Source organism: Heptranchias perlo, chromosome 9 (assembly GCF_035084215.1).
Source record: "Heptranchias perlo isolate sHepPer1 chromosome 9, sHepPer1.hap1, whole genome shotgun sequence".
Lineage (NCBI taxonomy): Eukaryota > Metazoa > Chordata > Chondrichthyes > Hexanchiformes > Hexanchidae > Heptranchias > Heptranchias perlo.
The window spans coordinates 85,312,140-85,600,497 of record NC_090333.1 but is presented as its reverse complement, the minus strand read 5'-3'; positions in this window follow the sequence as shown (position 1 = coordinate 85,600,497).

Below are 288,358 nucleotides of genomic sequence, written 5' to 3'. Positions count from 1 at the left end.
AGTGTGTAACCAGTGCCCACTCAGTACCATGTAACTGTGATCAGTGTGTAACCAGTGCCCACTCAGTACACGTAACTGTGATCAGTGTGCAACCGGTGCCCACTCAGCACCAAGTAACTGTGATCAGTGTGTAACCAGTGCCCACTCAGTACCATGAAACTGTGATCAGTGTGTAACCAGTGCCCACTCAGTCCACGTAACTGTGATCAGTGGGTAACCAGTGCCCACTCAGTACACGTAAATGTGATCAGTGTGCAACCAGTGCCCACTCAGTACACGTAACTGTGATCAGAGTGTAACCAGTGCCCACTCAGTACCATGTAACTGTGATCAGTGTGTAACCAGTGCCCACTCAGTCCACGTAACTGTGATCAGAGTGCAACCAGTGCCCACTCAGTACCATGTAACTGTGATCAGTGTGTAACCAGTGCCCACTCAATCCACGTAACTGTGATCAGTGTGTAACCAGTGCCCACTCAGTGCCATGTAAATGTGATCCGTGTGTAACGACTGCCCACTCAGTACATGTAACTGTGATCAGTGTGTAACCAGTGCCCACTCAGTACATGTAACTGTGATCAGTGTGTAACCAGTGCCCACTCAGTACGATCCAACTGTGATCAGTGTTTAACCAGTGCCCACTCAGTATATGTAACTGTGATCAGTGTGTAACCAGTGCCCACTCAGTACCATGTCACTGTGATCAGTGTGTCATCAGTGCCCACTCAGTACCATATAACTGTGATCAGTGTTTAACCGGTGCCCACTCAGTACATGTAAGATTGATCAGTGTGTAACCAGTGCCCACTCAGTACACGTAACTGTGATCAGTGTGTAACCAGTGCCCACTCAGTACATGTAACTGTGATCAGTGTGTAACCAGTGCCCACTCAGTACCATTTCACTGTGATCAGTGTGTAACCAGTGCCCACTCAGTACATGTAACTGTGATCAGTGTTTAACCAGTGCCCACTCAGTACATGTAACTGTGATCAGTGTGTAACCAGTGCCCACTCAGTACATGTAACTGTGATCAGTGTGTAACCAGTGCCCACTCAGTACTCCTAACTGTGATCAGTGTGTAACCAGTGCCCACTCGGTACCATGTTTCTGTAATAAGTGTGTAACCAGTGCCCACTCAGTGCCATGTTACTGTGATGAGTGTGTCACCAGTGCCCACTCAGCACACGTATCTGTGATCAGTGTGTAACCAGTGCCCACTCAGTACCAAGTAACTGTGATCAGTGTGTAACCAGTGCCCACTCAGTACACGTAACTGTGATCAGTGTGTAACCAGTGCCCACTCAGTACCAAGTAACTGTGATCAGTGTGCAACCAGTGCCCCCTCAGTACCCTGTAACTGTGATCAGTGTGTAACCAGTGCCCACTCGGTACCATGTATCTGTGATCAGTGTGTAACCAGTGCCCACTCGGTACCATGTATCTGTAATCAGTGTGTAACCAGTGCACACTCAGTGCCATGTTACTGTGATGAGTGTGTAACCAGTGCTCACTCAGTACCATGTTACTGTGATCAGAGTGTAACCAGTGCCCACTCAGTACCATGTAACTGTGATCAGTGTGTAACCAGTGCCCACTCAGTACCAAGTAACTGTGATCAGTGTGTAACCAGTGCCCACTCAATACCAAGTAACTGTGATCAGTGTTTCACCAGTGCCCACTCAATACCATGTAACTGTGATCAGTGTGTAATCAGTGCCCACTCAGTACATGTAACTGTGATCAGTGTGTAATCAGTGCCCACTCAGTACCATGTAACTGTGATCAGTGTGTAACCAGTGCCCACTCAGTACATCTAACTGTGATCAGTGTGTAACCAGTGCCCACTCAGTACATCTATCTGTGATCAGTGTGTAACCAGTGCGCACTCAGTACCATGTAACTGTGATCAGTGTGCAACCAGTGCCCACTCAGTGCACGTAACTGTGATCAGTGTGTAACCAGTGCCCACTCAGTACACGTAACTGTGATCAGTGTGTAACCAGTGCACTCACAGTACCATGTAACTGTGATCAGTGTGTAACCAGTGCCCACTCAGTCCACGTAACTGTGATCATTGTGTAACCAGTGCACTCACAGTACCATGTAACTGTGATCAGTGAGTAACCAGTGCCCACTCAGTACCATGTAACTGTGATCAGTGTGCAACCAGTGCCCACTCAGTACACGTAACTGTGATCAGTGTGTAACCAGTGCCCACTCAGTACACGTAACAGTGATCAGTGTGTAACCAGTGCCCACTCAGTACCATGTAACTGTGATCAGTGTGTAACCGGTGCCCACTAAGTACACGTAACTGTGATAAGTGTGTAACCAGTGCCCACTCAGTACACGTAACTGTGATCAGTGTGTAACCACTGCCCACTCAGTACACGTAACTGTGATCAGTGTGTAACCGGTGCCCACTCAGTACCAAGTAACTGTGATCAGTGTGTAACCAGTGCCCACTCAGTACCAAGTAACTGTGATCAGTGTGTAACCAGTGCCCACTCAGTACCATGTAACTGTGATCAGTGTGTAACCAGTGCCCACTCAGTACCATGTAACTGTGATCAGTGTGTAACCAGTGCCCACTCAGTACCATGTAACTGTGATCAGTGTGTAACCAGTGCCCACTCAGTACACGTAACTGTGATCAGTGTGCAACCGGTGCCCACTCAGCACCAAGTAACTGTGATCAGTGTGTAACCAGTGCCCACTCAGTACCATGAAACTGTGATCAGTGTGTAACCAGTGCCCACTCAGTCCACGTAACTGTGATCAGTGTGTAATCAGTGCCCACTCAGTACACGTAACTGTGATCAGTGGGTAACCAGTGCCCACTCAGTCCACGTAAATGTGATCAGTGTGTAACCAGTGCCCACTCAGTACACGTAACTGTGATCAGTGTGTAACCAGTGCCCACTCAGTACACGTAACTGTGATCAGAGTGTAACCAGTTCCCACTCAGTACCATGTAACTGTGATCAGTGTGTAACCAGTGCCCACTCAGTCCACGTAACTGTGATCAGAGTGCAACCAGTGCCCACTCAGTACCATGTAACTGTGATCAGTGTGTAACCAGTGCCCACTCAATCCACGTAACTGTGATCAGTGTGTAACCAGTGCCCACTCAGTGCCATGTAAATGTGATCCGTGTGTAACGAGTGCCCACTCAGTACATGTAACTGTGATCAGTGTGTCACCAGTGCCCACTCAGTACATGTAACTGTGATCAGTGTGTAACCAGTGCCCACTCAGTGCCATGTAACTGTGATCAGTGTGTAACCAGTGCCCACTCAGTCCACGTAACTGTGATCAGTGTGTAACCAGTGCCCACTCAGTGCCATGTAAATGTGATCAGTGTGTAACCAGTGCCCACTCAGTACATGTAACTGTGATCAGTGTGTAACCAGAGCCCACTCAGTCCACGTAACTGTGATCAGTGTGTAACCAGTGCCCACTCAGTGCCATGTAAATGTGATCAGTGTGTAACCAGTGCCCACTCAGTACATGTAACTGTGATCAGTGTGTAACCAGTGCCCACTCAGTCCACGAAACTGTGATCAGTGTGTAACCAGTGCCCACTCAGTGCCATGTAAATGTGATCAGTGTGTAACCAGTGCCCACTCAGTACATGTAACTGTGATCAGTGTGTGACCAGTGCCCACTCTGTACATGTAACTGTGATCAGTGTGTGACCAGTGCCCACTCAGTACATGTAACTGTGATCAGTGTGCGACCAGTGCCCACTCAGTACACGTAACTGTGATCAGTGTGTAACCAGTGCCCACTCAGTACACGTAACTGTGATCAGTGTGTAACCAGTACCCACTCAGTGCACGTAACTGTGATCAGTGTGTAACCAGTACCCACTCAGTGCACGTAACTGTGATCAGTGTGCAACCAGTGCCCACTCAGTGCACCTAACTGTGATCAGTGTGTAACCAGTACCCACTCAGTGCACGTAACTGTGATCAGTGTGTAACCGGTGCCCACTCAGTACACGTAACTGTGATCAGTGTGTCACCAGTGCCCACTCAGACCACGTAACTGTGATCAGTGTGTAACCAGTACCCACTCAGTACCATGTAACTGTGATCAGTGTGTATCCAGTGCCCACTCAGTACCATGTAACTGTGATCAGTGTGTATCCAGTGCCCACTCAGTACATGTAACTGTGATCAGTGTGTAACCAGTGCCCACTCAGTGCACGTAACTGTGATCAGTGTGTAACCAGTGCCCACTCACTACATGTAACTGTGATCAGTGTGTAACCAGTGCCCACTCAGTGCACGTAACTGTGATCAGTGTGTAACCAGTGCCCACTCAGTACCATGTAACTGTGATCAGTGTGTAACCAGTGCCCACTCAGTGCACGTAACTGTGATCAGTGTGTAACCAGTGCCCACTCAGATCCATGTAACTGTGATCAGTGTGTAACCAGTGCCCACTCAGTGCACGTAACTGTGATCAGTGTTTAACCAGAGCCCACTCTGTACCATGTAACTGTGATCAGTGTGTAACCAGTGCCCACTCTGCACCATGTAACTGTGATCAGTGTGTAACCAGTGCCCGCTCAGTACCATGTAACTGTGATCAGTGTGTAACCAGTGCCCACTCAGTACACTTAACTGTGATCAGTGTGTAACCAGTGCCCACTCTGTACCATGTAACTGTGATCAGTGTGTAACCAGTGCCCACTCAGTACCATGTAACTGTGATCAGTGTGTGACCAGTGCCCACTCAGTACATGTAACTGTGATCAGTGTGTGACCAGTGCCCACTCAGTGCACGTAACTGTGATCAGTGTGTAACCAGTGCCCACTCAGTGCACGTAACTGTGATCAGTGTGTAACCGGTGCCCACTCAGTACCATGTAACTGTGATCTGTGTGTAACCAGTGCCCACTCAGTACCATGTAACTGTGATCAGAGTGTAACCAGTGCTCACTCAGTACCATGTAACTGTGATCAGAGTGTAACCAGTGCCCACTCAGTACACGTAACTGTGATCAGTGTGTAACCAGTGCCCACTCAGTACCAAGTAACTGTGATCAGTGTGTAACCAGTGCCCACTCAGTACCATGTAACTGTGATCAGTGTGTAACCAGTGCCCACTCAGTACCATGTAACTGTGATCAGTATGTAACCAGTGCCCACTCAGTGCCATGTAACTGTGATCAGTGTCTAACCAGTGCCCACTCTGTACATGTAACTGTGATCAGTGTGTAACCAGTGCTCACTCAGTACATGTAACTGTGATCAGTGTGTCACCAGTGCCCACTCAGTACACGTAACTGTGATCAGTGTGCAACCAGTGCCCACTCAGTGCACGTAACTGTGATCAGTGTGTAACCAGTGCCCACTCAGTACACGTAACTGTGATCAGTGTGTATCCAGTGCCCACTCAGTACATGTCACTGTGATCAGTGTGTAACCAGTGCCCACTCAGTGCCAAGTAACTGTGATCAGTGTGTAACCAGTGCCCACTCAGTGCACGTAACTGTGATCAGTGTGTAACCAGTGCCCACTCAGTACATGTGACTGTGATCAGTGTGTAACCAGTGCCCACTCAGTGCACGTAACTGTGATCAGTGTGTAACCAGTGCCCACTCAGTACCATGTAACTGTGATCAGTGTGTAAACAGTGCCCACTCAGTGCACGTAACTGTGATCAGTGTGTAACCAGTGCCCACTCAGATCCATGCATCTGTGATCAGTGTGTAACCAGTGCCCACTCAGTGCACGTAACTGTGATCAGTGTGTAACCAGTGACCACTCAGTACACTTAACTGTGATCAGCGTGTAACCAGTGACCACTCAGTGCACTTAACTGTGATCAGTGTGTAACCAGTGCCCACTCAGTACCAAGTAACTGTGATCAGTGTGTAACCAGTGCCCACTCAGTACATGAAACTGTGATCAGTGTGTAACCAGTGCCCACTCAGTACCATGTAACTGTGATCAGTGTGGAACCAGTGCCCACTCAGTACCATGTTACTGTGATCAGTGTGTAACCAGTGCCCACTCAGTACCAAGTAACTGTGATCAGTGTGTAACCAGTGCCCACTCAGTACATGAAACTGTGATCAGTGTGTAACCAGTGCCCACTCAGTACCATGTAACTGTGATCAGTGTGTAACCAGTGCCCACTCAGTACATGAAACTGTGATCAGTGTGTAACCAGTGCCCACTCAGTACCATGTAACTGTGATCAGTGTGTAACCAGTGCCCACTCAGTACATGTAACTGTGATCAGTGTGTAACCAGTGCCCACTCAGTACCATGAAACTGTGATCAGTGTGTAACCAGTGCCCACTCAGTACCATGTAACTGTGATCAGTGTGCAACCAGTGCCCACTCAGTACATCTAACTGTGATCAGTGTGTAACCAGTGCCCACTCAGTACATCTAACTGTGATCAGTGTGTAACCAGTGCCCACTCAGTACCATGTAACTGTGATCAGTGTGTAACCAGTGCCCACTCAGTACCATGTAACTGTGATCAGTGTGTAACCAGTGCCCACTCAGTACATGTAACTGTGATATGTGTGTAACCAGTGCCCACTCAGTCCACGTAACTGTGATCAGTGTGTAAACAGTGCACACTCAGTACATCTAACTGTGATCAGTGTGTCACCAGTGCCCACTCAGTACCATGTAACTGTGATCAGTGTGCAACCAGTGCCCACTCAGTACATCTGACTGTGATCAGTGTGTAACCAGTGCCCACTCAGTACATCTAACTGTGATCAGTGTGTAACCAGTGCCCACTCAGTACCATGTAACTGTGATCAGTGTGTAACCAGTGCCGACTCAGTACCATGTAACCGTGATCAGTTTGTAACCAGTGCCCACTCAGTACACGTAACTGTGATCAGTGTGTAACCAGTGCCCACTCAGTACACGTAACTGTGATCAGTGTGTAACCAGTGCCCACTCAGTACATGTAACTGTGATCAGAGTGTAACCAGTGCCCACTCAGTACCATGTAACTGTGATCAGTGTGTAACCAGTGCCCACTCAGTCCACGTAACTGTGATCAGTGTGCAACCAGTGCCCACTCAGTACCATGTAACTGTGATCAGTGTGTAACCAGTGCCCACTCAGTCCACGTAACTGTGATCAGTGTGTAACCAGTGCCCACTCAGTGCCATGTAAATGTGATCAGTGTGTAACCAGTGCCCACTCAGTACATGTAACTGTTATCAGTGTGTGACCAGTGCCCACACTGTACATGTAACTGTGATCAGTGTGTGACCAGTGCCCACTCAGTACATGTAACTGTGATCAGTGTGTGACCACTGCCCACTCAGTACACGTAACTGTGATCAGTGTGTAACCAGTGCCCACTCAGTACCATGTAACTGTGATCAGTGTGTGACCAGTGCCCACTCAGTACCATGTAACTGTGATCAGTGTGTAACCAGTGCCCACTCAGTGCACGTAACTGTGATCAGTGTGTAACCAGTGCCCACTCAGTACATGTAACTGTGATCAGTGTGTTACCAGTGCCCACTCAGTACCATGTAACTGTGATCAGTGTGTAACCAGTGCCCACTCAGTACCATGTAACTGTGATCAGTGTGTAACCAGTGCCCACTCAGTGCCATGTAACTGTGATCAGTGTGTAACCAGTGCCCACTCAGTGCACGTAACTGTGATCAGTGTGTAACCAGTGCCCACTCAGATCCATGTAACTGTGATCAGTGTGTAACCAGTGCCCACTCAGTACACTTAACTGTGATCAGTGTGTAACCAGTGCCCACTCAGTACCATGTAACTGTGATCAGTGTGTAACCAGTGCCCACTCAGTACCATGTAACTGTGATCAGTGTGTAACCAGTGCCCACTCAGTACCCTGTAACTGTGATCAGTGTGTAACCAGTGCCCACTCAGTACCATGTAACTGTGATCAGTGTGTAACCAGTGCCCACTCAGTACCATGTAACTGTGATCAGTGTGTAACCAGTGCCCACTCAGTACCATGTAACTGTGTTCAGTGTGTAACCAGTGCCCACTCAGTACCATGTAACTGTGATCAGTGTGTAACCAGTGCCCACTCAGTACCATGTAACTGTGATCAGTGTGTAACCAGTGCCCACTCAGTACCATGTAACTGTGATCAGTGTGTAACCAGTGCCCACTCAGTACCATGTAACTGTGATCAGTGTGTAACCAGTGCCCACTCAGTACATGTAACTGTGATCAGTGTGTGACCAGTGCCCACTCAGTACCATGTAACTGTGATCAGTGTGTAACCAGTGCCCACTCAGTACATGTAACTGTGATCAGTGTGTGACCAGTGCCCAGTCAGTACCATGTAACTGTGATCAGTGTGTAACCGGTGCCCACTCAGTGCAAGTAACTGTGATCAGTGTGTAACCAGTGCCCACTCAGTACACGTAACTGTGATCAGTGTGTAACCGGTGCCCACTCTGTACATGTAACTATGATCAGTGTGTAACCAGTGCCCACTCAGTACCATGTAACTGTGATCTGTGTGTAACCAGTGCCCACTCAGTACCATGTAACTGTGATCAGAGTGTAACCAGTGCCCTCTCAGTACCATGTAACTGTGATCAGAGTGTAACCAGTGCCCACTCAGTACACGTAACTGTGATCAGTGTGTAACCAGTGCCCACTCAGTACCAAGTAACTGTGATCAGTGTGTAACCAGTGCCCACTCAGTGCACGTAACTGTGATCAGTGTGTAACCAGTGCCCACTCAGATCCATGCAACTGTGATCAGTGTGTAACCAGTGCCCACTCAGTGCACGTAACTGTGATCAGTGTGTAACCAGTGACCACTCAGTACACTTAACTGTGATCAGTGTGTAACCAGTGCCCACTCAGTACCAAGGAACTGTGATCAGTGTGTAACCAGTGCCCACTCAGTACATGAAACTGTGATCAGTGTGTAACCAGTGCTCACTCAGTACCATGAAACTGTGATCAGTGTGTAACCAGTGCCCACTCAGTACCAAGGAACTGTGATCAGTGTGTAACCAGTGCCCACTCAGTACATCTAACTGTGATCAGTGTGTAACCAGTGCCCACTCAGTACATCTAACTGTGATCAGTGTGTAACCAGTGCCCACTCAGTACCATGTAACAGTGATCAGTGTGTAACCAGTGCCCACTCAGTACCATGTAACTGTGATCAGTGTGTAACCAGTGCCCACTCAGTACATGTAACTGTGATATGTGTGTAACCAGTGCCCACTCAGTCCACGTAACTGTGATCAGTGTGTAAACAGTGCCCACTCAGTACCATGTAACTGTGATCAGTGTGTAACCAGTGCCCACTTAGTACCACGTAACTGTGATCAGTGTGTAACCAGTGCCCACTCAGTACACGTAACTGTGATCAGTGTGTAACCAGTGCCCACTCAGTACACGTAACTGTGATCAGAGTGTAACCACTGCCCACTCAGTACCATGTAACTGTGATCAGTGTGTAACCAGTGCCCACTCAATCCACGTAACTGTGATCAGTGTGCAACCAGGGCCCACTCAGTACCATGTAACTGTGATCAGTGTGTAACCAGTGCCCACTCAGTCCACGTAACTGTGATCAGTGTGTAACCAGTGCCCACTCAGATCCATGTAACTGTGATCAGTGTGTAACCAGTGCCCACTCAGTACATGTAACTGTGATCAGTGTGTTACCAGTGCCCACTCAGTACCATGTAACTGTGATCAGTGTGTAACCAGTGCCCACTCAGTACCATGTAACTGTGATCAGTGTGTAACCAGTGCCCACTCAGTGCACGTAACTGTGATCAGTGTGTAACCAGTGCCCACTCAGTGCACGTAACTGTGATCAGTGTGTAACCAGTGCCCACTCAGTGCACGTAACTGTGATCAGTGTGTAACCAGTGCCCACTCAGTACCATGTAACTTTGATCAGTGTGTAACCAGTCCCCACTCAGTACCATGTAACTGTGATCAGTGTGTAACCAGTGCCCACTCAGTACCATGTAACTGTGATCAGTGTGTAACCAGTGCCCACTCAGTGCACGTAACTGTGATCAGTGTGTAACCAGTGCCCACTCAGTACCATGTAACTGTGATCAGTGTGTAACCCGTGCCCACTCAGTGCACGTAACTGTGATCAGTGTGTAACCAGTGCCCACTCAGTACACGTAACTGTGATCAGTGTGTAACCAGTACCCACTCAGTACCATGTAACTGTGATCTGTGTGTAACCAGTGCCCACTCACTACCATGTAACTGTGATCAGTGTGTAACCAATGCCCACTCAGTACCATGTAACTGTGATCAGTATGTAACCAGTGCCCACTCAGTGCCATGTAACTGTGATCAGTGTGTAACCAGTGCCCATTCAGTGCACGTAACTGTGATCAGTGTGTAACCAGTGCCCACTCAGTACACGTAACTGTGATCAGTGTGTAACCAGTGCCCACTCAGTGCACGTAACTGTGATCAGTGTGTAACCAGTGCCCACTAAGTTCACGTAACTGTGATCAGTGTGTAACCAGTGCCCACTCAGTGCACGTAACTGTGATCAGTGTGTAACCAGTGCCCACTCAGTACCATGTAACTGTGATCAGTGTGTAACCAGTGCCCACTCAGTGTACGTAACTGTGATCAGTGTGTAACCAGTGCCCACTCAGATCCATGTAACTGTGATCAGTGTGTAACCAGTGCCCACTCAGTGCACGTAACTGTGATCAGTGTGTAACCAGTGACCACTCAGTACACTTAACTGTGATCAGTGTGTAACCAGTGACCACTCAGTGCACTTAACTGTGATCAGTGTGTAACCAGTACCCACTCAGTACCATGTAACTGTGATCAGTGTATAACCGGTGCCCACTCAGTGCACGTAACTGTGATCAGTGTGTAACCAGTGCCCACTCAGTACATGTAACTGTGATCAGTGTGTCACCAGTGCCTACTCAGTGCACGTAACTGTGATCAGTGTGTAACCAGTGCCCACTCAGTGCACGTAACTGTGATCAGTGTGTAACCAGTGCCCACTCAGTGCAAGTAACTGTGATCAGTGTGTAACCAGTGCCCACTCAGTACCATGTAACTGTGATCAGTGTGTAACCAGTGCCCACTCAGTGCACGTAACTGTGATAAGTGTGTAACCAGTGCCCACTCAGTACCATGTAACTGTGATCAGTGTGTAACCAGTGCCCACTCAGTACATGTAACTGTGATCAGTGTGTAAACAGTGCCCACTCAGTGCACGTAACTGTGATCAGTGTGTAACCAGTGCCCACTCAGTACCATGTAACTGTGATCAGTGTGTAACCAGTGCCCACTCAGTACCATGTAACTGTGATCAGTGTGTAACCAGTGCCCACTCAGTGCACGGAACTGTGATCAGTGTGTAACCAGTGCCCACTCAGATCCATGTAACTGTGATCAGTGTGTAACCAGTGCCCACTCAGTACATGTAACTGTGATCAGTGTGTTACCAGTGCCCACTCAGTACCATGTAACTGTGATCAGTGTGTAACCAGTGCCCACTCAGTACCATGTAACTGTGATCAGTGTGTAACCAGTGCCCACTCAGTGCACGTAACTGTGATCAGTGTGTAACCAGTGCCCACTCAGTGCACGTAACTGTGATCAGTGTGTAACCAGTGCCCACTCAGTGCACGTAACTGTGATCAGTGTGTAACCAGTGCCCACTCAGATCCATGTAACTGTGATCAGTATGTAACCAGTGCCCACTCAGTACCATGTAACTGTGATCAGTGTGTAACCAGTGCCCACTCAGTGCACGTAACTGTGATCAGTGTGTAACCAGTGCCCACTCAGTGCACGTAACTGTGATCAGTGTGTAACCAGTGCCCACTCAGTGCACGTAACTGTGATCAGTGTGTAACCAGTGCCCACTCAGTGCACGTAACTGTGATCAGTGTGTAACCAGTGCCCACTCAGATCCATGTAACTGTGATCAGTGTGTAACCAGTGCCCAATCAGTTCACGTAACTGTGATCAGTGTGTAACCAGTGCCCACTCAGTACACTTAACTGTGATCAGTTTGTAACCAGTGCCCACTCAGTACCATGTAACTGTGATCAGTGTGTAACCAGTCCCCACTCAGTACCATGTAACTGTGATCAGTGTGTAACCAGTGCCCACTCAGTACCATGTAACTGTGATCAGTGTGTAACCAGTGCCCACTCAGTACCATGTAACTGTGATCAGTGTGTAACCAGTGCCCACTCAGTGCACGTAACTGTGATCAGTGTGTAACCAGTGCCCACTCAGTGCACGTAACTGTGATCAGTGTGTAACCAGTGCCCACTCAGTGCACGTAACTGTGATCAGTGTGTAACCAGTGCCCACTCAGTACCATGTAACTTTGATCAGTGTGTAACCAGTCCCCACTCAGTACCATGTAACTGTGATCAGTGTGTAACCAGTGCCCACTCAGTACCATGTAACTGTGATCAGTGTGTAACCAGTGCCCACTCAGTGCACGTAACTGTGATCAGTGTGTAACCAGTGCCCACTCAGTACCATGTAACTGTGATCAGTGTGTAACCGGTGCCCACTCAGTGCACGTAACTGTGATCAGTGTGTAACCAGTGCCCACTCAGTACACGTAACTGTGATCAGTGTGTAACCAGTACCCACTCAGTACCATGTAACTGTGATCTGTGTGTAACCAGTGCCCACTCACTACCATGTAACTGTGATCAGTGTGTAACCAATGCCGACTCAGTACCATGTAACTGTGATCAGTGTGTAACCAGTGCCCATTCAGTGCACGTAACTGTGATCAGTGTGTAACCAGTGCCCACTCAGTACACGTAACTGTGATCAGTGTGTAACCAGTGCCCACTCAGTGCACGTAACTGTGATCAGTGTGTAACCAGTGCCCACTAAGTTCACGTAACTGTGATCAGTGTGTAACCAGTGCCCACTCAGTGCACGTAACTGTGATCAGTGTGCAACCAGTGCCCACTCAGTACCATGTAACTGTGATCAGTGTGTAACCAGTGCCCACTCAGTGTACGTAACTGTGATCAGTGTGTAACCAGTGCCCACTCAGATCCATGTAACTGTGATCAGTGTGTAACCAGTGCCCACTCAGTGCACGTAACTGTGATCAGTGTGTAACCAGTGACCACTCAGTACACTTAACTGTGATCAGTGTGTAACCAGTGACCACTCAGTGCACTTAACTGTGATCAGTGTGTAACCAGTACCCACTCAGTACCATGTAACTGTGATCAGTGTATAACCGGTGCCCACTCAGTGCACGTAACTGTGATCAGTGTGTAACCAGTGCCCACTCAGTACATGTAACTGTGATCAGTGTGTAACCAGTGCCTACTCAGTGCACGTAACTGTGATCAGTGTGTAACCAGTGCCCACTCAGTGCACGTAACTGTGATCAGTGTGTAACCAGTGCCCACTCAGTGCAAGTAACTGTGATCAGTGTGTAACCAGTGCCCACTCAGTACCATGTAACTGTGATCAGTGTGTAACCAGTGCCCACTCAGTGCACGTAACTGTGATAAGTGTGTATCCAGTGCCCACTCAGTACATGTAACTGTGATCAGTGTGTAACCAGTGCCCACTCAGTGCACGTAACTGTGATCAGTGTGTAACCAGTGCCCACTCAGTACCATGTAACTGTGATCAGTGTGTAACCAGTGCCCACTCAGTACATGTAACTGTGATCAGTGTGTAAACAGTGCCCACTCAGTGCACGTAACTGTGATCAGTGTGTAACCAGTGCCCACTCAGTACCATGTAACTGTGATCAGTGTGTAACCAGTGCCCACTCAGTACCATGTAACTGTGATCAGTGTGTAACCAGTGCCCACTCAGTGCACGGAACTGTGATCAGTGTGTAACCAGTGCCCACTCAGATCCATGTAACTGTGATCAGTGTGTAACCAGTGCCCACTCAGTACATGTAACTGTGATCAGTGTGTTACCAGTGCCCACTCAGTACCATGTAACTGTGATCAGTGTGTAACCAGTGCCCACTCAGTACCATGTAACTGTGATCAGTGTGTAACCAGTGCCCACTCAGTGCACGTAACTGTGATCAGTGTGTAACCAGTGCCCACTCAGTGAACGTAACTGTGATCAGTGTGTAACCAGTGCCCACTCAGTGCACGTAACTGTGATCAGTGTGTAACCAGTGCCCACTCAGATCCATGTAACTGTGATCAGTATGTAACCAGTGCCCACTCAGTACCATGTAACTGTGATCAGTGTGTAACCAGTGCCCACTCAGTGCACGTAACTGTGATCAGTGTGTAACCAGTGCCCACTCAGTGCACGTAACTGTGATCAGTGTGTAACCAGTGCCCACTCAGTGCACGTAACTGTGATCAGTGTGTAACCAGTGCCCACTCAGTGCACGTAACTGTGATCAGTGTGTAACCAGTGCCCACTCAGATCCATGTAACTGTGATCAGTGTGTAACCAGTGCCCAATCAGTTCACGTAACTGTGATCAGTGTGTAACCAGTGCCCACTCAGTACACTTAACTGTGATCAGTTTGTAACCAGTGCCCACTCAGTACCATGTAACTGTGATCAGTGTGTAACCAGTCCCCACTCAGTACCATGTAACTGTGATCAGTGTGTCACCAGTGCCCACTCAGTACATGTAACTGTGATCAGTGTGTAACCAGTGCCCACTCAGTGCACGTAACTGTGATCAGTGTGTAACCAGTGCCCACTCAGTACCATGTAACTGTGATCAGTGAGTAACCGGTGCCCACTCAGTGCACGTAACTGTGATCAGTGTGTAACCAGTGCCCACTCAGCACACGTAACTGTGATCAGTGTGTAACCAGTACCCACTCAGTACCATGTAACTGTGATCTGTGTGTAACCAGTGCCCACTCAGTACCATGTAACTGTGATCAGTGTGTAACCAATGCCCACTCAGTACCATGTAACTGTGATCAGTATGTAACCAGTGCCCACTCAGTGCCATGTAACTGTGATCAGTGTGTAACCAGTGCCCACTCAGTGCACGTAACTGTGATCAGTGTGTAACCAGTGCCCACTCAGTGCACGTAACTGTGATCAGTGTGTAACCAGTGCCCACTAAGTGCACGTAACTGTGATCAGTGTGTAACCAGTGCCCACTCAGTGCACGTAACTGTGATCAGTGTGTAACCAGTGCCCACTCAGTACCATGTAACTGTGATCAGTGTGTAACCAGTGCCCACTCAGTACATGTAACTGTGATCAGTGTGTAACCAGTGCCCACTCAGTGCACGTAACTGTGATCAGTGTGTAACCAGTGCCCACTCAGTACCATGTAACTGTGATCAGTGTGTAACCAGTGCCCACTCAGTACATGTAACTGTGATCAGTGTGTAACCATTGCCCACTCAGTGCACGTAACTGTGATCAGTATGTAACCAGTGCCAACTCAGTACCATGTAACTGTGATCAGTGTGTAACCAGTGCCCACTCAGTACATGTAACTGTGATCAGTGTGTAACCAGTGCCCACTCAGTGCACGTAACTGTGATCAGTGTGTAACCAGTGCCCACTCAGTACATGTAACTGTGATCTGTGTGTAACCAGTGCCCACTCAGTACCAAGCAACTGTGATCAGTGTGTAACCAGTGCCCACTCAGTACCATGTAACTGTGATCAGTGTGTAACCGGTGCCCACTCAGTGCACGTAACTGTGATCAGTGTGTAACCAGTGCCCACTCAGTACACGTAAATGTGATCAGTGTGTAACCAGTGCCCACTCAGATCCATGTAACTGTGATCAGTGTGTAACCAGTGCCCACTCAGTGCACGTAACTGTGATCAGTGTGTAACCAGTGCCCACTCAGTACACTTAACTGTGATCAGTTTGCAACCAGTGCCCACTCAGTACCATGTAACTGTGATCAGTGTGTAACCAGTCCCCACTCAGTACCATGTAACTGTGATGAGTGTGTAACCAGTGCCCACTCAGTACATGTAACTGTGATCAGTGTGTAACCAGTGACCACTCAGTGCACGTAACTGTGATCAGTGTGTAACCAGTGCCCACTCAGTACCATGTAACTGTGATCAGTGTGTAACCGGTGCCCACTCAGTGCACGTAACTGTGATCAGTGTGTAACCAGTGCCCACTCAGTACACGTAACTGTGATCAGTGTGTAACCAGTACCCACTCAGTACCATGTAACTGTTATCTGTGTGTAACCAGTGCCCACTCAGTACCATGTAACTGTGATCAGTGTGTAACCAATGCCCACTCAGTACCATGTAACTGTGATCAGTATGTAACCAGCGCCCACTCAGTGCCATGTAACTGTGATCAGTGTGTAACCAGTGCCCACTCAGTGCACGTAACTGTGATCAGTGTGTAACCAGTGCCCACTCAGATCCATGTAACTGTGATCAGTGTGTAACCAGTGCCCACTCAGTGCACGTAACTGTGATCAGTGTGTAACCAGTGCCCACTCAGTACACGTAACTGTGATCAGTGTGTAACCTTTGCCCACTCAGTGCACGTAACTGTGATCAGTGTGTAACCAGTGCCCACTCAGTACACGTAACTGTGATCAGTGTGTAACTAGTGCCCACTCAGTGCACGTAACTGTGATCAGTGTGTAACCAGTGCCCACTAAGTGCACGTAACTGTGATCAGTGTGTAACCAGTGCCCACTCAGTGCACGTAACTGTGATCAGTGTGTAACCAGTGCCCACTCAGTACCATGTAACTTTGATCAGTGTGTAACCAGTCCCCACTCAGTACCATGTAACTGTGATCAGTGTGTAACCAGTGCCCACTCAGTACCATGTAACTGTGATCAGTGTGTAACCAGTGCCCACTCAGTGCACGTAACTGTGATCAGTGTGTAACCAGTGCCCACTCAGTACCATGTAACTGTGATCAGTGTGTAACCGGTGCCCACTCAGTGCACGTAACTGTGATCAGTGTGTAACCAGTGCCCACTCAGTATACGTAACTGTGATCAGTGTGTAACCAGTACCCACTCAGTACCATGTAACTGTGATCTGTGTGTAACCAGTGCCCACTCACTACCATGTAACTGTGATCAGTGTGTAACCAATGCCCACTCAGTACCATGTAACTGTGATCAGTGTGTAACCAGTGCCCATTCAGTGCACGTAACTGTGATCAGTGTGCAACCAGTGCCCACTCAGTACACGTAACTGTGATCAGTGTGTAACCAGTGCCCACTCAGTGCACGTAACTGTGATCTGTGTGTAACCAGTGCCCACTAAGTTCACGTAACTGTGATCAGTGTGTAACCAGTGCCCACTCAGTGCACGTAACTGTGATCAGTGTGTAACCAGTGCCCACTCAGTACCATGTAACTGTGATCAGTGTGTAACCAGTGCCCACTCAGTGTACGTAACTGTGATCAGTGTGTAACCAGTGCCCACTCAGATCCATGTAACTGTGATCAGTGTGTAACCAGTGCCCACTCAGTGCACGTAACTGTGATCAGTGTGTAACCAGTGACCACTCAGTACACTTAACTGTGATCAGTGTGTAACCAGTGACCACTCAGTGCACTTAACTGTGATCAGTGTGTAACCAGTACCCACTCAGTACCATGTAACTGTGATCAGTGTGTAACCGGTGCCCACTCAGTGCACGTAACTGTGATCAGTGTGTAACCAGTGCCCACTCAGTACATGTAACTGTGATCAGTGTGTAACCAGTGCCTACTCAGTGCACGTAACTGTGATCAGTGTGTAACCAGTGCCCACTCAGTGCACGTAACTGTGATCAGTGTGTAACCAGTGCCCACTCAGTGCAAGTAACTGTGATCAGTGTGTAACCAGTGCCCACTCAGTACCATGTAACTGTGATCAGTGTGTAACCAGTGCCCACTCAGTGCACGTAACTGTGATCAGTGTGTAACCAGTGCCCACTAAGTGCACGTAACTGTGATCAGTGTGTAACCAGTGCCCACTCAGTGCACGTAACTGTGATCAGTGTGTAACCAGTGCCCACTCAGTACCATGTAACTGTGATCAGTGTGTAACCAGTGCCCACTCAGTACATGTAACTGTGATCAGTGTGTAACCAGTGCCCACTCAGTGCACGTAACTGTGATCAGTGTGTAACCAGTGCCCACTCAGTACCATGTAACTGTGATCAGTGTGTAACCAGTGCCCACTCAGTACATGTAACTGTGATCAGTGTGTAACCAGTGCCCACTCAGTGCACGTAACTGTGATCAGTATGTAACCAGTGCCAACTCAGTACCATGTCACTGTGATCAGTGTGTAACCAGTGCCCACTCAGTACATGTAACTGTGATCAGTGTGTAACCAGTGCCCACTCAGTACCAAGCAACTGTGATCAGTGTGTAACCAGTGCCCACTCAGTACCATGTAACTGTGATCAGTGTGTAACCGGTGCCCACTCAGTGCACGTAACTGTGATCAGTGTGTAACCAGTGCCCACTCAGTACACGTAAATGTGATCAGTGTGTAACCAGTGCCCACTCAGATCCATGTAACTGTGATCAGTGTGTAACCAGTGCCCACTCAGTGCACGTAACTGTGATCAGTGTGTAACCAGTGCCCACTCAGTACACTTAACTGTGATCAGTTTGCAACCAGTGCCCACTCAGTACCATGTAACTGTGATCAGTGTGTAACCAGTCCCCACTCAGTACCATGTAACTGTGATGAGTGTGTAACCAGTGCCCACTCAGTACATGTAACTGTGATCAGTGTGTAACCAGTGACCACTCAGTGCACGTAACTGTGATCAGTGTGTAACCAGTGCCCACTCAGTACCATGTAACTGTGATCAGTGTGTAACCGGTGCCCACTCAGTGCACGTAACTGTGATCAGTGTGTAACCAGTGCCCACTCAGTACACGTAACTGTGATCAGTGTGTAACCAGGACCCACTCAGTACCATGTAACTGTTATCTGTGTGTAACCAGTGCCCACTTAGTACCATGTAACTGTGATCAGTGTGTAACCAATGCCCACTCAGTACCATGTAACTGTGATCAGTATGTAACCAGCGCCCACTCAGTGCCATGTAACTGTGATCAGTGTGTAACCAGTGCCCACTCAGTGCACGTAACTGTGATCAGTGTGTAACCAGTGCCCACTCAGATCCATGTAACTGTGATCAGTGTGTAACCAGTGCCCACTCAGTGCACGTAACTGTGATCAGTGTGTAACCAGTGCCCACTCAGTACACGTAACTGTGATCAGTGTGTAACCTTTGCCCACTCAGTGCACGTAACTGTGATCAGTGTGTAACAAGTGCCCACTCAGTACACGTAACTGTGATCAGTGTGTAACCAGTGCCCACTCAGTGCACGTAACTGTGATCAGTGTGTAACCAGTGCCCACTAAGTGCACGTAACTGTGATCAGTGTGTAACCAGTGCCCACTCAGTGCACGTAACTGTGATCAGTGTGTAACCAGTGCCCACTCAGTACCATGTAACTTTGATCAGTGTGTAACCAGTCCCCACTCAGTACCATGTAACTGTGATCAGTTTGTAACCAGTGCCCACTCAGTACCATGTAACTGTGATCAGTGTGTAACCAGTGCCCACTCAGTGCACGTAACTGTGATCAGTGTGTAACCAGTGCCCACTCAGTACCATGTAACTGTGATCAGTGTGTAACCGGTGCCCACTCAGTGCACGTAACTGTGATCAGTGTGTAACCAGTGCCCACTCAGTACACGTAACTGTGATCAGTGTGTAACCAGTACCCACTCAGTACCATGTAACTGTGATCTGTGTGTAACCAGTGCCCACTCACTACCATGTAACTGTGATCAGTGTGTAACCAATGCCCACTCAGTACCATGTAACTGTGATCAGTGTGTAACCAGTGCCCATTCAGTGCACGTAACTGTGATCAGTGTGTAACCAGTGCCCACTCAGTACACGTAACTGTGATCAGTGTGTAACCAGTGCCCACTCAGTGCACGTAACTGTGATCAGTGTGTAACCAGTGCCCACTAAGTTCACGTAACTGTGATCAGTGTGTAACCAGTGCCCACTCAGTGCACGTAACTGTGATCAGTGTGTAACCAGTGCCCACTCAGTACCATGTAACTGTGATCAGTGTGTAACCAGTGCCCACTCAGTGTACGTAACTGTGATCAGTGTGTAACCAGTGCCCACTCAGATCCATGTAACTGTGATCAGTGTGTAACCAGTGCCCACTCAGTGCACGTAACTGTGATCAGTGTGTAACCAGTGCCCACTAAGTTCACGTAACTGTGATCAGTGTATAACCGGTGCCCACTCAGTGCACGTAACTGTGATCAGTGTGTAACCAGTGCCCACTCAGTACATGTAACTGTGATCAGTGTGTAACCAGTGCCTACTCAGTGCACGTAACTGTGATCAGTGTGTAACCAGTGCCCACTCAGTGCACGTAACTGTGATCAGTGTGTAACCAGTGCCCACTCAGTGCAAGTAACTGTGATCAGTGTGTAACCAGTGCCCACTCAGTACCATGTAACTGTGATCAGTGTGTAACCAGTGCCCACTCAGTGCACGTAACTGTGATAAGTGTGTATCCAGTGCCCACTCAGTACATGTAACTGTGATCAGTGTGTAACCAGTGCCCACTCAGTGCACGTAACTGTGATCAGTGTGTAACCAGTGCCCACTCAGTACCATGTAACTGTGATCAGTGTGTAACCAGTGCCCACTCAGTACATGTAACTGTGATCAGTGTGTAAACAGTGCCCATTCAGTGCACGTAACTGTGATCAGTGTGTAACCAGTGCCCACTCAGTACCATGTAACTGTGATCAGTGTGTAACCAGTGCCCACTCAGTACCATGTAACTGTGATCAGTGTGTAACCAGTGCCCACTCAGTGCACGGAACTGTGATCAGTGTGTAACCAGTGCCCACTCAGATCCATGTAACTGTGATCAGTGTGTAACCAGTGCCCACTCAGTACATGTAACTGTGATCAGTGTGTTACCAGTGCCCACTCAGTACCATGTAACTGTGATCAGTGTGTAACCAGTGCCCACTCAGTACCATGTAACTGTGATCAGTGTGTAACCAGTGCCCACTCAGTGCACGTAACTGTGATCAGTGTGTAACCAGTGCCCACTCAGTGCACGTAACTGTGATCAGTGTGTAACCAGTGCCCACTCAGTGCACGTAACTGTGATCAGTGTGTAACCAGTGCCCACTCAGATCCATGTAACTGTGATCAGTATGTAACCAGTGCCCACTCAGTACCATGTAACTGTGATCAGTGTGTAACCAGTGCCCACTCAGTGCACGTAACTGTGATCAGTGTGTAACCAGTGCCCACTCAGTGCACGTAACTGTGATCAGTGTGTAACCAGTGCCCACTCAGTGTACGTAACTGTGATCAGTGTGTAACCAGTGCCCACTCAGTGCACGTGACTGTGATCAGTGTGCAACCAGTGCCCACTCAGATCCATGTAACTGTGATCAGTGTGTAACCAGTGCCCAATCAGTTCACGTAACTGTGATCAGTGTGTAACCAGTGCCCACTCAGTACACTTAACTGTGATCAGTTTGTAACCAGTGCCCACTCAGTACCATGTAACTGTGATCAGTGTGTAACCAGTCCCCACTCAGTACCATGTAACTGTGATCAGTGTGTAACCAGTGCCCACTCAGTACATGTAACTGTGATCAGTGTGTAACCAGTGCCCACTCAGTGCACGTAACTGTGATCAGTGTGTAACCAGTGCCCACTCAGTACCATGTAACTGTGATCAGTGTGTAACCGGTGCCCACTCAGTGCACGTAACTGTGATCAGTGTGTAACCAGTGCCCACTCAGTACACGTAACTGTGATCAGTGTGTAACCAGTACCCACTCAGTACCATGTAACTGTGATCTGTGTGTAACCAGTGCCCACTCAGTACCATGTAACTGTGATCAGTGTGTAACCAATGCCCACTCAGTACCATGTAACTGTGATCAGTATGTAACCAGTGCCCACTCAGTGCCATGTAACTGTGATCAGTGTGTAACCAGTGCCCACTCAGTGCACGTAACTGTGATCAGTGTGTAACCAGTGCCCACTCAGTGCACGTAACTGTGATCAGTGTGTAACCAGTGCCCACTAAGTGCACGTAACTGTGATCAGTGTGTAACCAGTGCCCACTCAGTGCACGTAACTGTGATCAGTGTGTAACCAGTGCCCACTCAGTACCATGTAACTGTGATCAGTGTGTAACCAGTGCCCACTCAGTGCACGTAACTGTGATCAATGTGTAACCAGTGCCCACTCAGATCCATGTCACTGTGATCAGTGTGTAACCAGTGCCCACTCAGTGCACGTAACTGTGATCAGTGTGTAACCAGTGACCACTCAGTACACTTAACTGTGATCAGTGTGTAACCAGTGACCACTCAGTACACTTAACTGTGATCAGTGTGTAACCAGTACCCACTCAGTACCATGTAACTGTGATCAGTGTATAACCAGTGCCCACTCAGTGCACGTAACTGTGATCAGTGTGTAACCAGTGCCCACTCAGTGCAAGTAACTGTGATCAGTGTGTAACCAGTGCCCACTCAGCACCATGTAACTGTGATCAGTGTGCAACCAGTGCCCACTCAGTGCACGTAACTGTGATAAGTGTGTATCCAGTGCCCACTCAGTACATGTAACTGTGATCAGTGTGCAACCAGTGCCCACTCAGTGCACGTAACTGTGATCAGTGTGTAACCAGTGCCCACTCAGTACCATGTAACTGTGATCAGTGTGTAACCAGTGCCCACTCAGTACATGTAACTGTGATCAGTGTGTAACCAGTGCCCACTCAGTGCACGTAACTGTGATCAGTGTGTAACCAGTGCCCACTCAGTACCATGTAACTGTGATCAGTGTGTAACCAGTGCCCACTCAGTGCCATGTAACTGTGATCAGTGTGTAACCAGTGCCCACTCAGATCCATGTAACTGTGCTCAGTGTGTAACCAGTGCCCACTCAGTGCACGTAACTGTGATCAGTGCGTAACCAGTGCCCACTCAGTACCATGTAACTGTGATCAGTGTGTTACCAGTACCCACTCAGTACCATGTAACTGTGATCAGTGTGTAAGCAGTGCCCACTCAGTACATGTAACTGTGATCAGTGTGTAACCAGTGCCCACTCAGTGCACGTAACTGTGATCAGTGTGTAACCAGTGCCCACTCAGTACCATGTAACTGTGATCAGTGTGTAACCAGTGCCCACTCAGTACATGTAACTGTGATCAGTGTGTAACCAGTGCCCACTCAGTGCACGTAACTGTGATCAGTATGTAACCAGTGCCAACTCAGTACCATGTCACTGTGATCAGTGTGTAACCAGTGCCCACTCAGTACATGTAACTGTGATCAGTGTGTAACCAGTGCCCACTCAGTACCAAGCAACTGTGATCAGTGTGTAACCAGTGCCCACTCAGTACCATGTAACTGTGATCAGTGTGTAACCGGTGCCCACTCAGTGCACGTAACTGTGATCAGTGTGTAACCAGTGCCCACTCAGTACACGTAAATGTGATCAGTGTGTAACCAGTGCCCACTCAGATCCATGTAACTGTGATCAGTGTGTAACCAGTGCCCACTCAGTGCACGTAACTGTGATCAGTGTGTAACCAGTGCCCACTCAGTACACTTAACTGTGATCAGTTTGCAACCAGTGCCCACTCAGTACCATGTAACTGTGATCAGTGTGTAACCAGTCCCCACTCAGTACCATGTAACTGTGATGAGTGTGTAACCAGTGCCTACTCAGTACATGTAACTGTGATCAGTGTGTAACCAGTGACCACTCAGTGCACGTAACTGTGATCAGTGTGTAACCAGTGCCCACTCAGTACCATGTAACTGTGATCAGTGTGTAACCGGTGCCCACTCAGTGCACGTAACTGTGATCAGTGTGTAACCAGTGCCCACTCAGTACACGTAACTGTGATCAGTGTGTAACCAGTACCCACTCAGTACCATGTAACTGTTATCTGTGTGTAACCAGTGCCCACTCAGTACCATGTAACTGTGATCAGTGTGTAACCAATGCCCACTCAGTACCATGTAACTGTGATCAGTATGTAACCAGCGCCCACTCAGTGCCATGTAACTGTGATCAGTGTGTAACCAGTGCCCACTCAGTGCACGTAACTGTGATCAGTGTGTAACCAGTGCCCACTCAGATCCATGTAACTGTGATCAGTGTGTAACCAGTGCCCACTCAGTGCACGTAACTGTGATCAGTGTGTAACCAGTGCCCACTCAGTACACGTAACTGTGATCAGTGTGTAACCTTTGCCCACTCAGTGCACGTAACTGTGATCAGTGTGTAACCAGTGCCCACTCAGTACACGTAACTGTGATCAGTGTGTAACCAGTGCCCACTCAGTGCACGTAACTGTGATCAGTGTGTAACCAGTGCCCACTCAGGGCACGTAACTGTGATCAGTGTGTAACCAGTGCCCACTCAGTGCACGTAACTGTGATCAGTGTGTAACCAGTGCCCACTCAGTACCATGTAACTGTGATCAGTGTGTAACCAGTGCCCACTCAGTGTACGTAACTGTGATCAGTGTGTAACCAGTGCCCACTCAGATCCATGTAACTGTGATCAGTGTGTAAACAGTGCCCACTCAGTGCACGTAACTGTGATCAGTGTGTAACCAGTGACCACTCAGTACACTTAACTGTGATCAGTGTGTAACCAGTGCCCACTCAGTACACTTAACTGTGATCAGTGTGTAACCAGTACCCACTCAGTACCATGTAACTGTGATCAGTGTGTAACCGGTGCCCACTCAGTGCACGTAACTGTGATCAGTGTGTAACCAGTGCCCACTCAGTACATGTAACTGTGATCAGTGTGTAACCAGTGCCCACTCAGTGCACGTAACTGTGATCAGTGTGTAACCAGTGCCCACTCAGTGCAAGTAACTGTGATCAGTGTGTAACCAGTGCCCACTCAGTACCATGTAACTGTGATCAGTGTGTAACCAGTGCCCACTCAGTGCACGTAACTGTGATCAGTGTGTATCCAGTGCCCACTCAGTACATGTAACTGTGATCAGTGTGTAACCAGTGCCCACTCAGTGCACGTAACTGTGATCAGTGTGTAACCAGTGCCCACTCAGTACCATGTAACTGTGATCAGTGTGTAACCAGTGCCCACTCAGTACATGTAACTGTGATCAGTGTGTAACCAGTGCCCACTCAGTGCACGTAACTGTGATCAGTGTGTAACCAGTGCCTACTCAGTACCATGTAACTGTGATCAGTGTGTAACCAGTGCCCACTCATTGCACGTCACTGTGATCAGTGTGTAACCAGTGCCCACTCAGATCCATGTAACTGTGCTCAGTGTGTAACCAGTGCCCACTCAGTGCACGTAACTGTGATCAGTGTGTAACCAGTGCCCACTCAGTACCATGTAACTGTGATCAGTGTGTAACCAGGACCCACTCAGTACCATGTAACTGTGATCAGTGTGTAAGCAGTGCCCACTCAGTACATGTAACTGTGATCAGTGTGTAACCAGTGCCCACTCAGTGCACGTAACTAATATCTGTGTGTCACCAGTGCCCACTCAGTACCATGTAACTGTGATCAGTGTGTAACCAGTGCCCACTCAGTACATGTAACTGTGATCAGTGTGTAACCAGTGCCCACTCAGTGCACGTAACTGTGATCAGTATGTAACCAGTGCCAACTCAGTATCATGTCACTGTGATCAGTGTGTAACCAGTGCCCACTCAGTACCAAGTAACTGTGATCAGTGTGTAACCAGTGCCCACTCAGTACCATGTAACTGTGATCAGTGTGTTACCGGTGCCCACTCAATGCACGTAACTGTGATCAGTGTGTAACCAGTGCCCACTCAGTACACGTAAATGTGATCAGTGTGTAACCAGTGCCCACTCAGTACCATGTAACTGTGATCAGTGTGTAACCAGTGCCCACTCAGTACCATGTAACTGTGATCAGTGTGTAACCAGTGCCCACTCAGTACACGTAACTGTGATCAGTGTGTAACCAGTGCACACTCAGTACACGTAACTGTGATCAGAGTGTAACCAGTGCCCACTCAGTACCATGTGACTGTGATCAGTGTGTAACCAGTGCCCACTCAGTCCACGTAACTGTGATCAGAGTGAAACCAGTGCCCACTCAGTACCATGTAACTGTGATCAGTGTGTAACCAGTGCCCACTCAATGCACGTAACTGTGATCAGTGTGTAACCAGTGCCCACTCAGTGCCATGTAAATGTGATCCGTGTGTAACCAGTGCCCACTCAGTACATGTAACTGTGATCAGTGTGTAACCAGTGCCCACTCAGTACATGTAACTGTGATCAGTATGTAACCAGTGCCCACTCAGTACCATGTAACTGTGATCAGTGTGCAACCAGTGCCCACTCAGAACCATGTAACTGTGATCAGTGTGTAACCACTGCCCACTCAGTACATGTCACTGTGATCAGTGTGTAACCAGTGCCCACTCAGTGCACGTAACTGTGATCAGTGTGTAATCAGTGCCCACTCAGATCCATGTAATTGTGATCAGTGTGTAACCAGTGCCCACTCAGTGCACGTAACTGTGATCAGTGTGTAACCAGTGCCCACTCAGTACACGTAACTGTGATCAGTGTGTAACCAGTGCCCACTCAGTGCATGTAACTGTGATCAGTGTGTAACCAGTGCCCACTCAGTACATGTAACTGTGATCAGTGTGTAACCAGTGCCCACTCAGTACCATGTAACTGTGATCAGTCTGTAACCAGTGCCCACTCAGTGCCATGTAACTGTGATCAGTGTGTAACCAGTGCCCACTCAGTGCATGTAACTGTGATCAGTGTGTAACCAGTGCCCACTCAGATCCATGTAACTGTGATCAGTGTGTAACCAGTGCCCACTCAGTGCACGTAACTGTGATCAGTGTGTAACCAGTGCCCACTCAGTACCATGTAACTGTGATCAGTGTGTAACCAGTGCCCACTCAGTACCATGTAACTGTGATCAGTGTGTAACCAGTGCCCACTCAGTACCATGTAACTGTGATCAGTGTGTAACCAGTGCCCACTCAGTACCATGTAACTGTGATCAGTGTGTAACCAGTGCCCACTCAGTACCATGTAACTGTGATCAGTATGTAACCAGTGCCCAGTCTGTACCATGTAACTGTGATCAGTGTGTAACCAGTGCCCACTCAGTGCACGTAACTGTGATCAGTGTGTAACCAGTGCCCACTCAGTGCCATGTAACTGTGATCAGTGAGTAACCAGTGCACACTCAGTACCACGTAACTGTGATCAGTGTGTAACCAGTACCCACTCAGTGCCATGTAACTGTGATCAGTATGTAACCAGTGCCCACTCAGTGCACGTAACTGTGATCAGTGTGTAACCAGTGCCCACTCAGTACCATGTAACTGTGATCAGTGTGTAACCAGTGCCCACTCAGTACCATGTAACTGTGATCAGTGTGTAACCAGTGCCCACTCAGTACCATGTAACTGTGATCAGTGTGTAACCAGTGCCCACTCAGTACCAAGTAACTGTGATCAGTGTGTAACCAGTGCCCACTCAGATCCGTGTAACTGTGATCAGTGTGTAAACAGTGCCCACTCAGTGCACGTAACTGTGATCAGTGTGTAACCAGTGACCACTCAGTACACTTAACTGTGATCAGTGTGTAACCAGTGACCACTCAGTACACTTAACTGTGATCAGTGTGTAACCAGTACCCACTCAGTACCATGTAACTGTGATCAGTGTGTAACCGGTGCCCACTCAGTGCACGTAACTGTGATCAGTGTGTAACCAGTGCCCACTCAGTACATGTAACTGTGATCAGTGTGTAACCAGTGCCCACTCAGTGCACGTAACTGTGATCAGTGTGTAACCAGTGCCCACTCAGTGCAAGTAACTGTGATCAGTGTGTAACCAGTGCCCACTCAGTACCATGTAACTGTGATCAGTGTGTAACCAGTGCCCACTCAGTACATGTAACTGTGATCAGTGTGTAACCAGTGCCCACTCAGTGCACGTAACTGTGATCAGTGTGTATCCAGTGCCCACTCAGTACATGTAACTGTGATCAGTGTGTAACCAGTGCCCACTCAGTGCACGTAACTGTGATCAGTGTGTAACCAGTGCCCACTCAGTACCATGTAACTGTGATCAGTGTGTAACCAGTGCCCACTCAGTACATGTAACTGTGATCAGTGTGTAACCAGTGCCCACTCAGTGCACGTAACTGTGATCAGTGTGTAACCAGTGCCTACTCAGTACCATGTAACTGTGATCAGTGTGTAACCAGTGCCCACTCATTGCACGTCACTGTGATCAGTGTGCAACCAGTGCCCACTCAGATCCATGTAACTGTGCTCAGTGTGTAACCAGTGCCCACTCAGTGCACGTAACTGTGATCAGTGTGTAACCAGTGCCCACTCAGTACCATGTAACTGTGATCAGTGTGTAACCAGTACCCACTCAGTACCATGTAACTGTGATCAGTGTGTAAGCAGTGCCCACTCAGTACATGTAACTGTGATCAGTGTGTAACCAGTGCCCACTCAGTGCACGTAACTGTGATCAGTGTGTCACCAGTGCCCACTCAGTACCATGTAACTGTGATCAGTGTGTAACCAGTGCCCACTCAGTACATGTAACTGTGATCAGTGTGTAACCAGTGCCCACTCAGTGCACGTAACTGTGATCAGTATGTAACCAGTGCCAACTCAGTACCATGTCACTGTGATCAGTGTGTAACCAGTGCCCACTCAGTACCAAGTAACTGTGATCAGTGTGTAACCAGTGCCCACTCAGTACCATGTAACTGTGATCAGTGTGTAACCGGTGCCCACTCAGTGCACGTAACTGTGATCAGTGTGTAACCAGTGCCCACTCAGTACACGTAAATGTGATCAGTGTGTAACCAGTGCCCACTCAGTACCATGTAACTGTGATCAGTGTGTAACCAGTGCCCACTCAGTACCATGTAACTGTGATCAGTGTGTAACCAGTGCCCACTCAGTACACGTAACTGTGATCAGTGTGCAACCAGTGCACACTCAGTACACGTAACTGTGATCAGAGTGTAACCAGTGCCCACTCAGTACCATGTGACTGTGATCAGTGTGTAACCAGTGCCCACTCAGTCCACGTAACTGTGATCAGAGTGCAACCAGTGCCCACTCAGTACCATGTAACTGTGATCAGTGTGTAACCAGTGCCCACTCAATGCACGTAACTGTGATCAGTGTGTAACCAGTGCCCACTCAGTGCCATGTAAATGTGATCCGTGTGTAACCAGTGCCCACTCAGTACATGTAACTGTGATCAGTGTGTAACCAGTGCCCACTCAGTACATGTAACTGTGATCAGTATGTAACCAGTGCCCACTCAGTACCATGTAACTGTGATCAGTGTGTAACCAGTGCCCACTCAGAACCATGTAACTGTGATCAGTGTGTAACCACTGCCCACTCAGTACATGTCACTGTGATCAGTGTGTAACCAGTGCCCACTCAGTGCACGTAACTGTGATCAGTGTGTAACCAGTGCCCACTCAGATCCATGTAATTGTGATCAGTGTGTAACCAGTGCCCACTCAGTGCACGTAACTGTGATCAGTGTGTAACCAGTGCCCACTCAGTGCACGTAACTGTGATCAGTGTGTAACCAGTGCCCACTCAGTGCATGTAACTGTGATCAGTGTGTAACCAGTGCCCACTCAGTACACGTAACTGTGATCAGTGTGTAACCAGTGCCCACTCAGTACCATGTAACTGTGATCAGTCTGTAACCAGTGCCCACTCAGTGCCATGTAACTGTGATCAGTGTGTAACCAGTGCCCACTCAGTGCATGTAACTGTGATCAGTGTGTAACCAGTGCCCACTCAGATCCATGTAACTGTGATCAGTGTGTAACCAGTGCCCACTCAGTGCACGTAACTGTGATCAGTGTGTAACCAGTGCCCACTCAGTACCATGTAACTGTGATCAGTGTGTAACCAGTGCCCACTCAGTACCATGTAACTGTGATCAGTGTGTAACCAGTGCCCACTCAGTACCATGTAACTGTGATCAGTGTGTAACCAGTGCCCACTCAGTACCATGTAACTGTGATCAGTGTGTAACCAGTGCCCACTCAGTACCATGTAACTGTGATCAGTGTGTAACCAGTGCCCACTCAGTACCATGTAACTGTGTTCAGTGTGTAACCAGTGCCCACTCAGTGCACGTAACTGTGATCAGAGTGTAACCAGTGCCCACTCAGTGCCATGTAACTGTGATCAGTATGTAACCAGTGCCCAGTCTGTACCATGTAACTGTGATCAGTGTGTAACCAGTGCCCACTCAGTGCACGTAACTGTGATCAGTGTGTAACCAGTGCCCACTCAGTGCCATGTAACTGTGATCAGTGAGTAACCAGTGCACACTCAGTACCACGTAACTGTGATCAGTGTGTAACCAGTACCCACTCAGTGCCATGTAACTGTGATCAGTATGTAACCAGTGCCCACTCAGTGCACGTAACTGTGATCAGTGTGTAACCAGTGCCCACTCAGTACCATGTAACTGTGATCAGTGTGTAACCAGTGCCCACTCAGTACCATGTAACTGTGATCAGTGTGTAACCAGTGCCCACTCAGTACCAAGTAACTGTGATCAGTGTGTAACCAGTGCCCACTCAGTACACATAACTGTGATCAGTGTGTAACCAGTGCCCACTCAGTCCCATGTAACTGTGATCAGTGTGTAACCAGTGCCCACTCAGTACCATGTAACTGTGATCAGTGTGTAACCAGTGCCCACTCAGTACCATGTAACTGTGATCAGTGTGTAACCAGTGCCCACTCAGTGCACGTAACTGTGATCAGTGTGTAACCAGTGCCCACTCAGTACACATAACTGTGATCAGTGTGTAACCAGTGCCCACTCAGTCCCATGTAACTGTGAACAGTGTGTAACCAGTGCCCACTCAGTAACAAGTAACTGTGATCAGTGTGTAACCAGTGCCCACTCAGTACCAAGTAACTGTGATCAGTGTGTAACCAGTGCCCACTCAGTGCACGTAACTGTGATCAGTGTGTAACCAGTACCCACTCAGTGCCATGTAACTGTGATCAGTGTGTAACCAGTGCCCACTCAGTGCATGTAACTGTGATCAGTGTGTAACCAGTGCCCACTCAGTACACGTAACTGTGATCAGTGTGTAACCAGTGCCCACTCAGTGCATGTAACTGTGATCAGTGTGTAACCAGTGCCCACTCAGTACACGTAACTGTGATCAGTGTGTAACCAGTGCCCACTCAGTCCCATGTAACTGTGATCAGTGTGTAACCAGTGCCCACTCAGTACCATTTAACTGTGATCAGTGAGTAACCAGTGCCCACTCAGTGCACGTAACTGTAATCAGTGTGTAACCAGTGCCCACTCAGTCCCATGTAACTGTGATCAGTGTGTAACCAGTGCCCACTCAGTGCACGTAATGGTGATCAGTGTGTAACCAGTGCCCACTCTGTACATGTAACTGTGATCAGTGTGTAACCAGAGCCCACTCAGTACATGTAACTGTGATCAGTGTGTAACCAGAGCCCACTCAGCACATGTAACTGTGATCAGTGTGTAACTAGTGCCCACTCAGTACCATGTAAATGTGATCAGTGTGTAACCAGTGCCCACTCAGTACCATGTAACTGTGATCAGAGTGTAACCAGTGCCCACTCAGTACACGTAACTGTGATCAGTGTGTAACCAGTGCCCACTCAGTGCCAAGTAACTGTGATCAGTGTGTAACCAGTGCCCACTCAGTACATGTAACTGTGATCAGTGTGTGACCAGTGCCCACTCTGTACATGAAACTGTGATCAGTGTGTAACCAGTGCCCACTCAGTACTATGTAACTGTGATCAGTGTGTAACCAGTGCCCACTCAGTGCACGTAACTGTGATCAGTGTGTAACCAGTGCCCACTCAGATCCATGTAACTTTGATCAGTGTGTAACCAGTGCCCACTCAGGACACGTAACTGTGATCAGTGTGTAACCAGTGCCCACTCAGTACATGTAACTGTGATCAGTGTGTAACTAGTGCCCACTCAGTACCATGTAAATGTGATCAGTGTGTAACCAGTGCCCACTCAGTACCATGTTACTGTGCTCAGAGTGTAACCAGTGCCCACTCAGTGCACGTAACTGTGATCAGTGTGTAACCAGTGCCCACTCAGTGCCATGTAACTGTGATCAGTGTGTAACCAGTGCCCACTCAGTACTATGTAACTGTGATCAGTGTGTAACCAGTGCCCACTCAGTGCACGTAACTGTGATCAGTGTGTAACCAGTGCCCACTCAGTACATGTAACTGTGATCAGTGTGTAACCAGTGCCCTCTCAGATCCATGTAACTTTGATCAGTGTGTAACCAGTGCCCACTCAGTGCACGTAACTGGGATCAGTGTGTAACCAGTGCCCACTCAGGACACGTAACTGTGATCAGTGTGCAACCAGTGCCCACTCAGTACCATGTAACTGTGATCAGTGTGTAACCAGTGCCCACTCAGTGCACGTAACTGTGATCAGTGTGTAACCAGTGCCCACTCAGGACACGTAACTGTGATCAGTGTGTAACCAGTGACCACTCAGTACATGTAACTGTGATCAGTGTGTAACCAGTGCCCACTCAGTACATGTAACTGTGATCAGTGTGTAACCAGTGCCCACTCAGTACATGTTACTGTGATCAGTGTGTAACCAGTGCCCACTCAGTACCATGTCACTGTGATCAGAGTGTACCCAGTGCCCACTCAGTACCATGTAACTGTGATCAGTGTGTAACCAGTGCCCACTCAGTGCACGTAACTGTGATCAGTGTGTAACCAGTGCCCACTCAGTACCATGTAACTGTGATCAGTGTGTAACCAGTGCCCACTCAGTACCATGTAACTGTGATCAGTGTGTAACCAGTGCCCACTCAGTACCATGTAACTGTGATCAGTGTGTAACCAGTGCCCACTCAGTGCCATGTAACTGTGATCAGTATGTAACCAGTGCCCACTCAGTGCACGTAACTGTGATCAGTGTGTAACCAGTGCCCACTCAGTGCACGTAACTGTGATCAGTGTGTAACCAGTGCCCACTCAGTGCACGTAACTGTGATCAGTGTGTAACCAGTGCCCACTCAGTGCACGTAACTGTGATCAGTGAGTAACCAGTACCCACTCAGTGCCATGTAACTGTGATCAGTATGTAACCAGTGCCCACTCTGTGCACGTAACTGTGATCAGTGTGTAACCAGTGCCCACTCTGTGCACGTAACTGTGATCAGTGTGTAACCAGTGCCCACTCAGTACCATATAACTGTGATCAGTGTGTAACCAGTGCCCACTCAGCACCATGTAACTGTGATCAGTGTGTAACCAGTGCCCACTCAGTGCCATGTAACTGTGATCAGTGTGTAACCAGTGCCCACTCAGTGTACGTAACTGTGATCAGTGTGTAACCAGTGCCCGCTCAGTACCATGTAACTGTGATCAGTGTGTAACCAGTGCCCACTCAGTACCATGTAACTGTGATCAGTGTGTAACCAGTGCCCACTCGGTGCACGTAACTGTGATCAGTGTGTAACCAGTAGCCACTCAGTGCCATGTAACTGTGATCAGTATGTAACCAGTGCCCAGTAAGTGCACGTAACTGTGATCAGTGTGTAACCAATGCCCACTCAGTCCCATGTAACTGTGATCAGTGTGTAACCAGTGCCCACTCAGTACCATGTAACTGTGATCAGAGTGTAACCTGTGCCCACTCAGTGCACGTAACTGTGATCAGTGTGTAACCAGTGCCCACTCAGTACCATGTAACTGTGATCAGTGTGTAACCAGTGCCCACTCAGTGCCATGTAACTGTGATCAGTGTGTAACCAGTGCCCACTCAGTACATGTAACTGTGATCAGTGTGTAACCAGTGCCCACTCAGTGCCATGTAAATGTGATCAGTGTGTAACCAGTGCCCACTCAGTACCATGTAACTGTGATCAGTGTGTAACCAGTGCCCACTCAGTACCATGTAACTGTGATCAGTGTGTAACCAGTGCCCACTCAGTACCAAGTAACTGTGATCAGTGTGTAACCAGTGCCCACTCAGTACCAAGTAACTGTGATCAGTGTGTAACCAGTGCCCACTCAGTACCATGTAACTGTGATCAGTGTGTAACCAGTGCCCACTCTGTACCATGTAACTGTGATCAGTGTGTAACCAGTGCCCACTCAGGACACGTAACTGTGATCAGTTTGTAACCAGTGCCCACGCTGTACATGTAACTGTGATCAGTGTGTAACCAGTGCCCACTCAGTACATGTAACTGTGATCAGTGTGTAACCAGTGCCCACACTGTACATGTAACTGTGATCAGTGTGTAACCAGTGCCCACTCTGTACCATGTAACTGTGATAAGTGTGTAACCAGTGCCCACTCTGTACATGTAACTGTGATCAGTGTGCAACCAGTGCCCACTCAGTACATGTAACTGTGAGCAGTGTGTAACCAGTGCCCACTCTGTACATGTAACTGTGATCAGTGTGTAACCAGTGCACACTCAGTACCATGTAACTGTGATCAGTGTGTAACCAGTGCCCACTCAGTACACGTTACTGTGATCAGTGTGTAACCAGTGCCCACTCAATACACGTAACTGTGATCAGTGTGTAACCAGTGCCCACTCAGTACCATGTAACTGTGATCAGTGTGTAACCAGTGCCCACTCAGTACATGTAACTGTGATAAGTGTGTAACCAGTGCCCACGCAGTACCATGTAACTGTGATCAGTGTGTAACCAGTGCCCACTCAGTACATGTAACTGTGATCAGTGTGTAACCAGTGCCCACTCAGTACCATGTAACTGTGATCAGTGTGTAACCAGTGCCCACTCAGTACATGTAACTGTGATAAGTGTGTAACCAGTGCCCACGCAGTACCATGTAACTGTGATCAGTGTGTAACCAGTGCCCACTCAGTACATGTAACTGTGATCAGTGTGTAACCAGTGCCCACTCAGTACCATGTAACTGTGATCAGTGTGTAACCAGTGCCCACTCAGTACCATGTAACTGTGATCAGTTTGTAACCAGTGCCCACGCAGTACCATGTAACTGTGATCAGTGTGTAACCAGTGCCCACTCAGTACATGTAACTGTGATCAGTGTGTAACCAGTGCCCACTCAGTACATGTAAATGTGATCAGTGTGTAACCAGTGCCCACTCAGTACCATGTAACTGTGATCAGTGTGTAACCAGTGCCCACTCAGTACCATGTAACTGTGATCAGTTTGTAACCAGTTCCCACTCAGTACCATGTAACTGTGATCAGAGTGTAACCAGTGACAACTCAGTACCATGCAACTGTGATCAGTGTGTAACCAGTGCCCACTCAGTACCAAGTCGCTGTGATCAGTGTGTAACCAGTGCCCACTCAGTACCATGTAACTGTGATCAGTGTGTAACCAGTGCCCACTCAGTACCAAGTAACTGTGATCAGTGTGTAACCAGTGCCCACTCAGTACCAAGTAACTGTGATCAGTGTGTAACCAGCGCCCACTCAGTACCATGTAACTGTGATCAGTGTGTAACCAGTGCCCACTCAGTACCATGTAACTGTGATCAGTGTGTAACCAGTGCCCACTCTGTACCATGTAACTGTGATCAGTGTGTAACCAGCGCCCACTCTGTACATGTAACTGTGATCAGTGTGTAACCAGTGCCCACTCGGTACATGTAACTGTGATCAGTGTGTAACCAGTGCCCACTCGGTACATGTAACTGTGATCAGTGTGTAACCAGTGCCCACTCTGTACATGTAACTGTGATCAGTGTGTAACCAGTGCCCACTCTGTACCATGTAACTGTGATAAGTGTGTAACCAGTGCCCACTCTGTACATGTAACTGTGATCAGTGTGTAACCAGTGCCCACTCAGTACATGTAACTGTGATCAGTGTGTAACCAGTGCCCACTCTGTACATGTAACTGTGATCAGTGTGTAACCAGTGCACACTCAGTACCATGTAACTGTGATCAGTGTGTAACCAGTGCCCACTCAGTACATGGAACTGTGATCAGTTTGTAACCAGTGCCCACTCTGTACATGTAACTGTGATCAGTGTGTAACCAGTGCCCACTCAGTACATGTAACTGTGATCAATTTGTAACCAGTGCCCACTCAGTACCATGTAACTGTGATCAGTGTGTAACCAGTGCCCACTCTGTACCATGTAACTGTGATCAGTGTGTAACCAGTGCCCACTCTGTACCATGTAACTGTGATCAGTGTGTAACCAGTGCCCACTCAGTGCCATGTAACTGTGATCAGTGTGTAACCAGTGCCCACTCAGTACCATGTAACTGTGATCAGTTTGTAACCAGTGCCCACTCAGTACCATGTAACTGTGATCAGTTTGTAACCAGTGCCCACTCAGTACCATGTAACTGTGATCAGTGAGTAACCAGTGCCCACTCAGTACCATGTAACTGTGATCAGAGTGTAACCAGTGCCCACTCAATACCATGTAACTGTGATCAGTTTGTAACGAGTACCCACTCTGTACCATGTAACTGTGATCAGTGTGTAACCAGTGCCCACTCAGTACCAAGTAACTGTGATCAGTGTGTAACCAGTGCCCACTCAGTACCATGTAACTGTGATCAGTGTGTAACCAGTGCCCACTCAGTACCATGTAACTGTGATCAGTGTGTAACCAGTGCCCACTCAGTACCAAGTAACTGTGATCAGTGTGTAACCAGTGCCCACTCAGTACCAAGTAACTGTGATCAGTGTGTAACCAGTGCCCACTCAGTACCATGTAACTGTGATCAGTGTGTAACCAGTGCCCACTCAGTACCATGTAACTGTGATCAGTGTGTAACCAGTGCCCACTCAGTACCAAGTAACTGTGATCAGTGTGTAACCAGTGCCCACTCAGTACCATGTAACTGTGATCAGTGTGTAACCAGTGCCCACTCAGTACCAAGTAACTGTTATCAGTGTGCAACCAGTGCCCACTCAGTACGAAGTAACTGTGATCAGTGTGTAACCAGTGCCCACTCAGTACCATGTAAGTGTGATCAGTGTGTAACCAGTGCCCACTCTGTACCATGTAACTGTGATCAGTGTGTAACCAGTGCCCACTCAGTACACGTAACTGTGATCAGTTTGTAACCAGTGCCCACTCTGTACATGTAACTGTGATCAGTGTGTAACCAGTGCCCACTCAGTACATGTAACTGTGATCAGTGTGTAACCAGTGCCCACTCAGTACATGTAACTGTGATCAATTTGTAACCAGTGCCCACTCAGTGCCATGTAACTGTGATCAGTGTGTAACCAGTGCCCACTCAGTACCATGTAACTGTGATCAGTGTGTAACCAGTGCCCACTCTGTACCAAGTAACTGTGATCAGTGTGTAACCAGTGCCCACTCAGTACCAAGTAACTGTGATCAGTGTGTAACCAGTGCCCACTCAGTACCATGTAACTGTGATCAGTGTGTAACCAGTGCCCACTCAGTACCAAGTAACTGTGATCAGTGTGTAACCAGTGCCCACTCAGTACCAAGTAACTGTGATCAGTGTGTAACCAGTGCCCACTCAGTACCATGTAACTGTGATCAGTGTGTAACCAGTGCCCACTCTGTACCATGTAACTGTGATCAGTGTGTAACCAGTGCCCACTCAGTACACGTAACTGTGATCAGTTTGTAACCAGTGCCCACTCTGTACATGTAACTGTGATCAGTGTGTAACCAGTGCCCACTCAGTACATGTAACTGTGATCAGTGTGTAACCAGTGCCCACACTGTACATGTAACTGTGATCAGTGTGTAACCAGTGCCCACTCTGTACCATGTAACTGTGATAAGTGTGTAACCAGTGCCCACTCTGTACATGTAACTGTGATCAGTGTGTAACCAGTTCCCACTCAGTACATGTAACTGTGATCAGTGTTTAACCAGTGCCCACTCTGTACATGTAACTGTGATCAGTGTGTAACCAGTGCACACTCAGTACCATGTAACTGTGATCAGTGTGTAACCAGTGCCCACTCAGTACATGTAACTGTGATCAGTTTGTAACCAGTGCCCACTCTGTACATATAACTGTGATCAGTGTGTAACCAGTGCCCACTCAGTACATGTAACTGTGATCAATTTGTAACCAGTGCCCACTCAGTGCCATGTAACTGTGATCAGTGTGTAACCAGAGCCCACTCAGTACCATGTAACTGTGATCAGTGTGTAACCAGTGCCCACTCTGTACCATGTAACTGTGATCAGTGTGTAACCAGTGCCCACTCAGTGCCATGTAACTGTGATCAGTGTGTAACCAGTGCCCACTCAGTACCATGTAACTGTGATCAGTTTGTAACCAGTGCCCACTCAGTACCATGTAACTGTGATCAGTTTGTAACCAGTGCCCACTCAGTACCATGTAACTGTGATCAGTGTGTAACCAGAGCCCACTCAGTACCATGTAACTGTGATCAGAGTGTAACCAGTGCCCACTCAGTACCATGTAACTGTGATCAGTTTGTAACCAGTGCCCACTCTGTACCATGTAACTGTGATCAGTGTGTAACCAGTGCCCACTCAGTACCAAGTAACTGTGATCGGTGTGTAACCAGTGCCCACTCAGTACCATGTCACTGTGATCAGTTTGTAACCAGTGCCCACTCAGTACCATGTAACTGTGATCAGTGTGTAACCAGTGCCCACTCAGTACCAAGTAACTGTGATCAGTGTGTAACCAGTGCCCACTCAGTACCAAGTAACTGTGATCAGTGTGTAACCAGTGCCCACTCAGTACATGTAACTGTGATCAGTGTGTAACCAGTGCCCACTCAGTACCATGTAACTGTGATCAGTGTGTAACCAGTGCCCACTCAGTACCAAGTAACTGTGATCTGTGTGTAACCAGTGCCCACTCAGTACCAAGTAACTGTGATCAGTGTGTAACCAGTGCCCACTCAGTACCATGTAACTGTGATCAGTGTGTAACCAGTGCCCACTCAGTACCAAGTAACTGTGATCAGTGTGTAACCAGTGCCCACTCAGTACCAAGTAACTGTGATCAGTGTGTAACCAGTGCCCACTCAGTACCATGCAACTGTGATCAGTGTGTAACCAGTGCCCACTCTGTACCATGTAACTGTGATCAGTTTGTAACCAGTGCCCACTCTGTACATGTAACTGTGATCAGTGTGTAACCAGTGCCCACTCTGTACATGTAACTGTGATCAGTGTGTAACCAGTGCCCACTCTGTACATGTAACTGTGATCAGTGTGTAACCAGTGCCCACTCAGTACACGTAACTGTGATCAGTTTGTAACCAGTGCCCACTCTGTACATGTAACTGTGATCAGTGTGTAACCAGTGCCCACTCAGTACATGTAACTGTGATCAGTGTGTAACCAGTGCCCACACTGTACATGTAACTGTGATCAGTGTGTAACCAGTGCCCACTCTGTACCATGTAACTGTGATAAGTGTGTAACCAGTGCCCACTCTGTACATGTAACTGTGATCAGTGTGTCACCAGTTCCCACTCAGTACATGTAACTGTGATCAGTGTTTAACCAGTGCCCACTCTGTACATGTAACTGTGATCAGTGTGTAACCAGTGCACACTCAGTACCATGTAACTGTGATCAGTGTGTAACCAGTGCCCACTCAGTACATGTAACTGTGATCAGTTTGTAACCAGTGCCCACTCTGTACATATAACTGTGATCAGTGTGTAACCAGTGCCCACTCAGTACATGTAACTGTGATCAATTTGTAACCAGTGCCCACTCAGTGCCATGTAACTGTGATCAGTGTGTAACCAGTGCCCACTCAGTACCATGTAACTGTGATCAGTGTGTAACCAGTGCCCACTCTGTACCATGTAACTGTGATCAGTGTGTAGCCAGTGCCCACTCAGTGCCATGTAACTGTGATCAGTGTGTAACCAGTGCCCACTCAGTACCATGTCACTGTGATCAGTTTGTAACCAGTGCCCACTCAGTACCATGTAACTGTGATCAGTTTGTAACCAGTGCCCACTCAGTACCATGTAACTGTGATCAGTGTGTAACCAGAGCCCACTCAGTACCATGTAACTGTGATCAGAGTGTAACCAGTGCCCACTCAGTACCATGTAACTGTGATCAGTTTGTAACCAGTGCCCACTCTGTACCATGTAACTGTGATCAGTGTGTAACCAGTGCCCACTCAGTACCAAGTAACTGTGATCGGTGTGTAACCAGTGCCCACTCAGTACCATGTAACTGTGATCAGTTTGTAACCAGTGCCCACTCAGTACCATGTAACTGTGATCAGTGTGTAACCAGTGCCCACTCAGTACCAAGTAACTGTGATCAGTGTGTAACCAGTGCCCACTCAGTACCAAGTAACTGTGATCAGTGTGTAACCAGTGCCCACTCAGTACATGTAACTGTGATCAGTGTGTAACCAGTGCCCACTCAGTACCATGTAACTGTGATCAGTGTGTAACCAGTGCCCACTCAGTACCAAGTAACTGTGATCTGTGTGTAACCAGTGCCCACTCAGTACCAAGTAACTGTGATCAGTGTGTAACCAGTGCCCACTCAGTACCATGTAACTGTGATCAGTGTGTAACCAGTGCCCACTCAGTACCAAGTAACTGTGATCAGTGTGTAACCAGTGCCCACTCAGTACCAAGTAACTGTGATCAGTGTGTAACCAGTGCCCACTCAGTACCATGCAACTGTGATCAGTGTGTAACCAGTGCCCACTCTGTACCATGTAACTGTGATCAGTTTGTAACCAGTGCCCACTCTGTACATGTAACTGTGATCAGTGTGTAACCAGTGCCCACTCTGTACATGTAACTGTGATCAGTGTGTAACCAGTGCCCACTCTGTACATGTAACTGTGATCAGTGTGTAACCAGTGCCCACTCTGTACCATGTAACTGTGATAAGTGTGTAACCAGTGCCCACTCTGTACATGTAACTGTGATCAGTGTGTAACCAGTGCCCACTCAGTACATGTAACTGTGATCAGTGTGTAACCAGTGCCAACTATTTACATGTAACTGTGATCAGTGTGTAACCAGTGCACACTCAGTACCATGTAACTGTGATCAGTGTGTAACCAGTGCCCACTCAGTACATGTAACTGTGATCAGTTTGTAACCAGTGCCCACTCTGTACATGTAACGGTGATCAGTGTGTAACCAGTGCCCACTCAGTACATGTATCTGTGATCAATTTGTAACCAGTGCCCACTCTGTACCATGTAACTGTGATCAGTGTGTAACCAGTGCCCACTCAGTACCATGTAACTGTGATCAGTGTGTAAGCAGTGCCCACTCTGTACCATGTAACTGTGATCAGTGTGTAACCAGTGCCCACTCAGTCCCATGTAACTGTGATCAGTGTGTAACCAGTCCCCACTCAGTACCATGTAACTGTGATCAGTGTGTAACCAGTGCCCACTCAGTACCAAGTAACTGTGATCAGTGTGTAACCAGTGCCCACTCAGTACCAAGTAACTGTGATCAGTGTGTAACCAGTGCCCACTCAGTACCATGTAACTGTGATCAGTGTGTAACCAGTGCCCACTCAGTACCAAGTAACTGTGATCAGTGTGTAACCAGTGCCCACGCAGTACCAAGTAACTGTGATCAGTGTGTAACCAGTGCCCACTCAGTACCATGTAACTGTGATCAGTGTGTAACCAGTGCCCACTCTGTACCATGTAACTGTGATCAGTGTGTAACCAGTGCCCACTCAGTACACGTAACTGTGATCAGTTTGTAACCAGTGCCCACTCTGTACCATGTAACTGTGATCAGTGTGTAACCAGTGCCCACTCAGTACACGTAACTGTGATCAGTTTGTAACCAGTGCCCACTCTGTACATGTAACTGTGATCAGTGTGTAACCAGTCCCCACTCAGTACATGTAACTGTGATCAGTGTGTAACCAGTGCCCACTCTGTACATGTAACTGTGATCAGTGTGTAACCAGTGCCCACTCTGTACCATGTAACTGTGATAAGTGTGTAACCAGTGCCCACTCTGTACATGTAACTGTGATCAGTGTGTAACCAATGCCCACTCAGTACATGTAACTGTGATCAGTGTGTAACCAGTGCCCACTCTGTACATGTAACTGTGATCAGTGTGTAACCAGTGCACACTCAGTACCATGTAACTGTGATCAGTGTGTAACCAGTGCCCACTCAGTACATGTAACTGTGATCAGTTTGTAACCAGTGCCCACTCTGTACATGTAACTGTGATCAGTGTGTAACCAGTGCCCACTCAGTACATGTAACTGTGATCAATTTGTAACCAGTGCCCACTCAGTGCCATGTAACTGTGATCAGTGTGTAACCAGTGCCCACTCAGTACCATGTAACTGTGATCAGTGTGTAACCAGTGCCCACTCTGTACCATGTAACTGTGATCAGTGTGTAACCAGTGCCCACTCAGTGCCATGTAACTGTGATCAGTGTGTAACCAGTGCCCACTCAGTACCATGTAACTGTGATCAGTTTGTAACCAGTGCCCACTCAGTACCATGTAACTGTGATCAGTTTGTAACCAGTGCCCACTCAGTACCATGTAACTGTGATCAGTGTGTAACCAGTGCCCACTCAGTACCATGTAACTGTGATCAGTGTGTAACCAGTGCCCACTCAGTACCATGTAACTGTGATCAGTTTGTAACCAGTGCCCACTCTGTACCATGTAACTGTGATCAGTGTGTAACCAGTGCCCACTCAGTACCAAGTAACTGTGATCAGTGTGTAACCAGTGCCCACTCAGTACCATGTAACTGTGATCAGTTTGTAACCAGTGCCCACTCAGTACCATGTAACTGTGATCAGTGTGTAACCAGTGCCCACTCAGTACCAAGTAACTGTGATCTGTGTGTAACCAGTGCCCACTCAGTACCAAGTAACTGTGATCAGTGTGTAACCAGTGCCCACTCAGTACCATGTAACTGTTATCAGTGTGTAACCAGTGCCCACTCAGTTTCAAGTAACTGTGATCAGTGTGTAACCAGTGCCCACTCAGTACCAAGTAACTGTGATCAGTGTGTAACCAGTGCCCACTCAGTACCATGTAACTGTGATCAGTGTGTAACCAGTGCCCACTCTGTACCATGTAACTGTGATCAGTGTGTAACCAGTGCCCACTCAGTACACGTAACTGTGATCAGTTTGTAACCAGTGCCCACTCTGTACATGTAACTGTGATCAGTGTGTAACCAGTGCCCACTCAGTACATGTAACTGTGATCAGTGTGTAACCAGTGCCCACTCTGTACATGTAACTGTGATCAGTGTGTAACCAGTGCCCACTCTGTACCATGTAACTGTGATAAGTGTGTAACCAGTGCCCACTCTGTACATGTAACTGTGATCAGTGTGTAACCAGTGCCCACTCAGTACATGTAACTGTGATCAGTTTGTAACCAGTGCCCACTCTGTACATGTAACTGTGATCAGTGTGTAACCAGTGCACACTCAGTACCATGTAACTGTGATCAGTGTGTAACCAGTGCCCACTCAGTACATGTAACTGTGATCAGTTTGTAACCAGTGCCCACTCTGTACATGTAACTGTGATCAGTGTGTAACCAGTGCCCACTCAGTACATGTAACTGTGATCAATTTGTAACCAGTGCCCACTCAGTACCATGTAACTGTGATCAGTGTGTAACCAGTGCCCACTCAGTACCATGTAACTGTGATCAGTGTGTAACCAGTGCCCACTCAGTACCATGTAACTGTGATCAGTGTGTAACCAGTGCCCACTCAGTACCATGTAACTGTGATCAGTGTGTAACCAGTGCCCACTCAGTACCATGTAACTGTGATCAGTGTGTAACCAGTGCCCACTCAGTACATGTAACTGTGATCAGAGTGTAACCAGTGCCCACTCAGTACCATGTAACTGTGATCAGTGTGTAACCAGTGCCCACTCAGTGCCAAGTAACTGTGATCAGTGTGTAACCAGTGCCCACTCAGTACACGTAACTGTGATCAGTGTGTAACCAGTGCCCACTCAGTACCATGTAACTGTGATCAGTGTGTAACCAGTGCCCACTCAGTACATGTAACTGTGATCAGTGTGTAACCAGTGCCCACTCAGTACCATGTAACTGTGATCAGTGTGTAACCAGTGACCACTCAGTACATGTAACTGTGATCAGTGTGTAACCAGTGCCCACTCAGTACCATGTAACTGTGATCAGTTTGTAACCAGTGCCCACTCTGTACCATGTAACTGTGATCAGTGTGTAACCAGTGCCCACTCAGTACCAAGTAACTGTGATCAGTGTGTAACCAGTGCCCACTCAGTACCATGTAACTGTGATCAGTTTGTAACCAGTGCCCACTCAGTACCATGTAACTGTGATCAGTGTGTAACCAGTGCCCACTCAGTACCAAGTAACTGTGATCTGTGTGTAACCAGTGCCCACTCAGTACCAAGTAACTGTGATCAGTGTGTAACCAGTGCCCACTCAGTACCATGTAACTGTTATCAGTGTGTAACCAGTGCCCACTCAGTTTCAAGTAACTGTGATCAGTGTGTAACCAGTGCCCACTCAGTACCAAGTAACTGTGATCAGTGTGTAACCAGTGCCCACTCAGTACCATGTAACTGTGATCAGTGTGTAACCAGTGCCCACTCTGTACCATGTAACTGTGATCAGTGTGTAACCAGTGCCCACTCAGTACACGTAACTGTGATCAGTTTGTAACCAGTGCCCACTCTGTACATGTAACTGTGATCAGTGTGTAACCAGTGCCCACTCAGTACATGTAACTGTGATCAGTGTGTAACCAGTGCCCACTCTGTACATGTAACTGTGATCAGTGTGTAACCAGTGCCCACTCAGTACCATGTAACTGTGATCAGTGTGTAACCAGTGCCCACTCTGTACCATGTAACTGTGATCAGTGTGTAACCAGTGCCCACTCAGTACACGTAACTGTGATCTGTGTGTAACCAGTGCCCACTCAGTACCAAGTAACTGTGATCAGTGTGTAACCAGTGCCCACTCAGTACCATGTAACTGTTATCAGTGTGTAACCAGTGCCCACTCAGTACCATGTAACTGTGATCAGTTTGTAACCAGTGCCCACTCTGTACCATGTAACTGTGATCAGTGTGTAACCAGTGCCCACTCAGTACCAAGTAACTGTGATCAGTGTGTAACCAGTGCCCACTCAGTACCATGTAACTGTGATCAGTTTGTAACCAGTGCCCACTCAGTACCATGTAACTGTGATCAGTGTGTAACCAGTGCCCACTCAGTACCAAGTAACTGTGATCTGTGTGTAACCAGTGCCCACTCAGTACCAAGTAACTGTGATCAGTGTGTAACCAGTGCCCACTCAGTACCATGTAACTGTTATCAGTGTGTAACCAGTGCCCACTCAGTTTCAAGTAACTGTGATCAGTGTGTAACCAGTGCCCACTCAGTACCAAGTAACTGTGATCAGTGTGTAACCAGTGCCCACTCAGTACCATGTAACTGTGATCAGTGTGTAACCAGTGCCCACTCTGTACCATGTAACTGTGATCAGTGTGTAACCAGTGCCCACTCAGTACACGTAACTGTGATCAGTTTGTAACCAGTGCCCACTCTGTACATGTAACTGTGATCAGTGTGTAACCAGTGCCCACTCAGTACATGTAACTGTGATCAGTGTGTAACCAGTGCCCACTCAGTACATGTAACTGTGATCAGTGTGTAACCAGTGCCCACTCTGTACCATGTAACTGTGATAAGTGTGTAACCAGTGCCCACTCTGTACATGTAACTGTGATCAGTGTGTAACCAGTGCCCACTCAGTACATGTAACTGTGATCAGTTTGTAACCAGTGCCCACTCTGTACATGTAACTGTGATCAGTGTGTAACCAGTGCACACTCAGTACCATGTAACTGTGATCAGTGTGTAACCAGTGCCCACTCAGTACATGTAACTGTGATCAGTTTGTAACCAGTGCCCACTCTGTACATGTAACTGTGATCAGTGTGTAACCAGTGCCCACTCAGTACATGTAACTGTGATCAATTTGTAACCAGTGCCCACTCAGTACCATGTAACTGTGATCAGTGTGTAACCAGTGCCCACTCAGTACCATGTAACTGTGATCAGTGTGTAACCAGTGCCCACTCAGTACCATGTAACTGTGATCAGTGTGTAACCAGTGCCCACTCAGTACCATGTAACTGTGATCAGTGTGTAACCAGTGCCCACTCAGTACCATGTAACTGTGATCAGTGTGTAACCAGTGCCCACTCAGTACATGTAACTGTGATCAGAGTGTAACCAGTGCCCACTCAGTACCATGTAACTGTGATCAGTGTGTAACCAGTGCCCACTCAGTGCCAAGTAACTGTGATCAGTGTGTAACCAGTGCCCACTCAGTACACGTAACTGTGATCAGTGTGTAACCAGTGCCCACTCAGTACCATGTAACTGTGATCAGTGTGTAACCAGTGCCCACTCAGTACATGTAACTGTGATCAGTGTGTAACCAGTGCCCACTCAGTACCATGTAACTGTGATCAGTGTGTAACCAGTGACCACTCAGTACATGTAACTGTGATCAGTGTGTAACCAGTGCCCACTCAGTACCATGTAACTGTGATCAGTGTGTAACCAGTGCCCACTCAGTACATGGAACTGTGATCAGTGTGTAACCAGTGACCACTCAGTACATGTAACTGTGATCAGTGTGTAACCAGTGCCCACTCAGTACATGTCACTGTGATCAGAGTGTACCCAGTGCCCACTCAGTACCATGTAACTGTGATCAGTGTGTAACCAGTGCCCACTCAGTACCATGTAACTGTGATCAGTGTGTAAGCAGTGCCCACTCAGTGCACGTAACTGTGATCAGTATGTAACCAGTGCCCACTCAGTACCATGTAACTGTGATCAGTGTGTAACCAGTGCCCACTCAGTGCACGTAACTGTGATCAGTGTGTAACCAGTGCACACTCAGTACATGTCACTGTGATCAGTGTGTAACCAGTGCCCACTCAGTACATGTAACTGTGATCAGTGTGTAACCAGTGCCCACTCAGTACCATGTAACTGTGATCAGTGTGTAACCAGTGCCCACTCAGTACCAAGTAACTGTGATCAGTGTGTAACCAGTGCTCAATCAGTACCAAGTAACTGTGATCAGTGTGTAACCAGTGCCCACTCAGTACCATGTAACTGTGATCAGTGTGTAACCAGTGCCCACTCAGTACCAAGTAACTGTGATCTGTGTGTAACCAGTGCCCACTCAGTACCAAGTAACTGTGATCAGTGTGTAACCAGTGCCCACTCAGTACCATGTAACTGTGATCAGTGTGTAACCAGTGCCCACTCAGTACCAAGTAACTGTGATCAGTGTGTAACCAGTGCCCACTCAGTACCAAGTAACTGTGATCAGTGTGTAACCAGTGCCCACTCAGTACCATGTAACTGTGATCAGTGTGTAACCAGTGCCCACTCTGTACCATGTAACTGTGATCAGTGTGTAACCAGTGCCCACTCAGTACACGCAACTGTGATCAGTTTGTAACCAGTGCCCACTCTGTACCATGTAACTGTGATCAGTGTGTAACCAGTGCCCACTCAGTACACGTAACTGTGATCAGTTTGTAACCAGTGCCCACTCTGTACATGTAACTGTGATCAGTGTGTAACCAGTGCCCACTCAGTACATGTAACTGTGATCAGTGTGTAACCAGTGCCCACTCTGTACATGTAACTGTGATCAGTGTGTAACCAGTGCCCACTCTGTACCATGTAACTGTGATCAGTGTGTAACCAGTGCCCACTCTGTACATTTAACTATGATCAGTGTGTAACCAGTGCCCACTCAGTACATGTAACTGTGATCAGTGTGTAACCAGTGCCCACTCTGTACATGTAACTGTGATCAGTGTGTAACCAGTGCACACTCAGTACCATGTAACTGTGATCAGTGTGTAACCAGTGCCCACTCAGTACATGTAACTGTGATCAGTTTGTAACCAGTGCCCACTCTGTACATGTAACTGTGATCAGTGTGTAACCAGTGCCCACTCAGTACATGTAACTGTGATCAATTTGTAACCAGTGCCCACTCAGTGCCATGTAACTGTGATCAGTGTGTAACCAGTGCCCACTCAGTACACGTAACTGTGATCAGTTTGTAACCAGTGCCCACTCTGTACCATGTAACTGTGATCAGTGTGTAACCAGTGCCCACTCAGTACACGTAACTGTGATCAGTTTGTAACCAGTGCCCACTCTGTACATGTAACTGTGATCAGTGTGTAACCAGTGCCCACTCAGTACATGTAACTGTGATCAGTGTGTAACCAGTGCCCACTCTGTACATGTAACTGTTATCAGTGTGTAACCAGTGCCCACTCTGTACCATGTAACTGTGATAAGTGTGTAACCAGTTCCCACTCTGCACATGTAACTGTGATCAGTGTGTAACCAGTGCCCACTCAGTACATGTAACTGTGATCAGTGTGTAACCAGTGCCCACTCTGTACCATGTAACTGTGATCAGTGTGTAACCAGTGCCCACTCAGTGCCATGTAACTGTGATCAGTGTGTAACCAGTGCCCACTCAGTACAATGTAACTGTGATCAATTTGTAACCAGTGCCCACTCAGTACCATGTAACTGTGATCAGTTTGTAACCAGTGCCCACTCAGTACCATGTAACTGTGATCAGTGTGTAACCAGTGCCCACTCAGTACCATGTAACTGTGATCAGAGTGTAACCAGTGCCCACTCAGTACCATGTAACTGTGATCAGTTTGTAACTAGTGCCCACTCTGTACCATGTAACTGTGATCAGTGTGTAACCAGTGCCCACTCAGTACCAAGTAACTGTGATCAGTGTGTAACCAGTGCCCACTCAGTACCATGTAACTGTGATCAGTTTGTAACCAGTGCCCACTCAGTACCATGTAACTGTGATCAGTGTGTAACCAGTGCCCACTCAGTACACGCAACTGTGATCAGTTTGTAACCAGTGCCCACTCTGTACCATGTAACTGTGATCAGTGTGTAACCAGTGCCCACTCAGTACCATGTAACTGTGATCAGTTTGTAACCAGTGCCCACTCTGTACATGTAACTGTGATCAGTGTGTAACCAGTGCCCACTCAGTACATGTAACTGTGATCAGTGTGTAACCAGTGCCCACTCTGTACATGTAACTGTGATCAGTGTGTAACCAGTGCCCACTCTGTACCATGTAACTGTGATCAGTGTGTAACCAGTGCCCACTCTGTACATGTAACTGTGATTAGTGTGTAACCAGTGCCCACTCAGTACATGTAACTGTGATCAGTGTGTAACCAGTGCCCACTCTGTACATGTAACTGTGATCAGTGTGTAACCAGTGCACACTCAGTACCATGTAACTATGATCAGTGTGTAACCAGTGCCCACTCAGTACATGTAACTGTGATCAGTGTGTAACCAGTGCCCACTCTGTACATGTAACTGTGATCAGTGTGTAACCAGTGCCCACTCAGTACATGTAACTGTGATCAATTTGTAGCCAGTGCCCACTCAGTGCCATGTAACTGTGATCAGTGTGTAACCAGTGCCCACTCAGTACACGTAACTGTGATCAGTTTGTAACCAGTGCACACTCAGTACCATGTAACTGTGATCAGTGTGTAACCAGTGCCCACTCAGTACATGTAACTGTGATCAATTTGTAACCAGTGCCCACTCAGTGCCATGCAACTGTGATCAGTGTGTAACCAGTGCCCACTCTGTACATGTAACTGTGATCAGTGTGTAACCAGTGCCCACTCTGTACCATGTAACTGTGATCAGTGTGTAACCAGTGCCCACTCAGTGCCATGTAACTGTGATCAGTGTGTAACCAGTGCCCACTCAGTACAATGTAACTGTGATCAATTTGTAACCAGTGCCCACTCAGTACCATGTAACTGTGATCAGTTTGTAACCAGTGCCCACTCAGTACCATGTAACTGTGATCAGTGTGTAACCAGTGCCCACTCAGTACCATGTAACTGTGATCAGAGTGTAACCAGTGCCCACTCAGTACCATGTAACTGTGATCAGTTTGTAACTAGTGCCCACTCTGTACCATGTAACTGTGATCAGTGTGTAACCAGTGCCCACTCAGTACCAAGTAACTGTGATCAGTGTGTAACCAGTGCCCACTCAGTCCCAAGTAACTGTGATCAGTGTGTAACCAGTGCCCACTCAGTACCATGTAACTGTGATCAGTGTGTAACTAGTGCCCACTCAGTACCAAGTAACTGTGATCAGTGTGTAACCAGTGCCCACTCAGTACCAAGTAACTGTGATCAGTGTGTAACCAGTGCCCACTCAGTACCATGTAACTGTGATCAGTGTGTAACCAGTGCCCACTCTGTACCATGTAACTGTGATCAGTGTGTAACCAGTGCCCACTCAGTACACGTAACTGTGATCAGTTTGTAACCAGTGCCCACTCTGTACATGTAACTGTGATCAGTGTGTAACCAGTGCCCACTCAGTACATGTAACTGTGATCAGTGTGTCACCAGTGCCCACTCTGTACATGTAACTGTGATCAGTGTGTAACCAGTGCCCACTCTGTACCATGTCACTGTGATAAGTGTGTAACCAGTGCCCACTCTGTACATGTAACTGTGATCAGTGTGTAACCAGTGCCCACTCAGTACACGTAACTGTGATCAGTGTGTAACCAGTGCCCACTCTGTACATGTAACTGTGATCAGTGTGTAACCAGTGCACACTCAGTACCATGTAACTGTGATCAGTGTGTAACCAGTGCCCACTCAGTACCTGCAACTGTGATCAGTTTGTAACCAGTGCCCACTCTGTACATGTAACTGTGATCAGTGTGTAAACAGTGCCCACTCAGTACATGTAACTGTGATCAATTTGTAACCAGTGCCCACTCAGTACCATGTAACTGTGATCAGTGTGTAACCAGTGCCCACTCAGTACCATGTAACTGTGATCAGTGTGTAACCAGTGCCCACTCAGTACCATGTAACTGTGATCAGTGTGCAACCAGTGCCCACTCAGTACCATGTAACTGTGATCAGTGTGTAACCAGTGCCCAGTCAGTACATGTAACTGTGATCAGAGTGTAACCAGTGCCCACTCAGTACCATGTAACTGTGATCAGTGTGTAACCAGTGCCCACTCTGTACCATGTAACTGTGATCAGTGTGTAACCAGTGCCCACTCTGTACATGTAACTGTGATCAGTGTGTAACCAGTGCCCACTCAGTACATGTAACTGTGATCAGTGTGTAACCAGTGCCCACTCTGTACATGTAACTGTGATCAGTGTGTAACCAGTGCCCACTCTGTACCATGTAACTGTGATCAGTGTGTAACCAGTGCCCACTCAGTACACGTAACTGTGATCAGTTTGTAACCAGTGCCCACTCTGTACATGTAACTGTGATCAGTGTGTAACCAGTGCCCACTCAGTACATGTAACTGTGATCAGTGTGTAACCAGTGCCCACTCTGTACATGTAACTGTGATCAGTGTGTAACCAGTGCCCACTCTGTACCATGTAACTGTGATCAGTGTGTAACCAGTGCCCACTCTGTGCATGTAACTGTGATTAGTGTGTAACCAGTGCCCACTCAGTACATGTAACTGTGATCAGTGTGTAACCAGTGCCCACTCTGTACATGTAACTGTGATCAGTGTGTAACCAGTGCCCACTCAGTACCATGTAACTGTGATCAGTGTGTAACCAGTGCCCACTCAGTACATGTAACTGTGATCAGTTTGTAACCAGTGCCCACTCTGTACATGTAACTGTGATCAGTGTGTAACCAGTGCCCACTCAGTACATGTAACTGTGATCAATTTGTAACCAGTGCCCACTCAGTGCCATGTAACTGTGATCAGTGTGTAACCAGTGCCCACTCAGTACACGTAACTGTGATCAGTTTGTAACCAGTGCCCACTCTGTACCATGTAACTGTGATCAGTGTGTAACCAGTGCCCACTCAGTACACGTAACTGTGATCAGTTTGTAACCAGTGCCCACTCTGTACATGTAACTGTGATCAGTGTGTAACCAGTGCCCACTCAGTACATGTAACTGTGATCAGTGTGTAACCAGTGCCCACTCTGTACATGTAACTGTTATCAGTGTGTAACCAGTGCCCACTCTGTACCATGTAACTGTGATAAGTGTGTAACCAGTTCCCACTCTGTACATGTAACTGTGATCAGTGTGTAACCAGTGCCCACTCTGTACATGTAACTGTGATCAGTGTGTAACCAGTGCCCACTCTGTACATGTAACTGTGATCAGTGTGTAACCAGTGCACACTCAGTACCATGTAACTGTGATCAGTGTGTAACCAGTGCCCACTCAGTACATGTAACTGTGATCAGTTTGTAACCAGTGCGCACTCAGTACCATGTAACTGTGATCAGTGTGTAACCAGTGCCCACTCAGTACATGTAACTGTGATCAATTTGTAACCAGTGCCCACTCAGTGCCATGCAACTGTGATCAGTGTGTAACCAGTGCCCACTCTGTACATGTAACTGTGATCAGTGTGTAACCAGTGCCCACTCTGTACCATGTAACTGTGATCAGTGTGTAACCAGTGCCCACTCAGTGCCATGTAACTGTGATCAGTGTGTAACCAGTGCCCACTCAGTACAATGTAACTGTGATCAATTTGTAACCAGTGCCCACTCAGTACCATGTAACTGTGATCAGTTTGTAACCAGTGCCCACTCAGTACCATGTAACTGTGATCAGTGTGTAACCAGTGCCCACTCAGTACCATGTAACTGTGATCAGAGTGTAACCAGTGCCCACTCAGTACCATGTAACTGTGATCAGTTTGTAACTAGTGCCCACTCTGTACCATGTAACTGTGATCAGTGTGTAACCAGTGCCCACTCAGTACCAAGTAACTGTGATCAGTGTGTAACCAGTGCCCACTCAGTACCATGTAACTGTGATCAGTTTGTAACCAGTGCCCACTCAGTACCATGTAACTGTGATCAGTGTGTAACCAGTGCCCACTCAGTGCCAAGTAACTGTGATCAGTGTGTAACCAGTGCCCACTCAGTACCATGTAACTGTGATCAGTGTGTAACCAATGCCCACTCAGTACCATGTAACTGTGATCAGTGTGTAACCAGTGCCCACTCAGTACCAAGTAACTGTGATCTGTGTGTAACCAGTGCCCACTCAGTCCCAAGTAACTGTGATCAGTGTGTAACCAGTGCCCACTCAGTACCATGTAACTGTGATCAGTGTGTAACTAGTGCCCACTCAGTACCAAGTAACTGTGATCAGTGTGTAACCAGTGCCCACTCAGTACCAAGTAACTGTGATCAGTGTGTAACCAGTGCCCACTCAGTACCATGTAACTGTGATCAGTGTGTAACCAGTGCCCACTCTGTACCATGTAACTGTGATCAGTGTGTAACCAGTGCCCACTCAGTACACGTAACTGTGATCAGTTTGTAACCAGTGCCCACTATGTACATGTAACTGTGATCAGTGTGTAACCAGTGCCCACTCAGTACATGTAACTGTGATCAGTGTGTCACCAGTGCCCACTCTGTACATGTAACTGTGATCAGTGTGTAACCAGTGCCCACTCTGTACCATGTAACTGTGATAAGTGTGCAACCAGTGCCCACTCTGTACATGTAACTGTGATCAGTGTGTAACCAGTGCCCACTCAGTACACGTAACTGTGATCAGTGTGTAACCAGTGCCCACTCTGTACATGTAACTGTGATCAGTGTGTAACCAGTGCACACTCAGTACCATGTAACTGTGATCAGTGTGTAACCAGTGCCCACTCAGTACATGCAACTGTGATCAGTTTGTAACCAGTGCCCACTCTGTACATGTAACTGTGATCAGTGTGTAACCAGTGCCCACTCAGTCCATGTAACTGTGATCAATTTGTAACCAGTGCCCACTCAGTACCATGTAACTGTGATCAGTGTGTAACCAGTGCCCACTCAGTACCATGTAACTGTGATCAGTGTGTAACCAGTGCCCAGTCAGTACATGTAACTGTGATCAGAGTGTAACCAGTGCCCACTCAGTACCATGTAACTGTGATCAGTGTGTAACCAGTGCCCACTCTGTACCATGTAACTGTGATCAGTGTGTAACCAGTGCCCACTCTGTACATGTAACTGTGATCAGTGTGTAACCAGTGCCCACTCAGTACATGTAACTGTGATCAGTGTGTAACCAGTGCCCACTCTGTACATGTAACTGTGATCAGTGTGTAACCAGTGCACACTCAGTACCATGTAACTGTGATCAGTGTGTAACCAGTGCCCACTCAGTGCATGTAACTGTGATCAGTTTGTAACCAGTGCCCACTCTGTACATGTAACTGTGATCAGTGTGTAACCAGTGCCCACTCAGTACATGTAACTGTGATCAATTTGTAACCAGTGCCCACTCAGTACACGTAACTGTGATCAGTTTGTAACCAGTGCCCACTCTGTACCATGTAACTGTGATCAGTGTGTAACCAGTGCCCACTCAGTACACGTAACTGTGATCAGTTTGTAACCAGTGCCCACTCTGTACATGTAACTGTGATCAGTGTGTAACCAGTGCCCACTCAGTACATGTAACTGTGATCAGTGTGTAACCAGTGCCCACTCTGTACATGTAACTGTTATCAGTGTGTAACCAGTGCCCACTCTGTACCATGTAACTGTGATAAGTGTGTAACCAGTTCCCACTCTGTACATGTAACTGTGATCAGTGTGTAACCAGTGCCCACTCAGTACATGTAACTGTGATCAGTGTGTAACCAGTGCCCACTCTGTACATGTAACTGTGATCAGTGTGTAACCAGTGCACACTCAGTACCATGTAACTGTGATCAGTGTGTAACCAGTGCCCACTCAGTACATGTAACTGTGATCAGTTTGTAACCAGTGCCCACTCAGTACCATGTAACTGTGATCAGTGTGTAACTAGTGCCCACTCAGTACCAAGTAACTGTGATCAGTGTGTAACCAGTGCCCACTCAGTACCAAGTAACTGTGATCAGTGTGTAACCAGTGCCCACTCAGTACCATGTAACTGTGATCAGTGTGTAACCAGTGCCCACTCTGTACCATGTAACTGTGATCAGTGTGTAACCAGTGCCCACTCAGTGCACGTAACTGTGATCAGTTTGTAACCAGTGCCCACTCTGTACATGTAACTGTGATCAGTGTGTAACCAGTGCCCACTCAGTACATGTAACTGTGATCAGTGTGTCACCAGTGCCCACTCTGTACATGTAACTGTGATCAGTGTGTAACCAGTGCCCACTCTGTACCATGTAACTGTGATAAGTGTGTAACCAGTGCCCACTCTGTACATGTAACTGTGATCAGTGTGTAACCAGTGCCCACTCAGTACACGTAACTGTGATCAGTGTGTAACCAGTGCCCACTCAGTACCATGTAACTGTGATCAGTGTGTAACCAGTGCACACTCAGTACCATGTAACTGTGATCAGTGTGTAACCAGTGCCCACTCAGTACATGCAACTGTGATCAGTTTGTAACCAGTGCCCACTCTGTACATGTAACTGTGATCAGTGTGTAACCAGTGCCCACTCAGTACATGTAACTGTGATCAATTTGTAACCAGTGCCCACTCAGTACCATGTAACTGTGATCAGTGTGTAACCAGTGCCCACTCAGTACCATGTAACTGTGATCAGTGTGTAACCAGTGCCCACTCAGTACCATGTAACTGTGATCAGTGTGTAACCAGTGCCCACTCAGTACCATGTAACTGTGATCAGTGTGTAACCAGTGCCCAGTCAGTACATGTAACTGTGATCAGAGTGTAACCAGTGCCCACTCAGTACCATGTAACTGTGATCAGTGTGTAACCAGTGCCCACTCTGTACCATGTAACTGTGATCAGTGTGTAACCAGTGCCCACTCTGTACATGTAACTGTGATCAGTGTGTAACCAGTGCCCACTCAGTACATGTAACTGTGATCAGTGTGTAACCAGTGCACACTCTGTACATGTAACTGTGATCAGTGTGTAACCAGTGCACACTCAGTACCATGTAACTGTGATCAGTGTGTAACCAGTGCCCACTCAGTACATGTAACTGTGATCAGTTTGTAACCAGTGCCCACTCTGTACATGTAACTGTGATCAGTGTGTAACCAGTGCCCACTCAGTACATGTAACTGTGATCAATTTGTAACCAGTGCCCACTCAGTGCCATGTAACTGTGATCAGTGTGTAACCAGTGCCCACTCAGTACACGTAACTGTGATCAGTTTGTAACCAGTGCCCACTCTGTACCATGTAACTGTGATCAGTGTGTAACCAGTGCCCACTCAGTACACGTAACTGTGATCAGTTTGTAACCAGTGCCCACTCTGTACATGTAACTGTGATCAGTGTGTAACCAGTGCCCACTCAGTACATGTAACTGTGATCAGTGTGTAACCAGTGCCCACTCTGTACATGTAACTGTTATCAGTGTGTAACCAGTGCCCACTCTGTACCACGTAACTGTGATCAGTGTGTAACCAGTGCCCACTCAGTACCATGTAACTGTGATCAGTGTGTAACCAGTTCCCACTCTGTACATGTAACTGTGATCAGTGTGTAACCAGTGCCCACTCAGTACATGTAACTGTGATCAGTGTGTAACCAGTGCCCACTCTGTACATGTAACTGTGATCAGTGTGTAACCAGTGCACACTCAGTACCATGTAACTGTGATCAGTGTGTAACCAGTGCCCACTCAGTACATGTAACTGTGATCAGTTTGTAACCAGTGCCCACTCAGTACCATGTAACTGTGATCAGTGTGTAACCAGTGCCCACTCAGTACATGTAACTGTGATCAATTTGTAACCAGTGCCCACTCAGTGCCATGCAACTGTGATCAGTGTGTAACCAGTGCCCACTCTGTACATGTAACTGTGATCAGTGTGTTACCAGTGCCCACTCTGTACCATGTAACTGTGATCAGTGTGTAACCAGTGCCCACTCAGTACCATGTAACTGTGATCAGTGTGTAACCAGTGCCCACTCAGTACCATGTAACTGTGATCAGTGTGTAACCAGTGCCCACTCTGTACATGTAACTGTGATCAGTGTGTAACCAGTGCCCACTCAGTACATGTAACTGTGATCAGTGTGTAACCAGTGCCCACTCAGTACCATGTAACTGTGATCAGTTTGTAACCAGTGCCCACTCTGTACATGTAACTGTGATCAGTGTGTAACCAGTGCCCACTCTGTACATGTAACTGTGATCAGTGTGTAACCAGTGCCCACTCTGTACCATGTAACTGTGATAAGTGTGTAACCAGTGCCCACTCTGTGCATGTAACTGTGATCAGTGTGTAACCAGTGCCCACTCAGTACATGTAACTGTGATCAGTGTGTAACCAGTGCCCACTCTGTACATGTAACTGTGATCAGTGTGTAACCAGTGCACACTCAGTACCATGTAACTGTGATCAGTGTGTAACCAGTGCCCACTCAGTACATGTAACTGTGATCAGTGTGTAACCAGTGCCCACTCAGTACATGTAACTGTGATCAATTTGTAACCAGTGCCCACTCAGTACATGTAACTGTGATCAGTGTGTAACCAGTGCCCACTCTGTACATGTAACTGTGATCAGTGTGTAACCAGTGCACACTCAGTACCATGTAACTGTGATCAGTGTGTAACCAGTGCCCACTCTGTACATGTAACTGTGATCAGTGTGTAACCAGTGCCCACTCAGTACATGTAACTGTGATCAATTTGTAACCAGTGCCCACTCAGTGCCATGTAACTGTGATCAGTGTGTAACCAGTGCCCACTCAGTACACGTAACTGTGATCAGTTTGTAACCAGTGCCCACTCTGTACCATGTAACTGTGATCAGTGTGTAACCAGTGCCCACTCAGTACACGTAACTGTGATCAGTTTGTAACCAGTGCCCACTCTGTACATGTAACTGTGATCAGTGTGTAACCAGTGCCCACTCAGTACATGTAACTGTGATCAGTGTGTAACCAGTGCCCACTCTGTACATGTAACTGTTATCAGTGTGTCACCAGTGCCCACTCTGTACCACGTAACTGTGATCAGTGTGTAACCAGTGCCCACTCAGTACCATGTAACTGTGATCAGTGTGTAACCAGTTCCCACTCTGTACATGTAACTGTGATCAGTGTGTAACCAGTGCCCACTCAGTACATGTAACTGTGATCAGTGTGTATCCAGTGCCCACTCTGTACATGTAACTGTGATCAGTGTGTAACCAGTGCACACTCAGTACCATGTAACTGTGATCAGTGTGTAACCAGTGCCCACTCAGTACATGTAACTGTGATCAGTTTGTAACCAGTGCCCACTCAGTACCATGTAACTGTGATCAGTGTGTAACCAGTGCCCACTCAGTACATGTAACTGTGATCAATTTGTAACCAGTGCCCACTCAGTGCCATGCAACTGTGATCAGTGTGTAACCAGTGCCCACTCTGTACATGTAACTGTGATCAGTGTGTTACCAGTGCCCACTCGGTACCATGTAACTGTGATCAGAGTGTAACCAGTGCCCACTCAGTACCATGTAACTGTGATCAGTGTGTAACCAGTGCCCACTCAGTACCATGTAACTGTGATCAGTGTGTAACCAGTGCCCACTCTGTACATGTAACTGTGATCAGTGTGTAACCAGTGCCCACTCAGTACATGTAACTGTGATCAGTGTGTAACCAGTGCCCACTCAGTACCATGTAACTGTGATCAGTTTGTAACCAGTGCCCACTCTGTACATGTAACTGTGATCAGTGTGTAACCAGTGCCCACTCTGTACATGTAACTGTGATCAGTGTGTAACCAGTGCCCACTCTGTACCATGTAACTGTGATAAGTGTGTAACCAGTGCCCACTCTGTGCATGTAACTGTGATCAGTGTGTAACCAGTGCCCACTCAGTACATGTAACTGTGATCAGTGTGTAACCAGTGCCCACTCTGTACATGTAACTGTGATCAGTGTGTAACCAGTGCACACTCAGTACCATGTAACTGTGATCAGTGTGTAACCAGTGCCCACTCAGTACATGTAACTGTGATCAGTGTGTAACCAGTGCCCACTCTGTACCATGTAACTGTGATCAGTTTGTAACCAGTGCCCACTCTGTCCATGTAACTTTGATCAGTGTGTAACCAGTGCCCACTCAGTACATGTAACTATGATCAATTTGTAACCAGTGCCCACTCAGTGCCATGTAACTGTGATCAGTGTGTAACCAGTGCCCACTCAGTACCATGTAACTGTGATCAGTGTGTAACCGGTGCCCACTCAGTACATGTAACTGTGATCAGTGTGTAACCAGTGCCCACTCAGTACCATGTAACTGTGATCAGTGTGTAACCAGTGCCCACTCGGTACCATGTAACTGTGATCAGAGTGTAACCAGTGCCCACTCAGTACCATGTAACTGTGATCAGTGTGTAACCAGTGCCCACTCAGTACCATGTAACTGTGATCAGTGTGTAACCAGTGCCCACTCTGTACATGTAACTGTGATCAGTGTGTAACCAGTGCCCACTCAGTACATGTAACTGTGATCAGTGTGTAACCAGTGCCCACTCAGTGCCAAGTAACTGTGATCAGTGTGTCACCAGTGCCCACTCAGTCCTCGTAACTGTGATCAGTGTGTAACCAGTGCCCACTCAGTACCATGTAACTGTGATCAGAGTGCAACCAGTGCCCACTCAGTACATGTAACTGTGATCAGTGTGTAACCAGTGCCCACTCAGTACATGTAACTGTGATCAGTGTGTAACCCATGCCCACTCAGTACACGTAACTGTGATCAGTGTGTAACCAGTGCCCACTCAGTACCATGTAACTGTGATCAGTTCAGTGGTACATTGTAAGTGCAGTGCTGTGAGGATGCCAATGATAATCAGCACCACTTTTGAACAGAAGGCTGCACAAGCAGTTTTACCTGAAGTTCAGTTCACACCCAGCCACGTACTAAAACAGAACTGTTTGGTCACTCAGTGAAGACTGACTGGACTCAACCTCGAGATCAGTCACACAGCTGATGGGAGCTGGGTGCACGTGGACTGAGTGAACAGTAGTTACTGATGGGGAGCCAGTGCCAGACACTGACCAACATCTGATTGGGCATTGAGTGGACAGTGCCAGACACTGACCAACATCTGATTGGGCAGTGAGTGCACAGTGCCAGACACTGACCAACATCTGATTGGACATTGAGTGCACAGTGCCAGACACTGACCAACATCTGATTGGGCATTGAGTGGACAGTGCCAGACACTGACCAACATCTGATTGGGCATTGAGTGGACAGTGCCAGACACTGACCAACATCTGATTGGGCATTGAGTGCACAGTGCCAGACACTGACCAACATCTGATTGGGCATTGAGTGGACAGTGCCAGACACTGACCAACATCTGATTGGGCAGTGAGTGCACAGTGCCAGACACTGACCAACATCTGATTGGGCATTGAGTGCACAGTGCCAGACACTGACCAACATCTGATTGGGCATTGAGTGGACAGTGCCAGACACTGACCAACATCTGATTGGACATTGAGTGGACAGTGCCAGACACAGACCAACATATGTTTGGGCATTGAGTGGAAAGTGCCAGACACTGACCAACATCTGATTGGGCAGTGAGTGGACAGTGCCAGACACTGACCAACATCTGATTGGGCAGTGAGTGGACAGTGCCAGACACTGACCAACATCTGATTGGGCATTGAGTGGACAGTGCCAGACACTGACCAACATCTGATTGGACATTGAGTGGACAGTGCCAGACACTGACCAACATCTGATTGGGCATTGAGTGGACAGTGCCAGACAATGACCAACATCTGATTGGGCATTGAGTGCACAGTGCCAGACACTGACCAACATCTGATTGGGCATTGAGTGGACAGTGCCAGACACTGACCAACATCTGATTGGGCAGTGAGTGGACAGTGCCAGACACTGACCAACATCTGATTGGACATTGAGTGGACAGTGCCAGACACTGACCAACATCTGATTGGGCATTGAGTGGACAGTGCCAGACACTGACCAACATCTGATTGGACATTGAGTGCACAGTGCCAGACACTGACCAACATCTGATTGGGCATTGAGTGGACAGTACCAGACACTGACCAACATCTGATTGGGCATTGAGTGGACAGTGCCAGACACTGACCAACATCTGATTGGGCATTGAGTGGACAGTGCCAGACACTGACCAACATTTGATTGGGCATTGAGTGGACAGTGCCAGACACTGACCAACATCTGATTGGACATTGAGTGGACAGTGCCAGACACTGACCAACATCTGATTGGGCATTGAGTGGACAGTGCCAGACACTGACCAACATCTGATTGGGCATTGAGTGCACAGTGCCAGACACTGACCAACATCTGATTGGGCATTGAGTGGACAGTGCCAGACACTGACCAACATCTGATTGGACATTGAGTGGACAGTGCCAGACACAGACCAACATATGTTTGGGCATTGAGTGGAAAGTGCCAGACACTGACCAACATCTGATTGGGCAGTGAGTGGACAGTGCCAGACACTGACCAACATCTGATTGGGCATTGAGTGGACAGTGCCAGACACTGACCAACATCTGATTGGACATTGAGTGCACAGTGCCAGACACTGACCAACATCTGATTGGGCATTGAGTGGACAGTGCCAGACACTGACCAACATCTGATTGGGCATTGAGTGGACAGTGCCAGACACTGACCAACATCTGATTGGGCATTGAGTGGACAGTGCCAGACACTGACCAACATTTGATTGGGCATTGAGTGGACAGTGCCAGACACTGACCAACATCTGATTGGACATTGAGTGGACAGTGCCAGACACTGACCAACATCTGATTGGGCATTGAGTGGACAGTGCCAGACACTGACCAACATCTGATTGGGCATTGAGTGGACAGTGCCAGACACTGACCAACATCTGATTGGGCATTGAGTGGACAGTGCCAGACACTGACCAACATCTGATTGGGCATTGAGTGGACAGTGCCAGACACTGACCAACATCTGATTGGACATTGAGTGGACAGTGCCAGACACTGACCAACATCTGATTGGGCAGTGAGTGGACAGTGCCAGACACTGACCAACATCTGATTGGGCATTGAGTGGACAGTGCCAGACACTGACCAACATCTGATTGGACATTGAGTGGACAGTGCCAGACACTGACCAACATCTGATTGGGCATTGAGTGGACAGTGCCAGACACTGACCAACATCTGATTGGACATTGAGTGCGCAGTGCCAGACACTGACCAACATCTGATTGGGCATTGAGTGGACAGTGCCAGACACTGACCAACATCTGATTGGGCATTGAGTGGACAGTGCCAGACACTGACCAACATCTGATTGGACATTGAGTGGACAGTGCCAGACACTGACCAACATCTGATTGGGCATTGAGTGGACAGTGCCAGACACTGACCAACATCTGATTGGGCAGTGAGTGGACAGTGCCAGACACTGACCAACATCTGATTGGGCATTGAGTGCACAGTGCCAGACACTGACCAACATCTGATTGGACATTGAGTGGACAGTGCCAGACACTGACCAACATCTGATTGGACATTGTGTGCACAGTGCCAGACACTGACCAACATCTGATTGGGCATTGAGTGGACAGTGCCAGACACTGACCAACATCTGATTGGGCATTGCGTGGACAGTGCCAGACACTGACCAACATTTGATTGGGCATTGAGTGGACAGTGCCAGACACTGACCAACATCTGATTGGACATTGAGTGGACAGTGCCAGACACTGACCAACATCTGATTGGGCATTGAGTGGACAGTGCCAGACACTGACCAACATCTGATTGGGCATTGAGTGGACAGTGCCAGACACTGACCAACATCTGATTGGGCATTGAGTGGACAGTGCCAGACACTGACCAACATCTGATTGGACATTGAGTGGACAGTGCCAGACACTGACCAACATCTGATTGGACATTGAGTGGACAGTGCCAGACACTGACCAACATCTGATTGGAACCAAATGAACAATCCTCTGGAACTGAGAGGGTAAGAAAAGATACTGAATACATGGCACAGGGCATTGAGTGGGCACTGGTTACACTCTGATCACAGTTACATGTACTGAGTGGGCACTGGTTACACACTGATCACAGTTACATGTACTGAGTGGGCACTGGTTACACACTGATCACAGTTACATGGTACTGAGTGGGCACTGGTTACACACTGATCACAGTTACATGTACTGAGTGGGCACTGGTTACACACTGATCACAGTTACTTGGCACTGAGTGGGCACTGGTTACACACTGATCACAGTTACATGGTACTGAGTGGGCACTGGTTACACACTGATCACAGTTACATGGTACTGAGTGAGCACTGGTTACAAACTGATCACAGTTACATGTACTGAGTGGGCACTGGTTACACACTGATCACAGTTACATGTACTGAGTGGGCACTGGTTACACACTGATCACAGTTACTTGGCACTGAGTGGGCACTGGTTACACACTGATCACAGTTACATGGTACTGAGTGGGCACTGGTTACACACTGATCACAGTTACATGGTACTGAGTGAGCACTGGTTACACACTGATCACAGTTACATGTACTGAGTGGGCACTGGTTACACACTGATCACAGTTACATGGTACTGAGTGGGCACTGGTTACACACTGATCACAGTTACATGGTACTGAGTGAGCACTGGTTACACACTGATCACAGTTACATGTACTGAGTGGGCACTGGTTACACACTGATCACAGTTACATGGTACTGAGTGGGCACTGGTTACACTCTGATCACAGTTGCATGTACTGAGTGGGCACTGGTTACACACTGATCACAGTTACATGTACTGAGTGGGCACTGGTTACACACTGATCACAGTTACATGGTACTGAGTGGGCACTGGTTACACACTGATCACAGTTACATGGTACTGAGTGAGCACTGGTTACAAACTGATCACAGTTACATGTACTGAGTGGGCACTGGTTACACACTGATCACAGTTACATGTACTGAGTGGGCACTGGTTACACACTGATCACAGTTACTTGGCACTGAGTGGGCACTGGTTACACACTGATCACAGTTACATGGTACTGAGTGGGCACTGGTTACACACTGATCACAGTTACATGGTACTGAGTGAGCACTGGTTACACACTGATCACAGTTACATGTACTGAGTGGGCACTGGTTACACACTGATCACAGTTACATGGTACTGAGTGGGCACTGGTTACACACTGATCACAGTTACATGTACTGAGTGGGCACTGGTTACACACTGATCACAGTTACATGGTACTGAGTGGGCACTGGTTACACACTGATCACAGTTACATGTACAGAGTGGGCACTGGTCACACACTGATCACAGTTACATGTACTGAGTGGGCACTGGTTACACACTGATCACAGTTACATGGTACTGAGTGGGCACTGGTTACACACTGATCACAGTTACATGGTACTGAGTGGGCACTGGTTACACACTGATCACAGTTACTTGGTACTGGGTGATTCTGTGGAGAATCATTAGTGTCTCATCGCAGGAAAACTGGCCAATTGACAGTATAGCAATTAATTGTGACTGTGGACAATCCTGAATCCTTGAATCCTACCCTCTGGGTGTCCGAACAATCTCTGTTCAGAGACCACCCCCCTCTCCTGCTGGTGGAGGAACATGACTGCACAAAGCTTCCTGGTCCAGGAGCAGGCTCCACCCCAGAGACCACCCCCCTCTCCTGGTGCAGGAGCAGGCTCCACCCCAGAGACCACCCCCCTCTCCTGGTGCAGGAGCAGGCTCCACCCCAGAGACCACCCCCCTATCCTGGTGCAGGAGCAGGCTCCACCCCAGAGACCACCCCCCTCTCCTGGTGCAGGAGCAGGCTCCACCCCAGAGACCACCCCCCTCTCCTGGTGCAGGAGCAGGCTCCACCCCAGAGACCACCCCCCTCTCCTGGTGCAGGAGCAGGCTCCACCCCAGAGACCACCCCCCTCTCCTGGTGCAGGAGCAGGCTCCACCCCAGAGACCACCCCCCTCTCCTGGTGCAGGAGCAGGCTCCACCCCAGAGACCACCCCCCTCTCCTGGTGCAGGAGCAGGCTCCACCCCAGAGACCACCCCCCTCTCCTGGTGCAGGAGCAGGCTCCACCCCAGAGACCACCCCCCTCTCCTGGTGCAGGAGATGGCTCCACCCTAGAGACCACCTCCCTCTCCTGGTGCAGGAGAAGGCTCCACCCCAGAGAATACGCCCCTCTCCTGCTAATGGAGGAGGTTCCACCCCAGAGACCACCCCCCTGTCCTGGGGTGATGGTCGAATGTTGTTTTTGTGACTGGAAGCCTGTGGCCAGTGGGGTACCACAGGGATCGGTGCTGGGTCCCTTGCTGTTTGTGGTCTACATTAATGACTTGGATATGAATGTAAAAGGTATGATCAGTAAGTTCGCTGATGATACAAAGATTGGTAGGGTGGTAAATAGCGAGGAGGATAGCCTCAGTCTGCAGGACGATATAGATGGGTTGGTCAGATGGGCGGAACAGTGGCAAATGGAATTTAACCCGGAAAAGTGCGAGGTGATGCACTTTGGAGGGACTAACAAGGCAAGGGAATACACAATGAATGGGAGGACCCTAGGCAAGACAGAGGGTCAGAGGGATCTTGGTGTGCAAGTTCACAGATCCCTGAAGGCGGCGGAACAGGTAGATAAGGTGGTAAAGAAGGCATATGGGATACTTGCCTTTATTAGCCGAGGCATAGAATATAAGAGCAAGGAGGTTATGATGGAGCTGTATAAAACACTGGTTAGGCCACAGCTGGAGTACTGTGTGCAGTTCTGGTCGCCACACTACAGGAAGGATGTGATCGCTTTGGAGAGGGTGCAGAGGAGATTCACCAGGATGTTACCAGGGCTGGAGCGCTTCAGCTATGAAGAGAGACTGGGAAGATTGGGTTTGTTTTCCTTGGAGCAGAGGAGGCTGAGGGGGGACATGATTGAGGTGTACAAAATTATGAGGGGCACAGATAGGATGGATACTAAGGAGCTTTTTCCCTTCGTTGAGGGTACTATAACAAGGGGACATAGATTCAAGGTAAAAGGCGGGAGGTTTAGAGGGGATTTGAGAAAGAAATTTTTCACCCAGAGGGTGGTTGGAGTCTGGAACTCACTGTCTGAAAGGGTTGTGGAGGCAGGAACCCTCACAACATTCAAGAAGCATTTGGATGAGCACTTGAAATGCCATAGCATACAAGGCTACGGACCAAATGCTGGAATATGGGATTAGAGTAGACAGGGCTGATGGCTGGCGCGGACACGATGGGCCGAAGGGCCTCTATCCGTGCTGTATAACTCTATGACTCTATGACTCCTGGTGCAGGAGAAGGCTCCACCCCAGAGACCACCTCCTCTCCTGTGTATGAACACTGTTTCAGAACTCAAAACTAAAGGTTATTAATCCACTGATTGACAGCGGACAGTCACCCGCCTGCCCGTTCTGATCTGCATGTCCTACTCAGCCCAAAGAGCAGTACTAAACCTCAGGTCAATCCGTTCACTCACTGACCTTCAAACGGGACAGATAGATCAGCACATGCTCAGCAAATCTTTCAGTTTCAAACTATTTTCAGGGCAGGGAAGTGTTTGCTTGTGTGCAATGAACCAGAATAACTTGTACAGAACAATGCCCGAAATTGGGAATCATTCTCGGGAAACTTAGTAGAGATCTCCAAATAGAAAGCACTCAGCACTGATAAGTATGTGAGAGTTTAACACAGTTCTGATTGTAGCAAACACGTTCAGCGACATTCAGGAACTATGCGGACCCTGGGGTTGATGTGAGTGCACCAAGGTGGTGTTAGGATCATGCAACACCTGCAATTGCACGAGGCCCCGCAGGGCAAACGCCACCCCTGTGGGCAGAGCCCTGAGTTTCTACCTGGCATGCACTCACAGGGCTGGTATCAGGAGTTTATAAATACCATACAGGTATGATACTTGTCTAGTAAGCCAGAAGCCTGGACTAGTAATCCAGAGAAACGTGAGTTCAAATCCCATCGCTGGAGTTTGAGAATTTGAATTCAGTTTAAAATAAATCTGGAAATAAAAAGCTGGAATCAGTAAAGTGACCGTGAAGCTGTTGGATTGTCATGAAAACTCAACTGGTTCACTGACGTCTTTTAGGGAAGGAAACCTGGTGTCCTTACCCGGTCTGGGCCTATATGTGACTCCAGTCCCTACACCAACGTGGTTTACTCTGAACTGCCCTCTGAAGTGGCCCAGCAAGACACTCAGTTGTATCGAAACGATTAAAGAGCAAATCCGATCACCACCAACTTCTCAGGGCAACTAGGGATGGGCAATAGCAAAATAAGAAGGAGCACAGGAACAGGAGGAGGCCATTCAGCCCCTCGAGCCGGTTACATAGAAACATGGGGAGGGCATTCAGACCCTGTTCCATAATTGAATTAGATCATGGCTGATCTGTATCTTAACAGTGATTGGCACAACAACACTGATGGAGAGTCTGACATGGGGAAGATTGTAATTTTTACATTGGTAAAACTCTGATATGGACAGACGTCTAACTCTGATATGGACAGACGTCTAACTCTGATATGGACAGACGTCTAACTCTGATATGGACAGACGTCTAACTCTGATATGGACAGACGTCTAACTCTGATATGGACAAAGTGTAATTTGACACAGATACAACTCTGATATTGACTGTCTGAACTATTCATATAGATACGGTGCTGTATGAGCAGTTTATATTATAAGGCACTGATCTCATAAGGGATAGTTCATACATATTTTATACAGGTAAAGTGCTGGTACGGTGACAGTCATAATAATTATACAGGAATGGTGCAGGTATGGGGGAGTTAGTCTCACTCCAACCAGGCCTGCGGCAGCTGCCAAGGTGCACTCCACAGGGGGGGGGAGAGCCCTCACCCACGCAGGAGGCCACCGAGTCACATAGGGCAACCCCTGCCCTCCACCACCCCCCGCCAAGCCAGAGGACAGACCGACAAGAAACTGCAGCCCCAGTCCGAGGAACCACCTACCTACCCTGCACAACCCCTCAGACCAACACCTGCCAGATGGGTGGTGCGTTGACATCCTCGGAGGACGAACAGCATGACCAGCCCCAGCAGCCTCGCAGTCCACGCCGTCCGCCTCGGAGATGTGGAGCCCCCCAACACGGTGCTGTGGCACACCCACCTGCACAGCAGGAGGGAGGGCAACCGCGGAGAGAGATGCGTCGCAGGAGGCACTACCCTCCGCACAGGGTCTGCAGACCGAGGCTCAGCTTCATGGACCTCTCTGAGCAGCAGTGCATACGTCGGCTCAGAGTCAATCGCCAGGTAGTCGCCGACATCTGCAGCCTCCTTAACGACGAGCTGCTCCCTGATGGACCAAGCAGCATCTTCTTACCCGTCGCCGTCAAAGTCACCACTGCCCTCAACTTCTTCGCCTCCGGATCCTTCCAGGGTGCCACCGGGGACATCACCGGGGTCTCTCAGTCGTCTGCACACAAGTGCATAAGGCAGGTCACCGATGGGTTGTTCCACAGGGCCTCGCACTACATCAACTTCCCTATGGATGAGCGCAGCCAGACGGAGAGGGCGGTTGGATTCCATGCTGTGGCTGGCTTCCCACGGGTGCAGGGTGTAATCGATTGCACCCACATAGCAATACGGGCACCTCCACATGAGCCAGGGCTGTTCATCAACAGGAAAGGGTATCACTCCATCAACGCCCAGCTCATTTGTGACCACCGCCAGAGATTCCTACACGTGTGCGCCAGATACCCCGGCAGCTGCCACGATGCCTTCGTCCTCAGGGAGTCCGCCGTCCCGCCCATCCTGCAGGCACCCAACGCCGGCAACGGCTGGCTCCTCGGTGACAAGGGATATCCCCTTCACACGTGGCTTATGACGCCTCTGAGGAACCCCATCACCGAGCCGGAGCGTCGGTACAATGACAGCCACATTGCTACCAGGTCTACAATTGAGCAGACCATAGGGCTTCTCAAGATGCGCTTCAGGTGCCTTGATCATTCTGGGGGAGCACTCCAATACACACCATTCAGAGTGGGACGGATCATAGTTGTCTGCTGTGCCCTGCACAACATGGCCCAACAGAGGGGGGTGCCGCTGGAGGAGGCCCAACCCACACCCGCCACCCACATTGAGGAAGGCGAGGGCGAGGAGGAGGAGGAGGAGGAGGAGGAGGAGGAGGCGGAGGAGGAGGACGCGCCAGAGGATGGTGGACGACCCATGCGCCGAGCCGCGACTCACCGGGATGCTCGCCGGGCCAGGGAGGCACTCATACGTCAACGGTTCTCCTAGAGTCAGACACTGCGAGGCGCTCGCATCTCCTCACCTGCACATGCGAGCGGCCATACCAGCCCCCTCCACTGAAGAGTGTTACCAGTACTCCTGCACCCACAGCAGTGTGCCCAATGGGTGGCAGCAGGTGTTCGCCGTCATGATGGGCTGCACGGAACGCACCTATTGCACAGGCCGCGGAAGAATGGACGAGAGGTGGCAGGAGTGGTGAGAACGATAGTGTTTAATATGTACAAGGTGCAATACTATAAACAGAAAGTGTACAAATTAACAGACACCCTGGTGCATTCCCTTTGTGCTTATAACGCCTTTGGATTTCTTTTTCGGGAACCCCTATGTGGTGCTACCCCTGTGGCTCCAGCAGAGGTAGTGGCAGGTTGCTCCTGTTCTTGCCCTGACCGGGTAGATGCTTTTGGCGGACGGCCCCTGGGTTTCGGTGCCCGTGAGGGCACCTCCACAGACTGCTCCTCCTGCACCTGTGCAGGGGCAGACTCGGCCACCTGGAGAGGAGGCACCATTGCGGGCACTGGTTGAGAGGGGGGCGACGGGTGAGACGTGGGGGCACCTTGAGAAGCGTCCCCGCTTCCATGTCCCCGGTCACCATCATCCCTCTCTTGGCCTCGGCCCACATCACCCCTTCCACCCTGCTGGACGGCAGTTTGGATGGCATGTGTGAGGCCTTGCAAGGCCACCCCTAGTGTATCCCTCAGCCTGTTGATGGCGGCGGAATGTTGCTCACCCTGAATCCGTACAGACGTTGTCAGGGCCTGCACGGACTCGATGTGGAGCTGTGCGTGACGCTCGAGGGAGGCCAGCCTGTCCTCCACCGCAGACAGTCCCGCACCTACCCGCGACACTGTGTCGCCGGTACCCTCCTGTGCCTGCGCCACCAATGCCCTCATGCAGGAGTTGGATTCCTCCATCCTCTGTGCGATTGTGGAGAGTGCGCGTGGCACCTCTCCCAGTACCTCGGCAATTGGCTGGTGCCTCTCGATGACTCTCCTTTTGACTGGTGGCCCCCTGGGTTCAGCATCTGGGTCCGGCTGAGCAGAGCCTGGAGATGAGTGCTCCCACCGACGCGGACCCTCCGCGGCTGACCCTGCCACCAGGGTCTGCTCATGCTCACTCGTGCGTGGTGAATCACCAAGTGCTACCCCAACTAGTTGGCGAGGGGGACCCACCGAGGTGCGCGTCTCTGCGCTGGTGGATGGTTGGCTCTGATGTGACGATGCACCCTCAGAGACCGCCATGTCCTCTGAGGAATCGCCCTCCTCAATCGCTTCGCTCGCAGACGGCCCTGCAAGAGAACAGAGGGCACTATGAGGCATGTGCACCAACTTGACAGTGCGCCTGATGGCAGGTGATGATACGGTCACTCGCGATCATGGGTGTTGAGTGTCAGCTTTCCCTTACCGGCCGTTTCTGCAGCGACACACTCGCCATCAGCCACCGACAGGCAATGTGGCATGCGGGCGAGGTCGAGCGCCTCCACCTCTGCGTCAGTGAGGTCTACCAGGTGTGGCGGGCCACCTCCGGTGCGTGCCCTTTCCCGATTGTTCTTGCTCCTCTTCTCCTGTCAAGGCAAAACACAGATGCGTGAGTGGGTGCGTATTGCATCGTGAGACGCATCGAGCATCGGTGTGGGTGGGTTGAGCGTGGGGCAGATGGATGGGAGGATGCGTGGGCCACATGCCCATCCCATTGCATAGGGATTGGGGTGTGTGGTAGTGTTCGGGTGGGGTCAGGGACGGTGGGTACTTGCGTGCACGGCGAGGATGGTGAGTGAGTGGCTGTGAGGATTGCTGCTGGAGCGCAGTGGTGGCTCTGCAGGAGGGGTTGTGATCTGTTTGGTGTGATGGTGGGGACGGGTTGTGGGAGGGTGTGTTGGTGTACTCACCTTGCCGGACCCAGTGAGGTCATTGAACCGCTTGCGGCACTGCTCCCATGTCCTTGGGGTGTTGGCCCTGCTGCTCACCTCCGCCGCCACCTCTGCCCATGCCTTCCTGGTGGCGGCGGCAGGGCACTTGCATCCATCCGCGGGGAAGAGCGTTTCCCTCCTCCTCTTCACGCCCCCCAGCATCAGCTGCAGCGCAAGGTCTGAAAAACGTGGCGCAGCCTTTCCCCTCGGGTGAGCCATCATCTCTAGCCTACTGATTGCAGCAGGAGGGGCTTTGGGAGACTGCCCCTTTAAGTGGAGCTCCTACATCGCGTCGACGGTACTGCGCATGCGCAGCCGGCCGGCACGCAGCTGGGGAGCGGAGAACCCGGAAGCAGGGCTTAACCAGTTCAATTATCCCGCGATCGCGCGGGGGACGCACGCAATTAGCCGTCCGCGTTTTCCATGCTCCCGGAGGACCACCCGCTGGGAACCCGCAGGCCTGCTAAAATCGAGCCCTTTGTCCCAACTGACAGAGCGGCCTCCTGCAATGGGTGAGGGTCTCCCCCCCAACCTGTGAAATGGACCTTTGCAGCTGCCACAGGCTGACAGCTGCAACACGTCCAGTTCAACTGGGACTGATTCCCCCAGTGTGTGAAACAGTCCCATGTTTCCCAAAATCACACACACGGCTCGATTTTACCGGCGGGTTTCCTGTGCGTTTCCAGCGGGGGGGCCCCGAAAATCCCGATCTCCAGGCACGTGACAGGATCGCGCCACGATCCCGCCCACTTCCGGGTTCCCCGATGACGTGCGGGGGTGCGTGCGTGGCCCCCGCTGGTGGGAATCCCGCAGGCAATTAAAGCCAGCGGGATGCCACTTGAGTGTATTTATTTCGCTTGTTCAGGTCATTAACTGACCTGATTAAGGGACTGTGTGTGATTTTGGAGAAACATGGGACTGTTTCACACACTGGGGGAAACAGTCCTAGTTGAACTGAACATGTTGCAGCTGTCAGCCTGTGGCAGCTGCAAAGGTCCATTTGACAGATGGGGGGGGTGGGGGAGACCCTCACCCATTGCAGGAGGCCACTCTGTCACTTGGGACAAAGTTTGGCCTCCACCACCCCCCTCCGGACGGTCAAAGTCACCAACCTGCACACTTACCCCGGGGTCCGGAGACATGTGCCTACCTTGCGGACCCCCTCAGATGTACATCTTGCGGATGGGGGCCGCCGTAGCTGCAGTCATGACCCCCTCGGAGGGCGAACAGCATCACCAGCCTCGCCATCCACGCCGTCCACCTCTGACACGTGGAGCTCCACAACAGAGTGCTGTGACACATCCACCTGTACAGCAGGAGGGAGGGCAACCGCAGAGAGAGATGCGTCGCAGAGGGCACTACCCTTGCCACAGGGTCCACAGACCGAGGCTCAGCTTCCTGGACCTCTCTGAGCAGCAGTGCACACGGAGGCTCAGAGTCACTCGACATGCAGCCGTGGAGATCTGCAGCCTCTTTCATGCCGAGCTGCTCCTGGCTGGCCCGAGCACCATCTTCTTACCTGTCGCTGTCAAAGTCACCACTGCCCTCCCGAACTTCTCCTCCGCAGCCTTCCAGGGTGCAACCGGGGACATCGCCGATGTCTCTCAGTCGTCTGCGCAGAAGAGCCCTGCAAATACACCTACACCCACTCTGCAGTAACACGATGGGCTCGATTTTAGGGTCGGATTACCTGCGGGTTTCCAGCGGGGGGGCCCCGAAAATCCCGATCTCCGATCACGTGACCGGATTCGGACGAAATCCCGGCCACTTCCGGGTACCGCGCTGACGTGCGGGGCTGCGCGCGCAAGCCCCGCTGGTGGGAATCCCGCAGGCAATTAAAGCCAGCGGGGTTCCACTTGAGAGTACTTAACTTGCTCGTTGTGGTCAGTTAATGAGCTGAAGCAGCTGTCAAAAGAGGAAGTGTGGGATTTTACGGTCAAAGCAGTCAGTTTGCCACACTGGGGGAAACAGGACCCTTCAAACCAGGCGTGTTGCAGCCAGCAGCCTGTGCCAGGTGCCAAGGTGCGCTCCACGGGGGAGCGCCCTCACCCACGCAGGAGGCCACCGCGTCACATAGGGCAACCCCTGCCCTCCACCAACCCCCGCCAAGCCAGAGGACAGACCGACACGAAACCGCAGCCCCAGTCCGAGGACCCACCCACCTACCCTGCACAACCCCTCACACCAACACCTGCCAGATGGGTGGTGCGTTGACATCCTCGGAGGACGAACAGGATGACCAGCCCCAGCAGCCTCGCAGTCCACGCCGTCCGCCTCGGAGAGGTGGGGCCCCCCAACACGGTGCTGCGGCACACCCACCTGCACAGCAGGAGGGAGGGCAACTGCAGAGAGAGATGCGTCGCAGGAGGCACTACCCTCCGCACAGGGTGTACAGAGCGAGGCTCAGCTTCATGGACCTCTCCGAGGAGCAGTGCATACGGAGGCTCAGAGTCAATCGCCAGGTAGTCGCCGACATCTGCAGCCTCCTTAACGACGAGCTGCTCCCTGATGGACCAAGCAGCATCTTCTTACCCGTCGCCGTCAAAGTCACCACTGCCCTCAACTTCTTCGCATCCGGTTCCTTCCAGGGTGCCACCGGGGACATCACCGGGGTCTGTCAGTCCTCTGCACACAAGTGCATAAGGCAGGTCACCGACGGGTTGTTCCACAGGGCCTCGCACTACATCAACTTCGCCATGGACGAGCGCAGCCAGACGGAGAGGGCGGTTGGATTCCATGCCATGGCCGGCTTCCCACGGGTGCAGGGTGTAATCGACTGCACCCACATCGCAATACGGGCACCTCCGCATGAGCCAGGGCTGTTCATCAACAGGAAGGGGTATCACTCCATGAACGCCCAGCTCATCTGTGACCACCGCCAGAGATTCCTACACGTGTGCGCCAGATACCCCGGCAGCTGCCACGATGCCTTCGTCCTCAGGGAGTCCGCCGTCCCGCCCATCCTGCAGGCACCCAACGCCGGCAACGGCTGGCTCCTCGGCGACAAGGGGTATCCCCTCCACACGTGGCTCATGACACCTCTGAGGAACCCCATCACCGAGCCGGAGCGTCGGTACAATGACAGCCACACTGCTACCAGGTCTACAATTGAGCAGACCATAGGGCTTCTCAAGATGCGCTTCAGGTGCCTTGATCGTTCTGGGGGAGCGCTCCAATACACACCATTCAGAGTGGGACGAATCATAGTTGTCTGCTGTGCCCTGCACAACATGGCCCAACAGAGAGGGGTGCCGCTGGAGGAGGCCCCATCCACACCCGCCACCCACATTGAGGAAGGCGAGGGCGAGGAGGAGGAGGAGGAGGAGGAGGAGGAGGAGGCGGAGGCGGAGGAGGCGGAGGAGGAGGACGCGCCCGAGGATGTTGGACGACCCATGCGCCGAGCCGCGACTCACCGGGATGGTCGCCGGGCCAGGGACGCACTCATACGTCAACGGTTCTCCTAGAGTCAGACACTGCGAGGCGCTCGCATCTCCTCACCTGCACATGCGAGCGGCCATACCAGCCCCCTCCACTGAAGAGTGCTGCCAGTAATCCTGCACCCACAGCAGTGTGCCCAATGGGTGGCAGCAGGTGTTCGCCGTCATGATGGCCTCCACGGAACGCAACTACTGCACAAGCCGCGGAAGAATGGACGAGAGGTGGCAGGAGTGGTGAGAATAGACTATTTAATATCTCGAATGTGACATCATTTAAGAAACAAAGTACAAAATAATAAACACCCTGGTGTATTCCCTTTGTGATTATAAGGCCTTTGGAATTCTTCTCCGGGAACCCCTACGTGGTGCTACCCCTGTGGCTCCAGCAGAGGTAGTGGCAGGTTGCTCGTCTTCTTGCCTTGACCGGGGAGATGCTTTTGGCGGACGGCCCCTGGGTTTCGGTGCCCGTGAGGGCACCTCCACAGACTGCTCCTCCTGCACCGGGGCAGGGGCAGACTCGGCCACCTGGAGAGGAGGCACCATTGCGGGTGCTGGTTGAGAGGTGGGCGACGGGTGGGACGTGGGGACGCCTTGAGAGGCGTCCCCGCTTCCATGTCCCCGGTCACCATCATCCCTCTCTTGGGCTCGGCCCACATCACCCCTTCCACCCTGCTGGACGGCAGTTTGGATGGCATGTGTGAGGCCTTGCAAGGCCACCCCTAGTGTATCCCTCAGCCTGTTGGTGGCGTCGGAATGTTGCTCACCCTGAATCCGTACAGACGTTGTCAGGGCCTGCAAGGACTCGAAGTGGAGCTGTGCGTGACGCTCGAGGGAGGCCAGCCTGTCCTCCACCGCAGACAGTCCCGCACCTACCCGCGACACTGTGTCGCCGGTACCCTCCTGTGCCTGCGCCACCAATGCCCACATGCAGGAGGTGGACTCCTCCATCGCCTGCGCTATTGTGGACAATGCGCGCGGCACCTCTGCCAGCACCTCAGCAATTAGCTGGTGGCCCTCGACGACTCTCCTTTTCTCTGGTGGCCCCCTGGGTTCAGCATCTGGGTCCGGCTGAGCAGAGCCTGGAGATGAGTGCTCCCTCCGTCGCGGACCCTCCGCGGCTGCCCCTGCCACCAGGGTCTGCTCATGCTCACTCGTGCGCAGTGACTCACCAAGTGCTACCCCAACTAGTTGGCGAGGGGGACCCACCGAGGTGCGTGTCTCTGCGCTGGTGGATGGTTGGCTCTGATGTGACGATGCACCCTCAGAGACCGCCATGTCCTCTGAGGAATCGCCCTCCACGCTCGCTTGATCCAAAGACGCACCTGCAAGAGAACAGAGGGCACTTTGAGGCATGTGGACCAACTTGACAGTGCGCCTGATGGCAGGTGATGATACGGTCACTCGCGATCATGGGTGTTGAGTGTCAGCTTTCCCTTACCGGCCGTTTCGGCAGCGACACACTCGCCATCGGCCACCGACAGGCAATGTCGCGTGCGGGCGAGGTCGAGCGCCTCCACCTCTGCGTCGGTGAGCTCCACCACTTGCGGCGGCCCACCTCCGGTGCGTGCCCTTTCGCGGTTGTTCTTGCTCCTCTTCTCCTGTGAAGGCAAAACACAGATGTGTGAGTGGGTCGTATTGCATCGTGAGACGCATCGAGCATCGGTGTGGTTGGGTTGAGCGTGGCGCGGAACGGATGGGAGGAAGTGTGGGCCACGTGCCCATCCCATTGCATGGGGATTGGGGTGTGTGGTAGTGTTCGGGTGGGGTCAGGGACGGTGGGTACTTGCGTGCACGGCGAGGATGGTGAATGAGTGGCTGTGAGGATTGCTGATGGAGCGCAGTGGTGGCTGTGCAGGAGGGGGTTGTGATCTGCTTGGCGTGATGGTGGGGACGGGTTGTGGGAGGGTGCGTTGGTGTACTCACCTTGCCGGACCCAGTGAGGTCATTGAACCGCTTGCGGCACTGCTCCCATGTCCTTGGGGTGTTGGCCCTGCTGCTCACCTCCGCCGCCACCTCTGCCCATGCCTTCCTGGTGGCGGCGGCAGGGAACTTGCGTCCATCCGCGGGGAAGAGCGTGTCCCTCCTCCTCCTCACGCCCTCCAGCATCAGCTGCAGCGCGAGGTCGGAAAAACGGGGCGCAGCCTTTCCCCTCGGGTGAGCCATCATCTCTAGCCTACTGATTGCAGCAGGAGGGGCTTTGGGAGACTGCCCCTTTAAGTGGAGCTCCTACATCGCGTCGACGGTACTGCGCATGCGCAGCCGGCCGGCACGCAGCTGGGGAGCGGAGAACCCGGAAGCAGGGCTTAACCAGTTCAATTATCCCGCGATCGCGCGGGGGACGCACGCAATTAGCCGTCCGCGTTTTCCATGCTCCCGGAGGACCACCCGCTGGGAACCCGCAGGGCTGCTAAAATCGAGCCCTTTGTCCCAACTGACAGAGCAGCCTCCTGCAATGGGTGAGGGTCTCCCCCCCAACCTGTGAAATGGACCTTTGCAGCTGCCACAGGCTGACAGCTGCAACACGTCCAGTTCAACTGGGACTGATTCCCCCAGTGTGTGAAACAGTCCCATGTTTCCCAAAATCACACACAGGGCTCGATTTTACCGGCGGGTTTCCTGTGCGTTTCCAGCGGGGGTTCCCCGAAAATCCCGATCTCCAGGCACGTGACAGGATCGCTCCTCGATCCCGCCCACTTCCGGGTTCCCCGATGACGTGCGGGGGTACGTGCGCAGCCCCCGCTGGTGGGAATCCCGCAGGCAATTAAAGCCAGCGGGATGCCACTTGAGTGTATTTATTTCGCTTGTTCAGGTCATTAACTGACCTGATTAAGGGACTGTGTGTGATTTTGGATAAACATGGGACTGTTTCACACACTGGGGGAAACAGTCCTAGTTGAACTGGACGTGTTGCAGCTGTCAGCCTGTGGCAGCTGCAAACGTCCATTTGACAGATGGGGGGGGTGGGGGAGACCCTCACCCATTGCAGGAGGCCACTCTGTCACTTGGGACAAAGTTTGGCCTCCACCACCCTCCTCCTGACGGTCAAAGTCACCAACCTGCACACTTACCCCGGGGTCCGGAGACATGTGCCTACCTTGCGGACCCCCTCAGATGTACATCTTGCGGATGGGGGCCGCCGTAGCTGCAGTCATGACCCCCTCGGAGGGCGAACAGCATCACCAGCCTCGCCATCCACGCCGTCCACCTCTGACACGTGGAGCTCCACAACACAGTGCTGTGACACGTCCACCTGTACAGCAGGAGGGAGGGCAACCGCAGAGAGAGATGCGTCGCAGAGGGCACTACCCTCACCACAGGGTCCACAGACCGAGGCTCAGCTTCCTGGACCTCTCTGAGCAGCAGTGCACACGGAGGCTCAGAGTCACTCGACATGCAGCCGTGGAGATCTGCAGCCTCTTTCATGCCGAGCTGCTCCTGGCTGGCCCGAGCACCATCTTCTTACCTGTCGCTGTCAAAGTCACCACTGCCCTCCCGAACTTCTCCTCCGCAGCCTTCCAGGGTGCAACCGGGGACATCGCCGATGTCTCTCAGTCGTCTGCGCAGAAGAGCCCTGCAAATACACCTACACCCACTCTGCAGTGACACAATGGGCTCGATTTTAGGGTCGGGTTACCTGCGGGTTTCCAGCGGGGGGGCCCCGAAAATCCCGATCTCCGATCACGTGACCGGATTCGGACGAAATCCCGGCCACTTCCGGGTACCGCGCTGACGTGCGGGGCTGCGCGCGCAAGCCCCGCTGGTGGGAATCCCGCAGGCAATTAAAGCCAGCGGGGTTCCACTTGAGAGCACTTAACTTGCTCGTTGTGGTCAGTTAATGAGCTGAAGCAGCTGTCAAAAGAGGAAGTGTGGGATTTTACGGTCAAAGCAGTCAGTTTGCCACACTGGGGGAAACAGGACCCTTCAAACCAGGCGTGTTGCAGCCAGCAGCCTGTGCCAGGTGCCAAGGTGCACCCCACGGGGGAGAGCCCTCACCCACGCAGGAGGCCACCGCGTCACATAGGGCAACCCCTGCCCTCCACCAACCCCCGCCAAGCCAGAGGACAGACCGACACGAAACCGCAGCCCCAGTCCGAGGACCCACCCACCTACCCTGCACAACCCCTCACACCAACACCTGCCAGATGGGTGGTGCGTTGACATCGTCGGAGGACGAACAGGATGACCAGCCCCAGCAGCCTCGCAGTCCACGCCGTCCGCCTGGGAGAGGTGGGGCCCCCCAACACGGTGCTGCGGCACACCCACCTGCACAGCAGGAGGGAGGGCAACCGCAGAGAGAGATGCGTCGCAGGAGGCACTACCCTCCGCACAGGGTGTACAGAGCGAGGCTCAGCTTCATGGACCTCTCCGAGGAGCAGTGCATACGGAGGCTCAGAGTCAATCGCCAGGTAGTCGCCGACATCTGCAGCCTCCTTAACGACGAGCTGCTCCCGGATGGACCAAGCAGCATCTTCTTACCTGTCGCCGTCAAAGTCACCACTGCCCTCAACTTCTTCGCATCCGGTTCCTTCCAGGGTGCCACCGGGGACATCACCGGGGTCTGTCAGTCCTCTGCACACAAGTGCATAAGGCAGGTCACCGATGGGTTGTTCCGCAGGGCCTCCCACTACATCAACTTCGCCATGGACGAGCGCAGCCAGACGGAGAGGGCGGTTGGATTCCATGCCATGGCCGGCTTCCCACGGGTGCAGGGTGTAATCGACTGCACCCACATCGCAATACGGGCACCTCCGCATGAGCCAGGGCTGTTCATCAACAGGAAGGGGTATCACTCCATGAACGCCCAGTTCATCTGTGACCACCGCCAGAGATTCCTACACGTGTGCGCCAGATACCCCGGCAGCTGCCACGATGCCTTCGTCCTCAGGGAGTCCGCCGTCCCGCCCATCCTGCAGGCACCCAACGCCGGCAACGGCTGGCTCCTCGGCGACAAGGGGTATCCCCTCCACACGTGGCTCATGACACCTCTGAGGAACCCCATCACCGAGCCGGAGCGTCGGTACAATGACAGCCACACTGCTACCAGGTCTACAATTGAGCAGACCATAGGGCTTCTCAAGATGCGCTTCAGGTGCCTTGATCGTTCTGGGGGAGCGCTCCAATACACACCATTCAGAGTGGGACGAATCATAGTTGTCTGCTGTGCCCTGCACAACATGGCCCAACAGAGAGGGGTGCCGCTGGAGGAGGCCCCATCCACACCCGCCACCCACATTGAGGAAGGCGAGGGCGAGGAGGAGGAGGAGGAGGAGGAGGAGGCGGAGGCGGAGGAGGCGGAGGAGGAGGACGCGCCCGAGGATGTTGGACGACCCATGCGCCGAGCCGCGACTCACCGGGATGGTCGCCGGGCCAGGGACGCACTCATACGTCAACGGTTCTCCTAGAGTCAGACAGTGCGAGGCGCTCGCATCTCCTCACCTGCACATGCGAGCGGCCATACCAGCCCCCTCCACTGAAGAGTGTTGCCAGTAATCCTGCACCCACAGCAGTGTGCCCAATGGGTGGCAGCAGGTGTTCGCCGTCATGATGGGCTGCACGGAACGCAACTATTGCACAAGCCGCGGAAGAATGGACGAGAGGTGGCAGGAGTGGTGAGAATAGACTATTTAATATCTGGAATGTGACATCATTTAAGAAACAAAGTACAAAATAATAAACACCCTGGTGTATTCCCTTTGTGATTATAAGGCCTTTGGAATTCTTCTCCGGGAACCCCTACGTGGTGCTACCCCTGTGGCTCCAGCAGAGGTAGTGGCAGGTTGCTCGTCTTCTTGCCTTGACCGGGTAGATGCTTTTGGCGGACGGCCCCTGGGTTTCGGTGCCCGTGAGGGCACCTCCACAGACTGCTCCTCCTGCACCGGGGCAGGGGCAGACTCGGCCACCTGGAGAGGAGGCACCATTGCGGGTGCTGGTTGAGAGGTGGGCGACGGGTGGGACGTGGGGACGCCTTGAGAGGCGTCCCCGCTTCCATGTCCCCGGTCACCATCATCCCTCTCTTGGCCTCGGCCCACATCACCCCTTCCACCCTGCTGGACGGCAGTTTGGATGGCATGTGTGAGGCCTTGCAAGGCCACCCCTAGTGTATCCCTCAGCCTGTTGGTGGCGTCGGAATGTTGCTCACCCTGAATCCGTACAGACGTTGTCAGGGCCTGCAAGGACTCGAAGTGGAGCTGTGCGTGACGCTCGAGGGAGGCCAGCCTGTCCTCCACCGCAGACAGTCCCGCACCTACCCGCGACACTGTGTCGCCGGTACCCTCCTGTGCCTGCGCCACCAATGCCCACATGCAGGAGGTGGACTCCTCCATCGCCTGCGCTATTGTGGACAATGCGCGCGGCACCTCTGCCAGCACCTCAGCAATTAGCTGGTGGCCCTCGACGGCTCTCCTTTTCTCTGGTGGCCCCCTGGGTTCAGCATCTGGGTCCGGCTGAGCAGAGCCTGGAGATGAGTGCTCCCTCCGTCGCGGACCCTCCGCGGCTGCCCCTGCCACCAGGGTCTGCTCATGCTCACTCGTGCGCAGTGACTCACCAAGTGCTACCCCAACTAGTTGGCGAGGGGGACCCACCGAGGTGCGTGTCTCTGCGCTGGTGGATGGTTGGCTCTGATGTGACGATGCACCCTCAGAGACCGCCATGTCCTCTGAGGAATCGCCCTCCACGCTCGCTTGATCCAAAGACGCACCTGCAAGAGAACAGAGGGCACTTTGAGGCATGTGGACCAACTTGACAGTGCGCCTGATGGCAGGTGATGATACGGTCACTCGCGATCATGGGTGTTGAGTGTCAGCTTTCCCTTACCGGCCGTTTCGGCAGCGACACACTCGCCATCGGCCACCGACAGGCAATGTCGCGTGCGGGCGAGGTCGAGCGCCTCCACCTCTGCGTCGGTGAGCTCCACCACTTGCGGCGGCCCACCTCCGGTGCGTGCCCTTTCGCGGTTGTTCTTGCTCCTCTTCTCCTGTGAAGGCAAAACACAGATGTGTGAGTGGGTGCGTCTTGCATCGTGAGACGCATCGAGCATCGGTGTGGTTGGGTTGAGCGTGGCGCGGAACGGATGGGAGGAAGTGTGGGCCACGTGCCCATCCCATTGCATGGGGATTGGGGTGTGTGGTAGTGTTCGGGTGGGGTCAGGGACGGTGGGTACTTGCGTGCACGGCGAGGATGGTGAATGAGTGGCTGTGAGGATTGCTGATGGAGCGCAGTGGTGGCTGTGCAGGAGGGGGTTGTGATCTGCTTGGCGTGATGGTGGGGACGGGATGTGGGAGGGTGCGTTGGTGTACTCACCTTGCCAGACCTAGTCAGGTCATTGAAGCGCTTGCGGCACTGCTCCCAAGTCCTTGGGGTGTTGCCCCTGCTGCTCACCTCCGCCGCCACCTCTGCCCATGCCTTCCTGGTTGCGGCGGCAGGGAACTTGCGCCCATCCTCAGGGAAGAGTGTTTCCCTCCTCCTCCTCACGCCCTCCAGCATCAGCTGCAGTGCCAGATCTGAAAAACGGGGCGCAGCCTTTCCCCTTGGTTGAGCCATTCTCCCAGACCTCTTGCTTGCAGCAGGAGGGGCTTTGGGAGACTGCCCCTTTAACTGGAGCTCCTACATCGCGTCGACGGTACTGCGCATGCGCAGCCGGCCGGCACGCAGCTGGGGAGCGCAGAACCCGGAAGCAGGCCTTAATGGGTCCAATTATCCCGCGATCGCGTGGGGGACGCACACAATTACCCGTCCGCGTTTTCCACGCTCCCGGAGGACCACCCGCTGGGAACCCGCAGGCCTGCTAAATTCGAGCCCAATGGGTGGCATCAGTGGTGGGTCCTCATAGTGATACCCAGGAGCGGGCATTATTGCACAAACCGGACAGGATTCGCGGAGACATGGCAGTAGTGGAGCCAATATAATGTGTGATGTGAGTTGTTCTGAAATTCAATATAAGTAACAACCATGACAAACCCTCAAACACCCTTGTGCATCCCCTTCATGCTCACGACACGTTTGCCTTACGCTTCCTACTGCACATATGTGATGCAGGCCCTGTGGCTGCAGCACAGGTAGTGGCAGGTTGAGTGAGGCTGGCCGTGAGAGAGATGCACGAGAGGGTGAGTATGGGATAGAGCCATGAGATTGTATGAGGATTGGGTTGCGTGGTAGTGGCAGGATGAGTACTGGCGAGGTGAGTAGGTGCAGGTAAGATGAGGATGGGGTTTGAGTGGGTATGAGGGGTGATGTGACAGAGTGGTGTTTGCGGTGTCAAAGGAGATGTGGAGTGGGGGCAGTGTTGTGGCAGACGGAGTGTAGGGGAAGGACTACGTGTACTCACTTTGGCTGACCTACTGAGGTCATTGGAGCGCCTCCTGCACTGTACGCAGGTGGGCGATATGTTGGTGGTGCAGGTGACCCCCTCTGCCACCTCGAGCCAGGCCTTCCTGGTGGCAGAGGCAGGCCACTTCCTCCCGCCCACCGGGTGGAAGATCTCTGTCCTCCCCCTCCTCCTCACCCCATCTGGTGATACCTGGAGTGAGGCGTCATTAAACTGGGAGCAGCCTTCCCCCTGGGCTGCTCCATGCTGTAATGTGTTCTGTTGGTTGCAACATCTGTCAGTGCAGGACTGCCCCTTTAACTAGAGAGACTCCAGCTGACAGATCGTACTGCGCATGCGCAGCCCGCCCGACGCGCAGACCATCAGCGCGGAGCCCGGAGGAGCAGGTAATTGGATCCAGTCACGTGACAGGATCGCGCCACGATCCCGCCCACTTCCGGGTTCCCCGATGACGTGCGGGGGTGCGTGCGTAGCCCCCGCTGGTGGGAATCCCGCAGGCAATTAAAGCCAGCGGGATGCCACTTGAGTGTATTTATTTCGCTTGTTCAGGTCATTAACTGACCTGATTAAGGGACTGTGTGTGATTTTGGGGAAACATGGGACTGTTTCACACACTGGGGGAAACAGTCCTAGTTGAACTGAACATGTTGCAGCTGTCAGCCTGTGGCAGCTGAAAAGGTCCATTTGACAGATGGGGGGGGTGGGGGAGACCCTCACCCATTGCCGGAGGCCGCTCTGTCACTTGGGACAAAGTTTGGCCTCCACCACCCTCCTCCTGACGGTCAAAGTCACCAACCTGCACACTCGCCCCGGGGCCCGGAGACATGTACCTACCTTGCGGACCCCCTCAGATGTACATCTTGCGGATGGGGGCCGCCGTAGCTGCAGTCATGACCCCCTCGGAGGGCGAACAGCATCACCAGCCTCGCCATCCACGCCGTCCACCTCTGACACGTGGAGCTCCACAACAGAGTGCTGTGACACATCCACCTGTACAGCAGGAGGGAGGGCAACCGCAGAGAGAGATGCGTCGCAGAGGGCACTACCCTCGCCACAGGTTCCACAGAGCGAGGCGCAGCTCCCCGGACCTCTCCGAGCAGCAGTGCACACGGAGGCGCAGATTCACTCGACATGTAGTCGTGGAGATCTGCAGCTTCTTTCATGCCGAGCTGCTCCTGGCTGGCCCCAGCACCATCTGCTTACGTGTCGCTGCCAAAGTCACCACTGCCCTCCACAACTTCTCCTCCGCATCCTTCCAGGGTGCAGCCGGGTACACCGCCGATGTCTCTCAGTCGTCTGCGCGGAAGAGCCCTGCAAATACACCTACACCCACTCTGCAGTAACACGATGGGTGGCATCAGTGGTGGGTCCTCATAGTGATACCCAGGAGCAGGCATTATTGCACAAAACAGACAGGATTCGCGGAGACATGGCAGTGGTGGTGCCAATATAATGTGTGATGTTTGTTGCTCTGAAATTCAATATAGGTAACACCCATGACAAACCCTCAAACACCCTTGTGCATCCCCTTCATGCTCACGACACCTTTGCCTTACGCTGCCTACTGCACATATGTGATGCAGGCCCTGTGGCTGCAGCACAGGTAGTGGCAGGTTGAGTGAGGCTGGCCGTGAGAGAGATGCATGAGAGGGTGAGTATGAGATAGAGCCATGAGATTGTATGAGGATTGGGTTGAGTGGTAGTGGTGGGATGAGTACTGGCGAGGTGAGTAGGTGGAGGTAAGATGAGGATGGGGTTTGAGTGGGTATGAAGGGTGATGTGACAGAGTAGTGTTGGTAGTGCCGATGGAGATGTGGGGTGGGGGCGGTGTTGTGGCAGACGGAGTGTAGGGGAAAGACTACGTGTTCTCACTGTGGCTGACCTACTGAGGTCATTGGAGCGCCTCCTGCACTGTATGCAGGTGGGCGATATGTTGATGGCGCAGGTGGCCCCCTCTGCCACCTCGAGCCAGGCTTTCTTGGTGGCAGAGGCAGGCCGCTTCCTCCCGCCCGCCGTGGGGAAGATCTCTGTCCCCCCCCCTCCTCCTCACCCCATCTGATGATACCTGGGGTGAGGCATCATTGAACTGGGAGCAGCCTTCCCCCTGAGCTGCTCCATGCTGTAATGTGTTCTATTGGTTGCAGCATCTGTCAGTGGAGGACTGCCCCTTTAACTAGAGAGATTCCAGCTGACAGATCGTACTGCACATGCGCAGCCCGCCCGACGCGCAGACCAGCAGCGCGGAGCCCGGAGGAGCAGGTAATTGGATCCTATTAGTGTGTTGCCTGCTACGATCGCGCGGGCAACCCACTAATTTCACCGGGCGTGTTGACCACGCTCCCGAAACCCAACCCGCCGGAAACCCGCAGGCCTGGTAAAATCGAGCCCATGGTGCAGGTAGAGGGAGTTTATAATTATTATACAGGAATGGTGCTGGTATGGGGGAGTTTATAATTATTATACAGGAATGGTGCTGGAATGAGGGAGTTTATAATTATTATACAGGAATGGTGCTGGTATGAGGGAGTTTATAATTATTATACAGGAATGGTGCAGGTATGAGGGAGATTATAATTATTATACAGGAATGGTGCTGGTATGAGGGAGTTTATAATTATTATACTGGAATGTTGCTGGTATGAGGGAGTTTATAATTATTATACTGGAATGTTGCTGGTATGAGGGAGTTTATAATTATTATACAGGAATGGTGCAGGTATGAGGGAGATTATAATTATTATACTGGAATGGTGCTGGTATGAGGGAGTTTATAATTATTATACAGGAATGGTGCAGGTATGAGGGAGATTATAATTATTATACTGGAATGGTGCTGGTATGAGGGAGATTATAATTATTATACTGGAATGGTGCTGGTATGAGGGAGATTATAATTATTATACAGGAATGGTGCTGGTAAGGGGGAGTTTATAATTATTATACAGGAATGGTGCTGGTATGGGGGAGTTTATAATTATTATACAGGAATGGTGCTGGTATGGGGGAGTTTATAATTATTATACAGGAATGGTGCTGGTATGGGGGAGTTTATAATTATTATACAGGTATGGTGCTGGAATGGGGGAGTTTATAATTATTGTACAGGAATGGTGCTGGGATGGGGGAGTTTATAATTATTGTACAGGAATGGTGCTGGGATGGGGGAGTTTATAATTATTGTACAGGAATGGTGCTGGTATGGGGGAGTTTATAATTATTGTACAGGAATGGTGCTGGGATGGGGGAGTTTATAATTATTGTACAGGAATGGTGCTGATATGGGGGAGTTTATAATTATTATACAGGAATGGTGCTGGTATGAGGGAGTTTATAATTATTATACAGGAATGGTGCTGGTATGAGGGAGTTTATAATTATTATACAGGAATGGTGCTGGTATGAGGGAGTTTATAATTATTATACAGGAATGGTGCTGGTATGAGGGAGTTTATAATTATTATACTGGAATGGTGCTGGTATGAGGGAGTTTATAATTATTATACTGGAATGGTGCTGGTATGGGGGAGTTTATAATTATTATACAGGAATGGTGCTGGTATGAGGGAGTTTATAATTATTATACAGGAATGTTGCTGGTATGAGGGAGTTTATAATTATTATACAGGAATGGTGCTGGTATGAGGGAGTTTATAATTATTATACAGGAATGGTGCAGGTATGAGGGAGATTATAATTATTGTACAGGAATGGTGCTGGGATGGGGGAGTTTATAATTATTATACAGGAATGGTGCTGGTATGAGGGAGTTTATAATTATTATACAGGAATGGTGCTGGTATGAGGGAGTTTATAATTATTATACTGGAATGGTGCTGGTATGAGGGAGTTTATAATTATTATACAGGAATGGTGCTGGTATGAGGGAGTTTATAATTATTATACAGGAATGGTGCTGGTATGGGGGTGTTTATAATTATTATACAGGAATGGTGCTGGTATGAGGGAGTTTATAATTATTATACAGGTATGGTGCTGGTATGGGGGTGTTTATAATTATTATACAGGAATGGTGCTGGTATGGGGGAGTTTATAATTATTATACAGGAATGGTGCTGGTATGAGGGAGTTTATAATTATTATACAGGAATGGTGCTGGTATGAGGGAGTTTATAATTATTATACAGGAATGGTGCTGGTATGGGGGAGTTTATAATTATTATACTGGAATGGTGCTGGTATGGGGGAGTTTATAATTATTATACTGGAATGGTGCTGGTATGAGGGAGTTTATAATTATTATACTGGAATGGTGCTGGTATGGGGGAGTTTATAATTATTATACAGGAATGGTGCTGGTATGAGGGAGTTTATAATTATTATACAGGAATGTTGCTGGTATGAGGGAGTTTATAATTATTATACAGGAATGGTGCAGGTATGAGGGAGATTATAATTATTGTACAGGAATGGTGCTGGGATGGGGGAGTTTATAATTATTATACAGGAATGGTGCTGGTATGAGGGAGTTTATAATTATTATACAGGAATGGTGCTGGTATGAGGGAGTTTATAATTATTATACTGGAATGGTGCTGGTATGAGGGAGTTTATAATTATTATACAGGAATGGTGCTGGTATGAGGGAGTTTATAATTATTATACAGGAATGGTGCTGGTATGGGGGTGTTTATAATTATTATACAGGAATGGTGCTGGTATGAGGGAGTTTATAATTATTATACAGGTATGGTGCTGGTATGGGGGTGTTTATAATTATTATACAGGAATCGTGCTGGTATGAGGGAGTTTATAATTATTATACAGGAATGGTGCTGGTATGGGGGTGTTTATAATTATTATACAGGAATGGTGCTGGTATGAGGGAGTTTATAATTATTATACAGGAATGGTGCTGGTATGGGGGTGTTTATAATTATTATACAGGAATGGTGCTGGTATGAGGGAGTTTATAATTATTATACAGGAATGTTGCTGGTATGAGGGAGTTTATAATTATTATACAGGAATGGTGCTGGTATGAGGGAGTTTATAATTATTATACAGGAATGGTGCTGGTATGAGGGAGTTTATAATTATTAGACAGGAATGGTGCTGGTATGGGGGAGTTTATAATTATTATACAGGAATGGTGCTGGTATGAGGGAGTTTATAATTATTATACAGGAATGGTGCTGGTATGAGGGAGTTTATAATTATTATACAGGAATGGTGCTGGAATGGGGGAGTTTATAATTATTATACAGGAATGGTGCTGGTATGAGGGAGTTTATAATTATTATACAGGAATGGTGCTGGAATGGGGGAGTTTATAATTATTATACAGGAATGGTGCTGGAATGGGGGAGTTTATAATTATTATACAGGAATGGTGCAGGTATGAGGGAGTTTATAATTATTATACAGGAATGGTGCTGGAATGGGGGAGTTTATAATTATTATACAGGAATGGTGCAGGTATGAGGGAGTTTATAATTATTATACAGGAATGGTGCTGGAATGGGGGAGTTTATAATTATTATACAGGAATGGTGCTGGTATGAGGGAGTTTATAATTATTATACAGGAATGTTGCTGGTATGAGGGAGTTTATAATTATTATACAGGAATGTTGCTGGTATGAGGGAGTTTATAATTATTATACAGGAATGGTGCTGGTATGGGGGGAGTTTATAATTATCATACAGGAATGGTGCTGGTATGAGGGAGTTTATAATTATTATGCAGGAATGTTGCTGGTATGAGGGAGTTTATAATTATTATACAGGAATGGTGCTGGTATGGGGGAGTTTATAATTATTATACAGGAATGGTGCTGGTATGAGGGAGTTTATAATTATTATACAGGAATGGTGCTGGTATGAGGGAGTTTATAATTATTATACAGGAATGTTGCTGGTATGAGGGAGTTTATAATTATTATACAGGAATGGTGCTGGTATGGGGGGAGTTTATAATAATTATACAGGAATGGTGCTGGTATGAGGGAGTTTATAATTATTATACAGGAATGTTGCTGGTATGAGGGAGTTTATAATTATTATACAGGAATGGTGCTGGTATGGGGGAGTTTATAATTATTATACAGGAATGGTGCTGGTATGAGGGAGTTTATAATTATTATACAGGAATGGTGCTGGTATGAGGGAGTTTATAATTATTATACAGGAATGGTGCTGGTATGGGGGAGTTTATAATTATGATACAGGAATGGTGCTGGTATGAGGGAGTTTATAATAATTATACTGGAATGGTGCTGGAATGGGGGAGTTTATAATTATTATACAGGAATGTTGCTGGTATGAGGGAGTTTATAATTATTATACAGGTGTGGTGCAGGTATGAGGGAGTTTATAATTATTATACAGGAATGGTGCTGGTATGAGGGAGTTTATAATTATTATACAGGAATGTTGCTGGTATGAGGGAGTTTATAATTATTATACAGGAATGGTGCTGGAATGCGGGAGTTTATAATTATTATACAGGAATGGTGCTGGTATGAGGGAGTTTATAATTATTATACAGGTATGGTGCAGGTATGAGGGAGTTTATAATTATTATACAGGTATGGTGCAGGTATGAGGGAGTTTATAATTATTATACAGGAATGGTGCTGGAATCGGGGAGTTTATAATTATTATACAGGAATGGTGCTGGAATCGGGGAGTTTATAATTATTATACAGGAATGGTGCTGGTATGAGGGAGTTTATAATTATTATACAGGAATGTTGCTGGTATGAGGGAGTTTATAATTATTATACAGGAATGTTGCTGGTATGAGGGAGTTTATAATTATTATACAGGAATGTTGCTGGTATGAGGGAGTTTATAATTATTATACAGGAATGGTGCTGGTATGGGGGGAGTTTATAATTATTATACAGGAATGTTGCTGGTATGAGGGAGTTTATAATTATTATACAGGAATGTTGCTGGTATGAGGGAGTTTATAATTATTATACAGGAATGGTGCTGGTATGGGGGAGTTTATAATTATTATACAGGAATGGTGCTGGTATGCGGGAGTTTATAATTATTATACAGGAATGGTGCTGGTATGGGGGGAGTTTATAATTATTATACAGGAATGTTGCTGGTATGAGGGAGTTTATAATTATTATACAGGAATGTTGCTGGTATGAGGGAGTTTATAATTATTATACAGGAATGGTGCTGGTATGGGGGGAGTTTATAATTATTATACAGGAATGGTGCTGGTATGAGGGAGTTTATAATTATTATACAGGAATGTTGCTGGTATGAGGGAGTTTATAATTATTATACAGGAATGGTGCTGGTATGAGGGAGTTTATAATTATTATACAGGAATGGTGCTGGTATGTGGGAGTTTATAATTATTATACAGGAATGGTGCTGGTATGTGGGAGTTTATAATTATTATACAGGAATGGTGCTGGAATCGGGGAGTTTATAATTATTATACAGGAATGGTGCTGGAATCGGGGAGTTTATAATTATTATACAGGAATGGTGCTGGTATGAGGGAGTTTATAATTATTATACAGGAATGGTGCTGGAATCGGGGAGTTTATAATTATTATACAGGAATGGTGCTGGAATCGGGGAGTTTATAATTATTATACAGGAATGGTGCTGGTATGAGGGAGTTTATAATTATTATACAGGAATGGTGCTGGTATGAGGGAGTTTATAATTATTATACAGGAATGGTGCTGGTATGAGGGAGTTTATAATTATTATACAGGAATGGTGCAGGTATGCGGGAGTTTATAATTATTATGCTGGAATGTTGCTGGTATGAGGGAGTTTATAATTATTATACAGGAATGGTGCTGGTATGAGGGAGTTTATAATTATTATACAGGAATGGTGCTGGTATGAGGGAGTTTATAATTATTATACAGGAATGGTGCAGGTATGCGGGAGTTTATAATTATTATACTGGAATGTTGCTGGTATGAGGGAGTTTATAATTATTATACTGGAATGGTGCTGGTATGAGGGAGTTTATAATTATTATACAGGAATGGTGCAGGTATGCGGGAGTTTATAATTATTATACTGGAATGTTGCTGGTATGAGGGAGTTTATAATTATTATACAGGAATGGTGCTGGAATGGGGGAGTTTATAATTATTATACAGGAATGGTGCTGGTATGAGGGAGTTTATAATTATTATACTGGAATGGTGCTGGTATGAGGGAGTTTATGATTATTGTACAGGAATGGTGCTGGGATGGGGGAGTTTATAATTATTATACAGGAATGGTGCTGGAATGAGGGAGTTTATAATTATTATACAGGAATGGTGCAGGTATGCGGGAGTTTATAATTATTATACAGGAATGGTGCTGGTATGAGGGAGTTTACAACTATTAATCAGGACTGGTGCTGGTATGGGGGAGTTTATAATTATTGTACCGAAATGGTGCAGGTATGAGGGAGTTTATAATTATTATACAGGAATGGTGCAGGTTAGAGGGAGTTTAAAATTATTGTACCGAAATGGTGCAGGTATGAGGGAGTTTATAATTATTGTACAGGAATCGTGCTGGTATGAGGGAGTTTATAATTATTATACAGGAATGGTGCAGGTATGGGGGAGTTTATAATTATTTTCCAGGAATGGTGCTGGTATGAGGGAGTTTATAATTATTATACAGGAATGGTGCTGGTATGTGGGAGTTTATAATTATTATACAGGAATGGTGCTGGAATCGGGGAGTTTATAATTATTAGACAGGAATGGTGCTGGTATGAGGGAGTTTATAATTATTATACAGGAATGGTGCTGGTATGTGGGAGTTTATAATTATTATACAGGAATGGTGCTGGAATCGGGGAGTTTATAATTATTAGACAGGAATGGTGCAGGTATGGGGGAGTTTATAATTATTATACAGGAATGGTGCTGGAATCGGGGAGTTTATAATTATTATACAGGAATGGTGCTGGTATGAGGGAGTTTATAATTATTATACAGGAATGTTGCTGGAATCGGGGAGTTTATAATTATTATACTGGAATGTTGCTGGTATGAGGGAGTTTATAATTATTATGCAGGAATGGTGCTGGTATGAGGGAGTTTATAATTATTATACAGGAATGGTGCTGGTATGTGGGAGTTTATAATTATTATACAGGAATGGTGCTGGTATGAGGGAGTTTATAATTATTATGCAGGAATGGTGCTGGTATGAGGGAGTTTATAATTATTATACAGGAATGGTGCTGGTATGAGGGAGTTTATAATTATTATACAGGAATGGTGCTGGTATGAGGGAGTTTATAATTATTATACAGGAATGGTGCTGGTATGGGGGAGTTTATAATTATTATACAGGAATGGTGCTGGTATGGGGGAGTTTATAATTATTATACAGGAATGGTGCTGGAATGGGGGAGTTTATAATTATTATGCAGGAATGGTGCTGGAATGGGGGAGTTTATAATTATTATACAGGAATGGTGCTGGTATGAGGGAGTTTATAATTATTATACAGGAATGGTGCTGGTATGAGGGAGTTTATAATTATTATACAGGAATGGTGCTGGTATGGGGGAGTTTATAATTATTATACAGGAATGGTGCTGGTATGGGGGAGTTTATAATTATTATACAGGAATGGTGCTGGTATGGGGGAGTTTATAATTATTATACAGGAATGGTGCTGGTATGAGGGAGTTTATAATTATTATACAGGAATGGTGCTGGTATGAGGGAGTTTATAATTATGATACAGGAATGGTGCAGGTATGAGGGCGATTATAATTATTATACAGGAATGGTGCTGGTATGAGGGAGTTTATAATTATTATACAGGAATGGTGCTGGTATGAGGGAGTTTATAATTATTATACAGAAATGGTGCAGGTATGAGGGAGTTTATAATTATTATACAGGAATGGTGCTGGTATGAGGGAGTTTATAATTATTATACAGGAATGGTGCTGGTATGGGGGAGTTTATAATTATTATACAGGAATGGTGCTGGTATGAGGGAGTTTATAATTATTATACAGGAATGGTGCTGGTATGAGGGAGTTTATAATTATTATACAGGAATGGTGCTGGTATGAGGGAGTTTATAATTATTATACAGGAATGGTGCTGGTATGAGGGAGTTTATAATTATTATACAGGAATGGTGCTGGTATGAGGGAGTTTATAATTATTATACAGGAATGGTGCTGGTATGGGGGAGTTTATAATTATTATACAGGAATGGTGCTGGTATGGGGGAGTTTATAATTATTATACAGGAATGGTGCTGGAATGGGGGAGTTTATAATTATTATGCAGGAATGGTGCTGGAATGGGGGAGTTTATAATTATTATACAGGAATGGTGCTGGTATGAGGGAGTTTATAATTATTATACAGGAATGGTGCTGGTATGGGGGAGTTTATAATTATTATACAGGAATGGTGCTGGTATGGGGGAGTTTATAATTATTATGCAGGAATGGTGCTGGTATGGGGGAGTTTATAATTATTATACAGGAATGGTGCTGGTATGAGGGAGTTTATAATTATTATACTGGAATGGTGCTGGTATGAGGGAGTTTATAATTATTATACTGGAATGGTGCTGGTATGAGGGAGTTTATAATTATTATGCAGGAATGGTGCTGGTTTGGGGGAGTTTATAATTATTATACAGGAATGGTGCTGGTATGAGGGAGTTTATAATTATTATACTGGAATGGTGCTGGTATGAGGGAGTTTATAATTATTATGCAGGAATGGTGCAGGTATGTGGGACTTTATAATTATTATACAGAAATGGTGCAGGTTTGGGGGAGTTTAAAATTATTATGAAGGAATGTTGCTGCAATGGGGGAGTTTATAATTATTATACAGGAATGGTGCTGGTATGAGGGAGTTTATAATAATTATACAGGAATGGTGCTGGTATGGGGGAGTTTATAATGATTATACAGGAATGGTGCTGGTATGAGGGAGTTTATAATTATTATACAGGAATGGTGCTGGTATGAGGGAGTTTATAATTATTATACAGGAATGGTGCTGGTATGAGGGAGTTTATAATTATTATACAGGAATGGTGCAGGTATGAGGGCGATTATAATTATTATACAGGAATGGTGCTGGTATGGGGGAGTTTATAATTATTATACAGGAATGGTGCTGGTATGAGGGAGTTTATAATTATTATACAGGAATGGTGCAGGTATGAGGGCGATTATAATTATTATACAGGAATGGTGCTGGTATGAGGGAGTTTATAATTATTATACAGGTATGGTACTGGTATGAGGGAGTTTATAATTATTATACAGGTATGGTACTGGTATGAGGGAGTTTATAATTATTATACAGGAATGGTGCTGGTATGAGGGAGTTTATAATTATTATACAGGAATGGTACTGGTATGAGGGAGTTTATAATTATTATACAGGAATGGTGCTGGTATGAGGGAGTTTATAATTATTATACAGGTATGGTACTGGTATGAGGGAGTTTATAATTATTATACAGGAATGGTGCTGGTATGAGGGAGTTTATAATTATTATACAGGTATGGTACTGGTATGAGGGAGTTTATAATTATTATACAGGAATGGTGCAGGTATGAGGGAGTTTATAATTATTATACAGGAATGGTGCTGGTATGAGGGAGTTTATAATTATTATACAGGAATGGTGCTGGTATGGGGGGAGTTTATAATTATTATACAGGAATGGTGCTGGTATGAGGGAGTTTATAATTATTATACAGGAATGGTGCTGGTATGAGGGAGTTTATAATTATTATACAGGAATGGTGCTGGTATGAGGGAGTTTATAATTATTATACAGGAATGGTGCTGGTATGAGGGAGTTTATAATTATTATACAGGTATGGTACTGGTATGAGGGAGTTTATAATTATTATACAGGAATGGTGCAGGTATGAGGGAGTTTATAATTATTATACAGGAATGGTGCTGGTATGAGGGAGTTTATAATTATTATACAGGTATGGTACTGGTATGAGGGAGTTTATAATTATTATACAGGAATGGTGCAGGTATGAGGGAGTTTATAATTATTATACAGGAATGGTGCTGGTATGGGGGGAGTTTATAATTATTATACAGGAATGGTGCTGGTATGAGGGAGTTTATAATTATTATACAGGAATGGTGCTGGTATGGGGGGAGTTTATAATTATTATACAGGAATGGTGCTGGTATGAGGGAGTTTATAATTATTATACAGGAATGGTGCTGGTATGAGGGAGTTTATAATTATTATACAGGAATGGTGCAGGTATGAGGGAGTTTATAATTATTATACAAGAATGGTGCTGGTATGAGGGAGTTTATAATTATTATACAGGTATGGTGCTGGAATGGGGGAGTTTATAATTATTATACAAGAATGGTGCTGGTATGAGGGAGTTTATAATTATTATACAGGTATGGTGCTGGAATGGGGGAGTTTATAATTATTATACAGGAATGGTGCTGGAATCGGGGAGTTTATAATTATTATACAGGAATGGTGCTGGTATGGGGGGAGTTTATAATTATTATACAGGTATGGTGCTGGAATGGGGGAGTTTATAATTATTATACAGGAATGGTGCTGGAATCGGGGAGTTTATAATTATTATACAGGAATGTTGCTGGTATGAGGGAGTTTATAATTATTATACAGGAATGTTGCTGGTATGAGGGAGTTTATAATTATTATACAGGAATGGTGCTGGTATGGGGGAGTTTATAATTATTATACAGGAATGGTGCTGGTATGCGGGAGTTTATAATTATTATACAGGAATGGTGCTGGTATGGGGGGAGTTTATAATTATTATACAGGAATGTTGCTGGTATGAGGGAGTTTATAATTATTATACAGGAATGTTGCTGGTATGAGGGAGTTTATAATTATTATACAGGAATGGTGCTGGTATGGGGGGAGTTTATAATTATTATACAGGAATGGTGCTGGTATGAGGGAGTTTATAATTATTATACAGGAATGTTGCTGGTATGAGGGAGTTTATAATTATTATACAGGAATGGTGCTGGTATGAGGGAGTTTATAATTATTATACAGGAATGGTGCTGGTATGTGGGAGTTTATAATTATTATACAGGAATGGTGCTGGTATGTGGGAGTTTATAATTATTATACAGGAATGGTGCTGGAATCGGGGAGTTTATAATTATTATACAGGAATGGTGCTGGAATCGGGGAGTTTATAATTATTATACAGGAATGGTGCTGGTATGAGGGAGTTTATAATTATTATACAGGAATGGTGCTGGAATCGGGGAGTTTATAATTATTATACAGGAATGGTGCTGGAATCGGGGAGTTTATAATTATTATACAGGAATGGTGCTGGTATGAGGGAGTTTATAATTATTATACAGGAATGGTGCTGGTATGAGGGAGTTTATAATTATTATACAGGAATGGTGCTGGTATGAGGGAGTTTATAATTATTATACAGGAATGGTGCAGGTATGCGGGAGTTTATAATTATTATACTGGAATGTTGCTGGTATGAGGGAGTTTATAATTATTATACAGGAATGGTGCTGGTATGAGGGAGTTTATAATTATTATACAGGAATGGTGCTGGTATGAGGGAGTTTATAATTATTATACAGGAATGGTGCAGGTATGCGGGAGTTTATAATTATTATACTGGAATGTTGCTGGTATGAGGGAGTTTATAATTATTATACTGGAATGGTGCTGGTATGAGGGAGTTTATAATTATTATACAGGAATGGTGCAGGTATGCGGGAGTTTATAATTATTATACTGGAATGTTGCTGGTATGAGGGAGTTTATAATTATTATACAGGAATGGTGCTGGAATGGGGGAGTTTATAATTATTATACAGGAATGGTGCTGGTATGAGGGAGTTTATAATTATTATACTGGAATGGTGCTGGTATGAGGGAGTTTATGATTATTGTACAGGAATGGTGCTGGGATGGGGGAGTTTATAATTATTATACAGGAATGGTGCTGGAATGAGGGAGTTTATAATTATTATACAGGAATGGTGCAGGTATGCGGGAGTTTATAATTATTATACAGGAATGGTGCTGGTATGAGGGAGTTTACAACTATTAATCAGGACTGGTGCTGGTATGGGGGAGTTTATAATTATTGTACCGAAATGGTGCAGGTATGAGGGAGTTTATAATTATTATACAGGAATGGTGCAGGTTAGAGGGAGTTTAAAATTATTGTACCGAAATGGTGCAGGTATGAGGGAGTTTATAATTATTGTACAGGAATCGTGCTGGTATGAGGGAGTTTATAATTATTATACAGGAATGGTGCAGGTATGGGGGAGTTTATAATTATTTTCCAGGAATGGTGCTGGTATGAGGGAGTTTATAATTATTATACAGGAATGGTGCTGGTATGTGGGAGTTTATAATTATTATACAGGAATGGTGCTGGAATCGGGGAGTTTATAATTATTAGACAGGAATGGTGCTGGTATGAGGGAGTTTATAATTATTATACAGGAATGGTGCTGGTATGTGGGAGTTTATAATTATTATACAGGAATGGTGCTGGAATCGGGGAGTTTATAATTATTAGACAGGAATGGTGCAGGTATGGGGGAGTTTATAATTATTATACAGGAATGGTGCTGGAATCGGGGAGTTTATAATTATTATACAGGAATGGTGCTGGTATGAGGGAGTTTATAATTATTATACAGGAATGTTGCTGGAATCGGGGAGTTTATAATTATTATACTGGAATGTTGCTGGTATGAGGGAGTTTATAATTATTATGCAGGAATGGTGCTGGTATGAGGGAGTTTATAATTATTATACAGGAATGGTGCTGGAATCGGGGAGTTTATAATTATTATACAGGAATGGTGCTGGTATGGGGGTGTTTATAATTATTATACAGGAATGGTGCTGGAATCGGGGAGTTTATAATTATTATACAGGAATGGTGCTGGTATGGGGGAGTTTATAATTATTATACAGGAATGGTGCTGGTATGAGGGAGTTTATAATTATTATACAGGAATGGTGCTGGTATGAGGGAGTTTATAATTATTATACAGGAATGGTCCTGGTATGGGGGAGTTTATAATTATTATACAGGAATGGTGCAGGTTTGGGTGAGTTTATAATTATTATACAAGAATGGTGCTGGAATCGGGGAGTTTATAATTATTATACAGGAATGGTGCTGGTATGAGGGAGTTTATAATTATTATACAGGAATGGTGCTGGTATGAGGGAGTTTATAATTATTATACAGGAATGGTGCTGGTATGAGGGAGTTTATAATTATTATACAGGAATGGTGCTGGTATGAGGGAGTTTATAATTATTATACAGGAATGGTGCTGGAATGGGGGTGTTTATAATTATTATACAGGAATGGTGCCGTTGTGGGGGAGTTTATAATTATACAGGAATGGTGCTGTTATCGGGGAGTTTATAATTATTATACAGGTATGGTGCTGGTATGGGGGAGTTTATAATTATTATACAGGAATGGTGCTGTTATCGGGGAGTTTATAATTATTATACAGGTATGGTGCTGGTATGAGGGAGTTTATAATTATTATACAGGTATGGTGCTGGAATGGGGGAGTTTATAATTATTATACAGGAATGGTGCTGTTATGAGGGAGTTTATAATTATTATACAGGAATGGTGCTGGAATCGGGGAGTTTATAATTATTATACAGGTATGGTACTGGTATGAGGGAGTTTATAATTATTATACAGGAATGGTGCTGGTCTGGGGGAGTTTATAATTATTATACAGGTATGGTGCTGGAATGGGGGAGTTTATAATTATTATACAAGAATGGTGCTGTTATGAGGGAGTTTATAATTATTATACAGGTATGGTGCTGGAATGGGGGAGTTTATAATTATTATACAGGAATGGTGCTGTTATGAGGGAGTTTATAATTATTATACAGGAATGGTGCTGGAATGGGGGAGTTTATAATTATTATACAGGAATGGTGCTGTTATGAGGGAGTTTATAATTATTATACAGGAATGGTGCTGGAATGTGGGAGTTTATAATTATTATACAGGAATGGTGCTGTTATGAGGGAGTTTATAATTATTATACAGGTATGGTGCTGGAATGGGGGAGTTTATAATTATTATACAGGAATGGTGCTGTTATGAGGGAGTTTATAATTATTAGACAGGAATGGTGCTGGAATGGGGGAGTTTATAATTATTATACAGGTATGGTACTGGTATGAGGGAGTTTATAATTATTATACAGGAATGGTGCTGGTCTGGGGGAGTTTATAATTATTATACCGGAATGTTGCTGGTCTGGGGGAGTTTATAATTATTATACAGGTATGGTGCTGGAATGGGGGAGTTTATAATTATTATACAGGTATGGTACTGGTATGAGGGAGTTTATAATTATTATACAGGTATGGTGCTGGTGTGAGGGAGTTTATAATTATTATACAGGAATGGTGCTGGTATGAGGGAGTTTATAATTATTATACAGGTATGGTACTGGTATGAGGGAGTTTATAATTATTATACAGGTATGGTGCTGGAATGGGGGAGTTTATAATTATTATACAGGAATGGTGCTGGTATGAGGGAGTTTATAATTATTATACAGGTATGGTGCTGGTATGAGGGAGTTTATAATTATTATACAGGTATGGTACTGGTATGCGGGAGTTTATAATTATTATACAGGTATGGTGCTGGAATGGGGGAGTTTATAATTATTATACAGGTATGGTGCTGGTATGAGGGAGTTTATAATTATTATACAGGTATGGTGCTGGTATGAGGGAGTTTATAATTATTATACAGGAATGGTGCTGGTATGAGGGAGTTTATAATTATTATACAGGTATGGTACTGGTCTGAGGGAGTTTATAATTATTATACAGGTATGGTGCTGGAATGGGGGAGTTTATAATTATTATACAGGAATGGTGCTGGTATGAGGGAGTTTATAATTATTATACAGGTATGGTGCTGGTATGAGGGAGTTTATAATTATTATACAGGTATGGTGCTGGAATGCGGGAGTTTATAATTATTATACAGGTATGGTGCTGGAATGGGGGAGTTTATAATTATTATACAGGAATGGTGCTGTTATGAGGGAGTTTATAATTATTATACAGGAATGGTGCTGGAATCGGGGAGTTTATAATTATTATACAGGTATGGTACTGGTATGAGGGAGTTTATAATTATTATACAGGTATGGTGCTGGAATGGGGGAGTTTATAATTATTATACAGGAATGGTGCTGGTATGAGGGAGTTTATAATTATTATACAGGAATGGTACTGGAATCGGGGAGTTTATAATTATTATACAGGAATGGTGCTGTTATGAGGGAGTTCATAATTATTATACAGGAATGGTGCCGGTGTGGATGAGTTTATAATTACACAGGAATGGTGCTGTTATCGGGGAGATTGTAATTATTATGCAGGAAAGTTGCTGGTATGGGGGAGTTTCTAATTATTATACAGGAATGGTGCTGATATGGGGGTGTTGATAATTATTATACAGGAATGGTACTGGTATGAGGGAGTTTATAATTGTTATACAGGAATGGTGCTGGTATGGGGGTGTTTATAATTATTATACAGGAATGGTGCTGATATGGGGGTGTTTATAATTATTATACAGGAATGGTGCTGGTATGAGGGAGTTTATTATTATTATACAGGAATGTTGCTGGTTTGGGGGAGTTTATAATTATTATTCAGGAATGATTCTGGTATGGGGGAGTTTATAATTATACAGGAATGGTGCTGGTTTTGTGTATTGTCATACAGTGGTGAGTATTGGTGACTGGCTGCTGCAGATGTGTCCTTCTCCGAACGATGTTGGATGTTCTTAACCTGCTCTTGTTTATCTGATGTTGAATATTCCTGATGTGCTTTCCTCCCTGTGATGGTGGTTGCTTCTAAGCAGTTCTTCACCAGATGGTTCTCCCTGCTCCGACCCACTTCATACCCAGACTGCCCCTCTGGTCGGAGTAGGGAACAGAATGGACACAGCTCCCTGTGCACTGGCCATCGGACACAGTGGTGGCTGGGATGCCAGCTGCTGTCTCTCTGAGATTTCAGGATCTGATAGGTGCTTTGAGACCGGGCAATCAGTGAGGACTCAGAACCTGGCCCCATCTAATGATTACAGCTGGAGTCCGCCAACTCTGGTTGGAGGTGTCATCACATGACCTCCCACCTCCAACCGCTCGCCCCCACACTCCCGTCAATCCTTGTGACACCCCGCCTTCCCCCGGCCAATTGGAAAGCGGGCAGACTCTTCCTTACCTGATTGGATGATTCTTGACTGTCAGTCACACAGGCTTTTTTCCCAAGTCTGATATGTTTATAACTAATAAATAAAAGTGTTCATTAAAACACATTAAAAAAAACAATATTTTAATGCCCCAATGGTTTATCTTGTGGGTTGTTTGCAGCAGTGTCCTGGAGATTAACCTTTAATTCTTGGAGACTCCAGGACTATCCTGGAGGGTGGAAAGCCCAATTACTGGGGCCTGTGGCCTTCTCCCTTGGAGCACCACACCAGATACCAGGTCCGGCGATGCAGCCAGCACCGGCGGCCTCCCATGCTGCCTTAAAATGAGGACCAACTTGTCCCCTGATCCTTTTGTAGCTCAGGAGCGGACAACCACCTCCCACTATCTAGGCCCTCGGGGTGTGCCCGGGGGAAACACTAGGAGAGGGAAGAACATGTTTAGGTATCCAGGGGAATCACTAGGGGGGTTGAAGTGTTCTCAAAATTCCCACATTTTTCATATCATCAACGAGGATATGACTTTTGGACTTTTATGGCAGAGGACCCAACTGCTGGGTTAAATATGGATCCCTGCAGACAGGAGATTCGGCCCATGAGGGCCTGGGACTGGACATGCCCGGGCTTGTTGGGTGCAGTGTGGATTGTTCCTGAAAACCAGGCAATGAGAGAAGACAGAATACTCATTCTTCCCTTTAAAACAATCAACCCAGAGAAAGACTTCAGCTTACACGAAACTAAAGCCCATCAAAACCTTGCATAAATTATCTACTAAAAGCAGGAAGGTAGCAATCAATGCAATTATGCAAACCCATCAATACAATGGCTTTCAGTTCAAGACTAGTTCCGGGGACAGGAAGCCAACAATCACCTGAAGAAGACAAAGAACTAACCTTGTTTTGGATTCAGATAAGAAATTCGAAAAAAACAGTATAACTGGGCCACCAGTTACGAAGCACAGGGGGGTTGGTTTTGGAGCAGGTTCTCAGCAGTTCAGTTTTAAACAGCAGTTTTGGAGCAGCAACAAGGCAACCGCAGCCCTCCACGAAGATCGCCCACCCACAACTGCGCCTTACCGCACCAACAGACTCTATCCAACTGAAGAACCTTCGCAGATTCCACAGACCAGGACCACGTGGGGACGGCAGGGCCCAGAGGACACAAAGAGCGGACCCCAAAACTGCAACCGGCTTACCTGGCTGGATTTCGAACTGTCGAGGAACCCTGGTTTGGTGAGCATGATCCCTGACCTCTCCTAGTTCAATTTAGTTAGGTTTTGGGGATGGGACAAGGGTAAGGGGATTAGTAGGGTGATTTTCCCTCGTTATGCCGTGTGTTCCCCATTCTTAACTAAGTGTACTTTGTATGTCTGTATAATCTCAGTGTTATCCTAATGTTATAAGTTCATTTGTGACTTTAATAAACCCAATTTCTTTTCTTGTACCAAAACCAGTTGTCTGCTGCACTTTTTGTCACAACCCCCAAATAAGTCCAAGGTCTAGAACCCAGGGAGTGGGAGTGATTCGGACCGCTCAGTAGTCAGAGGTGAAGCTGATACACACCACCACCCCCTACAAAATGGCGACCCAGATGGGACCTTGGCAAAAGGGTTGTAACGCAGTGGACACTGATTTGGAAGAGAGAACTGTAATGGAAGAGAGGATTTCAGATTATGTGTTCAGTAAGGCGAATATGGGAAAAAAGTGGGTCACTAATCTGTTAAAGGCTGGGCGCCCGGTAGATGCTGCAGCTAAATTGACAGAAGGAAAGGATCATAAAAAATCCATAGAAAAGGCAGTCTGGCTGATGTGCTTCAAGAAACAGATCCAGCTTTTGGACAGGCTCGTTGAAGCACAGGCAGCTGAGATCCGGCAGTCAGCCCTTGAAGTCCAAACAAAGGCCCTAGCAGGGGAAAAGTTACTGTTAGCATTGCAGACTCTGAACCAGGAAAGGGTGCAGTTAGTGGGGGAGCATAAAACCCAGCAGGAATATTTACAGTGTCAGGTCACTGAGGCCAAGAACAACGAGCTGAGGTTGCGGGAAAAGAATGCCCGCCTGGCAAGTCAAGTAAGAGAGCAGGAGGAGAAAGTAAAAGGCTTACAGGCAGCCTATAAGATAGTGAGCACACAGAGGTTTGAGGATTCAGACCATGGCCCCTGCCAGAAGCAGATAGAGAGTCTGAACCTTGCTCTGAGGACGGCAAAAGGCATGGTATGCCTCATAAGCCCGAGTGCAGCCCAGGTCGACTTCACAGGGAACCTGGGGAGAACGGTTCAGACACCACAGGTAGTGCCAAGGGACGACCCGGTTGAGGAGCAGGAGGGCCCACGACCACCACCCGTAGCGCCAAGCTTTAGCAAAATCTGGCAGGAGAGGGGGGTGGAATTAGGGGCAGAAGCTGAGGAGGAAAACCCCCAGCAAGAGAGGTTGGGACCGGGGCCGATGTGCCCTGCCCGGCAGCAAAGGTTCGGCCCGCCCGCTGATAACGGGGATGAGGGACCCCTCCAAAACCAGTTCGTAGTTCCCCACGGCACCCAACAGCTTAGGGCCATGGTAAGCCATTTCACTAAACTTGCGGCAAATGGGGACCCCTCAGTCCACTTCAGGGAAGTGGAACAAGCAGCAAGCATCAACGAGTGCAATGATGCTGAACAGGCCAAAATGCTGCTATTCTCCCTGGAGAGGAAGCTCTTCCAGTCCCTCTCTGACCAATGTAAGATGGGACAGTGTGATTATGGGGAGCTCAAGGAGGAAGTTCTTGAGGCCATGGGGATGAATGAGGGAAGTCCTTTCTCCCGGGTGGAAAAAACAGTGCAGCTCGTAGGAGAAACCCCGCAGGCTTTTGCAGACAGGTTGTGGCCGGTGTATAGGAGCGCATGCAGTGGGACGCCTAACCGAGCTAACCTGGACCAGGATCAGCGGGCCCACTGGCTCCGTTGCCTGGTGGCCAACAGCTTGCTACAGGTCAGGGCCGCGGCAGGAATGTGGTTTGACCCAAAGAATCCCATGACTACCGAACTCACAGTGGCCAGACAATTGACCATAGCTTGCCGTAATGGTAAAGGAACCAATGCACACCCACCAAAAGGGAAAGTGCATGAAATGAAACCCGGCCAGGGTAGGAAGGAGTGGCATCAGGAAGGGAATAACCCTTCCAGCACAAAGCTCAACTGTTATGGGTGTGGGAAGGATGGACACTGGAGGGAGTGTAAGAATCCTTGGAAAGATAACAAGGGAAAGAATTCCTCAACCCCAGCCCAAAAGGCAGAGACAGGAATCCCTCCCGCCACGGTCGAGTCATTTTTGGACGCCATGAGAACCCTATTGACTGGCCCAGGGAAGGTAGCAGCCACCACCGGCGCTCTGACCCCATCAGCCCCATCAAACCCACAACCCTGACTAGAGCCAGCGCAGCCTGTTTACCTGTGTTCCCTTACCTACGATTTATGGAAGAGACCCCTCGTTGAGATGGAGGTAGAAGAGGTGAAGGGGACCTATCTGTTGGACACGGGAGCATCATGTACCGTGATCCATTCAGCTAACCCCACCACCTCACCTCTATCTAACGGGGTCCCATACAGTCTGTCGGGATTCACAGGTAAAGAACAGGCTGGCTCATTTTCCATCCCGCTGAACATTCGTTTAGGAACACTCCGCTCTAAGTGGACCTGTGTCCTAATGAAGTGGGAAGTGGAGGGTGGAAAAGGGATCCTGGGAGCCGACTTTATTGTAGGCCACGGGATCCTAGTGGATTTGAGGAATCACTGCCTGTGGGGGTAAATACAGGAAAGGAAGGCGAAGTAGTAGTCAACCCAGGGAAACAGGGGAAGGGGACCCAGTGCACCATGAAGCCTAAAGAGGGTTATAACCTCGAACTCATGGTCAGCAATACCCCAAGGGAGTTCCAGGCATTTGTGCGAGCCCACCTAGCCACATTTGCCACACACAACCACGACTGTGGGAGGGTCAATGGGTTCGAGGACCACAAAAGCAATATAACTTCCCCAGGGAAGCGGAGCCAGACATGGAAGCAGCCATGTCCTCTTTAGTGCAACAGGGCGTCCTGAGACCGATAGCCACCCACGTGAGCTCTCCACTGTGGCCGGTTAGAAAACCGGACAACTCCTGGAGGGCCACAGTGGACTATCGGGTGCTCAACAGTAACATCCCAGCCTGTGCACCCACGGTAGCAGCAGTTGCCGACCTGATAGGAAGTATCCCAGCATCCACGACCACTTTCACGGTGCTGGATATCTCCAACGGGTTTTGGTCCATCCCTTTAAGGAGAGAGGATCAGTACAAGTTTGCCTTTACCTTTAAAGGGCAACAGTACACCTGGAACTGTCTGCCTCAGGGCTTCCACAATAGCCCCCGCATTTTCCACCAATGCATGGCAAACAGTTTAAAGGGCTTCAGCCAGCCCAGGCAGCTGGTACAATACGTGGATGACCTGCTCCTATTCACTGATTCGAGAGAGGAGCATGGCCCACTTCTGGCCGAACTGCTGGAACTGCTCAGGCAGGAAGGTTTTAAAGTGAACCCAAAGAAAGCACAGATTGGCCAGCAGGAGGTGAAATTCCTGGGCCTGACAATACGCACTGGGGAAAGGGCCATAGATAAAGCTAGAAGGGAAGCAGTACAGGAGTTACCAGTCCCCAACACATGAAGGGATTCGCAAAATTTCACATGTTCCCCCCCCCCCCCACCCCCCGAAGATTTATTGGAGTTATTAAAAAAATAACCCTGGTGTGACTGTGTTCTAAACAAGCCAGGGCCTCTCAAAATGGCTGCAGTCAGACACATGGCCAAAGGCCTGCAGCATTTGAAACTGGACACCTTTCCACAAGGGCAGACAGGGATTTTTTTTGAACAATGCAGGGAGACAAGCAGTTGCATTCACGCCCTGAGGCAAGCCTTCAGAAGTAATCCCACCTAAGGTGAACCATCAAGGAACATTCAGGAACAATGGAAAGCAGTTATGGAACTCATCAGTACAGATACCGGCCATTATGTAAATGGATCGGAGATTGGGGTCCTTTGTCTTACGTTTTCGTGCTCAAATCGAACAATGGAGCAAGCTGATGAGGCACGAAAAAAAAATCCTGATACCGGGAGGATATAACTGGGGCTTCCCAGTATCTCTCTCTCTCTTCTCTTCGCCTCTTGGCCCGGTGTCCTGTCTGCCTGCTAGCAACTAAGAAGGAAGGCCATCCAGTAAACCTCGCAACCACATGTCGACGGCAGCAGCAGGGCACAGGGGCCAGGCCTTTTCATCTGTTTCACCGGTGAGCATTAATTTTCTGGCCGCCACAAGACAACCTAGCTAGGTGTAAGGGTGGGAGTTAAAGGGGTATTGCTAAAATTGTGATTTTAGAATTTTCCCTCGATGTGTCCGTTTCTTCCACCCCGTTAAGTGTAAGACTGTATTGCATCCATAGCGATTTCTTTTATCTTCTGTATAATACTGTTTACCTTGTAGTTTTAGTTTTCTTATTAATAAACATTGGTTTTCCTTGTACCAATCCACTGGTCTGTTTGTCTGTCCTTGTTACCGCCCGATAAGTCCTCAGCTCAGAATCAGGAAGTGGAAAGCGATTCGCAACCGCACAGCGGGCAGGGCAGCTCAGGAAAAACATAACTGGCTGACCTATAATAAGCCCGAGAAACAGTAAAAACCCCTTACACACAGTCATGGGAGTGAGATCGTTTCTAGGGCTAACCGGGTACTGCAGAGACTTCATTGAGGACTATGCGGCCACAGCAGCCCCTCTGCTCCGACTCCTGCATAAGGGAGTGGAGTGGGTTTGGGATGAGGGTTGCCAGGCAGCATTTGTAAGGCTCAAGAAAGATCTGCAGACCGCACCAGCTCTAGGGGCCATAGATGGAGGGAAAGAGTTCTTCCTGGAGGTAGCAGCCAGCGGGGACAGCCTGAGTGCTGTGCTGCTCCAAGAGCGGCATGGCAAGCTGAGACCGGTAGTCTACTCCTCCAGGATACTCACAGATGAGGAGAAGAGCTACTCCAATTGTGAAAGGCACCTCTTGGCCACATATTGGGCTGAGAAAAGATCGCTGATCTTCACAGGCACCTCTCCCATCACCCTCCTCACCCATCACACGCCCACCCAGATGCTCCTGGACGGGAGAATCAAGCATGGGACAGTGAACAGTGCCCGCACTGCTCGCTGGACCCTGCTTCTCTCACAGATGGACCTAAAAGTAAAAGGGCTCTGCGAGCCAAAGCTCACAGCTAACCTGGTATATCCTGGAACAGCCCACTGGTGTTCCATAGAAGGAGTTTGGGAAGTAAACATAGCTTTACGGGCCAGGATACACCCCACAGGCCCTGAAATCTATGTGGATGGCTCCAGCACAGTATCTGCTGGTGAGCGACTCACGGGGTGTGGAGTTTATGACCCAGCGGCAAACCTTGCCCTGGCAATTAAGCTCCCCAGCACCATGAGCGCCCAGCAGGCTGAACTGTCCGCGGTAGTGTAGGTGGTCACACACCCCGAGATCTTCCCCACCCCATACACGATTTGCTCGGTCAGCATGTTCACATGCAATTCGTGTCCGGAGTACCTGGCCATCTGGTCCCGCCGCGGATATACCTCCGCTGACGGGAGACCCCTCACAGTGAAACCCTTGCTGGAGAAAATCTTAGCAGCAGTGGGGGAGGAAGGGGAGGTTTTCATCCATAAGGTGAAAGCCCATTCCTCCGCAGAACCCCGGAGTGAGGGCAACTGGCAGGCCGACGTGCTAGCTCAGGAGGGTGCCCGCACAGGCACTTTCTGGGACCCATTTGGGTCCTGTCCTATAGCAGCAGTCACTGGTAGGAATGGGACACAGGGGAGTGCAGGGGTAGCTTTAACCCCGGACCTTAAGACGGTCCAAACCCAAGACCCCGTCCTCAAGGCAGTCCTCAGTGCAGTGGCAGAAGGGAAACGGGTAGAGGGCCCTTACAGCACAGCAGCCCTCTCTGTAAAGGAGGACATGCTGTTTAAGGGAGAGCAATGGGTAGTACCACAGCAGCACAGGAGGGAATTCCTTCAACTGGCCCATGAGGGTCCAGGAGCGGGGCATCCCGGGCCTGAGATCACCTGGCAGCGGGTGGAACAGGCAGGATGGTGGCCAGGACTCAGGGAAGATGTCCGCGAGTTCTGTGCCAGCTGTCTGGTGTGTGCTGCTAACAACCCTGACCCCCACAAAAGGAAAGTACCTATGGGACACATCAGGAGGGTAGAGGGACCATGGCAGTCGATCCAGGCCGACTACATCGGGACCCTACCCACTGCCCAGGGAGGCTATAAGTACTGCCTAGTCCTGGTGGATGTGGTCACAAAGTGGGTAGAAGCCTTCCCCTGTTGAACAGCCACGGCTATGAGTACAGCCAGGATCCTGGTCAGGGAGGTGTTCTCACGATGGGGGCTACCACAGTACGTGGAGTCCGACCAAGGGAGTCACTTTACCGGGCAGGTCATGCAGAATACCCTTATGGTACTCGGCATAGAGGGGAAATGGCACGTTGCACACAACCCACAGTCCTCAGGGATTGTAGAGAGGATGAACAGAACCTTGAAAGAAAGGCTGAGGAAAGAGACGGTAGACTCACCTAGAAAGTGGGTAGAAGTTTTACCGTTGGTCCTAATGGGGATCCGAGCCAGCCAGTCAAAAAGCATGGGGTATTCCCCACACAAGCTCATGACTGGTAGGGTTATGCGGACCCCCACCCATGTGCTAGCCCTGGTGCTCACGGAGGGTCAGCTCAGAGAGGTGAACCGGGACAGCTTCGTCAGGAATCTGTTTGAACACCTTAAACAGGTTCACTGGCAGGCTGCTAGCAACATGGGAAAACAGCATCGGAGTAACCGACTGCTGTTAGAACCCCGTACGCACCACGAGTGGGAGATAGGGGATCAGGTTATGGTTAGGAATTTTGCTCGGGTAGGCAGTCTAGAACCATTATACATGGGGCCCTACAGCATTGTAGATAAGGCAAGCCCCATGGTATACGACATAAAGCTGCCTAGGCGCACCAAATGGTTCCACATTAACCAATGTAAGTTGTTTAAATCCGAGAGAAGGGAACAGCCAGTTGGGGCAAGGTCTGAGGATAAAAATCCTCAGCCTGCAGCAGGAGCAAACTCACAGACTGCACAAGCGGGTGCAGAGGCTTGTTTTAAGGGAAGGGCCATCCCACCCACCGTTTGGGACACTCCCCCGCTCATCTGGGACTCAGACGAGGTGGGACCTGAGGGCAGAGAGCTACCTGCCCCTGACACAGGTTTAGAAGGGGTACAGCCTGAGGATAGAAATCCCCAGCCAGCGGCAGTGGAGATTCCATAGACCGCACAAGAGGGGACAGTGGCTCGGGTTAAAGACTCACCAGCCAGAAAACCCCGACCAGCCAGAGTTCCTAGAAGGTCCCCATGAACACCACGGCCAAAGAAACCGTGGTCACCGGCTCCCCAGTTTAAAAGGGCAGCCCCTCAAGTCAGGGATCGATCTGAGGACAGAGGTCCCCAGCCAGCAGCCGCAGGACAGGGCGGCCACACCAAAGGGAGTAGTGTGCTGTAACCCGAACAGGGATTAGCCTGGCCGCCCGGGGACGGGCGGCGGATGTACATAACTTCTGTTCTTTAATTTTGAGATTGTTAAGTTTGTGTGTTTTAGTTAAATTTTAAATAAGGTGGTTGGTAGTTTAAGTATTATTGTTTAAGAATGTTTGTATTGAGTCGAGGTTGCAAGACTCGACTATGCTTCACCCAAGCCAGCGAATCTGTTCGGGACCTGGCTATATGCTCTTATGTCTCCCTACAGAAGAGATTTCGATAGGATGGGGGGCATACTCCTACTCGCCCTGATAGGAATGGCCGCTGGGAGACGAGGTGACGTGGAGGACTCCCACATTTTTGGGTGCTCAGGGGAGAGAGCACCGGTTGTGACTGCGGGGGGCAGCGAAGGTAACGTGGAGGAGATCACCACCTATTCCCATGTGGGAAGATGGGCAGGGTGGTTTGGATCTAACTCCACCCGATACTCCAGTCAGACCGGGTTCACCTACGGGGAGGCCTCCCTCCCCTGCCCCAGCATACAGGTTGTGGCCTCACAGGTCGGGGTCACTGAGGGGAAACGCGTGTGCCTGACCTGCAGAGGACAGATTCCCCTGGGAAGGTGGTGGTGGCTCAGGAAGCTGAGCAGAGACATGGGGGACCGTACAGCTGACTGGGAGCGACTGGGGAACGTCACCCATCGGACCACTACAGGGAACCATGGGGGGGGGCGGGTGAGCGTGTGCTGGGACAAGTGGTGGAAATCGGAACAGGGAATCTATGTCTGCATGTGGGGGTCGCGGAAGACCTGCCCCATGGGCATATCCATTATCTTTTCCGCAGCATGGCTGGACAAGGGGAAGGGGGTGGAATGGGATTCCCACCTACACACTTGCATTACCCCATCCTCTCCAGCCTCAGTTAAGGCCACTGAACCCGTGGCACGCGCCCGAAAGGCCCTGCCCACGGCTCCGACAGTAAGGACACATATGGAGAAGTGCCCTGCCACCACCAAGGGACCAGGGAATGGGCCGGTACTAGTGCCAACCGAAAAGGTGCTATACCAGGGGGTACACTACGCGGTAGCTTCCGTGATTCTAAACCTCACAGAGGTACACTTACCTGAGTGGTACCCCAAGGAGACAGAACAGCTATACCAGGCCCTGTTAAGAGAAATGTTCAGGAAATTCTACGAGTTCGATTTTGCCAATGTGGACAAAACAGAACTGTACACTACCTACACTGAGTACTTTAGCAATGCAGGGAGACAAAGAAGGGGAACCTGGAATGATGTTTTCACAGCATGTAATACAGGATCCTCTGTGATAAACAGTCTGGATGACATAGAATTGCAGACACAAATAAACAGTTTAAAAACACAATTACGAAAAATCTTAACAGAGGAAAACATAGTGGTCGGCTCAGAGCTACACGAGGACCAGGCCATGACGGTCCATTTAAAGGAGATTATTGCTGAGTTGGAAAGGCACGCCAAAACAGTGAATACACTCATTCGAGAGGATAGGAATGCATCAGACCAGGCTGCACAGAATGAGGTGTGCGTGCTGTACGGGGCATGGTTGCTGGGCGAGGGCCGCAGCAACCTGGAGGATTTAAAGCAGGGTTTAGTCCCCTCCTGGATCAGCAACAAGCACCTCGCAGCCCTCCACCCATTTGAGAATTCACTAAGCCCGTGTCAGTTCCGCCTAGCCTCTGAAGCAGACCCTGTCCCAGTAGATTGTGGGCGTTCCAATCACACCATCATGGGTATCGTAGTGAGGATGCCGGTCATGGGTGGGACAGCCCGACCTGCACCGATATATAGGGTGGAGAACATTGGAGTCATTCAAGGGGGTGCACACGTCCGTTTCGCAGCGGTCCCACCTTACATCATAAAGTGGGAGCACATGATGACAGGTCCAGACCTCTCTGGGTGCTGGAGCCGGGTGCACACGTAGTACTGTGTCCCCAGCACTCGAACGCCTATTCGAGACCACAGTGCGGGTTTAAAACTGCTGGTGCACGACCTATAAACTGTACCATGGAGGTAATGGCACAAGGCCATGTTCCCCCACAGGGAGCATATATAGGAGGTGGGACATATTGTGTCACCACAAGTGCGCCCCACTACCAGCTTGGACAGCACACCTGGTGTCCGGTGAGTGACAGCAGTTTTTGTTTTAAACCCGAGGCAGAAGTTCAAGTGGCCCAGGAACGGACTGTCCCCATTCCTGAACCCTCCACTGTTCACCTCACTGTCAGGGAAAACATTACCAACCTGCAGAGCTATGTCACACATTTCGGTTACAAAATTCCCCCTAAAAGCTGTAGAGTTATCACAAAAGCATTTCTATACTTTGGAACAGAAAACACATGAGATAGAGGGAGAGATTCAAGGTATCACAGTCCCGCCCTGGTGGGACATTTTCGAAAACATAGAGGTCCCTTCATGGGTCAGAATGGCTTCCCACATCCTCGTGGTTTGCCAGCTGGGAATAGTGTTGTACTTGTTGTGCTCTCAGTGCAAGGGAAAAGGCAAAATCCTAGAGTTCCAAAACGAAAGGCCCTGGAAGAAGCATTATGCTAAGGTGGAGAGAGACACACCTGTTTGAACTTTTTTTTGTGTTCCTGAATAAAGATTGTTGTTTTTTTGTGTTCGGTTATTTTTAAGAAAGACTTTTACGTGTTGTTTTCTTTTAATAAAGATGTATGTGCACCAAGTGGGGTGTTGGACCCCCTCCATGTTTGGATGTATGTAAATAACTGTATTTTGCCTTTGCATGCTTACGTACCCCACATTTTTATCGAATGGTGAATGTATGTGTCATGAGATCTTAGATAGGTAATTACAGGGGAAGATTGACTATGGAGTATCGGGAATTTTGCTCACCTTTTTCCAGTATGATACTTGAAGCAAGGTTTAAGTATCACAGGGGGGACTGAAGGGTTCTCAAAATTCCCACATTTTTCATATCATCAACGAGGATATGACTTTTGGACTTTTATGGCAGAGGACCCAACTGCTGGGTTAAATATGGATCCCTGTAGACAGGAGATTCGGCCCATGAGGGCCTGGGACTGGACATGCCCGGGCTTGTTGGGTGCAGTGTGGATTGTTCCTGAAAACCAGGCAATGAGAGAAGACAGAATACGCATTCTTCCCTTTAAAACAATCAACCCAGAGAAAGACTTCAGCTTACACGAAACTAAAGCCCATCAAAACCTTGCATAAATTATCGCTACTAACTACTAAAAGCAGGAAGGTAGCAATCAATGCAATTATGCAAACCCATCAATACAATGGCTTTCAGTTCAAGACTAATTCCGGGGACAGGAAGCCAACAATCACCTGAAGAAGACAAAGAACTAACCTTGTTTTGGATTCAGATAAGAAATTCGAAAAAAACAGTATAACTGGGCCACCAGTTACGAAGCACAGGGGGGTTGGTTTTGGAGCAGGTTCTAAGCAGTTCAGTTTTAAACAACAGTTTTGGAGCAGCAACAAGGCAACCGCAGCCCTCCACGAAGATCGCCCACCCACAACTGCGCCTTACCGCACCAATAGACTCTATCCAACTGAAGAACCTTCGCAGATTCCACAGACCAGGACCACGTGGGGATGGCAGGGCCCAGAGGACACAAAGAGCGGACCCCAAAACTGCAACCGGCTTACCTGGCTGGATTTTGAACTGTCGAGGAACCCTGGTTTGGTGAGCATGATCCCTGACCTCTCCTAGTTCAATTTAGTTAGGTTTTGGGGGTGGGACAAGGGTAAGGGGATTAGTAGGGTGATTTTCCCTCGTTATGCCGTGTGTTCCCCATTCTTAACTAAGTGTACTTTGTATGTCTGTATAATCTCAGTGTTATCCTAATGTTATAAGTTCATTTGTGACTTCAATAAACCCAGTTTCTTTTCTTGTACCAAAACCAGTTGTCTGCTGCACTTTTTGTCACAACCCCCAAATAAGTCCAAGGTCTAGAACCCAGGGAGTGGGAGCGATTCAGACCGCTCAGTAGTCAGAGGTGAAGCTGACACACACCACCACCCCCTACAGGGTAATTTTAACCCCCAGGAACGGGTGAGTTGGGGGCGGGTGAGCAATGAAAATAGCAAGGATTCGGAGCGGGACCACACCCCGGCTCCAAGGTGCCCACTTTGACCCAGATGTGTTTGGACGCGCGGGCGCTTTTGACAACCAGAAGTCCTGCCGTCACTTAAAGCTGGCGGGCCGATATTTAAAGGGCAAATTAACGTCGTTGAATTATTTAAGGCGATTAAATGTTTATTTATTGAGCCAGACAAACCATTTTAACTTTCCCAGAACGTGTCTCCCCGGCCTCTGTAACACACCATGGAAACAGAGGCGAGTTGCAGCCGACCCTCATTTGGACCTTGAAACCAGTGATTGACACGTGAAGAAAAGGTGAGTTTTTGCAGCAGGGCACTCAGTCCGTCAGACAAACCTTCGGCTGGGAGTTCCTTGTGTTTAGACTGAGATTGCTTTGTTCACACTGAGAATTCTTGTGTTCAGACATATTTACCTACATTTTGGACCCCCTCAAACTGACACCATCAGGATGGGGGCACAATGAATTTATTCAGCAGTTCATCTGAGGGCCCCTCCAAAGACTGCTCCACCTGCACCTGTGCAGGGGCAGACTCGGCCACCTGGAGAAGAGGCAGCATTGTGGGTACTGGTTGAGAGGGGGGGCAATGGGTGAGACATGGGGGCGCTTTGAGTGGTGTCCCCACTTCCATGTCCCCTTTCGCCATTATCCCTCTCTCGGGCCGGGGCAATATCATTCCCACCACTCTGCCAGGGTGCGGGTGAGGAATGTGGCGCTTTCTGTCTGCCTGTTTAAGGCAACAGACATGTTGGCATCCAGAGTCCGCACTGCCGTTGCCAGGGCTTGAATGGACTCATTTGCGAGCCGTGCTTGAAGCTCAATAAGGCTGCCATTCTCTCCATCGCAGACATTCCCGCACCTACCTCTGCCCCCAGTCCACTCGTGATGGAGTTGGACTCCTCCAGCCTATCTGCTATTGTGGAGAGTGTGAATGGCACCTTTTCCATTACCTCGATCATTCTCACTCTAAACGATGGCCTCCGGGGTTTATCACCTGTGCCCAGCTGAGCAGAGCTTAGACTGGAGTGCGTCTCCGGCAAGGGCTCTCCGCAGCTGCCCCTGCCACCAGTGTCTGCTCGCACTCACTTGTGAGCGTTGAATCACCAGGTGACAATCAACTACCTGTCTAACAGGACCCACTGAAGTGCCAGTATCTGCGTTGGGGCATGGCTGGATGTGATTTGATGTGAATTGAGCTCCTCTGAGGAATCGCCCTCTTCAATGGGGCCTCAGCTATTTACAATCTACATTAATGACTTAGATGAAGGGACCGAGTGTAATATATCCAAGTTTGCTGACGATACAAAGCCAGGTGGGAAAGTAAGCTGTGAGGAGGACACAAAGGGCTCGATTTTAGCACCCGCGATCGGGTGCGTTCCTGGCGGGGGGGCTCCGAAAATTGGGAAATCCCGGAGCGGGTCAGGAGCCCGGCTCCAACCTGCCCGCTTCCGGGTTCCCCACAAACGCGCCGACGTGCGCGCGCAGCCCCCGCATGTGGGGCTCCCGTAGGCAATTAAAGACGGCGGGGTGCCACTTGAGAGTATTTACCTTGCTATTTCAGGTCGGTAACAGACCTGATGAAGGGAATATGTCAGGAGGGGTGGGATTTTAGAAACAACTGGGACTGTTTCCCATACTGGGGGAAACACTCCCAGTTCAAATGGACGTGTTGCAGCTGTCAGCCTGTGGCAGCTGCAAAGGTCCATTTGACAGGTTGGCGGGGGGGTGGGGGGGGGGAAGGAGACCCTCACTCCTTGCAGGAGGCCACTCTGGCACTTGGGACAAAGTTTGGCCTCCACCACCCTCCTCCTGACAAGAAAATTCACCAACTTGCACACTTACCCCGGGATCCAGAGACATTTACCGACCTTGCGGACCCCCTCAGATGTACATCTTCCGGATGGGAGCCGCCGTAGCTGCAGTCATGACCTCCTCGGAGGGCGAACAGCATCACCAGCCTCACCAGCCTCGCCATCCACCTCCGACACGTGGAGCTCCACAACACAGTGCTGTGACACATCCACCTGCACAGCAGGAGGGAGGGCAACCGCAGAGAGAGATGCGTCGCAGAGGGCACTACCCTCGCCACAGGGTCCACAGACCGAGGCTCAGCTTCCTGGACCTCTCTGAGCAGCAGTGCACACGGAGTCTCAGAGTCACTCGACATGTAGTCGTGGAGATCTGCAGCCTCCTTCATGCCGAGCTGCTCCCGGCTGGCCCGAGCACCATCTTCTTACCTGTCGCTGTCAAAGTCATTACTGCCCTCAACAACTTCTCCTCCGCATCCTTCCAGGGTGCCACCGGGGACATCGCCGGCGTCTCTCAGTTGTCGGCACAAAAAAGCCCTGCAAATACACCTACACCCACTCTGCAGTGACACAATGGGTGGTATCAGGTGTGGGTCTTCATAGTGATCCTCAGGAAAGGGCATTATTGCACAAACCAGACAAGATTCGCAAAGACGTAGCAGTAGTGGTGCCAATATAATATGTGATGTGAGTTGATCAGAAATTCAATATAAGTAAAAACCATGACAAACCCTCAAACACCCTTGTGCATCCCCTTCATGCTCACAACACGTTTGCCTTACGCTGCCTACTGCACATATGTGATGCATGCCCTGTGGCTGCAGCACAGGTAGTGGCAGGTTGAGTGAGGCTGGCCGTGAAAGAGATGCTTGAGAGGGTGAGTCTGAGATAGAGCCATGAGATTGTATGAGGATTGGGCTGAGTGGTAGTGGCGGGATGAATACTGGCGAGGTGAGTAAGTGCAGGTAAGATGAGGATGGGGTTTGAGTGGGTGTGAGGGGTGATGTGACAGAGTAGCGTTGGCAGTGCAGAAGAAGATGTGGGGTGGGGGCGGTGATGTGGCAGACGGAGTGTACGGGAATGAGTAAGTGTACTCACTTTGGCTGACCTACTGAGGTCATTGCAGTGCCTCCTGCACTGTATGCAGGTGCGCGATATGTTGGTGGTGCAGGTGACCTCCTCTGCCACCTCGAGACAGGCCTTCCTGGTGGCAGAGGCAGGCCACTTCCTCCCGCCCGCCGGGGGGAAGATCTCTGTCCTTCCCCTCCTCCTCACCCCATCTAATGATATCTGGAGTGAGGCGTCATTAAACTGGGAGCAGCCTTCCCCCTGGGCTGCTCCATGCTGTAATTTTTGCTATTTGTTGCAGCATCAGTCAGTGGAGGACTGCCCCTTTAAATAGAGCTCCTCCAGCTGACAGGCCTTTCTGCGCATGCGCAGCCCGCCCGACGCGCAGATCAGCAGTGGGGAACCCGGAAGACCAGGTAAGTGGATCCAATTAGGCTGCGATCGTGCGGGGGGCAGACTGATTTCACCGGGCGCGTTACCCACGTGCCCAATAGACACCCCGCCGTGAAACCGCAGCCATAGTAACATCGAGCCCAAAGAGTCTGCAAAGAGATATAGACAGGTTAGATGAGTGGGCAAGAAAGTGGCAGATGGAGTATAATGTGGGGAAATGTGAAGTTATTCACTTTGGTAGGAAGAATAGAAAAACAGAATATTCTTTAAATGGTGAAAAACAATTAAATGTTGGTGTTTAGAGAGACTTGTGTGTCCTCGTACAAGAAACACAAGAAGTTAGTATGCAGGTACAGCGAGCAATTAGGAAAGCAAATGGTATGTTGGCCTTTATTGCAAGGGGTTTGGAGTACAAGAGTAAGGAAGTCTTACTACACTTGTACAGGGCTTTGATGGGACCTCACCTGGAGTACTGCGTACAGTTTTAGTCTCCTTATCTAAGGAAGGATATACTTAACTTAGAGGTGGTGCAATGAAGGTTCACTAGATTAATTCCTGGGATGAGAGGGTTGTCCTATGAGGAGAGATTGAGTAGAATGGGCCTATACTCTCTGGAGTTTAGAAGAATGAGAGGTGACCACATTGAAACATTTAAGATTCTATCTTGGAATACTGTGTACAGTTCTGGTCACCCTATTATAGAAAGGACATTATTAAACTAGAAAGAGTGCAGAAAAGATTTACTAGGATGCTACCGGGACTTGATGGTTTGACTTATAGGGAGAGGTTGGATAGACTGAGACTTTTTTCCCTGGAGAGTAGGAGGTTTAGGGGTGATCTTATAGAAGTCTATAAAATAATGAGGGGCATAGATAAGGTAGATAGTCAAAATCTTTTCCCAAAGGTAGGGGTGTCTATAACGAGGGGGCATAGATTTAAGGTGAGAGGGGAGAGATACAAAAGGGTCCAGAGGGGCAATTTTTTCACTCAAAGGGTGGTGAGTGTCTGGAACGAGTTGCCAGAGGCAGTAGTAGAGGCGGGTACAATTTTGTCTTTTAAAAAGCATTTGGACAATTACATGGGTAAGATGGGTATAGAGGGATATGGGCCAAGTGCAGGCAATTGGGACTAGCTTAGGGGTATAAACTGGGCGACATGGACATGTTGGACCGAAGGGGCTGTTTCCATGTTGTAAACTTCTATGATTCTATGATTCCATGATTCTGAGGAGGCTTGACAGGTTAGATGCTGAGAGATTGTTTCCCCTAGTTGGAGAGTCTAGAACTAGGGGGCATAGTCTGAGGATAAGGGGTCGGCCATTTAAGACTGAGATGTGGGGGAATTTCTTCACTTAGTGTTGTGAATCTTTTGAATTCTCTACCCCAGAGAGCTGTGGATGCTGAGTCGTTGAGTATATTCAAGGCTGAGATCAATAGATTGTTGGACACCATGGGGAATCAAGGGATATGGGGATCGGACAGGAAAGTGGAGTTGAGGTCGAAGATCAGCCATGGTGGAGCAGGCTCGAGGGGCCGTGTGGCCTACTCCTGCTCCTATTTCTTATGTTCTTATGTTTTGTCTTGTCATCAATCCGAGAAGGCTCTGGAAGAGAACATACAGCAATATTAAAAATCATCGCAGAAGTTAATTTGCAATGAGCATCCTGAGGTGTGCAACAGGTCAATCATTGATAACATCAATTCATGATGTGTGTGAAGGATGTTAAAGTTCTGTTAATAAACGTTTGTGGGTTGTCAGTCTCACCATCTCCGATGGCCAGGCATTCAACCGTCCGGCTGAGTTCCAATGCCTCCTCGTCCTCCTCTGTGAGGGCCACTATTTGTGGTGTCCTCCCTCCAGTCCGACTCCTCTCCCTTACATTTTGTGCTCACTTCTCCTACAAGGGGAGAAAGTACAGATGTGTGAGTGAGTGAGGGTGACGGGGTCACCTGATGGATGAGTTGCTTTGTGTGAGGCTGACAATGAAAGAGATGCATCAGAGGGTGACTATCAGATAGAGACATCACGCTGGATCAGGATTGGGGTGAGCGGGAGAGGTGGGTTCACAAATGGGGTGGGGGGGTGAAGAAAAGCACAGAAAGTGAAGGTAGATTGATGATGAGACTTAAGTGTTTGTGAGGAGTGATGTGATGGAGTAGGCTTGACAAAACAGAGTGAGGGAGGGGGAATGTACACCACAGGATGTGGGTGAATCAGTGACTGTACTCACTTTTCCTGACCTGGTTAGATCATTAAATCACTTCCTGCTCTGTACCCGTGACCTTGCCACCGTGTTCCTGTTGCTCAGCTCCTCTGCCACCTCCAGCCACGCTGCCTTGGTGGCAGAAGCAGGGCATTTCCTCCGGTCAGCCGGGTACAGTATCTCCCTCCTGCTCCTCACACCAGCCAGTAGCAACTCAAGTGAGGAGTCACTAAAACGGGGTGCTGCCTTATACCTGTGACGCTGCATCTCTGAATATTCTTCCTTTCACGCACAAAACCCATGCTTGCACTGGCCCTTTAAATTCTGCAGCCCCCAGCACGTCATTCGGGTGCGCAGTACGCCCGTTGTGCAGCTTGGAGACACGAAACCTGGAAGTCACATTAAGGGCCTTCAATTTAGTCGCGATTGCTCGAGCCGACACACAAAAAGGTTTTCCAGGTTTCCCACCACCCCGCTGATTTCCTGCCGCCATGTTAAAATCTTACCCTAGGAGAGAGCAGGACACGTTTAGACATTGAGGGGAAACACCGGGAGAGAGAAGGACACGTTTAGACATCGAGGGGAAACACCGGGAGAGAGAAGGACATGTTTAGACATCGAGGGGAAACACCGGGAGAGAGCAGGACACGTTTAGATATAGAGGGGAAACACCAGGAGAGAGAAGGACACGTTTAGACATTGAGGGGAAACACCGGGAGAGAGAAGGACACGTTTAGACATTGAGGGGAAACACCGGGAGAGAGAAGGACACGTTTAGACATTGAGGGGAAACACCAGGAGAGAGAAGGACACGTTTAGACATTGAGGGGAAACACCGGGAGAGAGAAGGACACGTTTAGACATTGAGGGGAAACACCGGGAGAGAGAAGGACATGTTTAGACATTGAGGGGAAACACCGGGAGAGAGAAGGACATGTTTAGATATAGAGGGGAAACACCAGGAGAGAGAAGGACACGTTTAGACATTGAGGGGAAACACCAGGAGAGAGAAGGACACGTTTAGATATAGAGGGGAAACACCGGGAGAGAGGGACACGTTTAGATATAGAGGGGAAACACCGGGAGAGAGAAGGACATGTTTAGATATAGAGGGGAAACACCGGGAGAGAAGGACACGTTTAGATATAGAGGGGAAACACCAGGAGAGAGAAGGACACGTTTAGATATAGAGGGGAAACATCGGGAGAGAGAAGGACATGTTTAGATATAGAGGGGAAACACCGGGAGAGAGGGACATGTTTAGATATAGAGGGGAAACACCGGGAGAGAGCAGGACATGTTTAGATATAGAGGGGAAACACCGGGAGAGAGAAGGACATGTTTAGATATAGAGGGGAAACACCGGGAGAGAAGGACACGTTTAGATATAGAGGGGAAACACCGGGAGAGAAGGACATGTTTAGATATAGAGGGGAAACACCGGGAGAGAGAAGGACATGTTTAGACATTGAGGGGAAACACCGGGAGAGAAGGACATGTTTAGATATAGAGGGGAAACACCGGGAGAGAGAAGGACACGTTTAGATATAGAGGGGAAACACCGGGAGAGAGAAGGACATGTTTAGATATAGAGGGGAAACACCGGGAGAGAGAAGGACATGTTTAGATATAGAGGGGAAACACCGGGAGAGAAGGACACGTTTAGATATAGAGGGGAAACACCGGGAGAGAGAAGGACACGTTTAGATATAGAGGGGAAACACCTGGAGAGAGAAGGACATGTTTAGATATAGAGGGGAAACACCGGGAGAGAGAAGGACATGTTTAGATATAGAGGGGAAACACCGGGAGAGAGAAGGACATGTTTAGATATAGAGGGGAAACACCGGGAGAGAAGGACACGTTTAGACATTGAGGGGAAACACCGGGAGAGAGAAGGACACGTTTAGATATAGAGGGGAAACACCGGGAGAGAGAAGGACACGTTTAGATATAGAGGGGAAACACCGGGAGAGAGAAGGACATGTTTAGATATAGAGGGGAAACACCGGGAGAGAGAAGGACATGTTTAGATATAGAGGGGAAACACCGGGAGAGAGAAGGACATGTTTAGATATAGAGGGGAAACACCGGGAGAGAAGGACACGTTTAGATATAGAGGGGAAACACCGGGAGAGAGAAGGACACGTTTAGATATAGAGGGGAAACACCGGGAGAGAGCAGGACATGTTTAGATATAGAGGGGAAACACCGGGAGAGAGAAGGACATGTTTAGATATAGAGGGGAAACACCGGGAGAGAGAAGGACACGTTTAGATATAGAGGGGAAACACCGGGAGAGAGAAGGACATGTTTAGATATAGAGGGGAAACACCGGGAGAGAGAAGGACACATTTAGATATAGAGGGGAAACACCGGGAGAGAGAAGGACATGTTTAGATATAGAGGGGAAACACCGGGAGAGAGAAGGACATGTTTAGATATAGAGGGGAAACACCGGGAGAGAAGGACATGTTTAGATATAGAGGGGAAACACCGGGAGAGAGAAGGACACGTTTAGATATAGAGGGGAAACACCGGGAGAGAGAAGGACATGTTTAGATATAGAGGGGAAACACCGGGAGAGAGAAGGACACATTTAGATATAGAGGGGAAACACCGGGAGAGAGAAGGACATGTTTAGATATAGAGGGGAAACACTGGGAGAGAGGGACACGTTTAGATATAGAGGGGAAACACCGGGAGAGAGAAGGACATGTTTAGATATAGAGGGGAAACACCAGGAGGGAGAAGGACACGTTTAGATATAGAGGGGAAACACCGGGAGAGAGAAGGACACGTTTAGATATAGAGGGGAAACACCGGGAGAGAGAAGGACATGTTTAGATATAGAGGGGAAACACCGGGAGAGAGGGACACGTTTAGATATAGAGGGGAAACACCGGGAGAGAGAAGGACACGTTTAGATATAGAGGGGAAACACCGGGAGAGGGGGACGCGTTTAGATATAGAGGGGAAACACCGGGAGAGAGAAGGACATGTTTAGATGTAGAGGGGAAACACCAGGAGAGAGGGACATGTTTAGATATAGAGGTGAAACACCGGGAGAGAGAAGGACACGTTTAGATGTAGAGGGGAAACACCGGGAGAGAGAAGGACATATTTAGATATAGAGGGGAAACATCGGGAGAGAGGGACACGTTTAGATATGGAGGGGAAACACCGGGAGAGAGAAGGACACGTTCAGATATAGAGGGGAAACACCGGGAGAGAGAAGGACATGTTTAGATGTAGAGGGGAAACACCGGGAGAGAGGGACACGTTTAGATATGGAGGGGAAACACCGGGAGAGAGAAGGACACGTTCAGATATAGAGGGGAAACACCGGGAGAGAGGGACACGTTTAGATATAGAGGGGAAACACCGCGAGAGAGGGACACGTTTAGATATCGAGGGGAAACAGCGGGAGAGAGAAGGACATGTTTAGATATAGAGGGGAAACACCGGGAGAGAGAGGGACACGTTTAGATATAGAGGGGAAACACCGGGAGAGAGGGACATGTTTAGATATAGAGGGGAAACACCGGGAGAGAGGGACATGTTTAGATATAGAGGGGAAACACCGGGAGAGAGAAGGACACGTTTAGATATAGAGGGGAAACACCGGGAGAGAGAAGGACATGTTTAGATATAGAGGGGAAACACCGGGAGAGAGGGACACGTTTAGATATAGAGGGGAAACACCGCGAGAGAGGGACACGTTTAGATATCGAGGGGAAACAGCGGGAGAGAGAAGGACATGTTTAGATATAGAGGGGAAACACCGGGAGAGAAGGACATGTTTAGATATAGAGGGGAAACACCGGGAGAGAGAAGGACACGTTCAGATATAGAGGGGAAACACCGGGAGAGAGGGACACGTTTAGATATAGAGGGGAAACACCGCGAGAGAGGGACACGTTTAGATATCGAGGGGAAACAGCGGGAGAGAGAAGGACATGTTTAGATATAGAGGGGAAACACCGGGAGAGAGAAGGACACGTTTAGATATAGAGGGGAAACACCGGGAGAGAGAAGGACACGTTTAGATATAGAGGGGAAACACCGGGAGAGAGAAGGACATGTTTAGATATAGAGGGGAAACACCGGGAGAGAGAAGGACATGTTTAGATATAGAGGGGAAACACCGGGAGAGAGAAGGACATGTTTAGATATAGAGGGGAAACACCGGGAGAGAAGGACACGTTTAGATATAGAGGGGAAACACCGGGAGAGAGAAGGACACGTTTAGATATAGAGGGGAAACACCGGGAGAGAGCAGGACATGTTTAGATATAGAGGGGAAACACCGGGAGAGAGAAGGACATGTTTAGATATAGAGGGGAAACACCGGGAGAGAGAAGGACACGTTTAGATATAGAGGGGAAACACCGGGAGAGAGAAGGACATGTTTAGATATAGAGGGGAAACACCGGGAGAGAGAAGGACACATTTAGATATAGAGGGGAAACACCGGGAGAGAGAAGGACATGTTTAGATATAGAGGGGAAACACCGGGAGAGAGAAGGACATGTTTAGATATAGAGGGGAAACACCGGGAGAGAAGGACATGTTTAGATATAGAGGGGAAACACCGGGAGAGAGAAGGACACGTTTAGATATAGAGGGGAAACACCGGGAGAGAGAAGGACATGTTTAGATATAGAGGGGAAACACCGGGAGAGAGAAGGACACATTTAGATATAGAGGGGAAACACCGGGAGAGAGAAGGACATGTTTAGATATAGAGGGGAAACACTGGGAGAGAGGGACACGTTTAGATATAGAGGGGAAACACCGGGAGAGAGAAGGACATGTTTAGATATAGAGGGGAAACACCAGGAGGGAGAAGGACACGTTTAGATATAGAGGGGAAACACCGGGAGAGAGAAGGACACGTTTAGATATAGAGGGGAAACACCGGGAGAGAGAAGGACATGTTTAGATATAGAGGGGAAACACCGGGAGAGAGGGACACGTTTAGATATAGAGGGGAAACACCGGGAGAGAGAAGGACACGTTTAGATATAGAGGGGAAACACCGGGAGAGGGGGACGCGTTTAGATATAGAGGGGAAACACCGGGAGAGAGAAGGACATGTTTAGATGTAGAGGGGAAACACCAGGAGAGAGGGACATGTTTAGATATAGAGGTGAAACACCGGGAGAGAGAAGGACACGTTTAGATGTAGAGGGGAAACACCGGGAGAGAGAAGGACATATTTAGATATAGAGGGGAAACATCGGGAGAGAGGGACACGTTTAGATATGGAGGGGAAACACCGGGAGAGAGAAGGACACGTTCAGATATAGAGGGGAAACACCGGGAGAGAGAAGGACATGTTTAGATGTAGAGGGGAAACACCGGGAGAGAGGGACACGTTTAGATATGGAGGGGAAACACCGGGAGAGAGAAGGACACGTTCAGATATAGAGGGGAAACACCGGGAGAGAGGGACACGTTTAGATATAGAGGGGAAACACCGCGAGAGAGGGACACGTTTAGATATCGAGGGGAAACAGCGGGAGAGAGAAGGACATGTTTAGATATAGAGGGGAAACACCGGGAGAGAGAGGGACACGTTTAGATATAGAGGGGAAACACCGGGAGAGAGGGACATGTTTAGATATAGAGGGGAAACACCGGGAGAGAGGGACATGTTTAGATATAGAGGGGAAACACCGGGAGAGAGAAGGACACGTTTAGATATAGAGGGGAAACACCGGGAGAGAGAAGGACATGTTTAGATATAGAGGGGAAACACCGGGAGAGAGGGACACGTTTAGATATAGAGGGGAAACACCGCGAGAGAGGGACACGTTTAGATATCGAGGGGAAACAGCGGGAGAGAGAAGGACATGTTTAGATATAGAGGGGAAACACCGGGAGAGAAGGACATGTTTAGATATAGAGGGGAAACACCGGGAGAGAGAAGGACACGTTCAGATATAGAGGGGAAACACCGGGAGAGAGGGACACGTTTAGATATAGAGGGGAAACACCGCGAGAGAGGGACACGTTTAGATATCGAGGGGAAACAGCGGGAGAGAGAAGGACATGTTTAGATATAGAGGGGAAACACCGGGAGAGAGAGGGACACGTTTAGATATAGAGGGGAAACACCGGGAGAGAGGGACACGTTTGGACATCGAGGGGAAACACCGGGAGAGAGAAGGACACGTTTAGATATAGAGGGGAAACACCGGGAGAGAGAAGGACATGTTTAGATATAGAGGGGAAACACCGGGAGAGGGGGACGCGTTTAGATATAGAGGGGAAACACCGGGAGAGAGAAGGACATGTTTAGATATAGAGGGGAAACAGTGGGAGAGAGAAGGACATGTTTAGATGTAGAGGGGAAACACCAGGAGAGAGGGACATGTTTAGATATAGAGGTGAAACACCGGGAGAGAGAAGGACATATTTAGATATAGAGGGGAAACACCGGGAGAGAGGGACACGTTTAGATATAGAGGGGAAACACCGGGAGAGAGAAGGACACGTTTAGATATAGAGGGGAAACACCGGGAGAGAGAAGGACATGTTTAGATATAGAGGGGAAACACCGGGAGAGAGAAGGACATGTTTAGATATGGAGGGGAAACATCAGGAGAGAGAAGGACACGTTTAGATATAGAGGGGAAACAGCGGGAGAGAGGGACACGTTTAGATATAGAGGGGAAACACCGGGAGAGAGAAGGACACGTTTAGACATAGAGGGGAAACACCGGGAGAGAGAAGGACATGTTTAGATTTAGAGGGGAAACACCGGGAGAGAGAAGGACATATTTAGATATGGAGGGGAAACACCGGGAGAGAGGGACATGTTTAGATATGGAGGGGAAACATCGGGAGAGAGAAGGACACGTTTAGACATTGAGGGGAAACACCAGGAGAGAGAAGGACACGTTTAGATATAGAGGGGAAACATCGGGAGAGAGCAGGACACGTTTAGACATCGAGGGGAAACATGTTTTGAAGAAACAGTTACTTGGCTTTGGAGTTTCTTGTATTGATGTAGAATGTGCAAGTTTGCTGTGTGCAGTTATTCATGAAGATTAGAGGCATACAGGAAATGGTGCACTTATTTTGTGCTGTTTTATACAATCAGGTCATTCTTATTGTTAATGTCATGTCGGGGTAAAGAGGGCTGGTGTGTGAAGGAAGGTACGACAGTGGTGACAAAGACAGACTGTGTTATACAGAGAAGACTTCACTGATCCATTGTGGTCTGAGGCCCCTTGCGACAGTCACTGAGGAGTCACCCTGGTGCTTTCCTCCATGTGCTTCTGCTTCCAAAGCAGTGAGTGTCATCTACCTCGGAACATATAAGTCCAGGCCTTTTTTGGATGGTGAAGTTGTACTCAGCATAGCAGGGTACAACAATGCAGGTCATACTGCAGAGCCCGTCGCAAACTGTGAAGGCAGCGAAAGAGCCCCTTTAAGACCCGATGGTCATCTCAGTGATCAAGCATGTGCTTTGTTCTAGTGCTCCCGGTTGCGGTTTAGGCAACTATTAATGGGGTCATTATCCCATAGGAAAAGGGTTTACAGCTTATCTTCCACAAGCCATCCATTCACATGATCATCTTGCTTGAAGAGCTCAGGGAGGGCTGAATTTCCAAAAAATGAATGCATTGTGACAACCTCCATCAAACCTATATCACTGATCCTCAGCTGTGATGCCAATGTTGATACAGTCCTCAGCTCTCCTGTGAAATGTGTGAGTCTCCTGATTGACGTGTACTTTCACTGCACCTTGGCCAATCTTACAGAGGTGGTGTGGGTGTGTGAAATGATCTGGTGCCTTCAAGGTTGAGTGTGGCGTCACCTCCACTGTCACCTCCACTGTCACCGCCACCTCCACGGTCACCTCCACGGTCACTGTCACTGTCACCTCCACGGTCACCGCCACCTCCACGGTCACTGTCACTGTCACCTCCACGGTCACCGCCACCTCCACGGTCACTGTCACTGTCACCTCCACGGTCACCGCCACCTCCACGGTCACTGTCACTGTCACCTCCACGGTCACTGTCACTGTCACCTCCACGGTCACCGCCACCTCCACGGTCACCTCCACGGTCACTGTCACTGTCACCTCCACAGTCACTGTCACCTCCACTGTCACCTCCACGGTCACTGTCACTGTCACCTCCACAGTCACTGTCACCTCCACGGTCACTGTCACCTCCACGGTCACTGTCACCTCCACGGTCACTGTCACTGTCACCTCCACGGTCACTGTCACCTCCACGGTCACTGTCACTGTCACCTCCACAGTCACTGTCATCTCCACTGTCACTGTCACTGTCACCTCCACGGTCACTGTCACTGTCACCTCCACGGTCACTGTCACCTCCACGGTCACTGTCACTGTCACCTCCACAGTCACTGTCACCTCCACGGTCACTGTCACTGTCACCTCCACAGTCACTGTCACCTCCACAGTCACTGTCACCTCCACGGTCACTGTCACTGTCACCTCCACAGTCACTGTCACCTCCACGGTCACTGTCACTGTCACCTCCACAGTCACTGTCACCTCCACGGTCACTGTCACCTCCACCTCCACCTCCACCTCCACGGTCACTGTCACTGTCACCTCCACGGTCACGGTCACTGTCACCTCCACTGTCACCTCCACGATCACTGTCACTGTCACCTCCACGGTCACTGTCACTGTCACCTCCACGGTCACTGTCACCTCCACTGTCACTGTCACTGTCACCTCCACTGTCACTGTCACTGTCACCTCCACAGTCACTGTCACCTCCACGGTCACTGTCACTGTCACCTCCACAGTCACTGTCACCTCCACGGTCACTGTCACCTCCACGGTCACTGTCACCTCCACCTCGACCTCCACTGTCACTGTCACTGTCACCTCCACGGTCACGGTCACTGTCACCTCCACGGTCACCGCCACCTCCACGGTCACTGTCACTGTCATCTCCACTGTCACCTCCACGATCACTGTCACTGTCACCTCCACGGTCACTGTCACTGTCACCTCCACGGTCACTGTCACCTCCACTGTCACTGTCACTGTCACCTCCACTGTCACTGTCACTGTCACCTCCACTGTCACTGTCACTGTCACCTCCACGATCACTGTCACTGTCACCTCCACGATCACTGTCACCTCCACGGTCACTGTCACTGTCACCTCCACTGTCACTGTCACTGTCACCTCCACGATCACTGTCACTGTCACCTCCACGATCACTGTCACCTCCACGGTCACTGTCACCTCCACGGTCACTGTCACTGTCACCTCCACGATCACTGTCACTGTCACCTCCACGATCACTGTCACTGTCACCTCCACGATCACTGTCACCTCCACGATCACTGTCACCTCCACGGTCACGGTCACCTCCACTGTCACTGTCACCTCCACTGTCACTGTCACTGTCACCTCCACTGTCACTGTCACTGTCACCTCCACGATCACTGTCACTGTCACCTCCACGATCACTGTCACCTCCACGGTCACTGTCACCTCCACGGTCACTGTCACTGTCACCTCCACGGTCACTGTCACCTCCACTGTCACTGTCACCTCCACGGTCACTGTCACCTCCACTGTCACTGTCACTGTCACCTCCACGGTCACCGCCACCTCCACGGTCACCGTCACCTCCACTGTCACTGTCACCTCCACTGTCACTGTCACTGTCACCTCCACTGTCACTGTCACCTCCACTGTCACTGTCACCTCCACTGTCACTGTCACTGTCACCTCCACTGTCACTGTCACCTCCACTGTCACTGTCACCTCCACTGTCACTGTCACTGTCACCTCCACGATCACTGTCACCTCCACGGTCACTGTCACTGTCACCTCCACGATCACTGTCACCTCCACGGTCACTGTCACTGTCACCTCCACGGTCACTGTCACCTCCACGGTCACTGTCACTGTCACCTCCACGGTCACCGCCACCTCCACTGTCACTGTCACTGTCACCTCCACTGTCACTGTCACTGTCACCTCCACGATCACTGTCACCTCCACGGTCACTGTCACTGTCACCTCCACTGTCACTGTCACCTCCACTGTCACTGTCACTGTCACCTCCACCTCCACGGTCACTGTCACTGTCACCTCCACTGTCACTGTCACCTCCACTGTCACTGTCACTGTCACCTCCACGGTCACTGTCACTGTCACCTCCACGATCACTGTCACCTCCACTGTCACTATCACTGTCACCTCCACTGTCACTGTCACTGTCACCTCCACGGTCACTGTCACCTCCACTGTCACCGTCACTGTCACCTCCACGGTCACTGTCACCTCCACTGTCACTATCACTGTCACCTCCACTGTCACTGTCACCTCCACGGTCACTGTCACTGTCACCTCCACGGTCACTGTCACCTCCATGGTCACTGTCACTGTCACCTCCACGGTCACTGTCACTGTCACCTCCATGGTCACTGTCACCTCCACGGTCACTGTCACCTCCACGATCACTGTCACTGTCACCTCCACGGTCACTGTCACCTCCACTGTCACTATCACTGTCACCTCCACTGTCACTGTCACCTCCACTGTCACTGTCACTGTCACCTCCACGGTCACTGTCACCTCCACGGTCACTGTCACCTCCACGGTCACTGTCACTGTCACCTCCACGGTCACTGTCACCTCCACGGTCACTGTCACCTCCACTGTCACTATCACTGTCACCTCCACTGTCACTGTCACCTCCACGATCACTGTCACCTCCACGATCACTGTCACCTCCACGGTCACTGTCACCTCCACGGTCACTGTCACTGTCACCTCTACGGTCACTGTCACCTCCACTGTCACTATCACTGTCACCTCCACGGTCACTGTCACCTCCACTGTCACTGTCACTGTCACCTCCACGGTCACTGTCACCTCCACGGTCACTGTCACTGTCACCTCCACTGTCACTGTCACTGTCACCTCCACTGTCACTGTCACTGTCACCTCCACGATCACTGTCACTGTCACCTCCACGATCACTGTCACCTCCACGATCACTGTCACCTCCACGATCACTGTCACCTCCACGGTCACGGTCACCTCCACTGTCACTGTCACCTCCACTGTCACTGTCACTGTCACCTCCACTGTCACTGTCACTGTCACCTCCACGATCACTGTCACTGTCACCTCCACGGTCACTGTCACCTCCACGGTCACTGTCACCTCCACGGTCACTGTCACCTCCACGATCACTGTCACTGTCACCTCCACGATCACTGTCACCTCCACGGTCACTGTCACCTCCACGGTCACTGTCACTGTCACCTCCACGGTCACTGTCACCTCCACTGTCACTGTCACCTCCACGGTCACTGTCACCTCCACTGTCACTGTCACTGTCACCTCCACGGTCACTGTCACTGTCACCTCCACGATCACTGTCACCTCCACTGTCACTATCACTGTCACCTCCACTGTCACTGTCACTGTCACCTCCACGGTCACTGTCACCTCCACTGTCACTGTCACTGTCACCTCCACGGTCACTGTCACCTCCACTGTCACTATCACTGTCACCTCCACTGTCACTGTCACCTCCACGGTCACTGTCACTGTCACCTCCACGGTCACTGTCACCTCCATGGTCACTGTCACTGTCACCTCCACGGTCACTGTCACTGTCACCTCCATGGTCACTGTCACCTCCACGGTCACTGTCACCTCCACGATCACTGTCACTGTCACCTCCACGGTCACTGTCACCTCCACTGTCACTATCACTGTCACCTCCACTGTCACTGTCACCTCCACTGTCACTGTCACTGTCACCTCCACGGTCACTGTCACCTCCACGGTCACTGTCACCTCCACGGTCACTGTCACTGTCACCTCCACGGTCACTGTCACCTCCACGGTCACTGTCACCTCCACTGTCACTATCACTGTCACCTCCACTGTCACTGTCACCTCCACGATCACTGTCACCTCCACGATCACTGTCACCTCCACGGTCACTGTCACCTCCACGGTCACTGTCACTGTCACCTCTACGGTCACTGTCACCTCCACTGTCACTATCACTGTCACCTCCACGGTCACTGTCACCTCCACTGTCACTGTCACTGTCACCTCCACGGTCACTGTCACCTCCACGGTCACTGTCACTGTCACCTCCACTGTCACTGTCACTGTCACCTCCACTGTCACTGTCACTGTCACCTCCACGATCACTGTCACTGTCACCTCCACGATCACTGTCACCTCCACGATCACTGTCACCTCCACGATCACTGTCACCTCCACGGTCACGGTCACCTCCACTGTCACTGTCACCTCCACTGTCACTGTCACTGTCACCTCCACTGTCACTGTCACTGTCACCTCCACGATCACTGTCACTGTCACCTCCACGGTCACTGTCACTGTCACCTCCACGATCACTGTCACTGTCACCTCCACGATCACTGTCACTGTCACCTCCACGATCACTGTCACCTCCACGATCACTGTCACCTCCACGGTCACGGTCACCTCCACTGTCACTGTCACCTCCACTGTCACTGTCACTGTCACCTCCACTGTCACTGTCACTGTCACCTCCACGATCACTGTCACTGTCACCTCCACGATCACTGTCACCTCCACGGTCACTGTCACCTCCACGGTCACTGTCACTGTCACCTCCATGGTCACTGTCACCTCCACTGTCACTGTCACCTCCACGGTCACTGTCACCTCCACTGTCACTGTCACTGTCACCTCCACGGTCACCGCCACCTCCACGGTCACCGTCACCTCCACTGTCACTGTCACCTCCACTGTCACTGTCACTGTCACCTCCACTGTCACTGTCACCTCCACTGTCACTGTCACCTCCACTGTCACTGTCACTGTCACCTCCACTGTCACTGTCACCTCCACTGTCACTGTCACCTCCACTGTCACTGTCACTGTCACCTCCACGATCACTGTCACCTCCACGGTCACTGTCACTGTCACCTCCACGATCACTGTCACCTCCACGGTCACTGTCACTGTCACCTCCACGGTCACTGTCACCTCCACGGTCACTGTCACTGTCACCTCCACGGTCACCGCCACCTCCACTGTCACTGTCACTGTCACTTCCACTGTCACTGTCACTGTCACCTCCACGATCACTGTCACCTCCACGGTCACTGTCACTGTCACCTCCACTGTCACTGTCACCTCCACTGTCACTGTCACTGTCACCTCCACCTCCACGGTCACTGTCACTGTCACCTCCACTGTCACTGTCACCTCCACTGTCACTGTCACTGTCACCTCCACGGTCACTGTCACTGTCACCTCCACGATCACTGTCACCTCCACTGTCACTATCACTGTCACCTCCACTGTCACTGTCACTGTCACCTCCACGGTCACTGTCACCTCCACGATCACTGTCACTGTCACCTCCACGATCACTGTCACCTCCACTGTCACTATCACTGTCACCTCCACTGTCACTATCACTGTCACCTCCACTGTCACTGTCACTGTCACCTCCACGGTCACTGTCACTGTCACCTCCACGGTCACTGTCACCTCCACTGTCACTGTCACTGTCACCTCCACGGTCACTGTCACCTCCACTGTCACTATCACTGTCACCTCCACTGTCACTGTCACCTCCACGGTCACTGTCACTGTCACCTCCACGGTCACTGTCACCTCCATGGTCACTGTCACTGTCACCTCCACGGTCACTGTCACTGTCACCTCCATGGTCACTGTCACCTCCACGGTCACTGTCACCTCCACGATCACTGTCACTGTCACCTCCACGGTCACTGTCACCTCCACTGTCACTATCACTGTCACCTCCACTGTCACTGTCACCTCCACTGTCACTGTCACTGTCACCTCCACGGTCACTGTCACCTCCACGGTCACTGTCACCTCCACGGTCACTGTCACTGTCACCTCCACGGTCACTGTCACCTCCACGGTCACTGTCACCTCCACTGTCACTATCACTGTCACCTCCACTGTCACTGTCACCTCCACGATCACTGTCACCTCCACGATCACTGTCACCTCCACGGTCACTGTCACCTCCACGGTCACTGTCACTGTCACCTCTACGGTCACTGTCACCTCCACTGTCACTATCACTGTCACCTCCACGGTCACTGTCACCTCCACTGTCACTGTCACTGTCACCTCCACGGTCACTGTCACCTCCACGGTCACTGTCACTGTCACCTCCACTGTCACTGTCACTGTCACCTCCACTGTCACTGTCACTGTCACCTCCACGATCACTGTCACTGTCACCTCCACGATCACTGTCACCTCCACGATCACTGTCACCTCCACGATCACTGTCACCTCCACGGTCACGGTCACCTCCACTGTCACTGTCACCTCCACTGTCACTGTCACTGTCACCTCCACTGTCACTGTCACTGTCACCTCCACGATCACTGTCACTGTCACCTCCACGGTCACTGTCACCTCCACGGTCACTGTCACCTCCACGGTCACTGTCACTGTCACCTCCACGGTCACTGTCACCTCCACTGTCACTGTCACCTCCACTGTCACTGTCACCTCCACGGTCACTGTCACCTCCACTGTCACTGTCACTGTCACCTCCACGGTCACCGCCACCTCCACGGTCACTGTCACCTCCACTGTCACTGTCACTGTCACCTCCACTGTCACTGTCACCTCCACTGTCACTGTCACCTCCACTGTCACTGTCACTGTCACCTCCACTGTCACTGTCACCTCCACTGTCACTGTCACTGTCACCTCCACGATCACTGTCACCTCCACGGTCACTGTCACTGTCACCTCCACGGTCACTGTCACTGTCACCTCCACGGTCACCGCCACCTCCACTGTCACTGTCACTGTCACCTCCACTGTCACTGTCACTGTCACCTCCACGATCACTGTCACCTCCACGGTCACTGTCACTGTCACCTCCACTGTCACTGTCACCTCCACTGTCACTGTCACCTCCACTGTCACTGTCACTGTCACCTCCACCTCCACGGTCACTGTCACTGTCACCTCCACTGTCACTGTCACCTCCACTGTCACTGTCACTGTCACCTCCACGGTCACTGTCACTGTCACCTCCACGATCACTGTCACCTCCACTGTCACTATCACTGTCACCTCCACTGTCACTGTCACTGTCACCTCCACGGTCACTGTCACCTCCACGATCACTGTCACTGTCACCTCCACGATCACTGTCACCTCCACTGTCACTGTCACTGTCACCTCCACTGTCACTGTCACCTCCACTGTCACTGTCACCTCCACTGTCACTGTCACTGTCACCTCCACTGTCACTGTCACCTCCACTGTCACTGTCACTGTCACCTCCACGATCACTGTCACCTCCACGGTCACTGTCACTGTCACCTCCACGATCACTGTCACCTCCACGGTCACTGTCACTGTCACCTCCACGGTCACTGTCACCTCCACGGTCACTGTCACTGTCACCTCCACGGTCCCCGCCACCTCCACTGTCACTGTCACTGTCACCTCCACTGTCACTGTCACTGTCACCTCCACGATCACTGTCACCTCCACGGTCACTGTCACTGTCACCTCCACTGTCACTGTCACCTCCACTGTCACTGTCACTGTCACCTCCACCTCCACGGTCACTGTCACTGTCACCTCCACTGTCACTGTCACCTCCACTGTCACTGTCACTGTCACCTCCACGGTCACTGTCACTGTCACCTCCACGATCACTGTCACCTCCACTGTCACTATCACTGTCACCTCCACTGTCACTGTCACTGTCACCTCCACGGTCACTGTCACCTCCACGATCACTGTCACTGTCACCTCCACGATCACTGTCACCTCCACTGTCACTATCACTGTCACCTCCACTGTCACTATCACTGTCACCTCCACTGTCACTGTCACTGTCACCTCCACTGTCACTGTCACTGTCACCTCCACGGTCACTGTCACTGTCACCTCCACGATCACTGTCACCTCCACTGTCACTATCACTGTCACCTCCACTGTCACTGTCACTGTCACCTCCACGGTCACTGTCACCTCCACTGTCACTGTCACTGTCACCTCCACGGTCACTGTCACCTCCACGATCACTGTCACTGTCACCTCCACGGTCACTGTCACCTCCACTGTCACTATCACTGTCACCTCCACTGTCACTGTCACCTCCACGGTCACTGTCACTGTCACCTCCACGGTCACTGTCACCTCCATGGTCACTGTCACTGTCACCTCCACGGTCACTGTCACTGTCACCTCCACGGTCACTGTCACCTCCACGGTCACTGTCACCTCCACGGTCACTGTCACTGTCACCTCCACGGTCACTGTCACCTCCACTGTCACTATCACTGTCACCTCCACTGTCACTGTCACCTCCACTGTCACCTCCACGGTCACTGTCACCTCCACGGTCACTGTCACCTCCACGGTCACTGTCACCTCCACTGTCACTGTCACTGTCACCTCCACGATCACTGTCACCTCCACGGTCACTGTCACCTCCACTGTCACTGTCACTGTCACCTCCACGGTCACTGTCACTGTCACCTCCATGGTCACAGTCACTGCCACCTCCACGTCACTGCCACAGTTATGGTCATAATCACCTCCACAGTCATCGAGAGGGAGGGAGCAGTGCAGAAGGTTGAAGCTGGTTGCAGGTCCACATGCAGTAGATGGGCCAGCTGCCCTGTTGCCTCTGGTGAAGATCACTCTTCTAATACACATCTCCTCGTTATGGTCCTAATAGGACCTGTTGTCACCTGCATATTCTTCAGTGGGGGGAGCGGGGGGAGGATAAAACCTGCTGGGGAGCATTCTCCATTGATCGAAGCCTCACTCTCCTTTCATCTATCGTCTCCTGCTCCTCCATGGTAATGGTATACTAAGATATGTCCATGGAGAATACTATACCCAACACTGGGATGCCCTCACTGTGGGTGGGGGGGAGGGGTCACAATCTCCCGGTGGTCTCGTACTCCCACAAGCCATTAGAACCAAGTCCAATGGCCGAATTCAACAGCAACAACAACTACTTGCATTTATATAGCACCTTTAACGTAGTAAAACGTCCCAAGGCACTTCACAGGAACAATTATCAGACAAAAATTTGTCATCGAGCCACATAATGAGCTATTAGGACAGGTAACCAAAAGCTTGGTCAAAGAGCGTCTTATAGGAGGAGAGAGAGGGTCAAGAGGCGAAGAGGTTTAGGGAGGGATTTCCAGGACTTAGGGCCGAGGCACCTGAAAGGAATGGCCACCAATGGTGGAACGATGAAAATCGGGGATGTGCAAGAGGCCAAAAAAAATCACTCCAAAAAGTCATTCACAGCATCGCTAATCACTCCTCGAGTTCTCCCAGGCTCAAAACCCAACTCCTCACCTCCCCCCAGTCCCACCCAATCCCAGAAGCAGGCTTGACCTTACTATATCTCATTCTAACTTACCCTCAGTGCTTTGCAAGCATTAAACCAGGAAATCTGGAACTGCACCGGACCCTCATTATCATATATTTAAATGAGCTGCAGAAAGACCCGGTGGGATCTAGAAGGTGGGAAGAACAAGATCACGTTTGGAAACTCGAAGGGATCTATTTTTGGGTGGTAGAAAACTGCCAGCGACAGCCTCTGCCCCAAGTTGCTGGCCAGTCAAGTCTTTTAGGTCTCCGAAACACGGAAAAGTGTGTGGAATTTTGGGGCCGGAGTGACCTCTATCCCATTACCTCACTTGGACTGAGCACAAAACTCCGCCCCCACAGATAACCCACACAATGAATATTCCTGATTCCTGTGGTAGTTTTTCTTTGTTTCTGTTTAAAATCACATCTCTTCCATTCGACGGATGCTCTCAATCAGGTTGCAGTCCATCAAATATTTAATCCACAACAATCTGGGCCCCAAAGATCTGCAGGGTATGATCCCGGAGGTCACGCTGGGGTGGTGTTGGCCAGTGTCCTCCACCGCTGACCCCCTGCTCCCACCCTGAACTTTGCGGAGCTGGTGGGAGGACGGGCGCAAGTGCCCACCGTGGACGGACTGCTGGGTCCCGCCTGCCCACCATTGGGAGGGGCTTACCCGGGATCCCTCCCAAACCTCAGCCATGTTCCCTTTGGCCCCACGTGTAAGGGAACCAAAGGTTAAAAAAATTGATGGTACCATTCTTCAGGGGTCCAGGTTGCTTGCCTGGCCCACACCCTCTGGTGGGACCCACTGGAGGTTAGAACGCCTTATCACACTTGGGCATACTGCCCTCCAATATTACATGGGGAGAGCTCTGCCCACACCCCCGATGACACTTGCCTTGTTAAGGGGCAGGCAGGGGAGGCTCCACCCCTTACAAGCAAGGTTCAAGTCTCACTCCAGGGACTAGGCTGACACTCCAGTGCAGTGCTGAGGGAGTGCTGCACTGTCGGGGTGCCATAATCCCGAGATTACCGTCTGTAAGGTCCTGTTTTTTAATTTAGTTCCTAACTTCTCATATTTTCTTAGCAGGACCTCTTCCCTTTTCTTCGCTATGTCATTGGTCCCAACATGGACCACGACAATTGAATCTTCCCCTTCCCTTTCCAAGTTCCTCTCCAGTTGCTCTGAGAAGTCCTTTACCTTTGCACCAGGTAAGCAACGCACTGTCCTGGACTCTCGGTCGCGACTCTCGGACTATAGGATGCTATCTATTCCCCTGATTATAGAATCCTCTATGACTACAACCGTTCTATTCTGATCCTCCCACCTTGGACAGCCTCCTGCTCCATGTGCCATGGTCACATTGTGACTGTCCACTCCACAGCCTGCATCCTTATCCTCACAGGTATCAAGTACAATGTACCTGTTGGAGAGGACCAGTGTCTGCGGGAACTTCTCCACTGTCTCCCCTCGGTTCCCCCTACCCTGCTGACTGACAGTCACACTCTCCCCTTCCTGCACCTGTGCTTTCCTCTGAGGTGTGACTGTACTCTGGGGAAAACTATCCAGAAATTCCTCCCCCTCCCTTATGTGTCGGAGTGTCTCTAACTCGCATTCCAACTCAAGGACTCAGAGCCGGAGTGTCTCAAGGCAGAGACATTTCCTGCGGATGTGGCGATCTGGGACAGTCTCACTGTCCACAAACTCCCACATATCACAGTCCCGACACATAGCCTGCAGTGCTATTTCTAGTTATTTATTTATTAAAGTAATTTAATTCTGGATATAATACAATCACTTGAGATCGAGATGATATTGTTCACTTCCCTGTCAGCTGGACTTACACCCCTTTAATCTCCATTCCAGTGAAATGTCAGCACATTCACGAGACTCCCAAACCAGCCTGCTATTTATAAACTCGACTTGATACAGGACAAGGCTGCCTCTGTGACCAGAAAAACAGGTCAGATTCAGAAATAATCTGGCGGTAGGTTTGGGAGCAGATCACACAGAAGTGTGAAGTGGACATGACTGCGCATGCATTGTCTGACTATCGGAGCTGCTGTAGGAACATTACAGTGCTTGGATCACCATCATCTGTGCGCTATTTTGATGTAGTTATTCCCATGTACTTTAAACGTGTCAACATCTGCCTCTCCAGAGATTGAGCATGTAATCCAGGCCAACACTCCCAGTGCAGTACTGAGGGAGTGCTGCACTGTCGGAGGTGCCGTCTTTCGGATGAGACACAAAACCGAAGCTCCGTCTGCCCCTCTCAGGTGGATGTAAAAGATCTCATTGCACTATTCAAAGGAGAGCAAGGGAGTTCTCCCGGGTGTCCTGGACAATATTTATCCACTAACCAACATCAGTAAAAAGGATTGGCAGGAATTTTCCTGAAAAAATAACGGTGAGGTTAACTGCACTCACCGTTATTCATAGTGAGACTAACTGCACTCACCGTTATTTATGGTGAGGCTAACTGCACTCACCATTATTTATGGTGAGACTAACGGCACTCACCGTTATTTATGGTGAGACTAACTGCGCTCACTGTTATTTATGGTGAGGCTAACGGCACTCACCGTTATTTATGGTGAGGCTAACTGCACTCACCGTTATTTATGGTGAGGCTAACGGCGCTCACCGTTATTTATGGAGAGGCTAACTGCACTCACCGTTATTTATGGTGAGGCTAACGGCACTCACCGTTATTTATGGTGAGGCTAACGGCTCACACCGTTATTTATGGTGAGGCAAACGGCTCTAACCGTTAATTATGGTGAGGCTAACGGCATTAACCGTTATTTTATGTTGAGGCTAACGGCGCTCACTGTTATTTATGGTGAGACTAACTGCACTCACCGTTATTGATGGTGAGGCTAACGGCACTCACTGTTATTTATGGTGAGGCTAATGGCACTCACCGTTGTTTATGGTGAGGCTAACGGCTCTCACCGTTATTTATGGTGAGGCTAACGGCACTCACTGTTATTTATGGTGAGGCTAACTGCACTCACCGTTATTTATGGTGAGACTAACGGCACTCACCGTTATTTATGGTGAGGCTAACTGCACTCACCGTTACTTATGATGAGGCTAACTGCGCTCACCGTTATTTATGGTGAGACGAACTGCGCTCACCGTTATTTATGGTAAGGCTAAATGCACTCACCGTTATTTATGGTGAGGCTAACGGCACTCACCGTTATTTATGGTGAGGCTAACGGCACTCACCGTTATTTATGGTGAGGCTAACGGCTCTCACCGTTATTTATGGTGCGGCTAACTGCGCTCACCGTTGATTATAGTGAGGCTAACGGCACTCACCGTTATTCATGGTGAGGCTAACGGCACTCACCGTTATTTATGGTGTGGCTAACGGCACTCACCGTTATTTATGGTGAGGCTAACGGCGCTCACTGTTATTTATGGTGAGACTAACTGCACTCACCGTTATTTATGGTGTGGTGAACTGCACTCACCGTTCTTTTGGTGAGGCTAACGGCACTCACCGTTGTTTATGGTGAGGCTAACGGCACTCACCGTTATTTATGATGAGGCTAACTACGCTCACCGTTATTTATGGTGAGACTAACTGCACTCTCTGTTATTTATGGTGAGGCTAACGGCACTCACCGTTATTTATGGTGAGGCTAACGGCTCTCACCTTTATTTATGGTGAGGCTAACGGCTCTCACCTTTATTTAAGGTGAGACTAACGGCACTCACCGTTATTTATGATGAGGCTAACTGCGCTCACCGTGATGTATGGTGAAACTAACTGCACTCTCTGTTATTTATGGTGAGGCTAACGGAACTCACCGTTATTTATGGTGAGACTAACGGCACTCACCATTATTTATGGTGCGGCTAACGGCACTCACCGTTATTTATGGTGCGGCTAACGGCTCTCACCGTTATTTATGGTGAGGCTAACGGCACTCACTGTTATTTATGGTGAGGCTAACTGCACTCACCATTACTTATGGTGAGACTAACGGCACTCACCGTTACTTATGATGAGGCTAACTGCGCTCACCGTTATTTATGGTGAGACGAACTGCGCTCACCGTTATTTATGGTTAGGCTAAATGCACTCACCGTTATTTATGGTGTGGCTAACTGCGCTCACCGTTATTTATGGTGAGGCTAATGGCACTCACCGTTATTTATGGTGAGACTAACTGCACTCACCGTTATTTAAGGTGAGTCTAACGGCGCTCACTGTTATTTATGGTGAGACTTACTGCACTCACCGTTATTTATGGTGTGGCGAACTGCACTCACCGTTTTTTAGTGAGGCTAACGGCACTCACCGTTGTTTATGGTGAGGCTAACGGCACTCACCGTTATTTATGATGAGGCTAACGGCACTCACCGTTATTTATGGTGAGGCTAACGGCTCTCACCTTTATTTATGGTGAGGCTAACTGCGCTAACCGTTATTTATGGTGAGGCTAATGGTACTCACCGTTATTTATGGTGAGGCTAACGGCACTCACCGTTATTTATGGTGAGACTAACGGCACTCACCGTTATTTATGATGAGGCTAACTGCGCTCACCGTGATGTATGGTGAGACTAACGGCACTCTCAGTTATTTATGGTGAGGATAACGGCACTCACAGTTATTTATGGTGAGGCTAACTGCACTCACCGTTATTTATGGTGAGACTAACGGCACTCACCGTTATTTATGGTGAGGCTAACTGCACTCACCGTTACTTATGATGAGGCTAACTGCGCTCACCGTTATTTATGGTGAGACGAACTGCGCTCACCGTTATTTATGGTTAGGCTAAATGCACTCACCGTTATTTATGGTGAGGCTAACGGCACTCACCGTTATTTATGGTGAGGCTAACGGCACTCACCGTTATTTATGGTGAGACAAACTGCACTCACCGTTATTTATGGTGCGGCTAACGGCTCTCACCGTTATTTATGGTGAGGCTAACGGCACTCACTGTTATTTATGGTGAGGCTAACTGCACTCACCGTTATTTATGGTGAGACTAACGGCACTCACCGTTATTTATGGTGAGGCTAACTGCACTCACCGTTACTTATGATGAGGCTAACTGCGCTCAACGTTATTTATGGTGAGACGAACTGCGCTCACCGTTATTTATGGTTAGGCTAAATGCACTCACCGTTATTTATGGTGAGGCTAACGGCACTCACCGTTATTTATGGTGAGACAAACTGCACTCACCGTTATTTATGGTGCGGCTAACGGCACTCACCGTTATTTATGGTGTGGCTAACTGCGCTCACCGTTAATTATAGTGAGGATAACGGCACTCACCGTTATTTATGGTGAGACTAACTGCACTCACCGTTATTTATGGTGAGACTAACTGCACTCACCGTTATTTATGGTTAGGCTAACTGCACTCACGGTTATTATTGGTGAGACTAACTGCACTCACCGTTATTTATGGTGTGGCGAACTGCACTCACCGTTTTTTTGGTGAGGCTAACGGCACTCACCGTTGTTTATGGTGAGGCTAACGGCACTCACCGTTATTTATGATGAGCTAACTACGCTCACCGTTATTTATGGTGAGACTAACTGCACTCTCTGTTATTTATGGTGAGGCTAACGGCACTCAACGTTATTTATGGTGAGACTAACTGCACTCACCGTTATTTATGGTGAGGCTAACGGCTCTCACCTTTATTTATGGTGAGGCTAACGGCACTCACCGTTATTTATGGTGAGACTAACTGCATTCTCTGTTATTTATGGTGAGGCTAACGGCACTCACTGTTATTTAAGGTGAGACTAACTGCACTCACCGTTATTTATGGTGAGACTAACTGCACTCACCGTTATTTATGGTGAGACTAACTGCACTCTCTGTTATTTATGGTGAGGCTAACGGCACTCACGTTATTTATGGTGAGGCTAACGGCATTCACCGTTATTCATGGTGAGGCTAACGGCTCTCACCTTTATTTATGGTGAAACTAACTGCACTCTCTGTTATTTATGGTGAGGCTAACGGAACTCACCGTTATTTATGGTGAGACTAACGGCACTCACCATTATTTATGGTGAGGCTAACGGCACTCACAGTTATTTATGGTGAGACTAACGGCACTCACCGTTATTTATGGTGCGGCTAACGGCACTCACCGTTATTTATGGTGTGGCTAACTGCGCTCACCGTTATTTATGGTGAGGCTAATGGCACTCACCGTTATTTATGGTGAGGCTAACGGCACTCACCGTTATTTATGGTGAGACTAACTGCACTCACCGTTATTTATGTGGAGTCTAACGGCACTCACCGTTATTTATGGTGAGGCTAACGGCACTCACCGTTATTTATGGTGAGACTAACTGCACTCACCGTTATTTATGGTATGGCTAACGGCACTCAACGTTGTTTATGATGAGACTTACGGCACTCACCATTATTTATGGTGAGGCTAACGGCACTCACCATTATTTATGGTGAGGCCAACGGCACTTACCGTTATTTATGGTGAGGCTAACGGCTCTCACCGTGATGTATCGTGAAACTAACTGCACTCTCTGTTATTTATGGTGAGGCTAACGGAACTCACCGTTATTTATGGTGAGACTAACGGCACTCACCATTATTTATGGTGAGGCGAACGGCACTCACAGTTATTTATGGTGAGACTAACTGCACTCACCGTTATTCATGGTGAGTCTAACGGCACTCACCGTTATTTATGGTGAGGCTAACGGCACTCACCGTTATTTATGGTGAGACTAACTGCACTCACAGTTATTTATGGTATGGCTAATGGCACTCAACGTTGTTTATGATGAGACTTACGGCACTCACCATTATTTATGGTGAGGCTAACGGCACTCTCCGTTATTTATGGTGCGGCTAACTGCACTCACCGTATTTTTTGGTGAGGCTAACGACACTCACCTTTGTTTATGGTGAGGCTAACGGCACTCACCGTTATTTATGATGAGGCTAACTACGCTCACCGTTATTTATGATGAGACTAACTGCACTCTCTGTTATTTATGGTGAGGCTAAAGGCACTCAACGTTATTTATGGTGAGGCTAAAGGAACTCACTGTTATTTATGGTGAGACTAACTGCACTCACCGTTATTTATGGTGAGACTAACTGCACTAACCGTTATTTATGGTGAGACTAACTGCACTCACCGTTATTTATGGTGAGGCTAACGGCACTCACCGTTATTTATGGTGAGACTAACTGCACTCACCGTTATTTATGGTGAGACTAACGGCACTCACCGTTATTTATGGTGCAGCTAACTGCACTCACCGTTATTTATGGTGAGGCTAACGACACTCACCGTTGTTTATGGTGAGGCTAACGGCACTCACCGTTATTTATGGTGAGGCTAACGGCTCTCACCGTTATTTATGGTGAGGCGAACTGCGCTCACTGTTATTTATGGTGAGACTAACTGCACTCTCTGTTATTTATGGTGAGACTAACGGCATTCACCGTTATTTATGGTGAGACTAACTGTGCTCACTGTTATTTATGGTGAGACTAACGCCATTCACCGTTATTTATGGTTAGGCTAAATGCACTCACCGTTATTTATGGTGTGGCTAACGGCACTCACCGTTATTTATGGTGAGGCTAACGGCACTCACCGTTATTTATGGTGAGACAAACTGCACTCACCATTATTTATGGTGCGGCTAACGGCACTCACCGTTATTTATGGTGAGACTAACTGCACTCACCGTTATTTATGGTGAGACTGACTGCACTCACCGTTATTTATGGTGTGGCGAACTGCACTCACCGTTTTTTTGGTGAGGCTAACGGCACTCACCGTTGTTTATGGTGAGGCTAACGGCACTCACCGTTATTTATGATGATGCTAACTACGCTCACCGTTATTTATGGTGAGACTAACTGCACTCTCTGTTATTTATGGTGAGGCTAACGGCATTCACCGTTATTTATGGTGAGACTAACTGCACTCACCGTTATTTATGGTGAGGCTAACGGCTCTCACCTTTATTTATGGTGAGGCTAACGGCACTCACTGTTATTTAAGGTGAGACTAACGGCACTCACCGTTATTTATGATGAGGCTAACTGCGCTCACCGTGATGTATGGTGAAACTAACTGCACTCTCTGTTATTTATGGTGAGGCTAACGGAACTCACCGTTATTTATGGTGAGACTAACGGCACTCACCATTATTTATGGTGAGGCTAACGGCACTCACAGTTATTTATGGTGAGACTAACTGCACTCACCGTTATTTATGGTGCGGCTAACGGCACTCACCGTTATTTATGGTGCAGCTAACTGCACTCACCGTTATTTATGGTTAGGCTAAATGCACTCACCGTTATTTATGGTGTGGCTAACGGCACTCACCGTTATTTATGGTGAGGCTAACGGCACTCACCGTTATTTATGGTGAGACAAACTGCACTCACCATTATTTATGGTGCGGCTAACGGCACTCACCGTTATTTATGGTGAGACTAACTGCACTCACCGTTATTTATGGTGAGACTGACTGCACTCACCGTTATTTATGGTGTGGCGAACTGCACTCACCGTTTTTTTGGTGAGGCTAACGGCACTCACCGTTGTTTATGGTGAGGCTAACGGCACTCACCGTTATTTATGATGAGGCTAACTACGCTCACCGTTATTTATGGTGAGACTAACTGCACTCTCTGTTATTTATGGTGAGGCTAACGGCATTCACCGTTATTTATGGTGAGACTAACTGCACTCACCGTTATTTATGGTGAGGCTAACGGCTCTCACCTTTATTTATGGTGAGGCTAACGGCACTCACTGTTATTTAAGGTGAGACTAACGGCACTCACCGTTATTTATGATGAGGCTAACTGCGCTCACCGTGATGTATGGTGAAACTAACTGCACTCTCTGTTATTTATGGTGAGGCTAACGGAACTCACCGTTATTTATGGTGAGACTAACGGCACTCACCATTATTTATGGTGAGGCTAACGGCACTCACAGTTATTTATGGTGAGACTAACTGCACTCACCGTTATTTATGGTGCGGCTAACGGCACTCACCGTTATTTATGGTGTGGCTAACTGCGCTCACCGTTATTTATGGTGAGGCTAATGGCACTCACCGTTATTTATGGTGAGGCTAACGGCACTCACCGTTATTTATGGTGAGACTAACTGCACTCACCGTTATTTATGTGGAGTCTAACGGCACTCACCGTTATTTATGGTGAGGCTAACGGCACTCACCGTTATTTATGGTGAGACTAACTGCACTCACCGTTATTTATGGTATGGCTAACGGCACTCAACGTTGTTTATGATGAGACTTACGGCACTCACCATTATTTATGGTGAGGCTAACGGCACTCACCATTATTTATGGTGAGGCCAACGGCACTCACCGTTATTTATGGTGAGACTAACTGCACTCACGGTTATTTATGGTGAGGCTAACGACACTCACCGTTGTTTATGGTGAGGCTAACGGCACTCACCGTTATTTATGGTGAGGCTAACGGCTCTCACCGTTATTTATGGTGAGGCGAACTGCGCTCACTGTTATTTATGGTGAGACTAACTGCACTCTCTGTTATTTATGGTGAGACTAACGGCATTCACCGTTATTTATGGTGAGACTAACTGTGCTCACTGTTATTTATGGTGCGACTAACGGCATTCACCGTTATTTATGGTTAGGCTAAATGCACTCACCGTTATTTATGGTGAGGCTAACGGCACTCACCGTTATTTATGGTGAGGCTAACGGCACTCACCGTTATTTATGGTGAGACTAACTGCACTCACCGTTATTTATGTGGAGTCTAACGGCACTCACCGTTATTTATGGTGAGGCTAACGGCACTCACCGTTATTTATGGTGAGACTAACTGCACTCACCGTTATTTATGGTATGGCTAACGGCACTCAACGTTGTTTATGATGAGACTTACGGCACTCACCATTATTTATGGTGAGGCTAACGGCACTCACCATTATTTATGGTGAGGCCAACGGCACTTACCGTTATTTATGGTGAGGCTAACGGCTCTCACCGTGATGTATCGTGAAACTAACTGCACTCTCTGTTATTTATGGTGAGGCTAACGGAACTCACCGTTATTTATGGTGAGACTAACGGCACTCACCATTATTTATGGTGAGGCGAACGGCACTCACAGTTATTTATGGTGAGACTAACTGCACTCACCGTTATTCATGGTGAGTCTAACTGCACTCACCGTTATTTATGGTGAGGCTAACGGCACTCACCGTTATTTATGGTGAGACTAACTGCACTCACAGTTATTTATGGTATGGCTAATGGCACTCAACGTTGTTTATGATGAGACTTACGGCACTCACCATTATTTATGGTGAGGCTAACGGCACTCTCCGTTATTTATGGTGCGGCTAACTGCACTCACCGTATTTTTTGGTGAGGCTAACGACACTCACCTTTGTTTATGGTGAGGCTAACGGCACTCACCGTTATTTATGATGAGGCTAACTACGCTCACCGTTATTTATGATGAGACTAACTGCACTCTCTGTTATTTATGGTGAGGCTAAAGGCACTCAACGTTATTTATGGTGAGGCTAAAGGAACTCACTGTTATTTATGGTGAGACTAACTGCACTCACCGTTATTTATGGTGAGACTAACTGCACTAACCGTTATTTATGGTGAGACTAACTGCACTCACCGTTATTTATGGTGAGGCTAACGGCACTCACCGTTATTTATGGTGAGACTAACTGCACTCACCGTTATTTATGGTGAGACTAACGGCACTCACCGTTATTTATGGTGCAGCTAACTGCACTCACCGTTATTTATGGTGAGGCTAACGACACTCACCGTTGTTTATGGTGAGGCTAACGGCACTCACCGTTATTTATGGTGAGGCTAACGGCTCTCACCGTTATTTATGGTGAGGCGAACTGCGCTCACTGTTATTTATGGTGAGACTAACTGCACTCTCTGTTATTTATGGTGAGACTAACGGCATTCACCGTTATTTATGGTGAGACTAACTGTGCTCACTGTTATTTATGGTGAGACTAACGCCATTCACCGTTATTTATGGTTAGGCTAAATGCACTCACCGTTATTTATGGTGTGGCTAACGGCACTCACCGTTATTTATGGTGAGGCTAACGGCACTCACCGTTATTTATGGTGAGACAAACTGCACTCACCATTATTTATGGTGCGGCTAACGGCACTCACCGTTATTTATGGTGAGACTAACTGCACTCACCGTTATTTATGGTGAGACTGACTGCACTCACCGTTATTTATGGTGTGGCGAACTGCACTCACCGTTTTTTTGGTGAGGCTAACGGCACTCACCGTTGTTTATGGTGAGGCTAACGGCACTCACCGTTATTTATGATGAGGCTAACTACGCTCACCGTTATTTATGGTGAGACTAACTGCACTCTCTGTTATTTATGGTGAGGCTAACGGCATTCACCGTTATTTATGGTGAGACTAACTGCACTCACCGTTATTTATGGTGAGGCTAACGGCTCTCACCTTTATTTATGGTGAGGCTAACGGCACTCACTGTTATTTAAGGTGAGACTAACGGCACTCACCGTTATTTATGATGAGGCTAACTGCGCTCACCGTGATGTATGGTGAAACTAACTGCACTCTCTGTTATTTATGGTGAGGCTAACGGAACTCACCGTTATTTATGGTGAGACTAACGGCACTCACCATTATTTATGGTGAGGCTAACGGCACTCACAGTTATTTATGGTGAGACTAACTGCACTCACCGTTATTTATGGTGCGGCTAACGGCACTCACCGTTATTTATGGTGTGGCTAACTGCGCTCACCGTTATTTATGGTGAGGCTAATGGCACTCACCGTTATTTATGGTGAGGCTAACGGCACTCACCGTTATTTATGGTGAGACTAACTGCACTCACCGTTATTTATGTGGAGTCTAACGGCACTCACCGTTATTTATGGTGAGGCTAACGGCACTCACCGTTATTTATGGTGAGACTAACTGCACTCACCGTTATTTATGGTATGGCTAACGGCACTCAACGTTGTTTATGATGAGACTTACGGCACTCACCATTATTTATGGTGAGGCTAACGGCACTCACCATTATTTATGGTGAGGCCAACGGCACTCACCGTTATTTATGGTGAGACTAACTGCACTCACGGTTATTTATGGTGAGGCTAACGACACTCACCGTTGTTTATGGTGAGGCTAACGGCACTCACCGTTATTTATGGTGAGGCTAACGGCTCTCACCGTTATTTATGGTGAGGCGAACTGCGCTCACTGTTATTTATGGTGAGACTAACTGCACTCTCTGTTATTTATGGTGAGACTAACGGCATTCACCGTTATTTATGGTGAGACTAACTGTGCTCACTGTTATTTATGGTGCGACTAACGGCATTCACCGTTATTTATGGTTAGGCTAAATGCACTCACCGTTATTTATGGTGAGGCTAACGGCACTCACCGTTATTTATGGTGAGGCTAACGGCACTCACCGTTATTTATGGTGAGACAAACTGCACTCACCGTTATTTATGTTGAGGCTAACGGCACTCACCGTTATTTATGGTGAGTCTAACGGCACTCTCCGTTATTTATGGTGAGGCTAACGGCTTTCACCGTTATTTATGGTGAGGCTAACGGCACTCACCGTTATTTATGGTGTGGCTAATGGCACTCACCGTTATTTATGGTGAGGCTAACGGCGCTCACTGTTATTTATGGTGAGACTAACTGCACTCACCGTTATTTATGGTGCGGCTAACTGCACTCACCGTATTTTTTAGTGAGGCTAACGACACTCACCTTTGTTTATGGTGAGGCTAACGGCACTCACCGTTATTGATGATGAGGCTAACTACGCTCACCGTTATTTATGGTGAGACTAACTGCACTCTCTGTTATTTATGGTGAGGCTAACGGCACTCACCGTTATTTATGGTGAGACTAACTGCACTCACCGTTATTTATGGTGAGACTAACTGCACTAACCGTTATTTATGGTGAGACTAACGGCACTCACCGTTTTTTATGATGAGACTAACGGCACTCACCGTTATTTATGGTGAGACTAACGGCACTCACCGTTATTTCTGGTGCAGCTAACTGCACTCACCGTTATTTATGGTGAGGCTAACGACACTCACCGTTGTTTATGGTGAGGCTAACGGCACTCACCGTTATTGATGGTGAGGCTAACGGCATTCACCGTTATTTATGGTGAGACTAACTGTGCTCACTGTTATTTATGGTGAGACTAACGGCATTCACCGTTATTTATGGTTAGGCTAAATGCACTCACCGTTATTTATGGTGAGGCTAACGGCACTCACCGTTATTTATGGTGAGACAAACTGCACTCACCGTTATTTATGGTGCGGCTAACGGCACTCACCGTTATTTATGGTGTGGCTAACTGCACTCATCGTTATTTATGATGAGGCTAACTGCGCTCACCGTTACTTATAGTGAGGATAACGGCACTCACCGTTATTTATGGTGAGACTAACTGCACTCACCGTTATTTATGGTTAGGCTAACTGCACTCACCGTTATTTATGGTGAGACTAACTGCACTCACCGTTATTTATGGTTAGGCTAACTGCACTCACGGTTATTATTGGTGAGACTAACTGCACTCACCGTTATTTATGGTGTGGCGAACTGCACTCACCGTTTTTTTGGTGAGGCTAACGGCACTCACCGTTGTTTATGGTGAGGCGAACGGCACTCACCGTTATTTATGATGAGGCTAACTGCGCTCACCGTTACTTATAGTGAGGATAACGGCACTCACCGTTATTTATGGTGAGACTAACTGCACTCACCGTTATTTATGGTTAGGCTAACTGCACTCACCGTTATTTATGGTGAGACTAACTGCACTCACCGTTATTTATGGTTAGGCTAACTGCACTCACGGTTATTATTGGTGAGACTAACTGCACTCACCGTTATTTATGGTGTGGCGAACTGCACTCACCGTTTTTTTGGTGAGGCTAACGGCACTCACCGTTGTTTATGGTGAGGCTAACGGCACTCACCGTTATTTATGATGAGGCTAACTACGCTCACCGTTATTTATGGTGAGACTAACTGCACTCTCTGTTATTTATGGTGAGGCTAACGGCACTCATCGTTATTTATGGTTAGGCTAACGGCACTCACCGTTATTTATGGTGAGGCTAACGGCTCTCACCTTTATTAATGGTGAGGCTAACGGAACTCACCGTTATTCATGGTGAGACTAACGGCACTCACCGTTATTTATGATGAGGCTAACTGCGCAAACCGTGATGTATGGTGAAACTAACTGCACTCTCTGTTATTGATGGTGAGGCTAACGGCACTCCCCGTTATTTATGGTGAGACTAACTGCACTCACAGTTATTTATGGTGAGGCTAACGGCACTCAACGTTGTTTATGATGAGACTTACGGCACTCACCATTATTTATGGTGAGGCTAACGGCACTCTCCGTTATTTATGGTGAGGCTAACGGCTCTCACCGTTATTTATGGTGAGGCTAACGGCTCTCACCGTTATTTATGGTGAGGCTAACGGCACTCACCGTTATTTATGGTGCGGCTAACTGCACTCACCGTATTTTTTGGTGAGGCTAACGACACTCACCTTTGTTTATGGTGAGACTAACTGCACTCACCGTTATTTATGGTGAGTCTAACGGCACTCACCGTTATTTATGGTGAGGCTAACGGCACTCACCGTTATTTATGGTGAGACTAACTGCACTCACCGTTATTTATGGTATGGCTAACGGCACTCAGCGTTGTTTATGATCAGACTTATGGCCCTCACCATTATTTATGGTGAGGCTAACGGCACTCTCCGTTATTTATGGTGAGGCTAACGGCTCTCACCGTTATTTATGGTGAGGCTAACGGCACTCACCGTTATTTATGGTGTGGCTAATGGCACTCACCGTTATTTATGGTGAGGCTAACGGCGCTCACTGTTATTTATGGTGAGACTAACTGCACTCACCGTTATTTATGGTGCGGCTAACTGCACTCACCGTATTTTTTGGTGAGGCAAACGACACTCACCGTTGTTTATGGTGAGGCTAACGGCACTCACCTTTATTTATGATGAGGCTAACTACGCTCACCGTTATTTATGGTGAGACTAACTGCACTCTCTGTTATTTATGGTGAGGCTAACGGCACTCAACGTTATTTATGGTGAGGCTAACGGAACTCACCGTTATATATGGTGAGACTAACTGCACTCACCGTTATTTATGGTGAGACTAACTGCACTCACCGTTATTTATGGTGAGACTAACTGCACTCACCGTTATTTATGGTATGGCTAACGGCACTCAGCGTTGTTTATGATCAGACTTATGGCACTCACCATTATTTATGGTGAGGCTAACGGCACTCTCCGTTATTTATGGTGAGGCTAACTACGCTCACCGTTATTTATGGTGAGACTAACTGCACTCTCTGTTATTTATGGTGAGGCTAACGGCACTCAACGTTATTTATGGTGAAGCTAACGGAACTCACCGTTATTTATGGTGAGACTAACTGCACTCACCGTTATTTATGGTGAGACTAACTGCACTCACCGTTATTTATGGTGAGACTAACTGCACTCACCGTTATTTATGCTGAGGCTAACGGCACTCACCGTTTTTTATGATGAGACTAACGGCACTCACCGTTATTTATGGTGAGACTAACGGCGCTCACCATTATTTATGGTGAGGCTAACGGCACTCACCGTTATTTATGGTGAGACTAACTGCACTCACCGTTATTTATGGTGAGACGAACGGCACTCACCGTTATTTATGATGCAGCTAACTGCACTCACCGTTATTTATGTTGAGGCTAACGACACTCACCGTTGTTTATGGTGAGGCTAACGGCACTCACCGTTATGTATGGTGAGGCTAACGGCACTCACCGTTATTTATGGTGAGACTAACTGCACTCACCGTTATTTATGGTGAGACGAACGGCACTCACCGTTATTTATGATGCAGCTAACTGCACTCACCGTTATTTATGGTGAGGCTAACGACACTCACCGTTGTTTATGGTGAGGCTAACGGCACTCACCGTTATTTATGGTGAGGCGAACTGCGCTCACTGTTATTTATGGTGAGACTAACTGCACTCACCGTTATTTATGGTGAGACTAACTGTGCTCACTGTTATTTATGGTGAGACTAACTGCACTCTCTGTTATTTATGGTGAGACTAACGGCATTCACCGTTATTTATGGTGAGACTAACTGTGCTCACTGTTATTTATGGTGAGACTAACGGCATTCACCTTTATTTATGGTGAGACTAACTGTGCTCACTGTTATTTATGGTGAGACTAACGGCATTCACCGTTATTTATGGTGAAACTAACTGCACTCACCGTTATTTATGGTGAGGCTAACGGCGCACACGGTTATTTATGGTGTGGCTAACGGCACTCAACGTTGTTTATGGTGAGGCTAACGGCACTCAACGTTGTTTATGGTGAGGCTAACGGCACTCACCATTATTTATGTTGAGGCTAACGGCGCTCACTGTTATTTATGGTGAGACTAACTGCACTCACCGTTATTTATGGTGCGGCTAACTGCACTCACCATATATTTTGGTGAGGCTAACGGCACTCACCGTTGTTTATGGTGAGGCTAACGGCACTCACCGTTATTTATGGTGAGGCGAACTGCGCTCACTGTTATTTATGGTGAGACTAACTGCACTCACCGTTATTTATGGTGAGACTAACTGCACTCACCGTTATTTATGGTGAGGCTAACGGCACTCACAGTTTTTTATGATGAGACTAACGGCACTCACCGTTATTTATGGTGAGGCTAACTGCACTCACCGATATTTATGGTGAGGCTAACGGCGCTCACCATTATTTATGGTGAGGCTAACGGCACTCACCGTTATTTATGTTGAGACTAACTGCACTCACCGTTATTTATGGTGAGACTAACGGCACTCACCGTTATTTATGGTGCAGCTAACTGCACTCACCGTTATTTATGGTGAGGCTAACGACACTCACCGTTGTTTATGGTGAGGCTAACGGCACTCACCGTTATTTATGGTGAGGCTAACGCCTCTCACCGTTATTTATGGTTAGGCGAACTGCGCTCACTGTTATTTATGGTGAGACTAACTGCACTCTCTGTTATTTATGGTGAGACTAACGGCATTCAACGTTATTTATGGTGAGACTAACTGTGCTCACTGTTATTTATGGTGAGACTAACGGCATTCACCGTTATTTATGGTGAGACTAACTGCACTCACTGTTATTTATGGTGAGTCTAACGGCACTCACCGTTATTTATGGTGAGGCTAACGGCGCACACCGTTATTTATGGTGTGGCTAACGGCACTCACCGTTATTTATGGTGAGACTAACGACACTCTCTGTTATTGATGGTGAGGCTAACGGCACTCACCGTTATTTATGGTGAGGCTAACGGCACTCACCGTTATTTATGGTGAGGCTAACGGCACTCACTGTTTTTTAAGGTGAGACTAACGGCACTCACCGTTATTTATGATGAGGCTAACTGCGCTCACCGTGATTTATGGTGAAACTAACTGCACTCTCTGTTATTTATGGTGAGGCTCACGGCGCTCACCGTTATTTATGGTGTGACTAACGGCACTCTCTGTTATTTATGGTGAGGCTAACGGCACTCACCGTTATTTATGGTGAGACTAACAGCACTCACCGGTATTTATGGTGTGACTAACGGCACTTTCTGTTATTTATGGTGAGGCTAACGGCACTCTCTGTTATTTATGGTGAGGCTAACGGCACTCACCGTTATTTATGGTGTGACTAACGGCACTCTCTGTTATTTATGGTGAGGCTAACGACACTCACCGATATTTATGTTGAAACTAAATGCACTCACCATTATTTATGGTGCGGCTAACTGCGCTCACCGTTATTTATGGTGAGGCTAATGGCACTCACCGTTATTTATGGTGAGGCTAACGGCACTCACCGTTATTTATGGTGAGACTAACTGCACTCACCGTTATTTATGGTGAGACTAACGGCACTCACCGTTATTTATGGTGCAGCTAACTGCACTCACCGTTATTTATGGTGAGGCTAACGACACTCACCGTTGTTTATGGTGAGGCTAACGGCACTCACCGTTATTTATGGTGAGGCTAACGGCTCTCACCGTTATTTATGGTGAGGCGAACTGCGCTCACTGTTATTTATGGTGAGACTAACTGCACTCTCTGTTATTTATGGTGAGACTAACGGCATTCACCGTTATTTATGGTGAGACTAACTGTGCTCACTGTTATTTATGGTGAGACTAACGCCATTCACCGTTATTTATGGTTAGGCTAAATGCACTCACCGTTATTTATGGTGTGGCTAACGGCACTCACCGTTATTTATGGTGAGGCTAACGGCACTCACCGTTATTTATGGTGAGACAAACTGCACTCACCATTATTTATGGTGCGGCTAACGGCACTCACCGTTATTTATGGTGAGACTAACTGCACTCACCGTTATTTATGGTGAGACTGACTGCACTCACCGTTATTTATGGTGTGGCGAACTGCACTCACCGTTTTTTTGGTGAGGCTAACGGCACTCACCGTTGTTTATGGTGAGGCTAACGGCACTCACCGTTATTTATGATGAGGCTAACTACGCTCACCGTTATTTATGGTGAGACTAACTGCACTCTCTGTTATTTATGGTGAGGCTAACGGCATTCACCGTTATTTATGGTGAGACTAACTGCACTCACCGTTATTTATGGTGAGGCTAACGGCTCTCACCTTTATTTATGGTGAGGCTAACGGCACTCACTGTTATTTAAGGTGAGACTAACGGCACTCACCGTTATTTATGATGAGGCTAACTGCGCTCACCGTGATGTATGGTGAAACTAACTGCACTCTCTGTTATTTATGGTGAGGCTAACGGAACTCACCGTTATTTATGGTGAGACTAACGGCACTCACCATTATTTATGGTGAGGCTAACGGCACTCATAGTTATTTATGGTGAGACTAACTGCACTCACCGTTATTTATGGTGCGGCTAACGGCACTCACCGTTATTTATGGTGTGGCTAACTGCGCTCACCGTTATTTATGGTGAGGCTAATGGCACTCACCGTTATTTATGGTGAGGCTAACGGCACTCACCGTTATTTATGGTGAGACTAACTGCACTCACCGTTATTTATGTGGAGTCTAACGGCACTCACCGTTATTTATGGTGAGGCTAACGGCACTCACCGTTATTTATGGTGAGACTAACTGCACTCACCGTTATTTATGGTATGGCTAACGGCACTCAACGTTGTTTATGATGAGACTTACGGCACTCACCATTATTTATGGTGAGGCTAACGGCACTCACCATTATTTATGGTGAGGCCAACGGCACTCACCGTTATTTATGGTGAGACTAACTGCACTCACGGTTATTTATGGTGAGGCTAACGACACTCACCGTTGTTTATGGTGAGGCTAACGGCACTCACCGTTATTTATGGTGAGGCTAACGGCTCTCACCGTTATTTATGGTGAGGCGAACTGCGCTCACTGTTATTTATGGTGAGACTAACTGCACTCTCTGTTATTTATGGTGAGACTAACGGCATTCACCGTTATTTATGGTGAGACTAACTGTGCTCACTGTTATTTATGGTGCGACTAACGGCATTCACCGTTATTTATGGTTAGGCTAAATGCACTCACCGTTATTTATGGTGAGGCTAACGGCACTCACCGTTATTTATGGTGAGGCTAACGGCACTCACCGTTATTTATGGTGAGACAAACTGCACTCACCGTTATTTATGTTGAGGCTAACGGCACTCACCGTTATTTATGGTGAGTCTAACGGCACTCTCCGTTATTTATGGTGAGGCTAACGGCTTTCACCGTTATTTATGGTGAGGCTAACGGCACTCACCGTTATTTATGGTGTGGCTAATGGCACTCACCGTTATTTATGGTGAGGCTAACGGCGCTCACTGTTATTTATGGTGAGACTAACTGCACTCACCGTTATTTATGGTGCGGCTAACTGCACTCACCGTATTTTTTAGTGAGGCTAACGACACTCACCTTTGTTTATGGTGAGGCTAACGGCACTCACCGTTATTGATGATGAGGCTAACTACGCTCACCGTTATTTATGGTGAGACTAACTGCACTCTCTGTTATTTATGGTGAGGCTAACGGCACTCACCGTTATTTATGGTGAGACTAACTGCACTCACCGTTATTTATGGTGAGACTAACTGCACTAACCGTTATTTATGGTGAGACTAACGGCACTCACCGTTTTTTATGATGAGACTAACGGCACTCACCGTTATTTATGGTGAGACTAACGGCACTCACCGTTATTTCTGGTGCAGCTAACTGCACTCACCGTTATTTATGGTGAGGCTAACGACACTCACCGTTGTTTATGGTGAGGCTAACGGCACTCACCGTTATTGATGGTGAGGCTAACGGCATTCACCGTTATTTATGGTGAGACTAACTGTGCTCACTGTTATTTATGGTGAGACTAACGGCATTCACCGTTATTTATGGTTAGGCTAAATGCACTCACCGTTATTTATGGTGAGGCTAACGGCACTCACCGTTATTTATGGTGAGACAAACTGCACTCACCGTTATTTATGGTGCGGCTAACGGCACTCACCGTTATTTATGGTGTGGCTAACTGCACTCATCGTTATTTATGATGAGGCTAACTGCGCTCACCGTTACTTATAGTGAGGATAACGGCACTCACCGTTATTTATGGTGAGACTAACTGCACTCACCGTTATTTATGGTTAGGCTAACTGCACTCACCGTTATTTATGGTGAGACTAACTGCACTCACCGTTATTTATGGTTAGGCTAACTGCACTCACGGTTATTATTGGTGAGACTAACTGCACTCACCGTTATTTATGGTGTGGCGAACTGCACTCACCGTTTTTTTGGTGAGGCTAACGGCACTCACCGTTGTTTATGGTGAGGCGAACGGCACTCACCGTTATTTATGATGAGGCTAACTGCGCTCACCGTTACTTATAGTGAGGATAACGGCACTCACCGTTATTTATGGTGAGACTAACTGCACTCACCGTTATTTATGGTTAGGCTAACTGCACTCACCGTTATTTATGGTGAGACTAACTGCACTCACCGTTATTTATGGTTAGGCTAACTGCACTCACGGTTATTATTGGTGAGACTAACTGCACTCACCGTTATTTATGGTGTGGCGAACTGCACTCACCGTTTTTTTGGTGAGGCTAACGGCACTCACCGTTGTTTATGGTGAGGCTAACGGCACTCACCGTTATTTATGATGAGGCTAACTACGCTCACCGTTATTTATGGTGAGACTAACTGCACTCTCTGTTATTTATGGTGAGGCTAACGGCACTCATCGTTATTTATGGTTAGGCTAACGGCACTCACCGTTATTTATGGTGAGGCTAACGGCTCTCACCTTTATTAATGGTGAGGCTAACGGAACTCACCGTTATTCATGGTGAGACTAACGGCACTCACCGTTATTTATGATGAGGCTAACTGCGCAAACCGTGATGTATGGTGAAACTAACTGCACTCTCTGTTATTGATGGTGAGGCTAACGGCACTCCCCGTTATTTATGGTGAGACTAACTGCACTCACAGTTATTTATGGTGAGGCTAACGGCACTCAACGTTGTTTATGATGAGACTTACGGCACTCACCATTATTTATGGTGAGGCTAACGGCACTCTCCGTTATTTATGGTGAGGCTAACGGCTCTCACCGTTATTTATGGTGAGGCTAACGGCTCTCACCGTTATTTATGGTGAGGCTAACGGCACTCACCGTTATTTATGGTGCGGCTAACTGCACTCACCGTATTTTTTGGTGAGGCTAACGACACTCACCTTTGTTTATGGTGAGACTAACTGCACTCACCGTTATTTATGGTGAGTCTAACGGCACTCACCGTTATTTATGGTGAGGCTAACGGCACTCACCGTTATTTATGGTGAGACTAACTGCACTCACCGTTATTTATGGTATGGCTAACGGCACTCAGCGTTGTTTATGATCAGACTTATGGCACTCACCATTATTTATGGTGAGGCTAACGGCACTCTCCGTTATTTATGGTGAGGCTAACGGCTCTCACCGTTATTTATGGTGAGGCTAACGGCACTCACCGTTATTTATGGTGTGGCTAATGGCACTCACCGTTATTTATGGTGAGGCTAACGGCGCTCACTGTTATTTATGGTGAGACGAACTGCACTCACCGTTATTTATGGTGCGGCTAACTTCACTCACCGTATTTTTTGGTGAGGCAAACGACACTCACCGTTGTTTATGGTGAGGCTAACGGCACTCACCTTTATTTATGATGAGGCTAACTATGCTCACCGTTATTTATGGTGAGACTAACTGCACTCTCTGTTATTTATGGTGAGGCTAACGGCACTCAACGTTATTTATGGTGAGGCTAACGGAACTCACCGTTATATATGGTGAGACTAACTGCACTCACCGTTATTTATGGTGAGACTAACTGCACTCACCGTTATTTATGGTGAGACTAACTGCACTCACCGTTATTTATGGTATGGCTAACGGCACTCAGCGTTGTTTATGATCAGACTTATGGCACTCACCATTATTTATGGTGAGGCTAACGGCACTCTCCGTTATTTATGGTGAGGCTAACGGCTCTCACCGTTATTTATGGTGAGGCTAACGGCACTCACCGTTATTTATGGTGTGGCTAATGGCACTCACCGTTATTTATGGTGAGGCTAACGGCGCTCACTGTTATTTATGGTGAGACTAACTGCACTCACCGTTATTTATGGTGCGGCTAACTGCACTCACCATATTTTTTGGTGAGGCTAACGACACTCACCGTTGTTTATGGTGAGGCTAACGGCACTCACCGTTATTTATGATGAGGCTAACTACGCTCACCGTTATTTATGGTGAGACTAACTGCACTCTCTGTAATTTATGGTGAGGCTAACGGCACTCAACGTTATTTATGGTGAAGCTAACGGAACTCACCGTTATTTATGGTGAGACGAACTGCACTCACCGTTATTTATGGTGAGACTAACTGCACTCACCGTTATTTATGGTGAGACTAACTGCACTCACCGTTATTTATGCTGAGGCTAACGGCACTCACCGTTTTTTATGATGAGACTAACGGCACTCACCGTTATTTATGGTGAGACTAACGGCGCTCACCATTATTTATGGTGAGGCTAACGGCACTCACCGTTATTTATGGTGAGACTAACTGCACTCACCGTTATTTATGGTGAGACGAACGGCACTCACCGTTATTTATGATGCAGCTAACTGCACTCACCGTTATTTATGTTGAGGCTAACGACACTCACCGTTGTTTATGGTGAGGCTAACGGCACTCACCGTTATGTATGGTGAGGCTAACGGCACTCACCGTTATTTATGGTGAGACTAACTGCACTCACCGTTATTTATGGTGAGACGAACGGCACTCACCGTTATTTATGATGCAGCTAACTGCACTCACCGTTATTTATGGTGAGGCTAACGACACTCACCGTTGTTTATGGTGAGGCTAACGGCACTCACCGTTATTTATGGTGAGGCGAACTGCGCTCACTGTTATTTATGGTGAGACTAACTGCACTCACCGTTATTTATGGTGAGACTAACTGTGCTCACTGTTATTTATGGTGAGACTAACTGCACTCTCTGTTATTTATGGTGAGACTAACGGCATTCACCGTTATTTATGGTGAGACTAACTGTGCTCACTGTTATTTATGGTGAGACTAACGGCATTCACCTTTATTTATGGTGAGACTAACTGTGCTCACTGTTATTTATGGTGAGACTAACGGCATTCACCGTTATTTATGGTGAAACTAACTGCACTCACCGTTATTTATGGTGAGGCTAACGGCGCACACGGTTATTTATGGTGTGGCTAACGGCACTCAACGTTGTTTATGGTGAGGCTAACGGCACTCAACGTTGTTTATGGTGAGGCTAACGGCACTCACCATTATTTATGTTGAGGCTAACGGCGCTCACTGTTATTTATGGTGAGACTAACTGCACTCACCGTTATTTATGGTGCGGCTAACTGCACTCACCATATATTTTGGTGAGGCTAACGGCACTCACCGTTGTTTATGGTGAGGCTAACGGCACTCACCGTTATTTATGGTGAGGCGAACTGCGCTCACTGTTATTTATGGTGAGACTAACTGCGCTCACTGTTATTTATGGTGAGACTAACTGCACTCACCGTTATTTATGGTGAGGCTAACGGCACTCACAGTTTTTTATGATGAGACTAACGGCACTCACCGTTATTTATGGTGAGGCTAACTGCACTCACCGATATTTATGGTGAGGCTAACGGCGCTCACCATTATTTATGGTGAGGCTAACGGCACTCACCGTTATTTATGTTGAGACTAACTGCACTCACCGTTATTTATGGTGAGACTGACGGCACTCACCGTTATTTATGGTGCAGCTAACTGCACTCACCGTTATTTATGGTGAGGCTAACGACACTCACCGTTGTTTATGGTGAGGCTAACGGCACTCACCGTTATTTATGGTGAGGCTAACGCCTCTCACCGTTATTTATGGTTAGGCGAACTGCGCTCACTGTTATTTATGGTGAGACTAACTGCACTCTCTGTTATTTATGGTGAGAATAACGGCATTCAACGTTATTTATGGTGAGACTAACTGTGCTCACTGTTATTTATGGTGAGACTAACGGCATTCACCGTTATTTATGGTGAGACTAACTGCACTCACTGTTATTTATGGTGAGTCTAACGGCACTCACCGTTATTTATGGTGAGGCTAACGGCGCACACCGTTATTTATGGTGTGGCTAACGGCACTCACCGTTATTTATGGTGAGACTAACGGCACTCTCTGTTATTGATGGTGAGGCTAACGGCACTCACCGTTATTTATGGTGAGGCTAACGGCACTCACCGTTATTTATGGTGAGGCTAACGGCACTCACTGTTTTTTAAGGTGAGACTAACGGCACTCACCGTTATTTATGATGAGGCTAACTGCGCTCACCGTGATTTATGGTGAAACTAACTGCACTCTCTGTTATTTATGGTGAGGCTCACGGCGCTCACCGTTATTTATGGTGTGACTAACGGCACTCTCTGTTATTTATGGTGAGGCTAACGGCACTCACCGTTATTTATGGTGAGACTAACAGCACTCACCGGTATGTATGGTGTGACTAACGGCACTCTCTGTTATTTATGGTGAGGCTAACGGCACTCTCTGTTATTTATGGTGAGGCTAACGGCACTCACCGTTATTTATGGTGTGACTAACGGCACTCTCTGTTATTTATGGTGAGGCTAACGACACTCATCGTTTTTTATGTTGAAACTAAATGCACTCACCATTATTTATGGTGCGGCTAACTGCGCTCACCGTTATTTATGGTGAGGCTAATGGCACTCACCGTTATTTATGGTGAGGCTAACGGCACTCACCGTTATTTATGGTGAGACTAACTGCCTTCACCGTTATTTATGGTGAGTCTAACGGCACTCACCGTTATTTATGGTGAGGCTAACGGCACTCACCGTTATTTATGGTTAGGCTAATGGCACTCACCGTTATTTAGGGTGAGGCTAACGGCACTCACCGTTATTTATGGTGAGGCTAACGGCACTCACCGTTATTTATGGTGCGGCTAACGGCGCTCACTGTTATTTATGGTGAGACTAACGGCACTCACCGTTATTTATGGTGAGGCTAACGGAACTCACCGTTATTTATGGTGAGACTAACTGCACTCACCGTTATTTATGGTGAGACTAACGGCACTCACCGTTATTTATGGTGCAGCTAACTGCACTCATCATTATTTATGGTGAGGCTAACGACACTCACCGTTATTTATGGTGAGGCTAACGGCACTCACCGTTATTTATGGTGAGGCTAACGGCACTCACCGTTATTTATGGTGAGGCTAACAGTACTCACCGTTGTTTATGATGAGACTAACGGCACTCACCGTTATTTATGGTGAGGCTAACTGCACTCTCCGTTATTTATGGTGAGGCTAATGGTGCTCACCGTTATTTATGGTGAGGCTAACGGCACTCACCTTTGTTTATGATGAGACTAACGGCACTCAGCGTTATTTATGGTGAGGCTAACGGCGCTCACCGTTATTTATGGTGAGGCTAACGGCGCACACCGTTATTTATGGTGTGGCTAACGGCACTCACCGTTATTTATGGTGAGGCTAACGGCGCTCACTGTTATTTATGGTGAGAGTAACTGCACTCACCGTTATTTATGGTGCGGCTAACGACACTCACCGTTATTTATGTTGAAACTAACTGCATTCACCGTTATTTATGGTGCGGCTAACTGCGCTCACCGTTATTTATGGTGAGGCTAATGGCACTCACCGTTATTTATGGTGAGGCTAACGGCACTCACCGTCATTTATGGTGAGACTAACTGCATTCACCGTTATTTATGGTGAGTCTAACGGCACTCACCGTTATTTATGGTGAGGCTAATGGCACTCTCCGTCATTTATGGTGAGACTAACTGCACTCACAGTTATTTATGGTTAGGCTAATGGCACTCACCTTTATTTAGGGTGAGGCTAACTGCACTCAACGTTATTTATGGTGAGACTAACTGCACTCACCGTTATTTATGGTATGGCTAACGGCACTCATCGTTATTTATGATGAGACTTACGGCACTCTCCGTTATTTATGGTGAGGCTAACGGCTCTCACTGTTATTTATGGTGAGGCTAACGGCACTCACCGTTATTTATGGTTTGGCTAATGGCACTCACCGTTATTTATGGTGAGGCTAACGGCGCTCACTGTTATTTATGGTGAGACTAACTGCACTCACCGTTATTTATGGTGCGGCTAACTGCACTCTCCGTTATTTATGGTGAGGCTAATGGCACTCACCGTTATTTATGGTGAGACTAACTGCACTCACCGTTATTTATGGTGAGACTAACTGCACTCACCGTTATTTATGGTGAGACTAACTGCACTCACCGTTATTATTGGTGAGACTAGCTGCACTCACCGTTATTTATGGTGCGGCTAACTGCACTCACCGTTATTTAAGGTGCGGCTAACTGCACTCACCGTTATTTATGGTGAGGCTAACGGCACTCTCCGTTATTTATGGTATGGCTAACGGCACTCAACTTTGTTTCTGGTGAGGCTAACGGCACTCACCGTTATTTATGGTGAGGCTAACGGCACTCACCGTTATTTATGGTGAGGCTAACGGCACTCACCGTTATTTATGGTGAGGCTAACGGCACTCTCCGTTATTCATGGTGAGGCTAACGGCACTCACCGTTTTTATGGTGTAGCTAACGGCGCTCACTGTTATTTATGGTGAGACTAACTGCACTCACCGTTATTTATGGTGAGACTAACTGCACTCACCGTTATTTATGGTGCGGCTAACTGCACTCACCGTTTATTTGGTGAGGCTAACGGCACTCACCGTTATTTATGGTGAGGCGAACGGCACTCACCGTTATTTATGATGAGGCTAACGGCACTCTCCGTTATTTATGGTGAGGCTAACAGCACTCACCGTTATTTATGGTGAGGCTAACAGCACTCACCGTTATTTATGGTGAGGCTAGCTGCGCTCACCGTTATTTATGGTTAGGCTGATGGCACTCACCGTTATTTAGGGTGAGGCTAACGGCACTCACCGTTATTTATGGTGAGGCTAACGGCACTCACCGTTATTTATGGTGAGGCTAACGGCAGTCACCGTTATTTATGGTGAGGCTAACGGCGCTCACTGTTATTTATGGTGAGACTAACTGCACTCACCGTTATTTATGGTATGGCTAACGGCACTCACCGTTGTTTATGATGAGACTTACGGCACTCACCGTTATTTATGGTGAGGCTAACGGCACTCTCCGTTATTTATGGTGAGGCTAACGGCTCTCACCGTTATTTATGGTGAGGCTAACGGCTCTCACCGTTATTTATGGTGAGGCTAACTGCACTCACCATTATTTATGTCATAGAGTTAGAGTCATAGAGTTATACAGCACGGATAGAGGCCCTTCGGCCCATCGTGTCCGCGCCGGCCATCAGCCCTGTCTACTCTAATCCCATATTCCAGCATTTGGTCCGTAGCCTTGTATGCTATGGCATTTCAAGTGCTCATCCAAATGCTTCTTGAATGTTGTGAGGGTTCCTGCCTCCACAACCCTTTCAGACAGTGAGTTCCAGACTCCAACCACCTTCTGGGTGAAAAAGTTCTTTCTCAAATCCTCTCTAAACCTCCCGCCATTTACCTTGAATCTATGTCCCCTTGTTATAGAACCCTCAACGAAGGGAAAAAGCTCCTTAGTATCCATCCTATCTGTGCCCCTCATAATTTTGTACACCTCAATCATGTCCCCCCTCAGCCTCCTCTGCTCCAAGGAAAACAAACCCAATCTTCCCAGTCTCTCTTCATAGCTGAAGCGCTCCAGCCCTGGTAACATCCTGGTGAATCTCCTCTGCACCCTCTCCAAAGCGATCACATCCTTCCTGTAGTGTGGCGACCAGAACTGCACACAGTACTCCAGCTGTGGCCTAACCAGTGTTTTATACAGCTCCATCATAACCTCCTTGCTCTTATATTCTATGCCTCGGCTAATAAAGGCAAGTATCCCATATGCCTTCTTTACCACCTTATCTACCTGTTCCACCGCCTTCAGGGATCTGTGAACTTGCACACCAAGATCCCTCTGACCCTCTGTCTTGCCTAGGGTCCTCCCATTCATTGTGTATTCCCTTGCCTTGTTAGTCCCTCCAAAGTGCATCACCTCGCACTTTTCCGGGTTAAATTCCATTTGCCACTGTTCCGCCCATCTGACCAACCCATCTATATCGTCCTGCAGACTGAGGCTATCCTCCTCGCTATTTACCACGATACCAATCTTTGTATCATCAGCGAACTTACTGATCATACCTTTTACATTCATATCCAAGTCATTAATGTAGACCACAAACAGCAAGGGACCCAGCACCGATCCGGCTATGGTGCGGCTAACTGCACTCACCGTATTTTTTGGTGAGGCTAACGGCACTCACCGTTATTTATGATGAGGCTAACTATGCTCACCGTTATTTATGGTGAGACTAACTGCACTCTCTGTTATTTATGGTGAGGCTAACGGCACTCACCATTATTTAAGGTGAGACTAACTGCACTCACCGTTATTTATGGTGAGACTAACTGCACTCACCGTTATTTATGGTGAGGCTAACGGCACTCACCGTTATTTATGGTGAGGCTAACGGCGCTCACTGTTATTATTGGTGAGACTAGCTGCACTCACCGTTATTTATGGTGCGACTAACTGCACTCACCGTTATTTATGGTATGGCTAACGGCACTCACCGTTATTTATGGTGAGGCTAACGGCACTCTTCGTTATTTATGGTGAGGCTAACGGCACTCACCGTTATTTATGGTGAGGCTAACGGCGCTCACTGTTATTTATGGTGAGACTAACGGCACTCACCGTTATTTATGGTGTGGCTAACGGCACTCACCTTTAATTATGGTGAGTCTAACGGCACTCACCGTTATTTATGGTGTGGCTAACGGCGCTCACTGTTATTTATGGTGAGACTAACTGCGCTCACTGTTATTTATGGTGCGGCTAACTGCACTCACCGTTTATTTGGTGAGGCTAACGGCACTCACCGTAGTTTATGGTGAGGCGAACGGCACTCGCCGTTATTTATGATGAGGCTAACTGCGCTCACCCTGATTTATGGTGAAACTAACTGCACTCTCTGTTATTTATGGTGAGACTAACTGCGCTCACTGTTATTTATGGTGCGGCTAACTGCACTCACCGTTTATTTGGTGGGGCTAACGGCACTCACCGTTATTTATGGTGAGGCGAACGGCACTCACCGTTATTTATGGTTAGGCTAACGGCACTCAACGTTGTTTATGATGAGACTTACGGCACTCACCGTTATTTATGGTGAGGCTAACGGCACTCTCCGTTATTTATGGTGAGGCTAACAGCTCTCACCGTTATTTATGGTGAGGCTAACGGCACTCACCGTTATTTATGGTGAGGCTAACGGCACTCTCCGTTATTTATGGTGAGGCTAACAGCTCTCACCGTTATTTATGGTGAGGCTAACAGCTCTCACCGTTATTTATGGTGAGGCTAACGGCACTCTCCGTTATTTATGGTGAGGCTAACAGCTCTCACCGTTATTTATGGTGAGGCAAACGGCACTCACCGTTATTTATGGTGTGGCTAACGGCACTCACCGTTTATTTGGTGAGGCTAACGGCACTCACCGTTGTTTATGTTGAGGCGAACGGCACTCACCGTTATTTATGGTGAGGCTAACTGCGCTCACCCTGATTTATGGTGAAACTAACTGCACTCTCTGTTATTTATGGTGACGCTAACGGCACTCACCGTTATTTATGGTGAGACTAACTGCACTCACCGTTATTTATGGTTAGGCTAATGGCACTCACCGTTATTTAGGGTGAGGCTAACGGCACTCACCGTTATTTATGGTGAGGCTAATGGCACTCACCGATATTTACGGTATGGCTAACGGCACTCAACGTTGTTTATGATGAGACTTACGGCACTCACCGTTATTTATTGTGAGGCTAACGGCACTCTCCGTTATTTATGGTGAGGCTAACGGCTCTCACCGTTATTTATGGTGAGGCTAACGGCGCTCACTGTTATTTATGGTGAAACGAACTGCACTCACCGTTATTTATGGTGCAGCTAACTGCACTCACCGTATTTTTTGGTGAGGCTAACGGCACTCACCGTTGTTTATGGTGAGGCTAACTACGCTCACCGTTATTTATGGTGAGACTTACGGCACTCTCCGTTATTTATGGTGAGGCTAACGGCTCTCACTGTTATTTATGGTGAGGCTTACGGCACTCACCGTTATTTATGGTTTGGCTAATGGCACTCACCGTTATTTATGGTGAGGCTAACGGCGCTCACTGTTATTTATGGTGAGACTAACTGCACTCACCGTTATTTATGGGTCGGCTAACTGCACTCTCCGTTATTTATGGTGAGGCTAATGGCACTCACCGTTATTTATGGTGAGACTAACTGCACTCACCGTTATTTATGGTGAGACTAACTGCACTCACCGTTATTTATGGTGAGACTAACTGCACTCACCGTTATTATTGGTGAGACTAGCTGCACTCACCGTTATTTATGGTGCGGCTAACTGCACTCACCGTTATTTATGGTGCGGCTAACTGCACTCACCGTTATTTATGGTGAGGCTAACGGCACTCTCCGTTATTTATGGTATGGCTAACGGCACTCAACTTTGTTTCTGGTGAGGCTAACGGCACTCACCGTTATTTATGGTGAGGCTAACGGCACTCACCGTTATTTATGGTGAGGCTAACGGCACTCACCGTTATTTATGGTGAGGCTAACGGCACTCTCCGTTATTCATGGTGAGGCTAATGGCACTCACCGTTATTTATTGTGTAGCTAACGGCGCTCACTGTTATTTATGGTGAGACTAACTGCACTCACCGTTATTTATGGTGAGACTAACTGCACTCACCGTTATTTATGGTGCGGCTAACTGCACTCACCGTTTATTTGGTGAGGCTAACGGCACTCACCGTTATTTATGGTGAGGCGAACGGCACTCACCGTTATTTATGATGAGGCTAACGGCACTCTCCGTTATTTATGGTGAGGCTAACAGCACTCACCGTTATTTATGGTGAGGCTAACAGCACTCACCGTTATTTATGGTGAGGCTAGCTGCGCTCACCGTTATTTATGGTTAGGCTAATGGCACTCACCGTTATTTAGGGTGAGGCTAACGGCACTCACCGTTATTTATGGTGAGGCTAACGGCACTCTCCGTTATTTATGGTGAGGCTAACGGCAGTCACCGTTATTTATGGTGAGGCTAACGGCGCTCACTGTTATTTATGGTGAGACTAACTGCACTCACCGTTATTTATGTTATGGGTAACGGCACTCACCGTTGTTTATGATGAGACTTACGGCACTCACCGTTATTTATGGTGAGGCTAACGGCACTCTCCGTTATTTATGGTGAGGCTAACGGCTCTCACCGTTATTTATGGTGAGGCTAACGGCTCTCACCTTTATTTATGGTGAGGCTAACTGCACTCACCATTATTTATGTCATAGAGTTAGAGTCATAGAGTTATACAGCACGGATAGAGGCCCTTCGGCCCATCGTGTCCGCGCCGGCCATCAGCCCAGTCTACTCTAATCCCATATTCCAGCATTTGGTCCGTAGCCTTGTATGCTATGGCATTTCAAGTGCTCATCCAAATGCTTCTTGAATGTTGTGAGGGTTCCTGCCTCCACAACCCTTTCAGACAGTGAGTTCCAGACTCCAACCACCCTCTGGGTGAAAAAGTTCTTTCTCAAATCCCCTCTAAACCTCCCGCCTTTTACCTTGAATCTATGTCCCCTTGTTATAGAACCCTCAACGAAGGGAAAAAGCTCCTTAGTATCCATCCTATCTGTGCCCCTCATAATTTTGTACACCTCAATCATGTCCCCCCTCAGCCTCCTCTGCTCCAAGGAAAACAAACCCAATCTTCCCAGTCTCTCTTCATAGCTGAAGCGCTCCAGCCCTGGTAACATCCTGGTGAATCTCCTCTGCACCCTCTCCAAAGCGATCACATCCTTCCTGTAGTGTGGCGACCAGAACTGCACACAGTACTCCAGCTGTGGCCTAACCAGTGTTTTATACAGCTCCATCATAACCTCCTTGCTCTTATATTCTATGCCTCGGCTAATAAAGGCAAGTATCCCATATGCCTTCTTTACCACCTTATCTACCTGTTCCGCCGCCTTCAGGGATCTGTGAACTTGCACACCAAGATCCCTCTGACCCTCTGTCTTGCCTAGGGTCCTCCCATTCATTGTGTATTCCCTTGCCTTGTTAGTCCCTCCAAAGTGCATCACCTCGCACTTTTCCGGGTTAAATTCCATTTGCCACTGTTCCGCCCATCTGACCAACCCATCTATATCGTCCTGCAGACTGAGGCTATCCTCCTCGCTATTTACCACGATACCAATCTTTGTATCATCAGCGAACTTACTGATCATACCTTTTACATTCATATCCAAGTCATTAATGTAGACCACAAACAGCAAGGGACCCAGCACCGATCCGGCTATGGTGCGGCTAACTGCACTCACCGTATTTTTTGGTGAGGCTAACGGCACTCACCGTTATTTATGATGAGGCTAACTATGCTCACCGTTATTTATGGTGAGACTAACTGCACTCTCTGTTATTTATGGTGAGGCTAACTGCACTCACCGTTATTTAAGGTGAGACTAACTGCACTCACCGTTATTTATGGTGAGACTAACTGCACTCACCGTTATTTATGGTGAGGCTAACGGCACTCACCGTTATTTATGGTGAGGCTAACGGCGCTCACTGTTATTATTGGTGAGACTAGCTGCACTCACCGTTATTTATGGTGCGGCTAACTGCACTCACCGTTATTTATGGTATGGCTAACGGCACTCAACTTTGTTTATGGTGAGGCTAACGGCACTCTCCGTTATTTATGGTGAGGCTAACGGCACTCACCGTTATTTATGGTGAGGCTAACGGCACTCACCGTTATTTATGGTGTGGCTAACGGCACTCACCGTTATTTATGGTGAGGCTAACGGCGCTCACTGTTATTTATGGTGAGACTAACTGCGCTCACTGTTATTTATGGTGCGGCTAACTGCACTCACCGTTTATTTGGTGAGGCTAACGGCACTCACCGTAGTTTATGGTGAGGCGAACGGCACTCGCCGTTATTTATGATGAGGCTAACGGCACTCGCCGTTACTTATGATGAGGCTAACTGCGCTCACCCTGATTTATGGTGAAACTAACTGCACTCTCTGTTATTTATGGTGAGACTAACTGCGCTCACTGTTATTTATGGTGCGGCTAACTGCACTCACCGTTTATTTGGTGGGGCTAACGGCACTCACCGTTATTTATGGTGAGGCTAACGGCACTCTCCGTTATTTATGGTGAGGCTAACAGCTCTCACCGTTATTTATGGTGAGGCTAACAGCTCTCACCGTTATTTATGGTGAGGCTAACGGCACTCACCGTTATTTATGGTGAGGCTAACGGCACTCTCCGTTATTTATGGTGAGGCTAACAGCTCTCACCGTTATTTATGGTGAGGCAAACGGCACTCACCGTTATTTATGGTGTGGCTAACGGCACTCACCGTTTATTTGGTGAGGCTAACGGCACTCACCGTTGTTTATGTTGAGGCGAACGGCACTCACCGTTATTTATGATGAGGCTAACTGCGCTCACCCTGATTTATGGTGAAACTAACTGCACTCTCTGTTATTTATGGTGACGCTAACGGCACTCACCGTTATTTATGGTGAGACTAACTGCACTCACCGTTATTTATGGTTAGGCTAATGGCACTCACCGTTATTTAGGGTGAGGCTAACGGCACTCACCGTTATTTATGGTGAGGCTAATGGCACTCACCGATATTTACGGTATGGCTAACGGCACTCAACGTTGTTTATGATGAGACTTACGGCACTCACCGTTATTTATTGTGAGGCTAACGGCACTCACCGTTATTTATGGTGAGGCTAACGGCGCTCACTGTTATTTATGGTGAAACGAACTGCACTCACCGTTATTTATGGTGCGGCTAACTGCACTCACCGTATTTTTTGGTGAGGCTAACGGCACTCACCGTTGTTTATGGTGAGGCTAACTACGCTCACCGTTATTTATGGTGAGGCTAACGGCACTCACCGTTATTTATGGTGAGGCTAACGGCGCTCACTGTTATTTATGGTGAGACTAACTGCACTCACCGTTATATATGGTGAGGCTAACGGCACTCATCGTTATTTATGGTGAGGCTAACGGCACTCACCGTTATTTATGGTGAGACTAACTACGCTCACCGTTATTTATGGTGAGGCTGACGGCACTCACCGTTATTTATGGTGAGACTAACGGCACTCACCGTTATTTATGGTGAGGCTAACGGCACTCTCCGTTGTTTATGGTGAGGCTAACGGCACTCACCGTTATTTATGGTGAGACTAACTACGCTCACCGTTATTTATGGTGAGGCTGATGGCACTCACCGTTATTTATGGTGAGACTAACGGCACTCACCGTTATTTATGGTGAGGCTAACGGCACTCTCCGTTGTTTATGGTGAGGCTAACTACGCTCACCGTTATTTATGGGGAGTCTAACGGCACTCACCGTTATTTATGGTGAGGCTAACGGCACTCACCGTTATTTATGGTGGGGCTAACGGCATTCACCGTTATTTATGATGAGGCTAACGGCACTCACCGTTATTTATGGTGGGGCTAACGGCATTCACCGTTATTTATGATGAGACTAACGGCACTCTCCGTTGTTTATGGTGAGACTAACGGCACTCACCGTTATTTATGGTGAGACTAACGGCACTCACTGTTGTTTATAGTGAGGGTAACTGCACAACTTCAGGCGAGGGCAGATTCACGGTTAAGTGCGGTAATCCGGAAGTTGCCGCCCGAGATGCCGTTAGCTCTGTGACAACAGCATCTCGTTCTCTACCTCACCTTTGAAATACACTGAATGGTGTGAAGCTCCTGTATTTGTACGGTAGATACAAACTAAACTCACCACAGTTAGAGCTTGTCCATTCTAGTCCAAGTATCCTTTTTAACAAGGTGGTGTGTTAATTACTGTCAGTCAGCCTCTCTGGCACTGAATTAACTTTTACAACTGTGGAGTCTCAATCCTTGAGCTCTTAATTATTGTTGGAGATTAAAAAATTTTAAATCACATTTAAAAAAAAAACTTTTTCTTTGTCTCTCTTTTCTCTCTCTCTTAATCCAATCTTTCTTTCCCTCTCTTTATTCCTCTTTCTGTACCTGATGTGACATTGAATTCACCCACTCTAACTTTCACTTCCTTGTTCAGTCTCTGTGCTGTCCATTTAACAATCCTTCATCTGCTTGCCTGTTCACTCAGCTCCCAAACGTCCTGGAGAGGCACCACACTGTCTCCAGCTCCCACTTCCAGCAACCCCCAGTGCAAAATCTCAGAGAGATTAATCGGGCAAGGGCAAGTCTAACGAACAGTGGGCACCGTTCGATCACCAGCTACAGGAAATTCTGAGCCAATTATCTGGTCATTATCTTATTGCTGTATGTGGGATCTTGCTGTGTGCAAACTGGCTGCCACGTTTCCTATATCACAGCATTGACTACACTTCAAAAGCACTTCATTGGCAGTAATGCCCTTTGGGATGTCAGGAAAGGCACGATATAAAATGCAAGTTCTTTCTTTTTTTCTTTCTTGAAGATAGCACGCAGAGGAAAACAGCACAAGGGTCTTAAGCACTCGCGCAATGATTGTAAAATGTATCTCTCGGAAAAGTCCAGTTTTAAAACTGAGGTCCAGTTCTGTCCAGCACTTCCTCCCATACGTCACTGACGTCAATGGAAAGGAGAGTCGAGTGGGTGGTGTTTAACGATAGGGCGATCATTGCCTCGGCTGGCATGTGAAGAATCAATGCCTGAGTGGGGAACGGGAAGGTTATCACCGCCCAGGAAACTGCACTCACCAAGGAAGTTGGTGGGGGACGGGGATCGGTTCCACTCGATCGCCCGGGCACTAAACTGGCAGAGTGATGTGTCCGCCCGGTGTTCCACCCCTGCCACCGAAGAGGAAAATCGGAGAGGTTTTGCAATGGGTGGGCAATTCGCTCCACCAGTTTAGTGCTCAGAATTAACCCCCCCTCCCCCGGCCTCTTCAGGAAAGGAAGTGATAAATTTGGGGAGAGCTGGGGAGGGAGTGGGGGGCGGGGGGTGGGGGAGGAGTGGGAGAGATGCTGATGTTGTGAGTGATGAATTTGGGGAGAGCTGGGGAGGGAGTGGGGGGGGGAGAGGGGGAGATGCTGATGTTGTGAGTGATGAATTTGGGGAGAGTGGGGGGGGACTGGGGGGGCGGGGGGTGGGGGAGGAGAGGGAGAGATGCTGATGTTGTGAGTGATTAATTTGGGGAGAGTGGGGGGGGACTGGGGGGGGGAGAGGGAGAGGTGCTGATGTTGTGAGTGATTAATTTGGGGAGAGTGGGGAGGGACTGGGGGGGGGAGAGGGAGAGGTGCTGATGTTGTGAGTGATTAATTTGGGGAGAGCTGGGGAGGGAGTGCGGGAGAGGAGAGGGAGAGGTGCTGATGTTGTGAGTGATTAATTTGGGGAGAGCTGGGGAGGGAGTGCGGGAGAGGAGAGGGAGAGGTGCTGATGTTGCGAATGAGTCTGTGAGTTTTATGTTATTTTCCCCAGACCTTCTCAATGAATCATGCCCTGAGTGCCATTCGAGGGGCAGGTTGTTGGGGAAGGGGGAGAGAGAGAGAGGAAGATATTAGTGAGAATCTATCACTAAGCCAACAGACTCAGGGTTATTTGTTAGAGTGTGCAGTGACCTTGTCCAGCCTCCATCTTACAGCATCAAGCGCTGTGGAAATGTACTGATCGGGCAAGATTCCAAATGCCCAGATAAGGGGGCGACTTTGTAGTGGAGCTGGGGGTTGAGTGTGACCAGCAATGTGTTCCGACACCAGTGGCTGCGTCACAAAGAGAGTAATCAGCTGGCCAACTTGGTCATTGAAACATGTCATCAATGGAATCATATACAGGCAGACGACATTCAACCACTTGAGCAAGGCAGCAAGCGAGAGGTCACATTCAGTGCGCTGGACTGCTGCCTCACTAGTGTCACACCAGGGGTCAGTACCTTGAAATGAGCAATGTTAGGTAGAGTTATAAAAGATTCATTCAATTGGGCCCTCTATATTTAGCTGTCGATTTATAGCGAGGCATATTTAGGAAACCACAACTGCTTCCCAGGACTGAAGCATTCGAGGAACATGTGAAGCTCTCAGAAAGGTCCATATAATAACTAATATCAATTATCAAACTCGATGTAATATACAGATACTTCGATAATATTGACTCCACTTAAATGCATGACCGTCCCATGACATCAAATTCGATTGGACACACAAACACTCTGATAACCAGTTCTATTTAATACACAAACACTCTGATATCCAGTTCTATATAATACACAGACACTCCCTGATATCCAGTTCTATTTAATACACAGACACTCCCCGATATCCAGTTCTATTTAATACACAGACACTCCCCGATATCAAGTTCTATTTAATACACAGACAACCCCGATATCCAGTTCTATTTAACACACAGACACTCCCTGATAACCAGTTCTTTTTAATACACAGACTCTCCCTGATATCCAGTTCTATTTAATACACAGACACTCCCTGATATCCAGTTCTATTTAATACACAGACACTCCCCGATATCCAGTTCTATTTAACACACAGACACTCCCTGATATCCAGTTCTATTTAATACACAGACTCTCCCTGATATCCAGTTCTATTTAATACACAGACACTCCCCGATATCCAGTTCTACTTAATACAAAGACACTCCCTGATATCCAGTTCTATTTAATACACAGACACTCCCCGATATCCAGTTCTATTTAATACACAGACACTCCCCGATATCCAGTTCTACTTAATACACAGACACTCCCCGATATCCAGTTCTATTTAATACACAGACATTCCCCGATATCCAGTTCTACTTAATACAAAGACACTCCCTGATATCCAGTTCTATTTAATACACAGACACTCCCCGATATCCAGTTCTACTGAATACAAAGACACTCCCTGATATCCAGTTCTATTTAATACACAGACACTCCCCGATATCCAGTTCTATTTAATACACAGACACACCCCGATATCCAGTTCTATTTAATACACAGACATTCCCCGATATCCAGTTCTATTTAATACACAGACACTCCCTGATACCCAGTTCTACTTAATACACACACACTCCCCGATATCCAGTTCTATTTAATACACAGACTCTCCCTGATATCCAGTTCTACTTAACACACAGACACTCCCCGATATCCAGTTCTATTTAATACACAGACACTCCCCGATATCCAGTTCTATTTAATACACAGACACTCCCCGATATCCAGTTCTATTTAACACACAGACTCTCCCTGATATCCAGTTCTATTTCATACACACACACTGCCCGATATCCAGTTCTATTTAATACACAGACACTCCCCGATATCCAGTTCTATTTAATATACAGACGCTCCATGATATCCAGTTCTATTTAATACACAGACATTCCCCGACATCCAGTTTTATTTAATACACAGACACTCCCCGATATCCAGTTCTATTTAATACACAGACTCTCCCCGATATCCAGTTCCATTTAGTACACAGATTCTCCCCGATATCCAGTTCTATTTAATACAAATACTCTACCCGATATCCAGTTCTATTTAATACACAGACACTCCGCGATATCCAATTTTATTCAATACACAGATACTACCCGATATCGAGTTCTATTTAACACAGAGACTCTCCCCGATATCCAGTTCTATTTAATACACATACTCTCCCTGATATCCAGTTCTATTAAATACACAGACACTCCCCGATATCCAGTTCTATTTAACACACAGACACTCCCGATATCCAGTTCTATTTAATACACAGACACTCCCCGATAACCAGTTATATTTAATACACAGACACTCACTGATATCCAGTTCTATTTAATACACAGACACTCCCTGATATCCAGTTCTATTTAATACACAGGCACTCCCCGATATCCAGTTCTATTTAATACAAAGACACTCCCCGATATGAAGATCTATTTAATACACAGACACTCCCTGATATCCAGTTCTATTTAATACACAGACACTCTCCGATATCCAGTTCTATTTAATACACAGACACTCCCCGATATCCAGTTCTATTTAATACACAGACACTCCCCGATATCCAGTTCTATTTAATACAAAGACACTCCCCGATATGAAGTTCTATTTAATACACAGACACTCCCCACTATCCAGTTCTATTTAATACAGACTCCACCGAAATCCAGTTCCATTTAACGCACAGACACTCCCCGATATCCAGTTCTATTTAATACACAGACACTCCCCGATATCCAGTTCTATTTAATACACAGACACTCCCCGATATCCAGTTCTATTTAATACACAGACTCTCCCTGATATTCAGTTCTATTTAATACACAGACTCTCCCTGATATCCAGTTCTATTTAATACACTGACACTCCCCGATATCCAATTCTTTTTAATACACAGACACTCCCCGATATCCAGTTCTATTTAATACACAGACACTCCCCACTATCCAGTTCTATTTAATACACAGACTCCCCGATATCCAGTTCTATTTAATACACAGACTCTCCCCGATATCCAGTTCGAATTAATACACAGACACACCCCGATATCCAGTTCTATTTAATACACAGACTCTCCCTGATATCCAGTTCTATTTAATATACAGACACTCCCCGATATCCAGTTCTATTTAATACACAGACACTCCCCGATATCCAGTTCTACTGAATACACAGACTCTCCCTGATATCCAGTTCAATTTAATACACACATACTCCCCGATATCCAGTTCTATTTAATACACATACACTCCCCGATATCCAGTTCTATTCAATACACAGACTCTCCCCGATGTCCAGTTCTATTTAATACACACACACTCCCCGATATCCAGTTCTATTTAATACACAGACACTCCCGGATATCCAGTTCTATTTAATACACAGAGACTCCCCACTATCCAGTTCTATTTAATACACAGACTCCCCGATACCAGTTCTATTTAATACACCGACACTCCCCGATATCCAGTTCTTTTTAATACACAGACACTCCCCGATATCCAGTTCTATTTAATACACAGACACTCCCCACTATCCAGTTCTATTTAATACACAGACTCCCCGATATCCAGTTCTGTTTAATACACAGATTCTCCCCGATATCCAGTTCGAATTAATACACAGACACACCCCGATATCCAGTTCTATTTAATACACAGACTCTCCCTGATATCCAGTTCTATTTAATACACAGACACTCCCCGATATCCAGTTCTATTTAATACAGACACTCCCCGATATCCAGTTCTACTGAATACACAGACTCTCCCTGATATCCTGTTCAATTTAACACACACATACTCCCCGATATCCAGTTCTATTTAATACACAGACACTCCCCGATATCCAGTTCTATTTAATACACCGACACTCCCCGATATCCAGTTCTATTTAATACACAGACTCCCCGATATCCAGTTCTATTTAATAGACAGACTCTCCCCGATATCCAGTTCGATTTAATACACAGACACACCCCGATATCCAGTTCTATTTAATACACAGACACTCCCCGATATCCAGTTCTATTTAAGACACAGACACTCCCCGATATCCAGTTCTATTTAATACGCACACACTCCCCGATATCCAGTTCTATTTAATACACAGACACTCCCTGATATCCATTTCTATTTAATACACAGACACAGCCCGATATCCAGTTCTATTTAATACACAGACTCTCCCCGATATCCAGTTCTATTTAACACACAGACACTCCCCGATATCCAGTTCTATTTAATACACAGACACTCCCCGATATCCAGTTCTATTTAATACATAGACACTCCCTGATATCCAGTTCTATTTAATACACAGACACACCCCGATATCCAGTTCTATTTAATACACAGACTCTCCCCGATATCCAGTTCTATTTAATACACAGACACTCCCCGATATCCAGTTCTATTTAATACACAGACTCTCCCTGATATCCAGTTCTATTTAATACACAGACACTCCCCGATATCCAGTTCTATTTAATACACAGACACACCCCGATATCCAGTTCTATTTAATACACAGACTCTCCCTGATATCCAGTTCTATTTAATACACAGACACTCCCCGATATCCAGTTCTATTTAATACATAGACACACCCCGACATCCAGTTCTATTTAATGCATAGACACTCCCTGATATCCAGCTCTATTTAATACACAGACACTCCCCGATATCCAGTTCTATTTAATACACAGACACTCCCCGATATCCAGTTCTATTTAATACATAGACACTCCCTGATATCCAGTTCTATTTAATACACAGACACACCCCGATATCCAGTTCTATTTAATACACAGACTCTCCCTGATATCCAGTTCTATTTAATACACAGACACTCCCCGATATCCAGTTCTATTTAATACATAGACACACCCCGATATCCAGTTCTATTTAATACACAGACACTCCCCGATATCCAGTTCTATATAATACACAGATACTCCCCGATATCCAGTTCTATTTAATACACAGACACTCCCCGATATGAAGTTCTATTTAATGCACAGACACACCCCGATATCCAGTTCCATTTAATACACAGACTCTCCCTGATATCCAGTTCTATTTAATACACAGACACTCCCTGATATCCAGTTCTATTTAATACACAGACACTCCCCGATATCCAGTTCTATTTAGTACACCGACACTCTCTGATATCCAGTTCGATTCAATACACAGACTCTCCCTGAGATTCAGTTCTATTTAAGAAACAGACACATTCCCTGAAATCCAGTTCTATTTAATACACAGACCCGCCCCGATATCCAGTTCAATTTAATACACTGACACTCCGCGATATCCAGTTCTATTCAATACAACGTCACTCCCCGATCTCCAGTTCTATTTAATGCGCAGACACTCCCCGATATCCAGTTCTATTTAATACACTGACACTCCACGATATCCAGTTCTATTTAATACACAGACACTCCCCGATATCCAGTTCTATTTAATACACAGACACTCCCCGATATCCAGTTCTATATAATACACAGACACTCCCCGATATCCAGTTCTATTTAATACACAGACACTCCCCGATATCCAGTTCTATATGATACAAAGATACTCTCCGATATCCATTTCTATTTAATACACAGACACTCCCTGATATCCAGTTCTATTTAATACACAGACACTCCCCGATATCCAGTTCTGTTTCATACACAGACACTCCCCGATATCCAGTTCTATTTCATACACAGACACTCCACGATATCCAGTTCTATTTCATACACACACAATCTCTAATATCTAGTTCTATTTAATACACAGACACTCCCCGATATCCAGTTCTATTTAATACACAGACACTCCCTGATATCCAGTTCTATTTAATACACAGACACGCCCTGATATCCAGTTCTATTTAATACACAGACACTCCCTGATATCCAGTTCTATTTAACACACAGACGCTCCCCGATATCCAGTTCTATTTAATACACAGACACTCCCCTCTATCCAGTTCTATTTAATACACAGACTCTCCCTGATATCCAGTTCCATTTAAGACACAGACACATTCCTTGAAATCCAGTTCTATTTAATACACACACACGCCCTGATATCCAGTTCTGTTTAATACACAGACACTCCCCGACATCCAGTTCTATTTAATACACAGACACTCCCCGATTTCCAGTTCTATTTAATGCGCAGACACTCACCGATATCCAGTTCTCTTTAATACACAGACACACCCCGATATCCTGTTCTACTGAATACAAAGACTCTCCACGATATCCAGTTCAATTTAATGCACACACAATCCCCGATATCCAGTTCTATTTAAAACACAGACACTCCACGATATCCAGTTCTATTTAATACACAGACACTCCCCGATATCCAGTTCCATATAATACACAGATACTCCCCGATATCCAGTTCTATTTAATACACAGACACTCCCCGATATCCAGTTCTATTTAATACACAGACACACCCCAATATCCAGTTCTACTGAATACACAGACTCTACCCGATATCCAGTTCAATTTAATACACACACACTCCCCGATATCCAGTTCAATTTAATACACAGACACTCCCCGATATCCAGTTCTATTTAATACACCAACACTCCCCGATATCCAGTTCTATTTAATACACAGACACTCCCTGATATCCAGTTCTATTTAATACACACACACTCCCCGATATCCAGTTCTATTTAATACACAGACACTCCCCGATATCCAGTTCTACTTAATACACCGACACTCCCCACTATCCAGTTCTATTTAATACACAGACTCCCCGATAACCAGTTATATTTAATACACAGACACTCCCCGATATCCAGTTCTATTTAATACACAGACACTCCCCGATATCCAGTTCTATTTAATACACAGACACTCCCCGATATCCAGTTCTATTTCATACACAGACACTCCCCACTATCCAGTTCTATTTAATACACAGACTCTCCCTGATATCCAGCTCTATTTAAGACACAGACACATTCCCTGAAATCCAGTTCTATTTAATACACACACACTCCCTGATATCCAGTTCTATTTAATACACAGACACTCCCCGATATCCAGTTCTTTTTAATACACAGTCACTCCCCGATATCCAGTTCTATTTAATACACAGACACTCCCCACTATCCAGTTCTATTTATTACACAGACTCCCCGATATCCAGTTCGATTTAATACACAGACACTCCCCGATATCCAGTTCTGTTTAATACACAGACACTCCCCACTATCCAGTTCTATTTAATACACAGACTCTCCCTGATATCCAGTTCTATTGAAGACACAGACACATTCCCTGAAATCCAGTTCTATTTAATACACAGACACTCCCCGATATCCAAATCTATTTAATACACAAATGCACCATGATATCCAGTTCTATTTAACACGCAGACACTGCCCGATATCCAGTTCTATTTAATACACAGACACTCCCCGATATCCAGTTCTATTTAATACACAGACACTCCCCGATATCCAGTTCTATTTATTACACAGACACTCCCCGATATCCAGTTCTATTTAATACACAGACACACCCCGATATCCAGTTCTATTTATTGCACAGACACTCCCCGATATCCAGTTCGATTTAATACACAGACTCTCCCCGATATCCAGTTCTATTTAATACACAGACAGTACCCGATATCCAGTTCTATTTAATACACAGACACTCCTCGATATCCAGTTCTATTTAATACACAGACACTCCCCGATATCCAGTTCTATTTAATACACAGACACTCCCCGATATCCAGTTCTATTTAATGCACCGACACTCCCCGATATCCAGTTCTATTTAATACACAGACACTCCCCGATATCCAGTTCTATTTAATACACAGACACTCCCCGATATCCAGTTCTATTTAATACACAGACACTCCCCGATATCCAGTTCTATTTAATACACACACACTCCCCGATATCCAGTTCTATTTAATACACAGACTCTCCCCGATATCCAGTTCTATTTAATACACAGACACTCCCCGATATCCAGTTCTATTTGATACACAGACACTCCCCGATATCCAGTTCTATTTAATACACACACACTCCCCGATATCCAGTTCTATTTAATACACAGATACTCCCCGATATCCAGTTCTATTTAATACACAGACACTCTCCTAAATCCAGTTCTATTTAATACACAGTCACTCCCTGATATCCAGTTCTATTTAATACACAGACACTCCCTGATATCCAGCTCTATTTAATACACAGACACTCCCCGATATCCAGTTCTATTTAATACACAGACACTCCCTGATATCCAGTTCTATTTAATACACAGACACTCCCCGATATCCAGTTCTATTTAATACACAGACACTCCCCACTATCCAGTTCTATTTAATACACAGACTCTCCCTGATATCCAGTTCTATTTAAGACACAGACACATTCCCTGAAATCCAGTTCTATTTAATACACACACACTCCCTGATATCCAGTTCTATTTAATACACAGACACTCCCCGATATCCAGTTCTTTTTAATACACAGACACTCCCCGATATCCAGTTCTATTTAATACACAGACACTCCCCACTATCCAGTTCTATTTATTACACAGACTCCCCGATATCCAGTTCGATTTAATACACAGACACTCCCCGATATCCAGTTCTATTTAATACACAGACACTCCCCGATATCCAGTTCTATTTAATACACAGACACTCCCCGATATCCAGTTCTATTTAATACACAGACACTCCCCACTATCCAGTTCTATTTAATACACAGACTCTCCCTGATATCCAGTTCTATTTAAGACACAGACACATTCCCTGAAATCCAGTTCTATTTAATACACAGACACTCCCCGATATCCAACTCTATTTAATACACAAATGCACCATGATATCCAGTTCTATTTAACACGCAGACACTCCCCGATATCCAGTTCTATTTAATACACAGACACTCCCCGATATCCAGTTCTATTTAATACACAGACACTCCCCGATATCCAGTTCTATTTATTACACAGACACTCCCCGATATCCAGTTCTATTTAATACACAGACACACCCCGATATCCAGTTCTATTTATTACACAGACACTCCCCGATATCCAGTTCGATTTAATACACAGACTCTCCCCGATATCCAGTTCTATTTAATACACAGACAGTACCCGATATCCAGTTCTATTTAATACACAGACACTCCTCGATATCCAGTTCTATTTAATACACAGACACTCCCCGATATCCAGTTCTATTTAATACACAGACACTCCCCGATATCCAGTTCTATTTAATACACAGAAACTCCCCGATATCCAGTTCTATTTAATACACAGACACTCCCCGATATCCAGTTCTATTTAATACACAGACACTCCCCGATATCCAGTTCTATTTAATGCACCGACACTCCCCGATATCCAGTTCTATTTAATACACAGACACTCCCCGATATCCAGTTCTATTTAATACACAGACACTCCCCGATATCCAGTTCTATTTAATACACAGACACTCCCCGATATCCAGTTCTATTTAATACACACACACTCCCCGATATCCAGTTCTATTTAATACACAGACTCTCCCCGATATCCAGTTCTATTTAATACACTGACACTCCCCGATATCCAGTTCTATTTGATACACAGACACTCCCCGATATCCAGTTCTATTTAATACACACACACTCCCCGATATCCAGTTCTATTTAATACACAGATACTCCCCGATATCCAGTTCTATTTAATACACAGACACTCCCCGATATCCAGTTCTATTTAACACACAGACACTCTCCTAAATCCAGTTCTATTTAATACACAGTCACTCCCTGATATCCAGTTCTATTTAATACACAGACACTCCCTGATATCCAGCTCTATTTAATACACAGACACTCCCCGATATCCAGTTCTATTTAATACACAGACACTCCCCGATATCCAGTTCTATTTAATACACAGACACTCCCCGATATCCAGTTCTATTTAATACACAGACACACTCCCCGATATACAGTTCTATTTAATACACACACTCCCCGATATCCAGTTCTATTTAATACACAGACACTCCCTGATATCCAGCTCTATTTAATACACAGACACTCCCCTATATCCAGTTCTATTTAATACACACACTCACCGATATCCAGTTCTATTTTATACACAGACTCCCCAATATCCAGTTCTATTTAATACACAGACTCCCCGATATCCTGTTCTGTTTAATACACAGACACTCCCTGATATCCAGTTCAATTTAGAACATAAGAAATACGAGCAGGAGTAGGCCATACGGCCCCTCGAGTGTGCTCCGCCATTCAATAACGTCATTGCTGATCTTCTACCTCAACTCCACTTTCCTGCCCTATCCCCATATCGCTGATTCCCTTACTGTCCAAATATCTATCGATCTCAGCTTTGAATATACTCAATGACTGAGCTTCCAAAGCCCTCTTGGGTCGAGAATTCCAAAGTTTCACAGCTCTCTGTGTGAAGAAATTTTTCCTCATTTCGGTCCTAAATGGCCAACCTCTTATCTTGAGACTGTGCCCCCTACTTCGAGACTCTCCAGCCAGGGGAAACAACCTCTCAGCATCTACCTTGTCAAGCCCTCTAAGACTCTTATATGTTTCAGTGAGATCACCTCTCATTCTTCTAAACTCCAGACAGTATAGGCCCATTCTACTCAACCTCTCCTCATAGGACAACGCTCTCACCACAGGAATTAATCTTGTGAACCTTCATTGCACCGTCTCTAAGGCAAGTATATCCTTCCTTCGATATGGAGACCAAAACTGTACATAGTACTCCAGGTGAGGTCTCACCAAAACCCTATATATAATTGCAGCAAGACCTCCTTACTGTTATACTCCAACTTCCGTGCAATAAAGGCCAACATACCATTTACCTTCCCAATTGCTTGCTGTATCTGCATGTTAACTTTCTGTGTTTAGTGTATAAGGACACCCAAATCCCTCTGAACACAAATATTTTAGTCTCTCAGCTTTTAAAAAACATTCTGTTTTTCTATTCTTCCTCCCAAAGTGAATAACCTCACATTTCCCCACATTATACTCCATCTGCCACCTTTTCACCCACTCACATAACCTGTCTATATTCCTTTGCAGACTCTTTGTGTCCTCTTCACAGCTTACTTTCCCACCTAGCTTTGTATTGATGTGGAGATGCCGGTGATGGACTGGGGTTGACAATTGTAAACAATTTTACAACACCAAGTTATAGTCCAACAATTTTATTTTTAATCCCACAAGCTTTGTATTGTCAGCAAACTTGGATGCATTACATTCGGTCCCTTCATCTAAGTTATTAATATAGATTGTAAATAGCTGAGGCCCAAGCACTGATCCTTGCGGCACCCCACGAGTTACAGCCTGCCAACCTGAAAATTACCTGTTCATTCTTAGTCTCTGTTTTCTGTCCGTTAACCAATCCTCATTCCATGCTAATATATTAACCCCAACCCCATGAGCCCTAATCCTTTGTAGCAAACTTTTATATGGCACCTCATCAAATGCCTTTTGAAAATTTAATACAGACACTGCCTTAAAGAGTTCTATTTAATACACAGACACTCCCCGATATCCAGTTCTATTTAATACACCGACACTCCCCGATATCCAGTTCTATTTAATACACAGACACTCCCCGATATCCAGTTCTATTTAATACACAGACTCTCCCCGATATCCAGTTCTATTTAATACACAGACACTCCCCGATATCCAGTTCCATTTAATACAACGACACGCCCCGATTTCCAGTTCTATTTAATACACAGACACTCCCCGATATCCAGTTCTATTTAATACACAGACACTCCCCGATATCCAGTTCTATTTAATACAAAGACACTCCCCGATATCCAGTTCTATTTAATACACAGACACTCCCCGATATACAGTTCTATTTAATACACAGACACTCCCCACTATCCAGTTCTATTTAATACACAGACTCCACCGAAATCCAGTTCTATTTAATACACAGAAACTCCCCGATATACAGTTCTATTTAATACACAGACACTCCCCAATATCCAGTTCTATTTGATATACAGACACTCCCTGATATACAGTTCTGTTTAATACAGACACTCCCCGATATCCAGTTCTATTTAATACACAGACACTCCCCGATATCTAGTTCTATTTAATACACACACACTCCCCGATATCCACTTCTATTTAATACACAGACTCTCCCTGATATCCAGTTCTATTTAATACAAAGACACTCCCCGATATCCAGTTCTATTTAATACACAGACACTCCCCGATATCCAGTTCTATTTAATACACAGACACTCCCCGATATCCAGTTCTATTTAATACATGGACACTCCCTGATATCCAGTTCTATTTAATACAGACACTCCCCGATATCCAGTTCTATTTAATACAAACACACTCCCCGATATCCAGTTCTATTTATTACACAGACACTCCCCGATATCCAGTTCTATTTAATACACCGACACTCCCCGATCTCCAGTTCTATTTAATACAGACACTCCCCGATATCCAGTTCTATTTAATACACAGACACTCCACGATATCCAGTTCTATTTAATACACAGACACTCCCCGATATCCAGTTCTTTTAATACACCGACACTCCCCGATCTCCAGTTCTATTTAATACACAGACATTCCCCGATATCCAGTTCTATTTAATACACAGACACTCCCCGATATCCACTTCTATTTAATACACAGACACTCCCCGATATCCAGTTCTATTTAATACACAGACACTCCCCGATATCCAGTTCTATTTAATACACAGACACTCCCCGATATCCAGTTCTATTTAATACACAGACACTCCCCGATATCCAGTTCTATTTAATACACAGACACTCCCCGATATCCAGTTGTATTTAATACACAGACACTCCCCGATCTCCAGTTCTATTGAATACGCAGACACTCCCCATTATCCAGTTCTATTTAATACACAGACACTCCCTGATATCCAGTTCTATTTAATACACAGACACACCCCGATATCCAGTTCTATTTAATACACAGACACTCCCCATTATCCAGTTCTATTTAACACACAGACACTCCCTGATATCCAGTTCTATTTAATACACAGACACTCCCCGATATCCAGTTCTATTTAATACACAGACACTCCCCGATATCCAGTTCTATTTAATACACAGACACTCCCCGATATCCAGTTCTATTTAATACACAGACACTCCCCGATATCCAGTTCTATTTAATACACACACACTCCCGAATATCCAGTTCTATTTAATACACAGGCACTCCCCGATAACCAGTTCTATTTCATACACAGGCACTCCCCAATATACAGATATATTTAATACAGGCACTCCCTGATATCAGGTTCTATTTAATACAAACACACCATGATATCCAGTTGTATTTAATACACTGCCACTCCCTGATAACGAGTTCCATTTAATACACAGACGAGCTCCGATATCGAGTTCCATTTAATACACAAACACACCCTGATATCCAGTTCTATTTAACATGCAGACACTCCCTGATATCCAGTTCCATTTAATACACAGACACGCCCCGATATCCAGTTCTATTTAATGCACAGACTTTCCCCGATATCCAGTTCTATTTAATACACAGACACTCCCCGATATCCAGTTCTATTTAATACACAGACTCTCCCCGATATCCAGTTCGATTTAATACACAGACACTCCCCGATATACAGTTCTATTTAATACACAGACACACCCCGATATCCAGTTCTATTTGATACAGACACTCCCCGATATCCAGTTCTATTTAACACACAGACACTCCACGATATCCAGTTCTATTTAATACACACACTCTCCCTGATATCCAGTTCTATTTAATACACAGACACTCCCCATTATCCAGTTCTATTTAACACACAGACACTCCCTGATATCCAGTTCTATTTAATACACAGACACTCCCCGATATACAGTTCCATTTAATACACAGACACTCCCCAGTATCCAGTTCTATTTAATACAGACTCCACCGAAATCCAGTTCTATTTCATACACAGACACTCACCGATATCCAGTTCTATTTAACACACAGACACTCCCCGATATCCAGTTCTATTTAATACACAGACACTCCCTGATATCCAGTTCTATTTAATACACAGACACTCCCCGATATCCAGTTCTATTTAATACACAGACACTCCCCGATATCCAGTTCTATTTAATACACAGACACTCCCCGATATCCAGTTCTATTTAATACACAGACACTCCTCGATATCCAGTTCTATTTAATACACAGACACTCCCCGATATCCAGTTCTATTTAATACACAGACACTCCCCGATATCCAGTTCTATTTAATGCACAGACACTCCCCGATATCCAGTTCTATTTAATACACAGACACTCCCCGATATCCAGTTCTATTTAATACACAGACACTCCCCGATATACAGTTCTATTTAATACACAGACACTCCCCGATATACAGTTCTATTTAATACACAGACTCCACCGAAATCCAGTTCTATTTCATACACAGACACTCCCCGATATCCAATTCTATTTAATACACAGACACCCACCGATATCCAGTTCTATTTAATACACAGACACTCCCCGATATCCAGTTCTATTTCATACACAGGCACTCCCCGATATCCAGTTCTATTTAATATACAGACTCTCCCTGATATCAAGTTATATTTAATACAGACATTCTCTGATATCGAATCCTATTTAATACACAGATGCTCACTGCGATCCAGTTCTATTTAATACACAGGCACTCCCTGACACTGAGTTCCATTTAATACTCAGACACTCCCCCAATATACAGATATATTTAATACAGGCACTCCCTGATATCAGGTTCTATTTAATACAAACACACCATGATATCCAGTTGTATTTAATACACTGCCACTCCCTGATAACGAGTTCCATTTAATACACAGACGAGCTCCGATATCGAGTTCCATTTAATACACAAACACACCCTGATATCCAGTTCTATTTAACATGCAGACACTCCCTGATATCCAGTTCTATTTAATACACAGACACGCCCCGATATCCAGTTCTATTTAATGCACAGAATTTCCCCGATATCCAGTTCTATTTAATACACAGACACTCCCCGATATCCAGTTCTATTTAATACACAGACTCTCCCCGATATCCAGTTCGATTTAATACACAGACACTCCCCGATATACAGTTCTATTTAATACACAGACACACCCCGATATCCAGTTCTATTTAATACACAGACACTCCCCGATATCCAGTTCTATTTAATACACAGACTCTCCCTGATATCCAGTTCTATTTAAAACACAGACACTCCCCGATATCCAGTTCTATTTAATAAACAGACTCTCCCCGATATCCAGTTTGATTTAATACACAGACACTTCCCGATATACAGTTCTATTTAATAGACAGACACACCCCGATATCCAGTTCTATTTAATACACAGACACTCCCCGATATCCAGTTCTATTTAATACACAGACACTCCCTGATATCCAGTTCTATTTAATACACAGACACTCCCCGATATCCAGTTCTATTTAATACACAGACACTCCCCGATATCCAGTTCTATTTAATACACACACACTCCCGAATATCCAGTTCTATTTAATACACAGGCACTCCCCGATAACCAGTTCTATTTCATACACAGGCACTCCCCAATATACAGATATATTTAATACAGGCACTCCCTGATATCAGGTTCTATTTAATACAAACACACCATGATATCCAGTTGTATTTAATACACTGCCACTCCCTGATAACGAGTTCCATTTCATACACAGACGAGCTCCGATATCGAGTTCCATTTAATACACAAACACACCCTGATATCCAGTTCTATTTAACATGCAGACACTCCCTGATATCCAGTTCTATTTAATACACAGACACGCCCCGATATCCAGTTCTATTTAATGCACAGACTTTCCCCGATATCCAGTTCTATTTAATACACAGACACTCCCCGATATCCAGTTCTATTTAATACACAGACTCTCCCCGATATCCAGTTCGATTTAATACACAGACACTCCCCGATATACAGTTCTATTTAATACACAGACACTCTCCATTATCCAGTTCTATTTAACACACAGACACTCCCTGATATCCAGTTCTATTTAATACACAGACACTCCCCGATATACAGTTCCATTTAATACACAGACACTCCCCACTATCCAGTTCTATTTAATACAGACTCCACCGAAATCCAGTTCTATTTCATACACAGACACTCCCCGATATCCAGTTCTATTTAATACACAGACACTCCCCGATATCCAGTTCTATTTCATACACAGACACTCCCCGATATACAGTTCTATTTAATACACAGACACTCCCCGATATACAGTTCTATTTAATACACAGACTCCACCGAAATCCAGTTCTATTTCATACACAGACACTCCCCGATATCCAATTCTATTTAATACACAGACACCCACCGATATCCAGTTCTATTTAATACACAGACACTCCCCGATATCCAGTTCTATTTCATACACAGGCACTCCCCGATATCCAGTTCTATTTAATATACAGACTCTCCCTGATATCAAGTTATATTTCATACAGACATTCTCTGATATCGAATCCTATTTAATACACAGATGCTCACTGCGATCCAGTTCTATTTAATACACAGGCACTCCCTGACACTGAGTTCCATTTAATACTCAGACACTCCCCCAATATACAGATATATTTAATACAGGCACTCCCTGATATCAGGTTCTATTTAATACAAACACACCATGATATCCAGTTGTATTTAATACACTGCCACTCCCTGATAACGAGTTCCATTTAATACACAGACGAGCTCCGATATCGAGTTCCATTTAATACACAAACACACCCTGATATCCAGTTCTATTTAACATGCAGACACTCCCTGATATCCAGTTCTATTTAATACACAGACACGCCCCGATATCCAGTTCTATTTAATGCACAGACTTTCCCCGATATCCAGTTCTATTTAATACACAGACACTCCCCGATATCCAGTTCTATTTAATACACAGACTCTCCCCGATATCCAGTTCGATTTAATACACAGACACTCCCCGATATACAGTTCTATTTAATACACAGACACACCCCGATATCCAGTTCTATTTAATACACAGACACTCCCCGATATCCAGTTCTATTTAATACACAGACTCTCCCTGATATCCAGTTCTATTTAAAACACAGACACTCCCCGATATCCAGTTCTATTTAATAAACAGACTCTCCCCGATATCCAGTTTGATTTAATACACAGACACTTCCCGATATACAGTTCTATTTAATAGACAGACACACCCCGATATCCAGTTCTATTTAATACACAGACACTCCCCGATATCCAGTTCTATTTAATACACAGACACTCCCTGATATCCAGTTCTATTTAATACACAGACACTCCCCGATATCCAGTTCTATTTAATACACAGACTTTCCCCGATATCCAGTTCTATTTAATACACAGACACTCCCCGATATCCAGTTCTATTTAATACACAGACTCTCCCCGATATCCAGTTCGATTTAATACACAGACACTCCCCGATATACAGTTCTATTTAATACACAGACACTCTCCATTATCCAGTTCTATTTAACACACAGACACTCCCTGATATCCAGTTCTATTTAATACACAGACACTCCCCGATATACAGTTCCATTTAATACACAGACACTCCCCACTATCCAGTTCTATTTAATACAGACTCCACCGAAATCCAGTTCTATTTCATACACAGACACTCCCCGATATCCAGTTCTATTTAATACACAGACACTCCCCGATATCCAGTTCTATTTCATACACACACAATCTCTAATATCCAATTCTATTTAATACACAGACACTCCCCGATATCCAGTTCTATTTAATACACAGACACTCCCTGATATCCAGTTCTATTTAATACACAGACACTCCCCGATATCCAGTTCTATTTAATACACAGACACTCCCCGATATCCAGTTCTATTTAATACACAGACACTCCCCGATATCCAGTTCTATTTAATACACAGACACTCCCCGATATCCAGTTCTATTTAATACACAGACACTCCCCGATATCCAGTTCTATTTAATACACAGACACTCCCCGATATCCAGTTCTATTTAATACACAGACACTCCCCGATATCCAGTTCTATTTAATACACAGACACTCCCCGATATACAGTTCTATTTAATACACAGACACTCCCCGATATACAGTTCTATTTAATACACAGACACTCCCCGATATACAGTTCTATTTAATACACAGACTCCACCGAAATCCAGTTCTATTTCATACACAGACACTCCCCGATATCCAGTTCTATTTAATACACAGACACTCCCCGATATCCAGTTCTATTTAATACACAGACGCTCCCCGATATCCAGTTCTATTTCATACACAGGCACTCCCCGATATCCAGTTCTATTTAATATACAGACTCTCCCTGATATCAAGTTATATTTAATACAGACATTCTCTGATATCGAATCCTATTTAATACACAGATGCTCACTGCGATCCAGTTCTATTTAATACACAGGCACTCCCTGACACTGAGTTCCATTTAATACTCAGACACTCCCCCAATATACAGATATATTTAATATAGGCACTCCCTGATATCAGGTTCTATTTAATACAAACACACCATGATATCCAGTTGTATTTAATACACTGCCACTCCCTGATAACGAGTTCCATTTAATACACAGACGAGCTCCGATATCGAGTTCCATTTAATACACAAACACACCCTGATATCCAGTTCTATTTAACATGCAGACACTCCCTGATATCCAGTTCTATTTAATACACAGACACGCCCCGATATCCAGTTCTATTTAATGCACAGACTTTCCCCGATATCCAGTTCTATTTAATACACAGACACTCCCCGATATCCAGTTCTATTTAATACACAGACTCTCCCCGATATCCAGTTCGATTTAATACACAGACACTCCCCGATATACAGTTCTATTTAATACACAGACACACCCCGATATCCAGTTCTATTTAATACACAGACACTCCCCGATATCCAGTTCGATTTAATACACCGACACTCCCCACTATCCAGTTCTATTTAATACACAGAATCCCCGATAACCAGTTATATTTAATACACAGACTCTCCCCGATATCCAGTTCGATTTAATACACAGACACACCCCGATATCCACTTCTATTTAATACACAGACACTCCCCGATATCCAGTTCTATTTAATACACAGACACTCCCCGATATCCAGTTGTATTTAATACGCACACACTCCCCGATATCCAGTTCTATTTAATACACAGACACTCCCCACTATCCAGTTCTATTTATTACACAGACTCCCCGATATCCAGTTCTATTTAATACACAGACACTCCCCGATATCCAGTTCTGTTTAATACACAGACACTCCCCACTATCCAGTTCTATTTATTACACAGACACATTCCCTGAAATCCAGTTCTATTTAATACACACACACTCCCTGATATCCAGTTCTATTTAATACACACACACTCCCCGAAATCCAGTTCTATTTAATATACAGACTCTCCCCGATATCCAGTTCTATTTAATACACAGACACATTCCCTGAAATCCAGTTCTATTTAATACACAGACACTCACCGATCTCCAGTTCTATTTAATACGCAGACACTCCCCGATATTCAGTTCTATTTAATGCACAGACACTCCACGATATCCAGTTCTATTTAATACACAGACACTCCCCGATATACAGTTCCATTTAATACACAGACACTCCCCACTATCCAGTTCTATTTAATACAGACTCCACCGAAATCCAGTTCTATTTCATAAACAGACACTCTCCGATATCCAGTTCTATTTAATACACAGACACTCCCCGATATCCAGTTGTATTTAATACGCACACACTCCCCGATATCCAGTTCTATTTAATACACAGACACTCCCCACTATCCAGTTCTATTTATTACACAGACTCCCCGATATCCAGTTCTATTTAATACACAGACACTCCCCGATATCCAGTTCTGTTTAATACACAGACACTCCCCACTATCCAGTTCTATTTATTACACAGACACATTCCCTGAAATCCAGTTCTATTTAATACACACACACTCCCTGATATCCAGTTCTATTTAATGCACACACACTCCCCGATATCCAGTTCTATTTAATATACAGACTCTCCCCGATATCCAGTTCTATTTAATACACAGACACATTCCCTGAAATCCAGTTCTATTTAATACACAGACACTCACCGATCTCCAGTTCTATTTAATACGCAGACACTCCCCGATATCCAGTTCTATTTAATGCACAGACACTCCACGACATCCAGTTCTATTTAATACACAGACACTCCCCGATATACAGTTCCATTTAATACACAGACACTCCCCACTATCCAGTTCTATTTAATACAGACTCCACCGAAATCCAGTTCTATTTCATACACAGACACTCCCCGATATCCAGTTCTATTTAATACAGAGACACTCCCCGATATCCAGTTCTATTTTATACACAGACACTCCCCGATATCCAGTTCTATTTAATACACAGACACTCCCTGATATCCAGTTCTATTTAATACACAGACACTCCCCGATATCCAGTTCTATTTAATACACAGACACTCCCCACTATCCAGTTCTATTTAATACACAGACTCTCCCTGATATCCAGTTCTATTTAAGACACAGACACATTCCCTGAAATCCAGTTCTATTTAATACACACACACTCCCCGATATCCAGTTCTTTTTAATACACAGACACTCCCCGATATCCAGTTCTATTTAATACACAGACACTCCCCACTATCCAGTTCTATTTATAACACAGACTCCCCGATATCCAGTTCTATTTAATACACAGACACTCCCCGATATCCAGTTCTGTTTAATACACAGACACTCCCCACTATCCAGTTCTATTTAATACACAGACTCTCCCTGATATCCAGTTCTATTTAAGACACAGACACATTCCCTGAAATCCAGTTCTATTTAATACACAGACACTCCCCGATATCCAACTCTATTTAATACACAAATGCACCATGATATCCAGTTCTATTTAACACGCAGACACTCCCCGATATCCAGTTCTATTTAATACACAGACACTCCCCGATATCCAGTTCTATTTAATACACAGACACTCCCCGATATCCAGTTCTATTTAATACACAGACACTCCCCGATATCCAGTTCTATTTATTACACAGACACTCCCCGATATCCAGTTCTATTTAATACACAGACACACCCCGATATCCAGTTCTATTTATTACACAGACACTCCCCGATATCCAGTTCGATTTAATATACAGACTCTCCCCGATATCCAGTTCTATTTAATACACAGACAGTACCCGATATCCAGTTCTATTTAATACACAGACACTCCTCGATATCCAGTTCTATTTAATACACAGACACTCCCCGATATCCAGTTCTATTTAATACACAGACACTCCCCGATATCCAGTTCTATTTAATACGCAGACACTCCCCGATATCCAGTTCTATTTAATACACAGACACTCCCCGATATCCAGTTCTATTTAATACACAGACACTCCCCGATATCCAGTTCTATTTAATGCACCGACACTCCCCGATATCCAGTTCTATTTAATACACAGACACTCCCCGATATCCAGTTCTATTTAATACACAGACACTCCCCGATATCCAGTTCTATTTAATACACAGACACTCCCCGATATCCAGTTCTATTTAATACACACACACTCCCCGATATCCAGTTCTATTTAATACACAGACTCTCCCCGATATCCAGTTCTATTTAATACACAGACACTCCCCGATATCCAGTTCTATTTGATACACAGACACTCCCCGATATCCAGTTCTATTTAATGCACACACACTCCCCGATATCCAGTTCTATTTAATACACAGATACTCCCCGATATCCAGTTCTATTTAATACACAGACACTCCCCGATATCCAGTTCTATTTAACACACAGACACTCTCCTAAATCCAGTTCTATTTAATACACAGTCACTCCCTGATATCCCGTTCTATTTAATACACAGACACTCCCTGATATCCAGCTCTATTTAATACACAGACACTCCCCGATATCCAGTTCTATTTAATACACAGACACTCCCCGATATCCAGTTCTATTTTATACACAGACTCCCCAATTTCCAGTTCTGTTTAATACACAGACTCCCCGATATCCTGTTCTGTTTAATACACAGACACTCCCTGATATCCAGTTCAATTTAGAACATAAGAAATACGAGCAGGAGTGGGCCATACGGCCCCTCGAGTCTGCTCCGCCATTCAATAAGGTCATGGCTGATCTTCTACCTCAACTCCACTTTCCTGCCCTATCCCCATATCGCTGATTCCCTTACTGTCCAAATATCTATCGATCTCAGCTTTGAATATACTCAATGACTGAGCATCCAAAGCCCTCTTGGGTAGAGAATTCCAAAGTTTCACAGCTCTCTGTGTGAAGAAATTTTTCCTCATTTCGGTCCTAAATGGCCAACCTCTTATCTTGAGACTGTGCCCCCTACTTCGAGACTCTCCAGCCAGGGGAAACAACCTCTCAGCATCTACCTTGTCAAGTCCTCTAAGACTCTTATATGTTTCAGTGAGATCACCTCTCATTCTTCTAAACTCCAGACAGTATAGGCCCATTCTACTCAACCTCTCCTCATAGGACAACGCTCTCACCCCAGGAATTAATCTTGTGAACCTTCATTGCACCGTCTCTAAGGCAAGTATATCCTTCCTTCGATATGGAGACCAAAACTGTACATCGTACTCCAGGTGAGGTCTCACCAAAACCCGATATAAAATTGCAGCAAGACCTCCTTACTGTTATACTCCAACTTCCGTGCAATAAAGGCCAACATACCATTTACCTTCCCAATTGCTTGCTGTATCTGCATGTTAACTTTCTGTGTTTAGTGTATAAGGACACCCGAATCCCTCTGAACACAAATATTTTAGTCTCTCAGCTTTTAAAAAACATTCTGTTTTTCTATTCTTCCTCCCAAAGTGAATAACCTCACATTTCCCCACATTATACTCCATCTGCCACCTTTTCACCCACTCACATAACCTGTCTATATTCCTTTGCAGACTCTTTGTGTCCTCTTCACAGCTTACTTTCCCACCTAGCTTTGTATTGATGTGGAGATGCCGGTGATGGACTGGGGTTGACAATTGTAAACAATTATACAACACCAAGTTATAGTCCAACAATTTTATTTTTAATCCCACAAGCTTTGTATTGTCAGCAAACTTGGATGCATTACATTCGGTCCCTTCATCTAAGTTATTAATATAGATTGTAAATAGCTGAGGCCCAAGCACTGATCCTTGCGGCACCCCACGAGTTACAGCCTGCCAACCTGAAAATTACCTGTTCATTCTTAGTCTCTGTTTTCTGTCCGTTAACCAATCCTCATTCCATGCTAATATATTAACCCCAACCCCATGAGCCCTAATCCTTTGTAGCAAACTTTTATATGGCACATTATCAAATGCCTTTTGAAAATTTAATACAGACACTGCCTTAAAGAGTTCTATTTAATACACCGACACTCCCCGATATCCAGTTCTATTTAATACACAGACACTCCCTGATATCCAGTTCTATTTAATACACCGACACTCCCCGATATCCAGTTCTATTTAATACACCGACACTCCCCGATATCCAGTTCTATTTAATACACAGACACTCCCCGATATCCAGTTCTATTTAATACACAGACACTCCCCGATATCCAGTTCTATTTAATACACAGACACTCCCCGATATCCAGTTCTATTTAATACACAGACTCTCCCCGATATCCAGTTCTATTTAATACACAGACACTCCCCGATATCCAGTTCCATTTAATACAACGACACGCCCCGATTTCCAGTTCTATTTAATACACAGACACTCTCCGATATCCAGTTCTATTTAATACACAGACACTCCCCGATATCCAGTTCTATTTAATACAAAGACACTCCCCGATATCCAGTTCTATTTAATACACAGACACTCCCCGATATACAGTTCTATTTAATACACAGACACTCCCCACTATCCAGTTCTATTTAATACACAGACTCCACCGAAATCCAGTTCTATTTAATACACAGACACTCCCCGATATCCAGTTCTATTTAATACACAGACAGTCCCCGATATCCAGTTCTATTTGATATACAGACACTCCCTGATATACAGTTCTATTTAATACAGACACTCCCCGATATCCAGTTCTATTTAATACACACACACTCCCCGATATCCAGTTCTATTTAATACACAGACTCTCCCTGATATCCAGTTCTATTTAATACAAAGACACTCCCCCATATCCAGTTCTATTTAATACACAGACACTCCCCGATATCCAGTTCTATTTAATACACAGACACTCCCCGATATCCAGTTCTATTTAATACATGGACACTCCCTGATATCCAGTTCTATTTAATACAGACACTCCCCGATATTCAGTTCTATTTAATACACACACACTCCCCGATATCCAGTTCTATTTATTACACAGACACTCCCCGATATCCAGTTCTATTTAATACACCGACACTCCCCGATCTCCAGTTCTATTTAATACAGACACTCCCCGATATCCAGTTCTATTTAATACACAGACACTCCCCGATATCCAGTTCTATTTAATACACAGACACTCCCCGATATCCAGTTCTATTTAATACACAGACACTCCCCGATATCCAGTTCTATTTATTACACAGACACTCCCCGATATCCAGTTCTATTTAATACACAGACACTCCCCGATATCCAGTTCTATTTAATACACAGACACTCCCCGATATCCAGTTCTATTTAATACACAGACACACCCCGATATCCAGTTCTATTTATTACACAGACACTCCCCGATATCCAATTCGATTTAATACACGGACTCTCCCCGATATCCAGTTCTATTTAATACACAGACAGTACCCGATATCCAGTTCTATTTAATACACAGACACTCCTCGATATCCAGTTCTATTTAATACACAGACACTCCCCGATATCCAGTTCTATTTAATACACAGACACTCCCCGATATCCAGTTCTATTTAATACACAGACACTCCCCGATATCCAGTTCTATTTAATACACAGACACTCCCCGATATCCAGTTCTATTTAATGCACCGACACTCCCCGATATCCAGTTCTATTTAATACACAGACACTCCCCGATATCCAGTTCTATTTAATACACAGACACTCCCCGATATCCAGTTCTATTTAATACACAGACACTCCCCGATATCCAGTTCTATTTAATACACACACACTCCCCGATATCCAGTTCTATTTAATACACAGACTCTCCCCGATATCCAGTTCTATTTAATACACAGACACTCCCCGATATCCAGTTCTATTTGATACACAGACACTCTCCGATATCCAGTTCTATTTAACACACAGACACTCTCCTAAATCCAGTTCTATTTAATACACAGTCACTCCCTGATATCCCGTTCTATTTAATACACAGACACTCCCTGATATCCAGCTCTATTTAATACACAGACACTCCCCGATATCCAGTTCAATTTAATACACAGACACTCCCCGATATCCAGTTCTATTTAATACACAGACACACCCCGATATCCAGTTCTATTTATTACACAGACACTCCCCGATATCCAGTTCTATTTAATACACAGACTCTCCCCGATATCCAGTTCTATTTAATACACAGACAGTACCCGATAGCCAGTTCTATTTAATACACAGACACTCCTCGATATCCAGTTCTATTTAATACACAGACACTCCCCGATATCCAGTTCTACTTGATACACAGACACTCCCCGATATCCAGTTCTATTTAATACACAGACACTCCCCGATATCCAGTTCTATTTAATACACAGACACTCCCCGATATCCAGTTCTATTTAATACACAGACACTCCCCGATATCCAGTTCTATTTAATGCACCGACACTCCCCGATATCCAGTTCTATTTAATACACAGACACTCCCCGATATCCAGTTCTATTTAATACACAGACACTCCCAGATATCCAGTTCTATTTAATACACACACACTCCCCGATATCCAGTTCTATTTAATACACACACACTCCCCGATATCCAGTTCTATTTAATACACAGACTCTCCCCGATATCCAGTTCTATTTAATACACAGACACTCCCCGATATCCAGTTCTCTTTGATACACAGACACTCCCCGATATCCAGTTCTATTTAATACACACACACTCCCCGATATCCAGTTCTATTTAATACAAAGATACTCCCCGATATCCAGTTCTATTTAATACACAGACACTCCCCGATATCCAGTTCTATTAAACACGCAGACACTCTCCTAAATCCAGTTCTATTTAATACACAGTCACTCGCTGATATCCCGTTCTATTTAATACACAGACACTCCCTGATATCCAGCTCTATTTAATACACAGACACTCCCCGATATCCAGTTCTATTTAATACACAGACACTCCCCGATATCCAGTTCTATTTTATACACAGACTCCCCAATATCCAGTTCTGTTTAATACACAGACTCCCCGATATCCTGTTCTGTTTAATACACAGACACTCCCTGATATCCAGTTCAATTTAGAACATAAGAAATACGAGCAGGAGTAGGCCATACGGCCCCTCGAGTCTGCTCCGCCATTCAATAAGGTCATGGCTGATCTTCTACCTCAACTCCACTTTCCTGCCCTATCCCCATATCGCTGATTCCCTTACTGTCCAAATATCTATCGATCTCAGCTTTGAATATACTCAATGACTGAGCATCCAAAGCCCTCTTGGGTAGAGAATTCCAAAGTTTCACAGCTCTCTGTGTGAAGAAATTTTTCCTCATTTCGGTCCTAAATGGCCAACCTCTTATCTTGAGACTGTGCCCCCTACTTCGAGACTCTCCAGCCAGGGGAAACAACCTCTCAGCATCTACCTTGTCAAGCCCTCTAAGACTCTTATATGTTTCAGTGAGATCACCTCTCATTCTTCTAAACTCCAGACAGTATAGGCCCATTCTACTCAACCTCTCCTCATAGGACAACGCTCTCACCCCAGGAATTAATCTTGTGAACCTTCATTGCACCGTCTCTAAGGCAAGTATATCCTTCCTTCGATATGGAGACCAAAACTGTACATAGTACTCCAGGTGAGGTCTCACCAAAACCCTATATAAAATTGCAGCAAGACCTCCTTACTGTTATACTCCAACTTCCGTGCAATAAAGGCCAACATACCATTTACCTTCCCAATTGCTTGCTGTATCTGCATGTTAACTTTCTGTGTTTAGTGTATAAGGACACCCAAATCCCTCTGAACACAAATATTTTAGTCTCTCAGCTTTTAAAAAACATTCTGTTTTTCTATTCTTCCTACCAAAGTGAATAACCTCACATTTCCCCAGATTATACTCCATCTGCCACCTTTTCACCCACTCACATAACCTGTCTATATTCCTTTGCAGACTCTTTGTGTCCTCTTCACAGCTTACTTTCCCACCTAGCTTTGTATTGATGTGGAGATGCCGGTGATGGACTGGGGTTGACAATTGTAAACAATTATACAACACCAAGTTATAGTCCAACAATTTTATTTTTAATCCCACAAGCTTTGTATTGTCAGCAAACTTGGATGCATTACATTCGGTCCCTTCATCTAAGTTATTAATATAGATTGTAAATAGCTGAGGCCCAAGCACTGATCCTTGCGGCACCCCACTAGTGACAGCCTGCCAACCTGAAAATTACCTGTTCATTCTTAGTCTCTGTTTTCTGTCCGTTAACCAATCCTCATTCCATGCTAATATATTAACCCCAACCCCATGAGCCCTAATCCTTTGTAGCAAACTTTTATATGGCACCTTATCAAATGCCTTTTGAAAATTTAATACAGACACTGCCTTAAAGAGTTCTATTTAATACACAGACACTCCCCGATATCCAGTTCTATTTAATACACAGACACTCCCCGATATCCAGTTCTATTTAATACACAGACACTCCCCGATATCCAGTTCTATTTAATACACAGACTCTCCCCGATATCCAGTTCTATTTAATACACAGACACTCCCCGATATCCAGTTCCATTTAATACAACGACACGCCCCGATTTCCAGTTCTATTTAATACACAGACACTCCCCGATATCCAGTTCTATTTAATACACAGACACTCCCCGATATCCAGTTCTATTTAATACAAAGACACTCCCCCATATCCAGTTCTATTTTATACACAGACACTCCCCGATATACAGTTCTATTTAATACACAGACACTCCCCACTATCCAGTTCTATTTAATACACAGACTCCACCGAAATCCAGTTCTATTTAATACACAGACACTCCCCGATATCCAGTTCTATTTAATACACAGACAGTCCCCGATATCCAGTTCTATTTGATAAACAGACACTCCCTGATATACAGTTCTATTTAATACAGACACTCCCCGATATCCAGTTCTATTTAATACACACACACTCCCCGATATCCAGTTCTATTTAATACACAGACTCTCCCTGATATCCAGTTCTATTTAATACAAAGACACTCCCCGATATCCAGTTCTATTTAATACACAGACACTCCCCGATATCCAGTTCTATTTAATACACAGACACTCCCCGATATCCAGTTCTATTTAATACATGGACACTCCCTGATATCCAGTTCTATTTAATACAGACACTCCCCGATATCCAGTTCTATTTAATACACACACACTCCCCGATATCCAGTTCTATTTATTACACAGACACTCCCCGATATCCAGTTCTATTTAATACACCGACACTCCCCGATCTCCAGTTCTATTTAATACAGACACTCCCCGATATCCAGTTCTATTTAATACACAGACACTCCCCGATATCCAGTTCTATTTAATACACAGACACTCCCCGATATCCAGTTCTTTTAATACACCGACACTCCCCGATCTCCAGTTCTATTTAATACACAGACATTCCCCGATATCCAGTTCTATTTACTACACAGACACTCCCCGATATCCACTTCTATTTAATACACAGACACTCCCCGATATCCAGTTCTATTTAATACACAGACAATCCCCGATATCCAGTTCTATTTAATACACAGACACTCCCCGATATCCAGTTCTATTTAATACACAGACACTCCCCGATATCCAGTTCAATTTAATACACAGACACTCCCCGATATCCAGTTCTATTTAATACACAGACACTCCCCGATATCCAGTTCTATTTAATACACAGACACTCCCCGATATCCAGTTCTATTGAATACACAGACACTCCCCATTATCCAGTTCTATTTAATACACAGACACTCCCTGATATCCAGTTCTATTTAATACACAGACACTCCCCGATATCCAGTTCTATTTAATACAGACACTCCCCATTATCCAGTTCTATTTAACACACAGACACTCCCTGATATCCAGTTCTATTTAATACACAGACACTCCCCGATATCCAGTTCTATTTAATACACAGACACTCCCCGATATCCAGTTCTATTTAATACACAGACACTCCCCGATATCCAGTTCTATTTAATACACAGACACACCCCGATATCCAGTTCTATTTAATACACAGACACTCCCCGATATCCAGTTCTATTTAATACACAGACACTCCCCGATATCCAGTTCTATTTAATACACAGACACTCCCCGATATCCAGTTCTATTTAATACACAGACACTCCCCGATATACAGTTCTATTTAATACACAGACTCCACCGAAATCCAGTTCTATTTAATACACAGACACTCCCCGATATCCAGTTCTATTTAATACACAGACACTCCCCGATATCCAGTTCTATTTAATACACACACACTCCCGAATATCCAGTTCTATTTAATACACAGGCACTCCCCGATAACCAGTTCTATTTCATACACAGGCACTCCCCAATATACAGATATATTTAATACAGGCACTCCCTGATATCAGGTTCTATTTAATACAAACACACCATGATATCCAGTTGTATTTAATACACTGCCACTCCCTGATAACGAGTTCCATTTAATACACAGACGAGCTCCGATATCGAGTTCCATTTAATACACAAACACACCCTGATATCCAGTTCTATTTAACATGCAGACACTCCCTGATATCCAGTTCTATTTAATACACAGACACGCCCCGATATCCAGTTCTATTTAATGCACAGACTTTCCCCGATATCCAGTTCTATTTAATACACAGACACTCCCCGATATCCAGTTCTATTTAATACACAGACTCTCCCCAATATCCAGTTCGATTTAATACACAGACACTCCCCGATATCCAGTTCTATTTAATACACAGACACACCCCGATATCCAGTTCTATTTAATACAGACACTCCCCGATATCCAGTTCTATTTAATACACAGACTCTCCCTGATATCCAGTTCTATTTAATACACAGACACTCCCCATTATCCAGTTCTATTTAACACACAGACACTCCCTGATATCCAGTTCTATTTAATACACAGACACTCCCCGATATCCAGTTCTATTTAATACACAGACACTCCCCGATATCCAGTTCTATTTAATACACAGACACTCCCCGATATCCAGTTCTATTTAATACACAGACACTCCCCGATATCCAGTTCTATTTAATACACAGACACTCCCCGATATCCAGTTCTATTTAATACACAGACACTCCCCGATATACAGTTCTATTTAATACACAGACACTCCCCGATATACAGTTCTATTTAATACACAGACTCCACCGAAATCCAGTTCTATTCAATACACAGACACTCCCCGATATCCAGTTCTATTTAATACACAGACACTCCCCGATATCCAGTTCTATTTCATACACACACACTCCCTAATATCCAGTTCTATTTAATACACAGGCACTCCCCGATAACCAGTTCTATTTCATACACAGGCACTCCCCGATATCCAGTTCTATTTAATATACAGACTCTCCCTGATATCAAGTTATATTTAATACAGACATTCTCTGATATCGAATCCTATTTAATACACAGATGCTCACTGCGATCCAGTTCTATTTAATACACAGGCACTCCCTGACACTGAGTTCCATTTAATACTCAGACACTCCCCCAACATACAGATATATTTAATACAGGCACTCCCTGATATCAGGTTCTATTTAATACAAACACACCATGATATCCAGTTGTATTTAATACACTGCCACTCCCTGATAACGAGTTCCATTTAATACACAGACGAGCTCCGATATCGAGTTCCATTTAATACACAAACACACCCTGATATCCAGTTCTATTTAACATGCAGACACTCCCTGATATCCAGTTCTATTTAATACACAGACACGCCCCGATATCCAGTTCTATTTAATGCACAGACTTTCCCCGATATCCAGTTCTATTTAATACACAGACACTCCCCGATATCCAGTTCTATTTAATACACAGACTCTCCCCGATATCCAGTTCGATTTAATACACAGACACTCCCCGATATACAGTTCTATTTAATACACAGACACACCCCGATATCCAGTTCTATTTAAAACACAGACTCTCCCCGATATCCAGTTCGATTTAATACACAGACACTCCCCGATATACAGTTCTATTTAATACACATACACACCCCGATATCCAGTTCTATTTAATACACAGACACTCCCCGATATCCAGTTCTATTTAATACACAGACTCTCCCTGATATCCAGTTCTATTTAATACACAGACACTCCCCGATATCCAGTTCTATTTAATACACAGACACTCCCCGATATCCAGTTTGATTTAATACACAGACACTCCCCGATATACAGTTCTATTTAATAGACAGACACACCCCGATATCCAGTTCTATTTAATACACAGACACTCCCCGATATCCAGTTTGATTTAATACACAGACACTCCCCGATATCCAGTTCTATTTAATACACAGACACTCCCCGATATCCAGTTCTATTTAATACACAGACACACCCCGATATCCAGTTCTATTTATTACACAGACACTCCCCGATAGCCAGTTCGATTTAATACACAGACAGTACCCGATATCCAGTTCTATTTAATACACAGACACTCCTCGATATCCAGTTCTATTTAATACACAGACACTCCCCGATAACCAGTTCTATTTAATACACAGACACTCCCCGATATCCAGTTCTATTTAATACACAGACACTCCCCGATATCCAGTTCTATTTACTACACAGACACTCCCCGATATCCAGTTCTATTTAATACACAGACACTCCCCGATATCCAGTTCTATTTAATACACTGACACTCCACGATATCCACTTCTATTTAATACACAGACACTCCCCGATATCCAGTTCTATTTAATACACAGACTCTCCCCGATATCCAGTTCTATTTAATACACACACACTCCCCGATATCCAGTTCTATTTGATACACAGACACTCCCCGATATCCAGTTCTATTTAATACACAGACACTCCCCGATATCCAGTTCAATTTAACACACAGACACTCTCCTAAATCCAGTTCTATTTAATACACAGTCACTCCCCGATATCCAGTTCTATTTAATACACAGACACTCCCCGATATCCAGTTCTATTTAATACACACACACTCCCCGATATCCAGTTCTATTTGATACACAGACACTCCCCGATATCCAGTTCTATTTAATACACACACACTCCCCGATATCCAGTTCTATTTAATGCACAGACACTCCCCGATATCCACTTCTATTTAATACACAGACACTCCCCGATATCCAGTTCTATTTAATACACAGACACTCCCCGATATCCAGTTCTATTTAATACACACACACTCCCCGATATCCAGTTCTATTTGATACACAGACACTCCCCGATATCCAGTTCTATTTAATACACACACACTCCCCGATATCCAGTTCTATTTAATACACAGACACTCCCCGATATCCAGTTCTACTGAATACACAGACTCTCCCTGATATCCAGTTCAATTTAATACACACATACTCCCCGATATCCAATTCTATTTAATACACACACACTCCCCGATATCCAGTTCTATTTAATACACAGACTCTCCCCGATATCCAGTTCTATTTAATACACACACACTCCCCGATATCCAGTTCTATTTAATACACAGACACTCCCCGATATCCAGTTCTATTTAATACACAGACACTCCCCGATATCCAGTTCTATTTAATAGACAGACTCTCCCCGATATCCAGTTCTATTTAACACACAGACACTCCCCGATATCCAGTTCTATTTAACACGCACACACTCCCCGATATCCAGTTCTATTTAATACACAGACTCTCCCCGATATCCAGTTCTATTTAATACACAGACACACCCCAATATCCAGTTCTATTTAATGCACAGACACTCCCCGATATCCAGTTCTATTTCATACACAGACTGTCCCCGATATCCAGTTCTATTTAATACACAGACACACCCCGATATCCAGTTCTATTTAATACACAGACTCTCCCCGATATCCAGTTCTATTTAATACACAGACACTCCCCGATATCCAGTTCTATTTAATACACAGACACTCCCCGATATCCAGTTCTATTTAATACATAGACACTCCCTGATATCCAGTTCTATTTAATACACAGACACACCCCGATATCCAGTTCTATTTAATACACAGACTCTCCCCGATATCCAGTTCTATTTAATACACAGACACTCCCCGATATCCAGTTCTATTTAATACATAGACACTCCCCGATATGAAGTTCTATTTAATACACACACACTCCCCGATATCCAGTTCTATTTGATACACAGACACTCCCCGATATCCAGTTCTATTTAATACACACACACTCCCCGATATCCAGTTCTATTTAATGCACAGACACTCCCCGATATCCACTTCTATTGAATACACAGACACTCCCCGATATCCAGTTCTATTTAATACACAGACACTCCCCGATATCCAGTTCTATTTAATACACACACACTCCCCGATATCCAGTTCTATTTGATACACAGACACTCCCCGATATCCAGTTCTATTTAATACACACACACTCCCCGATATCCAGTTCTATTTAATACACAGACACTCCCCGATATCCAGTTCTATTTAACACACAGACACTCTCCTAAATCCAGTTCTATTTAATACACAGTCACTCCCCGATATCCAGTTCTATTTAATACACAGACACTCCCCGATATCCAGTTCTATTTAATACACACACACTCCCCGATATCCAGTTCTATTTGATACACAGACACTCCCCGATATCCAGTTCTATTTAATACACACACACTCCCCGATATCCAGTTCTATTTAATACACAGTCACTCCCCGATATCCAGTTCTATTTAATACACAGACACTCCCCGATATCCAGTTCTATTTAATACACACACACTCCCCGATATCCAGTTCTATTTGATACACAGACACTCCCCGATATCCAGTTCTATTTAATACACACACACTCCCCGATATCCAGTTCTATTTAATACACAGACACTCCCCGATATTCAGTTCTATTTAATACACAGACACTCCCCGATATCCAGTTCTACTGAATACACAGACACTCCCCGATATCCAGTTCTATTTAATACACACACACTCCCCGATATCCAGTTCTATTTGATACACAGACACTCCCTGATATCCAGTTCAATTTAATACACACATACTCCCCGATATCCAATTCTATTTAATACACACACACTCCCCGATATCCAGTTCTATTTAATACACAGACTCTCCCCGATATCCAGTTCTATTTAATACACACACACTCCCCGATATCCAGTTCTATTTAATACACAGACACTCCCCGATATCCAGTTCTATTTAATACACAGACACTCCCCGATATCCAGTTCTATTTAATAGACAGACTCTCCCCGATATCCAGTTCTATTTAACACACAGACACTCCCCGATATCCAGTTCTATTTAACACGCACACACTCCCCGATATCCAGTTCTATTTAATACACAGACTCTCCCCGATATCCAGTTCTATTTAATACACAGACACACCCCAATATCCAGTTCTATTTAATGCACAGACACTCCCCGATATCCAGTTCTATTTCATACACAGACTGTCCCCGATATCCAGTTCTATTTAATACACAGACACACCCCGATATCCAGTTCTATTTAATACACAGACTCTCCCCGATATCCAGTTCTATTTAATACACAGACACTCCCCGATATCCAGTTCTATTTAATACACAGACACTCCCCGATATCCAGTTCTATTTAATACATAGACACTCCCTGATATCCAGTTCTATTTAATACACAGACACACCCCGATATCCAGTTCTATTTAATACACAGACTCTCCCCGATATCCAGTTCTATTTAATACACAGACACTCCCCGATATCCAGTTCTATTTAATACATAGACACTCCCCGATATGAAGTTCTATTTAATACACAGACACACCCCGATATCCAGTTCAATTTAATACACAGACTCTCCCTGATATCCAGTTCTATTTAATACACAGACACTCCCTGATATCCAGTTCTATTTAATACACAGACACTCCCCGATATCCAGTTCTATTTAATACACAGACACTCCCCGATATCCAGTTCTATATAATACACAGATACTCCCCGATATCCAGTTCTATTTAATACACAGACACTCCCCGATCTCCAGTTCTATTTAATGCGCAGACACTCCCCGATATCCAGTTCTATTTAATACACTGACACTCCACGATATCCAGTTCTATTTCATACACAGACTCTCCCCGATATCCAGTTCTATTTAATACACACACACTCCCCGATATCCAGTTCTATTTGATACACAGACACTCCCCGATATCCAGTTCTATTTAATACACAGACACTCCCCGATATCCAGTTCTATTTAACACACAGACACTCTCCTAAATCCAGTTCTATTTAATACACAGTCACTCCCCGATATCCAGTTCTATTTGATACACAGACACTCCCCGATATCCAGTTCTATTTAATACATAGACACTCCCCGATATCCAGTTCTATTTGATACACAGACACTCCCCGATATCCAGTTCTATTTAATACACACACACTCCCCGATATCCAGTTCTATTTAATGCACAGACACTCCCCGATATCCACTTCTATTTAATACACAGACACTCCCCGATATCCAGTTCTATTTAATACACAGACACTCCCCGATATCCAGTTCTATTTAATACACACACACTCCCCGATATCCAGTTCTATTTGATACACAGACACTCCCCGATATCCAGTTCTATTTAATACACACACACTCCCCGATATCCAGTTCTATTTAATACACAGACACTCCCCGATATCCAGTTCTATTTAACACACAGACACTCTCCTAAATCCAGTTCTATTTAATACACAGTCACTCCCCGATATCCAGTTCTATTTAATACACAGACACTCCCCGATATCCAGTTCTATTTAATATACACACACTCCCCGATATCCAGTTCTATTTGATACACAGACACTCCCCGATATCCAGTTCTATTTAATACACACACACTCCCCGATATCCAGTTCTATTTAATACACAGTCACTCCCCGATATCCAGTTCTATTTAATACACAGACACTCCCCGATATCCAGTTCTATTTAATACACACACACTCCCCGATATCCAGTTCTATTTGATACACAGACACTCCCCGATATCCAGTTCTATTTAATACACACACACTCCCCGATATCCAGTTCTATTTAATACACAGACACTCCCCGATATCCAGTTCTATTTAACACACAGACACTCTCCTAAATCCAGTTCTATTTAATACACAGACACTCCCCGATATCCAGTTCTATTTATTGCACCGACACTCCCCGATATCCAGTTCTATTTAATACACAGACACTCCCCGATATCCAGTTCTACTGAATACACAGACTCTCCCTGATATCCAGTTCAATTTAATACACACATACTCCCCGATATCCAATTCTATTTAATACACACACACTCCCCGATATCCAGTTCTATTTAATACACAGACTCTCCCCGATATCCAGTTCTATTTAATACACACACACTCCCCGATATCCAGTTCTATTTAATACACAGACACTCCCCGATATCCAGTTCTATTTAATACACAGACACACCCCGAAATCCAGTTCAATTTAATACACAGACTCTCCCTGATATCCAGTTCTATTTAATACACAGACACTCCCTGATATCCAGTTCTATTTAATACACAGACACTCCCCGATATCCAGTTCTATTTAATACACAGACACTCCCCGATATCCAGTTCTATATAATACACAGATACTCCCCGATATCCAGTTCTATTTAATACACAGACACTCCCCGATCTCCAGTTCTATTTAATGCGCAGACACTCCCCGATATCCAGTTCTATTTAATACACTGACACTCCACGATATCCAGTTCTATTTCATACACAGACTCTCCCCGATATCCAGTTCTATTTAATACACACACACTCCCCGATATCCAGTTCTATTTGATACACAGACACTCCCCGATATCCAGTTCTATTTAATACACAGTCACTCCCCGATATCCAGTTCTATTTAACACACAGACACTCTCCTAAATCCAGTTCTATTTAATACACAGTCACTCCCCGATATCCAGTTCTATTTGATACACAGACACTCCCCGATATCCAGTTCTATTTAATACATAGACACTCCCCGATATCCAGTTCTATTTGATACACAGACACTCCCCGATATCCAGTTCTATTTAATACACACACACTCCCCGATATCCAGTTCTATTTAATGCACAGACACTCCCCGATATCCACTTCTATTTAATACACAGACACTCCCCGATATCCAGTTCTATTTAATACACAGACACTCCCCGATATCCAGTTCTATTTAATACACACACACTCCCCGATATCCAGTTCTATTTGATACACAGACACTCCCCGATATCCAGTTCTATTTAATACACACACACTCCCCGATATCCAGTTCTATTTAATACACAGACACTCCCCGATATCCAGTTCTATTTAACACACAGACACTCTCCTAAATCCAGTTCTATTTAATACACAGTCACTCCCCGATATCCAGTTCTATTTAATACACAGACACTCCCCGATATCCAGTTCTATTTAATACACACACACTCCCCGATATCCAGTTCTATTTGATACACAGACACTCCCCGATATCCAGTTCTATTTAATACACACACACTCCCCGATATCCAGTTCTATTTAATACACAGTCACTCCCCGATATCCAGTTCTATTTAATACACACACACTCCCCGATATCCAGTTCTATTTGATACACAGACACTCCCCGATATCCAGTTCTATTTAATACACACACACTCCCCGATATCCAGTTCTATTTAATACACAGACACTCCCCGATATCCAGTTCTATTTAACACACAGACACTCTCCTAAATCCAGTTCTATTTAATACACAGACACTCCCCGATATCCAGTTCTATTTATTGCACCGACACTCCCCGATATCCAGTTCTATTTAATACACAGACACTCCCCGATATCCAGTTCTACTGAATACACAGACTCTACCTGATATCCAGTTCAATTTAATACACACATACTCCCCGATATCCAATTCTATTTAATACACACACACTCCCCGATATCCAGTTCTATTTAATACACAGACTCTCCCCGATATCCAGTTCTATTTAATACACAGACACTCCCCGATATCCAGTTCTATTTAATACACAGACACTCCCCGATATCCAGTTCTATTTAATACACAGACACTCCCCGATATCCAGTTCGATTTAATAGACAGACTCTCCCCGATATCCAGTTCTATTTAACACACAGACACTCCCCGATATCCAGTTCTATTTAACACGCACACACTCCCCGATATCCAGTTCTATTTAATACACAGACTCTCCCCGATATCCAGTTCTATTTAATACACAGACACACCCCAATATCCAGTTCTATTTAATGCACAGACACTCCCCGATATCCAGTTCTATTTCATACACAGACTGTCCCCGATATCCAGTTCTATTTAATACACAGACACACCCCGATATCCAGTTCTATTTAATACACAGACTCTCCCCGATATCCAGTTCTATTTAATACACAGACACTCCCCGATATCCAGTTCTATTTAATACACAGACACTCCCCGATATCCAGTTCTATTTAATACATAGACACTCCCTGATATCCAGTTCTATTTAATACACAGACACACCCCGATATCCAGTTCTATTTAATACACAGACACTCCCCGATATCCAGTTCTATTTAATACACAGACACTCCCCGATATCCAGTTCTATTTAATACATAGACACTCCCCGATATGAAGTTCTATTTAATACACAGACACACCCCGATATCCAGTTCAATTTAATACACAGACTCTCCCTGATATCCAGTTCTATTTAATACACAGACACTCCCTGATATCCAGTTCTATTTAATACACAGACACTCCCCGATATCCAGTTCTATTTAGTACACAGACACTCCCCGATATCCAGTTCTATTTAGTACACCGACACTCTCTGATATCCAGTTCGATTCAATACACAGGCGCTCCCTGATATTCAGTTCTATTTAAGAAACAGACACATTCCCTGAAATCCAGTTCTATTCAATACACAGACCCTCCCCGATATCCAGTTCAATTTAATACACAGACACTCCCCGATATCCAGTTCTATTTAATACAACGACACTCCCCGATCTCCAGTTCTATTCAATGCGCAGACACTCCCCGATATCCAGTTCTATTTAATACACTGACACTCCACGATATCCAGTTCTATTTAATACACAGACACTCCCCGATATCCAGTTCTATTTAATACACAGACACTCCCCGATATCCAGTTCTATATAATACACATATACTCCCCGATATCCAGTTCTATTTAATACACAGACACTCCCTGATATCCAGTTCTATTTAATACACAGACACTCCCCGATATCCAGTTCTATTTAATACAAAGACACTCCCCGATATCCAGTTCCATTTAATACACAGACACTCCCCGATATCCAGTTCTATTTCATACACACACAATCTCTAATATCTAGTTCTATTTAATACACAGACACTCCCCGATATCCAGTTCTATTTAATACACAGACACTCCCTGATATCCAGTTCTATTTAATACACAGACACTCCCTGATATCCAGTTCTATTTAACACACAGACGCTCCCCGATATCCAGTTCTATTTAATACACAGACACTCCCCTCTATCCAGTTCTATTTAATACACAGACTCTCCCTGATATCCAGTTCTATTTAAGACACAGACACATTCCCTGAAATCCAGTTCTATTTTATACACACACACGCCCTGATATCCAGTTCTATTTAATACACAGACACTCCCTGACATCCAGTTCTATTTAATACAACGACACTCCCCGATTTCCAGTTCTATTTAATGCGCAGACACTCCCCGATATCCAGTTCTCTTTAATACACAGACACACCCCGATATCCAGTTCTACTGAATACAAAGACTCTCCACGATATCCAGTTCAATTTAATGCACACACACTCCCCGATATCCAGTTCTATTTAAAACCCAGACACTCCACGATATCCAGTTCTATTTAATACACAGACACTCCCCGATATCCAGTTCTATATAATACACAGATACTCCCCGATATCCAGTTCTATTTAATACACAGACACACCCCGATATCCAGTTCTATTTAATACACAGACACACCCCAATATCCAGTTCTACTGAATACACAGACTCTACCCGATATCCAGTTCAATTTAATACACACACACTCCCCGATATCCAGTTCGATTTTATACACAGACACTCCCCGATATACAGTTCTATTTAATACACAGACACACCCCGATATCCAGTTCTATTTAATACACAGACACTCCCCGATATCCAGTTCTATTTAATACACAGACTCTCCCTGATATCCAGTTCTATTTAATACACAGACACTCCCCGATATCCAGTTCTATTTAATACACAGACACTCCCCGATATCCAGTTTGATTTAATACACAGACACTCCCCGATATACAGTTCTATTTAATAGACAGACACACCCCGATATCCAGTTCTATTTAATACACAGACACTCCCCGATATCCAGTTTGATTTAATACACAGACACTCCCCGATATCCAGTTCTATTTAATACACAGACACTCCCCGATATCCAGTTCTATTTAATACACAGACACACCCCGATATCCAGTTCTATTTATTACACAGACACTCCCCGATAGCCAGTTCGATTTAATACACAGACAGTACCCGATATCCAGTTCTATTTAATACACAGACACTCCTCGATATCCAGTTCTATTTAATACACAGACACTCCCCGATAACCAGTTCTATTTAATACACAGACACTCCCCGATATCCAGTTCTATTTAATACACAGACACTCCCCGATATCCAGTTCTATTTACTACACAGACACTCCCCGATATCCAGTTCTATTTAATACACAGACACTCCCCGATATCCAGTTCTATTTAATGCACAGACACTCCCCGATATCCACTTCTATTTAATACACAGACACTCCCCGATATCCAGTTCTATTTAATACACAGACTCTCCCCGATATCCAGTTCTATTTAATACACACACACTCCCCGATATCCAGTTCTATTTGATACACAGACACTCCCCGATATCCAGTTCTATTTAATACACAGACACTCCCCGATATCCAGTTCTATTTAACACACAGACACTCTCCTAAATCCAGTTCTATTTAATACACAGTCACTCCCCGATATCCAGTTCTATTTAATACACAGACACTCCCCGATATACAGTTCTATTTAATACACACACACTCCCCGATATCCAGTTCTATTTGATACACAGACACTCCCCGATATCCAGTTCTATTTAATACACACACACTCCCCGATATCCAGTTCTATTTAATGCACAGACACTCCCCGATATCCACTTCTATTTAATACACAGACACTCCCCGATATCCAGTTCTATTTAATACACAGACACTCCCCGATATCCAGTTCTATTTAATACACACACACTCCCCGATATCCAGTTCTATTTGATACACAGACACTCCCCGATATCCAGTTCTATTTAATACACACACACTCCCCGATATCCAGTTCTATTTAATACACAGACACTCCCCGATATCCAGTTCTATTTAACACACAGACACTCTCCTAAATCCAGTTCTATTTAATACACAGTCACTCCCCGATATCCAGTTCTATTTAATACACAGACACTCCCCGATATCCAGTTCTATTTAATACACACACACTCCCCGATATCCAGTTCTATTTGATACACAGACACTCCCCGATATCCAGTTCTATTTAATACACACACACTCCCCGATATCCAGTTCTATTTAATACACAGTCACTCCCCGATATCCAGTTCTATTTAATACACAGACACTCCCCGATATCCAGTTCTATTTAATACACAGACACTCCCCGATATCCAGTTCTATTTGATACACAGACACTCCCCGATATCCAGTTCTATTTAATACACACACACTCCCCGATATCCAGTTCTATTTAATACACAGACACTCCCCGATATCCAGTTCTATTTAACACACAGACACTCTCCTAAATCCAGTTCTATTTAATACACAGACACTCCCCGATATCCAGTTCTATTTATTGCACCGACACTCCCCGATATCCAGTTCTATTTAATACACAGACACTCCCCGATATCCAGTTCTACTGAATACACAGACTCTCCCTGATATCCAGTTCAATTTAATACACACATACTCCCCGATATCCAATTCTATTTAATACACACACACTCCCCGATATCCAGTTCTATTTAATACACAGACTCTCCCCGATATCCAGTTCTATTTAATACACACACACTCCCCGATATCCAGTTCTATTTAATACACAGACACTCCCCGATATCCAGTTCTATTTAATACACAGACACTCCCCGATATCCAGTTCTATTTAATAGACAGACTCTCCCCGATATCCAGTTCTATTTAACACACAGACACTCCCCGATATCCAGTTCTATTTAACACGCACACACTCCCCGATATCCAGTTCTATTTAATACACAGACTCTCCCCGATATCCAGTTCTATTTAATACACAGACACACCCCAATATCCAGTTCTATTTAATGCACAGACACTCCCCGATATCCAGTTCTCTTTCATACACAGACTGTCCCCGATATCCAGTTCTATTTAATACACAGACACACCCCGATATCCAGTTCTATTTAATACACAGACTCTCCCCGATATCCAGTTCTATTTAATACACAGACACTCCCCGATATCCAGTTCTATTTAATACACAGACACTCCCCGATATCCAGTTCTATTTAACACATAGACACTCCCTGATATCCAGTTCCATTTAATACACAGACACACCCCGATATCCAGTTCTATTTAATACACAGACTCTCCCCGATATCCAGTTCTATTTAATACACAGACACTCCCCGATATCCAGTTCTATTTAATACATAGACACTCCCCGATATGAAGTTCTATTTAATACACACACACTCCCCGATATCCAGTTCTATTTGATACACAGACACTCCCCGATATCCAGTTCTATTTAATACACACACACTCCCCGATATCCAGTTCTATTTAATGCACAGACACTCCCCGATATCCACTTCTATTGAATACACAGACACTCCCCGATATCCAGTTCTATTTAATACACAGACACTCCCCGATATCCAGTTCTATTTAATACACACACACTCCCCGATATCCAGTTCTATTTGATACACAGACACTCCCCGATATCCAGTTCTATTTAATACACACACACTCCCCGATATCCAGTTCTATTTAACACACAGACACTCTCCTAAATCCAGTTCTATTTAATACACAGACACTCCCCGATATCCAGTTCTATTTATTGCACCGACACTCCCCGATATCCAGTTCTATTTAATACACAGACACTCCCCGATATCCAGTTCTACTGAATACACAGACTCTCCCTGATATCCAGTTCAATTTAATACACACATACTCCCCGATATCCAATTCTATTTAATACACACACACTCCCCGATATCCAGTTCTATTTAATACACAGACTCTCCCCGATATCCAGTTCTATTTAATACACACACACTCCCCGATATCCAGTTCTATTTAATACACAGACACTCCCCGATATCCAGTTCTATTTAATACACAGACACTCCCCGATATCCAGTTCTATTTAATAGACAGACTCTCCCCGATATCCAGTTCTATTTAACACACAGACACTCCCCGATATCCAGTTCTATTTAACACGCACACACTCCCCGATATCCAGTTCTATTTAATACACAGACTCTCCCCGATATCCAGTTCTATTTAATACACAGACACACCCCAATATCCAGTTCTATTTAATGCACAGACACTCCCCGATATCCAGTTCTCTTTCATACACAGACTGTCCCCGATATCCAGTTCTATTTAATACACAGACACACCCCGATATCCAGTTCTATTTAATACACAGACTCTCCCCGATATCCAGTTCTATTTAATACACAGACACTCCCCGATATCCAGTTCTATTTAATACACAGACACTCCCCGATATCCAGTTCTATTTAATACATAGACACTCCCTGATATCCAGTTCTATTTAATACACAGACACACCCCGATATCCAGTTCTATTTAATACACAGACTCTCCCCGATATCCAGTTCTATTTAATACACAGACACTCCCCGATATCCAGTTCTATTTAATACATAGACACTCCCCGATATGAAGTTCTATTTAATACACACACACTCCCCGATATCCAGTTCTATTTGATACACAGACACTCCCCGATATCCAGTTCTATTTAATACACACACACTCCCCGATATCCAGTTCTATTTAATGCACAGACACTCCCCGATATCCACTTCTATTGAATACACAGACACTCCCCGATATCCAGTTCTATTTAATACACAGACACTCCCCGATATCCAGTTCTATTTAATACACACACACTCCCCGATATCCAGTTCTATTTGATACACAGACACTCCCCGATATCCAGTTCTATTTAATACACACACACTCCCCGATATCCAGTTCTATTTAATACACAGACACTCCCCGATATCCAGTTCTATTTAACACACAGACACTCTCCTAAATCCAGTTCTATTTAATACACAGTCACTCCCCGATATCCAGTTCTATTTAATACACAGACACTCCCCGATATCCAGTTCTATTTAATACACACACACTCCCCGATATCCAGTTCTATTTGATACACAGACACTCCCCGATATCCAGTTCTATTTAATACACACACACTCCCCGATATCCAGTTCTATTTAATACACAGTCACTCCCCGATATCCAGTTCTATTTAATACACAGACACTCCCCGATATCCAGTTCTATTTAATACACACACACTCCCCGATATCCAGTTCTATTTGATACACAGACACTCCCCGATATCCAGTTCTATTTAATACACACACACTCCCCGATATCCAGTTCTATTTAATACACAGACACTCCCCGATATCCAGTTCTATTTAACACACAGACACTCTCCTAAATCCAGTTCTATTTAATACACAGACACTCCCCGATATCCAGTTCTATTTATTGCACCGACACTCCCCGATATTCAGTTCTATTTAATACACAGACACTCCCCGATATCCAGTTCTACTGAATACACAGACTCTCCCTGATATCCAGTTCAATTTAATGCACACATACTCCCCGATATCCAATTCTATTTAATACACACACACTCCCCGATATCCAGTTCTATTTAATACACAGACTCTCCCCGATATCCAGTTCTATTTAATACACACACACTCCCCGATGTCCAGTTCTATTTAATACACAGACACTCCCCGATATCCAGTTCTATTTAACACACAGACACTCCCCGATATCCAGTTCTATTTAATAGACAGACTCTCCCCGATATCCAGTTCTATTTAACACACAGACACTCCCCGATATCCAGTTCTATTTAACACGCACACACTCCCCGATATCCAGTTCTATTTAATACACAGACTCTCCCCGATATCCAGTTCTATTTAATACACAGACACACCCCAATATCCAGTTCTATTTAATGCACAGACACTCCCCGATATCCAGTTCTATTTCATACACAGACTGTCCCCGATATCCAGTTCTATTTAATACACAGACACACCCCGATATCCAGTTCTATTTAATACACAGACTCTCCCCGATATCCAGTTCTATTTAATACACAGACACTCCCCGATATCCAGTTCTATTTAATACACAGACACTCCCCGATATCCAGTTCTATTTAATACATAGACACTCCCTGATATCCAGTTCTATTTAATACACAGACACACCCCGATATCCAGTTCTATTTAATACACAGACTCTCCCCGATATCCAGTTCTATTTAATACACAGACACTCCCCGATATCCAGTTCTATTTAATACATAGACACTCCCCGATATGAAGTTCTATTTAATACACAGACACACCCCGATATCCAGTTCAATTTAATACACAGACTCTCCCTGATATCCAGTTCTATTTAATACACAGACACTCCCTGATATCCAGTTCTATTTAATACACAGACACTCCCCGATATCCAGTTCTATTTAATACACAGACACTCCCCGATATCCAGTTCTATATAACACACAGATACTCCCCGATATCCAGTTCTATTTAACACACAGACACTCCCCGATCTCCAGTTCTATTTAATGCGCAGACACTCCCCGATATCCAGTTCTATTTAATACACTGACACTCCACGATATCCAGTTCTATTTCATACACAGACTCTCCCCGATATCCAGTTCTATTTAATACACACACACTCCCCGATATCCAGTTCTATTTGATACACAGACACTCCCCGATATCCAGTTCTATTTAATACACAGACACTCCCCGATATCCAGTTCTATTTAACACACAGACACTCTCCTAAATCCAGTTCTATTTAATACACAGTCACTCCCCGATATCCAGTTCTATTTGATACACAGACACTCCCCGATATCCAGTTCTATTTAATACATAGACACTCCCCGATATCCAGTTCTATTTGATACACAGACACTCCCCGATATCCAGTTCTATTTAATACACACACACTCCCCGATATCCAGTTCTATTTAATGCACAGACACTCCCCGATATCCACTTCTATTTAATACACAGACACTCCCCGATATCCAGTTCTATTTAATACACAGACACTCCCCGATATCCAGTTCTATTTAATACACACACACTCCCCGATATCCAGTTCTATTTGATACACAGACACTCCCCGATATCCAGTTCTATTTAATACACACACACTCCCCGATATCCAGTTCTATTTAATACACAGACACTCCCCGATATCCAGTTCTATTTAACACACAGACACTCTCCTAAATCCAGTTCTATTTAATACACAGTCACTCCCCGATATCCAGTTCTATTTAATACACAGACACTCCCCGATATCCAGTTCTATTTAATATACACACACTCCCCGATATCCAGTTCTATTTGATACACAGACACTCCCCGATATCCAGTTCTATTTAATACACACACACTCCCCGATATCCAGTTCTATTTAATACACAGTCACTCCCCGATATCCAGTTCTATTTAATACACAGACACTCCCCGATATCCAGTTCTATTTAATACACACACACTCCCCGATATCCAGTTCTATTTGATACACAGACACTCCCCGATATCCAGTTCTATTTAATACACACACACTCCCCGATATCCAGTTCTATTTAATACACAGACACTCCCCGATATCCAGTTCTATTTAACACACAGACACTCTCCTAAATCCAGTTCTATTTAATACACAGACACTCCCCGATATCCAGTTCTATTTATTGCACCGACACTCCCCGATATCCAGTTCTATTTAATACACAGACACTCCCCGATATCCAGTTCGACTGAATACACAGACTCTCCCTGATATCCAGTTCAATTTAATACACACATACTCCCCGATATCCAATTCTATTTAATACACACACACTCCCCGATATCCAGTTCTATTTAATACACAGACTCTCCCCGATATCCAGTTCTATTTAATACACACACACTCCCCGATATCCAGTTCTATTTAATACACAGACACTCCCCGATATCCAGTTCTATTTAATACACAGACACACCCCGAAATCCAGTTCAATTTAATACACAGACTCTCCCTGATATCCAGTTCTATTTAATACACAGACACTCCCTGATATCCAGTTCTATTTAATACACAGACACTCCCCGATATCCAGTTCTATTTAATACACAGACACTCCCCGATATCCAGTTCTATATAATACACAGATACTCCCCGATATCCAGTTCTATTTAATACACAGACACTCCCCGATCTCCAGTTCTATTTAATGCGCAGACACTCCCCGATATCCAGTTCTATTTAATACACTGACACTCCACGATATCCAGTTCTATTTCATACACAGACTCTCCCCGATATCCAGTTCTATTTAATACACACACACTCCCCGATATCCAGTTCTATTTGATACACAGACACTCCCCGATATCCAGTTCTATTTAATACACAGTCACTCCCCGATATCCAGTTCTATTTAACACACAGACACTCTCCTAAATCCAGTTCTATTTCATACACAGTCACTCCCCGATATCCAGTTCGATTTGATACACAGACACTCCCCGATATCCAGTTCTATTTAATACATAGACACTCCCCGATATCCAGTTCTATTTGATACACAGACACTCCCCGATATCCAGTTCTATTTAATACACACACACTCCCCGATATCCAGTTCTATTTAATGCACAGACACTCCCCGATATCCACTTCTATTTAATACACAGACACTCCCCGATATCCAGTTCTATTTAATACACAGACACTCCCCGATATCCAGTTCTATTTAATACACACACACTCCCCGATATCCAGTTCTATTTGATACACAGACACTCCCCGATATCCAGTTCTATTTAATACACACACACTCCCCGATATCCAGTTCTATTTAATACACAGACACTCCCCGATATCCAGTTCTATTTAACACACAGACACTCTCCTAAATCCAGTTCTATTTAATACACAGTCACTCCCCGATATCCAGTTCTATTTAATACACAGACACTCCCCGATATCCAGTTCTATTTAATACACACACACTCCCCGATATCCAGTTCTATTTGATACACAGACACTCCCCGATATCCAGTTCTATTTAATACACACACACTCCCCGATATCCAGTTCTATTTAATACACAGTCACTCCCCGATATCCAGTTCTATTTAATACACAGATACTCCCCGATATCCAGTTCTATTTAATACACACACACTCCCCGATATCCAGTTCTATTTGATACACAGACACTCCCCGATATCCAGTTCTATTTAATACACAGACACTCCCCGATATCCAGTTCTATTTATTGCACCGACACTCCCCGATATCCAGTTCTATTTAATACACAGACACTCCCCGATATCCAGTTCTACTGAATACACAGACTCTACCTGATATCCAGTTCAATTTAATACACACATACTCCCCGATATCCAATTCTATTTAATACACACACACTCCCCGATATCCAGTTCTATTTAATACACAGACTCTCCCCGATATCCAGTTCTATTTAATACACACACACTCCCCGATATCCAGTTCTATTTAATACACAGACACTCCCCGATATCCAGTTCTATTTAATACACAGACACTCCCCGATATCCAGTTCTATTTAATAGACAGACTCTCCCCGATATCCAGTTCTATTTAACACACAGACACTCCCCGATATCCAGTTCTATTTAACACGCACACACTCCCCGATATCCAGTTCTATTTAATACACAGACTCTCCCCGATATCCAGTTCTATTTAATACACAGACACACCCCAATATCCAGTTCTATTTAATGCACAGACACTCCCCGATATCCAGTTCTATTTCATACACAGACTGTCCCCGATATCCAGTTCTATTTAATACACAGACACACCCCGATATCCAGTTCTATTTAATACACAGACTCTCCCCGATATCCAGTTCTATTTAATACACAGACACTCCCCGATATCCAGTTCTATTTAATACACAGACACTCCCCGATATCCAGTTCTATTTAATACATAGACACTCCCTGATATCCAGTTCTATTTAATACACAGACACACCCCGATATCCAGTTCTATTTAATACACAGACACTCCCCGATATCCAGTTCTATTTAATACACAGACACTCCCCGATATCCAGTTCTATTTAATACATAGACACTCCCCGATATGAAGTTCTATTTAATACACAGACACACCCCGATATCCAGTTCAATTCAATACACAGACTCTCCCTGATATCCAGTTCTATTTAATACACAGACACTCCCTGATATCCAGTTCTATTTAATACACAGACACTCCCCGATATCCAGTTCTATTTAGTACACAGACACTCCCCGATATCCAGTTCTATTTAGTACACCGACACTCTCTGATATCCAGTTCGATTCAATACACAGACTCTCCCTGATATTCAGTTCTATTTAAGAAACAGACACATTCCCTGAAATCCAGTTCTATTCAATACACAGACCCTCCCCGATATCCAGTTCAATTTAATACACAGACACTCCCCGATATCCAGTTCTATTTAATACGACACTCCCCGATCTCCAGTTCTATTTAATGCGCAGACACTCCCCGATATCCAGTTCTATTTAATACACTGACACTCCACGATATCCAGTTCTATTTAATACACAGACACTCCCCGATATCCAGTTCTATTTAATACACAGACACTCCCCGATATCCAGTTCTATTTAATACACAGACACTCCCTGATATCCAGTTCTATTTAATACACAGACACTCCCCGATATCCAGTTCTATTTAATACAAAGACACTCCCCGATATCCAGTTCCATTTAATACACAGACACTCCCCGATATCCAGTTCTATTTCATACACACACAATCTCTAATATCTAGTTCTATTTAATACACAGACACTCCCCGATATCCAGTTCTATTTAATACACAGACACTCCCTGATATCCAGTTCTATTTAATACACAGACACTCCCTGATATCCAGTTCTATTTAACACACAGACGCTCCCCGATATCCAGTTCTATTTAATACACAGACACTCCCCTCTATCCAGTTCTATTTAATACACAGACTCTCCCTGATATCCAGTTCTATTTAAGACACAGACACATTCCCTGAAATCCAGTTCTATTTTATACACACACACGCCCTGATATCCAGTTCTATTTAATACACAGACACTCCCTGACATCCAGTTCTATTTAATACAACGACACTCCCCGATTTCCAGTTCTATTTAATGCGCAGACACTCCCCGATATCCAGTTCTCTTTAATACACAGACACACCCCGATATCCAGTTCTACTGAATACAAAGACTCTCCACGATATCCAGTTCAATTTAATGCACACACACTCCCCGATATCCAGTTCTATTTAAAACCCAGACACTCCACGATATCCAGTTCTATTTAATACACAGACACTCCCCGATATCCAGTTCTATATAATACACAGATACTCCCCGATATCCAGTTCTATTTAATACACAGACACTCCCCGATATCCAGTTCTATTTAATACACAGACACACCCCAATATCCAGTTCTACTGAATACACAGACTCTACCCGATATCCAGTTCAATTTAATACACACACACTCCCCGATATCCAGTTCAATTTAATACACACACTCCCCGATATCCAGTTCTATTTAATACACAGACACTCCCCGATATCCAGTTCTATTTAATACACACACTCTCCCCGATATCCAGTTCGATTTAATACAGACACTCCCCGATATCCAGTTCTATTTCATACACAGACTCTCCCCGATATCCAGTTCTATTTAATACACAGACACTCCTCGATATCCAGTTCTATTTCATACACAGACACTCCCCGATATCCAGTTCTATTTAATACACAGACACACCCCGATATCCAGTTCTATTTAATACACAGACTCTCCCCGATATCCAGTTCTATTTAATACACAGACACTCCCCGATATCCAGTTCTATTTAATACACAGACACTCCCCGATATCCAGTTCTATTTAATACATAGACACTCCCTGATATCCAGTTCTATTTAATACACAGACACTCCCCGATATCCAGTTCTATATAATACACAGATAATCCCCGATATCCAGTTCTATTTGATACACAGACACTCCCCGATATCCAGTTCTATTTAATACACAGACACTCCCCGATATCCAGTTCTATATAATGCACATACACTCCCCGATATCCAGTTCTATATAATACACAGATACTCCCCGATATCCAGTTCTATTTAATACACAGACACTCCCCGATATGAAGTTCTGTTTAATACACAGACACTCCCCGATATCCAGTTCTATTTAATACACAAACACTCCCCGATATCCAGTTCTATTTAATACACAGACACTCCCCGATATACAGTTCTATTTAATACACAGACACTCCCCGATGTCCAGTTCTATTTAATACACAGACACCACCGAAATCCAGTTCTATTTAATACACAGACACTCCCCGATATCCAGTTCTATTTAATACACAGACACTCCCCGATATCCAGTTCTATTTCATACACACACACTCCCTAATATCCAGTTCTATTTAATACACAGGCACTCCCCGATAACCAGTTCTATTTCATACACAGGCACTCCCCGATATCCAGTTCTATTTAATATCCAGACTCTCCCTGATATCAAGTTATATTTAATACAGACATTCTCTGATATCGAATCCTATTGAATACACAGATGCTCACTGCGATCCAGTTCTATTTAATACACAGGCACTCCCTGACACTGAGTTCCATTTAATACTCAGACACTCCCCCAATATACAGATATATTTAATACAGGCACTCCCTGATATCAGGTTCTATTTAATACAAACACACCATGATATCCAGTTGTATTTAATACACTGCCACTCCCTGATAACGAGTTCCATTTAATACACAGACGAGCTCCGATATCGAGTTCCATTTAATACACAAACACACCCTGACATCCAGTTCTATTTAACATGCAGACACTCCCTGATATCCAGTTCTATTTAATACACAGACACGCCCCGATATCCAGTTCTATTTAATGCACAGACTTTCCCCGATATCCAGTTCTATTTAATACACAGACACTCCCCGATATCCAGTTCTATTTAATACAGAGACTCTCCCCGATATCCAGTTCGATTTAATACACAGACACTCCCCGATATACAGTTCTATTTAATACACAGACACACCCCGATATCCAGTTATATTTAATACACAGACACTCCCCGATATCCAGTTCTATTTAATACACAGACTCTCCCTGATATCCAGTTCTATTTAATACACAGACACTCCCCGATATCCAGTTCTATTTAATACACAGACTCTCCCCGATATCCAGTTTGATTTAATACACAGACACTCGCCGATATACAGTTCTATTTAATAGACAGACACACCCCGATATCCAGTTCTATTTAATACACAGACACTCCCCGATATCCAGTTCTATTTAATACACAGACACACCCCGATATCCAGTTCTATTTATTACACAGACACTCCCCGATATCCAGTTCGATTTCATACACAGACACTCCCCGATATCCAGTTCTATTTAATACACAGACAGTACCCGATATCCAGTTCTATTTAATACACAGACACTCCTCGATAACCAGTTCTATTTAATACACAGACACTCCCGGATATCCAGTTCTATTTAATACACAGACACTCCCCGATATCCAGTTCTATTTACGACACAGACACTCCCCGATATCCAGTTCTATTTAATACACAGACACTCCCCGATATCCAGTTCTATTTAATGCACAGACACTCCCCGATATCCAGTTCTATTTAATACACAGACACTCCCCGATATCCAGTTCTATTTAATACACAGACACTCCCCGATATCCAGTTCTATTTAACACACAGACACTCCCCGATATCCAGTTCTATTTAATACGCACACACTCCCCGATATCCAGTTCAATTTAATACACAGACTCTCCCCGATATCCAGTTCTATTTAATACACAGACACTCCCCGATATTCAGTTCTATTTAAGAAACAGATGCATTCCCTGAAATCCAGTTCTATTTAATACACAGACCCTCCCCGATATCCAGTTCAATTTAATACACAGACACTCCCCGATATCCAGTTCTATTTAATACACAGACACTCCCCGATCTCCAGTTCTATTTAATGCGCAGACACTCCCCGATATCCAGTTCTATTTAATACACTGACACTCCACGATATCCAGTTCTATTTAATACACAGACACTCCCCGATATCCAGTTCTATTTAATACACAGACACTCCCCGATATCCAGTTCTATATAATACACAGACACTCCCCGATATCCAGTTCTATTTAATACACAGACACTCCCCGATATCCAGTTCTATATAATACACAGATACTCCCCGATATCCAGTTCTATTTAATACACAGACACTCCCTGATATCCAGTTCTATTTAATACACAGACACACCCCGATATCCAGTTCTATTTAATACAAAGACAGTCCCCGATATCCAGTTCTATTTAATACACAGACACTCCCCGATATCCAGTTCTATTTCATACACAGACACTCCCTGATATCCAGTTCTATTTAATACACAGACACTCCCTGATATCCAGTTCTATTTAATACACAGACACTCCCTGATATCCAGTTCTATTTAACACACAGACGCTCCCCAATATCCAGTTCTATTTAATACACAGACACTCCCCTCTATCCAGTTCTATTTAATACACAGACACTCCCCTCTATCCAGTTCTATTTAATACACCGACACTCCCCACTATCCAGTTCTATTTAATGCACAGACTCCCCGATAACCAATTATATTTGATACACAGACTCTCCCCGATATCCAGTTCGATTGAATACACAGACACTCCCCGATATCCAGTTCTATTTAATACACAGACACTCCCCGATATCCAGTTCTATTTAAAACACAGACACTCCCCGATATCCAGTTCTATTTAATACACAGACACTCCTCGATATCCAGTTCTATTAAATACACACACACTCCCCGATATCCAGTTCTATTTAATACACAGACTCTCCCCGACATCCAGTTCTATTTAATACACAGACACATTCCCTGAAATCCAGTTCTATTTAATACACAGACACTCCCCGATATCCAGTTCTATTTAATACAGAGATTCTCCCCGATATCCAGTTCGATTTAATACACAGACACTCCCCGATATACAGTTCTATTTAATACACAGACACACCCCGATATCCAGTTCTATTTAATACACAGACACTCCCCGATATCCAGTTCTATTTAATACACAGAGTCTCCCTGATATCCAGTTCTATTTAATACACAGACACTCCCCGATATCCAGTTCTATTTAATACACAGACTCTCCCCGATATCCAGTTTGATTTAATACACAGACACTCGCCGATATACAGTTCTATTTAATAGACAGACACACCCCGATATCCAGTTCTATTTAATACACAGACACTCCCCGATATCCAGTTCTATTTAATACACAGACACACCCCGATATCCAGTTCTATTTATTACACAGACACTCCCCGATATCCAGTTCGATTTAATACACAGACACTCCCCGATATCCAGTTCTATTTAATACACAGACAGTACCCGATATCCAGTTCTATTTAATACACAGACACTCCTCGATATCCAGTTCTATTTAATACACAGACACTCCCCGATATCCAGTTCTATTTAATACACAGACACTCCCCGATATCCAGTTCTATTTACTACACAGACACTCCCCGATATCCAGTTCTATTCAATACACAGACACTCCCCGATATCCAGTTCTATTTAATGCACAGACACTCCCCGATATCCAGTTCTATTTAATACACAGACACTCCCCGATATCCAGTTCTATTTAATACACAGACACTCCCCGATATCCAGTTCTATTTAACACACAGACACTCCCCGATATCCAGTTCTATTTAATACGCACACACTCCCCGATATCCAGTTCAATTTAATACACAGACTCTCCCCGATATCCAGTTCTATTTAATTCACAGGCACTCCCCGATATCCAGTTCTATTTAATACACAGACACTCCCCGATATTCAGTTCTATTTAAGAAACAGACACATTCCCTGAAATCCAGTTCTATTTAATACACAGACCCTCCCTGATATCCAGTTCAATTTAATACACAGACACTCCCCGATATCCAGTTCTATTTAATACACAGACACTCCCCGATCTCCAGTTCTATTTAATGCGCAGACACTCCCCGATATCCAGTTCTATTTAATACACTGACACTCCACGATATCCAGTTCTATTTGATACACAGACACTCCCCGATATCCAGTTCTATTTAATACACAGACACTCCCCGATATCCAGTTCTATATAATACACAGACACTCCCCGATATCCAGTTCTATTTAATACACAGACACTCCCCGATATCCAGTTCTATATAATACACAGATACTCCCCGATATCCAGTTCTATTTAATACACAGACACTCCCTGATATCCAGTTCTATTTAATACACAGACACACCCCGATATCCAGTTCTATTTAATACAAAGACACTCCCCGATATCCAGTTCTATTTAATACACAGACACTCCCCGATATCCAGTTCTATTTCATACACACACAATCTCTAATATCTAGTTCTATTTAATACACAGACACTCCCCGATATCCAGTTCTATTTAATACACAGACACTCCCTGATATCCAGTTCTATTTAATACACAGACACTCCCTGATATCCAGTTCTATTTAATACACAGACACTCCCTGATATCCAGTTCTATTTAACACACAGACGCTCCCCGATATCCAGTTCTATTTAATACACAGACACTCCCCTCTATCCAGTTCTATTTAATACACAGACACTCCCCTCTATCCAGTTCTATTTAATACACCGACACTCCCCACTATCCAGTTCTATTTAATACACAGACTCCCCGATAACCAGTTATATTTGATACACAGACTCTCCCCGATATCCAGTTCGATTGAATACACAGACACTCCCCGATATCCAGTTCTATTTAATACACAGACACTCCCCGATATCCAGTTCTATTTAAAACACAGACACTCCCCGATATCCAGTTCTATTTAATACACAGACACTCCTCGATATCCAGTTCTATTTAATACACACACACTCCCCGATATCCAGTTCTATTTAATACACAGACTCTCCCCGATATCCAGTTCTATTTCATACACAGACACATTCCCTGAAATCCAGTTCTATTTAATACACAGACACTCCCCGATATCCAGTTCTATTTAATACAGAGACTCTCCCCGATATCCAGTTCGATTTAATACACAGACACTCCCCGATATACAGTTCTATTTAATACACAGACACACCCCGATATCCAGTTCTATTTAATACACAGACACTCCCCGATATCCAGTTCTATTTAAGACACAGACTCTCCCTGATATCCAGTTCTATTTAATACACAGACACTCCCCGATATCCAGTTCTATTTAATACACAGACTCTCCCCGATATCCAGTTTGATTTAATACACAGACACTCGCCGATATACAGTTCTATTTAATAGACAGACACACCCCGATATCCAGTTCTATTTAATACACAGACACTCCCCGATATCCAGTTCTATTTAATACACAGACACACCCCGATATCCAGTTCTATTTATTACACAGACACTCCCCGATATCCAGTTCGATTTAATACACAGACACTCCCCGATATCCAGTTCTATTTAATACACAGACAGTACCCGATATCCAGTTCTATTTAATACACAGACACTCCTCGATATCCAGTTCGATTTAATACACAGACACTCCCCGATATCCAGTTCTATTTAATACACAGACACTCCCCGATATCCAGTTCTATTTACTACACAGACACTCCCCGATATCCAGTTCTATTTAATACACAGACACTCCCCGATATCCAGTTCTATTTAATGCACAGACACTCCCCGATATCCAGTTCTATTTAATACACAGACACTCCCCGATATCCAGTTCTATTTAATACACAGACACTCCCCGATATCCAGTTCTATTTAACACACAGACACTCCCCGATATCCAGTTCTATTTAATACGCACACACTCCCCGATATCCAGTTCCATTTAATACACAGACTCTCCCCGATATCCAGTTCTATTTAATTCACAGGCACTCCCCGATATCCAGTTATATTTAATACACAGACACTCCCCGATATTCAGTTCTATTTAAGAAACAGACACATTCCCTGAAATCCAGTTCTATTTAATACACAGACCCTCCCCGATATCCAGTTCAATTTAATACACAGGCACTCCCCGATATCCAGTTCTATTTAATACACAGACACTCCCCGATCTCCAGTTCTATTTAATGCGCAGACACTCCCCGATATCCAGTTCTATTTAATACACTGACACTCCACGATATCCAGTTCTATTTAATACACAGACACTCCCCGATATCCAGTTCTATTTAATACACAGACACTCCCCGATATCCAGTTCTATATAATACACAGACACTCCCCGATATCCAGTTCTATTTAATACACAGACACTCCCCGATATCCAGTTCTATATAATACACAGATACTCCCCGATATCCAGTTCTATTTAATACACAGACACTCCCTGATATCCAGTTCTATTTAACACACAGACACACCCCGATATCCAGTTCTATTTAATACAAAGACACTCCCCGATATCCAGTTCTATTTAATACACAGACACTCCCCGATATCCAGTTCTATTTCATACACACACAATCTCTAATATCTAGTTCTATTTAATACACAGACACTCCCCGATATCCAGTTCTATTTAATACACAGACACTCCCTGATATCCAGTTCTATTTAATACACAGACACTCCCTGATATCCAGTTCTATTTAATACACAGACACTCCCTGATATCCAGTTCTATTTAACACACAGACGCTCCCCGATATCCAGTTCTATTTAATACACAGACACTCCCCTCTATCCAGTTCTATTTCATACACAGACACTCCCCTCTATCCAGTTCTATTTAATACACCGACACTCCCCACTATCCAGTTCTATTTAATACACAGACTCCCCGATAACCAGTTATATTTGATACACAGACTCTCCCCGATATCCAGTTCGATTTAATACACAGACACTCCCCGATATCCAGTTCTATTTAATACACAGACACTCCCCGATATCCAGTTCTATTTAAAACACAGACACTCCCCGATATCCAGTTCTATTTAATACACAGACACTCCTCGATATCCAGTTCTATTTAATACACACACACTCCCCGATATCCAGTTCTATTTAATACACAGACACATTCCCTGAAATCCAGTTCTATTTAATACACAGACACTCCCCGATATCCAGTTCAATTTAATACACAGACACTCCCCGATATCCAGTTCTATTTAATAGACAGACACTCCCCGATATCCAGTTCTATTTAATACGCACACACTCCCCGATATCCAGTTCTATTTAATACACAGACTCTCCCCGATATCCAGTTCTATTTAATACACAGACACTCCCCGATATCCAGTTCTATTTAAAACACAGACACTCCCCGATATCCAGTTCTATTTAATACACAGACACTCCTCGATATCCAGTTCTATTTAATACACACACACTCCCCGATATCCAGTTCTATTTAATACACAGACTCTCCCCGATATCCAGTTCTATTTAATACACAGACACATTCCCTGAAATCCAGTTCTATTTAATACACAGACACTCCCCGATATCCAGTTCAATTTAATACACAGACACTCCCCGATATCCAGTTCTATTTAATAGACAGACACTCCCCGATATCCAGTTCTATTTAATACAACGACACTCACCGATCTCCAGTTCTATTTAATACGCAGACACTCCCCGATATCCAGTTCTATTTAATGCACAGACACTCCACGATATCCAGTTCTATTTAATACACAGACACTCCCCGATATACAGTTCCATTTAATACACAGACACTCCCCACTATCCAGTTCTATTTAATACAGACTCCACCGAAATCCAGTTCTATTTCATACACAGACACTCCCCGATATCCAGTTCTATTTCATACACACACAATCTCTAATATCCAGTTCTATTTAATACACAGACATTCCCCGATATCCAGTTCTATTTGATACACACACACTCCCCGATATCCAGTTCTATTTAATACACAGACTCTCCCTGATATCCAGTTCTATTTAATACACAGACACTCCCTGATATCCAGTTCTATTTAATACACAGACACTCCCCGATGTACAGTTCTATTTAATACACAGACACTCCCCGATATCCAGTTCTATTCAATACACAGATTCTCTCCGATATCCAGTTCTATTTAATACACAGAAAGTCCCTGATATCCAGTTCTATTCAATACACAGACACTCCCTGATATCCAGTTCTATTTCATATACAGATTGTCTCCTATATCTAATTCTATATAATAAACAGATATTCCCTGATATCAAGTCATATTTAATACAGACACTCTCTGATATCGAGTCCTATTTAATACACTGATACTCCCTGATAACGAGTTCTATTTAATACACAGACGAGCTCCGATATCAAGTTCCATTTAATACACAAACACACCCTGATATCCAGTTCTATTTAATACATAAGCACACCCTGATATCCAGTTCCATTTAATACACAGACGCTCACCTAAGTCCAGTTCCATTTAATACACAGACACTCCCCGATATCCAGTTCTATTTAATACACAGACCATTCCCCGATATACAGTTCTGTTCAATACACAGACCATCCCTGATATACAGTTCTGTTTAATACACAAACTCACGCCCGATATCCCCATCTATTTAATACACAGACTCTCTCTGATATCCAGTTCTATTTAATAGACAGACAGACCCCAAGTTCCCATTCTATTTATATACTTACAGTCACCTATATCGAGTTCTATTTAATACACAGTCTCGCCCTGATATCCAGTTCTATTTAATACACAGTCTCGCCCTGATATCCAGTTCTATTTAATTCACAGTCTCGCCCTGATATCCAGTTCTATTTAATACAAACACACTCCAAGATATCCAGTTCTATTTAAGTCACATACATTACACGATATCCAGTTCTATTTAATACACAGACACTCCCCGATATCCAGTTCCAGTTAATACACGGACACTCCATGATATACAGTTCTAAATAATCCACTGCCGCTCCCTAATATCCAATTCTAATTAATACACAGACACTCCCAATACCCTGTTTTATTTAATACACAGGCACTCCCTGATATTCAGTACTATTTGATATGCAGACGTACCCTGACATCCAGTTCTATTTCATACACATTCACTCCGCTATATCCAGTTCTATTTAATATACAGACACACCTTGATATCTAGTTATATTTAATACACAGACACTCCCTGATTTCAAGTCATATTTAATACAGACACACCCTGCTATCCAGTCCTTTTTAATACACAGACACTCCCTGATATCCAGTTCTATTCAATACACAGACACTCCCCCAATTTTCAGTTGTATTTAATACGGGCGCTCCCTGGTATCAGGTTCTATTTAATACAAACACGCCATGATATCCAGTTGTATTTAATGCAATGACACTCCCTGATAACAAATTCTATTTAATACACAAACACACCCCGATATCCTGTTCTATTTAACACACAGACACTCCTTAAAATCAGTTCTATTGAACACACAATCTCTCCCCGATATCCAGTTCTATTTAATACACAGACATTGCCGATATTCTGCTCTATTTAATACACAGACACTCCCTGATATCCAGTTCCATTTATTACACAGACACTCCATGTTATCCAGTTTATTTATTACAGTGTCGCTCTGCCATATCCAGTTCTATTTAAAACATAGACTATCCCCTATATCTAATTCTATATAATAAACAGACATTCCCTGATATCAAGTCATATTTAATACAGACACTCTCTGAAATTGAGTTCTATTTAATACACAGACACTCTCCTAAATCCAGTTCTATTTAATACACAGACACTCCCCGATATCCAGTTCTATTTAATACACAGACACTCCCCGATATCCAGTTCTATTTAATACACAGACACTCCCCGATATCCAGTTCTATTTAATACACAGACACTCCCCGATATACAGTTCTATTTAACACACAGACACTCTCCTAAATCCAGTTCTATTTAATACACAGACCATCCGGATATACAATTCTGTATAATACACAAACTCACGCTCGATATCCCCATGTATTTAATACACAGACACTCCCTGATATGCAGTTCTATTCAATACAAAGACACTGCCCAATATCCTGCTCTATTTAATACACAGATTATCGCTGATATCGAGATCCATTTAATACACAGACACTCCCCGATATCCAGTTCTATTCAATATACAGACACTCCCTGATATCCAGTTCTATTTAATACATAGACACACCCCGATATCCAGTTCTATTCAATACACAGACACTGCCTGATATCCAGTTCTATTTAATACACAGGCACTCCCTGACACTGAATTCCATTTAATACTCAGACACTCCCCCAATATACAGTTGTATTTAATACAGGCGCTCCCTGATATCAGGTTCTATTTAATACAAACACAACATGATATCCAGTTGTATTTAATACACTGACACTCCCTGATAACAAGATCTATTTAATACACAGACGAGCTCCGATATCAAGTTCTATTTAACACGCAGACACTCCCTGATATCCAACTCTATTTAATACTCAAATACACCATGATATCCAGTTCTATCTAATACACGGGCACTCCCGATATCTTGTTATATTTAATACACAGTCACTCCTCTATATTCAGTTCTATTTAATAAACAGACACTCCCCGATATCCAGTTCTATTTAATACAAAGGCACTCCCCGATATCCAGTTCTATTTAATACACAGACACTCCCCGATATCCAGTTCTATTTAATATACAGACTCTCCCTGATATCAAGTTATATTTAATACAGACATTGTCTGATATCGTGTCCTATTTAATACACAGATGCTCCCTGCGATCCAGTTCTATTTAATACACAGGCACTCCCTGACACTGAGTTCCATTTAATACTCAGTGAAGGGATTCGCAAAATTTCACATGTTCCCCCCACCCCGAAGATTTATTGGAGTTATTAAAGAAACCCTGGTGTGACTGTTTTAAAAAATCCAAGGTCTCTCAAAATGGCTGCAGTCAGACACATGGCCGAGGACCGGCAGATTTGAAATTGCATTCTCAACAACTTGGCAGGTTTCGTGTCTCAGACAGGTTTCTTTAAACAATGCAGCTGCATTCTAGCCCTGAGGCAAGCTATCAACATGGCCGGCCAACACATCAAAATTCGAGCAGGAAGTGATCGCAGGACAAAAGGTGAACCATCAAGGTACATTCGGAACAATGGTAAAGCAGTTAGCATACAGATCGATACAGGAAACGGCCATAATGTAAATGGGCCAGAGATGGGGTCCTTTGTCTTACGTTTCGTGCTTAAATCAAACAATGAAGCAAGCTGATAAGGTATGAAAAAAACCTGTTACCAAGAGGGTATAACTGAAGCTGCCCAGTATATTTCGGGGTAGGAGTAGCTGCTCTCTTCGCCTCTTGGCCCTATCCTGTCTGTCTGCTAGCAACTAAGAAGGAAGGCCATTCAGTAAACCTCGCAACCACATGTCGACGGCAGCAGCAGGCACAGGGGCCAGGCCTTTTCATCTGTTTTCACCGGTGAGCATTAATTTTCTGGCTGCCACAAGACAACCTAGCATAAGTGTAAGGTTGGGGGTTAAGGGATATTGCTAAACTTGTGATTTTAGAATTTTCCCTCGATGTGTCTGTTTCTTTCAACCCGATAAGTGTAAGACTGTATTACATCCATAGCGATTTCTTTATCTTCTGTATTATACTGTTTACCTTGTAGTTTTAGTTTTCTTATTAATAAACATTGGTTTTCCTTGTACCAATCCACTGGTCTGTTTGTCTGTCTTTGTTACCACTCGATAAGTCCTCAGCTCAGAATCAGGAAGGGGTAAGCGATTCGCAACCGCACTGCGGGCAGGGCAGCTCAGGAAAAACATAACTGGCTGACCTATTATAAGCCCGAGAAACAGTAAAAAAAGAAACCCCTTACAGAAATGGCGAGCCAGCCAGGAGCTGAGACGAAAGTGTGTAACAAGGCAGACAGTGGTGCGGAGGAGGAATCCGCAATGGAGATAAGGTTGTCTGCCTATGTGTGCGGCAAGGTAAATATCGCGAAAATGTGGGTGGGCGATATGTTAAAGGCCGAGCGTCCCATAGATGCAGCCATCCAGTGGACAGCAAGTAAACAGTATAAGAAAAGTATTGAGAAGGCGGTCTGGCTCTTGTGTTTTAAAAAGCAGGTCTTTGTACTAGACCATGCTGTAGCAGTACAAGCAGCCAAGATTAAACAGTTGACCCTAGAGCTGCAGGAAAAGACAGCAGCCGAAGAGCAAGGGGTAGCAGCGCTCCAGGCAATAAGCCAAGAAAGGGCGCAGATGGCAAGGGACCACCAGGCAAAGGTAGAGCGCCTGGAATACCAGATCGCTGAGCTCAAAAGTAGCGCTAGAGGTAGAATGGAACACCTGGAATACCAGGTCAGAGAGGCGAGAGGCAGTGAGGCTAGGTTAATGGATAAGATCCACAGCCTCACGCAAGAATTAAAAGAGCAGGAGGAGAAAGTAGGCGAGGTAAAGGCAGCATATAAGCTGGCCTGCGCCCAGGGGTTTGAGGACGCAGATCATCGCCCCTGCAGGCAAGAAATAGAACGTTTGGGCATGGCCTTAGCGAGGGCGAAGGGCATGGTATGCCTCCTTAGCCCGAAGGCGGGCCAGTCGGATTTTACCGGCAACCCAAGCAGGGAAGTCCCACAGGCAGCTCCCAGAACGACACTGGTTAGGGAACCAGAGGCTTCACGGCCACCACCCATAGCCCCGAGTTTTCAGGAGGTCTGGCAGCAAGGGGGGGTGGAGGATGAAGCATTAGGGGAGACCCAGCAATTCCTGGTAGATAGACCAGGACCGGGACCAGTGTACCCCCTCCGACAACGGAGGTACGGCCCGCCCGCCGATGGCGAGGACCTAGGGGCCATCCAGAACCAGTTTGTAGTGCCGCATGGCACCCCACAGCTCAGGGCCATGGTTAAATCAGGGGCCCAGCATAAAAGGGAATGGCACCAGGAAGGGAATCGTCCCGCCCAGGCTAAGTTAAACTGCTTTGGGTGCGGGAAGAACGGCCACTGGCGGAAAGATTGTAAAAACCCCTGGAAGGATACTAAGGGAAAGAATCCCACCGCCCCAGCCCAAAAGGCAGCGACGGGGGAGGCAGAGACAGGAATTGCCCCCGCTGCCATGGAGTCATTTTTTGAGGCCATGCGATCTTTTATGGCCAGCCAGGGAAGAATAGCAGCCACTACCGGTGTGGTAGCTCCCTCAGGCCCCTCTGACGATGCCCCGCTATGACGAGAGAAGAAAGCGCAGATCGGCCAGCAGGAAGTTAAATTCCTGGGCTCGACCGTCCGCGCAGGGGAAAGAGCCATAGACAAGGCTAGGAGGGAAGCGGTCCAAGAGCTATCGGTCCCCAGTACTGTGGAGGCGAAAAAGCAGGCAGCTGGGATCCAACCCGAGGTTAGAAATCCCCAGCTCCCAGCAGCTCCCAGCTCACAGGCAGCACATACAGGTGCAGTCACATGTGTCAGGGGAGGAGTCACCCAGACCCCTGTCCAAACCAATCCCCCTCTCTTCTGGGACTCAGGTGGGGAGGAGGAGGAGCTCGAGACAGGTAGCCCTGCCCCCGACCTCGGTTTTGAACCTGGAGAGGAAGACTCTCAGCCTCCGGCAGCAGGCAGCGAAGGGTTGCCGTCCCCAGCTCAGACTTGGGAAGGGAGGAGCCACAGGGGAAATGTCCCCAGCCAGCGAGGGCTGCGACCCACAGCAAGGGTCCGCTTGCCAGGGTAGCCCCACCAACAGCACTTCCTAGGAGGTCCCCTCGGACACCCCAGCCTAGGAAGGCATGGTCGCCGGCTCCCCAGTTTAAAAGGGCTACCTCCCGTGCTAAAGTTAAGTCGAAAGACAAAGGTCCTCAGCCAGCAGTCGCGGGCTGTGAGGGACCGGAAGTAAAGCTCAGTACAGCCACACCGCAGGGAGCAGCCTGCAGCAGTCTTGACAGAATTTGAGCTGGCCGCTCGGAGACGGGCGGCGGATGTATATAACTTTAGCAGTTAAGTTTGTAGTTTTAAGTTAAGATGTTTAGGTTTATTATAAGGTGTGGAACCGTAATGTAATTTTAAGATGGAACCGTTCCAGTGTTGTCCAAGTGAGCCGAGGTCCAGGGACCCGCTCACACTTCACCCGAGCCAGGCAGCCTGTATGGGGCCCGGTCAGATGTTAAATTTTATCAGTTTGATTTTTCAGATGGTGACAGAACCAGACTATACACCCACGAGCTTTTGGACGGGATTGGGAGACAAAGAAGGGGTGTTTTTTTTAACGATGTCTTAACTGGTTTTAACACGGGGTCTTCTGTCATCAACAGCTTAGATGACATCGAGCTGCAGATCCAGATTAATGGTTTAAAAACGCAATCAAAGACAGGGTGGAGAACATTGGTGTCATTCAGGGGGGTGCACACGTTCGTTTCACAGCGGTCCCGCCCTACGTCATAAAGTGGGAGCACGCTATGACGGGTACTGACCTCTCGGGTGCCAGAGCCGGGGATCACACATAATCCTGTGTCCCCAGCACTTGAACGCCTATTCAAAACCGCAGTGCGGGTTCAGAGCTGCTGACGCGAAGCCTATAAACTGCACCATGGAAGCCATGGCACAAGGCCGTGTTCTCCCACAGGTGGCGTATATAGAAGGTGGGACATATTGCATCACCACAGCAGCGTCTCACTACCAGCATGGTCAGCACAGCTGGTGTGCGGTGAGTGACAGCAGTTTCTGCTTTAAACCCGAGGCAGAAGTTCAAGTGGCACAGATACGAATTGTCCCCATCCCTGAACCATCCACTGTTCACCTCACTGTGAAAGAGAATTTCACCAACCTCCAAAAGTATGTAGCCCACTTTGGCTATCAGATCCCCCTCTCCCAGAACACCTCGTTAAATTATTAAAAGCAGTAGGGGTGTCCCAAAAACACTTTTACACGCTGGAACAGAAGACTGTCCAGATAGGGGCCGATATTCTGAGTATTACGACCCCACCCTGGTGGGACATCTTTGAGAATATAGAGGTCCCCTCCTGGATTCGTCTGGCATCACACGTGCTAGTAATCTGTCAGCTCGGGATCGTCCTCTACCTGGTTTGCGTCCAGTGTAGGAATAGGGGTCTCGAGGTAGTAGTTACAACACAAAGGGTATGGAAGGACCAGTATGCTCGGGTAGACGAAACACCCGTGTGAGTTCGGGGACGCATCCCTTGCGAGTGATGGCAGCCTGTTTCATTATTTTAGTAAAGATGGTCCCTTCCGTGTTGTTTTCAATAAAGTAAGTTTACGTTTTGATGTTATTTTGAATAAAGATTGTTCATTGTTGTGTTGTATAGTATGCGAAATACTGTTTCATCCCAAGTGGTGCAGGGGTATTTGGACCCCTCCGTGCTGGGATTGTTGTAATTCAACCTTGTTTTCTATCCGAATGCCTGCCATACACTGGGGTTCTCTCCAAGTAAGGGAATGTATGTGTCGAGGGATTAGGGATAGGTAAATAAAGGGGAAGGTTGTCTGCGACGGTCAGAAATCTTTGCTCACCTTGCATGGACACTTCAAGCAAGTTTAAGTATCCACAGGGGGGAGTGAAGGGATTCGCAAAATTTCACATGTTCCCCCCACCCCGAAGATTTATTGGAGTTATTAAAGAAACCCTGGTGTGACTGTTTTAAAAAATCCAAGGTCTCTCAAAATGGCTGCAGTCAGACACATGGCCGAGGACCGGCAGATTTGAAATTGCATTCTCAACAACTTGGCAGGTTTCGTGTCTCAGACAGGTTTCTTTAAACAATGCAGCTGCATTCTAGCCCTGAGGCAAGCTATCAACATGGCCGGCCAACACATCAAAATTCGAGCAGGAAGTGATCGCAGGACAAAAGGTGAACCATCAAGGTACATTCGGAACAATGGTAAAGCAGTTAGCAAACAGATCGATACAGGAAATGGCCATTAATGTAAATGGGCCAGAGATGGGGTCCTTTGTCTTACGTTTCGTGCTTAAATCAAACAATGAAGCAAGCTGATAAGGTATGAAAAAAACCTGTTACCAAGAGGGTATAACTGAAGCTGCCCAGTATATTTCGGGGTAGGAGTAGCTGCTCTCTTCGCCTCTTGGCCCTATCCTGTCTGTCTGCTAGCAACTAAGAAGGAAGGCCATTCAGTAAACCTCGCAACCACATGTCGACGGCAGCAGCAGGCACAGGGGCCAGGCCTTTTCATCTGTTTTCACCGGTGAGCATTAATTTTCTGGCTGCCACAAGACAACCTAGCATAAGTGTAAGGTTGGGGGTTAAGGGATATTGCTAAACTTGTGATTTTAGAATTTTCCCTCGATGTGTCTGTTTCTTTCAACCCGATAAGTGTAAGACTGTATTACATCCATAGCGATTTCTTTATCTTCTGTATTATACTGTTTACCTTGTAGTTTTAGTTTTCTTATTAATAAACATTGGTTTTCCTTGTACCAATCCACTGGTCTGTTTGTCTGTCTTTGTTACCACTCGATAAGTCCTCAGCTCAGAATCAGGAAGGGGTAAGCGATTCGCAACCGCACTGCGGGCAGGGCAGCTCAGGAAAAACATAACTGGCTGACCTATTATAAGCCCGAGAAACAGTAAAAAAAGAAACCCCTTACATCAGACACTCCGCCAATATACAGATATATTTAATACAGGCGCTCCCTGATATCAGGTTCTATTTAATACAAACACACCATGATATCCAGTTGTATTTAATACACTGATACTCCCTGATAACGAGTTCTATTTAATACACAGACGAGCTCCGATATCGAGTTCCATTTAATACACAAACACACCCTGATATCCAGTTCTATTTAACACGCAGACACTCCCTGATATCCAGTTCTATTTAATACACAGACACGCCCCGATATCCAACTCTATTAAATACACAGACACTCCCCGATATCCAACTCTATTTAATACACAAATGCACCATGATATCCAGTTCTATTTAATACACAGACACTCCCCGATATCCAGTTCTATTTAACGCGCAGACACTCCCCGATATCCAGTTCTATTTAATACACAGATACTCCCCGATATCCAGTTCAATTTAATACACAGACACTCCCCGATATCCAGTTCTATTTAATACACAGACACTCCCCGATATCCAGTTCTATTTCATACACACACTCTGATATCCAGTTCCATTTAATACACAGACACACCCTAATTGTTACAATTGGATAGCCATGGGGTGAAGGATAGAATACTTCAGCCTGGTCTTTAGTTGTTTCCAAGCCTTTATTTGTAGAGATTCCCCTCACACCCACACCACACCTTAGGTTAACTCTCCGATAAAAAGGATACAAGAGAGTCCCCAATTGATATCCACCACCTGATTCGAGTTAGGTTATTGATATAAATCATACAATTAACATCGATATCCAGTTCTATTTAATACACAGACACTCCCTGATAACGATTTCTATTTAATACACAGACATGGGAACACCATCACCTCCAAGTTCCCCTCCAAGTCACACACCATCCTGACTTGTACATATACTGGCCGTTCCTTCATTGTCACCAGGTCAAAATCCTGGACCTCTCGACCTCCGAACACTGTGGGAGCACCTTCACCACATGGACTGCAGTGGTTGAAGAAGTAGGCTTCCCAACCCCGCCGTATTTTACAGGATTCTCCGGAAATCTCCAATTGTTCTAGAGGAGCGCTGCTTCTATCAGCCCGGAAGATCAGCGTTTTAAATTTTCCCCCACAGTGCGCACCCTCACCGTGACATCACCCAGTGCATCACCGCCCAGTGCTCAGTGTAGCCTCCAGCTCAGGGACATAACCCGACCACCGCCGCAGAACTGGAGAGGGAGGGGGCTGAGAGACAGGAATCCGGGGGTTTAAGGAATAGGGGTGCTCATTAAGTGTGGTGGCTTGAGATTGGCGGGTGAGAGGGAAAACGGGGAATGGGGCTCAGTGGGAGATTGAGACTGGGGAATGGGGCTTGGGGAGAGATGGAAACTGGGGAATGGGGGCTTGGGGGGGTGATGGATACTGGAGAATGGAATCAAGGGGGGAGAGATGGAGACTGGGGAATGCGGGCTCGGGGAAGAGATGGAGACTGGGGAATGGGGGCTCAGGGGGAGATGGAGTCTAGGGAATAGAACGTAAGGACAGAAGAAATAGCAGCAGGAGTAGGCCAAATGGCCCCTCGAGCCTGCTCCGCCATTCAATCAGATCATGGCTGATCTTCGACCTCAACTCCACTTTCCCGCCCGATCTCCATGTCCCTTAATTTCCTTAGAGTCCAAAAGTCTATCGATTTCAGCCTTGAATATACTCAACAACTCAGCATCCACAGCCCTCTGGGGAAGAGAATTCCAAAGATTCACAACCTTCTGAGTGAAGAAATTCCTCCTCATCTCAGTGTTAAATGGCCAACCCTTTATCCTGAGACTATGTCCCCTAGTTCTAGACTCTCCAGCCAGGGGAAACAATCTCTCAGCATCTACCCTGTCAAGCCCCCTCAGAATCTTATATGTTGCAATGAGATCACCTCTCATTCTTCTAAACTCCAGAGAGAATAGGCCCATTCTACTCAATCTCTCCTCATAGGACAACCCTCTCATCCCAGGAATTAATCTAGTGAACCTTTGTTGCACCGCCTCTAAGGCAAGTATATCCTTCCTTAGTTAAGGAGACCAAAACTGTACACAGTACTCCAGATGTGATCTCACCAAGCCGTGTACAATTGTAGCAAGACTTAGTTACTCTTGTACTCCATCCCCCTTGCAATAAAAGCCAACATACCATTTGCCTTCCTAATTGCTTGCTGTACCTGCATGTTAACCTCTTGTGTTTCATGTACAAGGTCACCCAAATCTCTCTGGACACCAACATTTAATAGTTTCTCACCATTTAAAAAATATTCTGTTTTCTAGTCTTCCTACCAAAGTGAATAACCTCACATTTCCCCACATTATATTCCATCTGCCAACTTCTTGCCCACTCCCTTAATCTGTCTATATTCCTCTGTAGACTCTTTGTGTCCTCCTCACAGCTTACTTTCCCAGCTAGCTTTGTAACATCAGCAAACTTGGATACATTACACTCGGTCCCTTCATCTAAGTCATTAATATAGATTATAAATAGCTGAGGCCCAAGCACTGATCCTTGCTGCACCCCACTAGTTACAGCCTGCCAACCTGAGAATGACCCGTTTATCCCTACTATCTGCTTTCTATCTGTTAACCAATCCTCTATCCATGCTAATATATTACCCCCAACCCCATGAGTCCTTATCTTGTGTGACAACCTGTTATGTGGCACCTTATCGAATGCCTTTTGAAAATCCAAATATACTACATCCACTGGTTTCCCTTTATCTATCCTGCTAGTTACACCCTCAAAAAACTCTAATAAATTTGTCAAACATGATTTCCCTTTCATAAAACCATGTTGACTCTGCTGAATCATATTATGATTTTCTAAGTGCCCTGTTACCACTTCCTTAATAATTGATTCCATTATTCTCCGACGACTGATTTCAGGCTAACTGGCCTGTAGTTCCCTGTTTTCTCTCTCCCTCCATTCTTGAATAGCGGTAGCTAGGGGGAGAGATGGAGACTGGGGAGTAGGGGCTCTGGGGAAGAGAAGGAGACTGGGGAATGGGGGTTCGGGGGAGAGATGGAGACTGGGGAATGCGGGCTCGGGGGGGGGGAGATGGAGACTGGGGAATGGGGACTCGGGGAGAGAGATGGAAATTGGGTATAGGGGCTCAGAGAGAGAGGTAGACTGGGGAATGGGGGAGAAAAGGGTCTGGGGGTCGAGGATTGAAGGGGACTGGGGGTTGGGGGATTGAAATCTCATGGCATCGGGTCAAACATGGGCAAGGAAACCTCCTGCTGATTACCACCTACCTCCCTCCCTCAGCTGATGAATCAGTCCTCCTCCATGTTAAGCACCACTTGGAGGAAGCACTGAGGGTAGCAAGGGCACAGAATGTACTCTGGGTGGGGGACTTCAATGTCCATCACCAAGAGTGGCTCGGTAGCACCACGACTGACCGAGCTGGCCAAGTCCTGAAGGACATAGCTGCCAGACTGGGCCTGCGGCAGGTGGTGAGCGAACAAACACGAGGGAAAAACCTACTTGACCTCGTCCTCACCAATCTACCTGTCGCAAATGCATCTGTCCATAACAGTATTGGTAGGAGTGACCACCACACAGTCCTCGTGGAGACGAAGTCCCGTCTTCGCACTGAGGACACCATCCAATGTGTTGTGTGGCACTACCACCGTGCTAAATGGGATAGATTCAGAACAGATCTAGCAGCTCAAAACTGGGCATCCATGAGGCGCTGTGGGCCATCAGCAGCAGCAGAATTGTATTCCAGCATAATCTGTAACCTCATGGCCCGGCATATTCCTCACTCTACCATTACCAACAAGCCAGGGGATCAACCCTGGTTCAATGACGAGTGTAGAAGAGCATGCCAGGAGCAGCACCAGGCATACATAAAAATGAGGTGCCAACCTGGTGAAGCTACAACTCAGGACTACATGCATGCTAAACAGCGGAAGCAACATGCTATAGACAGAGCTAAGTGATTCCACAGCCAACGGATCAGATCAAAGCTCTGCAGTCCTGCCACATCCAGTCGTGAATGGTGGTGGACAGTTAAACGATTAACGGGAGGAGGAGGCTCTGTAAACATCCCCATCCTCAATGATGGCGGCGTCCAGCACGTGAGTGCAAAAGACAAGGCTGAAGCGTTTGCAACCATCTTCAGCCAGAAGTGCCGAGTGGATGATCCATCTCAGCCTCCTCCCGATATCTCCACCATCACAGAAGCCAGTCTTCAGCAAATTCGATTCACTCCACGTGATATCAAGAAACGGCTGAGTGCACTGGATACAGCAAAGGCGATGGGCCCCGACAACATCCCGGCTGTAATGCTGAAGACTTGTGCTCCAGAACTAGCTGCGCCTCTAGCCAAGCTGTTCCAGTACAGCTACAACACTGGCAACTACCCGACAATATGGAAAATTGCCCTGGTACGTCCTATCAACAAAAAGCAGGACAAATCCAATCCAGCCAATTACTGCCCCATCAGTCTACTCTCAATCATCAGCAAAGTGATGGAAGGTGTCGACAGTGCTATCAAGCGGCACTTACTCACCAATAACCTGCTCACCGATGCTCAGTTTGGGTTCCGCCAGGACCACTCGGCTCCAGACCTCATTACAGCCTTGGTCCAAACATGGACAAAAGAGCTGAATTCCAGAGGTGAGGTGAGAGTGACTGCCCTTTACATCAAAGCAGCATTTGACTGAGTGTGGCACCAAGGAGCCCTAGTAAAATTGAAGTCAATGGGAATCAGGGGGATAACTCTCCAGTGGCTGGAGTCATACCTAGCACAAAGGAAGATGGTAGTGGTTGCTGGAGGCCAATCATCTCAGCCCCAGGACATTGCTGCAGGAGTTCCTCAGGGCAGTGTCCTCGGCCCAACCATCTTCAGCTGCTTCATCAATGACCTTACCTCCATCATAAGGTCAGAAATGGGGATGTTCGCTGATGACTGCACAGTGTTCAGTTCAATTCACAACCCCTCAGATAATGAAGCAGTCCGCGCCCGCATGCAGCAAGACCTGGACAACATCCAGGCTTGAGCTGATAAGTGACAAGTAACATTCGCGCCAGACAAGTGCCAAGCAATGACCATCTCCAACAAGAGAGAGTCTAACCACCTCCCCTTGACTTTCAACGGCATTACCATCGCCGAATCCCCCACCATCAACATCCTGGGGGTCACCATTGACCAGAAACTTAACTGGACCAGCCACATAAATACTCTGGCTACAAGAGCAGGTCAGAGGCTGGGTATTTTGCGGGGAGTGACTCACCTCCTGACTCCTCAAAACCGTTCCACCATCTACAAGGCACAAATCAGGAGTGTGATGGAATACTCTCCACTTGCCTGGATGAGTGCAGCTCCAACAACACTCAAGAAGCTCGACACCATCCAGGACAAAGCAGCCCGCTTGATTGCAACCCCATCCACCACCCTAAACATTCACTCCCTTCACCACCGGCGCACTGTGGCTGTAGTATGTACCATCCACAGGATGCACTGCAGCAACTCGCCAAGGCTTCTTCGACAGCACCTCCCAAACCCACGACCTCTACCTCCTATAAGGACAAGGGCAGCAGGCACAGGGGAACTCCACCACCTGCAAGTTCCCCTCCAAGTCACACACCATCCCGACTTGGAAATATATCGCCGTTCCTTCATCGTCGCTGGGTCAAAATCCTGGAACTCCCTTCCTAACAGCACTGTGGGAGAACCTTCACCATACGGGCTGCAACGGTTCAAGAAGGCGGCTCACCACCACCTTCTCAAGGGCAATTAGGGATGGGCAATAAATGCCGGCCTCGCCAGCGACGCCCACATCCCATGAACGAATAAAAAAAAGCTCAAGAGGGCGTGGGGGAGAATGGACTGGGGGTGGACGTGGGGACCAGCATTTCCCCCAGAGCCGGGAGGAGCAGCAGCATGAGAGAGGAGCAGCCAGTAAGGTGGCAAGTAAAATCTAGGGACCTTACTGTGGGTAAATAGTGAAAGATTGTTACCATGGTTGTGCGAATGAGGAACCAGGGAATGGAAATCAAGGATGAAGCAGAAGCAGTCAGGATGGATCTCCCTGACTGGAGCCGAGACTGCCTGCACGGTGAAGCAGAAGCAGTCAGGATGGATCTCCCTGACTGGAGCCAAGACAGCCTGCACGGTGAAGCAGAAGCAGTCAGGATGGATCTCCCTGACTGGAGCCGAGACAGCCTGCACGGTGAAGCAGAAGCAGTCAGGATGGATCTCCCTGACTGGAGCCAAGACAGCCTGCACGGTGAAGCAGAAGCAGTCAGGATGGATCTCCCTGACGTGTCCACATAAATGTAGCGTACACCTGCCTTCTCAGGTAGGAGTGGGCCCGCTGAGCCTGCCTCAGAAAAAAGTGCATCTGCCTCTCCAGCAGCCTGTACAACTCCTCCCCATCCTTTAGATCCCTGAGGGTAAGAACAATGCCTGTCCTCTGCAAGAGAGGCCATTAGAAGGCAAATGGCAACTCCCTAGAACTGTGGGTACAGGTACAAAAAAAATGTGTCCTCAATAATGAGCAATTAACTGAGAAGTGAACTAAAAACACAATGAAATCTACAAAAAATACAGCAATGCTTAGCTCAAAGTTACAAAATGAAAACCACTACTTCCCTGCCAGTGGCAATTGCCAGGGACATTACACGTTTAACTTTTGTACTGCAAACCAGCAAGTCCATTTCCCAGTTCTGGTTTATACTGTTGTATTGTGCAGTGAACTGTTGAGAAATGTGCAGCAGGGAATCCCTGACTGACCGACACCAGTGTGGAATCCATGAAATGCAGCAGACAGAAGATAGAATGACGCGCATTGCTTCTACAAGGATATAAATAGAGCGTGCAATAGGTACCCTCTCACCTGTAGGTGAACAGACCCTGCTCTGTGCCCTCTCACCTGTAGGTGAACAGACCCTGCTCTGTGCCCTCTCACCTGTGGGTGAACAGACCCTGCTCTGTGCCCTCTCACCTGTAGGTGAACAGACCCTGCTCTGTACCCTCTCACCTGTGGAGTGAACAGACCCTGCTCTGTACCCTGTCACCTGTGGGTGAACAGACCCTACTCTGTACCCTGTCACCTGTGGGTGAACAGACCCCGCTCTGTACCCTGTCACCTGTGGGTGAACACACTCTGCTGTATGTCCTCTCACCTGTGGGTGAACAGACCCTGCTCTGTACTCTGTCACCTGTGGGTGAACAGACCCTGCTCTGTGTCCTCTCACCTGTGGGTGAACACACTCTGCTGTATGTCCTCTCACCTGTGGGTAAACAGACCCTGCTCTGTGCCCTCTCACCTGTGGGTGAACACACTCTGCTGTATGTCCTCTCACCTGTGGGTAAACAGACCCTGCTCTGTGCCCTCTCACCTGTGGGTGAACAGACCCTGCTCTGTGCCCTCTCACCTGTGGGTGAACAGACCCTGCTCTGTGCCCTCTCACCTGTGGGTGAACAGACCCTGCTCTGTGCCCTCTCACCTGTGGGTGAACAGACCCTGCTCTGTACTCTGTCACCTGTGGGTGAACAGACCCCGCTCTGTGCCCTTTCATCTGTGGGTGGACAGGCCCTTTGGCAGTGATGGTATTGCAGAGGCCGCTCTCTCATTTGGGCAAGCCCATCTGCTATTTGACCCATGAGATGGTGACTGTGCAGCCTAAGGCAGCTGTTTGAGGGACCATCGGGGGTTGCATTGCAGATGGCCCTGGGAATGTCACTGCTTCCAAGACTGACTGCACGTTCTGCCTTCTGCCCCTCAGCATCCCACACATGGCCAGAAGTGTGGGTTCCTCCACACTTCTGGCCAGATCTCCCAACGACCCCAGCAACCTCTCGTGCTCAGAAAGCATCCCTCTCTTAAAAGCTGGGCCGTCGAGATCTGGTTCCCTGTCCTCACCCTCTGGCAAGGAACTTTCTGCTCCTCATCCATCTCCTGCTGCACTTCCTGCCCATCCATACTCAGTACTTCACCCTCTGTAAAAGAAAGACTTGCATTTATACAGCGCCTTTCACGACCTCAGAACATCCCAATGCACTTTACAGCCAATCAAGTACTTTTTAAAGTGTAGTCACTGCTGTAATGTAGTAAATGTGGCAGCCAATTTGCGCACAGTGAGATCCCACAAACAGCAATGTGATAAATGACCATATAATCTGTTTTAGTGATGTTGGTTGAGGGATAAATATTGGCCAGGACACCGGGGAGAACTCCCCTGCTCTTCTTCAAATAATGCCGTGAGATCTTTTACGTCTACCTGACAGGGCAGAAGGGGCCTCGGTTTAATATCTCATTCGAAAGACGACACCTCTGATGTCATAGATACGAACAATGATGGACTGGAAAAGACCCTCTGGTCCATCCAGCCTGTCCCAATACACTCCCTACCCCACACCACGCCATCTCCTGGGAGAGGCGAAAAACCAGATAAAAACCCCGGCCAATCTGGGGGAAAATGCAGAATGCAGCGTATAAGAACAAACCCTGGGCAGGGACTCACCTTACTGCTTTTCCGTCTCTGGCCAGCTCTTTAGTGCTGTGACCCTGAAGGTCCAGAGCCTTCTCCTTAAAGGGGTGTGATCCCTAACTGATAGGGACAGGAGTAGGCCATTCACCCTAATCAACCATTGAATTAGATCATGACTGATCTGATGCTTCCCCCACCTCCAGTTGCAATATGTGCCACTTTCTCCTGGAAGATATGAAACAGGTCAGTGTTTAGCACCAGATTACAAGCTCGAGGAGTCCTGTGAAGAGAAAGATGTGGATTGTGCAAATGTGGAGGCAGCACAGACCAGTGGGCATGTTTGTACTGGAGGGAGGACTAGTATGCAAGAAAGGCAGTGAAGAGTGAAGCTTGGAGGGCACGTAGATCCATGCTAATGAAGAGAGTTTGTGAGGAAACAACAAACAAAAACAACAATAACTTGCATTTAGATCGCACCTTTAACGCAGTAAAACGTCCCAGGGCTCTTCGCAGGAGCGTTATCAGACAAAATTTGACTCCGAGCCACATAATGAGATATTAGAACAGGTGGCCAAAGGGAGGAGAGAGAGAGGTAGAGAGGCGGAAAGATTTAAGGAGGGAATTCCAGAGCTTAGGGTCTAGGCAGCTGAAAGCACGGCCGCCAATCGTGGAGCGAAGGAAATCGGGGATGGGCAAGAGGCCAGAATTGGAGGAGCGCAGAGATCTCGGAGGGTTGTAGGGCTGGAGGAGGTTACAGAGATGGGAAGAGGGCGAGGCCATGTAGACTACTTCAGGGGTCCTGCTCCATGGTGGAGATCATTTCCAGCCTATGGCCTACATTGCTCCTTCTGATGAGGTCATTGGACTTCTTCCTGCACTCCCCAGGTGTGACATACCATTTGGCCAGAACTAACGCGTTTTTCCTCTTTCTGTCATTCTTTCCAACCCATTGCTTTTGTGACCTTCTTCCGGTTGGAAGGAACAGCAGTGGCCTATCTCTCCTGCACTACTTATAAGGGCGGATTGATGCTGTCATCTGTCCAAGCAAGGCCCGCTACCTCTCCCATGTGGTGCAGCTCCAAACATCAGACGCACAGTGAAGCCCATATAAAAAGCAAGAAAAGAACAGTAGAGACAGGCACGGCAAATGGTCAAGCTTCACGCAGCCAGCACTGGGGCTGGATGTAGGTTAAAGTGGGTGAAGGTGAAGATTCATTCGATGCAGAGGCTCAGGGAGAAGGGAGGAGATCTCGGTAAGGAAACCGCCATTGGCCAGTAGACGATAAATTCTTGGAAGGGGGAGTGGGAAGGATGGAACAGGATAAGGCGGTTGAACGAAGAAGAAGTGCCAGGAAAATATGGGGAGAGGCTAACGTGGGCCCTACAGCTGGTTTGGATACAAGACATGGGAGAAAGTGAAGTCAGGTGGCACAGCTTAGTTGTGGGGGAAGAAATAATTGGCCATTAACTAAGGAGGGGGGGGGGGCGGATTTTATAATTCTGATCCTTGTTTTCAAATCCCTCCATGGCCTTGCCCCTCCCTATCTCTGTAACCTCCTCCAGCCCTACAACCCTCCGAGATCTCTGCGCTCCTCCAATTCTGGCCTTTTGCCCATCCCCGATTTCCTTCGCTCCACCATTGGCAGCCATGCCTTCAGCTGCCTAGGCCCTAAGCTCCGGAATTCCCTCCCTAAACCTCTCCGTCTCTCAACTTCTCTTTCCTCCTTTAAGACACTCCTTAAAACCTACCTCTTTGACCATGCTTAATATCTCTTTAGGTGGCTCAGTGTCACATTTTGTTTGATAATCGCTCCTATGAAGCCCCCGGGGATGCTTTACTAAGTTAAAGGCACTATATAAATGCAAGTTGTTCTTGTTCTGGAGGCACGGCTGATCAGCAGAAGAACATAATACACACTGAACGGGAGTTCTTCTGCGGTTATCAGGGAGACCGGGGCTGTGTTTGTGAAGAGGCAGTCATTAGGCATTGCGCAGTATCTGTACCAGTTATATATTTAGCTTTGTGACAGAGCAAGAGGCTGCTGTGCACTGGCCTGTGTGATGATGCTTGTAGGCTGAGAGCTTTGTTTACAGGGAACATTATTCGCATTTTCCGACACCTGCCAGCAGTTCGCATACCCCAGGATGGCGTCACGTTCCCTAGCAACAAAACCACAAAGTAATAAAACAGAATAACAGGCAGAAATGCCAGAAGTATTTTGCAAATGATTTCCAATCTCTGAGTACACAGGGTGCTGTAACCTGTTTAGACTGCATGGTGGCAAATCCTGACAAATGTTTTGGACATATCTTAGGTGATGACACAAGTGTTGAGGACGAAACTCCCAGAGATGTGTAACATGGTCGAAAAAAGATTGCCAGTGAGATGAACATATCATAAAACTTAGTAGAAATTGAGGATTTGGCCAGAACTTTCAAGGTGTGGATACTTTGAGAATTAACAACAGTCTCCACAATATCAGAAAGTACAGATGTAAGGACAATGGGGCAGTTGTTGGAAGGGTAAGAGGTAGGGTAGCCAACTCTGGTTGGATGTATTCCTGGAGGTTTCATTACATGACTCCAGTCTCCAACTGCCCCTCCCGGCCGAACAGCTTTTTGCCCTCACCGCCGACATTTTTATAACAAATCAACAAAAACGTTCAAAGAAAATGAAAACAAAATGCACATTATTTCATTGCCCCTATGATTTTTCTCCCTGCTTTTAGCTCATGTCAGTGTCCAGGAGATCAACCTTTAATTCCTGGAGCCTCCATGACAATTTGGGAGGGTTGGCGACCCTAGGAAGAGGGAATACCTTTTTTAGGGAAAGGTCGAACATAATCTGACATAATACAAATAAATTTTCAACGATAAGAAATAATGGACAAATAATGGGTGAGACTGATGAGTTAGAATAGGACAGAAGAAAGTTCAGAGGCACACAGAGGGACAAGAAGAGAGATATCATCAGGACTATTTTGGTGTCCAGAGAGCAGAATGCAGGTTAGGGTTAATAGATTTGATTTCCTTTGACAGAAAGTTCTAGAAGGCTTTCAGGATTAGGGAGTGATAGAGGCTGCGAATAAATTTAGAGAAGGGAGGGAAAGATATTTTGTAGCTAGAAAGTTGAACTCAGGTGATTTTAAGGGAATTAAGCAGCAGGGACGTCAGAACAAACATGGGTTAGATCTCTTTCGATCAAAAAGTGGAAGTGCAAAGCCCTTGGAAGAAGTGAGCTTGGCAAGGCTTCCAATTATAAGTAGCACGCTGAAGCATAGATATGCGAGAGATGTAACGAAAGAGCTGTGAGTTTGTGTGAGGGCTTGGTGTAGGTGAACAGTAAACATCAACCGGCAACACCTTGTGGCATGCGTTCTTGGGCCATCAACCTGGTATTGGGTATTGTAGGGTAGTCTTACCTCGCCACATTCCGTAAAGTCTGGCTTTGTTGTCCTGCTTCTGCTCTCTCGGGTCCTGCGGAGGCTACGCAGGCCTCTGAGCCTGGCCGTCAACTCACACCAAGCACGGGGCACCCGCTGTTCTCCGTGGAGGGTGCCAGGAATGCCACATAGAACAGGCCTCCTCACAACCACCTCAGACAGCAACCACATCCTCTTCACCAGCTATGGAACAGAAGGTCTGGTCCTGTGCCATTGTGTCACCTGACTGCCGACTGTTGTCCGACATTCAGTACTGGATGAGCAAAAATTTCCTCCAACTAAATATTGGGAAGACCAAAGCTGTTGTCTTCCATCCCTGTCACAAACTCCGTTCCTTAACCACCAACTCCATCCCTCTCCCTGGCCACTGTCTGAGGCTGGACCAGACCTTGGCATCCTATCTGACCCTGAGATGAGCTTCCGACCACATATCCGCTCCATCACCAAGACCGCCAACTTCCACCTCCGTAACTTAAGACCATAAGACCATAAGAGATAGGAGCAGGAGTAGGCCATTCGGCCCCTCGAGCCTGCTCCGCCATTCAATGAGATCATGGCTGATCTGAATTTTACCTCAACTCCACTTTCCCGCCTTTTCCCCATATCCTTTGACTCCCTTGCTGATCAAAAATTTGTCTAACTCAGCCTTGAATGTATTCAATGACTCAGCCTCCACAGCTTTTTGGGGCAAAGAATTCCAAAGATTCACGACCCTCTGGGAGAAGAAATTCTTCCTCATTTCCGTCTTAAACAGGCGACCCCTTATTCTGAGACTATGCCCCCTAGTTTTAGATTCCCCCATGAGGGGTAACATCCTCTCAGCATCTACCCTATCGAGGCCCCTCAGAATCTTGTATGTTTCAATAAGATCTCCTCTCATTCTTCTAAACTCCAATGAGTATAGACCCAACCTGTTCAATCTTTCCTCATAAGACAACCCTTCCATACCCAGAATCAACCTAGTGAACCTTCTCTGAACTGCCTCCAATGCAAGTATGTCCTTCCTTAAATAAGGGCACCAGAACTGTACGCAGTACTCCAGGTGTGGTCTCACCAGCACCCTGTACAGTTGTAGCAAGACTTCCCTGCTTTTATACTCCATCCCCCTAGAAATAAAGGCCAATATTCCGTTTGCCTTCCGGATTACCTGCTGCACCTGTATGTTGACTTTTTGTGTTTCATGTACGAGGACACCCAGATCCCTCTGTACCGCAGCATTTTGTAATATTTCTCCATTCAAATAATATTTTGCTTTTTTATTTTTCCTCCCAAAGTGGATGACTTCACATTTTCCCACATTATATTCCATCTGCCAAATTTTTGCCCATTCGCTTAACCTGTCAATATCCCTTTGCAGACACTTTGGGCCCGATATTACCAGGGCGGCGGGGCGGGGGGGGGGGGGGGTGGTGGTGATTGGGCGTGTGGGTAACCGCAATCGCAGGATAATTGGATCCACTTACCTGTTGTTCCGGGTTCCCCGCTGCTGATCTGTGCGTCGGGCGGGCTGCGCATGCGCAGAAAGGCCTGTCAGCTGGAGGAGCTCTATTTAAAGGATGCTGCAAGAAATAGGAAAAATTACAGCATGGAGCAGTTCAGGGGGAAGGCAGCTCCCAGGTTTAATGATGCCTCACTCCAGGTATCATTGGATGGAGTGAGGAGGAGGGGGAGGACAGAGATCTTTCCCCCGGCGGGCGGGAGGAAGCGGCCTGCCTCTGCCACCAAGAAGGCCTGGCTCGAGGTGGCAGAGGAGGTCACCTGCACCACCAACATATCGCGCACCTGCATACAGTGCAGGAGGCACTGCAATGACCTCAGTAGGTCAGCCAAAGTGAGTACACTTACTCATTCCCCTACACTCCGTCTGCCACATCACCGCCCCCACCCCACATCTCCTTCTGCACAGCCAACACTACTCTGTCACATCACCCCTCACACCCACTCAAACCTCATCCTCATCTTAACTGCACTTACTCACCTCGCCAGTACTCATCCCACCACTACCACTCAACCCAATCCTCATACAATCTCATGGCTCTATCTCATACTCACCCTCTCATGCATCTCTCTCACGGCCAGCCTCACTCAACCTGCCACTACCTGTGCTGCAGCCACAGGGCATGCATCACATATGTGCAGTAGGAAGCGTAAGGCAAACATGTCGTGAGCATGAAGGGGATGCACAAGGGTGTTTGAGGGTTTGTCATGGTTTTTACTTACATTTAATTTCTGAGCAACTCACATCACATATTATATTGGCACCACTACTGCTACGTCTTTGCGAATCTTGTCTCGTTTGTGCAATGATGCCCTTTCCTGAGGATCACAATGAAGACCTACAACTGATGCCACCCATTGTGTCACTGCAGAGTGGGTGTAGGTGTATTTGCAGGGCTCTTTTGCGCAGACGACTGAGAGACATCGGCAATGTCCCCGGTGACACCCTGGAAGGATGCGGAGGAGAAGTTGTTGAGGGCAGTGGTGACTTTGACAGCGACAGGTAAGAAGATGGTGCTCGGGCCAGCCAGGAGCAGCTCGGCATGAAGGAGGCTGCAGATGTCCACGACTACATGTCGAGTGACTCTGAGCCTCCGTGTGCACTGCTGCTCAGAGAGGTCCAGGAAGCTGAGCCTCGGTCTGTGTACCCTGTGGCGAGGGTAGTGCCCTCTGTGACGTATCTCTCTCTGCGGTAGCCCTCCCTCCTGCTGTGCAGGTGGACGTGTCACAGCACTGTGTTGTGGAGCTCCACGTGTCAGAGGTGGCTGGCGAGGCTGGTGATGCTGTTCGCCCTCCGAGGAGGTCATGACTGCAGCTATGGCGGCCCCCATCCGGAAGATGTACATCTGAGGGGGTCCGCAAGGTTGGTAAATGTGTCTGGACACCGGGGTAAGTGTGCAAGTTGGTGAATTTTCTTGTCAGGGGGAGGGTGGTGGAGGCCAAACTTTTTCCAAAGTGACAGAGTGGCCTCCTGCAATGAGTAAGTGTCTCCCCCCACAACCTGTCAAATGGACCTTTGCAGCTACCACAGGCTGATGGCTGCAACACGTCCATTTGAACTGGGAGTGTTTCCCCCAGTATGGGAAACAGTCCAAGTTGTTTGTAAAATCCCACCCCTCCTAAAATATCTCGTTAATCAGGTCTCTAAACGACCTGAAATACCTAAATAAATACTTTAAGTGACACCCCGCCGGCTTTAATTGCCGGCGGGTGTCCCACATGCGGGGGCTGCGCGTGTACGTCAGTGCGTCTGTGGGAAACCCAGAAGTGGGCGGGTTGGAGTCGGGCTCCCGACCCGCCCCGGGAATCCCCGATTTTCGGAGCCCCCCTGCCAGGAACGCACCCGATCGCAAGTGCTAAAATAGAGCCCTTTGTGTCCTCTTCGCAAGTTGCTTTTCCACCTATCTTTGTATCATCAGCAAATTTGGCCACAAGACACTCTGTTCCTTCATCCAAGTCATTGATATATATTGTAAATAGTTGAGGCCCCAGCACTGATCCCTGAGGCACCCCACTAGTTACAGATTGCCATTTTGAAAATGACCCTTTTATCCCGACTCTTTGTTTTCTGTTAGTTAGTCAATCCTCTATCCATGCCAGTATATTACCCCCAACACCATGAGCTCTTATCTTGTGCAGTAATCTTTTATGTGGCACTTTATCGAATGCCTTTTGGAAATCCAAATATACTGCATCCATTGGTTCCCCTTTATCCACCCTGCCCGTTACTTCCTCAAAGAACTCTAATAAATTTGTCAGACACGATTTCCCCTTCATAAAACCATGTTGACTCTCCTTGATTGTATTATGAGTCTCCAAATGTCCTGCTACTACTTCCTTAATAATGGATTCTAGCATTTTCCCAATGACAGATGTTAGGCTAACTGGTCTATAGTTGTACACAATTTTACAACACCAAGTTATAGTCCAACGATATAAATGCGTAAGCTTCGAGGAGTTCCTGACATTTACCTGAGGAAGGAGGAAGCCTCCGAAAGCTTATAAATTTCAAATAAAATCGTTGGACTATAACTTGGTGTTGTAAAATTGTGTACAATTGTCAGCCCCAGTCCATCACCGGCATCTCCACATCATGGTCTATAGTTACCTGCTTTCTGTCTCCTTTCTTGAATAGGGGTATTACGTTTGCAATTTTCCAATCTGCTGGGACCTTTCCAGAATCTAGTGAATTCTGGAAAATTACAACCAATGCATCCACTATCTCTGTAGCCACATCGCTCGTCTCCACCCCTGCCTCAGCTCATCTGCTGCTGAAACCTTTATCCATGCCTTTGTTACCTCCACACTTGACAATTCCAATGCTCTCCTAAAGAGAAGCCTAAAACCATGTTCCAAGTTCACCTGTGTGAAGGAGTCGCTGCAGCCCAATGCTTGAATTGCAACAGATATAGGAACGTAGGAACATCAGGAGCAAGAGGAGGCCATTCAGCCCCTCAAGCCTGCTCTGCCATTCAATTAGATCTTGGCTGATCTGTGTCTTAACTCCAGTTACCTGCCTTTGCTCCATATCCTTGATACCCTTACCCAACAAAAATCTGTTGCTCTCAGTCTTGAAAGCTCCTACTGTCCCCCTGCATCCACAGCCTTGTGGGGGAGAGAGTTCCAGATTTCCACTGCCGTTTTTGTGAAAAGGTGCTTCCTGATTTCACCCCTGAACAGCCTGGCTCTAATTTTAACATTATGTTCCATTGTTCTGGACTCCCCTACCAGAGGAAATAATTTCTCTCTATCTACCCTCTCAAATCCCTTTATCATTTTAAACACCTAAATTAGATCACCCCTCAACCTTCTATACTCAAGGGAATACAAACTAAGTTGATGCAAACTGTCCTCATAATTTAACCCTCTAAGCCCTGGTATCATTCCGGGCATTTGTAAGAGATATGAGGACTGGCATTGTGGCGTCTGAAGCCAGGGCCTGCGCCTGAGCTGCCATTTGCTCCAAGGTTGTCTGCCTGCCCTCAATGCCTTGTATTAGGACTCCACCCATGGGGCTGATGAACTCCTCCGCATTTGCTACTAAGCGTCAGAAGCAGGGCGCTGGGGTTCTGGATCACTATCGGCTGCAGGGAGAGATACCTTCACACCCGACAAGGGTCTTCGACTTCCTCCTGCCTTTCATCCCCAAATTCCTGCTCACCCATCCTTTGTTGCTGCATCAGCAGTGTTATCCTGAAGCTCACTAATGGGATGGGCAGCCTAGTGGTTATGGTGCAGGACTAGTAATCCAGAGATCGTGACCCAGAAATCCAATCGCGCCCGGATCTGGGCGCACAGGGGCAGGGTGAGCACGGCGTTCACCTGTTACTGTTGACTCAGGCAGTGCCTAATATTTGTGCTGCCTGATCATTTTAGTCGTGCAGGCCTGCAGTCAGCGCTACCCGCGCTACTCATTGGCTGCATTGCCTGTGTGTGTGTGGGGGGCTGGACATTGACCATCTCTGATGCCATATTAAAGGGGAGGTGCATTCTGGTTACAGGCACCAGGGAAACATTTTTGGAAGTAGGGATATGACTGAAGCAAGTGCTAAGAGAGCACCAAGGCTCTCTGATGCTGCTTTGCAGGCTCTGGTGCAGGCAGTGGGCGGGTGAAGGCGATGGTGGGCCTTCTTCTTGAACTGCTGGTAGCAGTTTGATAGAACTGAGTGGTTTGCTAGGCTACTTCAGAGTCAACTACATCGATGTGGGACTGGAGTCACATATAGGCCAAGCCAGGTAAGAATTTCAGGTCTTCTCAAATCACCAGTGACCCGATTGGGTTTTTACAACAAACCAATAGCTTCATGGTCACTTTTACTGAGATCAGTTTTTATTTCCACGGTTTGATTTGAACTCACGTTCTCTGCTTATTAGTCCACACCTCTAGATTACTAGTCCAGTAATATAATCACTACACTACTGGACCTACTGCAGTGGACCATTTATGTTTCGTATCCCAGCCATCTTTATAGTCTTTCTGAGCAATTGAGAACATAAGAACATAAGAAATAGGAGCAGGAGTAGGCCACATGGCCCCTCGAGTCTGCTCCGCCATTCAATCAGATCATGGCTGATCTTTGGCCTCAACTCCACTTTCCCGCCCAATCACCATATCTCTATATTGAGAATTGATAGTAGTGCAGTTGATGTGTATATGGACTTTCAAAGGCATTTGATAAAGTACCACATAATAGACTTGTTAGCAAAATCGAAGCCCCATGGGATTAAAGAGGCAGTGGCTGCGTGGATATGAAATTGGCTAAGGGACAGAAAGCAGAGAGTAGTGGTGAACAGTTGTTTTTCAGACTGGAGGGAAATGTACAGTGGTGTTCCCCAGGAGTCAGTATTAGGACCGTTGCTCTTTTTGATAAATATTAATGACCTGGACTTGAGTATACAGGACGTAATTTCAAAGTTTGCAGATGACACCAAACTCAGAAAGGTAATAAACAGTGAGGAGGATAGTAACAGACTTCAGGAGGACATAGACAGACTGGGGAAATGGACAGACATGTGGCAGATGAAATTTAACGCAGAGAAGTGTGAAGTGATACATTTTGGTAGGAAGAATGAGGAGAGGCAATATAAACTAAATGGTATAATTTTAAAGGGGGTGCAGGAACAGAGAGACCTGGGAGTGTATGTACACAAATCACTGAAGGTGGCAGGACAAGTTGAGAAGGCTGTTAAAAAACATATGGGATCGTGGGCTTTATTAATAGAGGCATAGAGTACAAAAACAAAGAAGTTGTGCTAAACCTTTCTAAAACACTGGTTAGGCCTCAGCTGGAGTATTGTGTTCAATTCTGGGCACCACATTTTAGGCCTTTTGAGAGTGCAGAAGAGATTTACTGGAATGGTACCAGGGATAAGGGACTTCAGTTATGTGGAGAGACTGGAGAAACTGTGGTTATTCTCCTTAGAGCAGAGAAGGTTAAAGGGAGATTTGATGGAGGTGTTCAAAATCATGAAGGGTTTTGACAGAGTAAATAAGGAGAAACTGTTTCCAGTGGCAGAAGGGTCGGTAACCAGAGGACACAGATTTAAGGTCATTGGCAAAAGAACCAGAGGGGACATGAAGAAAAATTTTTTTGCTCAGCGAGTTGTTATGATCTGGAATTCATGGCCTGAAAGGGTGGTGGAAGCAGATTCAATAATAACTTTCAAAAGGGAATTGGATAAGTACTTGAAGGGAAAAAATTTACAAGGCGTTGGGGAAAGAGCAGGGGAGTGGGACTAATTGGATAGCTCTTTCAAAGAACTGGCATAGGCACAATAGGTCGAATGGCCTATGTGCGATATCATACTATAATACAATGATGGTATGTCATTTGTGCTGAATTGTGGTCAGTGTTATGGCCTCAGCTGCAAGACACTAGTTTGAGACGAGTTACAGCAAACCCATTTCATTTGGGACTCTTACGGATAGCACAGAAAGGAGACATTTGCATCAGTATGGGTTGGATTGGAATAAGAACAGAAAATGCTAGCAATACACAGCAGGTCAATCAACATCTGTAAAGAAAGAAAGAACTTGCATTTGTATAGCAACTTTCACCACCTCAGGACATCCGAAAGCGCTTTACAAGCAATGAAGTACTTTTGAAGTGTAGTCACTGTTGTAATGTAGGAAACATGGCAGCCAATTTGCCCACAGCAAGATTCCACAAACAGCAAGGAGATAAGTGACCAGATAATCTGTTTTTAAGTGTTGGTTGAGGGATAAATATTGGCCGCAGGCAAAGAGAAAAAACAGTTTTCTGATACAGGTACAGATGCTTCATCTTGTGATGAAAGGTCATTGCCCGGAAATGTTGGGATCGATATTATCCCCCTCCCCACGATGGGGGGGGGGTTAAAAATTAATAATCATGAAACGAAACCACAACCATCCACCTACGCACCTACTGCCATTTTTACGGCAGTGGGTAACGTGCCATGTCTGTGTCACTTCGTAGAGAAGCAGGGACACTTCATTGTAATATTTAAGTCAGGCTCTCACATTGCAGTTGGGAGCCGAATTTAAATTTAACGCTGGCCAGCCGGGTTTCCCAGAGCACAGGGAACATGGCAGAAAAATGGAGACGGGAGTTGCCGGCTCAAACAGTTAAGTGCTTTTTATAGCACTGCTTGTGAGCCAGGAGAAGCAGGCCCGATTCCCTGGCTCGTTCAAGCAAATCTCCTTCCAACCGCAGCCTCGCCTCACTGCCGCGATTGGCCGAACCCCCAATTCCTGATCTTTCCCTCCCTCCCGATTGCCGTGCTTCGAGCCCCTCCATCAAGCCCCGATCTTTCCCCACTCCCGATTGCTGTCCTTCGACCCCCCCCGGCCAATCACCAAGCCCCGATCTTTCCCGATTGCCGGGGATCGTCCCCAGTGGTCTCTCCACAGATGTTGCCTGACTTGCTGAGTGTTTTCAGCATTTTCTGGTTTTATTTCAGATTAGTTAAGGAGGAGGAGTGTGAAATATTGGATGGGATAAACTTAGTGAGAGAAGAAATATTAAGGGGATTAACATCTTTGAAAGTGGATAAATCACCAGGGCCGGATGAAATGTATCCCAGGCTGTTAAAAGAAGCCAGGGAGGAAATAGCGGAGGCTCTGACCATCATTTTCCAATCCTCCCTGGATACAGGCGTGGTGCCGGAGGATTGGAGGACTGCTAATGTCGTACCATTGTTTAAAAAGGGAGCGAGGGATAGACTGGGTAATTACAGGCCAGTCAGCCTAACCTCGGTGGTGGGCAAATTATTGGAATCAATTCTGAGGGACAGGATAAACTGTCACTTAGAAAGGCACGGACTAATCAAGGACAGTCAACATGGATTTGTTAAGGTAAAGTCATGTCTGACTAAATTGATTGAATTTTTTGAGGAGGTAACGAGGAGGGTCGATGAGGGTAGCGCAACTGATGCAGTCTACATGGATTTTAGCAAGGCTTTTGACAAGGTCCCACATGGCAGACTGGTCAAAAAAGTACAAGCCCATGGGATCCAAGGGAGAGTGGCAAGTTTGATCCAAAATTGGTTCAGTGGCAGGAAGCAAAAGGTAATGGTCGATGGGGGTGTTTTTGTGACTGGAAGGCTGTTTCCAGTGGGGTTGCGCAGGGCTCAGTACTGGGTCCCTTGCTTTTTGTGGTATATATTAATGATTTGCACTTAAATGTAGGGGGGCATGATTAAGAAGTTTGCAGATGATACAAAAATTGGTTGTGTGGTTGGTAGTGAGGAGGAAAGTTGTAGACTGCAGGAAGATATCAATGGACTGGTCAGGTGGACAGAAAAGTGGCAAATGGAATTCAATCCAGAGAAGTGTGAGGTAATGCATTTGGGGAGGGCAAACAAGGCAAGGGAATACACAATAAATGGGAGGATACTGAGAGGTGTAGAGGAAGTGAGGGACCTTGGAGTGCATGTCCACAGATCCGTGAAGTAGCAGGACAGGTAGATAAGGTGGTTAAGAGGCATACGGGATACTTTCCTTTATTAGCCGAGGTATAGAATATAAGAGCAGGGAGGTTATGCTAGAACTGCATAAAATACTAGTTAGGCCACAGCTAGAGTACTGTGTACAGTTCTGGTCACCACATTACAAAGAGGATGTGATTGCACTAGAGAGGGTACACAGGAGATTTACGAGGATATTGCCAGGACTGGAGAATTTTAGCTATGAGGAAAGATTGGATAGGCTGGGGTTGTTCTCTTTGGAACAGAGGAGGCTGAGGGGGGATTTAATTGAGGTGTATAAAATTATGAGGGGCCTGGACAGTGTGAATAGGGAGGACCTATTTCCCTTAGCAAAGAGGTCAATAACCAGGGGGCATAGATTTAAAGTAATTGGTAGAAGGATTAGAGGGGAGCTGAGGAGAAATTTTTTCACCCAGAGGGTGGTGGGGATCTGGAACTCACTGCCTGAGAGGGTGGTAGAGGCAAAAACCCTCAACTCACTTAAAAAGTACTTGGATGCTCACTTAAAGTGCTGTAACCTACAAAGGCCAAGTGCTGGAAAGTGGAATTAGGCTGAGTGGCTCATTTTCAGCCTGCGCGGACGCGATGGGCTGAATGGACTCTTTTTGTTTATTCATTCATTGGATGTGGGCGTCGCTGGCAAGGCCGGCATTTATTGCCCATCCCTAATTGACCTTGAGAAGGTGGTGGTGAGCCGCCTTCTTGAACCACTGCAGTCCGTGTGGTGAAGGTTCTCCCACAGTGCTGTTAGGAAGGCAGTTCCAGGATTTTGACCCAGCGATGATGAAGGAACGGCGATATATTTCCAAGTCGGGATGGTGTGTGACTTGGAGGGGAACGTGCAGGTGGTGTTGTTCCCATGTGCCTGCTGCTCTTCTCCTTCTAGGTGGTAGAGGTCGCGGGTTTGGGAGATGCTGTCGAAGAAGCCTTGGCGAGTTGCTGCAGTGCATCCTGTGGATGGTACACACTGCAGCCACGGTGTGCCGGTGGTGAAGGGAGTGAATTTTAGGGTGGTGGATGGGGTGCCAATCAAGCGGGCTGCTTTGTCCTGTACGGTGTCGAGCTTCTTGAGTGTTGTTGGAGCTGCACTCATCCAGGCAAGTGGAGAATATTCCATCACACTCCTGACTTGTACCTTGTAGATGGTGGAAAGGCTTTGGGGAGTCAGGAGGTGAGTCACTCACCACAGAATACCCAGCCTCTGACCTGCTCTTGTAGCCAGATTATTTATGTGGCTGGTCCAGTTAAGTTTCTGGTCAATGGTGACCCCCAGGATGTTGATAGTGGGGAATTCGGCGATGATAATGCCGTTGAATGTCAAGGGGAGGTGGTTCGACTCTCTCTTGTTGGATATGGTCATTGCCTGGCACTTGTCTGGCGCGAATGTTACTTGCCACTTATCAGCCCAAGTCTGGATGTTGTCCTGGTCTTGCTGCATGCGGGCATGGACTGCTTCATTATCTGAGAGGTTGCGAATGGAACTGAACACTGTGCAATCGTCAGCGAACATCCCCATTTCTGACCTTATGATGGAGGTAAGGTCATTGATGAAGCAGCTGAAGATGGTTGGGCCTGGGACACTGCCCTGAGGAACTCCTGCAGCAATGTCCTGGGGCTGAGATGATTGGCCTGCAACAACCACTACCATCTTCCTTTGTGCTAGGTATGACTCCAGCCACTGGAGAGTTTTCCCCGATTCCCATTGACTTCAATTTTACTCGGGCTCCTTGGTGCCACACTCGGTCAAATGCTGCCTCGATGTCAAGGGCAGTCACTCTCACCTCACCTCTGGAATTCAGCTCTTTTGTCCATGTTTGGACCAACACTGTAAGGAGGTCTGGAGCCGAGTGGTCCAAACTGAGCATCGGTGAGCAGGTTATTGGTGAGTAAGTGCCACTTGATAGCACTGTCGACGATACCTTCCATCACTTTGCTGATGATTGAGAGTAGACTGATGGGACGGTAATTGGCTGGATTGGATTTGTCCTGCTTTTTGTGGACAGGACATACCTGGACAATTTTCCACATTGTCGAGTAGATGCCAGTGTTATAGCTGTACTGGAACAGCTTGGCTAGAGGCGCTGCTGGTTCTGGAGCACTTCAGCTTTCTGTGCCTTCAATTTTCTATGATTCTATTTTTATGATTTCCAGCATCTGCAGTGTTTTGCTTTTATTTTGGTTGGGAGAGGACACTATTGCAACTGACACTGCATCACAGCCTCATTAATAGCGCCTCTTCAACAGAATATTGTTCCTATTGCTAGACCGTTAATCCTTTTCCCTGAGGGCAGAATGATTTAGGATCTTCTGATGAGGGGTGAGGGAAATCGGAGATATGAAGAAAGCCATTTTGTGTGCCTGACCTTTTTCTTCTGGAATTGGAATGGTCGCTAGATCAGCTCCCATCTAATCACCTGGCTTATAGATTTTAGATCGAATATCTGTTTATGTCCGCATTTGTCTCCATGTCGCAATGTAAACCGACAATAAGCACACAAAACAATCTTGTTGACAAGACTTGCCCTTTACTGGATGTTGATGGAGTGACTTCATGACCTTGTCGCTAGTGTGTTTCGAAAGCAATGTTAATCAACGACATAACCCTTTCTCTGAACCGGGAGGAACTGCTGTTCTAGGTAACTAAGCATTTAAACCCTACATGTTATTAAGGAGGTAGAATTTTAATTTGCTGCCTTTGCATAAAGCTAGATCGACCGTGGGTTACAGAGGGCAACTGATGTTCATTCTATAACGGATGGCTGATCCGCATGCCAGTTTTATGCCTGGGTGGCAAATTGAGAGTCTATCCCAACATCTCCAAACTCTCGCGATTGGCGGGGGGTCAACCTGCTTTTGGGGAGGATAATTCAGGTGTAGTTTTGTATGGTGGATTTGAGGTGGTAATCTCCAGGATGTCATTTACTGCTCATTGCTCCAATTCAGTTTTCAGGTGAAGTAGGATCAGAGAGCGGGAATAATTGGACGGGAAGCACTGATGTCATTCAGTATCCACTTTGAAGTCATACATTTGTTCCTTATTTTTGTAACGAATCCATTTTTGATGGAAACTTCCTGTGTAAACTTGTCACATTGCAACGATACCTCGCAGCCAGTGGGGGAGGGGTCTCTGCTGCTCAGTGGTGGGGGGAAATGGAGGATATCACTGTTTCTCAGTGGGGGTACGGATGTCATTGTTTCACAGTCGGGTGGGGTGGGGATATCACTGTTTCACAGTGGGGGGTGGGGATATCATTGTTTCACAGTGGGGGGTGGGGATATCACTGTTTCTCAGAGGAGGTGGGGATATCACTGTTTCTCAGAGGGGGTGGGGATATCACTGAGGTTCAGTGGGGGAGGGGGGTGAGGATATCACTGTTTCTCAGAGGGGGTGGGGATATCACTGAGGTTCAGTGGGGGAGGGGGGTGAGGATATCACTATTTCTCAGAGGTGGTGGGGATATCACTATTTCTCAGAGGAGATGGGGATATCACTGTTTCTTAGAGGAGGTGGGGATATCACTGTTTCTCAGAGGGGATGGGGATATCACTGAGGTTCAGTGGGGGAGGGGGGTGAGGATATCACAGTTTCTCAGAGGAGGTGAGGATATCACTATATCTCAGAGGGGGTGGGGATATCACTATTTCTCAGAGGAGATGGGGATATCACTGTTTTTCAGAGTGGGTGGGGATATCACTATTTCTCAGTGGGGGTGGGGATATCACTATTTCTCAGAGGAGATGGTGATATCACTGTTTCTCAGAGGAGGTGGGGATATCACTGTTTCTCAGAGGAGATGGGGATATCACTGTTTCTCAGAGGAGGTGGGGATATCACTATATCTCAGAGGAGATGGGGTTATCACTGTTTCTCAGAGGAGGTGGGGATATCACTATATCTCAGAGTGGGTGGGGATATCATTTTTTCTCAGAGGAGGTGGGGATGTCACTTTTTCTCAGAGGGGGTGGTGATATCACTGTTTCTCAGAGGAGGTGGTGATATCACTATATCTCACTGGGTGTGGGGATATCATTGTTTCTCTGAGGGGTTGGGATATCACTGTTTCTCAGAGGGGGTGGTGATATCACTATATCTCAGAGGAGCTGGGGATATCATTGTTTCTCAGAGGGGGTGGTGGTATCATTGTTTCTTAGTGGGGTTGGGGTTATCACTATTTCTTCGTGTTGATGGGGATATGACTGTTTCTCAGTGGGGGTGAGGATATTACTGTTTTTCAGTGTGGGTGGGGATATCACTGTTTCTCAGTATGGGTGGGGATATCACTGTTTCTTAGTATAGGTGGGGATATCACTGTTTCTCAGAGGGGGTGGGGATATCACTGTTTCTCAGAGGAGATGGGGATATCACTGTTTCTCAGAGTGGGTGGGGATATCACTATTTCTCAGTGGGGGTGGGGATATCATTATTTCTCAGTGGGGGTGGTGATATCACTATTTCTCAGAGGAGATGGGGATATCACTGTTTCTCAGAGGAGGTGGGGATATCACTGTTTCTCAGAGGAGATGGGGTTATCACTGTTTCTCAGAGGAGGTGGGGATATCACTATATCTCAGAGTGGGTGGGGATATCATTTTTTCTCAGAGGAGGTGGGGATGTCACTTTTTCTCAGAGTGGGTGGTGATATCACTGTTTCTCAGAGGAGGTGGTGATATCACTGTTTCTCAGTGGGGGTGGGGATATCACTATTTCTCAGTGGGGGTGGTGATATCACTATTTCTCAGAGGAGATGGGGATATCACTGTTTCTCAGAGGAGGTGGGGATATCACTGTTTCTCAGAGGGGGTGGGGATATCACTGAGGTTCAGTGGGGGAGGGGGGTGAGGATATCACAGTTTCTCAGAGGGGGTGGGGATATCACTATTTCTCAGAGGAGATGGGGATATCACTGTTTTTCAGAGGAGGTGGGGATATCACTGTTTCTCAGAGTGGGTGGGGATATCACTGTTTTTCAGAGGAGGTGGGGATATCACTGTTTCTCAGAGGAGGTGGGGATATCACTGTTTCTCAGAGGAGATGGGGTTATCACTGTTTCTCAGAGGAGGTGGGGATATCACTATATCTCAGAGGAGATGGGGTTATCACTGTTTCTCAGAGGAGGTGGGGATATCACTATATCTCAGAGTGGGTGGGGATATCATTTTTTCTCAGAGGAGGTGGGGATGTCACTTTTTCTCAGAGGGGGTGGTGATATCACTGTTTCTCAGAGGAGGTGGTGATATCACTGTTTCTCAGAGGAGATGGGGTTATCACTGTTTCTCAGAGGAGGTGGGGATATCACTATATCTCAGAGGAGATGGGGTTATCACTGTTTCTCAGAGGAGGTGGGGATATCACTATATCTCAGAGTGGGTGGGGATATCATTTTTTCTCAGAGGAGGTGGGGATGTCACTTTTTCTCAGAGGGGGTGGTGATATCACTGTTTCTCAGAGGAGGTGGTGATATCACTATATCTCACTGGGTGTGGGGATATCATTGTTTCTCTGAGGGGTTGGGATATCACTGTTTCTCAGAGGGGGTGGTGATATCACTATATCTCAGAGGAGCTGGGGATATCATTGTTTCTCAGAGGGGGTGGTGGTATCATTGTTTCTTAGTGGGGTTGGGGTTATCACTATTTCTTCGTGTTGATGGGGATATGACTGTTTCTCATTGGGGGTGAGGATATTACTGTTTTTCAGTGTGGGTGGGGATATCACTGTTTCTCAGTATGGGTGGGGATATCACTGTTTCTTAGTATAGGTGGGGATATCACTGTTTCTCAGAGGGGGTGGGGATATCACTATATCTCAGTGGGGGTGGGGATATCATTATTTCTCAGTGGGGGTGGTGATATCACTATTTCTCAGAGGAGATGGGGATATCACTGTTTCTCAGAGGAGATGGGGATATCACTGTTTCTCAGAGTGGGTGGGGATATCACTATTTCTCAGTGGGGGTGGGGATATCATTATTTCTCAGTGGGGGTGGTGATATCTCTATTTCTCAGAGGAGATGGGGATATCACTGTTTCTCAGAGTGGGTGGGGATATCACTATTTCTCAGTGGGGGTGGGGATATCATTATTTCTCAGTGGGGGTGGTGATATCACTATTTCTCAGAGGAGATGGGGATATCACTGTTTCTCAGAGGAGGTGGGGATATCACTGTTTCTCAGAGGAGATGGGGTTATCACTGTTTCTCAGAGGAGGTGGGGATATCACTATATCTCAGAGGAGATGGGGTTATCACTGTTTCTCAGAGGAGGTGGGGATATCACTATATCTCAGAGTGGGTGGGGATATCATTTTTTCTCAGAGGAGGTGGGGATGTCACTTTATCTCAGAGGGGGTGGTGATATCACTGTTTCTCAGAGGAGGTGGTGATATCACTGTTTCTCAGAGGGGGTGGGGATATCACTGTTTCTCAGAGGGGGTGGGGATATCACTGAGGTTCAGTGGGGGAGGGGGGTGAGGATATCACTGTTTCTCAGAGGAGGTGAGGATATCACTATATCTCAGAGGGGGTGGGGATATCACTATTTCTCAGAGGCGGTGGGGATATCACTATTTCTCAGAGGAGATGGGGATATCACTGTTTCTCAGAGGAGATGGGGTTATCACTGTTTCTCAGAGGAGGTGGGGATATCACTGTTTCTCAGAGTGGGTGGGGATATCACTATTTCTCAGTGGGGGTGGGGATATCATTATTTCTCAGTGGGGGTGGTGATATCACTATTTCTCAGAGGAGATGGGGATATCACTGTTTCTCAGAGTGGGTGGGGATATCACTATTTCTCAGTGGGGGTGGGGATATCATTATTTCTCAGTGGGGGTGGTGATATCACTATTTCTCAGAGGAGATGGGGATATCACTGTTTCTCAGAGGAGGTGGGGATATCACTGTTTCTCAGAGGAGATGGGGTTATCACTGTTTCTCAGAGGAGGTGGGGATATCACTATATCTCAGAGGAGATGGGGTTATCACTGTTTCTCAGAGGAGGTGGGGATATCACTATATCTCAGAGTGGGTGGGGATATCATTTTTTCTCAGAGGAGGTGGGGATGTCACTTTATCTCAGAGGGGGTGGTGATATCACTGTTTCTCAGAGGAGGTGGTGATATCACTGTTTCTCAGAGGGGGTGGGGATATCACTGAGGTTCAGTGGGGGAGGGGGGTGAGGATATCACTGTTTCTCAGAGGAGGTGGGGATATCACTATTTCTCAGAGGCGGTGGGGATATCACTATTTCTCAGAGGAGATGGGGATATCACTGTTTCTTAGAGGAGGTGGGGATATCACTGTTTCTCAGAGGGGATGGGGATATCACTGAGGTTCAGTGGGGGAGGGGGGTGAGGATATCACAGTTTCTCAGAGGAGGTTAGGATATCACTATATCTCAGAGGGGGTGGGGATATCACTATTTCTCAGAGGAGATGGGGATATCACTGTTTTTCAGAGGAGGTGGGGATATCACTGTTTCTCAGAGTGGGTGGGGATATCACTGTTTTTCAGAGGAGGTGGGGATATCACTGTTTCTCAGAGGAGGTGGGGATATCACTGTTTCTCAGAGGAGATGGGGTTATCACTGTTTCTCAGAGGAGGTGGGGATATCACTATATCTCAGAGGAGATGGGGTTATCACTGTTTCTCAGAGGAGGTGGGGATATCACTATTTCTCAGAGGAGATGGGGATATCACTGTTTCTTAGAGGAGGTGGGGATATCACTGTTTCTCAGAGGGGATGGGGATATCACTGAGGTTCAGTGGGGGAGGGGGGTGAGGATATCACAGTTTCTCAGAGGAGGTTAGGATATCACTATATCTCAGAGGGGGTGGGGATATCACTATTTCTCAGAGGAGATGGGGATATCACTGTTTCTTAGAGGAGGTGGGGATATCACTGTTTCTCAGAGGGGATGGGGATATCACTGAGGTTCAGTGGGGGAGGGGGGTGAGGATATCACAGTTTCTCAGAGGAGGTTAGGATATCACTATATCTCAGAGGGGGTGGGGATATCACTATTTCTCAGAGGAGATGGGGATATCACTGTTTTTCAGAGGAGGTGGGGATATCACTGTTTCTCAGAGTGGGTGGGGATATCACTGTTTTTCAGAGGAGGTGGGGATATCACTGTTTGTCAGAGGAGGTGGGGATATCACTGTTTCTCAGAGGAGATGGGGTTATCACTGTTTCTCAGAGGAGGTGGGGATATCACTATATCTCAGAGTGGGTGGGGATATCATTTTTTCTCAGAGGAGGTGGGGATGTCACTTTTTCTCAGAGGGGGTGGTGATATCACTGTTTCTCAGAGGAGGTGGTGATATCACTGTTTCTCAGAGGAGATGGGGTTATCACTGTTTCTCAGAGGAGGTGGGGATATCACTATATCTCAGAGTGGGTGGGGATATCATTTTTTCTCAGAGGAGGTGGGGATGTCACTTTTTCTCAGAGGGGGTGGTGATATCACTGTTTCTCAGAGGGGGTGGTGATATCACTGTTTCTCAGAGGAGGTGGTGATATCACTATATCTCACTGGGTGTGGGGATATCATTGTTTCTCTGAGGGGGTGGTGATATCACTATTTCTCAGAGGAGATGGGGATATCACTGTTTCTCAGAGGAGGTGGGGATATCACTGTTTCTCAGAGTGGGTGGGGATATCACTATTTCTCAGTGGGGGTGGGGATATCATTATTTCTCAGTGGGGGTGGTGATATCACTATTTCTCAGAGGAGATAGGGATATCACTGTTTCTCAGAGTGGGTGGGGATATCACTATTTCTCAGTGGGGGTGGGGATATCATTATTTCTCAGTGGGGTTGGTGATATCACTATTTCTCAGAGGAGATGGGGATATCACTGTTTCTCAGAGGAGGTGGGGATATCACTGTTTCTCAGAGGAGATGGGGTTATCACTGTTTCTCAGAGGAGGTGGGGATATCACTATATCTCAGAGGAGATGGGGTTATCACTGTTTCTCAGAGGAGGTGGGGATATCACTATATCTCAGAGTGGGTGGGGATATCATTTTTTCTCAGAGGAGGTGGGGATGTCACTTTTTCTCAGAGGGGGTGGTGATATCACTGTTTCTCAGAGGAGGTGGTGATATCACTGTTTCTCAGAGGTGGTGGTGATATCACTGTTTCTCAGAGGGGGTGGGGATATCACTGTTTCTCAGAGGGGGTGGGGTATCATTGAGGTTCAGTGGGGGAGGGGGGTGAGGATATCACTGTTTCTCAGAGGAGGTGGGGATATCACTATATCTCAGAGGAGGTGGGGATATCACTATTTCTCAGAGGCGGTGGGGATATCACTATTTCTCAGAGGCGGTGGGGATATCACTATTTCTCAGAGGAGATGGGGATATCACTGTTTCTTAGAGGAGGTGGGGATATCACTGTTTGTCAGAGGGGATGGGGATATCACTGAGGTTCAGTGGGGGAGGGGGGTGAGGATATCACAGTTTCTCAGAGGAGGTGAGGATATCACTATATCTCAGAGGGGGTGGGGATATCACTATTTCTCAGAGGAGATGGGGATATCACTGTTTTTCAGAGGAGGTGGGGATATCACTGTTTCTCAGAGTGGGTGGGGATATCACTGTTTCTCAGAGGAGGTGGGGATATCACTGTTTCTCAGAGGAGATGGGGTTATCACTGTTTCTCAGAGGAGGTGGGGATATCACTATATCTCAGAGTGGGTGGGGATATCATTTTTTCTCAGAGGAGGTGGGGATGTCACTTTTTCTCAGAGGGGGTGGTGATATCACTGTTTCTCAGAGGAGGTGGTGATATCACTGTTTCTCAGAGGAGATGGGGTTATCACTGTTTCTCAGAGGAGGTGGGGATATCACTATATCTCAGAGGAGATGGGGTTATCACTGTTTCTCAGAGGAGGTGGGGATATCACTATATCTCAGAGTGGGTGGGGATATCATTTTTTCTCAGAGGAGGTGGGGATGTCACTTTTTCTCAGAGGGGGTGGTGATATCACTGTTTCTCAGAGGGGGTGGTGATATCACTGTTTCTCAGAGGAGGTGGTGATATCATTATATCTCACTGGGTGTGGGGATATCATGGTTTCTCTGAGGGGGTGGTGATATCACTATATCTCAGAGGAGCTGGGGATATCATTGTTTCTCAGACGGGGTGGTGGTATCATTGTTTCTCAGTGGGGTTGGGGTTATCACTATTTCTTAGTGTTGATGGGGATATCACTGTTTCTCAGTGGGGGTGAGGATATCACTGTTTCTCAGTATGGGTGGGGATATCACTGTTTCTTAGTATAGGTGGGGATATCACTGTTTCTCAGAGGGGGTGGGGATATCACTGTTTCTCAGTGGGGGTGAGGATATCACTGTTTCTCAGTATGGGTGGGGATATCACTGTTTCTCAGTATGGGTGGGGATATCACTGTTTCTCAGTGTGGGTGGGGATATCACTGTTTCTGAGTGTGGGTGGGGATATCATTGTTTCCCATTAGGTTTGGGATGTTACTGATTTTCAGTTTTGCCATCTCTGTTTGGACGTAATGCTGGAGGTTTCATCACATGACGTCCTGCCTCCAACCACCCCGACACCACACTCCTGCCATTGGTCGCCTGACATGCCGATCCTCGGACTGCACCGCCTTCCCATGGCCAAACGGAAAGTGAACAGGCTCTTTATTACCCAAATGGATGATTCTTGACTCTCAGTCAAACATCCTTTCTTCCAATCTCCAATATTTTTATAACTAATAAACAAAAATGTTGAAAGGAAATGAAATAAAGCACAGAATGTTTTTTTAATGCCCCGTGATTTTTCTTCCAGGTTTTTGCTCGCAGTAGTGTCCTGGAGATTAGTCCTTAATTTCTGGACATTCCTGGAGGTTTAGCAGCCCTAGTGGGGGATGCAACCATACTTGTGGTGGGGATGGGGGCAGTTCTGGCCATGCTTCTCAGTAGGGAGGGGGGCATTGATTGAGCAGCAAGTAATTGTGAAGGCAAATGGAATATTGGCCTTTATTTCAAGGGGGATGGAGTATAAAGCAGGGAAGTCTTGCTACACCTAGGTACTGCATACAATTCTGGTGCCCTTATTTAAGGAAGGATATACTTGCATTGGAGGCAGTTCAGAGTAGGTTCACTAGGTTGATTCCGGGTATGGAAGGGTTGTCTTATGAGGAAAGATTGAACAGGTTGGATCTACACTCATTGGAGTTTAGAAGAATGAGAGGCGATCTTATTGAAACAAATAAGATTCTGAGGGGGCTTGACAGGGTAAATGCTGAGAGGATGTTTCCCCTCACAGGGGAATCTAGAAGTAGGAGGCATAGTCTTAGAATAAGGGGTTGCCCATTTAAGACGGAGTTGAGGAGAGTTTTTTTTCTCTCAGAGGGTTGTGAACCTTTCAAGTTCTTTGCCCAAAAGAGCGGTGGAGGCTGAGTCATTGAATATATTCAAGGCTGAGTTAGACTAATTTTTGATCAGCAAGGGAGTCAAAGGACATGGGGAACAGGCGGGAAAGTGGAGTTGAGATAAAAATCAGATCAGCCATTAAATGGTGGAGCAGGCTCGAAGGGCCAAATGGCCTACTCCTGCTCCTATCTCTTATGTTCTTATAGTCTATGCCTGTGTTTATGCTCCACATGAGCTGCCTCCTCCCACTCTATTTCATCTAACACTATCAGCATATCCTTCTATTTCTTTCTCTCTCATGTGTTTATCTAGCTTCCCCTTAAAAGCATCAACGCTAGGCACCTCAACCACTCCTTGTGGTAGCAAGTTCCACATTCTAACCACTCTCTGGGTAAAGAAGTTTCTCCTGAATACCTTATTGGATTTATTAGTGACTATCTTATATTTATGGCCCCTAGTTCTGGTCTCCCTCGCAAGTGGAAACATCTTCTCTACGTCTATCCTATCAAACCCTTTCATAATCTTAAAGGCCTCTTTCAGGTCACTCCTCAGCTTTCTCTTTTCTAGAGAAAAGAGCCCCAGCCTGTTCAGCCTTTCCTGATAGATATAACCTCTCAGTTCTGGTATCATCCTAGTTAATCATTTTCGCAGCATCTCCAATACCTCTATATCCTTTTTATAATATGGAGACTGGAACTGTTCATGGTACTCCAAGTGCGGTCTAACCAAGGTTCTATTCAAATTTAACATAACCTCTCTGCTTTTCAATTCTGTCCCAATAGAAACGAACTCCAGTAGTTGATTTGCTTTTTTTATGGCCTCATTAACCCGTATCACTACTTTTAGTGATTTGTGTACCTGTACCCCCAGATCCCTCTGCTCCTCTTCCCCATTTAGACTCTTATTATCCAAGCAGTATGTGGCATCCTTATTCTTCTGACCAAAATATAATATCTCAGGTTAGTTCTGCTGGATTGAATCCGTGCGGGGGTTAATGTTGGGTGGTGTTTCACACCAAGGAGAGCGGGTGCAAGCACACCTACACTCTGGGCCATGAGTGCGGAGTTCTGAAATGAAATTCAATTAAGTTGTAAGAGTTTTGCCTTATTCTTTGGCGTTAATTTGAGTGCATCAATTCTGAGAGGGCCACTGACTGTGGAGAACAAATAACAAATTAGCAATATACACCTTAAGAAGCAGATATGAGAGAAGAAATACAATTGATGATTAAAATTCAGAGGGGAAGATGACAGGCTGAAGACAGAAAGACTATAGAAAGTTAAGAAACTAGCAGAATTTTAAATTAAACCAAAAAAATGAAGATGATGAACCTCAAACATGAAAACAAAAGGAACCTGGAGATTAAACAAGGTGGCAACCGAAGGGTTTGAAATGTCTGACATAGGCTTTCCGATGATGTGCGTGTTCTGGGCACAAAGCCACCCAGCAGCTAGATTGTGCTGTGACAGTGCGACAAGTTACATAGGCAGAACTCATTGGGCTGGATTTTGCTCTGAAAATAATGCTGAGCCTAACAGGGCTCACCGTTATTTCAGTGCAATTGGTGGAGCAACTTCCAGTGACCACACACACGCTGTTAAATGCGGAAACCCAGAAATTGCTCTACGAGATGTCCTGTAAACTGACTCACTGTTCAGATAAATGGAACAGAGTGAAGTTCCTCTCTTGCCCTGATGGAAACAAAGTCATCTCGCCAAAAAAAGGTACCTCAAGTTTTTTAAGTCTAAGCACCTTGTTAACGGCATGGTAAGTATTAATGACCTGTCAAACAACCTCTCTGACACTGAAAATTAACTTTTGCATGTGTGGAGTTTCATTACTTCAGATTTTAATTGTTGGACATTTATATTTTGTTTCTGTCTCTTTTATCTCTGCCTTGCAGGCCAATATTTCTTACCCACTCTTTATTTCACTTTCTGTACCTGATCTGACATTGAATTAACTATTCTAACTTACACTTCCTGATTCTGACTCTGCCCTGATTATTAACATGCTTCAATCTGATTGATTAAGTTGCTTGCCCCGCTCACACAGGTCCCAGATGCCCGGGAGAGAGGGCCGTGCTGGATTGAGGGCCTCACGAGAGGAACGTACCCTGCAAAAGCCCATAAAAAAACCATGGGCAAGGGCAAGTCTACCGAATGGCGGGCGCATTCCGTTCACCACTCAAATCCGGCACATTATGAATATGAAAGAGGGATTTATAATGGGGAGAAAAGCAAGTCAAATGGTGTTGACAGGAAGTGCATAGAACTATAGAAAAGATACAGCACAGAAGGGGGCCATTCAGCCCATCGTGTCCGCGCCAGCTCGAAGAACAACCAGGTGCCCATTCTAATCCCACCTTCCAGCATCCGGTCCGTAGCCCTGCAGCTTACAGCACTTTAGGTGCAGGTCCAGGTACTTTTTAAAAGAGTTGAGGGTCCCTGCCTCTACCACCAATTCGGGCAGCGAATTCCATACACCCACCACCCTCTGGGTAAAAAAGTTTTTCCTCATGTCCCCTCTAATCCTTCCGCCAATCAGCTTAAATCTATGTCCTCTAGTTCTTGAACTCTCCGCTAGGGGAAACAGGTACTTCCTGTCTACTCTATCTGGGCCCCTCATAATTTTGTACACCTCAATCAAGTTTCCCCTCAGCCTCCTCTGCTCCAAGGAAAACAACCCCAGCCTATCCAATCTCTCCTCGTAGCTGCAATTTTCAAGCCCAGGCAACATTCTTGTAAATCTTCTCTGCACTCTCTCCAGAGCAATTAAGTCCTTCCTGTAATGTGGTGACCAGAACTGCGCACAATACTCCAGCTGTGGCCTTACCAGCGTTTTATACAGTTCTATCATTACATCCCTGCTTTTGTATTCTATACCTCGGCTAATAACGGAGAGCATTCCGTATGCCTTCTTCACAACCTTATCTACCTGTACTGCCATCTTCAGGGACCTGTGCACTCCAAGGTCTCTCACTTCCTCTACCCCTCTCAATATATTCCCATTTACTGCGTATTCCCTTTTACTGTTTGCCCTCCCTAAGTGCATTACCTCACACTTCTCTGGGTTGAACTCCATTTGCCACTTTTCCGCCCACTCCACCAACCCATTGATATCTTCTTGGAGTCTACAGCTATCCTCTTCATATCAACTACATGGCCAATTTTTGTGTCGTCTGCAAATTTGCCAATCATGCCCCCTACATTCAAGTCCAAATCATTAATATATACCACAAACAGCAAGGGACCCAACACTGAGCCCTGTGGCACACCACTGGAAACGGATTTCCATTCACAAAGACAACTGTCGACTTTTATCCTTTGTTCCCTGTTACTGAGCCAATTTTGGATCCAATTCGCCACATTTCCCTGTATCCCATGGGCTTTTACCTTTCTGACCAGTCTGCCGTGTGGGACCTTGTCAAATGCCTTACTAAAATCCATGTAGACAACATCCACTGCACTACCCTCATCAACCCTCGCTGTCACTTCCTCAAAAAATTCAATCAGGTTTGTAAGGCATGACCTTCCCTGAACAAATCCATGCTGACTATCCCTGATTAAACCATGCCTTTCCAAGTGACAGTTTATACTATCTCTCAGTATTGATTCTAATAGTTTGCCCACCACCGAGGTAAGACTGACCGGCCTATAATTGTTCGGCCTTTCCCTCGTACCCTTTTTAAACAATGGTACTACGTTTGCAGTCTTCCAGTCCTCCGGTACTTCCCCTGTATCTAGTGAGGATTAGAAAATGATCCTCAGAGCATCTGCTATTTCCTCCCTGGCTTCCTTCAATAGCCTAGGAAACAATCCATCCGGCCCTGGTGACTTATCAACTTTCAAGGATTCCAGTCCCTCTAGTACTTCCTCTCTCGTTATGTTTACCTCATCCAATATTTCACACCTCTCCTCTTTAACTACTATGTCCGGATCATCCCTTTCCTTTGTGAATACGGAAACAAAATATTCATTTAAAACCCTACCCACATCCTCTGCTTCTACACACAAGTTATCCTTATCATCCCTGATAGGTCCCACCTTTTCCTTAGCTATCCTCTTGTTCTTAATGTACTGATAAAACATCTTTGGGTTTTCTTTAATCTTACTAGCTAATATTTTTTCATGCCCTCTCTTTGCTTTCCTTATTTCCTTTTTTACGTCATCCCTGTACTTTCGATATTTCTCTAGGCTTCCTGCAGTATTTAGTTTTCTGTGACAGTCATAAGCTTTCTTTTTCTGCTTTATCTTGCCCTGCATACTTCTAGACAACCAGGGGGCTCTAGATTTGGCAGTGCCACCCTTTTTCTTTGAGGTAAGATTTTTAATAATCTGTGGGGCAGACCTGGCTCACGGATAATGAAAGTGATTTCCTCTTCTTCCACTGCCCTAGTAAAATTGAAGTCAATGGGAATCAGGGGGAAAACTCTCCAGTGGCTGGAGTCATACCTAGCACAAAGGAAGATGGTGGTGGTTGTTGGAGGCCAATCATCTCAGCCCCAGGACATTGCTGCAGGAGTTCCTCAGGGCAGTGTTCCAGGCCCAACCATCTTCAGTTGCTTCATCAATGACCTTCCCTCCATCATAAGGTCAGAAATGGGGATATTCGCTGATGATTGCACAGTGTTCAGTTCCAATCGCAACCCCTCAAATAATGAAGCAGTCCGAGCCCGCATGCAGCAAGACCTGGACAACATCCAAGCTTGGGCTGATAAGTGGCAAGTAACATTCGCGCCGGACAAGTGCCAGGCAATGACCATCTCCAACAAGAGAGAGTCTAACCACCTCCCCTTGACATTCAACGGCATTACCATCGCCAAATCCCCCACCATCAACATCCTGGGGATCACCATTGACCAGAAATTTAACTGGACCAGCCATATAAATACTGTGGCTACAAGAGCAAGTCAGAGGCTGGGTATTCTGCAGCGAATGATTCACCTCCTGATTCCCCAAAGCCTTTCCACCATCTACAAGGCACAAGTCAGGAGTGTGATGGAATACTCTCCACTTGCCTGGATGAGTGCAGCTCCAACAACACTCAAGAAGCTCAACACCATCCAGGACAAAGCAGCCCGCTTGATTGGCACCTCATCCACCACCCTAAACATTCACTCCCTTCACCACCAGCGCACTGTGGCTGCAGTGTGTACCATCCACAGGATGCACTGCAGTAACTCGCCAAGGCTTCTTCGACAGCACCTCCCAAACCCGTAACCTCTACCACCTAGAAGGACAAGAGCAGCAGGCACATGGGAACAACACCACCTGCACGTTCCCCTCCAAGTCACACACCATCTGAACTTGGAAATATATCGCTGTTCCTTCATCGTCGCTGGGTCAAAATCCTGGAACTCCCTTCCTAACAACGCAGTGGGAGAACCTTTACCACACGGACTGCAGCGGTTCAAGAAGGCAACTCACCACCACCTTCTCAAGGGCAATTAGGGATGGGCAATAAATGCTGGCCTCACCAGTGACGCCCACATTCCATGAACAAATAAAAAAAAACTGAGCATCTCCTTTTTGTTTTATTCTGTCCCAGATTTTTTATTTAGGTATTTTGTTTCAAACTGTTCTTGTCATGCCAGAGTTAATATGAACGTATCGAGGATGTTCTTGTGGTGTCCTTGTGGGGAGTAGAGGCCACACTTTTCCTTTGGTTTTATCTCTCAGTTGCTTTACCTCGGGGAAGGTAAAAATTAGCCACGAAACGGAGGCTAAGAAGTGACATGAGGCAATGGGCACAGTGGCCAGGAGTTATCTGCTTGATTTCAGTGACTCAAATGTATGGAAAGGATCTGATTTTTATCGCCAATTAAAACAGAGAGATGGGGGAAGGGAAGAAGAAATGAAAGTAAACAGATCTCGGATTAACCAGCTGTTTGAAACCCTTTTAAGGGTGAAGCTGGTGTTGTCGTGAACTTTCCTTTGGTTCAGATTGTTCTTGGACGTCTTTCAAGACCTTATTCAATGGACTGTTTTGACAGAAACCATAACCAATCCCAGCTGCTTCTTAAGAATGACATCAGCTACTTTCGTTCCCCTGGCCTGAGCTGCTTTGACACTGTACCAAAATGGAAAGTTACAACACGCACTGTTCGTATGCAAGCGATATCGTAATCCCCAAATTAGAAATAATTCCTATTTTTTTTTGAAAGGATTTAAAGGTCTTGCACAGCCAGCATTCCTGTAAGCAGAAACTTTCATTACAAACTTTGGGCACTCCGAAGATTTTCCTTCCTTGTTATACAATCATCTTCTCAGACCACACTTGTGGTAATAGTGGGTTTGACTTAAGACTTGTTTACAAAGACTATTTGTTGAGATTGAATAACACTGTGGGGAGTTTTTATTCGTTCATGGGATGTGGGCATCGCTGCCAAGGCCAGCATTTATTGCTCATCCCTAATTGCCCTTGAGAAGGTGGTGGTGAGCCGCTTTCTTGAACCACTGCAGTCTGTGTGGTGACGGTTCTCTCACAGTGCTGTTAGGTCGGAAGTTCCACGATTTTAACCCAGCGACGTTGAAGGAACGGTGATATATTTTCAAGTCAGGATGGTGTGTGACTTGGTGGGGAACGTGCAGGTGGTGTTGTTCCCATGTGCGTGTTGCCCTTGTCCTTCTAGGTGGTAGAGGTCGCGGGTTTGGGAGGTGCTGTCAAAGAAGCCTTGGTGAGTTACTGCAGTGCATCCTGTGGATGGTACACACTGCAGGCACGGTGCGCCGGTGGTGAAGGGAGTGAATGTTTAGGGTGGTGGAAGGGGTGATAATCAAGCGGGCTGCTTTGTCCTGGATGGTGTCGAGCTTCTTGAGTGTTGTTGGAGCTGCACTCATCCAGGCAAGTGGAGAGTATTCCATCACACTCCTGACTTGTGCCTTGTAGATGGTGGAAAGGCTTTGGGGAATCAGGAGGTGAGTCATTCGCTGCATAATACCCAGCCTCTGACCTGCTCTTGTAGCCACAATATTTATGTGGCTGGTCCAGTTAAGTTTCTGGTCAATGGTGATCCCCAGGATGTTGATGGTGGGGGATTCGGCGATGGTAATGCAATTCAATGTCAAGGGGAGGTGGTTAGACTCTCTCTTGTTGGAGATGGTCATTGCCTGGCACTTGTCTGGCGCGAATGTTACTTGCCACTTATCAGCCCAAGCTTGGATGTTGTCCAGGTCTTGCTGCATGCGGGCTCGGACTGCTTCATTATCTGAGGAATTGAGAATGGAACTGAACACTGTGCAATCGTCAGAGAATATCCCCATTTCTGTCCTTATGATGGAGGGAAGATCATTGATGAAACAGCTGAAGATAGTTGGGCCTCGGAGACTGTCCTGAGGAACTCCTGCAGTAATGTCCTGGGGCTGAGATGATTGGCCTCCAACAACCACTACCATCTTCCTTTGTGCTAGGTATGATTCCAGCCACTGGAGAGTTTTCCCCCTGATTCCCATTGACTTCAATTTTACTAGAGCTCCTTGGTGCCACACTCGTTCAATTGCTGCCTTGATGTCAAGGGCAGTCATTCTCACCTCACCTCTGGAATTCAACTCTTTTGTCCATGTTTGGACCACGGCTGTAATGAGGTCTGGAGCTGAGTGGTCCTGGCGGAACCCAAACTGAGCATCGGTGAGCAGCTTATTGGTGAGTAAATGCCGCTTGATAGCACTGTCAACGACACCTTTCATCACTTTGCTGATGATTGAGAGTAGACTGATGGGGCGGTAATTGGCCAGATTGGATTCGTCCTGCTTTTTGTGGACAGGACATACCTGGGCAATTTTCCACATTGTGGGGTAGATGCCAGTGTTGTAGCTGTACTGGAACAGTTTGGCTAGAGGCGCGGCTAGTTCTGCAGCACAAGACTTCAGCACTACAGCCGGGATGTTGTCGGGGCCCATAGCCTTTGCTGTATCCATTGCACTCAGCCGTTTCTTGATATCACGTGGAGTGAATCGAATTTGCTGAAGACTGACTTCTGTGATGGTGCATTCAAAATCCTAAACTGAGCAGGAAAAGTCAGAGAAGAATTCGGAATAAAATGAAGAGACTGACACAGACTGCAAACCCAATTACACACGTGGAGCTCAGTTTGTTTTTCACAATTATTAAAATTTTTAAATCAATCCGAGTGAGTTATGCCTAATAAGTATGACAGATGTGTTTACATAGAATTACATAGAATTTACATTACAGAAACAGGTCATTCGGCCCAACAGGTCTTTATGCTCCACATGACCCTCCTCCCACCTTACTTCATCTAATCCTATCAACATATTCTTCTATTCCTTTCTCCCTCTTGTACTTATCGGGCTTCCTCTTAAATGCATCTATGCTATTTGCCTCAAGTCTTTCTACAATTGTACAGGGCTTTGGTGAGACCTCACCTGGAGTACTGTGTACAGTTTTGGTCTCCTTATCTAAGGAAGGATATACTTGCCTTAGAGACGGTGCAACAAAGGTTCACTAGATTGATTCTTGGGATGAGAGGGTTGTCCTGTGAGGAGAGATTGAGTAGAATGGGACTATACTCTCTGGAGTTTAAAAGAACAAGGGGTGATCTCATTGAAACATATAAGATTCTGAGAGGGCTTGACAGGGTAGATGCTGAGAGGTTGTTTCCCCTGGCTGGCGGGTCTAGAACTAGGGGGCATAGTCTCAAGATAAGCCATTTAAGACTGAGATAAGGAGGAATTTTTCTCTCTGATAGAAGGTATTTGTAAAGCCTACAGCCAGGTGCGCTGTTGTCAGGACCTGAGGGGCGGGGGGTCAACTTTAACCCTACTCACCTGGCAGAAATCAGGCAGGTCGGCTGTTAAAAATGAGCAGGTTACTTACTTGCTCACAGCCTAACCAATCTGCAGTTCCTCTAAAGGGGCCCTTCTGCTAAGTTTAAAACTTTCCTTTGTGGGACCAAGAAGAGCACTCAACTTCCACGAGACTCTCCCGAAGATTCCCTTCCCGCCACTTACCTGGAAGCAGCGGATGTCTTCGTCTGCCAACCTCCACGCAGTGGGAAGTGGGCCGGTGGCTTTAAATGCATTTAAGTGATGCATTTTGGTAGGAAGAATGTGGAGAGGCAACATAAATTAAATGGTTCAATTTTGAAGGGGGTGCAGAAACAGAAAGACCTAAGGTATACAAATCTTTGAAGGTGGCAGGACAAGTAAATAAAGCTGTTTAAAAGCATAGGGGATCCTTGGCTTTACAAATAGAGGCATAGAGTACAAAAGCAAGGAAGTTATACTCAACCTTTATAAAACACTGGTTAGGACTCAGCTGGAGTATTGTGTCAAATTCTGGGCATCACACTTTAGGAAGGATGTCAAGGCCTTGGAGAGAGTGCAGAAGAGATTTACTAGAATGATACCAGGGATGAGGGACTTCAGTTATGTGGAGAGATTAGAGAAGCTGGGATTGTTTTCCTTGGAGCTGAGAAGGTTAAGGTGTTCAAAATTACGAGAGGTTTTGATAGACTAGATGGGGAGAAATTGTTTCTACTGGCAGGAGGTACAAAATTATGAGGGGCACAGATAGGATGGATACTAAGGAGCTTTTTCCCTTCGTTGAGGGTTCTATAACAAGGGGACATAGATTCAAGGTAAAAGGCGGGAGGTTTAGAGGGGATTTGAGAAAGAACTTTTTCACCCAGAGGGTGGTTGGAGTCTGGAACTCACTGCCTGAAAGGGTTGTGGAGGCAGGAACCCTCACAACATTCAAGAAGCATTTGGATGAGCACTTGAAATGCCATAGCATACAAGGCTACGGACCAAATGCTGGAATATGGGATTAGAGTAGACAGGGCTGATGGCCGGCGCGGACACGATGGGCCGAAGGGCCTCTATCCGTGCTGTATGACTCTATGACTCTCTATGACTCTATGAGGTCAGTAACCAGAGGACACAGAATTAAGATAACTGGCAAAAAATCCAGGTGGGAAATGAGGAAAATTTTTTTATGTAGCGAGTTGTAATGATCTGAAATGCACTGCCTAAAAGGGTGGTGGAAGCAGACTCAACAGTAACTTTCAAAGGGGAATTAGATATATATTTGTAAAAGAAAAATAAGCCGGGCGATAGGGAGATGAGCAGGGGAATGGGACTAATTGGATAGCTCTTTCAAAGAGCCGGCACAGGCACGATGGGCCGAATGGCCTCCTGCTGTGCTGTATCATTCTATGATATGAGACCTGTGGTTAAAATCGTGAGTGGGAGGGAAACCAACTCACTGGAACAGTTTCCGCCAACACCTCGTTTGAGGCAGACGATGTTCTTTTGCACAGTACCTGAAGCAGACAGGATGGGCTGGGAAATCTAGACATTGGTATACTAAGGTGTATTAGTGTTACAGAATGGTGGGAGGTGGGTTTCTGATATACCTTAATGGTATGGAGATGTGCTTCTTAGCCTGTCCAGGGTGCCCTTCCCCTGCACCAAGGAAAGAATCACAATTCAGCATGAACCCATTGCCGTTTCATCACTGTAAAATGCTGTCAAAGCTTGTGAACTAGATTATAACAATCATTTATTGATTTCATTGTCTATCCAGGTAACCTGGTTGGTGACCATTAACCCTCCAGTCACAAGTTAAAGTTGACATAACTTTGAGAAAGATTAACATCGCTTGTTTACTCAGTATCTTGTAGATTAACTATCCGCTCTCTGGTACTTCACCAAAGGGGCCGTTCCTCACATGTGCAGCAAGACAGCAAGTGTCGGTCGGCTGTACGGCCGTGGAGAACACCATAGCTGACCCTGGTCCCACCATCACAGACACATTTCCAGAGAAAGGGAGGGATGAAAGAGGAAAAGAAGAAAAAGATGAGAGAACTCATTAATACTGTTTAGGTCGCTGATCCTTGTGGCCCGGGTTTCAGGCACAGCTTGCCATTTCTAATCACAATTTTTCGGCATTGTCGGATGCCTCAAGGAAAGACTTGCATTTATATAGTGCCTTTCACGACCTCAGGATGACCCAAAACACTTTACAGCCAATGAAGTAGTTTTGAAGTGTAGTCACTGCTGTAATGTAGGCAATGCGGCAGCTAATTTATGCATAGCAAGAGCCCACAAACAGCAATGAGATAAATGAACAGATAATCTGTTTTAGTGATATGGGTTGAGGGATAAATAATGGCCAGAGGACATTGGTGAGAACTCCCCTGCTCTTCTTCGAAATAGTGCTGTGGGTCTTTTACGTCCACCTGAGAGGGCAGACGGGGTCTTGGTTTAACATCTCATTCGAAAGACGGCACCTCCGACAGTGCAGCTCTCCCTCAGTACTGACCCTCCGACAGTGCAGCGCTCCCTCAGTACTGCACTGGGGATGTCAGCCTGGATGACATGCTCAAGTCTTTGGAGAGGGACTTGAACCCATGACTAACACTCAGGTATAAAAGAGGAAGGGTGGAAGAAACATGACAATAAAGAACCTTGGAACTCCAATATATAGCATCACAAGGCGTTTTTACATTGATGCTGCCTGGGGCACTGAAAGAATTTAGCTCAAATGGAGACCCAAACCGTCTGAGTATTGGTTTCTCCTTTTTGCAGTTACCAGCAGGCTGCTGGGAGGGGGTGGTAACTCTGCATTTCCCCCTACCTTTCACAAATGTTTTTGGGACTCAGGAAAAGTGAGGTCCTGGACAATGTTACAGGCATAGAGTTTGTCTATGATAAATCACGATGTGCCATGGAGCAGGAATACTCTGCTTCTGTCATCAATGGCACATTATCACTGTAAGAAGTCCTTAATCAGTTTTTGTGACCCCTACCACACTGTTACAGGCCTCTGTTGGGGGCGGGAGAGTTAGCAATATCACTCAACAACAACTTGCATTTATATAGCGCCTTTAACATAGTAAAACATC